The 246,758-nt window shown below is 43.9% G+C and overlaps 2 protein-coding genes across 9 annotated transcripts; both read right to left on the minus strand.

Moving 5' to 3' along the window:
- Positions 1-30,837: 30,837 nt before the first annotated feature.
- Positions 30,838-205,558, minus strand: LRRC8D (leucine rich repeat containing 8 VRAC subunit D). 5 transcript variants are annotated; one of them, XM_074961358.1, is made up of 3 exons: positions 205,524-205,558; positions 101,312-101,462; positions 30,838-35,822 (listed from the first exon to the last, which is right to left on the minus strand). In XM_074961358.1, the coding sequence occupies exon 3, from the start codon at positions 35,818-35,820 to the stop codon at positions 33,247-33,249; it is 2,574 nt and encodes an 857-aa protein (XP_074817459.1). In that variant the 5' UTR covers positions 35,821-35,822; positions 101,312-101,462; positions 205,524-205,558; the 3' UTR covers positions 30,838-33,246. The 5 variants fall into 5 exon arrangements, with proteins under 5 accessions (XP_074817459.1, XP_074817457.1, XP_074817458.1 ...); XM_074961356.1 differs by lacking the exon at positions 205,524-205,558 and adding an exon at positions 115,382-115,518; XM_074961357.1 differs by lacking the exon at positions 205,524-205,558 and adding an exon at positions 101,943-102,054.
- LRRC8C (leucine rich repeat containing 8 VRAC subunit C) lies at positions 176,035-216,840 on the minus strand. 4 transcript variants are annotated; one of them, XM_074961363.1, is made up of 3 exons: positions 216,773-216,840; positions 185,357-185,498; positions 176,035-182,812 (listed from the first exon to the last, which is right to left on the minus strand). In XM_074961363.1, the coding sequence occupies exons 2-3, from the start codon at positions 185,492-185,494 to the stop codon at positions 180,551-180,553; spliced, it is 2,400 nt and encodes a 799-aa protein (XP_074817464.1). In that variant the 5' UTR covers positions 185,495-185,498; positions 216,773-216,840; the 3' UTR covers positions 176,035-180,550. The 4 variants fall into 4 exon arrangements, with proteins under 4 accessions (XP_074817464.1, XP_074817462.1, XP_074817461.1 ...); XM_074961361.1 differs by lacking the exon at positions 216,773-216,840 and adding an exon at positions 206,415-206,513; XM_074961360.1 differs by lacking the exon at positions 216,773-216,840 and adding an exon at positions 205,524-205,694.
- Between the last annotated feature and the right edge of the window lie 29,918 nt (positions 216,841-246,758).

The following is a 246,758-nucleotide window of genomic DNA, read 5'->3' on the forward strand; positions in this document are numbered from 1 at the left end:
TTAAGTTATATAATTCCTTAAATAAATACACATACAGTGTATCCTCTTTGTTAGCCAAAAGAAGTACCACATTTAGTGTACAGGCTAGATTTAGTTGCTAACCAGCAATCAACCATTTTAAAGAAAATGACTAACCAGTACAAATGTAAAACAAGATTAAAACTGATTTAAATAAAATTCCTACTTACTGACTTAAATCAATATATGCTGATTCTCTTGCTCACTCCCTCAAACAGGGAGAAAGTCAGTCCCCTGTTGAAGAACTGCAGAACTGTTTGCACAGCGGAGTGCTTATTTATCTAATATCTCCATATCATATACTGAACCCAATGTTTTTCAACACCCACTTGTCTATGAACCCAAGGCAAGTTACTATAGCCTATTACAGGAGAGAGGAATATGAGACTAACCCAGGACCAGGCCCCGTTTTTTTGTCCTAAACCAAAACCTAAGTTTTAGAGCAGCTGTAAGTAGTTTTCTACCCTCCATCTCTGCAAGGAGGCAATTGAGAATACTCCTGATCTTGATCTTTGGAAATGGTAGATTGAGGGGGTCACACACTCTAGCTTTTGTTGTAGAGCAATCCTGTTCTAAAAATCTAACCTCCTATTTCACCCCTGCAGAGGTGTGGCCAGAGGGGATGAAAATTTTCTTCCAAATGGAGCCTTCGCCTTGGCTCTAATCACAGAGTTCTCAGCCAAAGATCCATTAGGCTCGGTTACAGCAACGATTTCAAGAGCCAAGTATTCAGCATGTAGTCTGTGCACACACCCCTCTGCACATGCAGCCCTATGTAAGCAAAATGTTTGTGTACTATTACTTATGTATGTAAGGTTTCAGAGTAACAGCCGTGTTAGTCTGTATTCGCAAAAAGAAAAGGAGTACTTGTGGCACCTTAGAGACTAACCAATTTATTTGAGCATAAGCTTAGCTCACGAAAGCTTATGCTCAAATAAATTGGTTAGTCTCTAAGGTGCCACAAGTACTCCTTTTCTTTTTATGTATGTAAAGGACAGAAATAATATGTAGGATTAAACTTTTTTGATATCTTAAGCATAAATACATTGTGCACACCCATTATATTTTTTTGTGCGCACAGTGATATTTCATGTGTAGAATCATACACACATGTGAAGACCCCGTTGAAAATTTGTCCCTAAAACATCACTACCTGAAACTCAGCATACACTTCAGGATGCTAAAGAATTCACTGAGCACACACAATGAATCGCCACCCCTTTTCCAATGAGCCTGACTGGGCAATCGGAGGTGCCTATGTAATATCAAAAAAGACATCAAGTAAAAAGTTATGAGGAGGAAGTAACTGCTCGGTTTCGGTAGCTTTATGGTTGCATAATCCAGAAAGGTTGTATATCTCCTGTCAATCAAAAGATGCAGAGATCATTTCCCTATGAATAAAGTATTTGAGGACTAATTCAACTAAAATAAAGTTTGTAGTTTCCACATGGAAGGGCATAAAATGGACTCCACAGACACCTGATGAAGTGGAAGCAGACTACACAACAGCCTGTTACAATCATTCCTTTACCACTTAATCCTATAGGTTGAAATATTCCATTTAACACCAGACACTGGCCTCTGGACTGGCTGAGCTGTGTTCTGCACAAGTCTGGAAGGAACAGAAATGGGACTAAGGCACCTTTGTGGTTCATCAAATCCTGAGATAAAGTGGCCTTGGTACAAGACAGAATAGCTTTTCTGCAGATATTCTCCATTGTTATCTTAAAAGACACTGTCTCTGAACATTCTACTGAAAAACTTATGCGCTAGAATACACTGGAAAATTAGCACAAAATGGACACAAACAGTAAAAGCAAATTCTACAAAACATTTATAGAAATAAATTTGTAATATCCACCTAGTTCTATTCTGTCACCTCTTCATTCAACTGTCTAGTCTCCATTGACAAGAGCACATAGTTCTCTGCTGTTTGCTATTGAGATTCATGAGATCCCTATCCAGCATATGAAAATTAAATTCCAAAAGGATAGAAGTAACCCACAGAAACAATCAACATCATACAAAATATGTCTATAGAGCCTGATCCAAAGGCCACTGAAATCAGTAAAAGGATTGCCATTGACTTTGGTGAGCTTTGAATGAGGCCCATTCAAAGAAAGATTAAAAGTCCAGCATAATTTAAATATAAAACACAAAGTTCTGACTAGAATTACTGCTATATACATTGGGGTCACTTTACATTATAAAGCAATTACTGACAGACGAAGACTGTCTTGGGGACAGTGATATGTCTCATAGTAACACTGGTATAAAAGGGATGTATGACAAAAAAAACAACAAGGAATCCAGTGGCACCTTAAAGACTAACAGATTTATTTGGGCATAAGCTTTTGTGGGTAAAAAACCACTTCTTCAGATGCATGGAGTGAAAATTACAGATGCAGGCTGAAAGTGTTTTTTTACCTACAAAAGCTTATGCCCAAATAAATCTGTTAGTCTTTAAGGTGCCACCAGACTCCTTGTTGTTTTTGTGGATACAGACTAACATGGCTACCCCCTGATACATGACAAAAAAAGTGAACACAGAACAGTAACAACGGAGGTGCTTTGGGCACTAAGCATCACCCCCAATAAGCTTGGGACTTAGAAAATGATAGAGAGTGATAAGAAACTGGACCTGCAAGCAGATTGAAGGTGCAGCAGGCATAACACATAGGTCTTTCGATTCAAGATAAACAGGCCAATAAAAGTGTATTATTTTAGCCTTAATTATGATCAATTGGCTGCTGTTGGTTTGACCCTTTTTTAAAACAAAGGCTCCTTTTTTAACTCCCTGCAGGATTCCCAGAAGTGAAAAACAAAGCAAAGAAAAACAAATGGAGAGACAAAGAGGGAGCGAGAATAGAATAGTACTGTGCTTTATGATCCAAAATGTGAATGTTTTGGCTAAGCACAGAATCCCCCTCAGAATGCTCGTCCTGCTCTTGAATTCATGTTCTATTGCCTCCTTTATTGTATTGGTGTTTTTGTAAGTTATTTTGAGTAGTCCATGAATAAGAAAACAATTGGTCATCTAGTCAAGCATCAACAGCAGAGAGAGTATTATAAAAATCTCTCTCTTTTGTAGTTTGATAGTATCACTACCCAGATTCTCTCTCTGTTTTGAATGCCATGTTTTCTGTTACTTTCTGTACATTCAGAATATTGTCTAAAAACTGAAGAAAATTTGCAAAAAGTTTCCACTGTTGCTAACAATGGGTCAGCTCCACTGGTATTAGAAATGTTGGGAGCCCTCCTATGGACAAGTCATCAGTGTTTTTAAACATTGTGGGCTTGATCCAAAGCCCAGTGAAGACAATGAAAGTCTTTCCACTGATTTTCATGGACTTTGGTTCAAGGCCCTGTGTCTTCTAACCCTATTTAGAGCAGGTTTAATTGACAAAAAGATTTCCAGAAGCCTATCTGTATTCCAAGGGACCAGTGCTGCTAACACCAGTGGATTTGAGCGACATTATTAACACAGGGCTCTTTCATTTGACATTTTAGGAGACTAACCACTTGGATTTCTTCTCTCACATTTCAATACAATAGTCCATGCGGGAGTGGGGGGAAACCTGGAATCATTCTTATTTCTAGAATTTGAAATCTAATTCCTCCATTTCAATTAGATATAAGCAGACCCTGATTCTTCAAGCAGGCAGACCAACACAACCATCCAGAGCCCACTGACTTCAGTGGGCCCAGATGCACACGTGGATCTAATTTCAAGACTGATCAGAACCATAGTCTGGCATTTCCTATACTGCCATATTACTGCCTTTGCGCTACATTTAAAAAACTACATCAGACACTAGAGTGGGAGGGAAGGGTCAAACTCATTCTGTGATGGAATGGCCACATGGTACATTCCCACAGTCAAACCCACAGGAGGTAGACAGAGAGCTCAGTAAATTCCATGAGCTGTTCCTTCACTGATCCCCTGTTGAGGAAGAGGGTTGGGAGTGTAAGACCCACAGAACCCAGGGATCCTCTGGGAACTATTGTACACAGCCCCACAGGTCCTGAAACTTTTGCCCTGCTCCTTCCCTGAGAACATAGCTCCTCAGAAATAAATAAATAGCATTCAGAAATCAGAAGAATAATTTGAAAGAACACTTCATTTGACAATAGTGAAATATACTAGGGTGGCAGTCAAACTCATTTTATTCTCCAGTTCAGTTTTGATATGTTTTGCAGTATGTGGCTGGGAATATATATAGAGAGAATGAAGATTTAATAATCTCACCTCCCTAGAGCATGAAGATCTCTGCACAGCAGCATATTAGTAACCAGCAAATTACCAATGAAGTACTCTACCTTTCTTACATCCAAATACCTCATTAAAAAAGCTACAATTTAGTCACAGGTATTTTTAGTAAAAGTCATGGACAGGTCATGGGCAATAAACAAAAATTCACAGATCGTGATCTGTCCATGATTTATACTAAAAATACCTGTGATTAAATCTTGGGAGGGGGTGCTGGGGGGCAGCATCCTGGGGGCTGCTGCTAGGGAGAGACTGAGGGGGGATGCCTGGGGCCAGTGGCACCAGCTGCTGGGGGCTGCGGACCACAGCTACTCCAGCCAGTTGCCCAGGGACCACTGCGGACTGGTCTGGGCCACGGACTGCGGATGCCACCCAATGACTGCTGCCTGGGGCCATGGACTGCTGCGGCTCTGGCTGCCCCAGGACTACTGCCGGGGGCTACCAAAGCAGCTGCTGGTGTGGCTGTCCCGGGGGCCACCTGAGCAGCTGGCCCCAGAGCCAGCTGCTCAGGTGGCTCTGGGGTCAGCCACCCTGGCCCCTTACATAAGTCATGGAAGTCACGGAAAGTAACAGAATCCATGACTTCCACAATATTCGCGACAGACATGGAGCCCTACTCGTTAACAATTATGCTTACTGCTTTTTAGATTTACAACTGGCCTTCATTTTTTCACAATTTGGATGTCAACGGCAGTTATCTGATCTGTACATCAAAGTGCCATTTCAGATGTACAGGATTCTGGCTGGACTGTATGCCTTGGCTACCCTCTTCCCTCCATGGTGGGCAAGGGAGAGAAAAACGGATCACAGCTGCATTGCTGTCCTAAGCAAATATAGGATCTGGAATCCTGCCCTTGCTCCTTATTCTTTTCCTACCAGCCACCCACCCACCAGTGCCTTGTATCATTTCTTCTTCCAGCTTGATGTTACATTTTAATTTTATGCTTAGTCATATGCAGTGGGAGCCTCCCTTCCTTCCTAAGAAAAATGCAAGTGGAGAACCAATAAATAAAATCCATTTATAGATATATTACATGGGATTTTTGTGGTTTGTTTATATACTTTTCCCTTTTAAAAAAATTCTTTAAAACAGTGGTACTGCTGGGATACAACTGGGAGTGGTGACAGTAGAGACCAATACACAGGCCAGAGTAAGATCTGAGGGAACATGTTTCCCTTTAGTGGCTAGCACCAAGGATACAAGTCTCCTACATACTCATAACTAGGACTCTGTGTTTGTCACAGAGGTCACGGAAGTCATGGATTCCGTGACTTCCTGCGACCTCCATGACTTCTGCAGTAGCCGGTGTGGCTGACCCCAGAGCCACCTAAGCTCAGGAGGCCCTGGGGACAGCCACACCAGCTGGTACTGGAGGCATTCTGCAGCCAGCCACTCAGGCGGCCTCCCAGCCAGCCACAGCTGGAGTGGCCCGGGGCTAGCCACACCAGCTGCTGCTTTGGTGGCCCTGGGCAGCTGGCCCCAGGGACCTCCCAAGCAGCGGCCAGTGCGGCTGGCCCCAGAGACCACCTAAGCAGTGGTCCTAGGGGCGGCAGGAGCAGCTGCAGCTCAGTGGCTCCTGGCAGCAGTCCCAGGGTGGCTGGAGCAGATCCCCCCGCCCAATGGTGGCCAGAGCGGCAGCGGGCCCCCCGGGGCTTCCTTCCCCCCCCCCCCTCCAAGATTCAATCAGGGCTATTTATGGTATAAGTCATGGACAGTTCTTGGGCCATGATTTTTTGTTTCTTGCCTGTGACCTGTCCATGACTTTTGCTAAAAATACCTGTGATTATATCATAGCCTTACTAACAAAGTTATTTGTTTAGCTGAAGTAATAGAGGCTTCTGCTTTTGGTGCTGAAGATCCTGGGTTCCCACCCTGCTGCTGAACATGGTGTCTGTGTATATAAAATACCTTGGGTTTGTTACAGGAGGACAGAAAGGGAAGCATGCAGCCTTCATTTAGAAAGGTGGCTGTCTCTCAGGGGACATGCTACTCAAAAAAATAAAGTCTCTTTCCATACCAGCTGGTGTGGGTGGAGCAGAAGCAAACTATCACAGGCAGCTTTGCTCGATCTACTGTTCTGCCTTTTTTCAGAGTAGCAGCCGTGTTAGTCTGTATCTGCAAAAACAAAAGGAGTACTTGTGGCACCTTAGAGACTAAAAAATTTATTTGCGCGTAAGCTTTCATGAGCTACAGCTCGCTTCATCGGATGCATGACGGCATGCATCCGATGAAGCGAGCTGTAGCTCACAAAAGCTTATGCTCAAATAAATTGGTTAGTCTCTAAGGTGCCACAAGTACTCCTTTTCTTTTTGTTCTGCCTTGGTTCTCCACCTATTCAACAGTGCATCACAGTGTCCCTGTTGCTCTCCAATCTGTGTTTTGGAGGGGAGGGAGGGACAGAGGCATTCTTCCTAACTCTGCTCTCTGTTAATCACTTCTCCATTTCAGACTTTTCTCCATATTGACCTTGGTTCAAAAGTAATTGGGATGCAGTACTGCCAACATAAAGCATTCAAGAGTTATGAGTCAGGGTCCTGACAATTATGAAATTGGCTTAAAAACCATGAGATTTTAAAAAATGTTATTTTTATTTGCATTCTAATTTCTAAGCCGTTAGGATCATTTGAGTGAAATTTTCAAGCTTTTCTCTGCAGCCATCAGGGCTATAAACTTTTTTCAGCTGAAATTCTCATTCAGGCTTTGTCTACACTACCAAGTTTTGTCGCCCAGCCTAGGGGCCACTGCCAGAGAGGTGTGCAGGCTGCTTTCAGGAGCCGCCTGAGGTAAGCGCCACACCTCTCACCCCCTCCCGCACCCCAATCGCCTGCCCCAGCCCAGAGCCTGCACCCCATACCCAAACTCCATCCCAGAGCCCGCACTCCTCCCACACCCAAACTCCCTCCCAGAACTTGCACCTCTCATGCACTCAAACTCCCTCCCAGAGCCTGCACTCCAAACCCCCTCCCGCATCCAAACTCCCTCCCAGAGCCCACACCCCCTCCTGCACCCCAACTCCCTGCCCCAGCCCAGAGCCTGCACCCAGCACCCAAACTCCCTCCCAGAGTCTTCACCCCTCCCGCAGCCAAACTCCCTTCCAGAGCCTTAGGCATGTGTGGGGGCGGGGACAGGACTTCGACCTGTTCTGGGCACCACCAAAAATTACACAAACCTGCTGCCCCTGCTGGTAAGTGGCTGTGGCGTTTGTAGGGCAGAGGTGGGTTCAGGGCATAGAAATGTGGGAGGCTGGCTGTGTTTCTGTGGGCTGGACATGTCCCCGTGTAGTACGGCAGAACAGGGTGTTGATGCATGCCGAGATCTCATGGGAATCCTCCAGAGAGATCTCCAGGAAAGTTTCCTGGAGGAACTCAGTAATTCTCTGCCGCATGGTTCTGTGGTAGTGCAGCTTTGTTCCTTCCCCCATTGTAGGACACTGTCCCGCACCATTCAGCAATCACTTGGGCAGGAACCAAAGCAGCACACAGGTAAGCTGCATATAGAGCAGGGCGGAAGCCATGAGCATGCAGTAGATGTACCCTGGTTTCCCTGCTTACCCTCAGCAGTGAGAAGTCTGGTAGAATGATATCTGCCTGTGGAATAGTGTGGGATAATTTTAGAATTATTTACCTGTTAAGCTGCATCGCAACCCCTGCAAAGACTGTATGTTCTTCAGTCCAGGTGCAGCACCCCACCCCACCCACCTCTGCCCAAAACAGCAAGGGTCTGTGAGAAAGTGATTGGTATGTCACAAAAGGTGCCTGTAAGTGAAATGTTTCAGTGATGTGCTTGAATTTAACAATCCCACATCTGTGCACTGTCCCCTGTGCTTCACCAGATGTGGCCATCAGGAACACCCCATGTACCCCTGGCGACCATCTCTGCCAGATAAGAAAGAGGCCAAGATGCAGCAAAGAAGAAATGTTCTTCAGGGCCGGCCCACAACATTTTGACACCTCAGGCGGGGAGCTCAAATGACGCCCCCATGCTCCCTCGCTTGGGCCAAAACTTTGAAAGGTCTCAATTCTGCCTTCTTCCTGTTCTCCTCCTCTCATGGTACTGCTCTGCTACCTACCCCAATAAAGGAGAACTAACAACTTAAAATGCCTTGTTCAAAAATTTTAAGTAACACTTAACTTTCAAACATCTGAACAGCAAATGTAACTTTTCTTGTCTGCATAGTAAACACTGGCATTTTTATCTGTTTGAATAATCAAAGTGGTGCCTTCCATGCCCTCTTCCATGCAAAGATTTGAACTGCTTCCTGAAGGTCCATAGTCTGGGCCAGCTCATGCTCTATTGAGATGGTTGCAAGGCCACATGTTTCTCTGCTGAGATGGCAGCTCTCATTCTGGTGTCCTTGTGCCACAAGTCTGGGGCCAGCTCAGCATACAGCTCCAGGAAGGTGGCTTTACGCATCCGAAAGTTCTGTAGCCACTGCTCTTCATCCCACACCTGCATGACAATGAGATCCCACCATTCAGTGCTGGTTTCCCTAGCCCAAAAGTGACGGTTTACCCTATGCAGCTGCTCTGTGAATGCCAAAAGCAATTTAAAATTGCTGCTACCCATATCATGCAGAATGTCGGGCACCTGCGAGTCTTCCTCTGTCAGTAATTTCACGATTACCTGCACTGTCATGCACGATGTCCTCATGACACTTAAAGTATAGGACAGAAGTGCAGGATCCATCCCTTCTCACTATAGATGCCGGGGTGCACAGCAAAGAATGGCCATTGAAAAAATGGTGCAAAAGAAAGCCAGAAGCCAGTGGAGGGCTGGGACACAAAGAAATGCATGATGGGACATTTAGCACAGTCCCAAGATGCACCGCAATCGGCTCCGCCTTCCCACAACTCCTAGGGACAGAAGGTGTTGCCCTGCACTGTGAGATACATACCTACAGTGCATTGCTCACACTGTCAATGACGGTGCCCCCAGTGTGGACATGATCTGTCACCAGAGGGGGCTAGTGTGAATAAGCTTTTCCAATTTTTATTAAGTCAACTTTTGGCTGTCAATCTAAGTGCAGTCGACAAAACTTGGTAGTGTAGACAAAGCCTGAGCTTCTTGATTCTAGCAGCTAGGGCTTTAAGAAAAGCACTAACTACTGCAAGACTCATGATAAAATTATAAGAGTTGGCAACATGTGAAAGTGCTAATATCTTCAATATTTTTGCTTTTTATTTCCAATTCTCCCTTCGCTGAAGCAATTTCAGACTGATACCTTGCCTCCAGCCAAGAGAATGCACAGTGTCTCCTTCATTTAATTTAGTGTTACGAGATGGGTGAAACCTTGTTAAGGATTGAGGTGGATAGGTGTGAACTCACTCTTTGACTATCATAACTGTAAGCATATGCCCCACCTGAGTACAAAGATGTTTGTGAACCCATACAAGAGCTTTTGCTGAGTACTGTTATGGGTGGGGGCGGTGTGCAGGAAGGCATAACACAAAGAAACTCAGAAGGGACAAGAAAGAAGTCTGGGAGAGAGAGAAAGAGCCAAAAGGAGCAGCTGGAAGTACAGTGGCTGACCCTCAAAAAAAAAAAAAAAAAAAAAGAGGTTTTGTGTCAGGACTGTAGGCTGAAAAGAGTGCTCTGGGTGTTATGAGCAAAAGAAATTGATTCCTTCTGTGTTCAGAGACACAAGATTTTGTACATTCTTTGTAACTAAACAAAATTGCATCTAAGAAATCCCTGACTATCATCATTTTCTACTTCCAACTGGAACATTCAGAGGAACATCATCATATTACAGCCCTGCCAGATACTGCTGCAGGAGGGACTTTTCAAAAGACCTGGGAGAAACTGCCAGCTGACTTTACCAGGTTTGTTATGTACTGTAGTCACACAGTGCACATGTTTAAGATTTTAGGTTGCAATTTATTGGAAAATCATCTACATTTTACAGACGCATTTCTACAAATGTAGGCAGAATTCTTTGTAATTTACCATATAAGAAAATGGCTACATTTTTTCCACACCACACACACACACAATTTTTCTTTTGCTCTGAGGAAGACACAAATTGCAGCAGACAATTTACTATTCAAGAGGAGTAAAACCTGCATATACAATACCCGTTTGAGAGTTGTTTTTTCCAGTTGGGGTCTGTTGTTTAAATTTAATGCTGTTGAATGTAAGAAAGAGAGAAGTGTATTTGCATGAATCAGACTAGTTCAAGCATGGACTCTGCAAGCTTAACCACACAGTCCTGCCACAGCAGGTCTGTCCTTTAGTGCCTCACTCCCACTTTCCCAGACTGTCACCTCTCTTAAGGCAGAGACTAGCATGCATGCGTGCAAAAAAGTGGGAGTAGGGAGGTGATGTGAACTTCCGTGTGTTGTACCAAGGGCTCTGGGGATGATAGGGAAATCTCAGAATTATAAAAACAGCCACTGTGTGGTGCAACACTCTTGTGGAAATTTGTGCTAAAAAGCAACCTCAGTATGCATAGACACCAACATAACAAAGATTTAAAAGAGCACCCCCCAAAAACCCCAACTCAAAAGCCCAGAAGAAAACAGCATGATGGTGGTGGTGGGGACAAATCATTCCAGACAATAATATTTCCTTTCCCCCCCCAAAAGAAAAAAGACAAGCCAACAAACCAAATACATCTGGCCTTCTCAAAAAAGCCAAAAAGACAAATGGCAAATTAAAATTTAAACCAAATCCCATAAGTAAGAAGAAAACTAAGCACAATAAGTGAATGGAGAACTACCTTGAAATGAACACCACAATCACCAGTTTCCCTTAGCGCCCTCTTTGTCCACAGCACAGCCACGCCAGGTACAGCTATCCAGTTGCAGCTGGTATAGTTCGAGCACAGTTTCCCGGAGAGGGTATTTGTGTCCAAGATGCTAGCTACACCACACTATCGACTAGACCACATAGTAAGCCGTTAGATTAGCTTCACAACAGTATGGTTCCCATACGAAAAGAAGATCCCTGCCCACACTGCTGTGGGAAAGCTGTGCTAGAGACCTACTAGCAACAGCCATTTTTAAAAGCTTGCATAGCTCACCTAGTTCCTCTGCAATGCATGGACAAGGTCCACATGTGAACTAGCTGTAAAAAAATTGAATTCTATCCTTCTGATTTGACCACCCGACCTGCTTAGAAGCATGCATAATTAGACAGTGAAGATGAGGGAGGGAATAGGACCTACCATACCTTGGTGCCGCTGTCCCAGAGACAGAGCAAGTGCACGGCAAGAGGCATTTTACCAGCCCAGACTTAACTGCTGTTCTTTTCTCCCATTTCCCTCAAGAAGTTTAGTAGAGAATATTTTGTATGATATGTTATTATATTAGCATAAACACACTTCTTCGTTGCCATATGCTGTTCTTATTCCTTTGCAAACCCTTCTGTCTCAAACAAACAGGGCTGGCTCTAGGTTTTTTGCTGCCCCAAGCAAAAAATTTGCCGCCCCAAGCTCCGAGAGCACAGCTGCCCAAGCAACAACAAACAACAACAACAAAAGGGGGGGGGGAGGCCAGAATGCCGCCCCTTGAAATGTGCCGCCCCAACCACGTGCTTGGTTTGCTGGTGCCTAGAGCCAGCCCTGCAAATAAAACTATTCCTTATATAGGAATGAGTGTTGCTCTTGGCTACTTTCCTGGTCAGATGATCATTATCCTGACCAAGCTGAAATGAAACAATTTTTGAAAATATACATATTGAGCCCATTTGATTGAAATCCTATGGGGGGGTCTTTCCATTGATTTCAATGGGAATTAGATTGAGCCCACTGTTATTAATGAAAAACATATTAACAAAGTAAAAATGTACATACATAATTACAGCCCTTGGAATTGGGATATATCAGCATGCCTGCTCCAGCCCTTCTCTTCCAAGCTCTGGGCATCTAGGGGTGCCTTCATAAATAACACAAATGTGAGTAAGCAATAGAGTGGGTTGACCCATACTTTGTCCAGTATAGTGTCTGCAGTCAAAGCACTCACGCAGTACTGGTATGCACATCACTGGTATTGGTATGCGCGTCACTCCTATGGCAAATAACCAACATCTGGTAAAGTGTTAGGCACAAATATTAGGGACCAGATTCTACATTTCAGGTATATGGGACCACTATGCAATTTGGACAGTCTTCTACTGCATGTGTGCAAACAGCACAACAGTGGTTTATCTGAAAGGGGTATGTTGTGATGTATATCATCTAAGATTAGAACAGAGACCTTTGATTGTATAAAGTCATGCCCCATGCATACACTATTCCTTTGTAACTAACTATCACAGAGATCCTTGGGTAGTTATTACACAGATGAATTATTACATACTAAAATAAACAGAAAACTCTAATTGACATATCTATAAAACAGAAGAAGGAACTTTTCTTGTGCAGTACTCCTAAAATCAAAATTCAGACTTCTGAACCAAAGGTTGCTCAATACTTTTATAAAAAATCTGTAGTTCCTAAGATGGCATTCCATAGCCTGTCCCCTGGAACACCTCTCTAATATTGCCTTCCTTTTGGAATGCAAGCTTGTAGAAAACTCTCTGGAGATAGCCACATTGCGGCTACAGTGAAGATTAGGATTTTCCAGTGATGTGCTCGATATGATTGTATTGCCATTTGAGGATGTAACTAGACGCTGCTGTAATTTAGATACCTGGAGCTGGATCTTCAGGGAAATTGGTCTCAGTTGTTAGTTTTGGAGATTCCCACCTCTTTGTGCTTTATTCCCTTCTCTTTTCTGTGCAACGCCTTCCCTCCTCCACCCTTTGCAAAAGTCTGTTAAAACTCTCCAAGATAGCCAAAGAAAAACATACCCATGGAAGAGCAAAATAAGATGGTCATCCAAGTTACACAGAAGATTTGCAAAATTCATCTTTGCAAAAGTCTGGGGTATCCAATTGTCAAGAGCAGAAATCCCAATGCGTCTATATAGCCACTCATTATAAACAATAGAAAACTAAATGCTATGAAATGTGGTCTTGGCTGGCTCAGAGGATTGGTTAGTAGTAGGACTTGGAGTTTTTGGACCAGATCTTCAGGTTTGGTCAAACTATATTTGATACAGAATTTCGGGGGGCAGGGAAAAAGTGACTTAAAGCCATCTTTGAGAACCTCTGATCCTGGGGAAGCTGGGGACTGGTTTGGCTTCCAGCATTAATTAAAGAAACTTCAAGGCTGTTCTATCCTAAACTTGCTGTAACACTGCCTCAGGGACCATTCCACAAGCCCATGATCATCCTTGGCACACTCATACGTCAGAGGGCTGAACGGGAGTGGCATAGAGCCAGCATATTTATTATTATTAATTAGTACTATTTAGTACTGTAGCACCTAGGAGTCACAATCATGGACCAGAACTCCATTGTACCAGGTGCTGTACAAACAAAGAATAAACATCTCTACATCAACTTGAGATTTCCCTACATAAGGGGAATCACTAACTACCCATTTAAGGCAGTTTTCTAGACTCTGTGGCTTAAGGGTAGTAAAAAATGGCTAGATCAGGGATCAAGCCCTTTCACATCTAAGTCAGTAATGCAGATCACCAGCTATCACATACTCTTACCATCTAGAAGCTGTTCAATGGACTGCTGGATGTGAAATAAATCGATGGTCTCAGAGCAGTTCCCAACAGGCTGGGGTCACATCACAAAACCTTCGTCACGGATGGCACTAGCTGGCACCCTTCTTGGCAGCTGCAGCAAAGAGGAGTCCATGGGTAGAGGGAATGAACTGTTCTAGGTATGGTCTCTCTGCAGTTCAGAGGTGAGGCCCAATGATGGCACAGCATAAATAGGCTCCCACCCATGCCGCACTTGATTTGTGAATAAAAGGGACAATGTTAAATTCCTATGTTGTAAACACATTTCTTAGCCTATGTTACTAATTGCACCTTTGGCTTTTTAGAACAGAATAATTTAAAACCCAGATTACAATCAACACTGGGCTTTTTTATTTGCTCTTTGAGTTTCTTGGACAATAAGACTCAGTGAAGTCAGTTTCATTTAGAAAGATGCTGTGCTTGACCAGGAAAGACTGTAGGCAAATGTTTATTTGTTTCACAAACAACAGTCTCCAGTGAAATAAAAAGACAATGGAGACATTTCTATTGATTTTAGGCTTTGTAAAATTTGTTTTTACAGAAGCTATGTGGTAGATTGTACAACTCTTACTCACAATGGTGAACACCTACTCTGGCAAATAATTCCATTGAAGCCAATTTGATTGCTTCCTATTCCCCAGAAAAGTAGACGATAATTAAATCATGGGAATTTTGCCACTTTACCTCAAATTCTAGAACTATGAGATTCCTGAAGCTTCTGATGCAGTCATCTTAGATGTGTGGCAAACTAATTTAGGAAGAAGACTGACATTTTTCCTAGAATCAATATTCACAGAGAGAATTGGAATGATCTCACTGAAGTCAATGGAAATTTAGACTTAGACTGTAGTAGGAGCAGGATCAGACCAAATATTTCCTCCTTGTACAGCTCCAAACCAGCAGCAAAGGAGGAAAAGTGTTTTCCCAAGTGATTTATTTGAGCAACCCCAAGATAGCATGTTGTTTCTCATGGGGGAGATAATTGGAATTCAGAAGTATATAAAGGGCCACTCTAAATGCTTTCTCTTCTTTTGTCTAACAAAAGGTCTCAGAGGCTGGAGTTAACCTGATGTGACAAAGAAATCTTTGCAAGAAAAAACAAAATCACAGTGGGGAAAAATAAAGAGACTTCAGAGAGAGTATTTCAAGTGCTGTCAAACTTTTAGCAGGTTAAAATAGGAACTGCTCTGCACAATGGTTCAAGTGTGCAAATTTCTAAAGAGGCATCTGGAAAAAGACTGGAACCATTTCTTAGGGACTGTAAAGCCACAGGAGCTAGTCTTGGAAACAGGGGGAAAAAAGAAAAGAAAAAAAAAGATTAAAAGGGGAAGGGCTGAAATACTTCACCACTGTATCTCAGCTATTGATCAAGTTCTAAGAAACAGCCCAGGTTTCTTAAAAGACTCAGACAATGGTGCTCATTTAACTATATGCCTCATAGGCTAGAGTTGCAACACACTGTGTCAGAGAGAACAGTTAGCACTTTGAATGCCCATGTATTGCAGGACATTTACATTCCTTTGCTTTTCATGATATGTTAGGGCTGGTTTCAAGTTCATTGAAAGGTTGGCATCCATGTAAAAAGCCTTAAAAAGAGAAAATTATTTTTTTTATTAGAAACAGTAACTTCTTATAATGAGTATTTATCCACCATATTTTGTGGGTACACTTTGTGTAGTCGGGTAACACAAGAATAGCTTCCCAGACAATAGGGTGCATGTACTTCACTGCCCTCCTCAGTAATCAAGCCAGCTTCCCTTCCTGGGTGGCAGTGATGCAGAGAGCACCGTTGTACTCAGGGTTCAAGGCATTTTTACCATCATGTCCCATACACCTGCTCAGAGCAGCTCTAGATAGCGTGATGGCAAAAAAAGTCTAAGCCGACTGCACTCGTGCTTCCAGCATCATGCTACGGTAGGAAATTTCCACAGCAATGACAGTGTAGGCATCATATGGGTCTAATTCTCCAGCTCTTGCACTGAGCACCATTACTCTCACAAGGAATTCCATTAACTGCTCACATGAGTAAGTGCTACTCAATGCGAGTAAAGGTTGGAGAATTGGGCCACAAGTTAGCGCCACCTGCAGGGCCATCTAGACCTGCTCCAGGTTCTCCAATGCATCTGAGCCTGATCCTTCTCTATATATGCAGACTTTAAGTTGCAACAGGGACTTGAGTCTCATACAGTGCTAATCACACTGTCAACATGATAGCAGCAATTTAGGGTCTTAGAATGACTACTCTACAAGCTGAGAAAACTACAACAATTTCTGAATCTCTTAATTCTCTTAATGCTGAATTTTGCAAAAAATAAAATAGCAGGTTGTTTTATCCTTACACTAGCTTTCAGTTATATTGATTCTCCAGCATGGACTGTCCAATACATTCACAATTGTTCCGTGCTTTACACCTCCTGCTATTGTATCCCCCTGAATGAATCAGTAATTAGTAGCCCTTTAGAATGACAGTGAACGTTAAAAACATTCAATTAAACAAATTATTCGTAGGTAAACAAACAGCTAAAGCAAGCCAACATGAATAGGAAGATAAACAAAGCCACCACAACACTGAGGCCTTGCTTGTGGCATGGCTACACTGGAAACTTCAAAGCACTCTCCCGGGAGTGCTCCCACGGCAGCGCTTTGAAGTGTGAATGTGGTCGCACGCGAGCGCACAGCTCCCAGCGCTCAGAACCTGTTTACACTAACGCTTTATAGCGCTCTGACTTGCTGCGCTCAGGGGGGTGATTTTTCACGCCCCTGAGCCAGCAAGTTAGAGCGCTATAAAATGGAAGTGTAGCCACGCCCTTATTAGAAGGGTGCATTGCATTGATATAGTCCTGGCTACATGAGAAAATGGTACCAATTTAACTAAATTGGTTTAGGGTATGTCTACACTTTAAACACTGCAGCAGCGCCGCTATAGCGCTTCAGTATAGACACGACCTATGCCGACAGGAGGGCTTCTCCCATCGCTGTAGTAAATCCACCTCCCTGAGCTAGGTTGATGGAAGAATCTTCCTTTGACTTAGCGCTGTCTACACCGGGGGTTAGGTCAGTATAGCCACACCTTTGAGGGGTGTGGATATTTTACACCTCTGACAGACTAGCTATACTGGTGTAAATTCCTTGTGTAGGCCAGACCTCAGAAACTGATCTAATTATATCAGTGCAATTCCCTTTCATGGGCACTTATGTCTGGTCCACACTAGAAAATTGCGTCGATTTAATTGTGTCACTCAGGGGTCTGAAAAATCCATACCCCTGAGCAGCATTATTAAGCCAACCTAAGGATATGTCTACACTACGAAATTATGTCGATTTTATAGAAGTCAATTTTTAGAAATCGATTTTATACAGTTGATTGCATATGTCCCCACTAAGCACATTAAGTCAGCAGAGTGTGTCCTCAATACTGTGGCTAGCATCGACTTATGGAGCGGTGCACTGTGAGTAACTATCCCACAGTTCCCACAGTCTCTTCTGCCCATTGGAATTCTGGGTTAAGCTCCCAATGCCTGATGGGGCAAAAACATTGTCGCAGGTGGTTTTGGGTACATGTCGTCAGTCTCCCTTCCCTCCCTCCATGAAAGCAACTGCAGGCAATCATTTTGCACCTTTTTTCCTCGGTTACCCATGCAGATGCCATAGCACAGCAAGCATGGAGCCCACTCAGCCCACCGCTGCTGTTGCGAGCATTGTAAACACCTTGCGCATTATACTGCAGTATGTGCAGAACCTGGCTAAGAGACGCCAGCACGAGGACGATTGTGATGAGGACATGGACACAGACATTCCTGAAAGCACGGGCTGTGGCAATTGGGACATCATGGTGGCAGCAGGACTGGTTGATACAGTGGAATGCCGATTCTGGGCCCGGCAAACAAGCACAGACCGGTGGGACCAAATAGTGCTGCAAGTATGGGATGATACACAGTGGCTGCGAAACTTTCACATGCGTAAGGCCACTTTCCTTGGACTTTGTTGCTTTCCCCTGCCCTGAAGTGCAGGAATACCAAGATGAGAGCTGCCCTGGCAGTTGAGAAGCAAGTGGCAATAGCCCTGTGGAAACTTGCAACGCCTGACTGCTACCAGTCAGTCGGGAATCAATTTGGAGTGGGCAAGTCTACTGTGAGGACTGCTGTGATCCAAGTAGCCAGTGCAATCACTGATGTTCTGGTATCAAGGGTAGTGACTCCGGGAAATGTGCAGGTCATACTGGATGGCTTTGCTGCAATGGGGTTCCCTAACTGTAGTGGAGCAATAGACAGAACACATATCCCTATCTTGGCACCGGACCACCTTGCCAACCAGTATATAATCCGCAAGGGATACTTCTCAATGGTGCTGCAAGTACTGGTGGATCACAAGGGACATTCACCGACATCAACGTGGGATGGTCGGGAAAGGTGCATGACGCTCGCATCTTTAGGAACTCAGGGCTGTTTGAGCAGTTGCAAGAAGGGACTTACTTCCCCGACGGTAATTTTCTGGTCTGGGATGTTGAAATGCCAATAGTTATCCTTGGGGACCCAGCCTACCCCTTGTTCCCATGACTCATGAAGCCATACACAGGCAGCCTGGACAGTAGTAAGGAACAGTTCAACTATAGGCTGAGCAAGTGCAGAATGGTGGCAGAATGTGCCTTTGGACGTTTAAAAGCTCACTGGCGCTGTCTGCTGACTAGGTTAGGCCTCAGCGCAACCAACATTCCCATTGTTATTACTGCTTGCTGTGTGCTCCATAATATCTGTGAGAGTAAGGGGGAAGACATTTATGGCAGGGTGGGAGGTTGAGGCAAATCCCCTGGAGGCCGATTTTGAGCAGCCAGACACCAGGGCAATTAGAAGAGCACAGGTAAGCATGCTGCGCATCAGAGGGGCTTTGAAAACCAGTTTCATGACTGGCCAGGCTATGGTGTGACAGCTGTGTGTGTTTCTCCTTGATGCAAACCTGCCCCCTTTGTTGATTTTAATTCCCTGTAATCCAACCACCCTCCCCCCTTCGATCACAGCTGGCAAAGGAAATAATGTAACTATTGTTTTGAAATCATGCATTCTTTCTTTATTAATTAAAAAAAAAGTGAGATAACTGACAAGGTAGCCCGGGTGGGGTGGGGTGCGAGAGGAGGGAAGGATAAGGCCACATTGCTTATTGTAGCCACACTACAAATTAAAACTGTTTGAATGACAGCCTTCTGTTGCTTGGGCCATCCTCTGGAGTGGAGTGGCTAGATGCCCGGAGCCTCCCACCCCGCGTTCTTGGGCGTCTGAGTGAGGAGGATATGGAACTTGGGGAGGACTGCAGGCGGTTATACGATGGATTCAGCGGGGGGTCTGTGGTCTTGTTGGCTTTCCTGCAGCTCCAACAGATGCTTCATCATGTCCGTTTGCTCCCCCATTAGCCTCAGCATCGCCTCCTTCCTCTGCTCTTCGTGCTCACTTAATGCTTTCCTGGACTCTGCCACTGAATGCCTCCTTGCATTAAGCTATCAGTGTGGGAGGACTGCATGAGGTCAGAAAATATGTCATCGTGAATGCGGTTTTTTTGCCTTCTAATCTGCGATAACCTTAGGGATGGAGGTGATGGGGGAGCAAAGAAACATTTGCACCTGGGGGGAGATAAAAAGGGAGAGTAAAATTTAAGATGATACATTTCTGAGAACAAAAGGGAGACTCTTTCAATCAAGTGAATCAAGCAATTCACAGCAGACAGCACATGTGCTTTAGGTACAAGGTCACATTTTGCCTTTTATATTGAGCGCCTGTCAGTATGGTGACATGTCACACACGGCTGGGCAACAGAATTCGGTTTCCAGGCAGGCATGGTAACCTTTTGGTATGTGGGGGTGGCTTCTTCCTCTTTCATAACATGTGGGAATGGTTTCAAACTGCGGCACCATCCTTTCCCACAGCACGCAATGCCAGTTGGGTTTCACATTTAAAAGGAGGGGCTGTGTTTTTTGGGTGGATGTGCAGCACACACCTCCCCCCACCCCACCGCATGGCTATTCTCTGGGATCCTACCTTCACTATCCCCCCGCTGCGTGGCTATTCTCTTTGATGATCCCTTTTAGTCAAGCACAAACAACCCAGCATGAACGGGGTCCTTTTACTATTCCTGTACAAAAATTCCCCTATTTCAATGTTGCTTGAATGCAAACAAAACCCAGGACCATTCGCTGCTATGCTTTGTGCTGCAGTGATTCCAGACTACTTGCTACTGGCTTGGTGTGGTAAAGTGTCCTACCGTGGAGGACGAAATAAGGCAGCCCTCCCCAGAAACCTTCTGCAAAGGCTTTCAGAGTACCTCCAGGAGAGCTTCATGGAGATGTCCCTGGAGGATTCCCGCTCCATCCCCAGACACGTTAACAGACTTTTCCAGTAGCTGTACTGGCCGCGAATGCATCCCAAGTCTTCAGGGCAAATCAAACATTAAGCACTATTGCTTTTAAACCCTGTACTGTAGTTACAAATGTGCACTCACCAGAGCTGCCTTCTCCAACTTCAGGGTCAGGGATCCCGCCTTGGGAGGGTATTGGCTCCAGGGCGATGAAAAGGTCCTGGCTGCTGGGGAGAATGGATTCACCCCTGGCCTGCTGTGCATTCTCCTCCTCCTCTTCCTCATCCACAAAATCCTCCTCCCTGTTGCATGAGATTCCCCCCTTGCAGGTGTCCGCGGACAGTGGTGGGGTAGTGGTAGGGTCCTCCCCTAGAATGGCATGCAGATGATCACAGAAGCAGCATGTATAGGGCTCTGACCCAGAGCAACTGTTTGCCTCCTTTGTCTTTTGGTAGGCTTGCCTGAGCTCCTTACCTTTCATGTGGCACTGCTGTGTGTCCCTGTGTGACTCTCTCCACCATGCCCTGTGTGATTTTGGCATACATATTAGCATTTCTTCATTTTGATCAGAGTTCGGCCCGCACAGATTCTTTTCCCCTACAGCAATCAGATCCAGTGTCTCCCTTTCGGTCCACGCTGGAGCTCGTTTGCGATTCTGGGGGGACTGCATGGTCACCTGTGCTGCTGAGTTCACCACGCTGACCAAAGAGGAAATGAAATTCAAAATTTCCCAGGGCTTTTACTGTGTACCTGGCTAGTGCATTGGAGTTGAAAGTGCTGTCCAGAGCGCTCACACTGGAGCACTCTGGGACAGCTCCTGGAAGCCAATACTGTTGAATTGTGTCTGCACTACCCCAAATTCGACCCAGCAAGGTCAATTTAAGCGCTACTCCCCTCGCTGGGGAGGAGTACAGAAGTCGATTTTAAGAGCCCTTTAGGTAGACGGAACGGGGTTGGTTGTGTAGATGCATTCATTTTAAAATCGACCCAACACGGCTAAACTCGACCTAACCCCGTAGTGCAGACCAGGGCTCAGTCTCCACATAGGGCTAGTCTACACTGCAAAGTTGTTGACAAAACTTTTGTCTTTCACAGGCACAGGCAAAAAGCCCCCCCGCCCCGAAAGACAAAAGTTTTGCTGACGCAAGTGGCAGTGTGAACGTAGCTTTGTCGACAGGAGCACTCTCCTGCTGACAAAGCTAATGCCGCTCGCAGGGCTGGAAGTATTTTGTTGGCAAAAGTGCCGACAAAGTACAGAAAAAAAAAGCGTTTACACACACTGACTTTTAGCGACAAGGCTGTGTCAACACAGCCTTGTCGCTAAAAGCTGCATGGCGTAGACAAGCCCTAGACAGCGCTAGGTCAACTGAAGAATTCTTCCATTAACCTGGTTATGCCTCTCAGGGAGGTGAATTACAGAAAAAACCCTCTCATCAGCATAGGTAGGATCTACACTGAAGAGCTGCAGCCGCGCAACTGCAATGGTGCAACTGTTGCTGTAACATTTTAAGTGTAGACAAGCCTTGAAACTGAATCAAGAGTATCCACACAAAAAGATGGCACCAATTTAACTAAACCGGTTTGGTTTGATAAAACTGTGTCACATAGGCAAGGTGTAAATTACTCCGGCCTGGTCTACACTAGGAATTTACTTTGGTATAGCTATGTCTCTCCGGTATGAAAAATCCACACTCCTAAGAGATGTAGCTATACCCACCTAATCCCTGGTGTAGACAGTGCTAGATCAATAGAAGAATTCTTCCGTCAACCTAACTACCAGTTCTCAGGGAGGCGTATTACCTACATCAACAAGAGAAACCCTCTCGTTGACATAGATGGTGTCTACATTGGGGCGCTGCAGCTGTGCTACTGTAGCATTTAAAGTATAGACATACCCGCATTTAAGCTAAACTGACATAAGCTGGTATTGAACTGGTTTGAGTGTAACTACATTAATGATTTGCACCAGTTTAATTTTTTAAATATAGTTAAACTGGTGCACTTTTCTAGTGTAGACAAAGCTTAAGGAAATACCAATGTTTTCATGTAGTCGATTAACATGGATATTTTCATAGGTCTCATGTACATCATAAATGTCTCGGGTTTCAAGGACTCATTTACAACACAGTTTGCCCCTGCCTGGACATTACTGAAGCCATGCTTCCAAATCCTGTGATCCTCATCTTCAGCCTGGCTCCTTTCTGACTTGCACCTGGGGTAGTCTATCTACACTAGTCCATTAGTACTGACCTCCCCACTTAGTAAGGCATCTCCCACCTTTTCATATGCTGTGTATTTATACCTCCCTACTGTATTTTCCACTCCATGCATCTGATGAAGTGGGTTTTAGCCCACGAAAGCTTATGCCCAAATAAATTTGTTAGTCTCTAAGGTACCACAAGCACTCCTCGTTGTTTTTGCTGATAGAGACTAACATGGCTACCACTCTGAAACTAGTCCAAAGTGGACATAAGCACCAGAAGTCCCCTTCACACTTGTGCTTGTATTTTAAACCCAGTAGCACCCCCTTACATAGGGTGACCAGATGTCTCAATATTAGGGGTTTTGTCTTATATACACAACTATACCCCACCCTCCCTGAAAAAAAAGCGTCCCGATTTTTCACACTTGCTATGTGGTCACCAGGTCAACATTTAGAGGTGTAAGTCACTACACAAAGTGAAAGGCAGTGGGGAGTCAGACCCCCCCGGCTTTTACTCATGCCTTACCCTGGAAAACTCCAATCAACCTTAAAGCAAGTTTGCCAGAGTGATGGCTGAGCAGAAACAGGGGGAGCACTTGACAGTTCAGCCTTTGGGCTTGTGTGGAGCTGCAGCACAAGTCAAGAATATGTTTGTGATGAATCAGCTGAACATTAATTGGCCAGCAGAGCAGTGTGATAAATCTGCTGCTCTCGCCTCTCTCCTGCCCTGGAGATTCACAGATCAGGAGGGGGAAGGCTCCAGGCAGCTGGAGAGGAGAGTTGGCAAGGAGTGAGTCAGGAAGGCAAAAGATACATTAGTAGCAGAGTCACTTTTTTTCTGAGCAAACATCCTACTTAAAATAAAGCCCCAATAGCACGTAACATCCTTTTGTCATTCCCTTTTCAGTCACTCTATAATCATAAAAGAAATTTTGGATTCTGCTAACTGGGGGATGAGGTCGACAAAGATATGGGCTTCTGCAGGGGCACATGGCTCAAGTCCCAAGGACTTTCAGCCATCTTTCACAATGGCTTTGACACAGGAAGGTGGGTTTTAAGAGGGATGTACTTATCCTGGTATTAAAATGTTGTGCATCACCTTGTGTGTAGCCTGCCAATCAAAGGGTGACAACCATTGTGAAACAGAGCTTCCCAAGCTTGGACTTTTTGGCTCCAATGTGGGAAATTTCCCCTTGACTTAAGTGGCCTAAGCACGTGGCAGGGGTGGTAACGATACATGCACTTATTTGTACGATCTCATGGTGTCAATCAGTTTAACTGGACCTATTGGGGTGACTATTTAAAAGCACAGATATCTTTACTGAATATGGTGCTCAGATGGGATTCTGGTAGGGAGCCATATAAATGCCTAGGTAGACAGACACTTTCAGATCTCCAACTGAGAGAAAGAAAGCTAAGACTGAAGTAGAAAGTTGTTTCCATAGAATCCAATATGCCTGGGACCGAGGTCAGGCTCAGGCCTCTAGAAATGGGGTTTTATAATTTACATGCAACTTTATGTTCTTCATGAAACTTCAAAACTTGCCAACAGCACGAACATCCTTTAGGTAGGAAACAGTAAAGTGGCAACTGTATAATCCCTTTCCTATTGTATATTTTCTGTGCCTTATGGTGATTTCTTCTTTGCAAATATACTAGAGTGGCAACAAGTATAAATGAAATTATCTTTACATTATATGTATGGGTGCAGCTTCTCAGGACAGCTCTCAGATACAGTACACTCAGGGCATTAGACAAATATGTCAACCACTACGAGGGGCGATCTAGTAGTGATTGAAATAAGAGCTAAAACACAGTAAAACTCTTCCCCATTCTAAGATCTGCTGGGGAATCTACCCTAAGGGCGATCCTGGGTGTTCTTATCATTTCAAGTTGCACCACACAGATGTTCACTGAACAGACATTGCATTAAAGTGGCGGGGAGAGATGCTTGTAGAAACGTCTACAATTTTTAAGACCTTAAGAGCAGAGACAAGATAGGTTAGGTAATATCTTTTATTGAACCAACTTCTGTTGGTGAGAGAGACAAGCTTTCGAGCTTACACAGAGCTCTTCTTCAAGTCTGGGAAACTTAGAATGTCACAGCTAAATATAAGATGGAACAGATAGTTTAGCACGAGCAGATAACACACAAACACACAGAACTGGTTGTTGACAGATGACTCACCTGTGCACATTTATTTGTAATACAAATTCAGGTAGAAAAAAATCTCAACTAAAGCTTTTTTGTTTGTGTGTACAACTTGTTGCATCGATTTCAAGTTAAGCAGAACCAGACTTGATCTGTGCTTGAATGAGACCTGCTGCAGAACATTGTGGAGGTGATTTAGCAGGTGGCATTCTTCCCAATCAGTCATTACTAAACCAATCACCCAGCATCACCCAAGGTATCAAGGGGCAATGTGATGTTGGAGACATCCACTTTACATAAAACAGAAAACTGGGGTCCTGACCCCTTGTAGTTATTAAAGATCTTCAGCCCTAAGGGGAATGGATGCAGCTTGGCTGAATTCCAGTTTGCTTAATTATATTCTTACTGCCTAAGATTCCACCTGTGGTTTTAAACAGATATTGGCTCTTCAACTCCTGTCCTAAAGAATTGTGTAGTGATGGTGTACTGCACATGGTCAATTGCCAGAATTACATCCCAGAGTTGGTTGCATTCCATTAGCAAGAAAGCAAGGGGGTATTCCTTTAGATGTGTTGTATATCCACCCTTTTCCCTGGAATATATACATGGCTGTAAATTGTCTTTTTGCAAATCTATTTGTGAGTTTAGTTCTAAAGCCCCACCTATGCTACAAATACAGCCATTACAGGGAATGTCGTTAAACCATAGGGATCACTCAACATGGTTAAAGGGAGGCTGACTAGCTGTGCAAATGCCAGTTTGCAATTCCAGCCTGCTCATATGTCACATTAATGTACAAACTCAGTTTCAGCAGAATTCAGAAATGTTTTGTTCCCTTAGTTTAAGAACTCAAGAGAGATTTGTATAACTACATTTATCCAGTATCAACTGGTCACTCTTCTGTAGCATTAAAATACCTAATGGGTAGCAAAGAATTTCCTAAGCTGAATGTTAAATGTGCCATTTACATTGGCTACCATTGTGGACTAAAAAAAACAAACTAGGAAAAATTTGAGTTCGTGCCCCCCCTAATCTTTCAATTCTGGTAATCTTAAGGATTACTCGTAACAAAAGTTTGCACAACATTTTTAATTAGACAACGTCTATTTAAATAAAAGGACCTAGACTGACTTTTTGTTGGGCAAGTGCCAGTTCTGCAGTTTAAACCTGCCTGTAGGCTGTATTAATCTGTGCACCCAGTTTGAGCAAGATCTGTAAACATGCCACTCCCTTGAAGTATTCAAAACAGAACTGTGTAACTGCTTTCATGCAGTATCAACTGGGAAATCTTCTGTCCTTCTATTGCACCAAGATTCTAATTGCTTGGAATGAGATGGCCCAAGCCAAATGTTAGGAAGACAGCAATCTATTATGAGCTATGACTATGCTACTTTATTATCTAAATCAAATAGTTTCTTCACTTGCGCACAAGAATAGGACTTGGCGTCGCCTACACTGCAAATACAACTATGTCAATGGACTCTGTTGTCTATCTGCAGCTAGCAAGAAAACTCTTGCATTTCTATTTATACAGGTACTTATATGGCCTCACTGCCATAGTCTCTGAACATGTCACATTCATTAATAGATTTTACCTTTACGGCAGACTGGTGTGTTAGGGAAGTACTATCTCCATTTTATAGATGGGGAACTCAGGCAGAGGAAAACATACATGATTTTCTCAAGGTCAGACAAAGTCTGTGCCTAAACTAGGAAATGAACCCAGATCTCCTAAGTGCTAAATCCAATGCTTTATCCACTAAGCCATCCTTCTTACCTGGTTCTAGACTTCCCCATAATGATCCACATATGAATGCCCCCCACCCCCAGGTTAATTATTGTATTTCTTTGTACTTAGGCAACCTGATATAGTTGGTTCAGAACAGCAACCCATAAGTTCAGCAACATAGGGGTGCTATGGGATGCCACATCACCCCAATGCTCTACATTTTGCACTGGATTACCAGGTCAAATTCAAGATTTCAGTCCTCCTCTTCAAAACCCTCCATGGGATTGTCCCAAGTAACCTGAGGGACTGTTGCGTTCTGCACAATCCTGACTTCCCACAACAGCTACATTCCACCAGACCCATGGAATAGCTATCCTCAAATATTAAACTCTGGCACATGAGTGCTATTTTCCTGGTGATTGAGGATTGAAATCTGGAACTCACTCCTACAAGAGATTTGGATGACTACTAACCCCAGAATTTTCAGAAGTAAATACAAATGCCATTGCTTTGACCCACTATTCTGGCAGTAATACCACATTAAAAATAAAACCCCGAAAATGAGAAAACTAGCAAAAACACACATAAAACCCCCCAAAACCCCAACACCAAGCAAACAAAGCCCAGTTGCTCTCTGTATACGTATGCTATATAATTTTGGCAGGTGCTCAGCTACCAGTGATGGAGGCCCTACCGAAACCTATCCAGACAGTGACTGACCATTGCTAGGTGTAGCCCAGGCTAGGGCTCTTAAGGTTCCCTGAGATTTTTGTGACCAACTGAACAAAAAAACCACTCGACATTGTTGCATGGATCAGAGCCTCCCCTCTCAACACAGGAGCAGATCACATGAGACTGGAAAACCAGCTGGTTGTAATTAATACAGCAGCCAAACACCATTTTCATGATTACTACGATTTTAAATTTTGAAATGCTCAATTTTTGACATTAATAAATGAAAAGAGGAAAAGGTTAATTAGATTAAATCTTGTGATGTATTTCTGGCAGGGTATTCCACTTGGAAAATAAAATTGTTTTAACATGAACATATTATAGTGACTTAGTGAACACAATGGGTAATATTTCCCTCTTCAAACAAAGATACACATGACTGATGATGAAGATAATTCAAGAAGTGGAATATGATCTGATTTCCTTGTCTGACACAAAGTCATATACATTTAACAAAATACTGGATATCCTTTCTAGACCAGGGCCAGAACCTGCAGACATGGGGAGTACTGGATCACCAGGGGGCACCATAGCCAAAGGCAGGTTGAAACATTAGTGAAATAAGTGGTGCCACCTTACGTAGAATATGACCTGCTTTGTGCTGATTACCCTGTGATGATAACTTGATCATCAAGATGTTTCCTGATTTTTATGGTGCTGGCTGCTGGCAGGGGTACATTACAGTTCCCCACTTCCTCTTATTTCCTTCCTTCCCCAACAGCAAATGTCTATCTGGCCTTCTCCTGAGTCCCCTTGCAAAGACCTTGTCAGGGTTCCCTCTCCGCTCTGAACTCTAGGGTACAGATGTGGGGACCCCCATGAAAGACCTCCTAAGCTTATTTCTACCAGCTTAGGTTAAAACTCCCCCAAGGCACAAATTATTTGCCCTTGGACGGTACGCTGCCACCACCAAGTGATTTAACAAAGAATCAGGGAAAGGACCACTTGGAGTTCCTATTCCCCCAAAATATCACCCCAAGCCCTTACACCCCCTTTCCTGAGGAGGCTTGAGAATAATATCCTAACCAATTGTTTACAAAGTGATCACAGACCCAAACCCCTGGGTCTCAGGACAATAGAGAAATCAGTCAGGTTCTTAAAAGGATTTTATTTTTAAAAAAGGTAAAAATCACCTTTGTAAAATCAGGATGGAAAATAACTTTACAGGGTAACAAAAGATTCAGAAACACAACAGAACTTCCTCTAGGCTTAGTTTCAAAGTTACAAAAAACAGGAATAAACCTCCCTCCAGCGAAGGAAAAATTCACAAGCAGAACAAAAGATAATCGAACATGCCTTGCCTGGCTTTTACGTACAATGTTTGTAATATGAGAGACTTTTAGGATGGTTTATAGGAGAAGGAGTTTTCTGACCTGATGCTTCTCTGCTTCACAAGAGAACACACAAAACAAAGCCTTCCCCACCCCCAAGATTGGAAAGTATCTTCTTTCCCCATTGGTCCTTTTGGTCAGGTGCCAACCAGGTTATTTGAGCTTCTTAACCCCTTACAGGTAAGGAGGAATTCTAAGCTACCCTACGCTGTATGGTGATGACAGACCTACACTAGCTCTGGATATTGTCCCTTTTCCCCCTGAAGAGTCCACCCCTCCAAGGGAGTGGCAGAGCAATTTGGGCAGGGGGAAACTTAGGTGGAGTAGTGGTTTTGACGTATACATCCTGAACCTCTGGCTTTACTGCAAGGGAGACAGTCAACTAGTTTGTAAAGAGCATGACCTCTGCTTGAACTGGCCTCTCTCTAGGCAACCTGTTACATTTGCAGTGGGATGTTTGCATGTCCAGCAAAGAAGTTGGAAACGGAGTAAAAATTCCAGACAAGTTACATTTACAGATCTTTACAGAATTTTGTAAATCCTTTAGGTGATGAGCACTGTCTTAATTTTATAGCATTAAGATGCTCATTTTAGAAGACCTGGTGAATTGACTGCCAAACTCCATAAAAGGCAAACATATCCTAAAGAATCTCCCTCTGGAATGCACAGGATTTGTGGAAGAAAATAATTCCTCTAGCCAAATGAAAGGGGCTCCCAGTCACAAAAATTTGTATATGGCAATGGGAAAGTTATCATCAAAAAGTATTCCTGTATACACTAGTTTTCCCCCCACCTAATCCTTAGAGGACTACACAGTCTCATTTACTATTGTACAGCAAGACGCCATGTTCAAGTCTACCCTACTCCAGTAAAGAACTCTCCACACCTGTTTATTTTTAGAAACACCAAAACATTCTCTAGGGTTGGAATTTCTGAAACTGGGGATTTGACTGCGTAATAGAACAGACAGGGAGAGGGTTTGTAATATTTTCTCCTAAAAAAAAAAAAAAAAAAAAGTATGTGCCTTTTGAAGTCTTATTTTGGAAGAGGGATGAACTTCAAGGCTTTAAACAGGACATAGTCAGATTAGAAACGGGAAAATAATAAACTAAAATAAAAATAAAAATAAAAATAAAATAAAATAAAACTAAACACTTCATGTATGATGAGGAAGACTACCTTTTCCTCCCCTTCTGAAAAGGTTCTCCTTAAATTAAGAACTGCTGCTATGCTAAGTAAAGGTCAGGATTGAAATCACCTCCTCACTAAAGAAAAAATTTGAGTGTTTCAGAGGAAGCTGAGTGACAAGGCTCAGTTGGCTGAAAGAATTAGCCCTCAAGGTCAAGGCAATGGTCTAGTTCTATAGAACCAAGTTATGGGGGTTTTTAACTGTAAGCTGGAGCAGTGGGAATGTGGACTGCTTGCAACTGGCAGTGGTGAACTTCCAGAAGGTGATTGATGGCCACGTGCTTTGCTATGCTGAGGGAAGCTCTCATGTAGGAGGTCTGCTGCTCCAGGGTGAGCTCTGCTCAGGTTTTTAGGAAAGTGGCATTTTCCTCCTTAAGTTCTGCTGCCACTACTGGTCATCCCAAGCCTGTAGCACTATCCTGTCCCATCGGTCCATGCCTGTTGGCCAAGCCCAGAAAAAGCAGCAGTCCACTGAACGAAGCATTCCATGTAAAGGTCTAGGAGAAGTGTCTGCTCAGTGTGAGCCTCATCCCTCGGTGCCTTACTGCCTGGTTGTGAGGTCATTGCACAACTGTACACAGGCCTGGAGTGGCCTGTTTATAGTCATCACCATGATTGCAGAGTTGCAATGTCATCACCATGATTGCATCACCAGTGCTTCATGCTGCCTGACAGAGCTTTAAAAAAAGCACTGGCTTGCAAAGCCCAATGTATGATGGGGTGAAAGGAGAGGAATCATGGCAAATACATAGTTTGAACCAAGCCTCAGAATTCTAGTGCCTTTCCGTTAGTATCCCCATGACGATCAGGGTCCAGATACCCCCAGGGATGTGACCCCAAAGAATAAATAATTGAATCAACTGGTTGTATATAATGTTATTATGTATAAAAATATGTTGAGTAAGGTCTTTTATGGAAGCTTGTAATGTTCTGAGCTTGATGGTCATCACAAGATATGTATAGACATAGTGGTTATGAATTTATGTATATAGAGAACTGGGTTCTTAAAGCTTTACCTCCATCTCACAGCAGGGCAGTGGTCAGCCAAGCAAGAAAGGGCTGCTTCCTGACCCAATGAGACTAGCCCCAAACACTTAGCATTGTTCAACCCAGAAAAAGACAAATGATGGGCTGCAAAGTTAATGGGAGAACACAGACACCCCGGCTAGAATTTCCCCACTCACATAACCATGGTCACCATGCCAGGAGGAAAAAAAGGAAAAAAGTCTTTTTGAAAAGGAGGCTTGAAACTGAGCTCTTGATCCAGAACTGGAGGAACAGTCTTGAAGGTTGGGAGGAGAGAGTGGCTGCCTGTCAATGCTGGATCCCCTGTATGGAGGTGGTCATGCTGGGAAATTGTTCAATGGCACTAGGTAACTTGTGTTAGAAAAGGAAATTTATATAATATAGAAGTGCAAAGCTTGAAGTTGTGTCTTTATGTTTATTTTCTCTGTAACTGGTGTTTGCTTTGCTTATTATTTCATCTTTGAATCAATGATTTTTCTATTAAATAAACTTCTTGTTTATTTTTACCCCAAGGCAGTCTCTGGTGTACAAACTGTGTGGAGTGTGTGTGCCCAAATAAGCTGGTGTTGGGGGTCAGGTTTTATACCTTTGGAGTGATGAACCAGAGGGGGGAAGTCTGAGTGTCTGGTAGACAAGAACTCAGGGTAGACGGATTTGGGAACTCTTAGGTTTGGAAGGGCCATCAGGGTCACCCTGCAAGTGACAACGAGGCTGGTACAAGCCAGGTTGAGACCTTTATGCTTGGGGGCGGGCTACTGGTGTCAGGGTTCTGAGCCATAGCAGCACAGCATTATGGCCCCCAAAGTTCCAAGATGGGCATTGACAGAGCACCTTACTGGCCTGAGTGATCCTCAAAATGTCACAGTCCCATAATGCAAACACTCCCAGAAAGCACTGAGCACAGAAGCAGAGTAATGCACCATGGGATGCCTGACCAGAATGCTGAATGCTTGTCTCAAAACATTGCTGTGCTCTGTGGTAGAACCGATATAAGGCAAAACCTACCTTAATCACGAGGTAATAATGTCATGCGTCTGAACCGCTCATGCAACACTTGTTGCAGATCACTTAACACAGACAAACAAAACCGGAAGCAAGTTTCAAATGCAGACATACCCTTATTTACAGTGACATGAATCGGGAGTAGCTCTACAGAAGTCAGTGGAGTTCCACCACAGTAGCACTGGTGCATGAGGAGAATCAGGCCCTTGGATTTTAGTAGGGCTGTAGCACAGTTCAGTACCCAACCACTTTCCAGTAGAGAACTGTTTTAGCCATTACAGGAGTCTAACTTGTAATCAGATCTCCCAGCACAGTAATTATTTCCATGTAGATGGCACTTAAGTGGACAAGCTTTGCAGCAGGTGATTTTGCAGATTAACAGTGTACACTTCTGTAGTGATTCAGGCAATGCTAAGTCAATTGAAAAACAATACACTCTGCTGGCTGCTTTTTCTCAATTTATTTCATGCCTCATCTGGCAAGTGTTTATAGATTCCTGTGCTAGCATTTTCAATGCTTAAATGACCCAAAAATTGGATTTGTCTGGAGGAAGGATTATCTTGTGGTTAAAAGCACAGACTGTCAGGCCTCCTGTGTGAACCTGGGCAAGTCATAGCGTCTTTGTGCCTCACGTTCCACAATCGAGAAATAGGGCTGATTCCCACCTCCTTTGCGCAGGTGTTGTAAGACCAAACATTCATTAGTACTTATAGAGCATGGTGAGATTTCTGGATGGAAGGCTCTGTAGAGGAGTAAAGCAGCAGTAGTAAAACCACTGTATCTTTATCTAAAGACCTTCCACCATCACCTTGCAAAACAATTCAAAATGATGACGTTCAGTCCTAGGGCCAATCCAACAGTTTAGTTGTAGAGATCTACATTTGACCATCTATCACCACTCCAGTTAGCAGTATCTGGGAGCACAGTGGGGCAACACAAATCAGTTCTGAAATGGGGAAAGGCCTTCACTGCTTAGCAGAAATTGCACTGTGTACAAAGGACTAGGGCTCTAGTACTGGTGGATTATGATGGGAATCCCATCCAAAAAATCAGGCCTTGTTGGTGAGGGATGTGGAGAGCTTTGGTCCCACAAGCAAATCACATACCCCTTTGTAAAACAATTGGAAGTTTTGCAGCAGTTCACAACATCAAATGCAGACATACGTCCTCAGTTAGTGAGGCAGCAGCTACAAAGATTAGTTTCCTTAAAAATGTATGAGAATTAACACTACATTACACACCAATGTGCATTGCAAGGGCTTTTAGGCTAATACTGTAGTAGAAACCACTTATTGTTGTGCATTATTGGGGGGGAGGGGGGAATAAAGTCCAGACATTAAAGAATAACTTATATAGTAAGAAAAAGGTCATCAATTTAATCCATCATTTACTTTAAGCAGGCAAGCAATTTGTAAACATTCAAAAGCGGCAGCATCCAAGTTACAAACAATTTAAAAGAAAACGAATTGAGATTAAGGGTTTTTTCTTTCAAAAAAATTGGAAATGATCATTTAAAATGCTACAAACACTGAACACTCAGTTACATCACCTATCATCCTGCTAATAGTTCTTTCTTATAAAGATTCCAGTATTTCTAAAATTCATGATCTTGTAATAACTTGTACATTAGCATTTGCTGCTTGGAAGTCAGTTGCTTGAGGATTACACCTGTTTTTAAATTCCATTAGCAAAGGTGATGCTTGTGTCTTGATTCAATACTTCTTTAACTTCTGAAGGCAAAGTGTCAAAGAGGTGATCTTCCACAACAAGCCCGCTTTTCCTAAGAAGCCGACATTGTCCTAGCATAGCTGGTAGCCGATCTAAGCAGTTTCCCTTCAGTTCCAGGTGAGTTAGCTGCACAAGCTGACCAATTTTATCTGGGATCGAGGTAATACAGTTTTGCCCCAGACTCAAAGTCCTTAATTTCACACATTTAAACAACTGTTTTGGCAAAATATCCACTTTGTTTCCTGTGATATGCAAATGCTGCAGATTTTGAAGCAATCCAATTTCCACTGGAATTGCTGCAATTGAGTTGTAGCTTACATCTAAGCATCTGAGTTTCTGTAAACTGAACACTGCAACTGGCAAGGATTCGAGTTTGTTATTGGAGAGATAAAGTGACTCCAAGTTCTTTACATGGGTAATGGAGGAAGGAATGTTGACTATTTTATTGTGCCACAACTTTAAGCAAGTAAGTCTTTTTAAGTGCTGGAAGCTGATGACTTCTTCAATTGTGCGTATGCTATTTGATTTTAAATCCAGGTCCTGTAAATTAGACAGACTGAAAATGGCATGTGGAATTCTCTCCAGTTCACAGTTCTGTAGTTCTAACTCAGCTACATTCATCATTTTCTTAAGGCTATTCAGTACCACAAGCTTGGTGCCATCATTGTGAATTACTAGTTTTGTTAGATGCGGTGCCACATCTGTGATATTGGTGGGGACTTTGGTCAAATTGCTTTTCACATGGAGAATTTTAAGGTGTCTTAACTCTCTGAGAGATTCAAGCCCTATCATCTTATTGTTTTCAGAATTCAAGTTGCCTATCAAGTATAACTCACGGAGATTTTTGAGCAAATACACCCAAGCAGGAATTTCTGCAACATCTGTGAATTTCACGTGAAGGCATCTCAAGTTGTCACGGAGGAAGCTGAAAGCAGTCTGCTCAACCTTTGCAGGGCAGTGACAGAGATGAAGCTCTTGAAGGTTGGTCATCTGGGAGATTTTAGCTGGGATTTTTGCTTCAGGAATCAGCTCAAGTTTCAGCACATCCAGGTCTGTCAGATCAAACACTGCATCAGGGACCCCTGATAGCATGAAGAGATGCAGCTCTTGCTTATCCTGTGCATTGCGGGAGACATGCTGCCGAAGTTTTTCAAATGTCCACTCGTGGTTTAAACTAATTTCACGCAGCTTGTTTTCACTTACCTCTGACAAGAAGACACCAAATCTCTTGGAGTACAACTGGTCGTACTGATCTACCATGTGCAAAAGAAATGCAAAATCATTTTTGACATCAGGAATATCACTGAAGCTGCTCTCTTCTCTGACCTTCTCAAAGGAATATTCTTTTAAGGGTATTCTAAACAACCAGAAGAGTGTGTACAGACAGACAAAACCATACACACAAATGAGAGAAATGTAGCTGATAAGCAGCTTTTTCAACATGTAAGCCATATTGTGAGTGCACTCAAATTCCTTATAGCCAGTCAAATGCTCCACTTTTGGCTTGCAGTTGTGCTCAAAACTAATCTCGTTTACAAAGTTAGCTGTGTAGCAAAGAATAAATATGAACTTGACTGTCTTGATGACCGTCTGGACAACATAGAGTTTATAAATCAAGTCACTGTCCTCCACATGGGCCCGGAATTTTCGAACTTTTTCAAACAGGGCTTTGGCTTGTTCTCCATCTTTTTTATCTAAAATAGTCATGCTGGGAACCTCAATAACTGGCTTTTCAGCTGAAAACTTGAAGCCAGTCTTGGTTATCATGGGCGTACTAGCACTTGGGCTTCCTTCATCACTGCTAGTGGAAACGTGCTTTGGCAGGGATTGGGCACCCGTTAGTCTCTGTTTGTTCTCCTCAGAGTCCTCACATGCTGTTTCAGATAATGCTTTTGTAGTCCAAGGGGATTCAAAACACTTTCCTAATATAGACACAAAATGTTCAATTTTTGAGCATGTTTTGGGATATTTAAACCAAAAATTGCTACTGACCATTAAAATAATAGTATGTATGAGAGCAAGATAGGGAAAATACTTTGAATACCAAGGAAGAGCCAAATGATAGCACATCTGGTTAATAAATATATATTGCTGATAATCCAAATTGGTTTTTCGGCCTGAAGAATCCTGTTTCTCATTCTTCGGCTCCTGATTTGATACAGTAGATTGCAACTGAGAATAGGTCGTTCTGCTTAGTGGTATGTCTGGTGTTATGGTAGGTGCACTTTCAAAGGAAACTGTTCTCATTGCCATTCCTTTATCTTGATCAGTGGTTGTTTCAAATCCTGGTGTAACATCAGCATTCCCTGATATGCTGGGTTGTGCTTCTGAATTTACAGCAGACTGCAATACTGGCAAGCAGACCACCTGATCTTTGGTCAGCTGCATGGTTCCAGCAAAGATGGCAACCATTAGCATAACAACAGCAAGATAATCCATAAATACATCCCACCATGGTTTCAGGATGCGATAAGTTGGCTGAATGTCATTAAGTGATGCAACTTCTGCAAGGGTAAACATTCCTGTAACAAAACAAAACATATGTTACTATCATTTGTTGTTGACAGACTGGTATAATTTTTTTTTCTGTTGAACAGCATAACATCACAAGATACGTAGAATCTGAAAAGGTTTTCCACTGCTCTTTGTATTTTGTTGAATTGTACGCTATTGTCCACCACCCCATAAAATGGAAGCAAGCCAGGCAGGATCCTTTCAAGGGTGTACGGTGTCTCTAGAATAACAAAAACAACAACAAAATCTCTCTCTTTACTTACTGTCAAATTATACTTAGAGAGAGCCACCACTTAATATTACAAGAGCTAAAGGTTTGCACTGTATGATATAACTATCTGGACTGTTAAGAGCTGTCGCTGATATATTTTAAAAACGTGACTAGCAAATAGAATATACCTTGTGAAAATCAGTTTCTGTAAAAGTGATTGGACTGTGTACTTTGAATATGCACTATATTAGTGTTAATTAAAAATATTTTAAATAATAAAAAATAGAAAACATTTTGCAAAACATTCTGCACTCTCTTATAACAATATGACAAAGCCTCTCATTTCCAATTCATTCAAATAAGCTAAAAAAAAATCAATAAATTTCACTCCTTTGTTATCCGATCCTTTTCCTTAGGTACCACCAACTCATGTCTTAGCAATGTTCATGTTTCAACTATTATATAAAAGTACTACACTAAAAGAGCTGCTTTCAATATTTTTATTTATTTTATAGCAAGATATTCAAACTATTTAAAATAGTCTGGAAAATGGATATTTCTCAGTTAATGAAAATTAAAAAAAAAGACAGTTATCTGGAAATCAGTTTATATAGCAAACTAGTTGCAAGACTTATTTTTCCAATTAAATTTTATCCATTGCTACCTGGAACTGTAAATCTGATTTGGATTCCCACCCAGTCCTTGTTGTAGCATAGTTTACCGCCCATCAAATAGGCAGTTTCCTTTTATTATTATGCAGTCTGGAGGGTTGAACTTATCTGTTCAAAGAATAAACTTCCCTTGCAACCAGGATGTGGTAAAAACACCAGTTTAACTGTTTTATTCATGACTAAAATTTGTAATTTCTACTGTAATTGTGCAGTGCATGTGTCACATGCATCACATATACCCACACAAGCGGCGGGGTGGGGGGGGGGAGGAGGGGAAGGGAAATCTGTATCACATAGTCAGTTTAACATAGTAGGAGTAGCTAATGGTGAGAATGGCCAGTCAGGATACTAGGAGAATCCAAAGCAGACAGGCCTAGGATGGACCAGCTGGGTTAATTGTTTTAACAGTGTGGCAGTTCAGATCTATGCAGAAGTACACCTCAGCTTGCTGTTTGTTACTTAGGGGGTACAGTCACAAGTGTACATGCACAGCATGTGATCACTTGGTTATTTCTAATCCATATTTCTTCATATTTGTCAAGTAAGCTTGGATGGAGTTTATAGCAGGACTGTATTTTAAGACACTGAATATTTGCAAGCCAAACAGTGTAATTAATAGTTGCCTCTTGCTCACATCAGTGTGCAGAACTCAAACTGGCCACATTCCATTTGGCCAACTTCTTACAAAGAGAGTTCACCTTTAGGCTGAGAATGAGCAGGTGACATTTCAGCCAAAGCCAAATTTTAGTCAGAAAGTTATAGGCACCTGAAAATAGGGGCCCAGAATGGAAGAGTCAGAGGCATCATGCTGCTACAACTACCTACACTGTAGCCAGAACACAAAAGCCAGGGCCCACATCATCACCTCCTGCGGGGAAACTCTCAGGAAGCAGCTGTGTGGGAGGCAGTCTTCCATGAGGATCTGTACGAGGGGATGAGGACAGCATGTTCCTTTCTCCTTCCCGCTTTCTGTCAAAACAAGGTGTGGGGGCCACCCACAAACCTGGTGGATCTAGTCATCTGCTTAGCGACCCAGTACCTCCAGACTGATGCTGGCCTTCACTGACACCATCCACTCAACGTGGCTGCACTGGAGCCATTTTACCAAGGATTCCTGCACCCATGAATACTTTGGGGGAATCCCAAAGCAAACAGCCTCCACAGTAAAGAGAATACATCCCCAGGCTGGAAAGGCCCACTACTGCTCCAGCTGAAGTCAATGACAAAACTCCTACTGACTTCAATGGGACCAGAACCAGGCACTGTATGTTAGTCATTTGTAATTTATGTAGATAGATAAACATATAATGATCCTCCCCATCCCTCACGGCTGAGGTCACAGGTGGCACAATGGCCATCCCACCCAGCACGGGAAAGGAAAAGAATATTAATAATGTTTTTTCCTGTACAGATCTTTCAAAGGGGCTTTGAAATGAGGCTTCTGATGGTCTCAGATACTTTCTGCAAGGTCTGGTCTACACTAGAATTTTTATAAAATTTCTCCACCAATAAACGGTAGCAGAGGTGAGACAGCTAGCAAAGACAGGCCACCAACAGCTACTGGTGCTTTGCCCATTGTCAGCTAGACCTACACTGAGCGTGGTCAGCCGATGCAGAAGGCAGAGAACTAGCTGCCAGTCTATTCTACCATTCCCACCATTGTACTATTGCTACTGGGGTAGTACAATAGCAGCATTTTTCTCAAAACCTTCCTTTTGTAGACACAGGCTAACTATGCTGAAAATGGTTTCATTCAGTCTATACTAGCAGAAGCCATTTTCAGGTCAAGGGGAACCTATTCCTAAAACCACTGCCCCCAAGGGCTTAATTTCACAGTGTAGAAAGGATGCCACGAGAACATTTGTATAACATGGAAAACTGGCCACCATCAGCAAGTTAAGAGTCATCCAGGGAGCTGGGGGAGAAATGAATAAAACAGAGACAGAACACAAGAGTTGAAGTTGTTGTTGATTTTTTTAAAATAATTATACACTTTGTCCTATGCTCAAAATTATTTCAAAAATTTCAGTAAACTTGATAATTGCTGTAATCCTCTTACTGTAGGCTGCAGCCAGTGTGATGTAACAAGAGCTTTACACAAGAACAGCATTCAGCTCTCTGAACAGCTCTATTTTCTTTCAAGTTACTGAAACCCACAGAAGAACTGCTAAAAGTGGCAATACTTCAACAAAAAAACTTCAAAAACAGACTCCAAGGAGAGACTGCTGAATTGGAATTAATTTGCAAACTGGATACAATTAACTTAGGCTTGAATAAAGACTGGGAGTGGATGGGTCATTACACAAAGTAAAACTATTTCCCCATGTTTATCCCACCCCCCACTGTTCCTCAGACGTTCTTGTCAACTGCTGAAAATGGCCCACCTTGATTATCACTACAAAAGGTCCTCCTCCCCCGGCTCTCATGCTGGTAATAGCTCACCTTAAGTGACGACTCTGGTTACAGTGTGTATGGTAACACCCATTGTTTCATGTTCTCTATGTATATAAATCTCCCCACCATATTTTCCACTGAATGCATCCGATGAAGTGAGCTGTAGCTCACGGAATCTTATGCTCAAATAAATTGGTTAGTCTCTAAGGTGCCACAAGTACTCCTTTTCTTTTTGCGAATACACACTAACACGGCTGCTAATCTGAAAGAAGAACTGCTGTTTCAACAGAGATTAGCAGTTATGACACATGGAAAATGATGTTATTTTACAATCTAAAATTCAGAATGTCATAAAAAGAGAGGCAGACAGTTTCTACCTAGTATCGTTGCGTCTATGAACTGAAAACCAGCTCTCCTTTCCCCACCTCTAAAATATACACCTGAAAGGCACCCTGAGTTAAAAACAAAAACAAAATAAAAAACCCACACAGTTCATAAGTCACATTCTGACAAGCTGCAAGTGAAGCTGATATATTCCAAAACAAGTCTTCACTCTCCTCTTTCAGTTTCACTGAACTAAAACCATAAAAGTTGAACTCATACTTCAATGCTAATTTTTTACATTCCATCTATTGCAGATTTGGAGGATTTGAGACTTAAATTGAAGTCAGGACAATAAGTTTGCCAAATACAACCCACTGTTTTTATGATTATTTTACTAAAAAGGCCAGCTTTAAGCACTTGCACAGTTTTAACATGTTTTTGTTCTATAGTTTGTAAATACCCTTTCATAAGCTGGAAAGCAATTTCTTTCACAACCATTTTTCATTTTCATTTTGGGGATAGGGATTAGGTTTGATGTTAATCTAAAGTAGGAATATCAGACTCACTCTGCATTGGGGGACAAACTATAGTATAAATTTGGATCTGAGGCCTGGAGTTAGAAAACCAGGGGCATAAACAACACTTTGACTATAGTAGGCTTCCTGTTGAAGTCAATGGGTGTTCTGTGCAAAGATCCAGGGCAGCCTATTCTGTAGGTTGGCATCTTAGAACATTGGAGAACACATACCATTTCATTGGAAAGCCAAGAACCAGATTTCTTGTGGTAAAAAACCCATCTACTTCTAGCCCTTGTGGTTCATCAGGCACTGAATGGTAAAGAGGCCTCCAGTCTCCCAGTCGAAGCACTGCTTTTTTGACACCATAGTCCAGGACTGAACTAGAAAGTCCTGGTTCCCGAAGATGTTTTTCAGTGATTTTCAATCCCTAGCACAGAGTTTAGAGGGCAGACACTTAGTTTAAGACAGTGTGGTTAAGTTCAATTTTGATGTAAAACTAGTCATTTCAATTATCGCTATTACAACATGACAGCTTAACGCTACATAACTGGAATATACAAGAAAGCTATCTACAGGAAATCTTTGTATTTTGATGAATAACCGCCTCTCCTTACCTAAACCTTCCAACAAAATACTCATTGACTTGGCCAATCTAAATAGTCAAGATGACAGAATTTTATCTTAGCCCTGGCCTACACTATGAGTTTAGGTCGAATTAGCAGCATTAGATCGATTTAACCCTGCACCCGTCCACACAATGAAGCCATTTACTTCGACTTAAAGGGCTCTTAAAATCGATTTCTGTACTCCTCCCCCGATGAGGGGAGTAGCACTGAAATTGACCTTGCCGGGTCGAATTTGGGGTAGTGTGGTTGCAATTTGAAGTATTGGCCTCTGGGAGCTAGCCCAGAGTGCTCCATTGTGCCCGCTCTGGCCATGCTCTCAACTCAGATGCACTGGCCAAGTAGACAGGAAAAGGCCCGCAAACTTTTGAATCTCATTTCCTGTTTGGCCAGCGTGGCAAGATGCAGGTGAGCGCAGATCTCATCAGCAGAGGTGACCATGATGGAGTCCCAGAATTGCAAAAGAGCTCCAGCATGGACCAAACAGGAGGTACGGGATCTGATCGCTGTATGGGGAGATGCATATGTGCTATCAGAACTCCATTCCAAAAGATGAAATGCCCAAACGTTTGAAAAAAATGTCCAAGGGCATGAAGGACAGAGGCTATAACAGGGACCCACAGCAGTGCTGCGTGAAACTTAAGGAGCTCAGGCAAGCCTACCAAAAAACCAGAGAGGCAAATGGCCGCTCGGGGTCAGAGCCCCAGACGTTGCCACTTCTATGATGAGCTGCATGCCATTCTAAGGGGTGCAGCCACCACTACCCCACCCGTGTGCTTTGACTCCATCAATGGACTGTGCATTTTGGGGATGAGGAAGATGATGAGGAGGAAGTTGAAGATAGCGCACAGCAAGTAAGCGGAGAAACCGTTTTCCCTGAGAGCCAGGAACTGTTTCTCAGCCTGGATCTGCAGCCAGTACCCCCCGAACCCACCCAAGGCAGGCTCCCGGACCCGCCAGGTGGAGAAGGGACCTCTGGTGAGTGTACCTTTGTAAATATAATACAAAAGCAAGCATGTTTAAAAGCAAGCATGTTTAATGATTAATTTGAGGCCAGTACAGCTACTGGAAAAGTCTGTTAACATGTCTGGGGATGGAGCGGAAATCCTCCAGGAACATCTCCATAAAGCTCCATGCTTGCCGTGGTATGGCATCTGCAGGGGTAACCCAGGAAAAAAGGAGTGAAATGATTGTCTGCCCTTGCTTTCATGGGGGCGGGGGGGGAGGGGGGGTGGGCGGCTGATGACATGTACCCAGAACCATCCGCGACAATGTTTTTTGCCTCATCAGGCTTCTCTGATGTGCACCGCGCCCTCCTGTACTCTTCTAATTGGAAGATGGCTACCAGTCCTAATGCACCACCTGCTGCCACAAGGCAATGAGCTGCTGCTATGTAGCAATGCAGTCCCGCATCTGCCAGCACCCAGGAGACATACGGTGATGGTGAGCTGAGGGGGCTCCATGCTTGCCGTGGTATGGCATCTGCAGGGGTAACCCAGGAAAAAAGGAGTGAAACGATTGTCTGCCCTTGCTTTCACGGGGGGGGGGCGGCTGATGACATGTACCCAGAACCATCCGCGACAATGTTTTTTGCCTCATCAGGCATTGGGATCTCAATCCAGAATTCCAATGGGTGGCGGAGACTGTGGGAAGTGTGGGATAGCTACCCACAGTGCAATGCTCCGGAAGTCGACGCTAGCCTTGGTACTGTGGACGCACTCTGCCGACTTAACGGTCTTAAGTGGGGACACACACAATCAACTGTATAAAATCAATTTCTAAAAAATCGACTTCTATAAATTCAACCTAATTTCGTAGTGTAGACAGAGCCTGAATCTCTCTTTGAATCATTATTTATCAGCAATGACACGTCCCAATTTAGAAAGCCATTTTCTGTGAGAATTCTCTCTTCTTCAGATAAATTATGGTTAGCTAGGTTAGGAACCTCAGTTTTGCTCTCATCTCCTCCTAAAATCTTAGGAAGAACCTTCAAAGTCCTGGCAGCATGAGTGCACCAACTCCCCTTTCATTGTGAAGGTGACTTGGGAGGTCTAGAATTGAAAATATTCTAATTTATTCTATTATATAGGTAGATATCAGGGCAATTTAATGATTCCTAAAAGCTCCAACCTAATCTGCGTATAATGTACCTGTACTTTTATTGAAAAAGAAAATATTCTCCATAAAGTCGTACTTTCTCTTAGATGTGATTGTAAAAAACCAAATAAATTACTTGCAGTTAAAACAATCAGAGCAGAATGAGAACTGTTGGCAATTACATATGCACAGACAGAAAGATAATACTACTACTGATCTAAATTACAGGCTTCAGATAAATCAACAACTGTAACCATTATTACATAAATTGTGTTGCCTATCCAATTAAATTCCCTTTAATTAGTTTTTGAAAAGTAAGTATTAGCACAGCCCCTAAGAGATGTGAATAACAGCTCAGGAGTTTCGTTGGCAGACCTCAGAAAGCAACTACTCAAACAAACAGTGAGTGTGGGATATTTCTTACTGGGTCACAAATTAAATTATTCTACTTATAAATAAGATCAGTTTAAAATCTAAAGGAATCACTGGAATAGGAAGCAGCATCTTGGTTTGCATTCTTTATGTTTATTTACATCTCATTGCTTCCTGTATTCATTGATCAAAAATTCATCTGGCTGTCTCTGTACAGGCCCTATTTGATAAACCATTTCATATTTTCAATAATTTCACAGGAGGCAGGGGGGAAAACAAATAAACAAACAGAAAAACAACAACAACCCCACCCATTTTACTTTCAGGTTCCCAACAACTAAAATGAGCCCACCTGTCTTTGTACCCTTCTGAAAATGGAAAGATGACTTAATCAATGTCATTCACTGGAGTTGGTCAAATATTTCTGCCAAAACTTTTCCAACAAAAAAATCCTTGTTTGAACTAAATGAGTATTTTCCCCCACAGCTCACTCACTCTCTCACTTATTCACACACACTTTATTCTCCCTTTGTCCCCCACACCTTTTTTGGACCAGCCCTACCCATTAGTCATCACCTTCAGAAAGGTAAGACAGTCCCAATATATTTATTCTTTGCTCATATGGAAGTCTTTCCATGCCTCTCTGATCATTGCCACTGCTGTTCTCTAGAGCTTTTCTGTTTGTGCTATACCCTATAGAAGATGGGGTGACTAGAAGTGAACTTAATATAGTGGATGATGAGATTGATACTTGCAGTGTCTTACTGGTGTACGAGGTATTACAGTTGTTCCACACTTCTGCAGAGAGATCTCAGAGAAGGGTATTGAGAGTACCTTCTCTTCTTCCCAAGGAACCTAATGCAAGGGGCCAGAGGATTTGATCTTTCTCCCCTCTTGGATAATGTGTATACAGAGAACCTGGGAGAGATTATGAGGCAGCATGGGACCCAGTGGCACCATCATACAGATGAATTTTACCTCTGTGCCTCATTTTCATCAAACCTGGATTACAGGGTTACCGAACCTAGTGGAAGTTCAAATCTGGATGGGAGCAAACTTTCTGAAGTTTAACCTAGACAAGGCATAATCAATGCCAGAAGACAGAGTCATTTCAGAGGAGACTGCGCCTGGAACTTTACTTGGGTGTGTAGCATCACCCTTTCCTAGCATGGTTTAAAGTCTCCTGTCACATTGGATCACTCGCTGCTTCTAGTTTTTCACAGAAGCAATGTCAACCTACCAATATCGTCTCACATTGAAGAGAAATAGGATGGATAAATAGTTATAAGCCATGACAATTGTGCTTTGGTACCTATTCCATTCCAGTACAATTCGAAGTGCTGGAGACGATTATCTTTGTAAGTGACCTACAAATCAAAACTGATAATTCATCAAAGTGCAGATTTCTATGCTGAGTGTTCTTACTCATCAGGCCTGGGGGAGAATTCAGCACAGAAATATATATGTATATACACATTTTAAAGAACTATTTTAAATGTTTCTCAGTTCTGCTTTTTGATACTTTTTGGGTGACAGAATATATCATCATCTCACATCAAAGCCGTGAGTGAAAGAGCTGCAATGAGATTTCTGCTACTTGTGATGTCACTCACAATTCCTGCCTTTGAAACTATCTTCCTTAAGAGCCATTAGAACTTAAATTTCACAAGGTTTGGGTTTGATTGTTTTTTAATTTTTTTTTAATTCAGTCTTTTAACTTAGCATATGTTATCATTTTCATTTATTAGATATTTTAGGCTAGGCAATCTTATGAAGGATGGAATTTTGTTATTCATTTGATTTCAGTATATTTTAAAGTAATTTATTCTACAGTACTAAAATTACTGTACAGCAGGGTAGGCACTTCTCTGAGACCTGCTATATTGTAAAGCATGAGATATTAATTCAGAAAAACAACTGGGGCCAAATGGACAAGGAAAATATTGGTTCAGGAAAGTTGAAGGAGAAACTCCAAACAAAGAGAAATAAAAAAATTAGGAATGAGAGTTTCACTCTAGCCTTAAAAAAGGAAAGAAATTACACTATTGCCCTATGCCATATTTACAGCTTGTACCTGAAGATTAAAGAAGAGAAAAAGAATCATGTTAATTAATCATAACCCATTAAGTGAATCAAAAGATAACTGCACAGCTATAGGGCTGGATCTTCTCACAGCATATCACTGGGTCTGAAAAATATCCTCTGTCTGGATTAGACTGTACATAAATGCCTCAAAGCCATTATCTTCCTCTTTCCATACAGCACTGAGCATGCTGATAGTGTGCAATAAATGACTACCAACTAACCCACCCTCATCTACTATTCCTTATATATGTTGGGTATGTAAACTTTGTGCTTCATTAGCTTTGTGTCAAAAATGGGATTCCTGTTTTTATAAACAAACAATGTCAGACTATTGCTCAATATTTTTCTTAAAAAAATCCTATAAAACCCCTCTCTTCTCCCACTCAAAAGTTTTCGGTACTTCAAAATTAGACTTTTTCTGGTTATGTAACACTTTGTAACTTAACTTTCAATCCTGCTGTTTTACTGTTTACCTTCTATAATCCCTGTGTACCACCTATTTACTTAATAATTGCTTTAATGTACTGAGATATAAATCGACCATACACAGATGTGTGGTCTAATGAGTGTTGCTTATGCTTCGAGCAGTAAAATTATCTCTCACACCAGAGGGGAATGTTACAGAGCCAAAAAAAAAAAAAAGTTTCCTAACATTTCTATTCATCCTGGTCCAAAACAGGCTTCAAGGGGAGCTGCAGGTGCTCAGCACCTCTCAGGTTTTGGCCCATTAGGGTTAAACTATTTAACAGTTTTCTTTTGATTTATGAACAACAATTCAGAGAGCACCTATGAGCCTGATTCTCAGTTACACTAAAGGTCCCTTTCTGCTGGTCTAACTGTCACTGTCTCTGCCTTCTCCCCAGTCGCAGCAGCAAATCAATGGAATGTCAGGCCAGATGGGCAGCATACATCTGAAAGAGTGACCCCTTCACATGGGGAGAGCTGTACAACCATAGGTACATGAGGCAGGGTTTCAAATAGTATTCCAATTGCAATTGCCATGTGCACACATGCCTCTGTATCTTTGGCCCCCTCCTATCCCCAGTTGGGTCATAAAAGGTGCCAAGGCAGTGGTGGGTGGGGAATAGGAATCTCAGAGTAGAAAGAAAGCACAAGCTTTGAAGAACAGGAGTATAAGGGAGCGGAAAGCCTGAGCAGAGGTCACAATGGTAGAGCTGCAGGAAGCCAATAAATGAGGTCATGAAGAACAAAGGAAAAGGTAGAGATTCAGGTTCATTAACAGGACTCTCAATAGTAGTTTCATACTAGTCAGTGTTCACTGTTCCCATTCATGCACAACCCCAACAGCTAATCAAGAGAGGGTAATAAAGAATAGAGAGGGGAGGGAGCAGAAAGCATTTCCTGTTGCAGTTGTTATAACTCCTGTGGTATATATCCACAGCATTAGCACTGTCTTTACTGCAGACTCCCATTGCTTTGTTAAATGTTATTAATTATGATAGCACCTAGAACTCCAGTCACAGGCCCCTATTGTGCTGTACAAGCATAGAACAAAAGCTGGTCCTTGCCCCAAAAAGCTTACAATCTAAGTAGGAGCTTAGAGTCAGTGTTTTAAAAGCCATACATGCCTCACCACCTAGGAAAGGAGGACACACAAAATTAAGAGATATTGTTAATGGAACTAAGCCACACAATGATCTTGTGTACTGACCTTTCACCGCTGCATATCTGGAATTAAATGCTAGCTTCAGTCACCAGGAAACGAATTTGATGGATTGATTCTAATTCCTGCTCATGCACAACATGAAACATTCACAATGATCAAACTGACACAGTTTTTAGTGTCTACCAAATAAGTATCCTAGAATAGTGTTTTCTCAACCTTTTTGATACCAGGGACTGGCTTGCTACCTTCCTAAACTGTGTCAGGGAGATCTCAGGGACCATTGCCCAACCTACACAAGAACAATACTTGGTGCTGCAGGTCAAGACTGACAGTGCACCAGAGCTATGCACAAACAGCTTCAGACTAGTGCTAAAATGTCCGTCATTTACATGAGTACCTGATTAACTCACATTTTACAAGAGAAAAAGATCCGAGCAGAGACAATAGAAGTAGCATTGATTTCAGGTAAAATGACAGCATCACAAGTGACCGTGTGTTTCTTATGCAGTAATTAGTAGCTTGACACTATCTATAATTAGACTATATTGAGATTGTGGATAGACAGAGTACGTCTACACTGCACAGCACTGACAGTGGGATGTAGGGTATGTATAGCCACAGTGAAAAGCAGGCTGCATCCACACTACATTGTGTAGCTACACGCGGCAGTGAAAAGCTCTAGTGGGGGAGCCAGTGGGACACCACATTGCTAAAAATAGCAGTGTAGATAGGAGAAGACCTGCTTGGGTGTGTAGAGAGCTGTGAAGAGTCCATAAAGATTCAGGTGCATGTTTACCTCTGGTAAGACCATTTACTTTACTATTTATGCCTGTGCTAGGGGGACGTGCAGGGTATGTATGCGACAGGCCACCATAAGGAGTGTGCAGTGCAGATATACCCAAAGTTCACATCCCATTCCAGAGAATTTTTAAGATATGCCAGCACAGGCGCCAACTCTTCCTGGCGCCGGTGGGTGCTCGACCCCCCGCAGCCCCGCCCCACCCCTACCCCTGTCCCGCCCCCATTCCAACCCCTTCCCCAAAGTCCCCACCCCAACTCCGCCCCCTCCCTGACCCTATTGGACTCCTTCCCCAAACCTCTGCCCCGCCTCTTCCCTGAGCGCGCCGCGTCCCTGCTTCTCCTCCTCCCTCCCAGCGCTTGCCGCCACAAAACAGCAGTTTTGCGGTGGCAAGCGCTGGGAGTGAGTAGGAGAAGTGGGGATGTGGCGCGCTCAGCGGAGGAGGCAGAGGCGGAGGCGAGCTGGGGCGGGGAGCTGCCATTGAGTGCAGAGCACCCACCAAATTTCCCTGTGGGTGCTCCAGCCCCGGAGCACCCACGGAGTCGACACCTATGTATGCCACAACCAGTAATATTGATAAAGATACAGAATGGATTTGTGTACACAAGACCGACAGAAAATATGGCAAAACAACTTCTTGTTAATTACCCGGGTAAAGGCACCACTAAATACAATTGCTCTTCGTTTAACCTGGACTGATTGGGCATATTATATGATCACGTAAGGTTATGGCAGTCTATAATCCATGTATGTGGATTGAGAGGCGGGCAATATTTAAATATTTCATCCATTTCCAAAATGCACTATTTCTCTCTCTCTTTTTGACAGTGAAATTTCTGCAGGGTGTGTCCCCCCGTCTGTCCATCCCCGCTTTGATGAGCAGAGCAACAGATTGTAAACATCATACATACAGCCTGCTGCCTCGCCAAGAACCGCTATGTCTGGTTTCCAGTGAAGTGCCTGTGGTTCTACATAAGCACCATTTTCCTTCCTTTGTTTCTCCACCATTAAAACAGAGGTTCATTTAAAGAAACTGTAGGATAAAGAAACTCCTCCCCCCCTTGTAATCACTTTAGACATCTAAAAAACACTGAAGCCCCTAGGATATTTAGGACCTTAATCCCTGATGTGTTTGCTGAATTTACTTTTATTTTCAGCCCATGTGGTCATGACAGCCCAATAGCTGGAAAAGTCTTTGTGACCTCTCTCCTCTATTCAAAACATGTGTGTGTATGAATGCAGAGACTGGAAGATCCAGTCAGTAGCAGATACCTCTGATCTCATCCCTGCCTGCCCTTATCATACAAGGAAGCTATCCAGATCATGGCCTATGTCAAATAGTGGGTGCAGATCACTGTTGCCCCTCCCCACACACTCTGCTGAACACCACTGGTTTTATTGCCAGAGGACCCTCTGAATCTGGACTTCTTTGGGGGGGGGGGGGAAGGGGGAAGCTGTTTTTGTATTTAAACTTAGTAGATTTATTCTCTTACAAATATAACATGTTCTTTCTAGCAGACATTGACCCAGCACAATAACTGTTGGGTGCACTAGGTGTGCTTTATTCTCAGTACTCATGAATAAATAAAATACACCCACACTATACATATGCCTAGAGACTGTATTTTTATCTTGGGATTCTGCTGACATGCACAGACCATTAACTGTGTTTTATGATATACGTCTTCAAAAACCTGCACAAAATGATGAAGTAAAACAACACGAAGAAAACTGCTCTGACAGACTTGTTCTCTTCTAGGTCTGCAGCCTCCTTGCTCACTAAACCCTGCTTTAAAAAGGAACTCCCTTATCCCCGCCAATAAGTTTCACAAGGGCCCATCACACCACAATTGGTGCTGGCAAATGAACCAATCAGAACACAGGTAATGGTGATCTTATACTACAGAAGTAACATTAGCATTCAGAGTATTTTCCTCAGTGATTTTCCAACTTTCTGATTCAGTGGGATCCCAAGTTAAAGTCAGTAGTGGCAGCAGTAAATCTTTATATCATGGTTTTGCCCAAAGGCCCTAATTGGGATTATGGCTTTATTATGATGGGTGCGGCACAAACCAGACAATTCCTGCTCTAGAGCTCTAACAATCTAAAAATGATCTTTTGTTAGGCATTGCTGCTGTTTGCTGCTGTTCAAGACAAAAAGACAGACAGGATTTATCACAGACTACAACAGAAAAAAAGCTCTGGGATAACATATTGTATGCTTAATCACTCTAATTCATCCTTCCTCTAGGCAGTCATCTTTGAAAAGGGTTAGCAAAGTGTCTTTGTAAATCCCTTTACAGTACAACATTCCTATATGCTTAGCCACATTCTTTCCACTGCTTTTAGAAGATACTATCTCAAAAATAAGGCACATGGAAACAAACAAACTCTACCTTCTTTAAAACTACCTTTTCTAGTCAAGTTTGTTTTAACAGAGTTAATGAAGCATTCTAAATATTTGCTTTAGTTCAGACCATGAAGAAATAAGACACATGGATGCAGGGAGAAAAAATCTTATTAAGCTCATTTCCAGACAGACTCTCATTCCCCCTAGCATTAAACCCAGTTTGATGCTCTACTCAGCAGTCACTGAAAAATAGGAAACTCATGCCTGTAGAATTTCCCCATTGGCACTGCTAGATTTGTTCCAGATTCTTATTGCTAGAGTCATGATTATCAGAGCCCTAACTTGATGCACTAAAAAAACCTTTCCAAGAGGCATTGTCAGAGGTACCCACTATTGCTCCATTTCATTGTCTGGATTTTACAACCAATATGGAGACTATTTAGTTAGCCAGGCAAAGAATCAATTCAGAGACAGAACATTTACTTTTTCCCCAGGCACTTCCACGCCCCACTCATCCAATAACAAGTTTTCCATTTGAATTTGTTCCTGCAAGTCCTTTCCACACCATTTAAGACAGCAGAATAATAGTTTCCCAACTTCTCCAGCAACATAAAGAAGATCTGTCCCTCTCTTTGGAGGAAAACAAATTAAATCAGTTTTTTGTTTCAACATGTAACCAAAAGAAATATAATCTTCATACATAAAAACAAGCTAAAGTAAGACTACCAAAAGTGTTTCTACTTTCTTTATAATCTCCAAGTTAAAAAAAAAAATAGACATGAGATGATAATGCAGCAATATCTGAACAACTGGGACAAGACAGATCACTTTCTTTAGAACCTATTTTCTAGCTTTGTCTCCCATGGAGCGTCATTTTGCCAACATGCTCAAATTTTTAAAGGGAAATAAGATACATAAACATATAAGTCTTGACAAAGTACATTGATAAATTGCCACAAATTTCACTGCCACAGCTCTTATTCTGCCCTCAACTATAGGTATTGAGAAAGGCTTCAGAAAGAGATGAGATCTTATGCTCAAATGTATTTGTGGGCTAACACAACAGGACAATGTTAAGATCTGAGACTTAGCCTTCACTTGAATTTTCCTTTTTTTCTTTAATGTTATTTTAGTTATGTTTCTGTATCTGAATTTATTTTGGGCCAAATTATTGCCTGTCTCAGACGTGAATGCAGGTGAATAAGGGGCATAAAGTTAATAGATTATAAGGCCGGATCATCTAGACTAATCTTCTGCATAACACAGGCCATAGGACTTCATTGAATTAGCTCCTCTTTGAACAAGAGCATCTCTTTTAGAAAAAAGAAAAGGAGTACTTGTGGCACCTTAGAGACTAACCAATTTATCTGAGCATAAGCTTTCGTGAGCTACAGCTCACTTCATCGGATGCATACTGTGGAAAGTGTAGAAGATCTTTTTATACACACAAAGCATGAAAAAATACCTCCCCCCACCCCACCCTCCTGCTGGTAATAGCTTATCTAAAGTGATGCTATTACCAGCAGGAGAGTGGGGTGTGGGGAGGTATTTTTTCATGCTTTGTGTGTATAAAAAGATCTTCTACACTTTCCACAGTATGCATCCGATGAAGTGAGCTGTAGCTCACGAAAGCTTATGCTCAAATAAATTGGTTAGTCTCTAAGGTGCCACAAGTACTTCTTTTCTTTTTGCGAATACAGACTAACACGGCTGTTACTCTGAAATCTGTCTTTTAGAAAAACATCCCATCTTTATTTTAAAATTTCTAGTGATGGAGAATCCACTACAACACTTGGTAAATTGTTCCAATTGTTAATTGCCCTCACTGTTAAAGACTTGCACCTTATTTCTGGTCAGAATTAGTTTAGCTTCAATTTCCAGCCACTGGATCTTTTTATACCTTTGTTTGTAAGACTGAAGAGTCCCCTATTATCAAACTCTTGCTCCCCAAGTAGGTATCATTACAGACAGTGATCAAGTCATACCTTCACTTTTTCTTTGTTAAACTAAACAGATTTTGCTCCTGGAGAGTATCACTATATGGCATGTTTTCCCAAATCTTAAATCATTCTTGTGGCTTTTCTCTGACCCCTTAACTTGCTTGCACCAGCTACCTATATCCTAGGTAACAGTGTAGGGAAGAGAGAAACCTCTTCTGGGCTGCTATGTTTCCCCCCCTCTACAAGTGGGAAGAGCCTTACTCCAACCCCCCAATGCACCGGCTAGTGTAGCTATACCAGGTATAGTCCTTACACGGGGTACTCTTCCTCCCTTCCCACCCTCAACCCCCCTTGGAACAAGATGGAATATCAAAGGCACGCTGTGATTCTAAGAGTAGCAACCCTGGAAGCTATTGCAAAATTAATTTGAAAGTTATGCCAAGCTCTTGACACCTCCCCCTCCCCCGTGCCAAAAAAAATAAAGGGGGGATGGAAACAAAGTATCAACCTATGTCACAATATAACATCCTATTTCAATCTAGGATACATCGATTTACTTATAAATTAGACTGTCACCTTTTTCGTATGGAGCTAATCTAGAATTCATATTAAGACAGCTAACCAATACATCAATTACTTTCTCATATTACTGTTAGCACAGATGCACAATTTGAACTAGTGCTTGCAAATGTGGGTACACAAAGCTTTTATACATGATTAAATTCCTATAGACCTTCATCTTAAAAGTTTGTCATGATCTAGCAAGACAAACCAAAACAATGACAAAATAGTCTGATTAACTGAAATTTTGCAACAGCTCCTCTCTCTGTGGCTGAGAACTTGCACACCAAATTATGACTCAAGCAAATTTTTATAGCAGCAGATTTATCAAACCCCAGAAAGCAATACCTGGTATAATCTCTAGACTCAGGAGAGCAAGACAGCAACACTGATCTAATTCTACACTACCCAATGCCTAGTTACATCACCACTGTCTTATTTACTCGAAAATAAAGTCACCAAACTGTTTTGTATGATCAAGATCTGGTGAGATTATTTATCCAAGTCTTTATCTGGGTAACGATTTAAGTGGTGTTTCTTACTGTGAAGTTCTACTCACAACATAACTTGGTAAAAGTAACAGTGGAATTTCCCATTTTATTGTGTTTCATTATTTCCATATACATGCATAGTTTATAAGTAAACATTTTTTTTCTAACTGCCAGCCCTCTAAACTCTCCCTGGGATCTGAAAGTCAAGCTGGTTGCTTTCCGTATGCATCTTCACCAATAATAAAGGGTCATTGGCTAAATCAGACCCTCAACTGACACCTGTGCAATCTCATCTTGCTTGGGATTTGCACACGTGTAACTGATTGGAACTTAATAAACAGATTTGCTGGCAATGCAAGAAAACTAACAGAATCCAGCTCTTAACTGTGTTGGCTCTGCAGAGGCAACAGTAAAGACTAATTTTGATCACTAAAGTGAGAAGATGGGAATGTTTACATACAAAGAGCAAATATGAGTAATCGAGTGGCTTTAAAAAAATCACAACACTTTAATGAAGGTAAAGTTCAGGAGGATTAGATAGTGGAATCGCATTCATACAAATAAAAGCAAATAATGCAATTTTTGTTTAACTAATAAAAACTCTTTACTGCCTACAGTGAATAAACTAACTCACTTGATGATCAGGCTCTCATGATGAAAGCCAGTTTCCAGTCACACAAAACTAAGTCTTCCTAATGATTCGCTGGTTACACCTGATTGTGATTTGAAAAGAGAACCAGGATTAATATTTTTTCAATATAATTTATTATAAATCAAAATTAAAGCAATGTAGTGTTCCAAAAGCTTATCAGGGACAGTGTAAACAAACTGATATGGATAATGGAAGAAGCTTCAACTGTAACAATCAGATTAAGAAAAAAATGTCTGTTTATTTTTTTATTTTTTAATTCTAGGAAGGGATATAACCTCTTCTTCCCACACGCTTCAGGACATATGACAACCACTAATTGACAGCAGTGAATTAGGAATTTCCCCTTCTGGCCAGGTTATTCTGTAACTGTCCACTGCAGGGTTTCTTTAACCTTCCTCTGAAATAGGACAATGGCCAAGGTGGATCACTGGTCTGATCCAGTTCAGCAACAGCAATGTTGAGTTCCCACCCTGCTCCAAACACTCTGGATACCTTCCAAATTACTCCCGTTCTTTGGTTTGAGTTTACTGTTAAACTACACAACAACAGGACATAAACCCAAGTCTAAGCCTTCTCTCAAACTTGGCAGTGCTTAAGGTTGTTTCTACAGTGCCCCTCTGTTCCGGACCCTATTTCCTCTTCTTCACAGGAGGTAGGATTCTCTTACTGCCCCATCCCTGCCAGCAAGTGTTGGAATGCTGCAGATTAATTACTGCTTATTCACTAGGGCAGGCATGACTCCTTAAACTCCACCCTGCATAGAAAAGAGGTGGGAATACCCTTCAGAAAGGGAAGGTGATTCTGGGACAAGCTGGTCCGCAGAGTAGGAACCCTAGGCGGAGCTAAGCCTGGGGAAAAGGCTTTAGGCTGCAGTTATCCAATATTACCTTTAGAATTACCTTTGTTAATAAAATCAGGCCACAAGAAGGGTGACTTTTGGACTCTACAACTAGTATGTATTTTGTGTCTGTGACCTGGCGGGAGCCCCTGTCCAGCTCCAGAGACATTTAAACACTTTTATACTCCTAGGTTCAAGCTGGACTGGCTTCCAGGAGGAGTCAGCAGGAAAAAACAAAGCAAAAATCTGACACTTTACATAGGGTCTCAGCATCTGATCCCCCTTCAGAAAAGGTTCAGCCATAAGAACCTGAACACCCTTTTACTCTGGCATAGACCACTGTGATGGGGTTTGGGGTGCAATCCACATCAGGAGGGGTTGAGTCACCATCTGCCCTGTAACCCTGGGTCCCTCACACTTTTTTGCCACTCTACTTCCCAACCTGGGATGCTCACAACCAGGGTACAAGCATGCAAGTCACTCACTCTATATACACTTTTATAATACAGTACTATTGTATTCAATCAGTTGATTCAGTTGCGTATCACTTGATGTTCAGTCACTTGTCTTTACAGACCAGTAAACCCTTGATATGCGTTCTTCTGAGGGTTACCCCTCAAATTAAAGTTTATTCAAGCAGTGAGAAAGGCCACACAGAGTCTGGTGGTGATGGAAGCTTCATGCTCTTTCTTCCCCCACGTTAGCTTACATACAAATTGTTGTTTCCTGCCCTCTCCTCCCACTGCTGTCTTGATGGTCTTGCTGTTTGCTGCTTATATGTAAATATGGACCGATAGGTGTCGGAACTAGCAGTGCTGGGGGTGCTGCCGCACCTCCTGGCTTGAAATGGTTTCCATCATATACAGCAGGGGCAAGCAAACTTTTTGGCCTAAGGCCACATCGGGTTTCAGAAATTGTATGGAGGGCCAGTTAGGGGAGGCTGTGCCCCTGCCCCCATCCGCCCCCCCTTTGCTTCTCACCCCCTGACGGCCACCCCCCAGGACTCCTGCCCCATTCAACCCCCCCTGTTCCCTGACGGCCCCCCCAGGACCCCTGTCCCATCCACCACCACCCCCCGGCTCCCTGTCCCCTGACTGCCCCCCACTGCCCCATCCAACCTCCCCTCCTTCCTGAATGCCCCCCCGGGAACCCCTGCCCCCATTCAACCCCTCCCCCCGTTCCCCACCCTCTGATAGCCCCGACCCCATCCACACCCCTGCCCCTGCCCACCACCCTGAACTCCTCAGCCCTCTATCCAACCCCCCCTGCTCCCTGCCCCCTTACCGCACAGCACAGAGCACCGGTGGCTGGTGGCACTACAGCCATGCCGCCCAGAGCATTGCCCAGCCGCCCAGAGCATTGCCCCAGTGTAGTGTAGTAAATTGCTCTCCATAACTGCTACCAGTGGCACATTCCAACACGGAGCAGTTTAATACATGACACTGGCAGCATGGCGCGCTGAGGCTGCAGGGGAGGGGGAACAGTGGAGGAGGGGCCGGGGGTGAGCCTCACAGGCCAGGAGCTCAGGGGCCAGGCAGGAGAGGCCTGCGGGCCGGATGTGGCCCGCGGGCTGTAGTTTGCCCACCTCTGATATACAGGGTTTACAGTTTGGTTCAATGGCTCTCAGCACCCCCGCTATACAAATTGTTCCAGCACTCCTGTATGGACTTTCATTGACTTTGCCTGAAGATCAGGCTGGTCAGAGAATCAAATCCACATTCCTTTGTCAAAGGCAGTTATGTTTACTAACTTCCCCGGACATGCCTGGTTTAAACACACTTTAGTCATAATTCTAGCATATATGCATAACTCTTAATACCTAGAGCCCTGCAAATCTGTGGATATCCCTGCTTTATATCCATGGACCATGTTTGAGGACTACAGAGGGATGCGGATCCAAAATTTATATCTAGAGCCCTGCAAATCTGCAGATATCCGCTTTATATCTGTGGACCATGTTTGCGGATCACAGATCAGATGAGGATACAAATGTTGTATCCACACAGGGCTCTAGAAATACCCACTACATACATACATCACACAAGAATATTAATGATCAGTGAGCTATTAGTTTTCATATGCCACCCCAGAAGATACATTTTGTACAAAAATGATTACAACAGTCTGTAGGATGTGAATACTGGGGTGTTTAGTGTCACAATGATACATCACTATTGCCCAGACACTATTGAAATTAGTCCCACAGTTCGAAAACCTTTTCCAAGAGCAGTAAAACAGGGCTTTACATACACTCTGCTTTGCCATTCCACAGGAATTAGGACAGGTAATAAACCCTTTGGAACAAGGCACTCAGCATTTCTGAATACTGACACAATAGAGCAGTAACTGTCAACATTGTTAAAAAAATCATTGAAACATTCAATTTAACTGAGAGACAAAGCTCAAGCAAGAGCTACCTGGGGGCTAACATTTCCATAATCTGTAACTATAGCTCACAATACGCTACAAGTGAAATGAACATAGGAGTTTAGTATATTAAGATTATACAGAATTATAGGATAGAAAATTATGAAATTATTGCACTATCACAACCGTATAATGCCAATTTAAGGTAACAAACTGACTTTAATCATTTGTATAGAAAAAAACTGCAGTGGGTCTATGCTTTTCTTTTTCTTTTTTGGTTAGTTTTTATTGCATGGATTGCTTTAAAGCACAAATTCAAAATCCCAGCAATGTGCTCCTTGGTAGAAGCACCGAGATCACTTCTACATCTCAGCAGTCATGCTGTCTTCTAATGCATGTGTGTCATTACTTAGTTCATTGTACTTTCCCCAAATGAAGAATGAAAGCAGCAACACTTTCCCCTGTATTGTTCTGTGATCTCTTTCAGTTCCTGGGACTCCTGTGGGCAGACAAGAATGCCAAGAACTATGAATGCAGTTTATATTTGGGATTGGTCAATTAACTAAATGCCCTTAACTTGTGACTGACTCTTTAATTATTTTTTCTTTTAAAAGCCTCTACTAAACAAAACATATTACCACTGTTTATCAAGTGAACTAATTAATTAAGTACACATGCACTCTCACAGTCCAGATCAGATGCATTGCAAACCATTATGCAAGCAGCAGTATATTAGGATGTATCGATGAACTGAGAAACTCATTTAACAAATACAATTTCTCTTGCACCTAGTGTTGTAGGAACCTTTTTGCCTCATATATTCTTCATGTCTCAAAATCAACACTCCTCCCTTTTCAGAACTGCGACTTGCGCCACTGTGACTGAACACACTGCAAATTACAAAGGTGCAGCATACATACTATACATTAGCTAGCCTATTCCAGGTGCCCTGCCTCCACACACAACAATTCTGGCAAATGTTGCTAGGCCAGTGTGTTGTTGCACCTCTCCCACAATCCTTAGTACAGCTCCTTGGAGCAGATGCATAGGGTCTATGGCATTGGTCCCCAAACCGGGGGGGGGGGGGGGGGGGCACTGCCCGGCCCTTGAGCTCCCAGCCGGGGAGGCTAGCCCCACCCCGCCCCTCCCCTCCTGTCCACCCTCCCCTGAAGCCACGCCACTGTGCTGGCAGCGCGGCTTGCACCCGCCCACCTCTCAGGCTTTCCAATAAGCCAGTCCTGCCGCTCTGAGCGGCCTGGTAAGGGGGTGGCGAGCAGGGGGGCGGGGTTGGATAACGGCAGGAGATCCCGGGGGGCCAGTCAGGAGACAGGGAGCGGTTGGATGGGGCAGAGGTTCTTCGGGGGGAGCAGTCAGGAAACAGGGAGGGTTGGATAGGCATGGGAGTCCCGGGGGGCCTGTCAGGGGGCGGAGGTGTGGATAGGGGTCAGGGCAGTCAGGAGACAGGAAGCAGGGGGGGTTGGATAGGGGATGGGGTCCCGGGAGGGGGTAGTCAGGGGACAAAGAGCAGGGGGGGTTGGATAGGGAGTGGGGTCCCGGGGGGGGGGCATTGGGGCGGGGGTGACGGGAGGGGGCGGTCAGGGGACAAGAATCAGGGGACGTGATGCCGACAAGTTTGGGAACCACTGGTCTATGGTTTTAGTGTGACATTTGCACCTGTTCAGAGTTTTTGGCATGTCCTATTGGATTCTTTGGCTGGTTCTGTGAGGCATGTAGATAGGCACCTGAGTCACGAAAGGGTAGGTACTATGCCCTGCTACAGCTACACTCTCAGACTTCCAGATGTCAGGGCAGAGAGCCACCAGTCTCTCCTCAAACTCTGCTGAATCAATTGTGGGCCTGGAGTCACAGACTCCGATAACCCTGACACCTATGGGTGGTGGGCCTGAGAAGCTAAGGAGCTTGAGTTTATGCTTAGTGTTCATTAATTCAATACTTATGAATTTAGTTTTGTTGCATTATTTTATGTTCTTGTTTGGGTAAAATTTGGGGCGTCAAGGAAGAGTTGGAGAAGTAGGGGACCAACCAGCATGTACATCTACCAAGAACCAGGCCAGCTCCTCTCACACCACCATACCGTAGGCTTGACAGGTGTTGCAAGTTTGAAATACCACTGAAGGGCAAGCAGAAGGACTGTAGAGTTGCAATGCTGCAATGAGTCCCAGCACTACCACGGAGCTTGCATTTCATGTCCATACAGGCAACTCAAATGTGCAGGAAGCCCCAGGGCGGGATGCAATAGGGCTTAGCTTTGCTTATTGCAGTGGCAGCATGATTGCTTTTACACCACTGCAAGTAAATGTTATGCAATGTTGCTATGGTAATGCCAAATGCTCTAGGGTAGACAGGGCCTTTCAGGGTGCATCTACAAAGGAAAATTAGGGTTTCTGCACCAGTGTTACCAATGTTGTAAACTGTAGGATAAACATGGTGCAGGCACTGTTACCACCATGTTCTCTAATCCAGTTCAGAGAGCCATAAAGCCCCTATCATGTGTACATTAAGATTCTATCCCTCACTCTACAGCTGTCTGTTGTGGAGTAGAGAAGACACACTCACACACAAAACCTGGGTTATTTAGCGAAATGCAGCACACATAGCAATTCCTATTAATAAGGTTACCTAACAACTTCCATAGCAACCTTCTGTTTTTAGTAGGTTCTAATGTTGTCAAACAGTAACTTTTGGATCGGAAATTTTCCTTCCTCATCTGTGCCTCAGGTTGAATTTTTTGAAAGTTTGATTAAATATAGTTTAGCAATTTTGGAGAACTGAGTCAGAAAAGGAAAACAAAGCCAGTCTTGTTAGTGTTCCAAGACGATGGGGAACAGGGGGCTGTTGGATAGGGCAGAGGTTCGGGGGGGGGCAGTTAGGGGGTGGGAGGGTGTTAGATAGGGGGTGGGGTCTCAGGGGGTGGTTAGGGGTGGGGATCCCAGGAAGGGGCGGTCAGGGGATAGGGAGCAGGGGGGGTTGGATGGGTCGGAGGTTCTGAGGGGGACAGTCAGGGGGCGGGAAGTGGGAAGGGGCAGATAGGGGGTAGGGGCCAGGCTGTTTGGGGAGGCACAGCCTTCCCTACCCGCCCTCCATACAGTTTTGCATCCTGAAGTGGCCCTCGGGCCAAAAAGTTTGCCAACCCCTCCTCTAACAAATCAAGCTAGCCAAGAAGAAAAAGAAAACTTCTACAAACGACTCCAGAACACAGTAAACAAGGTCCTGAATAAGGATGTCCCCCTAGCAATTGGACACATGAACACTGAAGTGGGGAGCAATAATATTGACAGGGAAGTAATTAGGGGGAAGGCCTCAGTGAAATAAAAGGAAATGGTGAAATCATTGCTGATTTTTGTAGAATGAATGATCCGGTCATTAGAGGTACTATTTTCCATCACCGGACTATTCACAAGGCAACTTGGAGGTCCCCAAATGAATCATATTACAATTTGGCACAAATGGAGAACAATTTTAGAGGATGCACTGTTGTGATAATTGAGCCTACAAATTTACCACACTTGTGAGCTGGACTGTAAGAAGTAAGTGTAAGTTTGTAAAATGTCACAATAACCTATAACAATAAATGCTGACAGAAAAAGGTGCAAAAAGAGACAAAAACTGAATTAGTCCAAACAAAAACGCCAACGGATACAACTCAATACAACTGTGTTAATAGAGCCCTGTGTGGATAAAAAATTTGTATCCGTATCCGATCTGCAAAAATGGTTTGTGGATATCTGCGGATTTGCAGGGCTCTATGTCTTAAGATCATGCTTGGTAAATAAGAGAATTGTGGAACTGGAAGTCAATGAAACAAAATTGGTGTGATGAAAATTTGGCCTCACTGGTGGACAAAATGATGAAGGGATGCACTGTTCCACCCACCACTCTTTAAAAAAAAAAAAAAAAAAAAAAGATTTTGGAGGGGAAAGCTGGCTATGCTACATTGATTGACTGAAAGGGGAAGGAGCAAGCTTCACTCTCAGGGCTTCCACCCCCACCATGTCCTGGAACCCCAGACCTTCTTCATCCTAATCTTGAAAGACATCCTGACCAGATTAGGCCAGAGAGATGGAGCCAGATGACATCACCATCTCCAGCGGCTTCGACTAAATCCCAAACACTACCTAGGATGTGAGACTTCATCCCACTCCCCCCACCTTGTGTCCTTTCCCTTCCCCACCCTATTTCTTTTCTTTCCTATCTCTCTCCTTTAGCCTTCTGTTTAATAAGAGTCTGGCTTAGCCATCCAAGTGTTACACATTTTGTAACACTGCTCTGAACCTGTGACCAGAGAGGAAACTAAAAGCAATGACCTAAACAGCTGGTTGCTACTACAAGTTTGACAGGTCTCAAGAGTAACTGATAAGACCATGCACCATACTTGTTCTTTTCTATCAGTGAGATTGCAGAGACAGAAGCTGCATTTTCTATCTTTACTATTCTTTTCTCTCCTCTTTTGTGTTTGTCTTGTTTTGTCTTCTTCGGAAATGGGATAAGACATTCACAACCGCAACAATAACAATTCCAGCCCATCTCAACTAACTTCTTCTCTTTTCCCCAAAAAGGACAGTTATTGCCATCTCTGATATGGCCTAAAAGACTGTCAAACAAGGGAGTTTTTTTCCTTCTAAAAACTCTCCTGCTAAAGGGAACAAGGGATGTTGCTAAAATGAAAGTCTTACTTAATATTTTACATTTCAAATGCTCTGTTTTTTCTTCTTTTGTGTATCTTTACTAAAAGGTGAAATGTTTAATGATTTGTTTGCCATGGTACTAAGCAGGCTGAGGAACCTGTATACCAAACCCTGAACCTTGTTTAAAACTGATGGACAGATAGTGACTGGGTCATGTTAACACCTTAGACTCGTTAGGCCCATATAGTCTATCTAAATTAATACAACAGTACGTAGCAGGAATGGGGTTGACGTGGGAATGGACCATACATTAGTGGTAGCTAAATTGAGAATGAAAATAAGAACAAAGTAAAGAGAGAACTGGACAGAGACATCTGCACATTATAACATTGCCAGGCTAGAACAGACACCACTAGTGTTTAGAATTGCACTAGCAAATAGATACCACGCACTTGAAATGAAGACAACAGAACAGCAGAAGGCAAATGGAAACATGTAAAGGAAACTTTCACCAAAACTTGCAGAGAAGTGCGGCGCTTCACGAAGAAACACCACAATGAATGGTTGTCTGAGGATACATGGCAGAAGATAGAAGATGTAAAATTAAACTGAAATTAATTCAAGCAAGAACAAGAACACAAACAGTGACTCCAGGAGGAATATGCCACAAAGAACAAAGAGATCAAAAGAGTGCCAGGAAATAGAAACAAATTTTATAGGCAAAATGGCAACAGATGCACAGGTTGCCACAGCATAAATGATATGAAGACCCTGTATAACATCACTAGACAGCTGTCAGGGAGAACAAACACCAAGCATCCAAGGCAGTGAAGGTAATGTAACAATGAAAATAACAAAAACTTAAAAATATGGAGGCAGGACTTTAGTCAACCCCCTAGACACAGAGGATGGAGAAGCTCTAGATGCCGAACTAGTACTGACCACTAGAAGTGGACGTAGAAGTAGAGAAGGAAGTTAATTGGTTAAAAAATGGAAAGGCACCAGATTTGGACAACATCCCAATGGAGATCCTTAATGACTTGAAGAACAAAGTAGACATTTTGACAGGCCTCTCACAAAAGATATGGGAAGAAGAAAAAATACCGAATGAGTAGAAAAAGGTCATATAGTGAAGGTACCGAAGAAAGGAGAACTCAGACAGTGCAAAAAACTGGAGAGGCATCCAACTTTAATATATTCACATGCATTATCTTAGGCAGACTAAGGAACGCAGCAGATTCAAGGCTATGGCAAAACAGGCAGGGTTCAGGCAGGAGAAATCATGCACAGATCAAATTATAACCCTGTGTATCATCACAGTACCATCAATCCAATGGCAGTCCCTGATATACATGAATTTCATAGATTTCCAAAAGCCTTTGACACAGCCGATAGAATAGCCTTTATGAAATGCTGCAGAAATTTGTGAATATTATCCAGAACTTCTATGAAAATATGACGTCAACTAATACATAGCAACAAATTGATCACATAGCAACAAATTGACCAAGCCATTCGACATAATTACCTGCATCAGACAAGGATTTTTGTCGCCCATGACCTTCCTGTTGACTGAGTATTTAGAAAGACCACAGAACAATGAAGGGGTATAACTAAGGCTGCAAGTCTGTCATGGAGGTCACAGATTCCATGACTTTCCGTGACCTCCATGACTTCTGCAGTGGCTGGTGCTGGCACAGGGGCTGCCCAACATCGGCCAGCAGCAGCAGTTTGGGTGTGTGGGAGGGGGCTCAGGGCGAAGGAGTTGCGGAGGGGGGGGCACTTACCTTGGGGTGGGGAGCTCCCCAGTTCCCACCGGCATGGCCCTGCACCTCCTGGCCAATGGGAGCCGCGCAGCCGGGGCTTGTGGTGGGAGCAGTGCACTGAGCCCCTGACCCTCCGCCGCCTAGGAGCTGCAGGGACACATGGAACCAGGTAGGGAGCCCCTGCCAGCCCCGCCAATGCCTCCCCCGCCTAGCACCAGCGGGGTTCCGAGCCACCTCCCCCAGCATCTGCAACACTCCCAGACCACACCCGCCCCGAGCACCCAGATCCCCCCACCCAAGTTTTAGTTAGGGTAAGGCAGTAAACAAAAATTCATGGCTCGTGACCTGTCCATGACTTTTACTAAAAATACCCATGACTAAAACATAGCCTTAGGAATAACTTTTACACAGCAGCTACAGGACCTCAACTTTGCAGATGGCATCAACCTGCTGTCCTATACCACAGAGATATGCAAGCTAAAACAAATCATCTCCAGATGTATGCACAGTTAGTAGGGCTGAAAGTCAACACCAAGAAAACTAAACCCATACAACAAGAAAGCCAATCACACTTTCTGGGATTGACATTAAAGAGGTCCTACACTTCACATCTTGGCAGCATCATAAGCAAAACAGGTGGAAGAGATGAAGGCATTAAAGCCAGAACAACAAAAACCAGACATGCCTTTGCAACCCTAACACCAATATGGTGAAACAGAAACCTTGTCCTCTGAACTAAACTTCAAATATTTAATGCCTTGTAAAGTTTACCTTATTATATGGCACGGAAACATGGAGACTTATCAAGACCTTACCATTTAAGCTCCAAGTTTTATAAACAGCTGCCTTAGACAAATCCTCAATGTCAGATGGACAGAAAAAAATCCAGAGATGAAGAACTCTGCAAGAGGATGAAACAGAAACTGACAGTACAGGACATTATGGAACAAATAAAATAACATAGGACAGGTGTTGGACTGGAATCCCCAGGGCAAGAGGCAATGGGGTAGACCAAGGACAATTTGGAAACTGCAGCAAGAGACCACCAAAGATGGAAGGCAGTAGTGAAGGCCATACGTTCCACATGGAATAGAGGCATAAGACCAGTAAGTTGTCCTTGGATGAATGGAGGTCAAGTGTGAGATTTCCTCAGCCCTCAGTTTAAGGGAGGATACAGTTTAATCTTAACAAAGGGACCTTTTCTCCCAAATGTTTCTGAGAAGTTAGGTAAAACAGGTGGGCATGAGAGGACTAGTTGAACCATTTCAGTTTGTTTGCAGCCACACTGGTCCGAAGCCAACTCAGACTGAACCAGTCGTTTAACCAGTTATTACACTCGCTGACAAGATTGCTGTTCTGATGATTAAAACACAGCATAGGCTGTTTGAAGTGTTTGTGCTGATGCAAAGTGTTCTATAAATGTACAGGGGGCTTTAACTGGTATAATATCTTTAGTATTAACCAAGTTGTAATGATATAAGCTCACTAGTTCTCCAGTCCTCCAAGGATTCCTACAGCAAGAAGGAAGATAAGAACGTCTACATTAGATAAAACAAGTAGAACCTTTCCCCGCCTCACATCTCCCTCCTCCTGCCACCCCTCCCACCCAAAAGACCCTTTTTTATATATCATGAAGCCACCAAATAAAACCACAGGTTTTCCCCTTTGCAAGTGTGATGGGGTTCCCGGGGTACAACCTGGAACTGGGATACCTCTGTGCCCCCTTAACTCTCCAGCCTGGGCTGTCTCTCACAATGCTTTACAAGTGACAAGCAGCAAACTCCTTCAGGTGCTGTTATCACTAAGTACAACAGCATGTGGAGCCCCACACCCAGTTAGGTTGCATAAATGCTCCCAGAGCCAAATCACATAGAGTAAGGCACCAGCAAATCTCCCAAGCCCACAGCCTTGACCCCAGAACTCTACCATCTTGCCCTGGTCAGAAGCCTGACCAGTGTAAGCTTATTACCCAGTCCGCCCCCCCCTCAATGTAGAGAGGACCCACCCTAGCCTTTGTACAGTGAGCTGAGATACTTCAAGCAAAACACACTATTTTAAGTAAAATATAAAGCAGATTTATTAACTAAAAAAGATAGATTTTGAGTGATTATAAGTGATTGGTAACTATCTCTGACCTTTTATGCCTAAGAAAAGGTTAGTGCACAGGCTAAATCTGAAACCGTATTAGACTAGGCAGTATTTGGATCAAGCAGTTTTTCTCACCCCACTGGATGTTGCAGGTAAGTTACAGTTCTTAACACACAGGCTTCCCGTTTAAGCCTGGGACCAGTCTCCTCAGTTCAAGTCTTTGTCTTCCCTGCATTCCTGGTGCTTCCAGCATAGGTGGGGGAGGAGAAAGGCCAAAACATAATATCACTGTCCCCTATTTTATATCCTCAGTCCATGTGCCTGGAAGACACTAGCCCAGATATATCCTGGTGGGCTTTGCTGAGTTACAGAGTTGAGCAATCCCAGATGTGTGATGCTTGCCCAGCTCTCTTACAGCATTGTAAATCCCCTGTTTACAACTCCCCTGCCAATTAATGGTCATTTACAACCCTCGTGGGTGTGGATCACCTCCTTTGTTGTTACTTTGTTGAGAAAATTGAGTAATTTTATTATGACAAACTTACAGCATATTTCAGCAACAACCATATAGCAAAATATCATAACTTGATGCACACTAACGATATACATATTTTGACAGAACAATGGGTTTCAACAGATCATGACCTTTCATATGATATCTTACATGGCATGCTTTGTATGAAATATATCCTAATTATATGATGGGGTGAATACAGGGGTTCCAGGATGCTGTTTTGAGGTACAGAGTGCCACAGCAAGTTACTCTTGGTGTAAAACTTTCCCTATTACTTTTATTCAGGGTCTTTCAAACTGTTGTCCTACACCAAACACATCACATTGTCATCTGAGGTAAATGATCTTGCAACTGGAGGGAGAAGACAAATCTTAGCTATCACCAAATATTTATTATTCATTTCCATATTGTTAAAATGATGCAAAAGGTTACTATGACTTGCACAAGCAAAACCAAAAAGTAATAAGTAGTAAATATTCTCTGTGACATTACTAAAGAGATGCTAAGTTAATTTACACTATATAAAAGTATAAACTCTCCCTGCAGCAGAAGGTTGATATATGCAAAGCAACATATAGTTATTCTTCAGTTACTGCCCCAACTGACTGACCCTCCACCCCCTCCTCCTCTGGGCTTTGTCCCTTTCCCGGGTCAGGAGGTCACCTGATTCCTTTGTTCTCCAACCCTTTAGCTATCACCTTGCAGGGGGGAAGGGCCCAGGCCATCAGCTGCCAGGAGACAAGAGTGTCAGCCATTTATGTACACTGGCCCTTTGCTCTGCAACAATTACACCCCCTTATCCCACCGCTACCACCATGTCAAGCTTCCTTCCCCACTCTGAACTCTAGGGTACAGATGTGGGGACCTGCATGAAAGACCCCCTAAGCTTATTTTTATCAGCTTAGGTTAAAAACTTCCCCAAGGTACAAACTTTGCCTTGTCTTGAACAGTATGCTGCCACCACTAAGCGATTTAAACAAAGAACAGGGAAAGAGACCACTTGGAGATGTCTTCCCCCGAAATATTCCCCCCAAGCCCTACACCCCCTTTCCTGGGGAAGGCTTGATAATAATATCCTCACCAGTTGGTACAGGTGAACACAGACCCAAACCCTTGGATCTTAAGAACAATGAAAAAACAATCAGGTTCTTAAAAGAAGAATTTTATTTAAAGAAAAGGTAAAAGAATCACCTCTATAAAATCAGGATGGTAAATACGTTACAGGGTAACCAGATTCAAAACATAGAGAATCCCTCTAGGCAAAACCTTAAGTTACAAAAAGACACAAAAACAGGAATACACATTCCTTCCAGCACAGCGAATTTTACAAGCCAAAAAACAAAAGGAAATCTAAAGCATTTTCTAGCTAGATTACTTACTAACTTTACAGGAGTTGGAAGGTTTGCATCCTTGATCTGTTCCCAGCAAAGGTATCACACAGACAGCCAAAACCCTTTGTCCCCCCTTCCAGATTTGAAAGAATCTTGTCCCCTCATTGGCCATTTTGGGTAAGGTGCCAGAGGGGTTACCTTAGCTTCTTAACCCTTTACAGGTGAAAGGATTTTTCCTCTGGTCAGGAGGGATTTCATAGCACTGTATACAGAAAGGTGGTTACCCACATTAAAGCGCTGCTGTGGCAGTGCTTCAACATCGGCTGTGTAGACGTACCCTAAGAATGAAATACATTATATTGAAGATCTTGTTTGTTTTGTCATAGTGTTCAAATTACGAGAAAAATTACAAGGAGAAAATTGAGTAGTTTTATTATGACAAGTAAATACCAGGAACAGAGCTTCCTCAGTATTACATTTCTAAAGTTAGTTTATACTGGCTCAGACCCATAAACCATCTGTTCCTATATCCTCTCTTTAACATTAGCCTGTGCCAGATGTTTCAGAGGAATGTGCAAGAAGTTCTGTAATAGACAATTATGGAAAAACCTTCCCAACAGGGTCAGTTTCTTCCTAACCCTACAAGTGATTTTAAGCCCTGAAGCACAAAGGTTAAATATCCTTTTTTATGCTATCTAACAGAACTGTAGAATTTCTCATCCATTCAAATGTCTAATCCTTTTCTGAATCCTACTAAGCTCTTGACCTCAATGTTAATCTTGTGGTAGTGAACTCCCAAGGTTAATTTTGCATTATGTAAAAAATATATATATATATATATATATTTTCAATTTTACGTTGGTTGCTTTTCAGGGTATGTCTATACTGCATAGCAAACCCAGGCTCAGACTCAGGTTTAAGCCAAAGTACCTCTACATCAACACACACATCTGATTTGGGCCCACAGACCCACCCAGGGGTATGGGTCCAAGTCCTGCTATGCTGCAGGTTCAAGCCCAGGCATTTGCAGTGTGGATGGAGCTCAAGCCTGGGTTACCAGACTCATGTCCGAACAGTCCATTAATGCAAACCAACAATCTTTTGAGCCTGTGTTTCCCAGCCCATCCATCCCAAAGCTTCTTACTCAATTCCCAGCAACGTGAAGCAACTTCCTGTTTCATACACAGCTGCTCAGCATTTAACCCTTCATTTCCACAGACTGATCAACACAGTTAATCCTCATGTGTGTTAGCTATGGCCAGCACTAATAAGAAATCCTGCATCAAAAGTGCTACTGGCTGGCCACAGGAACAGATTCTGGTTAATCTCTGGTGCATGCCAAGCAAGACATTTGACTTCAACAAGAGCACAAGAAATGATCATGTCTACAAATCTATATCGAGCAGCTGGTGGCATCAGGAATCAACCACACTGGAGTTCAATGCAAAGAGTGAATTAAACGGCTCAAGACAGACTACAACAAAGTCAAAGATGCTAACAGCACCTCTGAGAGCTCCCCATCTGTTTATCTCTTTTGCAAGAAATTCAACTGGGTGCTAAGGACTTCAGCAAGCACTGAGCCCACCACAGCACAGGACAATCTGCAGAGCAGGGATGGTACCCTGATAACCCCACAGTCACATGCTCCACTGGAGAAGAGCCAGCAATTGCTGGATGAAGTTAATGAAGTGACTCTGGTGCTAATGCCAGTCCCTGAAAAGGCTATCCTGCCAAAGCAGCAAAAACACATCCCGGGTCCATATTCGAAGGAGGACCTGTTTGGAAATAGCCCTGGAGAGCAGCCCACAGCACAACCCAGAGCAGAAGAAATCTGGAGCCGTAGCCTGGTATGTTTCTGCCATCATGTTTGTTATTAATATATGAATGGGAGGGGTTTCTAGCTTCTGGCCCTCAGAAATGGTTAATACAAGCCAGGAGTTGTAGCGTACTTCCACTCAGGGCAGAACCCATGCCAGTTCCCTAGCACCTCCCCTCCCTTCCCCCAACACCACGTGGGATACAAAATGAACACTGGGAGCTGAGAGGAAAAAGTTAAACAAGCAATTATGAAATTTTTACTAGATACTCACTGATTGTTAAAAAGGTGGGTTGGGGCACTAAAATTATGAGCCTCACATACCCAACCTTGCTAATACAGTGTACCTGATAAGTCAGACACACTGCTCTGTCCCAGTGTTGGTGTATTTGGTCCACAGGTTATTACACCACTCCCGAGGGGCCGGATCGATTCCCGGCCCTGGGACCGGCCCTGGCGGCTCAGCCTGGCAGACACATTTGCCTCCCAGCAGGGCCGGGAGGCAGGGGGTGGGGGAATGGGTCTGTGGAGAATATGGGGGGGAGGTGCTGGGCTGTGAAGGAGTGGGGAGGATGTGTGTGTGTTGGGGCACTAGGGAGTGGGGGTTCTGTGGGGGGTGCTGGGCAGCTGTGGTGGGGCTGTGGGCAGGGGTGGTGTTGTGCAGAGTGCTGTGCATTTTTGGATGGGTCTGGGGGGGGGCACTGGGCATAGTAGGTCCTGGGGGGCTCTGGCCATAGGGAGTCGGGGGGCGGTGGGCAGGGGGGCTGTGTGGCTTGGCTTGGGCTTGCCCCTGAGGGACCACTGTGCATCTGGCAACTGCCGGTTTGTAAACAGTGCCCTCACATTGGGCAGAGTGGGGCTTCCCCTGCCATGCCCCATTGCCCCTGGCTGGCCCCTCAGTCCAGAGACTGACCCCCCTGCACCATGCTCCATTGCCTCCATGGGCGCCCACAAATATGTTTGGACCTGGGCCCACAAAAGGTTAATCTGGCCCTGGAAAGGACTGTAAAACCATAGCTAGTAACAGACCCCCTCATACGAACCCCCTTCCCTCTCCACTCTGGGAAAAATGGTGGGGGAATATAAATAACTTTAATTGAATTTGTATATGTATCTTCCTATGATGTGTGATGGTTCTCAGTACTACTCCAAAGGATGTCTGAACTGGCCAGTGGTTTTTGTATGAATATAGTAAGACGCAGTGATTAGAAATATCATCTTTTGACCTTGAATTGATGCAGGCCCTTTGAAAGAGTAGAAATGTAATTTTTTATCATGGCCAGATAATAACGTGCTCTTTCATGTTCCTTTCCATGCTCTTCCACTTCTGCACGGCACACACAAGGGTCCAGAAGCCTGGGGGAAGGAGACTCTCCAATTACAGGCAAGGAGGGGGAAAAAAAGTCAGAGATAAGTCCGTGGGGGATACTTCTGAGAAAGCCAATGAGCAGATGAAGTACCAGAGTGATCAGGATGCAAGAAAGGTGGAAAGAGAAAAAGTACACAGAGATTGGGAGCCCGGTTCTTGCAAAGCATGACCGCAGGTCAAGGGAGAAAGACAGAGTGCTACAGAAGCAACTGTCTGAGCGGTTGCTTTTGCTTATGGTCACCAGACTGCAGGCTCCAGCACCACTTCCACAGACACCTTCAGCTCCTGCTCCGGCCCCAATCCCTAAGGCCCCCCACCCACCACCCTATCATGTACTGCATACTACACAGCCTTTGGACAATTCAGGGGTAAGCTGGATCATATCACAGGCAATGAACACTAGTACATGGTCAAATGTACCCTGTGCATTTCTCTACTCCAGTCTAGCTGCAAAATGCACCAGACAGGCCATTACAAACAAAAGGGAATAGATAAACTGCTTCAGTGGCAATATACATAGTTGGAGTGATTTGCACTGTTGTCCGTTTCATATTTTAACATGCACTGTTCACTTATTTTGCACTGATTTTGATTATTGTGTAGTACATGGTTTTTACATTGCCACTTTGTATTTAAATAAATGTTTAAAATAAAAAAGATGAATTTGCACAAGAGGCTTCATTAGCAAATTTTATTACATTTAATGAAGTTGGAACTTCATCACAGCAATCCGTAAACTTTGGGTTGAAGTACATGGCCAGTGTCGGTACAAATAATAAAAAATTTCAACACATTTCATCATAATAATCCATTTGCTGTGGGTTGAAGTACATGGCCAGTTTTTATAAAATGCATAAAAAGTTCCATACATTTCAGCATAGTCAGCATGGAGGAACATTAGCATTGTCCACAAAATTCAAAATACAAATTCATAAAAATGATCTCCCAGAGCTGTCTCATAGCTGGAAACAGCACAATTACAAATTCTGTTTAATTCCCTCCATGCCTGGGACTGTGCAAACCTATTATGTAGGCAAACAAAAGCATCCCTGTTTTCCGTTGCACGTGTGGATCCAGCCCCAGACCTGCCAACTCCAAACTGGCTAGCTGTGGACCTGTAGCAATCCAGGGTAGCTTCCAGCTGGTTATAAGCAACCAGTTTCTGGGCCAGCACAACTGCCCTCAGGCATGTGTCCTGATGCTGGAGCATCAGAAGAAGCTGATCACAAGCGTCAGGGAACATCTGCTTCTTCTTGCAAAAGTTCTGGAACCACTGCTGGTCATCCCAAGGTCCACATGAATATGTGGTCCCACCAGCTTGTGGTTGTGGCCCTGCTGCAGAAGTGCTGCTGTACCTATGGGGAATGTGCGATTTTGGCAACAGCCATAAGCCGCATTAGCTGGGTTGCAGCTACTATGTCAGTAACACCCTCCAAGAGGCGCTTTTGGTAGGACAAATACCACCACCAAAATGTCCACCAGGCTCCCACGGATGCTCTGCCTGATTCTCAAAATAGGAGCAAAAGAGTGAGCTGGAGAAGTTCTTCCTGGGTTGGGATCCATATTGATGCTGGGGACATGCAGACTCAAAAACGGCTTGGCTGAATGCACTGGCAGGCTCAAACCACTTCTGGTCAAGTCCCACGGGATGGATGGACAGATGGACAGACAAGTTACCCACAATACACAATGAAGCAAGTCCTAGAGTGGCCACAGTACCAAAGATATTAAGAATCCTGGGACATGCCCCAGAAATAATGAAGTCTGACTCAGATGTGCATAGAGTAGAGTGGATGTGCTGGCATGTGTGAGAGACTCGAATAACAATGCAGTGTGGATGCTCAAGCATGAGCTTCAAAAGAACAGGTCTGAAGGTGCAGTTCACATAGACTTGGGTTTACTATGCAGTGTAGACATACGCTCAGTTTCATCAACATCTCTTTATTCCTGTTTTTAAAAAAAGTGATAAATGGGAACACCTGATTCACCGTCTCTTTACCACAGTTCAGAGTAGGGCTTCCAGCTCCTCAGCAGTCACCTCTCTCGGGCAGAGATCCGCATCTCTCTCCCTTCTGACCAGGGTATTTCCAGACTGCACAGCTCCCTGTCTTCACTGTGTATTTCTCAGCACTGACAGGTTGCCCCAGGACACCTGGTGCTTTCTCTTCAGAGACAGTTAACAGGTGTAATTGCTACAACTACAAGGTACCACACAGCACTTCCTAGGCAAGCCTGCTTTATTCTTAAGGTACAAAAGCATTACAGAGAAAACTTACTCACAGCAATAAAAGAACCTAACATACACACACTAATAAACTTTCCAAAATTAATCCCAACCCTAACATGGACTCTGGCAGGAGCAGTCCTTTAAACCCCCACCCAAGGGGATTCTTGTGGTTACCAGTTCATCACAGCTTCAGCTCAGAACAAGCACTCACAGTCCTTCGATCCCTACCCTAAGGATTGGGGCCCTCCATGGACCAGGGGTCTGGTCCGTTTGCTGAATCAGGAAAAAGACCCTGAGCCAGTTTAAAACCTAAAACCCTTTCTTTTTCTGTTGATTCTTGGAGAATCCAATCTGAACTAGTATATGTGTACCTGTCCAGCGGGGTGGATTCAAAGGGTTGGTAACAGAAGAAATACATTCGCATCCCCGCTCCCTACTAGAGAAGGTACATTCAATGCCACAGTAACACATACACAATTGCATTTTTAATACAATGAACTGCAAAGATATGAACCCTAATTCAATAAGGTTTTAACTTAGTTCAATAAAGTTTATCTTACTCCCATGAGGTTTGTTCAGGATATTTTCAGTCTGTCACACATGCCTCTATCGTATCCAGTCTTAGCTGTCCTGGTTTACACTCAGGACCGGTGTAACCACTAGGCCAACTAGGTGGCCACCTAGGGCGCCAAGATTTGAGGGCGCCAAAAAGCGGTGCCCAAAATGTCTGGGGTGCTTGCCCGGCGCCGGCTAATGTGTAACCCTCTTCCCACTGCTGTGTGAGGGGTTGCTGTGGCTTTGATGGACTTTGATGGGAAGTGATGTCACTCCTCCCCCGGCCACCGCCTGGCCCTGGGCATGGGCCCTCTTGTGCTCGTCCCCCTGGCCTTGGGGCTCCTGCTGCTGCTGCCGCCGCCCGGTGGGTCCCCAGCTGCTCTGCTGGGCCTTGGCTGAGTCCTGCTGCTCAGGCTGCTCCATGTGCTGCTGCCCCGAGATGCTCTCCCCGTGAGTAGCCGCCACTCTCCCACAGCCAGCCCTTGCCGCACCCCCTGCCCTGCCTGCACCCAACCCCTGCCGCACCCCCTGCCTTGCCTGCACCCAACCCCTGCCGCACCCCCTGCCCAAAGCCAGCCTGTCTCCATCCAGCCCCTTCTGCACCCCCCTGCCCTGCCTGCACCCAACCCCTGCCGCACCCAACCCCTGCTGCACCCCCTGCCCTGCCTGCACCCAACCCCTGCCGCACCCCCTGCCCAAAGCCAGCCTGTCTCCATCCAGCCCCTTCTGCACCCCCCTGCCCTGCCCGCACCAGCCCCGCACCCCTTGCCCTGCCTGCGGCCACCCCCTGCCCGAAGCCAGCCCTTCACCCCCTTGTCTCCAGCCAGCCCCTGCCGCACCCCCCTGCCCAAAGCCAGCCAGCCCCACACCCCCCCGTCTCCAGCCAACCTCACACCCCCTGCCCTGCCCGAAGCCAGCCAGCCCCACACCCTGTCAGGTTATTCATTTATTTTCATTAAATATGTAGACTAAATAATGAAATTAATAAATTTTCAAGCCGAATGTGTATTAATTCTAATGAACAATGCCACATTATGCAGTATTCATTTTTGAAAGTTTATAATAAGCGATGCTCCGGGGGGAGGGGGGGCGCAAGGTGGAAGTTTCGCCTAGGGCACAAAATATCCTTGCACCAGCCCTGTTTACACTAAACCATCCCAGTCTTTAAAATTGATCAGATGAGATGTATTGTACCTGTGCTGTAACTGTTCTGTACATAAAAATGGAGTTAGCAGCCTTCAGTGTCTATGAGTGTATCTTTCAAAGAGCAATAAACTCACTACACATAATTCTACACAGCAATTAAGAAAAACGTAACAGCCTTGCAGAAGTGGGGGGCCCTGTCAGTAATTTAATGCCAAGTGTAAGCGAACAAGGTAGCTATTAATGTGTAAGAGCTATTAACAGTGTTCTATATGAACTCAGAGATACAAACGTGTACACACAAACACACACACAGACACACACACCCCCTACTACTGAATCTACACAGGTGGGCCCTTCCTCACCTAAGAACAGCCCTAAGTCAGTGGCACCTCAGAAGGCACCCAGTTTCAGGATCAAGACCAGAAGTATGTTGTACAAGTTAGTCCCTTTTGTTGAACTTCAGTGAACTAAAAAAAACGCGTTGGCTCAACACAGTCTGGTACTTGCTGTTCATCAGGAACTCTGCAACTTTTGTGGGGCGGGGAGGGGGAGCACAGTCTTAGAGGATTAAGGGAAATGAACAAAGAAAATCAATATACAATATTTTAGCCATTCAGTTCTCACTTTTAAAAACATTTGTTGGGGATGGGGAGAACAGGCTAGGTTTTTTTGTTAATAGATTAAGAGTGAATTTACAGTCATATCCCTGTGTCTCATATGGCACATTACACCTAAATTATGAGACAGGGATCCAGAATTACTAATCTGTTTGCCTACATCTAGTCCAAGGTATACAGTGCTCCTTGCCTAATTTTACACTGTCCCTGCTTTTCAGGTTTTAAAGTGCCACAGATTGTGTTATGTGCTTGAAAAAAAACAATTGTAGAAGTCGTCAGGGGAAAGCTGGGTAGCGAAGGCCCTTAGGACCTAGGAACCATGGGAGGTGTTGTTTGACTCGTTAATTTTTTTCAGCATATCCAGAAGGCTGTCGGTCCTATCGGGGACGATCCACTGAGCCCTAATTACAGGGGACAACAGAAAAAAACAAGGACAGGACAGCTGTGAAGCCAAAGGCTCAAAAATACAGGATGGGAAGAATCTGCTTTAGGAGAAGAGATTATGAAGGGTCTGAATTCCTTGTTCGTAGCCCAGCAAACCTTGAAAGCAATGGATTGCTCTGCTGCACTCCATCCTAATATTTGCCCTATATCCAACTATGAAAGATTAAGCACATTAACCTGATGTTTGTGCTACAATGATCAATAGTGACATAGTTCATGTTGACATTTATAGTTCAGAGTCAACTCACTGGGACAAACAGATCAGTTCACACCCTTCTCAGTGCTATCCTTTCAAGGCAGTTTGATGCTGTAGGCAGATATCAACACATAGGTCCATCAACACAGACTATTCCAAAAGGTTTTCTTCACAACCATAACAGGTTAGAAATTAAAAAAATAAAATAAAAAATAAACTAAGTGAAAGCCTAAATTCTGGTGAGTACTTGGGCAACTTAATAATGTACAATTTATTTGATCACAAGTTCACATTGTATACTGATCCCAGTTTACAGCTGCAGCAAAAAAACAATTTGAACAGTTGAGATGTTTTAGCAACACCAGGAATGATACAAGAGAGGAGATGGAAACAAGAATTTTATATTGGATTCCACAAAGCAATTGGACTTAATTAAATATTTAATGTCTCCTTGAAATCTAAAGTAGTGATCAACAGAACACGTCCCGGAGGGCAGAAGTGAGCAGGCTACTTATATGGTGCGGGCTCCTCCATGTTGTTTCATTGCAAAAGAAAGCCTGGAGGCTTGTAAAAGCAGCTGGAACCAAGGAGCAGCAGCCTGTGTCTCTGCCTCTGCTACAGATCACTGCCACACAACAAGAGACACTGTGGTTAATGTTTTTCCAGAGAGAATCATAGACTTCTGACTTTAAAGTCCTTTGGGAAATGCATGACTTTCCTCTTACTTTTCCATGTATGCAACTGCTTTAGCATCCACAGGAACACAGACTGACAGAATGGGGACCGGGGTGGGGGGCGGGGGGTGTGTGAAAAGAATTCCAAGAGACAATTAAAATGTGGTCTGTATTATGAAGAAGTTCACTACAGCAACTAGCTGCCCCAAATTGAAGATGCTCTTTCACTTCCCCTTGCCTCAAGCATATTCTGAACACGTAAACAACTCCAGTGTATGCACAAATCAAGTCTAGGCTAATCAGTGAAAACTGCATCACAAAGGGAACTACGGAAACTAATACACCAGTTATCTTAATAATTCCTCTGAGAGGGATATTAACTAATCAACTGCAAGTCAACTGATATTAACAGAGAAGCAAGCAGTTTTACAAAAAGTGAACTCAAAAATGCTGAAGGGAAACAGTTATAAAAATAACATTCTGAACTAATTTTCCATTTGGCTTTACCACCATGATAATGGAAACACTGTGCAACTGCGTTAGTTTTTACAGGAGTGGGAGGGAAGAAAGTAAGTATTTGAAAATTAGGTCAGGCTCAACGGAATCTCAGCACTTCTTGGTTCATGGAGCCACCACCATGGGAGCAACATGCTCATGCCAACATCGGGAAGCCCATGTGAACTGTTTTCAGTTCCAATTACATTTTTAACAAGTGAGACCTAAGCAGTTGTCACCTATTCAGAGATGTGAATGGTGGTCCAGACTCCACAGAAAGCTTCCCCTTTACTTCCTTCCAAACAGACCAGGGGCCAAGTAAATTATCCCACTGAGATCTGCTCACAGAAGGGATATTCTACGTGCAGATCTACTCATTTTATCATGGAAGGGGGAATCCAGCCACCTCCACAGCACCATTGTGGGATCCATAAAGAGCTCTCCACAGGACCAGGAATCTATGCATAGGGAGAATAAAGGGCTGGTGGGAAGGCAGGGACAGGAGAAGACATAAATCATCCCTCTCTGTACCCACCAGGAATCCAACGATGATCCCATAGGACAAAAGATAAATACAGCCTTGAGATGCATTTACTTTTGCTCAGAGCCCTCTGCACAATGGATCCCCTTTTCAGGGCAGTTCCAGGGGCACAAGGAGGCAAAAGGGAAACCCTGAAATAGCGACTACAGTCGAGGCACACTGTCAGGCATGAGTAGCCAAGAGCTAGCATGACACAGGGCTTCCTAGTGGCATTTCCACCTGCACAGCACACCCACACAGATTTTCACAACTGGGGTGCAATGCAAGGGCGTCTGAGCCTTCCCAAAAGTAGGAGACATGGGGCCAGAAGCCCCCACCCGAGGCCCCTTCTCATCCCCCGAAGGCCCCACCCCGACCAAGCCCTGTTCCCCACTCAGGGTGGGAGTGAGCCTGAAATCAGCCCCCTGCCTGTGTCCCTGCCCCAGGGCTCACCACTCAGGGCAGGTGGAGGGACCCAGGCTCCCCACAGCTGCCCATGCAGCTCCAGCCAGGGGACAGGGCCTCAGAGCCACAGCCTGGCCATGATAAGGGCCACGGTGGACCTGCCACCTGCCTGCAGTTCGGGGGGCCCGCCGAGAGAAGTCCCTGGCCTGCGTCCCCACCCCGAGTCCCCGACCCAGGGCAGGTGGCGGGTACGCGGCCCCCCACAGCTGCCCATGCCTGATTCTTACCATGGCCGGCCTGCGGCTCCTGGTACAGCCAGGTTGGGGAGAGCCGTGTGGGCAGCTGTGCCGAGCTGCCACAGAGTCATGGACCCTCCACCTGACCCGGGCCGGGCAGGGAGCGGGGACACAGGCCGTGTCTGCTCTCAGCTCCCCAGCACAGCAGGCAGGTGGAGGGTTTGCACAGCTCCCACAACTACTTGGGCTCCCCGTCCGGGTTCCCCACTGGCCTGGCCGGGGGGTGGGACCTCATGGGGAAGAGGAGGGGAAGGGGGCAGGGTCCACCCTGGCGAAAAGTGGATGGACCAAGCCCATCCACTTTCAAGAAGTGGGAAGGCCCTGGCCCCCTCCTGTTCTGGCACCACTGGTGCAATGCAGCCCCTTTCTTCTGCCCACACCTACACAGATCAAGTGGAGTGGGGGGAAATCAACATCACACATCAACCTGACTCACCCGAGCACCCTGCTTTGGCTTATGTTATGTACTCTGATTCACCAGTCTCCCCCTGCAGACCCAATTCCCTTTTTCCACCAGGGGAAATCACACTGCCCCAGTCATCAACCTGCCCCTCCCAAGCTGACTTCCACAGACGAATATCCCATGGTCTGATCTTCCACCAAGGAAAGTTTGGTTTCTTGGGGTGGCAGGCTGGCCATCTCTTCCACCAAATGAGTTTCTTTCTCCATCTCCCAACAAAGGCTTTGAGAGAGGTTTCATTCCTTTCCCTGCAGACTCTACTTATTGAGCACCCAGCACGTGCTGTTTACCTGATGGAGTTGTGATGGAGCGGAGCTAAAATGCATGATCCATAAGTGCTGGGTTCAAGTAGGAGACTTCAGTTTCCCTACAGCTAAAATTTGCTTGTACAAAAAGTGGGAAAGACATTTGCTGTCCGCAGTTTCATTTCATACAAGTGCCAAAAAAAAAAAAAGGGCACAAAATTAAAAAGGAACAGCCAAGATTAATTTTATATTTTATTAAAGGAGCGATATTATGGCTTTTACACAGCCATCCTGATTTTGACTGTTTTTAGGATCCTGCATGCTCTCCCCCTTTCTGTTAACACTATCCATAACTGTAGTTCAGCACTACAGCTAAAGAATTCATGCTACACAGCAGCTAAATCTAAAATTGTGATCTAAGGTAAATTAAAGGTTAAAGTATGCCAAAATGCACCTCTGTCCCTGAACCAGAAGATTTAGATAACTTCTTACAAGTTTTGGCCTCAAGGAGTACAAGGCTCTGCTGATGCCGCCCTGCACAAACAGCAAAATGGGATGCCATAAATACAAACATCACAAGGCCATAACTACATCACAGTGCCAAATACCTGAGAGCCACCTCCTTTTATCATGAAACTAGCCCAGCCATCATTTAATTTGTGAGTTTGTGTCTCAGGGGCAATTTAAGTAGAAAATGTAAACTTCATGTTTAATTACAGAATTTCCCTTTACAATGTCAGGATGACGAGCAACCCCATATTAAAACGGTTACAAATGTTCACTCCCCTTTTACCTCCAGGCTTAAAAACGCAAGAAATGCAAAACATTGGCATTTTCCAGATTGTCAGCCAAATGAACGTTTGAGAGAAAAAGTGCTTGAGTGTATGTGCGTTGTATATCCTACCCACCCCACCCACCCACAGAGTTAATGGTTTAAACAGCTTGTCTATATTCCAGCTACAGCCAGAAAGTAATGAGGGGTTAAAGACTGAAGTATAATGCACCACCTAAATCAGTGCTTCTCAAGCTATCTGATGTGGGGGACCAGCAATTTTTTTTTCCAATGTGTGTGCAGACCAGCAGCCGATGGCTTGCGGAGCACCACCACTTTGAGTAGCACTGATCTAAATCACATGAAAAGAACAGTCTCAGACTTTAAGGCCAGAAGGGACCATCATGATCATCTAGTCTGACCTCCTGCACATTGCAGGCCACAGAACCTCACCCACCCACCCACTCCTGTGATAGCTCCCTAACCTTTGGTTGAGTTACTGAAGTCCTCAAATCATGATTTAAAATTTCCACTTTACAGAGAATCCACCTTTTACTCTAACCAGCAAGTGATCCGTGCCCCAAGCTGCAGAGGATGGTGAAAACCTCTCAGGGTCTCTGCCAATCTGATCTGGGGAAAATTCCTTCCCAACCCCAAATATGGTGATTAGTTAGACCCTGAGCATGTCAGTGAGACCCATCAGCCAGACACTTGGGAAAGAATTCACTGTAGTAACTCAGAGCCCTCCCTATCTATTGTCCCATCTTCGGCCACACTGGAGATATTTGCTACTAGCAGTCGCAGGTGGGCCACATGTCATCATACCATCTCCTCCATAAACTTATCAAGCTCAGTGTTGAAACCAGTTAGATTTTTTACCCCCACTGATCCCCTTGGAAGGCTGTTCTAGAACTGCACTCCTCTGATGGTTAGAAACCTTAATCTAATTTCAAGCCTAAAATAAAATGAAAATAATGGCAATACTCAGCTATTTAAGAGTGCTGTAATGTCTTCAAAGCACTGTAAACATTGTGCCCAACATTTATGTCCCTATAAATAACACCTAAACAAATGCAGAGAGGAAGCAGTGTTTGCGGTTTAGGGAGAGACATCAAAATAAACATGTCAGTGTCACTCAAAGAGTAAACTATATGTGAGGACCTGAGGATAATTTGAATGCTTAAATTTGGGACACATCATAAGGGAAGGATTTTTTTTTTTTTTTTACACATTAATTATTAATTAATCTTTTCATCCATCTTACCTCCTGTGATGAGTCACTCACTCTCATTGCCAAAGTTAAAGTTGTATAAAAGGGTTATAGTTCAGCCAGCATACGACCATGTAATCTGTAATATTTAACCCAGGATGACAAAGGTATCTTAAATGTTTTTCTTAATAAAATTCTGTTTTACCAGTGAACTCTAAGAGAAATTATAATTAGCTATATATCAAAGCAACACTTGGGATCTATATATTTTTAATAGCAGCAAGAGGAGATAAAACTTTCATCTCTAACAGTCATTCATAATAAAACCACCCATAAGGTAGACAGTTCTGATGATGCTACGGGCCTCGAGCAAAGAATATTTTTTGTTCATGTCACCAGTTCTTCTTAATTACAGTCTCCGTTTACATGCAATGAAAAGGCCTGATCCTGTTATCCTCACACAGATAATTCCTATTAACGTCAAAGGATTTAACTTTAAGCATGCACTCCTTGTAGGTGTTGGTTTACAGAGACTGAAAAACTAACAGTCTGATCCTGCAGCCCATACGTACGTGAACAGGGCTTTCAGAGTCTACAGGACTATTTGCATGAATTAAGCTGCAGAATTGGAGCCTAATTTTGGATTCCTACGAAAGCAGTTTGCTCCTTTCCTGCACTAAAATTATTTCAGAATGATGGAACACATTTGCATATCTCCCACCCACACACTTTTCTTATTTTGTCAACAGTGACAGAAAACCATACAAGATACCTACAAGCCAGGGGTAGACACAAAAGAGGAGGATGGAGGACTTCACCAACAAGCTCCAGAGGAAACACCCAGATTGAAGTCCACCTACTGCTGCCAACAGCTGCTAGCAGGGATCTGCAATTTCTACCTGGACACAGTCATCTTTCCTAGCCTCCAGCTTTTAAGTGTCAAATATGAAACTCATCAGGGAGCTATCACTGCATTATCTTTCACGTCGGTGGACATTTGGAAAGTTATGTTCACAACCACACATGCGAGGATTTTTATTTAAATGAAAGCTTAACTTCTGCCAGAAGTGACTGTAGGTCCCCTCCCTCACTTGCCATGACAAACTTCCCACTTGGCCCAAGACAAAGAGACAGGAAATGGAGTGGCCAAGCTTTGTATTGAAGTTTAAAGACTAAAATTATAGGTTTTGATATCAAAAGGTTACTACCAATCACAGGTATTTACATTTCACTCAGGGGATCAGGCGTTATCAAACTGTAATTGTTTGATAACATCTGATTAGGTGTTATCAAACTGTGAAACTACATTTAAGTGATTTTAAAACCCAGTATTGGAATACTAGTTAAATAATTTAAGATGTGCTATATTAAGAATGGGCACATAGGCACAAGGGGGGTAAAAAAAGGATCAAAGCCATACAAAGTTGAAGCCCTGCTCTTATTTTTCTTTCCCAGCCCTCCTCTTGAAGCTCTCTCCCAACAGTCCAAGCTCCACCACCACCCTACAGCCTCCCCTAAATCACTGCAGCTCAGACATACAGATGCAACTTGATAAGGTCAATTAACCAGTGACTCAGGTGATTATCAAATATTTTGCAAATTTGTGCAAGACAATGCACCGGAGAGGCTGAAAACAAGCCCAGAAGAGTCAAACTTTCAAAAAATAAATAAATATGAAAACCATCAATACCAACAAAATAAAACCCAAACATGATATACTTTTCAGAATAAATAGCTGTACAAAAGTGTCCATGCACCATGGTTCACGTTATAAACAGTGGCACAATTAGAAAGGAACAAAGCAACCAAAAATTAACACTCTTGAGAATATATCAAATGAGTCTGAATATAAAAAAAGATCAGATACTACCCAAACAAGCCTGTTTTGACACCAAAGCACTATACAACACAAAGAAAATCTAAGTTAACACAGCCAAAGAAAGGAAAAACAGAACCACATGAAAGAAAAGGCAAGTCTTACAAAACAGCAGTGAGTCAGCTACTGCAGACTGTTTGACTGCTCTGAAAACAAGATGTGCACTTCTTATGTGCCTTACACAATGCTAAAAAATGAAGTAAGACCCTCTGCATATGTTCTGATACAGTAGATAAACAGATCAAAAGAGACACAAACAATGGGAACAAATGTTATTAAGTCATTCCAATTTTGAGCAACATTTTCAACCAGAATATATGCGCACACAATATTTTAACCCTAGGTACATCAATCCAGCTACATTCCTCCCATCTAATAATCGGTCTTTTTGGCAGCAGATCACTCGGAATGGCTTATCTGAAGGACGCCTCCAACTGAAAAGGGTCATCTAGATTATATCTAATAGGTTCCTTTTTTAAAATGCCATGACCTCATACCCTACCTCAGTTCCATCAATGTGTTAGAATACTCAAAAAGCCAAGAATAAGCCTCAAAGCATCTTCCTGTGAAGAATCGTGTTAAATTCAACTATTCAAATAAAAGATGGGAGATGTTTTGTTACACAGCACCATCCACATTTATAATATCAGTCTAAAGATTAAAGTTACTGTCAAATTAGTTTTCATAACCTTTCTTCCCTCAGATCATTTATAACAAGTCCTTGGTTACTAGCAACTCTCTCTCCTTGACCACACTATAGCCTGGGGGTTTGTGGTTTTGTTTTCAGTCATTGCTCTAAGTTTGCTAAAAGCAGTGTGGCTGATTTTTGTAATAGAACATTGACATAATATATGAAAAACACACAAAATGATTACTGCAATATTGTTACTATAGAGAAAAAAGTAGGTCAGATGAGACAAACCAACCCTAATATGCCTCTTTTCTTTCCACTGAATAATTAATAGCAGCTGTGGGGTCTTTAGCAACACATATATTACCATAAAATGGTATTTTGCTGACAAGCACATTTTGAATAGGGAACCTCTTGTCTCAAATTCAAAGGGACCCTATCACCTTGAAATCTAATCAATTTCAAAAGTGAATGAAGTTGTTCAAACGGCAGACTTGCCCACTGAGTCCCTCAGCCAGTTATAGTGGTTTATTATTATTAAACATTCATATTGCAGGAGTACCGAGAGGCTTCAATTAGGTCAGGACTCCATTGTGCCAGGCACTGAATAAACACATCATAAATGACAGTCCATGCCTTATCATATTTCCCTATTTGAATGGGTTCTTTCTCCTCCTACCCATGCTGCTGAGCGTAAAAGCTACACAAGAAGAGAAACTAAACAACCATGCAGAGACAATTCAACCATACTCAAAGTGTTGCCAAATGCATCAGGGAAACAGGAGTATTCTTTCTCCCATCTCATTCAGTTGTATAAGATTTAGGTGTTACTTGTAACAAGATTAGGTAAAAAAATTCAGGCAGAAGGATGATTTTTTTTAAGATGACAGTGTCCCTTTGATAGAAAACAGCAGAAATAGCAGCTGAAGTCAGCTTTGAAATGTTTAATAAGAGCTCTCCTTTCCCTGCCTTTCCACCTATATGTATTATGCGTGTTTTAACAAAGTTCCCTTCAGTTTGAGCTACAGGAGACATACCGAAACAAAGTACTCATCAGACCTGTAGGCAGAGAGCACACAGAAAGAAAGAGTGTGAAAGGCGATGACTGCACAGAGGACAGAATGCTACATAAATAATGAAGGATGCCCATCAAAAAAAGCAGTGCTCAGATAAGCATTTCAATTATTGCTGCGAGATGCAGAATCATTCCAAAGCTATAGTGGAATCTCCCCCTTTAAACATGTAGATGATTTCTAGGAGTCTAAAAAACCCTTACATTAGCAAAATAAGTGTTTCAAAAAGCAAACTTTTGTTATAAAATTCTCAACATCATGGGAGCAGGGGGAGGAGTCAGTAAAGAGGTACTGAGCCTCCAGGTCTGCAATGAGCTCCGTGTGGGCAGATCCCAGGGCTCATACAGAGCCCCACAGACCTCTATGTGACTGCAGGAAACAGGTTGCATAGAAATCATAGAATCATAGAATATCAGGGTTGGAAGGGACCTCAGGAGGTCATCTAGTCCAACCCCCTGCTCAAAGCAGGACCAATCCCCAATCAAATCATCCCAGCCAAGGCTTTGTCAAGCCTGACCTTAAAAACTTCCAAGGAAGGAGATTCTACCACCTCCCTAGGTAACGCATTCCAGTGTTTCACCACCCTCCTAGTGAAAAAGTTTTTCCTAATATCCAACCTAAACCTCCCCCACTGCAACTTGAGACCATTACTCCTTGTCCTGTCCTCTTCTACCACTGAGAATAGTCTAGAACCATCCTCTCTGGAACCACCTCTCAGGTAGTTGAAAGCAGCTATCAAATCCCCCCCCATTCTTCTCTTCTGCAGACTAAACAATCCCAGTTCCCTCAGCCTCTCCTCATAAGTCATGTGTTCCAGACCCCTAATCATTTTTGTTGCCCTTCGCTGGACTCTCTCCAATTTATCCACATCCTTCTTGTAGTGTGGGGCCCAAAACTGGACACAGTACTCCAGATGAGGCCTCACCAATGTCGAATAAAGGGGAACGATCACGGCCCTCGATCTGCTTGCTATGCCCCTACTTATACATCCCAAAATGCCATTGGCCTTCTTGGCAACAAGGGCACACTGCTGACTCATATCCAGCCTCTCGTCCACTGTAACCCCTAGGTCCTTTTCCGCAGAACTGCTGCCTAGCCATTCGGTCCCTAGTCTGTAGCTGTGCATTGGGTTCTTCCGTCCTAAGTGCAGGACCCTGCACTTATCCTTATTGAACCTCATCAGGTTTCTTTTGGCCCAATCCTCCAATTTGTCTAGGTCCTTCTGTATCCTATCTCTGCCCTCCAGCGTATCTACCACTCCTCCCAGTTTAGTATCATCCGCAAATTTGCTGAGAGTGCAATCCACACCATCCTCCAGATCATTTATGAAGATATTGAACAAAACCGGCCCCAGGACCGACCCCTGGGGCACTCCACTTGACACCGGCTGCCAACTAGACATGGAGCCATTGATCACTACCCGTTGAGCCCGACAATCTAGCCAACTTTCTACCCACCTTATAGTACATTCATCCAGCCCATACTTCTTTAACTTGCTGACAAGAATACTGTGGGAGACCGTGTCAAAAGCTTTGCTAAAGTCAAGAAACAATACATCCACTGCTTTCCCTTCATCCACAGAATCAGTAATCTCATCATAGAAGGCGATTAGATTAGTCAGGCATGACCTTCCCTTGGTGAATCCATGCTGACTGTTCCTGATCACTTTCCTCTCGTCTAAGTGCTTCAGGATTGATTCCTTGAGGACCTGCTCCATGATTTTACCGGGGACTGAGGTGAGGCTGACTGGCCTGTAGTTCCCAGGATCCTCCTTCTTCCCTTTTTTAAAGATTGGCACTACATTAGCCTTTTTCCAGTCGTCTGGGACTTCCCCCGTTCGCCACGAGTTTTCAAAGATAATGGCCAATGGCTCTGCAATCACAGCCGCCAATTCCTTCAGCACTCTCGGATGTAACTCGTCCGGCCCCATGGACTTGTGCACGTCCAGCTTTTCTAAATAGTCCCTAACCACCTCTTTCTCCACAGAGGGCTGGCCATCTACTCCCCATGTTGCGATGCCCAGCGCAGCAGTCTGGGAGCTGTCCTTGTTAGTGAAGACAGAGGCAAAAAAAGGATTGAGTACATTAGCTTTTTCCACATCCTCTGTCACTAGGTTGCTCCCTCATTCAGTAAGGGGCCCACACTTTCCTTGGCTTTCTTCTTGTTGCCAACATACCTGAAGAAACCCTTCTTGTTACTCTTGACATCTCTTGCTGAAGAGTATTAGCCTTAGGTTGCAGTGCAGCAAGCAATACTTTAAAATAGTATTTATATGCTTTTATATAAAAAAAAAATTCCCGTTCATGTTTAGTATTACATTTAATTTGAAAAAATCTTCTCTTCCCTATTTATTCACACACACACACACACACACACAGCACCAGGGATCTGATCCTCCTTATCATTATCATTTACACTGCAGTATACATACAAAACAAAATATTATGATCCTGTCCTGGAAAGAAGGACAACAAAAGTTCTGAGTTTTCCTCACTAACTAGTATTTCTGTTTTAAAATAAAATGGATCATACTATTATCTTTAGGCAAGGGCACTGGATATCCATTTCAGCATTCACCACCAATTGCTGAAGGGGACACTGACTCTAGTTATTCTTTCCATCACCGCCCTATTCTCTGCACAATTCAGATTCTGCACAAAATCTGGAGGCGAAATCCTGGCCCCACTGAAGTCAACTGCAAAACTCCCAATGAGGTCATTAGAGTTTTGCCATTGACTTCAATGGGGCCAGGATTTCAGCCTACATCTTTTAGAGGTTGCCTAATTCACGTAAAACAAGCTGAATTAATCCTTCACTGCAGCTCAGAGCTGGTCTACGCTACAAAGTTAGGTCACCTTAACTATGAAAAATTTCACACACTGTGAGATGTAGTTAAGCTGACCGAATGCCCAGTGTAGACACTGTTAGGTCAACAGTAGAATTCTTCCATCGAGCTAGCCACCATCTCTCGGGGAGGTGGATTACCTATGCCAAACAGGAGAAGTGCCTCCTAGCCAGCATACCTAGTATCTACACTGAAGCACGACAGCAGCACAGCTGGGTCACTGTAGCGTTTTAAGGGCATGGCTACACTTGCAGATGTAGAGCACTGTGAGTTAAACCAGCCCTCAGAGACCGCAGCAGGGAAAGCACTGCCGTGTGTTCACACTGTCAGCTGCAAGCACAGTGGCGTGGCCACATTTGCTGCACTTGCAGCGGCATTGGGAGCGGTGACTTATGGGCAGCTATCCCACAGAGCACCTCTTCCCATTCTGGTGCTGTGGCTGGTGGGAAGGGAGAAGGGGGGCGCGGGACATCCTGGGTCCTGTCCCAATATCCCATGATACATCGCGTCGCATCCCAGCACTTCCTGTGCTTCTGTCCACATTTGGCACCATCTTTCAATGGTTTTTGTACTGCACGCTCTGTCTTCCCTTTCAGTCTGCGGGAATGGATCCCGAACTTGTGAAGAATATGCTGATGAGTCTCGCCAGCACATCACGAATTGCAGTCGAGTTACTGCTTAAGCTACAAAGTGACAGTGAGGAGTCCGACGATGATGTCGACACGGATATGACACGAGTTTGCTTGTGGCATTCACGGACATGCACACCACAATGGAACACTGCTTTTGGGCTCGGGAAACAAGCACTGAGTGGTAGGATCACATCGTCATGCAAGTCTGGGATGATGAGCAGTGGCTGCAGAACTTTCAGATGAGGAAAGACACTTTCACGGGATTGTGTGCTGAGCTTGCCCCCACCCTGAGGAGCAAGGACACAAGATTGAGAGCCACCCTCATGGTGCAGAAGCGTGTGGCTATTGCAATGTGGAAGCTGGCAACTCCAGACAGCAACCAATCAGTCGCTAACCAGTTCAGAGTGGGAAAGTAAACCGTTGGAATCGTGTTGATGCAAGTGTACAGGGCCATTAATCGCATCCTGCTCAGAAGAATTGTGACTCTGGGCAATGTGCATGACATTGCGGCTGGCTTTGCGCAAATGGGTTTCCCTAACTGCAGAGGGGCGATAGATGGCACACATATTCCAATTCTGGCACCAGACCACCTACCCACCGAGTACATAAATCAGAAGGGGTATTTCTTAATGGTTCTCCAGGCACTTGTGGATCACCATGGGCATTTCATGAACATTAACGCAGGCTGGTCAGGAAAGGTGCATGATGCACGCATCCTTCAGAACACAAGCCTGTTTAGGAAGCTGCAAGCTGAGACTTTCTTCCCAGTCCAGAAGATCACCGTAGGGGAAGTGGAAATGCCCATTCTGATCCTTGGAGACCCCGCTTACCCTTTAATGCCATGGCTCATGAAACCATATACAGGGAGCCTTGACAGCAGCAAGGAGTGGTTCAACAACAGGCTGAGTCGGTGCAGAATGACTGTGGAGTGTGCTTTTGGCCATTTAAAGGGCCGCTGACGTTGTCTGTATGGGACGCTGGACCTGGCCAATGACAACATCCCCACGGTTATAGCCGCGTGCTGTACCCTCCATAACATTTGTGATGGGAAGGGTAAAAGCTTCACTCAGGCATGGACCATGGAGGTTCAACACCTGGAGGCTGAATTTGAAGAGCCAGAGAGCAGGGCTATTAGAGGGGCGCAGCATGGCGCTGTGGATTAGGGATGCCTTGAGGGAGAAATTTGATGCTGAAAGCCACCAGTAATGTTTGGTGCCCTGCACAGGAGTGAAGAGCAGTGGTTCCCATACTAGTAGGCATCTGTGTTTGCTACGTATGATGCACTGACTTGCAGTGCCTGTTGCTTTCCTGGGCTATGCTATCTTTTACTTAATGCAATAAAGAATGTTTGCAAAGCCAAAAAATTCATTTACTGAAAAGAAACAGAACTGCTGGGGAAACACACATGGCATGACACATCTGTGCTGTGTGGGAGGAGAGGGTGGGGCCGGGACAATCACAGATTTACGTATGTCCTGTTATCATATTCAGCCTTCCTGTCTGGAGTGCCGTGCAATGAGTGCTGCCTAAAATTCAGGCTGCCTAAAATTCAGGGTGATGGGGAGTTGAGTTCAGTGGGTAAGGGTCGTAGTTTGCAGAGCTGGGTGCTGAAGCTACAGGTGTTGGAGGCAGCTGGTGGCAATAAGAAACTGGATGTTGGGAAAAGTGAGTTGGTGGTGACATGGGGGCACAAGGGAAAGAGTTTGGGACAAGGGCTGCGGGGGGAAGAGGAGGCGCGGATCTGCTCCATCTGCAGTGCTATGAGTGCCTGCATCGCATCCGCTTGGCACTCCATAATGTTTAGGAGTCACGCCGTGGTTTGTTGCTGGTGATCTGCATTCTCCTGGCAGAGCCTCCTTTCGGTCTCCCGCCACTCCTGTACTTTTTGATTTTCAATAAGGGACTGCTGCATGACTTCATGCAGAAAGTCCTCCTTGCTTCTTCGCAGACACTTCCTGATTCTTTGCAGCCTTTCGGACATGGATAACAAGGATGGCTGGGATCTCAAGGTTGCATCTGTAAAGCCAATATGCAACACTTAACAGAGGCAGCACTGCTCACACGAGGCAGAGCAATGATTCAGCCGAACTTAAAGACAAGCACAGTGCACACAATAGCAGAAAGTGCCCATCCCAAAGCGAATGCACATAACCCACAAGAGCCCCAAAATGGTGAGTAACCACAGGGGCAAGGGGCACTGATTGTTTCAGGGTGGTACTGTCCTTTGGGGTGCTGTGCCTTGGGGAAAGCCAACAGATGCAGGGGGCCTTATACTGAACACTGTCCCCACATTTTCCACAGGATGAGTTCGTCCTGGAAGATATCTCGCTGCTGAGGGTGACCTGGGAAGCAAGGGAGGGTCTTCTACTGCAATGCAGTTTCCACCCTGGCCGTTATGCGGCTTTCCTGTGTGCAGCAATGGTCCCCCCTGCCCCACACGGCACAGTGGCGCGGACATGTTAGCCTTACTGGGACATTTTTTCATGGTTTGTGTGTACAAAAAGATCTTCTGTACTTTCCACAGTATGCATCCGATGAAGTGAGCTGTAGCTCACGAAAGCTTATGCTCAAATAAATTGGTTAGTCTCTAAGGTGCCACAAGTACTCCTTTTCTTTTTATTGGGACAAGGACCACAGTAGCTCTGCCAAGGAACCTGCACAAGCAGATTGCCCAGCTTCTGCATGAGACCTTTGATGAAATCACTGAGGCTGATTACCGTGATGTGAGAGAGCACATCAACACCCTATTCCGCATCTAGGCATGCACGCGGCCCTAACCCTTCTCTCTGCAGTCCTCCTTGACCCCACAGCCCACACCGAACAACTCCCTTCCCAAAATAAAAGCCGCTTACCGGGCACCTCCTCTGCTGTTTGTTCTTCCACAAGCACTGTCCGCTGCGACTAGCTACCTTCCTCCTGGCTTGAAAACAGCTCCTGGCTGCATGCATCAAGGGATGCCAAGCCGTCCTCTGGCTCTGGGCCCCCCTCCTCCTCAGCACCCTCGCTCCCACTTTCCTCCTCCTGCCTTGTTGCACTCTGGGCTGCCACAGCCTCCGAAGTGTCCATGGTGCTCTTCGGAGTGGAGGTGGGGTTGCCCCCAAGTCTCGTCCAGCTCTTTGTAGAAACGGCAGGTCGCGGGGGCAGCACCGGAGCGGCGGTTTGCCTCCCACGCTTTGCGGTAGGCATTCCGCAGTTCTTTCACTTTAACCCTGCACTGCACTGCATCCCGGTTATGGCCCCTTTCTATCATGGCCCTTGATATCTGCCCGAAGGTATCATAATTCCTATGGCTGGAGCACAGCTGGGACTGGACAGCTTCCTCCCCCCAAACACTGATGAGGTCCAGCACCTCGCCATTGCTCCATACTGGGGATCGCCTGGCGCTTGGAGGCATGGTCACCTGGAAAGATGCTCTGAGAAAACTCCACGCCTGCCTGAGCAAACAGGAAGGGGAATTTCAAAATTCCCAGAGAATTTAAAGGGTGGGTCTGACGGTTCGTCACTTGAGGGCAGGGCAGTAGATTTCAAAGTGATGACCAGAGTGGCTAGAACAGGCATTGTGGGACACTTCATGAAGGCTGATCAGAGCGCATTAACAGACCAGGGCGTCCACACTGGCATCACGGCGCAGCAAGCCTTATACTTCTCACGGAGGTGGATTACCAGGGGCACTTCAGTGACGGAGTCTGGGTGCTCTACGAGCCTTGCCAGTGTGGACACCTCAGGAGTTAGGGTGCCCGGGGCTGATTTAATGTGCTCCAACTCGCAAGTGTAGCCAAGCCCTTTGTGAAGACAGGCCCCTAGCTAACATCTCTCAGAGTGGTGGATTTACTACAGCAAAGGAAGAAACCCTTCCGCCACTATAGTAAGTGCCTACACTGCAGCAGTGCAGCTGCAGCACTTCTAGTGTAGACATACCCTCAGGAATCACACATGACCTTTAGTTACTGATCATGTGATGGAGAAAAAACACACCAACCTCTTGTCTTGTTTGCTGATGAAAAGGCATCTGACTAGATGACCTGTGCACGTATGCATCTGAGCTAGTTTTAAGCTCACTGTGTTCAAACCTGCATTGTTGTTTGTTGACTATTTGATAATATTTAAATGCAACCATAAAGATAACCATTGGCATTGGGCATTCTCCTTTGCTACCTAAATGGCCAATTTATTTTTACATTTCACACACCGGCCTAGTGATTTAATATATATTCTGCCTAAAGGGCCAATTTATTTATCTTCATATATAGGCACTTAAAAACCTAAACTCCTTCTGCAAAATGAGATTTAGGTTCCTAAATCAATTAGGTGTTGCAATGCTGAGTGCAGTAATGCCTAAATACCTTTGAAATCTGGGCTCAGGTGACTTAACAGATCATTAATATTGCTACAATACCCCAGCAGTATTAAAATGATCCTTCAAAAAGAACTCTGCCAACCTGTCACTGCCACAAAATCTCTTTTCTACCCCTTCACTGTTTGGGGTTCAGTATTACTGTAGTGTCAATATGTAACCTTTTTGTTAGGAGCATGTGCAAACTTAGCATTCCTAAAGAGCACATATATGGGATGCGCATAAATACATAAGAGTACTGAAGCCTTGGTGAGGCCCCTGTCCTTATTTTGCCCTCAGTTTCAGCAAGGGTTTCACTTTCCCAAGTACACTGAATCTGACCCTAAGGAAGACACACAAGCAGCTGTGACGGCCCACCAAAACATGCCTCACCCTCCAGTTTTCACTTCTGGCAGGGCATTTTTTGATGGGTGGCCCATACTTGATAAAGTGTGCCCTCCTTAGGATCAGGGTGAAAACTGGTGTAAGACCCTATTTTGACAGTCTCCCCACACCCATAAAAATCTGTCCCCCCAGGGCAAAGGATGAAAATGGAGCAGGTGTAGCCCAATTTTGATGGGCTTCCCATACATTACACGGTTAGGAATTAAGATGGTGAACTGCAACATTTTGATGCAAGGCACATTTTGAGAGGACATCATCAATTTGGTAATGACAGTTTTGCACCAGTCTTATCTCACCCAGATGTTGTACCAAACACTTCCCAGTGACTAACCCAAACCTTGACTTGAAGAGCTAACTGGCTGGCTGAAGCTCAACCCAGATAAAACTGGTTCTGCTGATAGCCTGGGTAAATCACCAGAGGAAGTGGTGGCAGTTACATCTAGCTCCTTTAGGAGGGAGCATGGCTATCTTTGTTATTAACAACCAATGAACTCTTGGCTATGCAGGGAATGATCAAAACAACGACAATGAACAGTAGGCAAATAAGGCCATTATCCATCTTCATTACACAAAACCAGCACAGATCAGTGAAATCTCTTACTATTACCTAAAAAGTGGCTATGACTGCAATGCATAAATGGAGTGTTTTTATCCTGATAGCTACCCTGATGTAAAATCCTACAGAAGACAAGGCACAGGTAGTTTTTACCTTGACATGGTGTGGAAGTATAACATTGTATAAGTATAACGTTGTATAAGGGGACATGCTGGATACATTGTATATGAGAGGGCATGCCAAAACATGTTACAAAGTATCTGAGGGAGCACACGTAGGGACAGTTAGCTTTTGAATGGAGAAGCAATTAAGATAGAGCCAGCACGTTTAAGAAGCAGGCATCAGAATGGAAGGTGTGAAGGGCAATTAGTTAAGTTAACTGGAAGCTGTTAAAGGAGATTGTTAAGGGTGGCAGGTAATTGAAGATACACGACTGGTCTCAGGGATCTCGAAGGGTGGTGACTAAAATCTTTTTCTTCTTTTGTCTGTAACTTCTCTGTAACTTGTTCTCCAAAAAACTGTATAAATTAAGAGACACAAGCCCCACTCGGGGGGCTCACTTCTAAATGTATTAGCAGAGCAGCTTTGCTAATAAAACAGAGTGGTCTGATAAATTGTGAGTCTGAGTCAAACTTTGACAATGGCTTTGTGAAGTAAACTCCAGGTAAGGAGTATTGGGTTGACCTTTACTAGCTACAATGAAGTTAAATCTATCTGCCTTGTCTCCATTAAGATTTTACATGGAGGCAGATATCTCAATATAAATACGCACCTTTTTTACAATGAAAACAAAGCCATGTGTTGTTTAAAGCAACATGTACTTTCTACTAGGGCTGTCAATTAATAGCAGTTAATGCATGCAATTACCTCAAAAAATTAACACTTCTTTTTAAAACAAGCGTTAACCGCCCACCTCTGAAGACCGGACTGGCAGCAGCTGGGCAAAGAGGGAGGCACTGGCTGAAGCGATTTGGGAGAGCCAGTTAAACACTTTTCATGGGGGAGGGAGGAGCCCAGGCCCTTACCGCCTGCACCACCACCTCCCCACTGGATAGGGACAGCCTTGGGGTGAGCGAGGGAGGCCACCACCCAGGGTGTCATGGTCAGGGGGGCGCTGCTGCATGCCTACAGGGCAGGGGCGCCCCTTCTCCCACCGCCATGCTCCACTGCTACTTCCACCTTCCCTCCCGCATGGAGCCTACCCTGGCCAAGCAGCTCTGGACTGGGAGCCTGCCAGAACGGGTGATGTAAGGGTGTCCCCGTCCCCTCGCCTGTGTACATGGTCGCCGCTGAGCTCGGGTTAGGGAACAGGGGGAGCCTGTCTGCTGCTGCTGGTGGCTCAGGAGTGAGTGCTGCTGATAACAGCTGCTACTGGCTGAAAAAGTGTTCAGGCTCATGAGTGTTTTGCTTAAAGAGACAGCGCTCCATCAACATGCGCACCTGCATGTGCGCGCACACACACACACCCCAAACCAAAATCTGATATGGCGCCCCTGGTGAGCCAGGAATGGCCAGAGGGCTGAGGGATGGCTGTGGGTTCTGGCAAGATGCAGCCCCCATGCGACATGGTAAATAAGAAGCAGGCAGTATTATCTCCTGTAAATGTAAACAAACTTGTCTGTCTTAGTGATTTGCTGAACAAGAAGTATGTCTGAGTGGACTTGTAGGCGCTAAGTTTTACATTATTTTGTTCGTGAATGCAGTTATGTAAAAAAATAATTCTACATTTGTAAATTGCACTTTCACAATAAAGATATTGCACTACTGTACTTGTATGAGGTGAACTGAAAAATACTGTCTTTTGTTTATCTTTTTACGTGCAAATATTTGTAATAAAAATTATATAAAGTGAGCACTGTACACTTTGTAGTGTGTTGTAATTGAAATCAATATATTTGAAAATGTAAAAAAATCCAAAAATAATTATATTGTATTCTATTATTGTTTAACAGTGTGATTAAAACTGCAATTAATCACAATAAATTTTTAAATTGTTTGACAGCCCTATTAAATACATACATCTTTACCACTTCCACCACTTTTCCTTCCCCTGGCAGCTGGTGTTAACAGCACTAATGACTGTAGCTGTTGTTTTAGCAGACTACAGTTTCCTTCCATTCTCACTCTCTCCTGCAGCCAAAGACTCACATGGCTTAGACACATGAAATAAAATAGCCCATCAGCACAGACTAAAACTGGTGTTACATAAACAAATTACAATAGGCTGACTCAGGACACCACAGTTACTCTGAGTTTGTTATTGATAAGTTTTCATAACTGTGGATGTCACTGATGCACTGAACAACCAATCCATTAGATTTATTTTTCTCTCTCGCTGGAATACTGATATTCTGTAATGTGAAGTTCCAGCTACACAAGGTACCGAAAACTTGCATCAGGCCTGGTGACAGGAGAGAGACACAAAATCCTCAGACAAATTACTTCTTATCCACAGGCCTTTTTGTGTTTGTTTGTTGCCTTCCTCAATCCACCTCCACCAAGTTTTCAGCACCTTGTACAGATAGGGTACGTCTACACAGCAAAGAAAAACCTGCAGCTGATCCATGAAGTTATAATAGGAACAGTGAAGAAGGTAGGAAATAAATATAAATAATGCCTTAGCTGGATCTGATTTTTCCCCCCACACCACACCCACAAACCCACATAAATTATATTACAAAAAAAGAGTTGGTCAGTGAAATGTGGTAACTACTTTTTTTTAATTTAATTTTGAAGATAATTGCTAATGCCTACATATTCCACCATTCTGCAGTCACAAAAGCTATTTTTATAATTTTTAAAATATACATTTCTAGCTATAATATAGTTGCAAAGAAAATTGTCCCAAGCCTCATCTTCATAAACAAGTCCTACTGCTTTAAATATACCAGTATAGTCATAACCAGTACAACCTCCTATTGTGGATGCATTTGTACCAGTACAGAAGTGCTTATATTGGTATGGCGTATTTTGATACAGGAAGGGAAATATGGTATACTGGTATAACTGCATCTACACTAGGACTGCACAAGAGTCACATCCCTAACTGAAAATTTGTATACAGACCAGACCCAGCAGTGAGCAGAGTATAAACTGACACCGCTTTTTGGTTTCTATTTGGATTCTTTTATCACATTAAGCACTGTGGCTATGGCCACACTTAGGCTGTGTACATTTAAAATACTACAGTGGCACTGCTGCAGCACTGAGTTGCGCCATTGTTGTGCTTCAGTGAAGACACCACTTACGCCAACAGGAAAGAAGGGGTTCTCCTGTCAGTGTAGGCAATCCACTTCCCTGAGAGGCGGTAGCTAGGTTGATAAAAGAATTCTTCCGTCAACCTAGCACCGTCTACACTGGGGGTTAGGTTGGCATAGCTACGTCTCTCAGGAGGGTGGATTTTTCACAACCCTGAGAGATGTCGCTATGCTGACGTAAGTTCCCAGTGTAGACCTGCCATGTGTAGTCATCCCACGCCTGCAGATAGCTTGAAAAAGCCTCACAAGTATGACTGCTCCATGTATCTCAATGGGGTGTTAATCCTGAAGCCTAACAATGATGATTTAAATATCAGTGTTTATTTCACTGCTGATCATTTTTAGCAAACAAAATGTGCTTATGTAGTTATCCCTCAAATTACCTCTCAAGCCTTATCAGGTGCAAGATGAACATGTTCTACCCAGCACCAAAAAAATCCCACTTCCCCAGTGACAACTTCTATAACACAGAATTGACTTGCCAATTTTCAACATAGATTGTGTAAGGGCAGAATAACGTTAACTTTCATATTAAAATACAAACAAACTCACTCAAGGTATAACACACTAGCTGCATTATTTTCTTATTTAAATCAAAATCTCCAATTTTTATCCAAATCTGCTGCAGACTTTCCAGTCCGCCACATCAAACTGATGCAGAAACTAGGGAGCCCAGTTGCAGGATTTAGGTCAGCTGCATGTGGAATACATGAGGCCTTGCATATAGACATATAGTTTCTAGTAACGATTCAATAATCCCCTCATCCTTTTATGCAGCTGTTTTACTTGTAGATTCAGCTTCTAGCTTTCCTCAAACTCTGTAACAAAGACACTCTAGTTTATCACTTCATTTGGAGAGATGTTTCCAAGTGAATAAGCCACCACCTCTTCCCTGTGGGGCAGGAAGCCAGTCACTGAATCAAAAGAATACTGGTTTATATTCCCCCAATTACACTAACAGAGCATTCTCCATTTCCTTCAATTATCAAGCCTTCTCAGTGCATACCAGAAAGGAGCTTGTCTTTCCTTAACCATACTGGAGTTATGTACCTAGACTGAGACCACGTCTACACCAGCGAGCTTTCACCAGCACAGCTGTACCTATGCAGCTGTGGCACTGTAAGATCTCTCGTGTAGCTGCTCTAAGCCAATGGGAGAGAGCTCTCCCACCACCATAGCACCGTGCACACTACCACGTGTCCTGGCTAAACTTATGTCAGTTAGGGGGGTGGCTTATTCCCACCCTTGAGCAACATACGTTTTGCTGACATAAGAGGTACCGCAGACATAGCCTTAATTGTAAATTTCACTGAAAATGCAAAAAGTACGGGCTTGTACACACTAACACTTATGTTGGTTAAACTTGTGTCGCTCAGAGGTGTGAATAAGCCACCCCCTGAGCAACATAAGTTACATCGACCTAAGCGCCAGTGTGGACAGCTCTATGTCATCAGGAGAGCGTCTCCTGCTGACATAGCTACCACCTCTGGCGGAGGTGGCAGAACTCTCTTCCATCAGCATAGAGAGCCTTCACCAGACATGCCATAGCGGTGCAGCTGCACTGTTATAGAGCTTCTAGTGTAGACTAGCCCTAAGTTTCACAATGGACCATTTAAATGAACCATCTCTGTAGACAAATAAAGTAGGATCCAAATTAGTTTGAAATAAATTCAAATCAGGTAAACAGATAAAGTGCTGTGGGACATCTGGCCAGAAACTGTGCTTGAGAACAGGCCCCACAGTATATACACAGTAAACAATTTGTCTTAAAAATCTGCAGTCCTAGATGTAAACTAAGGCCCTGATCCTGCAAAGACATATTTAACTTTAAATATGTTAGTAGCTCCATTGATGCCCATGGGACTCTTCATGGGCATAAAATTAAAAACATAGCTCAGCCTTTGCAGGACTGGGACCTAAGCATACTAGTCCCTACTAAACCAAAGCACCTGTAGCCCTGCCACCATTCTAACTGCTTTTTAAAATTAAAGAGACAACAATTGTCAAAAATAATTGAGAACATCCAGCTATTTTATGATTTTTTTTCAGAAGTTGGATCATTCTGCCAGTTTGTCATTTTTGCACAGCTACGTAGATAAACCTAACAATGCTTTCTGGCAATGTGGAAATTTTGTTTGCAAGTACAAATCCTCAGTTTACAAAAACAGTCACAGCAAATTCTTTCCTGTTCTAAATCATTTTAATTAAAACTAGAAAATCTGTAACTGCCAGGCACCACTCTAGCTAATACATTCAATTTTCCTTAGCTCCCCAGTAACACGTTCCTGGAAGGTTGGGCTATATATTTTCCCTGTTAGCATAAAGAATAAAATAATTCTGACAAAACATAAAATCACTCTTCAAAATGTAAACAGTTTTCAAATGAAAGTGTACTAAGAGTTATAACTTGTACTTACAATTTGACAACAGAGCCTTGATTCAGATTTTGGCATCCAAACTGCCAGTGAACTGCACTATCATCATCCATGTGTCAAGTAGACATGCATGAAGGTGCCAAGTATAAGTCCCATTCTCTGATGCTTAAGTACAGAACTTGTGTATGCTGTGAGTTGGGGGCAGAGTCCTATTGACATAACACACACCAATGACAGCAGCAAAAACGACTTTCTGCAACTAAAGGATACATGACCAGGCCACTAGTCACTACCATGAACAGCCTACACACCCAGGGAGTCATAGCTGGGTCTGCTATAGGTATATGAAGCATGTAGCCCACTTGCTTAAAAAAAAAATAATCAGATACCATGGACCTCATTTTCAGGAGTGCCGAGCACTTAAAACTCCACCTAAAATCAACAGGAACTAAAGGTTTTCAGTAGTTCTGAAAGTCAGGCTGGTATCACATTCTTTTGTTTTAAAAGTTACTGAGACAAGTGTTCAAACAAACTCAGGCACATCTGGGTGTCCAAGCTGTGCTGCAACCCTGGGTGTCTAAGATGCTGTAAACAGTGCATATTACCTGGAAAGCAACTTTATGGCAGAATTAAGTTGGGGGCAAGAAAGGGAGGGCATACCTCTATTTATTTTAATAATGCTCTTTAATACTCTAGGCTCCTTCTATATCCAAACATTTGAGATCCTACAATATTACGGAATTGCCCTTATGTCACTACCACAAGCCTGCGATGTAATCTTGAATACACATGCCCTACATACTCAATGCATATTACCTGTCTCCTTTTATATGCCAACTCACTCATCCACACCTACCCCAAGTGCCCCTCTTTCCCTGCACTAGGGCATTCCACTTGTATCTCAGCTGTAGATTATGGTTACACCAGCAACAAATTGCATCTTCATGCAAATCACATTCTCATCTCACTTACATGCCCCACGAGTATTTAGATCATATCTAAATCATTGCACAACACTTTACACAGCTGACACATTCATGAGGTTCCCTCATAGAACATTTAGTGCTTGGACACCCAGGAGTCAAGGAGTCAGTTTAGTGAAAAGGCGACAACTCCTATCAAACAAAGGTATGAAAGAAGATAAAAAGGTACTATGGGCTTGTCTACACTTACAGTGATGCTGTAATGCTTAGTGAAGATGCTACCTATGCTGTTGGCATAGGTACTCTGCCTCCCCAAGAGGCAGTAAACTTTGTTGATGGGAGCCACAGCGCTGCCTATACCAGGAGTTAGGTTGGTATAACTATATCGCTCAAAGGTGTGGATTTTCCACATTCCCGAGCGATGCAGTTATACCAGCATAAATTGGTAGTGTACACCAAACCTATGTCCATCAAAGCTACTTCCTAGCGCAGCCACTAGCCATGCCCCTGGCTAGTTACATTTCCTTCAGTATCATTCAGAAGATAGAGCAAGCAGTATTACAGAAGAGTGATGGGTCAGCAAAAAGAATACATAGACACGGTTATGTGACTTCCCTTGTACTTGTATTTGTTTGCTCTATTAAATGTATAAATGTATTAAACATATTTCATTATAAATCAAGCATTTCTACTGCAAGCTGCCATGTATATTTACATGGCTGTATAACAATCAAACGCCAAATAGTGCTTTCCAAAAAGAAAGAATGATCCCATACATTTGACATGCCCTTTTATTGGCTATTCTGTGCAATAACAGTCTTGTTTATACTCTAAGCAGTGTTTGTTATATAGAGAGATTAAGTACAGTTGTACTGATGTATTCCCACCACTCAGAATAACTCTCTTCCAAAAAAAGAAATTATTCACACTCATTATCATCATTATTCTGATGCTGAATTTTAAACCTCAAAATGGAAAGCAAAGGTCTGCACAACAAAGTTGTCAAATATCATTATTTCCAATTTATTTCTAGAGAAAAAGGTGCTCGCTTTTGCCTTTGGCAAGATGTAGATGGGGAAGCAGGGCCCCATCTCTTGCAGCTGAAGAAATCTGAAGTCTGTTTGGGAGTCTGTAGGTGGAAGGGAGATGACAGCAAAGCCTGAAGGCCTGTGCTGCTTGCCCATGCATCTTGCCCATCACAAGAACAGGGCATGTTCAAGGAGCATCAATCACCTAGTGGCTTAATCCAGAAAAGTCTGGATCAGCAGCTTTGACTCCCAGGTAATTCCGATTGTCAGCCGATAAAGGCAATTACACTCAGGTTTGGCTGAGTAAGACTAAAGGTAACTTACTGCTTCCACACAGGCAGCTGAGGTCAGCTAGCTCTCCCCTATCTCAGATCGCTGCCTGAGAAAAATGACAGCCCCGTGCTCACTCCATGCTTATTCATCTGAAAACTGAACAAAGTAACATTTAAGTATCTCTCCCCCCTGCAGCAGAGCGGCTCTCTCACGCTCCGGTAACTCGCCGACACCACCATTGTCTTGAAGGCTCCCTAGCCGTTTCCCCGGCCGTGATAAGATCATCTAGGGAGGCTGCAGGAACAAAGGGCTGGAAGCTGCAGCAGCAGCCGGCGATCACAGGCTGGAACAAGCCGGCCACAGGGAAGAAGCATGCTCAGTGCGAAGTCCTGAGCCAGGAAAACAAGGTGCCCATTTCCAACGCAGCCCCCCGCGCGCCGCAGGAGCTGTACAAGGCAGACGCTATGGTCCAGGTTATGGACCCCCCCCCCACCCCGTTGCCTAGCAAAGGGGGCTGCCGGGGGGCGCGGGGGCAGCGGCTGCTTCTCCCTCCCTCTCCCCCAACCCCGTCTCTGTACCTGATCCGGCTGCGCTCCTCCTTCCTCCTCCTGCCTGCTTCAGCTGGACCCAGCTCGGGCTTCAGCGGGCTCCGGGCGCGGGGGGCCGGGAATCCAGCAGCGGAGAGTCACGCCCTCATGTCGGCCAGCCTCGCGCACCACCGGGCACTTCCTGCGCGACAAGAGAGCGAGAGAAAGCCCGCGGCTGGCGGCGTGCGGCGAGGAGGCTCCGCCGGCGGCACGGGCGCCCCTGCCATTGTCAGCCGCTGCCCGCAGCCCCGCCTCCGCAGCCCGCCCCAGCCGCCGGCAGCCCGCGCGCCTCTCCGCGCAGCGCCGCGCGTGCTCGCTCCGCGAGCGGCCGGGGTCCCGCACCCCCGCCCCGCAGGCTGTGCCTGGCGCGCCGTCCGCAAAGTTTGCAGCCGCCTCGTCGGCAAAGCTGCCCAGACGGAGCGGGAGGGTAGGAAATTGTTTACGTCTGCCCCTCGCCGGCCGGCTGGAGAGACAGGCTGATCCCCGCGCTGGGAGGGGAGCTCAAAGCGAACCGCTGCCGGTGGCCTCTGGCTGCTGGTGTCACGGCCTGGAGGCGCTGACAGTGGGAGGGGGTTGCAGGTAATTGCGTTACTGAAACAAAGGTAGGTTATAAAATGCGAACTTTCGCTGCTGCCCGAAAGATGCACTAGACAGCAATGCATATTTACTGCACGCTGGCTGGGAACGGCTCCTGCTCACTGGCATGCCCCTTCCCATCAATCATGCCACATAACAAGCACATATACCCATCGCCACAGCTCTTAAAAAAAACATTACAGAGCTAGCCGAAGCATGCGCGGTAGCGGCGTTTGCAAGACAGCAGGTGGAGTGGGGCATATCGCAGCGTATGGCCAGGATTAAGGCGTGTGTACATGTTAGATACTTAATGCCGGGGTCTAGCATGTCCAGAGGGATAGGCAAGCTAGACTGACCCATAGGTTAACTCCTTTCTGAAATGAGCGAAATCTGAAGAATAAAAAAATCAATAACTAAGAGTCCCTGAGGATGCAAGATGATGAATGTTTATGACCTGCCCAGATCTTTTGCGAATGCTGTGACAAGGCCCGTTAATCTTTCCTGATAATTAACCTTTATTATGCTGCATCAACTGCTCAATGCAGGAAGCAGTCACAGTTCAGAGGTAGAGAAGGTATCCTATGGTCTCCCACCTTGGTAAGATTGCAGCAGTGGTGAAAAAGGTGAAAAAAACCTCACTGCCTGTGTACCCTAGTGCCTCGCTTCCCCTTCTGCATAAATCCTCCTTTGTGCTTTCATCAGCAGCACTCCCCTTGAGGATTTGTCTACACTTGGAAATGTCCCAAAAATAGCTATTCCAGAGTAAGTGTCCATACTGAGCCATTAAATATACATTTTGGAATAGCTACTTTGATACCTTTCCAAGTGTAGGAACATCCTCACCCATGCTGCTTCAAGTGTACAGCAAGGACATCACCATCTGCAAATAATCCCATGAATCTTGGGTGCCAGTTCAAAAGTGCCCTCCTTATTTTATTTTTATTTAAAAAAAATAATGATGAACTTGCTCCAGTCTTAATCCTAGCCTTCTCTAGAACCTCTCCCAGTATTGCTAATCCCAAGCCTTCAAAAACCATGGAGACAGGCCCTCAAAATATCATGAGTTTTTGTTCCCCTCTAGCCTTACAAGGTATGCAATTAAACACCCATGTCAGCTGACTCAGGCTCTTGGGGTTATAGAACTGGGGTGTAGAGATTTTCCAGACCGAGTCCAAATGTCTACACCACAATTTTACAGCCCTAGCCTGAGTCACCTGACCTGGACCAGCCATGAGTGTTTAATTGCAGTGTAGACATACGCTGAGTGGAAAGAACCTTAGGTGTTACTTGTAACAATAGAGGGTCACAGTTTGTCTCTTCTGGTGGCCAAACTCACTGCACCCAACAGGGGTTCCTTGTAGTCTTCCATTCCCCCTCAAGCTTGCTGCCACCTTCCCATCCCACTCTATTTCAGGGACTCCCTGTAAACCTGCCTCCATGCCAGGAGTTCTGCATTCCCCCCCTTTCCTCTGACACCAAGGACTCGGGGTGCTCATGTCTCCTTCCCCTCAGGCCAGAGTCCCTAAGGTCCATCATTCTTATTTATTCTCTCTCTCTCTGGGAGAGAAGTCATTCAGAGTGTCACCAACCATTTGAAACTGCATTGGGAGGATTGTTTGGAAGGCTTTAATGGCTGTCATCAGCCAGTTCTTTAAACTGTCGGCAATTTTGGAAGCTGCTAACCAGATGCCAGTGGTTCCATGTCCCCTGCCCCCTTTTGGTTTAGCATCATGTTACACCCCAAACTGAGAAGTTCAGTGCAAGGCTATGCAATCTTGGTCAACTGGCAGGTAAAAATATTTTCAGACAAATGTAATTGCCTTTGAAGAAGCCCTTAAAAGGGAGGTGGGAGGGAAATGAATGGAATGCTTGGGAGAGGTGGACATAAGTTCTGAAGCCTGCAGTCCTCTCTTTATCCACAGAAGAAATCCAGAGGGGTAGTAGCCCTAAATACTGCCCCAGCAGTGTTTCAACTCTGGCCTGGTAAATGAACAGACAATTTTAAACTGATGTAATTAAATGGTGCAAAACTCTGTGGGGACACTGCATTTGATTTAAACCTGGTTTATATTGATTTAGCTTGCATCAGGAAATTTACAGGCATATGCTATATCAATATAATTAGTCTGAAACTGATGTGTGCACATCTACGCCATGCATTTGCACCAGTTTAATTACATCAGCTTTTAAATGGATTTTAGTTAAATTGGTGCAACTTGCATGTTTGGATAGTGCCTTAGGCACAAAGACCTTATTTCCAATTATAAGATTAGGTTCAGTCTAAAAAACAGAATCCCCACACCTTTCACTTGCAGAATGGTATGATCTAGGCCTTTTCAATTTACTCGTGTTTATCTTGTCAGATTGCTGCCCTTTATCTCCTCTACCTGCCATACTTGATCCTGTTTCCAATCTTTTTTGTCTTCATTTACTAACAATTCTTGTTTTCCTGTAACTCAAGGCTAGTATACTGACAGAATTTTCACTGATTTCAGTCTTACTTTAAAATAGATTTTGTTACACTGGTGTAAATGTCTGTTGTGGACAATCTTAAATTGGTTTGAGTGCCTTGGATTGATCTATCTCAATTCAGCAACAATTAATCCCTTACCAAATTAACAACAAAATTTACATGTCCACAACTTTTTAAGTAATATAGATTTAAAACTCTGTTGTTAGAGAAGGCCAGTTTCAGATCTCCATGACCCATTCTACCAAAGATGTGCCAGTCCAACAGACTTCTAATGCTTTTTACATCCATTCCCCCATTTCAAGTGTTACTTTTTTCTGTTCTTGTATTGTACAACCCATCCTTACTCCCTTTTCACTGTGCATTTTAGGTAGAGTAAATGACTAGAATCACAACTTTTGAAGCAGAGAAAGAAGTATGAGACATGAAGATGTGTTTGTACTACAAGAGATTTGGGTATTTTTGAAGGAACAGGATTATCAAACCTATTCTCCATCTTCCACTACCATAGATGCAGGCAAGATAAAATACTGAATAGGTCTGGTATAGATTATAGAACAAGTACCTAAAATAAAACTTTTAAAGAGAAAAAAAAATGCCTCAAAGGTTTCATGTTTCTTTCTTTGGCTGTCTTCCTATTTGAGAAGGCTTAGGATTTATTATATATATTTTAAAAATGGAAAAGGAGCATGCATATGCAAGTTTCTGGATAGCAGTCATTGTGAGGAACTCTGCATGTAGGCTTCTGCTTTTGTATTTTTAAACCTCGGATAGATTAAGCGTGAAGTCTGGTTCCTCTCTGAATCTTTGATTAAGGCAATTGCTAATTTATGTGGAAAGTGTAGCCATAGTGGTGCTTGTGAGGGCGAGAGGGGGAGTAGATAGGTGAGAGAATGTAATACCTTTCACTGGTCTGGACCAACAAGTTAACTTTTAATATACAAACTGTCAGACTAAAAGGGTTATTGACTTCCTTTTGGGAATTTGTGCAAAAAGCATTATCTGTCTATACTGTGTAAGTTGGTAGACAGGTTTGAATCATTAGTGGATGTTTGCATTAGTACACTACAGAAAGGTTTATTAATGAATAATAATAGTGTCAAAAGTTGCATCAGTGCAAGGCACTGTAATCAGAACCAGATAAATATTGTATAAACAATATCTTTGCACATAACACTGATACCCACAGATGAAACCTTTGACCTGAAAGCTTAATTTACAATCCGTTTATGCATTATTTGCTGATCAGAGTACTGGATGTAGACAGAAACAAACAGGCTATGGACAGAGTTTATTAGCAATAACAAACATTTAAGAAATACAACTTGAAATATACACACAAAAGTTACATAAAGATCTCCATTCATTTATCAGCCCTCTTCTAACTTTAAACATCGCATTCTCTTTCACACCTCACTTCAGTAATTCTGCACAAGAGATCATCCAATTATTCATGTGCTTTACCCCGGTATCTACCTTTCATCAATTGCTACTAGTGTAAAAGTTCCCCTTCATCACCATCTTGAGGTCTGTGTTTACAGCTGGCCTTAGAACACGCACACAAAAAAAAAAAGGCATGTGGTGTATTGGATTAATTTTCTACTTAGAACCATGGCTTTACACGTGTGACCCAGAGGCCCACTGGTGGTTCACTACTCTGTGTCAGCAACTTGTCAGACCTGACATACTCAATACATCTAACAGTTGTCATGTAATGTACCATTAGAAAACCACACAACTCTCTGACCATTAATATTATTGTGTGGTGTATGAATAGGTAACATGGGCAAAACATGCTGACATGTTTTTAAAAGGCACCACACTGCACCCAGAATGTGGTTCTGCCTGCTTGCATGTGTCTTCAAGGTAAATCGAGAGTCATTGGAAATGCATTTACATAAAAGGTAAACAAAGCCATCAACTTAACACGGGAAGGAACCAACATTAAGTCTTCGCCAGACCACATGGCGTCTCTTCCCAGCAGGAGAAAAGGAACTTTATCTGAATATACATTTCAAAGGTTTACTGGTCTATAAAGAGGGGATCTGTACCTTAAATGATAAGCAACTGAATTAACTGACTGTATACAACAGTACTGTATTATAAAAGCATATAGAGTAAGGTCTTTTCTGACAGCCTATGACACACTGGTGATCAATGTCATTGTGAAATGTATGTATTAATACAATGTGAAGAATTATGGATACTCCATGATGTTATGCTTTAAAGTCTGTGACTAAACACTGGGAGAAAATTATTTTCTCCCAGACAGGAGGGAAGGTGGAATAAAACCAGTGGGAGCCCTATTTACATACAAATCAGCAGAGGGAGGGGAAGTCCACAAGAAGGGAAGAACAGCAGGAAGCGTTCCAGGCTTTTGAAACAGACAATGAATTCTGGGTGCTATAAGTGGGGCAAAAAGACCTCCGAGTTATCACTTGAGGGATTCAAGGGGCTAGAGCTCTTGAAATCACAGGACACTGGGTCCTTCAACCAAGGGGGCTGAAGTTTCTGGGAACTAAGTTTAGATAATAAACCTACTTTGGCAAAGACTGTGACTTGCTGAAATTTAAGTTTTAGTCTTAGAAGCATATTTTCACTTTTGTTTGCTTGTATCTCTTAAACCTATGTGACTTTTTGTTTAATAAACTGGTTTCACTTTTACTATAAACCACTTCAGTTGTGTGATTGAAATAAGACTGCTTGTCAAACACCAGTTAAATTAATGAGCTGCAGCATATTGACTAACAACTTTTGTGAGCAGTTCAGGAGAGGGCTGGACACTACAGAGGTAGACAGTTTGGGGGAAATTCAGGACTGGGGGGGATGTTGGGGTCACTCTGCAAAAAGTAACTGGTTGGTGAAGCCAGGGTGGGACCTGCATGCTTGTAATGCAGGCAGTTGGTGTCAGGGCAGTTAGCCACAGCAGTATAGTACAGAAAGCACCCAGAGTTACAGGACAGGCAGTGACAACCCCCTTGCTGGTCTGCTGTGAACCCCAAAATGTCACAATACTGTATAACTTTCCTATGACTGCAGAGATCATCTTGCAGCAAGATAAGTTCTTAAAACAACACTGATTCAGTACTGCCTCTAGTAAATGTGAAATCTGACCTAGAACCATTCAGGTTTTACAACGCTAGAGGAAGTTCTAAGCCAAGGTTCCTGTAGAAAACAAAAGCCTTATGGAGAAACCCATTGAGAGTACGGTTTTTACTTCAGAGTTAACCCAGGCTCTTGCCTGCATTTTAGCCCAAACTCTCCCCCATCCTACCACACAGAAAAACCTCTGAAACTGGATTTGGAGGTGCTTTAAGCCTGGGCTAATTTTCGTGGCTGACAGGGTGGGTCAGAGCTCCAGCTCCACTTTAACTAGGATTGGAACATGCCCTTGTTGAAGTGGGGATACAAGCAAAAGCCACTCAAATGCTGAAAATGTCTTCCCACAAATAGTTGTGGAAGCCCCAGCACAAAGAACAACAGGATATGCCCCATGGATATGCAGAAAACAGGGATCCAGTAACATGGGTAGGGCTTTGCTGTGAGAATGCTCCCACCTGGGCTAAGCTAACCTGAGTGCTAAGCATCCAGTTAACTGTGCAGTGAAGATATATCCTTAATGGCCACCTGAAAAAGACAAAAATCAGACTGTGTTCTCTTTTTGTTTGTTTACTTTTTTCTTTCTTTCTAGTGCCTAAAGAAGGCCTAAGGTTTTAACTTTGCTTCTTTCTTTACATCAGACATCTAGGTGAGAACTAGTAGGAAGACAACATGAAGACAGCCAAACCTGAGCAACTGAGATGGAAACAAATTTTTATTCAGATTGTTTCAAACTCTTGTTTATTGGGGTTTTGTTTACTGCTTTTTAATTCAAATGTCAGAAAAAAAAAAACATTGGAAGAGAAGCTCTTGTTAAAGTGTGAAACATCTCCTCCCCCTTAACTGAGGGCTGAGAAAGCTCCCACTTCACTTCTCTTGTCCTCCAAAAAGTCCCCCAGCAAAACTAGGAATGACCAGGCCTGATATTTCTAAGATGGGGGGGGGGGGGGGGAGGAAACAGCCTTACACTTTTCAAGCAGTAAAAGAGGTCACAGGCTCAATTGTCTCACTCTTCTGTAGGTCACCTTTAATATAAAATCCTGGACTACATAGAACGATGTATCTGCTCTGCTCATCTTTCCTTTTGCTAGTTGCCCTATGCATTCAGCCTGCTAATTTCCTCATTCCCCTCTCTAATATTGTTTCCAAAAAGAGCATTTTGTTCAAGAAGAGGGTGGCAAATTTTTGCCAGCCTCCTCTAGGGTGGTAGTGCTTTGTACCACAGTTGTTCCTTAAAGGTGGAGTAGTACAAATTGTCCCCTTCACCCTTACATGGAACATCACTTTGGTGGCTTAGAGGGGAGCACAAGCAGAAAGAGAAAGTTGTAGACAGTAACAGCGTTAAAGAATGTATCAGCACAATATTTTCATAGCCTCATTCACACGGATAAGATGAAAAGGATAGAAAGGGAAACAATTTCTCTTTGTACAGTTTTCAGAGTAGCAGCCGTGTTAGTCTGTATCCGCAAAAAGAAAAGGAGGACTTGTGGCACCTTGAGACTAACAAATTTATTTGAGCATAAGCTTTCGTGAGCTACAGAATCCAATGAAGTGAGCTGTAGCTCACGAAAGCTTATGCTCAAATAAATTGGTTAGTCTCTAAGGTGCCACAAGTCCTCCTTTTCTTTTTGCAGATACAGACTAACACGGCTGCTACTCTGAAACCTGTCAAATAAATTTATTAGTCTCAAGGTGCCACAAGTCCTCCTTTTCTCTTTGTACAGTGGCAACAAGCAGGTGCTTGATGCACTGATACCACTTTAATACCACTGCTTTTCTTCCTTAAAGATGAATGAAACAGATACTTTGCTTGCTAGATGCCAAGAGACAAATCTACTCCCACAGAGGAATATATGTTTAGGCCCCAGGGCATTTCTGGAGGTGCTAAATCAGGGTCCTATAAGACAGCCTTCTCTGTTTGTTCCACGAAGGAGATGGAAAGCCAGTCTGCAAGACTGGAAGAATACAAAGAATACAGAGATATTGAAAAAGAGCTTTGATTCCTTTCATGAAAGAAAGTTTCGGCAACAGATAGTTAAAATTAACAATGTGGAAATGAGTGTTACTGACTGTGTTAGAAAGTGCCAACCTCACTTGTGACGCACTTTGCTTTTTAACAGGTCAAAAAAACAACAAGATGATTCTCAGCTAGTTGAAAGTTGAGAATGCTGGCTTTGTTCTTTAGTAAATTTGTATGGGGACTCTGAAAAAGTTGTTTGGCAATCAGTGCCTATTCTTGCTAAGTGGATAAGAGAAAACTGCACCCATTTTACTCAGCCCAAGAGATTTTGAGCCAAATCTATCCCTGGTGTAATTCTGATAAGAGTCAAAGGAGTTGCACCATTGAAAAATGGGACCCAAAATGTTCTCAAGGTAGAGGTTGGTCCAAAAATAGGTGTTACCTCACTCACCCATCGCTCTCAAGGTAAGAAGCACTTGTCACCATGAATAAACTGTGATATTTATTTAAAACAACGAATTACAATGGGCTTTTCTGAGCCTAGTGCTGGAGGCAGATATCACGCTGGAAAATGTCAGTCCGGTGTTCAAACATGATTTAAGAGCCCACTCCCGCAAACACTTAGGGCTTGTCTACACTTACATTTTATAGCACTCTAACTTGCTGGCTCAGGAGGGTGAAAAATCACCCCCGAGCATAGCAAGTTTGAGCACTTTAAAGGGCTAGTGTGGACAGGCTCCCAGCACTCGGAGCCGCGCTCCCAGCGCTCAGAGCTATTCCCCTCGTGGAGGTGGATTACCAGGAGTGCTGGGAGAGCTCTTTCCCAGCCCTCGCACGTGACCACACTCACACTTCAAAGCGTTGCAGTGGGAGCGCTCCCAAGGTGGTGCTTTGAAGTTTCTAGTGTAGACGTAGCCTCACTAAAAACATGAGCCTGTGGAAGCCAACCAGTATGGCCAATTGTAAATTTTTGCAGATCCAGTCCTAAGACTGGTGCCAAAGACTTTTACAGGGAAGCAGACCCACGAGACTACACATGTGGAAAATTACGTACCTCCATACGTTTTTGCAGGATTGGGTCCAAAGCCTGTAACCCAGTTTTTAGTCTGCTTTGCCAAAGAAACACTTTCACAGAGTTTCAAATTTATAAAAGAGTTTACAAGTCTTAACAGAAACCAAGAGTTTGGGGGGGAAGGGGTTTTTTTTTTGTATTTTCTAAACACTTCAGTGGGGGAAAAAATTGTTTTGATGTTAGCCTCCCCCTGCAATGTTTGGCATTGTGATAATATAGAAGAACCAGGGAAATGGAACTGAACAGAAACAAAAACATAACTGAGTAATCTAGTTTCACTGTTGAAAGAAATACAAAAATAAAGACAGCCTAAAATGTGAAAAGCTCATTTTAAAAAAAAATATTACTACTCAAGTGCATTATTAGTAATGCTACAAATTGTTTATAAAACTACGTGAAAACAAGAAGCAACTGCGTGAAGACAAGGACCTTAATCATTTTTAATTGTAAATTGTCTCTTTAACAGGCAGAAGAAAACCTTATATTCTTTGTATTTTACAAAAGAAACATTTTGATTGAATAATCAGGTGTTCGTTAGTACGTATCTTGGAAACTGGTTTAGAGTCTATTTCTCTGGGCTCCCACACTGCTTGCATCACAAAGTATGCCACATTTCAGCAAGATGTCTGTCTCCAGCACTAGGATCTAATTCAGAATTTTAATCCTCAAAACATTGTCTAATCCTTAGAGATTAGCCAGGGTCCCTTGGATTAAGACTAGCCAATTCCACTGTGGTTGAGAGAGGTGCAGTAACAGGGACCATTTGCAGCCACTGCGATGAGGCACTGACTCAGGATTCTTGGTCATCCACCCACCAACTGCCAGACTGCAAGAGGAGGAAATGACACAGCAACAGATGGGATCAGGAGAGAGGGAAGAACCAGCTAGTGACACAGGGCCTGATCCAAGGGCCTCTGAAGTCAACTCCCACTAAATTCAGAGTAGGCTTTGAATCAGTATCATAATACAGAGCAGGGAACCAATGAGGAATAGGGGTAAAGCGAGAACAAACTTCAGCTGACAATTTTCAGGACAATCACACTATTGGATTAAAGCAACACCTATCACATTTATTTCACGGTTATAAGTGCTTCTGACCACAGAACATATGTCTAGTTTCAGAGCCAGTGCTGGCCCAGTGGGGGCCCTAATCAGGAATCCCCCCACCCCAACACATACTAATAATGGAGTGGGGGCCCTTGAGCTGCTTGGGGCCCTAAGCAATTGCTTAGTCTGTTTATGCCTAGCGCCAGCTCTGGCTAGTTTTCTCTGACTGCTGCCATGCATTTCATTTCTTATTCTCCTACATTTGGAAGCACTTCCCGCAACAGCATTAGTTTATGACTCACCAGAAATGGAATTAGGAAAGATGCCCTGAAAGAAGATGTACAATTGGCGTATCTCCTGGTTGTTACCTACTTCTAGTGGAAAGAAAAACACTTGTCTGAAGTCAGAGGAAAGTGAGCTGAATGTGCTCTCAGTAAAAAGCTGGCGCATCCAGCAAAGCTGCATGCATCACACAGAAGTAAAATGCTTAGCAAGGCTAAACAATGGAATACCATGGAGTAACCAGATTTTGCATGTTCCAATGAGTTATAGTAGTGCTATGTTTGATACTTAATTTTTGTGTGTGCATGTCTGACTGCTTTAACTTACCCAGTTCTTAACATGGTCATGACAGGAACAGGCTTGTTCTTATCAATATTACCTTCATGTGGTAGCAGCATGGAAAGTTTCTCTATTTTAGAATTAGTGTTGTTGCTTTATTAATCTCCCCTGGGTTTGTAAATGTTACACAGACAGTGGTCCCACTTCTAAATGGATTTTAGAACTCCCATCATATACACAGCATCATGTTCTGGAGATTATGATTTTTTTTTTTAATATACTTTGCCATCCTCCATCCCACCTTGCACAGTCAATGTAATCTTCGTCTCCTTATCAAAGGTTTCAGAGTAACAGCCGTGTTAATCTGTATTCGCAAAAAGAAAAGGAGTACTTGTGGCACCTTAGAGACTAACCAATTTATTTGAGCATAAGCTTTCGTGAGCTACAGCTCACTTCATCGGATGCATACTGTGGAAACTGCAGAAGACATTATATACACAGAGACCATGAAACAATACCTCCTCCCACCCCACTTTCCTGCTGGTAATAGCTTATCTAAAGTGATCACTCTCCTTACAATGTGTATGATAATCAAGTTGGGCCATTTCCAGCACAAATCCAGGTTTTCATGGTCTCTGTGTATATAATGTCTTCTGCAGTTTCCACAGTATGCATCCGATGAAGTGAGCTGTAGCTCACGAAAGCTTATGCTCAAATAAATTGGTTAGTCTCTAAGGTGCCACAAGTACTCCTTTTCTTTCTCCTTATCAAAGCAATCTTGACAGCAGGATAAGAGTATCTGTTTAGACATTCCTTGTTTGTTACATGCCATGTGGAAAATGGCTACAAGCAATATGTCCAAGATCTAGGACAAAAACTGTATTATTTTAATATTAACACTTTAATTTTCTGTACAGTGGCCTCTGCTGAAGAATTGGTAGACATCACAAAGGCACATAAAATATCATCAAAATAACTTACTCTCAGGCCAAGACCGTGTAAGTTAAGTTTAATCAGACAATACAAGATTTACAGCCAAGTTATAAATCCCTGAGAATGGATTTAATTCACAGCATTTCACTTGGTGTATTGATCCAAGATCAATGGTGAATAAATAATGTAACATTAATTGCTGTTCACTGTTGAAGCCCTTAATTTAGTCATGAAGAAAATGAGTGCAGACCCACTGGAAAAGCAGATCTACAGTTAACAGAGTTTAAACTAGGGCACCTTTAGCTTGTGAAGTAAAGAGGGCTAAAATGTATTTGATAGGTTACACTGGGGGACCAGGACCTTGGTAGGTTTCAGAGTAGCAGCCGTGTTAGTCTGTATCCTCAAAAAGAACAGGAGTACTTGTGGCACCTTAGAGACTAACAAATTTATTTGAGCATAAGCTTTCGTGGGCTACAGCCCACTTCATCGGATGCATAGAATGGAACATATAGTAAAAAGAGAGAGATATACATACAGAGAACATGAAAAAGTGGAGTAAGAGGCTAATTAATTAAAATGAGCTATTATCAGCAGGAGAAAAAAAAACTTTAGTGATAATCAAGATGGCCTGAGTTGACAAGAAGGTGTGAGGACCTTGGTAGCATCCCATCAGAGTTTTAGAAGCTCAATAGCCCCTGTCCACTTAGCAGTTGCTTATCGTTTGGCTTCATAGGTAATTTCTTTTCTATCTTTAATGCTACCAGAGCTGATGGACATAACACTGTTTGTATGGCACAGAAATTAAGCCTTCCCTAGATATATTTTGAAAGAGAGAGAACACCATCATTGACAACAATGATCGGCAACATATACCACAAATTGGTGCTAAAGCTAATTTAGCTGCTGCTATAGACAGGAAAAACACATTTTCAGCACCATTACAAAAAGCATTCCTGAGACTTGGTTTTATCAAGCAATAGGTCAATCACCTAGAGACTAGACTTAAGAGTCAAATACTGGCTCTGTCATAGACTTTCTGTGTGACCTTGGACTTCAGGTCACACATTGTTAGGACAGGGATAATAAAACTTCAACTTGGAGAGGGGTTGCAAGGATTAATAGACAATGCTCTGAAATTCCCATACAACAGACACTATAGAGGTGTTATTGTACTGCTATTTAATGGCAAGGATACCTAAAAACCAGGGAAATAAAGATGGTTCATTGACCAGAAGACTGTCTGTGCTGATGTAGTAAATGTTATAAATTTACATAGCAAATATTACATAGGTTAAGGCCCTTTATCTGTGCCTAGTGCAACATCAAGAAAATATCTGACCCCATTAGAAAAACCACAAATAATCAGTGGTTGCACACTGATTTCATAATGCAATATGGGGAAAGAGGGTCCAGAAAGAGACTGATTTTTTTAGCTGGATGTATCCCCAGTGGGATAAAATCAAGTACACTTCCATACCCAAGGCTTGCTCCAGTATCATACTCTGGCATGCAATGCTCCACACACACACACACACACACACACACACACACACACAGTAAAAATATTAAACAGAGATTTTAAAAAGGAAAATCTCTCTGGATGAACTATAGTATTCTTCCTGTCAACTGCAAAACTAGTTACCCTTTCGGTTTCCACTAGCTGGTATTCCAAGTGTTTATGGATGCCCCTGTTGCCAGGGGAAGGCAGAGCTACTTTTATGACGGTGGGTATGTATAACTATTAGTCTGGGGACACTAGTCCTGCTCCTGCCTGCTTCAGTTCACTTTGCTAGTACTGGGTGAATTCTAACATCTCTTCTAACAGGGTCTCCCGGCCAACACAAATATGGACTTTGGGCAATTATCTGAAAACACCAGGGGTGGCAAGAGATGTTCAGTTTTCCTGCAGTGGTACCGATCTGGCAATCGGACACGGGCTCTGTCCTTAACAGTCCTGGGCCAGCCTCTGGGGCTGCCCGGTCAGTCAGCGCAGACATGATCCGTCACTGGGAGCCAGCGACATCACTTTTATTCTTAGCATTTCCTGTAAGCGGCTGTTTGTTGCATAAGGAAGAGCCACTGGAGCTACAGCCGCCGGGTAAGCCCCACGCACGTGCAGACAGAGCGGGAGGGGCGAAGCAGAGGGAAGGAGGGAGGCGAGGGGCAGCGCCGCTGTCCGGGAACCTTGATGCTCCCCCAAGCAGCCGGATTCTCAGGGGGGGGAAATCCCTGCTGGCACCGCTCCCCCGCGTGCGCTGCACCCGCACCAGCAGCCGCCTCCCTGCCCGGGGGCCCGCACCACCCCGGCTGCAGCTCCCTGCCCCCGGCGCCGCAGCAACAAACCTTGGCGGAGGGCGCCGCAGGCAGGTAGGGGCAGCCGCAGGGCGAATCACTCCGGCGGGGCGGCCACGGGGGCTCCCGGCGGCTAGCAGCGCCCTGCAGCCCGCGCCGCGCAGCCACACGCCACGCGGCTCCGCTCGGAGACCGGCTGAGACCGGCCCGGCAGCTGGGGCGCCAGCCCTAGCCCGGGGCCCGCCAACCACGGCGCAAGGCGCAGCCAATGGCCCCGGCGGCAGCGCCCATGTGATCGTCGGGCCCCTCCCAGCTGCGCGGCGCGGCACCCCTGCGCTGCCAGGGATCAGGTGCTGCGGGGCCGCTCGCCGCAGGTGTGTGGGAGGAGAGAGCGGTCGGTTGGGCCCCCGGGTGTTGTCCGCCTGCTTCCAGGTCTGCTGCTTGCAGGATCGCCCCAGCTGCTGCCGCCCCAGCCTCACCGCGCCCCGAGAGCCCGGCCCAAGTTCCGGAGCCCCCTCCCGAGCCCAGCTTCCCCACGGTGCGGGGCACTGGGACCATGGGCAAGTTCCCTAATGGCGCTGTGTCTAGTTGGCTGTCTGTGACATGGGGAGAAGAGCGACGCAGGGACTGTGAGGGGTACCCGTTGAACACCCCAAAGGGAAGGGAAAAGTCTTAGTGGTCAACAAATCCATGGCCATTTAGGACTTAGTAAATGTCCCGGTGCTAAACACCTTGGCCCTGTGGGGCTGTCTGGCAATACCGGGGATGGATTCAGACCCTCTATTCCAAAACCAGAGGCACAGCTTTCACTACAGGAGGATGACAGGTTTCAGAGTAGCAGCCATGTTAGTCTGTACCTGCAAAAAAAAGGGAGTACTTGTGGCACCTTAGAGACTAACAAATTTATTTGAGCATAAGCTTTCATGATGTGAAGTGATGAAGTGAGCTGTAGCTCAGGAAAGCTTATGCTCAAATAAATGTTAGTCTCTAAGGTGCCACAAGTACTCCTTTTCTTAGTACAGGAGAATGGTTTTTAGCAGTATGACACATAGGACGTGTAGCCAAGCACTTTGGATTCTACAAAGGCATTGGTATATGTGTACCCTCCCTTCCCTCCCCCCATTCATTATCGTTTTATTATAAGAATATGGCAAGAATCTCAGTGTTCTTAAGAACTCTGTCTGGAGTCCTGCAGGTTACTAACTCTAGGCACATGAATAGTCCCATTGAAAACAATATCATTGACTCACATGCCTACAATTAAATATGTTCATAAATGTTTGCCGAATGGAGGCCTATAATTCTTATTAAGCTCTTTTAATGTTCTTTCTATAAGTCAATCATATCTTTATCTTTAAAACATTTAGAACTTTAAGGGCCGTTTGTTATAAAGAGACAGCTGAAGGCAATTTAAGCTCACTATTCAGATTGTGGAGAGACAAGGTGAGGTAATATCTTTTAGTGGATCAATTTCCATTGTGGGAGTGAGACAAGTGTTTGAACTTCATGAAGCTCTTCCTCAGGTCTGGGAAAGATACTCGGAGGGTCGCAGCTAAATACAAGGTCAAACAGAGTTTAGCATAAGCAGTTAGCAAATATCTAAGGGACTATTCAAGGTGAAGTGGCCCATTAACTCCCCTGTAGTCATAGGGTATAAAGAGGGGTTAATGAGTTACAGATGGTTGTAATAAGCCATAAATCTAGTGTCTTTATTAGGACCATGATTTTTAGTATCTAGCAAGGTTATGAATTAAGATCCGAGGCTCATCTTTTGAAAGTGTGGTGTGGGTTTCCTGAAAGGATGAGGACTTATAGGTCAGAGATAGAGGGATAGCTTGTGAAAAGTGTTCACCCATAAGGGATGTTGTGTACATTATCCAGTGCCCTAAATGCCCCCAACACCCTATTTCCCCTTGTTTTTTCCTACCCACCCCCCCCTCCCGACATTCTTGTTAAACCCTGGATTTGTGCTGGAAATGGCCCACCTTGATTATCATACACATTGTAAGGAGAGTGATCACTTTACATAAGCTATTACCAGCAGGAGAGTGGGGTGGGGGGAGAGAAAACTTTTGTAGTGAAAACACCCATTTTTTCATGCTTTGTGTATATAAAAAGATCTTCTATACTTTCCACAGTATGCATCCGATGAAGTGAGCTGTAGCTCACGAAAGCTTATGCTCAAATAAATTGGTTAGTCTCTTAGGTGCCACAAGTACTCCTTTTCTTTAAAATAAGATAACCTTTAAAACAGGGGTGGGCAAACTTTTTGGCCCGAGGGCTACATCTGGGTAAGGAAATTGTATGGCGTGTCATGAATGCACACGAAATTGCGGGTTGGGGTGTGGGAGGGGGTGAGGGCTCTGGGGTGGGGCCAGAAATGAGTTCAAGGTGTGGGAGGGGGCTCTGGACTGGGGCAGGGGGACAGTGAGGGCTCCAGCTGGCGCTGCATGTTCTGGGGTGGGGCTGGTGATGAGGGGTTGGGGGTGCAGGAGGGTGCTCTGGGCTTGGACCAAGGGGCTCCTAGGGCAGGAGGGGGATCAGGGCTAAGGCAGGGGGTTGGGGTGCAGGCTCCAGGCGGTACTTACCTCAAGCAGCTCCCGGAAGCAGCATGTCCCCACTCTGGATCCTACGTGGAGGCACGGTCAGGTGGCTCTGTGCACTGCTCCGTCCACAGGCGCCGCCCCTGAGTTCCCATTGGCCATGGTTCCCGGCCAATGGGAGCTGCGGGGGCGGTGCTTGGGGTGAGGGTAATGTTTGGAGGCCTCTGGCTGCCTCTATGCGTAGGAGCTGGAGCGGGGACATACCGCTGCTTTGAGGAGCCGTGCGGAGCCAGCGCACATGCGGAGCGGGGCAAGCCCCGGACCCCGCTCTGCAGTGGAAACTCGAGGGCCAGACTAAAATGTCTGAAGGGCCAGATGTGGCCCCTGGGCCATAGTTTGCCCACCCCTGCTTTAAAAACAACTAATTTCAGTGAAAACATAATTTTGGTTTGGAGTTAAATGTTTCCTGCAGTGTTTGCAACCTAAACATTATAGTATTGTGCTAGTGCTTGAGTACCAGAAACAGCAGCAAAACACCTATAAACAAAATAAAGCCAAACAGTTTGTGTCATTGTCCAAGATAAGTGAAATGCAATAGGAAACTAAATCTTTGCTGACATGGCCCCGCCCGACCAGTCGCGCATTGTAGCCCTAAATGCTCACAACTTCCTGAAGAATGGAGGGCACCTCGTCATATCCATCAAGGCCAACTGCATCGACTCCACAGCGGCGCCTGAGGCCGTCTTCGCCTCCGAGGCGAAGAAGATGCAGCAGGAGAACATGAAACCCCAGGAGCAGCTGAAGCTGGAGCCCTACGAGCGAGACCAGGCTGTGGTGGTGGGGATTTACAGACCTGCTCCTGAACAGAAGTAGCGTCTCCTTGGAGCTCCTTGTCACTGGGCCCCCAGGCTGAATCCCTTCGTCTGCTGGCATTGGGCCTGGGTGTGGGGTTGTCTTGCTGCCCACCCTTCCTGTCCCCCGGGACTCATTTCTATTTGGCTTTGTGGATTTTTTTTCCAGATGTATTTTTATTAAAATATGGGAAAATGGAAACAAAAAAACCCCCCACCACAAATGGCAGAAAGTACACTTGAATTTCAAAATCCTTTCAGTTTTAATTATCTAAAGGATTATTTGCAGACAGGATATTTTGGTAACTCTCCTTTGGTTCATCCACGGGGCGCTTATTACAGGCCCTGGAGAGCTGGGGGAGGGATCAAAAGGTAGGTTTATATGACCTTTGCCCTCTCTCCATCCACGGGACTCCAGGGTTTGCAGTAATCTACATTCATTTGTGACAGCCCTTTAGAAGAAGGTACACTCATGGGGGTTCCCAGACATGTACACTGCTCTCCAGCAATACTTCTTCACGGGAGAAGTTGGAATGGGGTGTTATCCAGTTTGGGATCTTCAGCTGCCTGGTTTAAGGCTGCTTTAACCCAGTTGGGCCTGAGGACTTAGCCCTTTGCTTTTTTAAAATTTGATTATTTTTAACCTGCTCTTCTCCATTTAAAGCTCTTTAAAATTACAAAGGAAGGACCTCTTCAGCAGCATCAGCTTCAGAGACCAAAGGAAAATTAGGTCAACTCTATTCAGCTTTCATCTTTGAGCGCTGTTTTCATCAATTTATTTTAATTTACTTCAGTTCTGTTTTTAGCTCAGCTCCTGTTTCAAATAATTAGCTGTAATTTATTTTCAACTGTTTTTTAGGAAGTTCAGTATGGATTTTGGTTATTTTTCTCTCTTAGATCATCACTTATATTATTTTTGGCCAGCTTTGAAAAGTCTCACAAGTGTAACCTTGGTAGGGTAATTTGTTTTGTTTTAACTGACATAGAGGCCATGCTTATGTAGGGTCTCTGCTTCTGGGGCTCCATGCACTGAAGGATTAACAGAGATAAAAGCAGGCCATGCTGGTAAACATCAAGAGAGGTGAAGACAGATAATAAAAAGAGTCAGTGATTGGGAAATCCTGAATTTTTCTGCCAGCTGTCTACAATCAAGCATAAAAAGATTTTTTACCAACTCAGAGCTTGCCAAAACTAGCTGGATCCACATAAGTTTAGTGTCAAATCAAAGGAGTCTTGCTAAGTCCAGACATACTAGCAAGAAAAAAAATGAATCCAGGAGCAGTAAGTGAGAAAACAGAACCAGAGAGATCTAGATACAATTAGAGCCCAGTTCTGACACAAACATGTAGTAGGTGCTGTAATGGAGTGTAAAAGGCTCACCTCCTACAGAACATATGGTTTTTATCTCTTTTAGTTGCGTGTCTCAAAAGGTAATTATAACTCTTTAAGCTCTATGCCTCCCTTATTTTAAAACTTTCCTGTCACACAAACTCTTAACCTTTCCCCAGTTTTGAGTGTGATGTTTGCCTTCTTCAGAACAGTCTCCTTTAGGCCCAATTCCTTAGTGCCCTATGGCCCCTTTTGCCAGATAGGAGCCCCTGTGCCTGGCACATGGATGGCTGTGTGTCCTCTACACAGGATGTGAGGCATTCCAAGGTGTGATGGAGGAAGGAGGTGATGGTTCTGGCTCAAGGCAAACCTGACCCCCCAGCTTCTTCTTCTCAAGGCAAACCTGACCCTCAGCTTTCCTGCAGTGGTCCACAGCTGGCCATTGCTACAGGAGTATGAGTTAGAGTGGCCCTCAAGTTATGCTATCTAAAAAAAGATATAAGAGAAACAAAAGTCCATTCCCTGAATCTGAAAAGCCCATGAACAGGGGAGGCACAAACTGCATCAGCTCAGTACCTAGGCAGGGATGAATCTGACCCTTTATGATTAAGAAAACACGTGAGTGAGCCTTGCTAATTTGCACTAATGGCTGCGGGAGGCATTACAGATTCCTGAATTCTGGGCATTAGTGACTACATTAGCAAGCAAAAATACAATGATAGTGCATCACAGAATGTAATATATTCATTTAATTTTATAACGGCAGTTTAGTTTTAATTAGGCTAATTTTCTAGCCTTAATTAAAACAAAATCATTTTGTGCCATCCGCAAATTTTGCCTCCTCACCAGTCCCTGCTTTCTCAAATCATTAATAAATACATTAGAGAATATCGGCCATACCAGGGAACTCTGGGGTACCTGCTCTGCATTTTGTCAGGTTGAGAAATTGACCGTTATTTCCTAGATAATTTCTAACAGAGGAGAGCATTCTACCTCTCTCCCAAAGACAATATATTTCCTCTTGTGAGAGAGACTGTGTGGAGAATGAGGCAAATAGACATTTTATTTTTTATAAATATCACGTGCATCTCAGTTTACCTGTGTGATATTGTCCTGCCTGGCTGCATAGAGTTAAATCAATGGAGGCTGCAAGGGGAAAACCAAACATGAAACAGAACAATGGTAAAGATAAGGTAGAGTCCCAGAGAATACCAATGATCTTTAAGGAAAGAATGGGAAAGCTAATGATTGGGGGATACCCCTGGCTTGCTAAATTTATTCTTCCAAGGCAGAACCTAGGATCAAAGGGGATGTTAAAACCTTGAAGATACTGGCCTAGAGAAGAAGGGGGTGGTGAATGGGCTGTCAGCAGCTGCCCAGGAGGGAAACGCTGGCAGAGACACACCAAAGGAGGGAGAGAATGCAGCAGTGCAGTCTGCTTTTATCAGCCTAGAGATGGAAATAACTGGGCTGAATGGAATTTACCAATGCTTGCAAGGAAAGATGCATATAGGCCCTTTGCTTTGTGTGCTATGAACCTTTGGGGGACTAAACAATGCTTTGTTTTGAAGAAGCCCTTTCTACTTTAATCAGCTTGTTGGTCAAAAGTCCCTGGAGGAAAAGGACTTATAAGTGCCAGACACCGTGGGCGGCACCCGGTGGGTGAACCGCAGGCTTGGGGAGGGTAGCTCCCAGCCCCTCCTGACCCCTTTTCCCCACCCGAGTCCCAACACCACCACCTGCCCCAGCCTCCGAGCGCTGAGTGAGCACGTGCTCCAGCCACCTGGAGTCCCTAGCCACAACCTGGCCCCCACTAGTCCCAGCCCTTGGCCCTGGCCACAGGGAAAGAGCCATAAAACACCCGGGAAGTAAGAGGGGGTCTGGAAGTGGAGCATGGGTAGGGCCTCGCGGGGCTGTTTGTGGAGGCTCAGCCTCCCCCAGCTTTTGATACCCGCCACCCATGCCAGACACAGTTGGACCTGTTGTCCTAACAGGGTTGGAAAAAAGGGAGGTTGCAGCCTGGAAAAAGAGTGCTTGGACTGAAGGATTCCACCCTTTGAGAGAAGGGCAGAAAGCCAATGTGTTACCTGAGGTCAAGGTGCACTCAAGAGGGACTGAAGGGAGTCTAAAGTACAGCTGGCCCTGTAACCAGAACACTGGCAAAGCTTTTTGAAAGTCCAATTAAATTATGTCAACCAGCTCTCAACCATGCTCAAAGAATTCTAGTATATTAGAGAAGCACAATTTTGCTCTGCGGAACTAGTGCTGGTTTGTTCCTATCATGTTCATCGTGGTGTTTTATAATACTCTTTTTAATCTTTGTTTCAAACAATTTTATTCACACTGAAGTAGGACTCACCGTTCTGAAATTTCCAGGCTCACACTAGCACCTTCTGTAAACATAGGTACCACACTGGGCTACCCTCCAACCCTGGTATAGCAGACAATTTCAATGACAGATTGCATATATTTGTTAGAAGCTCAGGCACACCAAAGTTCCTTCAGAACACTTGCATATATTACTGCACAATCCTGGTGACTTGTGGCTCTTGATTTATTCATTCCAGTGCCTCCTCGGAGGGGTGGGGGGGAGAACGGGACACATCAACCTGACATATATCTTCTTTGTACTTGAAAAGAGTACAAAGAAGCCTGTGAAGATTGTCAAATAAATCAATTTGAATCTAATATCTTTACCCTCCTTAATTTCTCCCTTACGTCCCTGTTGCACCCACCAATTCTCTCACTACTCAACCTGCTATATAGTATTTTGTAAAAGTAATGGAGTTTTTGCAATGAGACGTCACTGCTATGAACATTCAGCTTTTAAATCTTTGCTGAAATAAGAAACTTGTATTTTATCTGTCAATAACTTGTGTGGATTAGCAAATAGCAGTTCAGTGAATTTCTTCAAGTGAAGGTAAAGATGCCAGAAGTAGTTTGTGTCTGCTGTTCTTGGTTACATTGAATACTTAGTTTTTCTGATATTTTCATTTCTTTTTTTAAATGAATTTCTATGGAAGATAAAACCAATTGGTCAGTCTCCTTTAAAAAGTGTGAACTGAGTACATTTGAAAGCTAGGTAATGTTAGCAAGCAACTACAAACAATGAAATAACAGCTCCAAAGTTCCAAATTTATACCTTACAAAGCACATTTAAGCAGCAGAACACAGAACACTAAAGAAATTACAATGGATTAGTGATTAACTGGCTACTTAATAAGACACCAGGAGCTTTTGTACAGCTATCTTACTGTACTGTACTATTGGATGCAGAGAAAATGCAAAGTGAAAGTAAAAGAAAACAAACATGATGTGAAAAAAAAAACCAAATCCAGAACACAATTTATACTGACAGAAGGTCAAAGGGATACGTAGGCCCTCATCCTGAGCTTTGAAAAGTAGTGAGGGATTACTGCTGTAAAAAAAAGAAAATCCTGCTGACAGTAAAAGTTCTACCTTGCTTCCAAGATGTAACAAATCGCCAGTTACTCCTGAGAATCTGAGTGTGGGATGAGTGCAGGCAGGCAATAGGTAGGGTTATAAAACATTCCTCCCGCATGTAACGAATTTTATACCAGTAACCTACCCCAGACATGACTTTCAGTTTACCATGAGTTCCTGGCAGAGCCATCTCGCTGTACATTGAAGGTGATGATGGTGATTAGTTATTATTTGTACTAAAGGCTTCAGGAAGGGATCAGCAGCCCACTGTGCAAGGTGCTGTACGTACACCTAGCAAACAGGCTGACCCCTGCCCCAGCTTGCTTACCATCTATAGCTAATACTCATTGATTAAAAGGTTTTAAACCCCACAAAATCCACAATAAGGTTGGTGTGGCAGAGGAGCAAGAGCTATGCTTGTGAAAATGCAGTTTCCTGTCTATATATCCCATTCACCACTGCTGGGCCTGTTATTTGCAGCACTGTGAACTCAGCAGGGGCATGACTCCTACTCAGAAGGAGGGCTAAGGTTTTGGGTTGGTTTCGGACATCCAAAATGGCAGCTGCTCCTCTGTTTGTGTAGGATCTGGTATATGTCCACGTCCCCAAAGCATACTCACTCTAGTTCCCATGTGCCTGGTTTAGTGGTGTGCAAAGTACCCTCAACTCCCTGAAGTCAAAGGGAGATGAGAGCGCTCAGCACCTCACAGGAACAGGCCCGAATTAGGCCCTGTTTCAGTCATGGCTTTCACTCACTCATAGCTGTCCCATCTTAAATTTTGCATTGCATTGAACTTAGAAAGGCCCATATCCTTCTTCCTCCCTTACCTGCTACACATGATTTAAAATGGCTGAATAGAAAATGAAAGTTAAAGACTGTCTGACCACAATAAGTGGGGACTGCAAGAGGCTTTTGTCTGTCAGAACACAGGCTGCCCAGCTAGCTGGAGCTGTCTCCCTGCCTCCCTCTGGGACATTTGGGTCATTGTTCCCTACTTCAATTCTTGCCTGATACCCTCTCATTCCCCTTCAGTTTGTGATGGAGTTTCTCTGCAAAGGGTCTGTGGCACCATGCAGAATGTGCATGACACAAAAATAAATTGCATTGCATGGTTAAGGGGGAAGATGGTAGTTTTTTTAAAAATGGCCAGTCAGCTGTAGCTTTCCAAAGCACTTAACTAGCGTTGTGCTAGCTTTGAACCTTTCCTGCCTGCCCCCCCACTCCTGTTTTAAGTACAGTACCTAAATTATAATCATTAAAGTCTCTTGAGTTAATATTTTTAAAGAGGAAGAAAGTTTAAAAATAGCCAAGTCACACATATGTAACAAGAAGCACAGCTGGGCAGCACTTCCAGAGCAGGAGGAGAAGAGGTGGGGGAGGAGGGCGAGCCGTAAAGGGTGGATGTGGGAGCAAAATACCACAGCCCTGAACCTGCAAGATGATGAGTGCATCTCCCACCTGAAGTGAATGAGGACACACAATACCTTGTCATGTTAGGCTTGCAAGGCAAGGTCCTGCAAGGTCTGGGAGTAGGCAGAGCATCAGAAAAAGGATGTAATTTATTTTTTATATGCAGCAGCTCCTGACTCTCTTGCTGTTTGGCCTTGCATAAACTGTGTAGGCGAGACCAAAAGGACCACAAGTTATTCTGTGAACAGAGAGGAAAGAAATCTCATTAAAACACAGAGGGTTAGCTAGGGAGTTTGGGGAACTACAATTACAGCATCCTCCTTACCTTGATAATTGATACTGGGCCCATTGATCAGTGGCATTGGAACAATTTTTATAATAGGGGTGTTGAACGCCATTGAACAAAACTGTAAACCCTGTATATGACAGAAACCACTTCAAGCCTGGGGGTGCTGCTACACCCCCCAGTACCAGCACATCTGCCATTGACTCTATACTTGTGAGTCTGCAGATTCTGAATCCTGCCATTTCTGAGCTAAAAATCTGTGATGCAGAGATGAGCCAATTTCATCTGGAACCGCTAGACTAATATTTCACTTTCGTTTCATTCTCCTATTTATGTGTACACAGAATATATATCAAACAAAATCACCGACTTGACTCTAGAGTCTCTACTCAAGGCAAAATGAAGCCACAAGATGAAATAATTACTCTAGTGAAATCATCTTCCTGGTATCTGTTCAAAAACCATTTCAACAAATCAAAGTACTCAAATTCTTCAAGCCACTCTGATTAGATACCCACTGGTAAATTAGCGTACACAACTCAGTCTTCTCTAATGCTGCATACTGTAAAGACCCCAGGTAATTCCCGATTCCCTTATCTAGTTTGCCAAGCCACCACAGTCTCTCCATTCAAAATACTCTAACAAGCCACCTTCTTAGTGATGCTGACAAGAAGTGAGTTTGTAATATGATGTATATATAATGATATTTATGGGAACTGGGAATTAAACTATTTCCATCTCTGGGTTTCTCAGTGTCTCTTGTTTTCTGTGTGTCCGTCCTCTAGAATGACAAGGTGGGTGAGGTAATCTCTTTTATTGGATCAGCTTCTGTTGGTGAGAGAAACAAGAAGTTGGTCCAATAAAAGATATAACCACACCCGCCTTGTCTTTCTAACATCCTGGGACCGACATGGCTACAACACTGCATACTTGTCGTTTAGAATGTAAGCTATTTAGGGAAAGTACTATCCTTATTTTTGTGCATTCCGTAGCACTGACAGCCTGCTCAGTGCTAAGCAGCAAGAAAGGAAACAAACACATCACTAAGTCTCCTTATTTATTTTATCATTATAGAAAAAATGTAATACGAAAAAGTAAGTTTGATCACAACTCAACCAAAAAACAACATTCTGGTTGTTCAGGCTAACCATGATCTTTGACATCATAAGTGGAAAGGACCACACAGATCATTTCAATGAACCATAACAAATCATCGCCATTTCAGACTTCATGATTGTCACAGTGCTTTACCCATGGCCATTTGGAACTTTATGGTGTTGCTAAGGGTAGAATTTAGATCTTCCTGCTTTAAATGCATGGATCCCTATTACTTGAGCTAAAGGAGAATCTTCATCTGGTGCTGACAGTATAGAGACCATGACACAGTGAGCTATGTTGATTTTATCCAATATGGGGCAGAACTAGCCATTACATTGCAATATTTATTGCCCCATAATTGTGTGTGCGCATGTGTATATACACACACTGTTTGTAATCTCCGATTTGTCTTGAATATGTGTTTACGGCATTTGATCATTGTAAAATGTCAGATTTACAGTGAAAATCCTGCATACATGAATGGGCTGTAAGTACTTTAGGAGAGTGACAAAATGCATTTTTAAAACATTTTATAACCTTTATAAATTGTGTACACAATTCAGTTTTCCCTAATGCCACATACTGTAAAGACCCCAGGTAATTCCTGATTCCCTTGCCTAGTTTGCCAAGCCACCACAGTCTCTCCATTCAAAACACTCTAACAAGCCACCTTCTTAGTGATGCTGAGAATAAGTGAGTGTGTAACTATATAGCAGTATTTTTTCTCAATAAAATGGACAAAACACGATGGAACAGCTTCTCTGAACCAGAAACTCTCTCTCTCTTTGAACTAGTTACTCTCAGACATCTCCTACCACATTAGACTGATAATGTCCCAGCAATTTTCTCGCCAGCCTCTTTCTTGTCTTTATAAAGTGCCTCTTTGGCATCTAGGTTATATGTTGGCTGCTTCTCTTTCATTTCCTGGTCCCCTCCCAAACCTCTTTCTCCTTGTCTGTTCAAGGTTTCAAAAACTCCTTTAGGTGCATCTTTGTTGCTTTTCATACTCACCCTCACTAACCCTCTTCATCTGCTCTCTCTTCATCTGCCAGGCCTGGTCCCTGCCATTTCCCTGGTCCCCCCCCCCCCGGCAATAAACAAGTGAGCTGTAGCTCACGAAAGCTCATGCTCAAATAAACTGGTTAGTCTCTAAGGTGCCACAAGTACTCCTTTTCTTTTTTCTTTTTACGAATACAGACTAACACAGCTGTTACTCTGAAACTTTGCCAGACTGTCAGCTTTTCTTTCCTTCTTCCTCTCAGAGAGCTCCCTCTGCTGTTGGATGCTGCTAACCTTCAAATAGCAAAACCATTTCATTTGAGGGCTGCTATATCATGCATGGAAATAACACTGTTTATATGGTGAAAAATATTGTCACAAGCTCATTCATTCTCACAGTTCCAGTAGCGATGTCGACGTCAAGCGCTACAGATACATTAGCTGTTTAAACGCCTGTGAGGTGTTTGAAGTCAACAAGAGCAGAGGGAACTTGGCACCTCACAAGGAGTGCTCAGCACCTTGCAGAAGAGGCCTTAGAACTCCCTACTCTTTGAATTGGTTAAGAATTACCCTGGAAACAGCAGCACTTAGTGCAATGCAGCATTATTCCCATTTCTTTGGCAAAAACGTCTCCGTCTTCTGCTTTTAATAGTAGGATGTTAAAACAATGCTACATAATACTTACATAGTCAAAGCGCTGATTAATTTGCTCAGAAATCATTAAGAGAAAGGGACGGTAATTTTGGACCAGCACACTTGGGTGGGTATGGAGGGTGGCAAGTCCCAATCCCATGAAAAGGGTCATGGATTCTCTGTCCATGATGAACAAACAGGACCAATATTCATGTAGCCTCATGTCAAGACACCCTGTAACAATGCAGCCTCTGGTGGGACACAACTGAGTGTATCCATTCAGGACAAATTGCTTAGAGCAGGGCAGTCACAGCCCAAGGCTGGGGTTCCTCCACTTCTAAGGCACACCAAACCAGACAGATGGAGGGGACTTCAGTTTCACCTCACTGGCTACCCAGAAGTCATACAAGCAATTCCCTCAGACACTCCAGTTTCCCAGTATCACCACCAGCAGCCACTTCTTATGGGGATAAATGGTTATGAAAACAAATACCCCAGTAAAAGAAAAACGGTTCTCCTGATCCCAAAGGGCCAAGCCCCAGACCCAGGTCAATATACCAGTCAGATCTTACCCACAAATCACACTGTTGCCAATACTTTAGAATCTAAAATCTAAAGGTTTATTCATAAAGAGAAATAAATATAGATGACAGCTAAAATTGGTTAAATGGAATCAATTACATACAGTAATGGCAAAGTTCTTGGTTCAGGCTTGTAGCAGTGATGGAATAAACTGCAGGTTCAAATCAAGTCTCTGGAGTACATCCACAGCTTGGATGGGTCATTCAATCCTTTGTTCAGAGCTTCAGTTTGTAGCAAAGTTCCTCCAGAGGTAAGAAGCAGGATTGAAGACCAGATGGAGGAGATGCAGCTGCCTTTTATAGTCTCTTGCCATGTGGCCTGTGCTTCCTTTGTTCCAAAAACAAGCTACCCAGCACATGGTATGGAAAAACCTTAGAGTTTTGTCCATAGGCATGTCCCTGCATGCCTTGCTGAGTTACAAGGTGTATCTGCCTTCTCTCAATGGGTCAATTGTATAGCTGATGGTCCTTAATGGGCCATCAAGCAGGCTAGGCAGTGCTGATCCAAATTGTCTGGGGTGTCACCCAGAAGCATAGCACAAGTTTAAAATACAGACAGTATAGAGTCAATACTTATAACTTTAAATACAAAAATGAGACATGCATACAGATAACATAGTCATAACCAGCAAATCATAACCTTGTCATAGACCTTACTTAACCTCCTTTGTACAAGGTTTGGTGCCACTATATGACCTTAGTTGCAACAATGATCTATACGGTCACAGTTTATATCAATAACGTCACATGCTCACACAGTATAAACTGGCCAAAACTCAGTGTGTCGGTCTCTGAAGGATGAAGGGCTGACTCAATGCTGCTGAGATTTAAACTACAATTCCCAGGGAGCATAAGTATTTCAAACCTGAAAATTAGACCACTAAGCCATTGCATCCAGATGCGATAAATCATAAATCTGTCTATACACTGAGCAGCACCCAAAGGCCTTACTTCCGTTGATCGCTCCACTGTATTTTATATAATAAAGTCCCAGTACAATGAAACACTGCAGAAGATTATTTTTTTTAAATCAAACTCTTTACACTAAATTTCCTTTATCCACAAAAGTAACTTGTATTAGTTTTAATGAGGAGGATTAGACCATAGCAGGGTAGTTCAGGAATCACGTGGGTGCTCCGATATCATCGTGATGAAAACCTGCAAGGATATCCCCTTGGATACCATTGCCACCTTCAGACACTTGTTGATTGGCTCTGCTTACATCGCCATAGTAACCACAGCCTCAGCATCTGCTGATCACCTGCTCCCATGCAACTCTGATGCTCCAGCCAAGTTGGCTCTGAGGCCCACCTGCTCCCTTCGGGCTCTTGCTGACTCTGTCTGACCAAGCCAAGTCATCCCAACAACCTATGACTTGCTCACTAACTCCCTATTGGCTGATTATCTAATTATTGCTTTAACTGGTCATTTAAAGTAGAGTGATCACTTGCTAATTAATTTCTCAGGTAGTGCACCACACACTCAGTCTTCCTTCTCCACCATGCCCACCAGACTCCATTTCCTCTCTTTCTACCTCCCTTCCTTGCAAGATTTCCATCTCCAACCCCTTCTATTTTCCCTACAACTTCTGCTCCTGACAACTCTACCTCTTTCTCTCTCTCCCCCCCACTATCAGATGAACATGTGATGCTGTGGCCAAAAGAGCTAATGCAATCCTGAGATGCATAACCAAGGGAATCTTGAGTAGGAGCAGGTAGGTTACTTTACCTCTGTACTTGGCATTGCTGCAACCACTGCTGGAAAACTGTGTCCAGTTCTGTTCAAGAAGAATGTTGATAATTGGAGGGGGTTCAGAGAAGAGCCATGAGAATAATTAAAAGATTAGAAAACATGCCTGATTGTGATAGACTCAAAGAGCTATTTAGCTTAACAAAGAGAAGATTAAGGGGTGACTTGATTACAGTTTATAAGCATCTACATGGGAATAAATATTTAATAATGGGCTCTTCAATCTAGCAGAGAAAGAACACGATCCGATGGCTGGAAGCTAAAGCTACACAAATTTAGACTGGAAATAACGTGTAATTTTTAAACGGTGAAAGTAATAGCTACTGGAACAATTTCCCCCATAGTCTTCTCTCCATCCCCAACCTTTCCACCTGCTGCATCCTTCTCTATCACCATCTGTGTCCCTTCCCTCTCCATCCTCACTCCCAGTCATCCCCTTCCCTTTTCTCTCCTCGTTCTCCTCCCCCACACCTTACACTCCCTCTTACTCCATCTCCATGCAAAATATTGCCAGATTCTTCATGGAAACTGAGAAGACTAGACGTAAGGTTGCCTTCCCTGTACTCTTCCCCACTCCTCCTTTGCTGAGAAGGTTTCTCACCTGCTTGTCTCCTCTTACCTTTCCAACTGGCCCAGTAACTCCAACTCTTCCTGCCTCATGAGCTCCCTTTCTCCCAGCCCCACTCCCTCCATCACCATCTTCTTAACCTCTCACTCTCATCAGGTTTCTTCCCTTCACAGTATATCACACTGTAGTCTCTCTCCACCCTAAAAAACCCAACAATTCACCTTGACACCAATCTCCTCTGTTCCCTTTCCCTCCTGGGCCATCTACAACACACATCCAGTCGATGTCCAAATCTTGTCACTTCTTCCTCCAGCACATCTCCGGGGTCTGGCATCTCCTCCCCATCCACACTACTAAAATTTTAGATTACAAGAGGAACCCACTGAAAGGGGGTCTCTGTGTGAGTTTTGCACACCAACCTAGTGTGTGTGTGCGCATGCATACAGGCACACAGCCAGGTTGTAATGGGAATAGGGTGTAGACTCTACCAATTCAAGGATACATTCAGTGATTTCAGGTTTCAGACTGCATGGTGAGAACCGTCATCGGAAAAGCAAAGTGTTAGATAGAAACATTATAAAATCTGTTATTTTACTTAATGAGTCAGTTTTGCAGTAGTTTTACTGTTTTTGGTTTCTTGCATACATCAGTTTCTGAATGAAATGAAAAGGTATTACAGCCTATTGTGCAATCAAGTACTCTTTGGGTGTCTCTTTCTCCTATGAGTTGCTATCTCACATTTTACAACTACTAATTTAGCATATATTGCCCTAAAAATCCCTTCCACTGGTAATAACTTCTCCCTGCAATAGCCTTTATTTTGACTGGATCACCTCAAAATTGTTGTAGGCAGGTGCCAGCTCTAGATGGAACCCTTTTTTAAATACAGATCTGGAGGATTCTAAAGGAACCCTTTTTTAAATACAGATCTGCGGGATTCTCATGTACTTTCTTGAATCAGCAAGAGTAAAATTTCACTAGATTATCTTGTAATGATATCTTGTGAGCCCAGTGCAAGTGAAGGACTGTGCTATTCTGTCCTAAATCTAACTGCAATGTTCATTTGTGAAATTTTTGCCCACTAAGTCATCCCACCACCATATATTTGGGTTTTAAATTTCCACCCCACTCCCCCCTTTGCCCCATACTCCATGTATAGCAGTATCCCATAACATGTTTGAAATTAGCCTCCTGGATCAGACCACCTCCTCTTATTCCTCATTGTTCAGTAACTTTTGACACCAGCCCACATACCAAATGCCTTTTTTGTGTAGACACCATACAGGGGAGACTCAAAGCTACATTTTTTCTTGATTTCTTCCACATCGTTTCCCAGTCTCAGCTGCAAAGCTCTGAACAACTGCGCCTCACTTGAACCTCAGCTCTCATTCCCTTCGTCTCATCTCCTATAGGGGGAAGGTTACCCCACATCTGCCCAGTGAGGGCTTTTACACCGTTCTCTGGAGCATCTGGTGCTGGTCACTGTCAGAGTCAAGACACTGGACTAGATGGTCTAATCCACTACAGCAAGTCTTACGTTCCTGCCCACACTCATTCTTAATTCCCCTTATGTATTCTTCTCCAACTACAGTCTTTATCCCCTCAGCCCTGTATCTCCACCATTGCTCTTGTAATTCCGTTCCTCTCCTTGTGCATTAAACAGCCACCCTCTCTTCATTCAAATCCTTTTTTAAAATGTGCTTCTTCCACAAAGCCAAGTAAAACTAATGCATCAGAGAGAGCAGCGCATGCCATACAATACATACCAATGTTCTGTGCTGCTCTGAGACAAGCCCTGCTGGTATCTGAGGGCATCACGTTTCTGATATGCATCTTCTTTCCGACAGCATGAAAGCTTCTTGGGTCAGATACTGGGCTGTTGTAAATTGATATAGTTCTACTAAAATCACCAGAAGAAGATCTGACCCTACAACTTTTTCTATGTTTTATATTTTGGCAGTGGTCCATAAAGAACCTTCCAAAGACAAACTATAAGATATACTTTCTCCATCCCACTGCCTAATCACACAAGGTGCTGATCACCTCCTGCAGCTTGCGGAGCACCGTCCACTGCCCAAAGCAGGGGATCAGCACTTCACAAGCCAAAAGAGAGCTTCCTAGAGCTATGGCAGCCAGCTCTCTCCCATGCCCCCAAGCCCTGTTCCCAGAGCCCAGCTGGGAATCTACTACATTTGTAGAATTGTTTTTAAAGTAGGTTTCCTTTCATGCATAGGAGCAATTTCTTTTTTAAAGTTTCCACCAACAGGACAACAGCCAGCACTAGAAATAACAGGCCTCTCAGACAAGAGAAAGACAACAAGCTTTGGTTTGGTTTATTTTGGCAGTAGGATTTGGGGCTCAGTTCCTCAAAGGTATTTAGACATTTAACTTTCACTGATTTAAATGGGAGTTAGGCACCTAAATATCTTTGAAGATCTGGGCCTTGACCCTACATTGCTCTTGCCCTCTAAGCCAATGAGTAAAGGGGAGCAGAAACCCATGTGTCAGGGCTTGGGGAGGTTTGAAAGGGGGAAAAGCCAGCTCCAGAGCATGTTGTCCTTTAATCCCAGTCCCAGAAAAAAAATTTCCCATGAGGATTACTCATGGTAGGAAGCACTATATCCAGCAGTAACTGTTGGCAGGATCAGGCCCAAACCTGTGCACATAAAGAGCATTGACTGACTACTAGCAAAATTATTGTCCTCTGCATGTTTATTTCAGGTTCATTTGTTTACTGAATAAAATGCATTTATAAAATAAAAATTGTACCTGTATATTTTTCATGGGTGCCCAATGTGCCCATGAATTTTGCACTTATTTATATAAACAGGGTACATAAACAGAGTAACTGTTATGTGTTCCCATGCTCAACTCCATAGTTCATATACACAAGTGCAGGACATGCAGTAGGTACTGTTGCAGAGCAGGTATACCCCATCAGGGGGACTGCCCTTGGATGTAGGGCCGCCCTTCAGCACAGGGCAGCGTGGCCCAGAGGCCAGAGCCAATGGGGCTGCCCTTTGACACAGGGCAGTATGGCCTCGGGACTGAAGTCAATAGGACTGCCTTTCTAAGTGGAGCATTATGGCCTGGTGGCCAGGCGGGGGTTGTCACCCAGGAGTGGGTTGATGGCCAGAGTAGGGGGACCCAGGTCCCCTCTACTCCACCAGGTCCCAGTCCAGGGCTCTATCAGCAGTGAGTGTATCCACCACTGGGTCAGTAGGGATCCTTCTGAAAGACACTGACGCTGTTCCCAGTTCCACAACTGGATCAATGTCTAGTTCCCCTGGGCTACTTCCTACCCATTCTTCCTGTGCTGTAGTCCACAGGTCCTTGGGATCCCTGGGGTCATTGACTGGCGAAGTTCCCAACAACTCCTTTCCCTTGTGGGCTTCTACGGGCAGCCAGGTATTCAGCTGGATCTCGGCACACCTGGCCTCCATGGTCTCAGGCTCTGACAACTCTCAGCTGGGAGCCGGCAACACATGGCCTCTCTCCTCGGCAATCAGCCCGACTGAGCTGGGCTGCTTAGTTGGAGCATGCCCAGCAGGGGTGAGGGGGTGTGACTTCCTCAGTCCACAGTATGGGGTTAAACCCCTTCCTGTCCAATGCAGGGCAGGTATTCCCCCATCACAGTGCCTATACAAAACTTGCAGGGTCAACAGGCACATTTATTTGCAAATTTGGCCCTGGTGCTTCTGATTAACCTTAAAGCAGCATCTAAAAGGATAACAGTTCTGACATTAAAATATTGGTATTCCCAGAAGTCATGAATTTACCCTTTTCTTAAATCAGGTATTAAGGTATTCGATACAGACTCATGTACTATAGATTTATAGAACGATTACAACATAGCTGGATGCTTTTTTTAATACCTGCCAGAGGGATTCTGCAAATCTGTTGTGCTGACGTACTCTTCGCCCAGCACATCTTAGATTACTGAGAGTAATTTTACCGCTTTTAGATTACCTGAGAGAAAACTGCTGAAACATAATTCTGGAACTTCCTGCTTGCCCTGTTGTGTGATCTTGGTCTATTTTACTCTGGCAGCTGTACAGATTTTTCTGTGCAGTGACACATATTCCACGCTGAGGTTATCATTTTAGACACTGCTTTAAGGTTAATCAGAAGCATCAAAGCCCCCTGTGTTCTAGCAATGTCGCGTCTCAGAATGCAGTTGCTGCTATTGCCAGGACGAGCACATTTCTGTTGGGACAAGAAAGAACCAGAGGGCAATGAGGAAGGATGGGATGCTGATAAAATTAGGTACCTTTTAAATGAAACTCACTCTGCCCTACGGTATTTTGGATTTAAATTTTACTGAACAGTGGGGCTGGCTATGAGGGAATAGCTCCCCCTTTCTGAGGTCTAAATTAAGACCTGGGGAGCGTAGGAATTAAAATCAGACGATGTAAAAAAATAAATAAATAAATCTACATATTGAGGGAAATGAAGTAATAATTTCTCTCTCTGAATCCTCTATTAAGATTTTGACTCTGGGAAAATTTGCTGAGAAAAATGTACAATACGCCGATAGAATGAAATCATGTATAAGAAAAATGGGGTTAACCGAAGAAGGCAATTACTCCTGCAGGGATACGCCTTTCATGTAGTTTTCCATCACAAGTACAATATTCCCGAATACACCGTTCAGGCCTCTGGAGTATTCATGTTGCATCAGTCATTAGCCAAGGATTTCATTCTTCTCTCTTCACCCATTTCACAAAGGCCTTCGATTACACATCTTGCTCCAGAATTAAAAAGTGGCTCAAGTAGTTGACATGGTGATCTATTGACAACAGTAAAAGTAAGAAAATGACTGTGATGCTGGTTGCTGTTTACTATGATATATGGAGCACTGCCCGTTTAGAAAGGGCAATCTGCAGGCCTTGCTGTTACACCAATTTAAACACATATTACCCTGGGGAGAGTTCCAGTTGCCACTCAGTGTAGATACTGGGGGAGGAGGGAGTTAAGACTCTCAGTAACTCAGCCATGCTGTTCTTATGCTGTATTTATTACACAAATTAACAGCAGCCTGTATAGAATCTACTAGATCCAAATTGTCCCTAAGTAACTGGGCACATAGAGGGGCAGGGGAAGGGGGTGGGGAAGCAAGGCTCACAGCAGACTCAGCAGAATTCCTCCAGGACTTTTGGGGAGTGGGAGCTGTGCAACCCTTATGCAGCCTGTCCTGTGCTTTCTTCCCCTTCATCCCTGTGACAGCTCAGCTTCTCTGTCTGATGTGAGGAAAAGGGGCTGGGCTGTGGGGGATCTGCCTTCACTTCACTCACCCCGCCCCCTAGAGCCTGAAGAGACAGAGTCTGGAGCACTCCTTGTGCTCAGTGAGAATAAAGAGCGATTATAGCTAGTCCTGTACAGGAATGCAAAGGAGAAAGGGGTTGCAGGTTCTTTTCCCCCTGCACAACCTGGACGGATTTATTGCTAAGGCAGACAAAATATACAGAATTTGCAGCATCACCAAGGTAATGAATGAGACCCTTTTCTGACCTCTGAGCATTGTGTGTGTATAAAGGTTACAAATCAACATAGAGTTTTAAAGATAAATGTAGGCTGTACTGTAGTTTGCTTGGCAGCTAATCCAAGATCCGCCACTAAAGGGCAGCATGCATTAAAGCCTGCAATAAGTAGAACAGCTACAACTTATTTCTGGTATTATGCATGCTAGTGATTAAAGATTAACTGGTTTTGATACCATATCTGTGCTTCTGCTCAAAGTGGGGGAATGCTTTAGAACTGCTCCGAGCTGGCAGCAGTACAGAGGGGCTAATCTGAGTGGGAGTGCAAGAAGGAGCACAGCAGAAGAGGCAGAGTCTACATCAGACACACAGTTTAGCTGTTTCTTCTCTTCTGCCCAGTTCTATTTCCTTTTATTTTCCTTTTTCGTTCCTTTCAATTTTGCATCATCATCTTGTTGGTGTGAAAGAGCATTAAGTTTTTTTTAAAAAAAACATGCCATTTCAGGAGTTTTGGAGCCTGAATTCTGCTGAGGTAGAATGCTAACCGCTCTGGGCCTGGTGTTTAAAGGTCATTAGGTACTTAAAGATGCAACTGGGATTTTCAAAAGTGCTTAGGCCCCAGCTCCTATTGAAATCAATGGGAGTTAGATGCCTAGGCACTTCTGAAAATCCCACTAGGCCCCTAGCTCCACCTTTAGGCACTTAAATACCGTTAAACATATGCCGCTCTGAGCCCTGCCAGACAGGTTTGTGTATTGACATTTGCACAGCTGCAGCCTATAAACTCCATCTCCATCTTATGGGACTTTTATATAAATTGAAAACTTTTGATGATCTGCTGAAGCTGCAAGAGGGATACACTAATGCTTAACACATCTTTGGGCATGGCACACACGAAATGGTCATAAAAACTCTCCAAAAAACGGTCAAAAACCAAGCACTAGCAAATGCTCTGTTGAATTCTTAAATGCCACCTTTCATAATACAAATATTGTAATGTACACTCAATACATAGTATCTTTTACAGTCTTTCAAGCAGGAACAGACCCTTAGCTATTTATAGCATGCCCATAACACTTGTAACTAGGCACTTACAGTTGCTGAGGATCCATTTTTAAGCAGACTGTACACTTAGGAATTTTTCACTATAAAATCCATACTTCATAAGAATGGATCTTCTGTTTAGTTACAGAAAGCAAATATATTTTTACTTAACACAGTGGCTACCTGCGCATGCTGCATAAAACCATGTAGATTATCAAGGGAATTAAATATGGGACATCTAAAGAAATTGTAGGTGTTTTCCCCATCATCATGCTTGGAATCAGTTTTCAAATGCACTAGGTTCAAAACTGTCCTAGAAGTTCATTTGTGATTGTGCATTTAAAATATCTTAGGCCAGGTTACCAGGCAGGGTATGCTTCGCCCACAATATGAGGAAGACATTCAGGAAATACTGAACTACTATGATAAATTAAAGGAATAAGACACAAAGGAGTTAATACATCAGGACGTTTGGAAAACCTGTAATTTGCCCTGAGTGAGACTGTCTTGTCCAAGGCACTGTGCGGTAATAAAGCTAAGGAATGCTGGCAAGAAACTGAAACTATATTTCGCAGCAGCCAAACATCATAGACGATGCCTTCGAACTGGACCGAGAATGCAGCGTATGTCTATTTCCCCTTTTAACCAACAGATTAACAGACAAAGAGGGAGTTTCTCTTCAAACTACGCAAGATGACACTGAATCATCTGGAGATGGCTTTTTTTTTTTCTTTTTGCACAATACATCAAAGACAGTCTTTGCCCCTTCAACTATACTCAATGCAATTATTCTTACTGTTTGGGTGATTTGGGGCTTTCAGATGAAGGGCTAGCTTCTGCCAGGCCCTGTGCATTTGTATGGTAGAGCAGGGCAAGAGGAGCCTCTCCCCTCCCCTCTTACATCCCTGCACAGTGTCTGTCCAGAATCCCAGGGAGGGGCATAGTATCTGCTTCCTCACTGGCCCACAAAGCAGGGAGCATACTGAGGCCCCATCCTCACTCCTGCCAGTGTGTCTGAGCGGCAGGGACAAGATCTGGCCCAAAGTGTTCCCATGCTCTCAGTAATGTTCTGCTATTTAATGTTAACACAAATAATTTTTAAAAACTGATTGACCAAATGTATTATGTCAGCAGTGTACTAGGTGCTTATGGACAGATACCCCTGTTGAACAAGATCCTGGTTCAAAAGGCCTTATGGACAGTGGGGATTTGCTCCCATTTCAGCCATCAGTGGTCACCACCAATGAATCTGCACATGTTCAATCCCCAAGGCGGAGTTCCCCCTGATTTCAAGCAGGGCTAAGGTACAAACAGAGCTGTCTACACTAGGGGTGAATCCTGGCCTCACTGAAGCCTATGGGAGTTTTGCCATTGACTTCAGTGGGGCCAGGCTTTCACCCTAAGGGTTTGCAACTGTGCAACTATATTGGTGGTGACCACTGATGGCTGAAATCAGGACAAATCCCCAATGTAGACAAGAGCTAAGTACAGTACAAAAAAGGGATGGGGGAGAAGGTGTAATGAAAAGCAGTGAGAGTGAGTAGTGAAAATGAACATGCATCTCTTTGCTCCACCAGGTTTGTCTGAACTGCCTTCCAGTTTGCTCCGTTTAGTGTTCCCAGGTCTCAGTCTGATCAGTTGGCACTGATTTGCAGGGAGGTCCAGGATTAACAGGCCTTTTGACATAGGTATAAAATGAAATGGCCGAATGGAGGAAAGCAGCCATTGCAGAAAGGGATGTGGTTATCATGACATGGCAACATAGCGATCTGGTGCTGGCCACTGTCAGAAACAGGGTACCGGACTGGATGGACCATAGGTCTGGTCCTGTATGGCAGTTCCCATGTGCCTGTGTCACATGCTTGTTCCTTGCACTCTCTCAGATACCAGCATTTATCTAAGCCTCTGAAGTGAAGCTCAGATGATTTCTGCAGCTCACTGGTAACTCCTAATAGTTATTTTAAAGCAATTGTTTTACTTATAAACATTAAAGAACATTTAATTAAATATTCTTCAATGCAGGAGGTGGCACAGTATAATTGGCATATGTAAAAAATTGCTTTTGAATGGATTACAGAAAAAGACACTTTTAGCACTTGATACCATAAATGTGGATTTTAAATGGGTTAGACTTGAAAATAAGTCTATCATTTCAAGCTGTGATGATTGTTCTCTGTAATTTGGGTTAGGTTTCTACATGCCAGTAGATTAGCCTGATGGATTTTTGGATAATGGCCAATCCAGTGGATTAGGCACTAGTGCATTAGACATTTGAGTCTAATTACATCTACAATTAATGGCTCAGGTTCTGCAGTTCAGATAAATCAGACTCCCACTGAAATTAACAAATACAGGATCAGGTCCAGAACCTGGCCTGTAATCTCCATCCTCAAACAATTGTTGGTTTTAGTGATAAATAAACTGCATCTGAATTACCAGAATAAAGAGAGAAAAATCTTTGTTTACCTAGGAGTTTGCACGGATACATTTTGATGAAGCAGTGTCAAAATCCAATTTGCTGCTACATTTTTGCCCTTTGAAGTGCAGCATGTAGATCCAAGTAGCTTATATCTGATTTTTTATGAGCTCTGAAATCCATCATTAAACTATGTACTTTGACATTTCTAGAGAAGGTAAACAAGTGCTGTACCCCAGTGTAATGGTACAAAGTTCAAAAGGATAAGTGTGTATGAAGTTAACAGACACTAGAGGGCTTTACTGGAAAGGGCTGGCTGTTGCATTCAGAGTATTGCTGATCATATCAGGTATTACAACTGCAAATACTAAGTCACTATTGTACTCAGTGGGAAGATTGATATTTAGAACAAAGGGTCCTCTGAGAAAGGGAAAGCCTGTAAGTGACACCAGCAGTGGACAATGGCTGGATGAGGACCAGAAGGTGCAGTGATGGCATTGCCAGCCATAGGCAGGAGGCACAACTCTGGACCATGGCAATGGAATAAGCAGAGAGAGGTGGGGAGAGTTCGCTGTGTGCAGGAACACAGACCCTGTTATAACATCCAAACCAAAGCAATCAAAAAGGCAGATGGACTTAAGCAACAGTCTGGATTCTCTTATTACTTACAAGAGTGCAAATCAGGAGTAACACCCTTGAAGTTAATGGCATTACAGCGATATTTAAATGGAACAAAATCAGTGTCATTGTTTCCTGTGGTTGTCCAGTGCCTTGGCAAAGGACCAGATCCTGGTCCCTGTGCAGAACTTGAATAAACAAGCTTGGTCAGGGAGGAATGGGATCCACCTCCCCAGATACTCGTTTGCTGCTATGTATGTTCAGAGAGATGGCTACCTTTGAATCTTTGTAACTCCCACTTGTTGAGAGGGTGGGGTTTAGCTGGTGAAGACAGGAAGGTTGTGTCTCATGAGTCCCATTGATTTAACCATGAGTTCAGTTCCTAGCTTTACCATGTGTTTCCTGTGTGACCTTGAGTGTGCCACAAGATCTCTCTGTATCTCAGTTCCTATCTGTAAAATGGGGATAATAGTAGTGATCTGCGTTGGAGGGGTCCTGTTGGGTTCCGGGAAGTGGGCGGGCACAGGCACACCCACTGCTAAAGGAGTTGGAGGGACATAGCAAGAATAATTTCATTAGTGTAGAGGAGGTGCTCAGATACTACATGTGACAAGTGCCATAGAAAAATCTATAGCAGAGCTATGGAAAATTCTAATATTGTAACATTTATTTTAATCCCAAATCAGGGTGAAAAGCTGAAATATTTAATTTTTATTTTTCCTGATGGAAAATTTTGGTTTGACAGAAACTGCATTTTCTGTCAGAAAATCATTCTAACTGAAAATTCCCAACCACCTCTCATCCGTAGCCAGGGAGCCATCAATCCAGCCCCATCCTCCATGGTGGATTAAATAGGGACCCATTAACCTTTGCCTATTGCAAGCTTTTTTTCTTGAACATTTTGCACAATGGGTAGAAATAGTAGGAGTGCTCATGTAGACAGGGTGCTGGGGCCTTTAACCGCCAAGTCTTTTCAGTCTTGTGCCCGTGGCTGGTGTGTTGCTATCTCTGGTGGAGCTGCACTGGTGGCAGTAACAGTGGCTGAGGGGCAGGGGGAAAGGCTCGCGCAGGCACAATTCAACAGGGAGCAGGGCATGCAGTCCCTGCATCCTGCCCCCACACCTGCTACAAATGCTTAGCTCTGCTGCTGTGCTCAAGGCCTTCCCTGCACCTACTTTTGGAGTGTACAGGTTTTTGCCCTGAAGGCTTGGCCTAGGGTAGGATCTGCAGGCCCGATGTTAGGACATGTTAGCTAGCCGGACCTTACAGTGCTAAAACTCTAGTCAAGACAAGACATGTTGTACAATAGCATGTGCCTAGTCTCCTGTCTTAGCATGTGCTGTATTCTACACTAGACTGTTCAAACGAACATGTTAGCTAGCACAATCTATCACCCCTTTTATCTTTATCTAGACACGGCCTTTGACTATGAAAGGTCACTCTGTAACATTCACAAACAGGTCTGCCAAAGCGATTCCAAAAGTATGACAACCCACTGACCATCTGTCAGGGAAAGAGCATCATTTTCCTCTTATTTCATTCACCCCATTGATAAGAGATGCAGTTGTGGAAGAAAATCTGATTGTTGTTCACAATTTGGGTCTAAAGCAGAGTGCTCTAATAACAACGTCCAGAGTGACCTCATCGTGGCAATGCGTTTTTATTTCATTTTCTTGTCTTTGATAAATAAGAAGGACATGTAATAAATGTAAAGGAATAAAGGAGAAGAAACTAACATGGGAGCTGAGGGAGAAGGAAAAGAAGAAACGGAAACATTCATATAGTTAATGGGTGACTTAACCCTAGAAACAGAGATGAAGGGATCAAAGAGGACTTCTCACGTTAACTCAAGTGAGACCCTCCTCTACACTAATCCCCTTTAGATTATTTATTATTACAGTCCTTACTCTGCTAAAACACACACAGAAGTTGGTGAAGCCAATACAGGGTGCCAGATTAGGCCTCACTTCAGAACTCAGCAAGGGTGGAGGGTCCCAGAGCCCAGGCTTCAGCCTGAGCCCAAACATCTGCACTGCAATTTTATAGCCCCACAGCCTGAGCCCTGCAAGCCTGAGACCGCTCACCCAGCCAATGGCTGGTATTTTATTGCAGTGTAGACATAGCCCAAGTTCCAGGATTTCCTGCTAATTCGTTAGAGTTCCTAGCTCCCCTGTTATTTTATTTTTCCTTTTTAGGGTCTCTAAATATTGGTGCTTTTTAAAACTGCAGACAGTCAAATGCAATTCTGGCATGACTGAATAAAGTAGCTTTGCCATATGAGGGATTCTACATCCCCAGGGATAGCATTTGCCTGTTTAGCAGCAGTATAACATTATGAGCTGGTGCCCACTGTGACCTCAGCAGTAATGTGGTACTAGTTTTCAGTAATACTGAAAGCCTGCCCTTGGTATTCCTGCTGGTTAATTCTCCCAAAGTTTATGAAGTCTCACCTCATTTATATCCATAGAATCATAGAATATCAGGGTTGGAAGGGACCCCAGAAGGTCATCTAGTCCAACCCCCTGCTCAAAGCAGGACCAATTCCCAGTTAAATCATCCCAGCCAGGGCTTTGTCAAGCCTGACCTTAAAAACCTCTAAGGAAGGAGATTCTACCACCTCCCTAGGTAACGCATTCCAGTGTTTCACCACCCTCTTAGTGAAAAAGTTTTTCCTAATATCCAATCTAAACCTCCCCCATTGCAACTTGAGACCATTACTCCTCGTTCTGTCATCTGCTACCATTGAGAACAGTCTAGAGCCATCCTCTTTGGAACCCCCTTTCAGGTAGTTGAAAGCAGCTATCAAATCCCCCCTCATTCTTCTCTTCTGCAGACTAAACAATCCCAGCTCCCTCAGCCTCTCTTCATAAGTCATGTGCTCTAGACCCCTAATCATTTTTGTTGCCCTTCGCTGGACTCTCTCCAATTTATCCACATCCTTCTTGTAGTGTGGGGCCCAAAACTGGACACAGTACTCCAGATGAGGCCTCACCAGTGTCGAATAGAGGGGAACGATCACATCCCTCGATCTGCTCGCTATGCCCCTACTTATACATCCCAAAATGCCATTGGCCTTCTTGGCAACAAGGGCACACTGTTGACTCATATCCAGCTTCTCGTCCACTGTCACCCCTAGGTCCTTTTCCGCAGAACTGCTGCCTAGCCATTCAGTCCCTAGTCTGTAGCGGTGCATTGGATTCTTCCATCCTAAGTGCAGGACCCTGCACTTATCCTTATTGAACCTCATCAGATTTCTTTTGGCCCAATCCTCCAATTTGTCTAGGTCCTTCTGTATCCTATCCCTCCCCTCCAGCGTATCTACCACTCCTCCCAGTTTAGTATCATCTGCAAATTTGCTGAGAGTGCAATCCACACCATCCTCCAGATCATTTATGAAGATATTGAACAAAACCGGCCCCAGGACCGACCCCTGGGGCACTCCACTTGACACCGGCTGCCAACTAGACATGGAGCCATTGATCACTACCCGTTGAGCCCGACAATCTAGCCAGCTTTCTACCCACCTTATAGTGCATTCATCTAGCCCATACTTCCTTAACTTGCTGACAAGAATACTGTGGGAGACCGTGTCAAAAGCTTTGCTAAAGTCAAGAAACAATACATCCACTGCTTTCCCTTCATCCATAGAACCAGTAATCTCATCATAAAAGGCGATTAGATTAGTCAGGCATGACCTTCCCTTGGTGAATCCATGCTGACTGTTCCTGATCACTTTCCTCTCATGTAAGTGCTTCAGGATTGATTCTTTGAGGACCTGCTCCATGATTTTTCCAGGGACTGAGGTGAGGCTGACTGGCCTGTAGTTCCCAGGATCCTCCTTCTTCCCTTTTTTAAAAAGATCGGCACTACATTAGCCTTTTTCCAGTCATCTGGGACTTCCCCCGTTCGCCACGAGTTTTCAAAGATAATGGCCAAGGGCTCTGCAATCACAGCCGCCAATTCCTTCAGCACTCTCGGATGTAACTCGTCCGGCCCCATGGACTTGTGCACGTCCAGCTTTTCTAAATAGTCCCTAACCACCTCTATCTCCACCCACTTCTAGATAGTTGGTGAGTCATTCTGTAGCTCTGAGCAATCTTCTCTGGAGTTTCCCATCAATCCCAGAGTAGTATTTTCTGAGGTCCTCCTATACACACAAAGTTGCACTAGTTTAACTGAAGGCATAATTTTGAACCAGTTTAGTTAAGTCAGAGCAACGTGGGTACTCTTAAATCCAGTTTAAACCTGTGAATTTACATGGTCAAGCTAAACTGATAAAATTAGTTTTAAACTGATATGTATGTCCCCCACAGGGGTTTGCACCAGTTTAACTAAAGGCAGGGCTATGTGATGGGGTCCTGGCCTTTAAGGGCCAGAGGCCTGGAGCCCACCAGTCCCATCCAATTAGCTCTGCCCATCACTCCTGGAACGGGACGTGGGGTTTACTTAATAGAACCAGCTGGGTACAGAAGAACTGATTCCCCTATAAAGAGCTACAGAAAGCTATAGACTGAGGGGGATGTGTGGGGAGAGAAAGGGTATAGCAATAAAAGATGGCTAGTCTGCCCAGGTTAGTTGAATGGGGCTTTAGGGCAATACAATTACAGTGTAGATGTTTTAGTTCAGGCTAGAGCTTGTGCTCCAAGACCCCATGAAATAGGAGGGTCTCAGAGCCCAGGCTCCAGCCTGAGCCTGAATGGCTGCAGTGCATTTTTATAGCCTGTGAACCTGAATTTGCTGAGCCAGGCTCTGAGGCCTGGTGGTAGGGATTTTTCATTGCAGTCTAGATGTACCCAGAGACAACCGGGGTGAAGCTGGATTGAGAGACTTTAACAGAGGCTTGCCAAAGCAGGGAATGGCTACGAGGAGCATTTTCTTTAAGGAAAACATTCCAGGAAGAGGAAGGCCTGGGAGACCCACAGCAGGAAAGATGTGGCGGATGGACTTAATGGAAATTTGAGAACTCTATTATGGGAATGATTTGGTTATCTGAATAAAACCAGCCCCAAGGAGGGGTGTTGATGAACCAGAGAAGAGCTGCTTGGTAGTTTTATAGAGGAAGACCCTGAGATATGGGGAAATGGAGGCAGGGCTCTTGCAGCTGTCTTGGGAAGTTACCAGCCCATTTACAGAGGGCAAGATTGTGTATAGCCATGCCCTCTGAATGCAGCTGGTGTGCATTTTGGGGGGGGGGTCCTCCAGATTACCACTAATCATTGATTTTAAGGACTGAAGGGACCATTCTGATCACTTAGTCTGACCTCCTGCAATGTATCTATTGAAGAATGCAAGCCCAATCCCTGTAGGAGACCACTAGAGAGCTCCACCCGGTTGGAGGTTACATCATTAATAATTATTCACAACCTGTCAGCTATTTTTTTACCCACAGGATATTTATTTTGTCAACTTCTGTTTTTAAATGTGGCAACGTATAAAAGCTTTACTGAAAAAAGCTGAATCACATCTACCAAGCTCACAGTCACATAGAAGTCACTGACAGGATCTATATTTTATGGCTCCATGATATTTATCCCTCAGCAGGATGTTCTCCTAAACGCTTACATATATACATGCACATTCTTCTTCTCTTGGTTTAAAGATTTTACCTGCTATTGAAACAGTAGCTGGTCAGTGGATTTTTTTTTTTTTAATTGAAACTACATTAGCATTTCCTCTTGCATCAGGTGCCTTGGCTGTTTCCAAGTTATATTCAGCAAGACTGTGAGCTATTCTTCAGTTTTTTTTCCTCTCCGTTCTTTAGAGACTCTTAGGTTCATCTCCTCTGGCCCTACTGATCTTACAAGGTGTTCCTTCGCCACCTCTTTATGGATATGGGGATCTGGTTCTCCCTTGACCTCAGATAGTCATTTACATCTAAGCAACGTTAGTGTAACAGCATGCTCAGAATTCTACCCTCACGTATGCTGCTGCAGCTTTCCTCCTACCAGGACCCGAGCTAGCTGCACTAAATCTAGCTCAAGTATGGCTGCTCAAGCTGCAGTCATACTCCATGATTGCAGTGTAGGCATACCCAGAGAATAGAGGTCCCCAAACTGTGGGCATGCCCCTCTAGGGGGGAATGGAGGAACATTCAGGGGGGCAGAGTGGGCCCAGATCAGCCTCCACAGGGGGCAGGGAGGGAGTGCGACCCGGTCCTGCACCTGGTCCCATCCCCAGCCTCAGCACCCGGCCAGGGGTCCAGCTGCTGGCCACCACTGTGGCCTGGTTGCTGCTCCACCTCCGCCCCCGGCCAACGCCCTGCTTCCTGCCCCAGACCCACCCTCCCTGCTGCAGTCCCATCCTCAGCCCCCTTACCCCATCCACATCCCTCCCAACCTGAACCGTGGCCCCGCTCCTGGCCCTGGCTCGGTGGGGGAGGGGAGAGAGGGTGTGTGGACAGGGGTAAGAGGGGTCACAGCCCTCAAAAGTTTGGGGACCACTGCCATAGAATGTAATCCCCTCATAGATGCAGCCTCCTATTTGCAGTCCCACCAGTCCATAGCACATCTTTCAGTGTTGCCATTCCAAGTATGACAATAATCCCATGATATTGGCCCTGATGCTGAGCTCTATGCAGCTGAGGAGTGTGTATGTGAGGAGTAAGGGGGGCAGTGTAGCTTTATGACATTTGGGTGTCCTCCCAGTTGCTGGATTATTCTGATGCCCAGCAGAAGTTAGATCATCCCTAGGGGCTGCTGTGATGTATAGCTCTCTGCCTCAGTCAACTAAGAAAAGTTAAAAGTGCACTATGCTCCAGTCACATCCCTCCCATCTCCCTCCCCAAGCCATAGATTTGTCAGGCCCTCTACACTGGGAGATGAGAGGCACCATAAGGCTGTTCTGCCCGCCCTGCACTGTAGGGGGAATCCTGCTTACATTGGGAATATTCCCCTGTGGGGCGATCTGCTGGCTTTATGGCTCCTGTACATCAGCCCCAGGGAATCCCGGAATCAGGAACGAAGAGATTTCACATGGTAAAACTGATATTTCAACAAGTGGTCCTGAGTGTTTGCAGATATGCTCAGGGTTGAAATCTCCCCATTTCCATCTTCCAGCATGGCTTTTGGCATCAAACCCTTCCCTCCTCCTCCCCAGCAAACTCCACGATGTTAGTGCCACAAAATGCAGAGATTCAAGGGCTGAGCTATGTAGCCCTTCAGAGTCTTTACCAAAAATGCAGGCAATTTCAGTTTGGTGAAAGAGCTGTCCACTCATCTCTACTGCAATTGGAAATGAATGTTCCTCCATTTTCAAAGAATTTTTAAAAAATCAGTCAGATACCAATTATTAGGAACAGCTCTACCATGCAGAACCACCATCGGACTCTCCTGCCAGCCTAGTGGTTTAAAGAGTCTTCACTTCTTCTCAGGGCTTGTCTACACAGGGAAATAGCCTGCAATAGCATCCCATGTGGGCATTCATATCCTACACTAGGAGTGCCTTAGTGTAGTGGTGAATTATGATAAGCTGCTAAAAAGCACATTCAATGCAAAATAAGAGCATCCACATGGGGAGTTAGTGTGGAATAGCTACTGCGCTTTAAATTCACACCCTAGTTTATTTTGCAATAGCATCTCCATGTAGACAAGCTCTTAGCAACATTATTTGAAGAATCTTTTCTCTATATACATTTCACTTCAGGCTCTCTTGGAAAGCAATCATCATCTCTTTGTTTTGTTTGACTCCAAGTTGCAATGTAACCATATTTAATTAGCTTGGTGAAATAATTTGTTACATTTTGGCTAAAGTGCAGGCTAGGGATGTAAATAATGGTTAAAAAAAGTTAATTGGTTAAACTATTAAAATTATATCATTTAACCAGTTAACCAATAACTGAGGTTGCTCCAGCTGGCCTGGCACGGCCAGGGCTGGAGCTAGGGTCTTGCTGGCCCGGCCCAGGTTAGGGTCCCACCTGGGCTGCGGTCCGCCAGGGCTGGTGTCCTGCCCGCCCGTTTAACCTTTTACATCCCTAGTGCAGGCCTAAATAGGCACTGGGGGGAAAAAAAAAATCAAAGTGCCCTGGGGTTAAAGTGCTGACTCCATTTTGTGCAGAACTGGCAGGCTTTGTAACCACTTCTGTGGAGAAACCACAGCCTTGTGCAACTGGATAAAACCACCTGATCTTTTGTGGCATTTCCCTTTTCTGGGAGGGCCTTGACATGGTGTCTCATCTTGACACATGGGACAGGGAAAGTACATACTATACTGAAGGAGCCATTCCATGGCTATACAACTCTGGAAATCAGATGTTGCTGGAACTAACCAGTACAGGACACCCTGTGTCTGTGGCGTTGTAACTGTGCCGCAAAAAACGCACTAAACATTTAGTCCAGAAATCTCTCACCCGGACAAGATGTGGCTCTCAAATGCCATAGAACTCTAAGGAGATTCTTGTGCCAGTGGTGAATGGAAATAAATAATTAATGAGGTGCTTAGTGACATGTCGCTCATTAAATTATCACAATCCCAATAGAGCTGGTATAGTCAAGAAGTCATCAGGTTCATCCCCGTGTGCTAAGGCAAGATCAAATCAACATAGGCCAATCTTGACAGGTGTTTGTCCACTCTGGTCTCAAAAACCTCCAGTGAGGGAATTCTACAACCTCCCTTGGAAGTCTAATCCAGAGCTTAACTACCCAGATAGTTAGAAAGTTTTTCTTAATGTTTAACCTAAATCTCCCTTGCAGCAGATTAAGGCCATTGCTTCTTGTCATATCTTCAATGGACATGGAGAACAATTGATCAGTCCTCTTTATAACAGCCCTTAACATATTTAAAGACCATTATCTGGTCTCCCCCCAGTCTTCTTTTCTCATATATAATCATGCTCAATTTTAACCTTTCCTCATATATCAGGTTTTCTAAATCTTTTATCATTTTTGTTGCTCTTCTCTGGACTTTCCAATTTGTCCACATCTTTCCTAAAGAGTGGCACCCAGATCTAGACACAATACGCCAGCTGAGACCTCACCAGTGCCAAGTAGAGTGGGACAATTACCTCCTGTGTCTAAGGCTATGTCTACAGTCAAGCCAGGATCAACGCTCTGAGATTGATCCAAGGGCGGTTGATTTAGCGGGTCTAGTGAAGACCTGCCACATCAACAGCAGATCACTCTCTAGTCGACCCCTGTACTCTACCCCTCCCCCCCGACAAGAAGAGTAAGGTAAATCGATGGGAGAGTTTTGCCATCGACCCCATGGTAACTCGACCTAAGGTACATTGACCCCAGCTATGTTATTCACTTAGCTGGAGTTGTGTAGCGTAGGTTGACTTACCACAGTAGTGTAGACAGCCTTATATAGGATACTCCAGCTAATACTCCCCAGAACAACATTAGTCTTTTTTGCAACTGCATCACATTGTTGACTCCTATTCAATTTGTGATCCACTATAACCCCCAGATCCTTTTCAGCAACAGTGCCACCTAACCAGTTATTCCCCATTTTGTCGTTGTGCATTTGATTTTTCTTTCCTAAGTGAAGTACTGTGCACTTGTCTTTATTGAATTTCATCTTGTTGATTTCAGACCAATTCTCCAATTTGTCAAGGTTGTTTTGAATTCTAATCCAGTCCTCCAAAGTGTTTGCAACCTCTCCTAGCTTGGCATCCTTTGCAAATTTAATAAGCATACTTTCTTCTCCATTATCCAAGCCATTAATGAAAATATTGAACAATGCCAGACCCAGACTGACCCCTGCAGAACTCCACTAGATATGCCTTCCCAGTTTGACAGCAAGCCATTGATAACTATTCTTTGAGTACGATCTTCCAATCAGTTGTGAATCCATTTTATATAATTTCATCTAAACCACATTTCCCTAGTTTATGAGAATACCAGGTGGAACTCTGTGAAGAGTCTTATTAAAATCATCTATCTACTGCTTCCCTTCTATCCACTAGGCAAATAACCCATCAAAGAAGGAAATTATGTTGGTTTGGCATGATTTGTTCTTGACAAATCCATGTTGGCTATTACTTATAATCCTATTATTAGATCCCTGCATGGATACAAAATTTGTACCTGCATCTGATCTGTGACCCACAAACATAGTTCGTGGATATAAACTGGATAGCCACAGATTTGCAGGGCTCTACCTATTATCCTCTAGGTGCTTACAGATTGATAATTTAATTATTTGGTCCAGTATTTTCCAGGTATAAAAGTCAGGATGACTGGGCTATAATTTCCCAGATCCTCTTGGTTTCCCTTTTTAAAGATAGGTATTTATTTGCCCTTCTCCAGTCCTCTGGAACCTCACATGTGCTCCATGATTTCTTAAAAATAATTGCTAATGGTTCCAAGATTGCTTCACTGAGTTCCTTAAATACCCTAAGAGGAATTTTATTGGGCGCTGCTGACCTGAATAATCTAACTTATCTAAATATTCGTTAACCTGTTCTTTCCCTATTGTGGCTTGTGTTCCTTCTCCCTTGTTAATATTAATTGTGTTAAGTATCTGGTCACCATTAACCTTTTTTAGTGAAGACTGAAGCCAAACAGCTATTGAACACCTCAGCTGTCTTGATGTCACCAGTTATTAGCTCTACTTCCCTGCTAAGTAGAGGGCCTATACTTTTCTTCATCTTTCTCTTACTCCTAATATATTTAAAGAACCTCTTTTTATTGCTTTCTATGTACCTTAAGTGTAACTCATTTAGTATCTTAGCCTTTCTGATTTTGTCCCTACATTCTTGTGCTATTCTTTTGCAATTCATCCATGTTTCCACTTTTTGTAGGATTTCTTTTTGATTTTCATGTCATTAAAGACCTGCTGGTGAGCCCTATTGGCCCCTTACTATTCTTCTTACCTTTCCTTCAGACTGGGATCATTTGCAGTTGTGCCTTTAATAATGTTTCCTTGAGAAAGTGCCAGCTCTCCTGGACTCTTTTCCCTTAGATTTTCTTCCCATAAGACCTTACCTACCACTTCTGAGTTTGCTACAGTCTGCTTTTTTTGAAGTCCATTGTCCTTATTCTGCTGCTCTCACTCCTTTTTAACAATAAATTTCATAATTCTAAGATATGTCACTTTCACCCAAATTGCCTTCCACCTTCAGATTCACAACCAATCCCTCCCTGTCCATCAAATCAAGTCTAAAATGGCTATACATTACTGTGTGTTCAATCTTCATATGTGAACCAAAATAAGTATTTAACCAGGCAAACAGTATCCATTTAGAACTGCCTACACATGTACTTAAGCAGCTTTAAATGCATAATTATATGAAGCTGACTACTTCACTGGGGCAGAGCTAAGTGAGCCAGCAGTGTGCTATACATCAGCAACTCAGCTGGCATGGGCAGACCACACCCAGGTGACAGCACAGAACCCTCCTGTGAAGCAGATAAGGGACCATGCTGCTGCCCCTGGCCTCACATGAATCCCATGTAGTTACCAAAGAACAACATAACAGTGACTTGGGACTTCTTTTCACTTCCTTTCAGTGCTGACAGACTAATTTAAAGATGCTTCTGCTTTAAGTCTACCAGACCTGGCTACACAGAGATAACATCTTATGCTTCGATCAATTAATAATAATACGTAGGGCAAACTCATGCCTCTAGGAGCATGTGGTGTGATGGGGGAAAATAGTGAATGGGCAGAAGGCCTAGGAGACATTCTGCCTGAGCAGGTCAGGACAGTTTAGGGAGCTGGGAAAGCAATGTACTCTTCATTGTTACTCCAAAAAAGAAGTAGTATAGACCTGCTGCCAGCATCTAATGCTGATTATAGCCCCTGGGGCATACAAAGGTCTGAATTGGTCCCATACTGGCTGCTTTGGGATTACTGAGAGTTGCCAGGGGATTATCAATACACTCCCTGACTAAGACTTAAGGGAGCACTATGTCTGTTTCCTGCTTTGCTCCTGCTTGCCTCTCATAGGATATTCTCACACAACAGGATAGGATTTTGGCATTTAGGGCCTGATGTAAAGCCCACTGAGGTCAATGGAAAGACTCTCACTCCCTTCAACAGGCTTTGGATCAGTGAACATTGCACTTCAAAGCCCATGCAAGCTGTTGTCCACTTAGCAAAATGTAAGTCATAGAACTGTGCAAAAATCCATGGGATGAACCAAAAACCAAAACATTTAATTTTGGGTTGATTCAAAATGAATTGTTTTTGCTGAAAACAAATAGTTGGGGTGTGGAGGGGGACAAAACACATTTTGTTCAACCCGCAATAAAATGTTTTGTTTAGTTTTTGAGTTTTTAACCTTTTTAAAAAACAAAGTTGAGGTAAAATTCAAACAAAATTTTGAGTAAAATAAATCAACATGTTCCTTTCAAAAATGTCAAAATGAAGTTTTTATTTTTTTAAATTTTTGAGGTTTTTTGGGTTTTTTTGACTAAAACAATTCAGCAAATTTTACACAAATTCATGCAATGTTTCAGTTGACATGAATCTGCATTTTTCAATGAAAAAACTTTTGGATGAAAAATGTGACCCAGTTTTTTAGGTCACTCTTCACACCCCACCAGTCTGTCTTTTCTGTTTTGCATATTTTTACAGTAGGGGACATATGATACTGAAAGTTGATTTTCTGTGAGCACTTTGCTGGTCTCCAAATGCAAAGTGATGGTCCAGGGAGCTTTGGTCTAGCAATACAGAAAGAGATCCCTAACCATGAAGAGCAAATATTAGACATATTGAAAATTGTAAGATCTTCATGGCAGGGATGGTGTCTTGCTATATGTTCTGTAAGGTACCTAGCACAACTTTGGACCTGTGAATAACAAGGCAGGGGTCAGGAAGACTCTCTCATTGCAGTTAAATCTTTTCATATAATTTCTATGGGTCCCCCTCTCTTGTTCCAGGGTTGCACGTTTGCTGAGGTAATTGCAAGTTTTGCCAATGACTCCATCAGCTTACTGAGTCTTCAGTTCTTTTCCTTTGGAGTTTTCACAGCAAAGCTTATTGCTGCTGCTGTCCTGCCAATTAATTTCTCATATATTTCCTTTCAAATCTAAATTGAATTACTGAGCATATGAAATGAGTATGGCTTTTAAAAAAAAAAAAAAAGGCAGATGTAAAAGCTGACACAGAGCAGATCACTCTCGCTGCTGCTGCAAAGCCAATACATGTATTGTTAAAATGTCAGGTAAATGTAGAAACCAAAGAGATCCTGGAAACTGCTCATAGGCCGTTTACTTCTGGGTTTTTAAAATATCCCACCCTGTTGACACCAACATCTTCCCTGGGCTTGTCCATTATGGTGTGGAAACAGCAGCTCCAGAGGAGGCATCTAGAGTGAACTCATTTACTCTTCAAAAGTGCTGAGTAATGCACAGACCACCAGCCCAGCAAAAGCAGCTGAAAAGCCCATGGTAACTGAAGGCCTGGCCATGAATAACATCGCCTACCATCTCCTGCTGGCTAGAAGACTCCTTCCCATCCTTGAGAAGAATGCTGACCCTCTATCATACGCATCTTTGTCACCTCCTATCAGTGCTACATCACTGCCATATACATGGGCATGAAGCCATCAGCACTTGGGAAACTCCAACTAGCACAGAATACAGCAACACATTATCGCAAGGTTATCCTAAACCTGTCCTCTGCACTGTACACTGGCTTCTCATAGAAGAGAGTCAAATTCAAGATGCTCAATGGCCTGGACCTAGGCTATCTAGAAGATCCCCGTGAGTTCTGAGGGTGAGGACTGCCAATTACAGCTTTGCTTCTCAGGGACAATGGAGCTGTTCAGCATAAAGGTAAAGCATATCTGTGCAGGAGACTGTGCTTCCTGAGGGGGCTGGTCCGAGACCATGGAACTCACTCACAGAGGATCTAAGACCCTCACCACCTTTTGTTCCAAGTGCAAGGCACACCTCTTGGAACTGGCTTTCAATAATAAATACACAACATCATGTACATATAATGTATTAAAAACTAAATCCAAAAAGCTCCCATCAAAACAAAACAGTATCCTGCTCTGCTCTATAGGGACAGAATGAACCAAACTTGACAGGTGCTACTCGCATTAATTAATTCCCTATTGGAAAGGACTCAGATACCACAGTGATGAAGATGATACTTCCCCATCTGTCTGTATGCAGCTGTTGTCTCTTGTCTTATACCTAGATTGTAAGCCCCTTGGGGCAGGGAGTGTCTTTTTGGTCTGTATTTGTAGCACAATGGGATCTTGGTCTATAGCTAGGGGCCCTAGCCACTACAGCAGGGGTGAGTAAACTGCGGCCCGGGGGCTGCATCTGGCCCTCCAGACGTTTTAATCCGGCCCTTGAGCTCCTGCCGGGGAGCGGGGTCTGTGGCGTGCCCCATTCCACATGACTCCCAGAAGCAGCAGCAGCAGCAACAGCATGTCCCCCATCCTGCTCCTAATCATAGGGGCAGCCAGGGAGCTCTGCACGCTGACCCCACCTCAAGCACCACCCCCACAGCTCCCATTGGTCAGGAACCACGGCCAATGGGAGCTGAAGGGGTGGTGCCTGTGGACACGGAACTGCTTGAGGTAAGCGCCCCCCAGATCCTCTCCTAGCCCCAACCCCCTGTACAACCCCTGATCCCCCTCCCACCCTCCAAACCCCTTGGTCCTAGCCTGGAGCACCCTCCTGCCCCCCAGACACTCATCTTCAGCCCCAGCCCAGAGCCCACACCCCCAGCAGGAGCCCTCACCCCAACCCCCTGCTCCAGCCCAGAGCCCCCTCCAGCATCCTGAACTCATTTCTGGCCCCACCCCAAAGTCTACACCCCCAGCCAGAGCCCTCATATCCTCATCCACCCCAACCCCCAATTTTGTTAGCATTCATGGCTCACCAGACAATTTCCATATCCAGACGTGGCCCTTGGGCCAAAATGTTTGCCCAACCCTGCTTTAACTGGAGAGATGGGAATACTGAATCTTTGACAAGTGCTTTTCTTCCATCAGTCCGTCAGGCATCTGAGTTAATTATTAGCAAAAAAACAAAGAGCTCTATGGTATCTGGACTGAAATCCACAGAACAACTAACATTGGCTTGAATGGGAGTTGGATCGATTCCTACTAGCTCTCCAGTCAGTCATAGTCTGTTTCAGGAAAACCAAGATAGACATCAATTCTAGTGCAGCCTTCTTCTTCCATTACAAAGAAGGGGATAAGGGGGACAACCCTCTTTTTCCTATTTTTAGCTCACTTTCAAGTCCCACTCTCTGTCTTCTGGGTGAGCCACTTTTAGCTGTTTGATGAAGATTCTCTTTCCAAGCAAGGGAGGGCAGGGAGGATAGTCACACGAAAGACTTCTAATATCTGCTGGAAGAGAGTCTATTTTCCTTGGACTCAGAGGCGGATTATGGATTTGTAGGGCCAGAACAAGTGGGGGCCCCTCCCCACCCCTTCTGCCTGCAGTCCCCTTCCCCCCGGTGCTCCTGCCAGGAAATAGGGTCGGGGCACGGGAGCGCCAATTTTTCCAGTGCCCCCCCATGGACCTATTGTCCCACTGGCTAATCCACCACTGCTTGGATTCATTGGTTTTACTCCATCCATCCAGCCTCTCCTCTAAAAGACACCTGAAGATGGTGCAGTTCAGTTGTTCTTCCTAATCATTCTGCAAGCATATCTGCTAAAACCGATAGCAGCACTGAGGTATCTTTAGCCTCATCTGGGCTCAATTCCCTCAGAGAGTTAAGCCTTGCAAAGATTCTTCCTTTCCAGCTTTAGTTTTGTCTCCTTTCCCCTCAAGCTATTGCTCAATCCTTCTGGGAGGCAAAAGGAAGCAATTGTTTATTAACAGACGTTCCAAATGCAAGAGAGACCAGGAAAACGAACCAGCAGACATGCGAGACATTAGCTGAATTATCCATTACTTTCCTATCAAAGATATTTAAAAAAAAAAAAAACCACCAAAGGGAAAGTCTCTGTATTCTAATGTTGTATAAAGACTAAGAGATACACAGTCACATGTTGTTATTCCCCAGCTGTATTTGACATCTGCTATGTTTGAAAATTATCAGTGGGTAGGTCCAGAGAGCTTTGTGTACATGGACACAGGCGTGTGCACACATATACAGTGATTTCATATTAGTTTATCGCTTTTATCAGATAATCTTTTAGATTTAGATCAAAGGTATTTAGGTGCCTAACTCCCATTGACTTCAGTGAATTTAAATACCTCTGAGGATCTGGGCTGTAGGTACACCTGACTTGTGTGATATACTTGAATTAGTATTTATATAAGCTTCTCTTATTTATTTTTCTTGGGTAACCACAGTATGGTTTTTGCTTTTAACAACAGCAACGCCTCCCCTTTCCCATCCGGAAAGTACCTTAATTAGTCAAGAAAATAAAAGCTTCTCTTACCCACTTAGGTCCCAATTTTATAAGGTGAAAAGTGTCTTGTGAGAGCTTCCCTGGGGGTTGAGAGGATGCCACATTGCACAGGACCCTGCAGGCTTTGGCCCTCATTGGAGCTCTATCTAGCAGGCAGGCAGCAAAAGGTGCTGGATGCTGAAAACCCCCACCAGATACAAAGTGAGAGAGAGGAAGTTTAAAAATAGCCCAGTTTTTCCTGTAAGGCTGCATTTTCCTTTTTTTATTTTGAGCATAATGTGGTGTGTAATCTCTATGACAGGGAACAGGAGAGGGAGAGACTTGGACATAGGCAGAGACATTTTAAAAGCCCTCAGAGTAAATAGAGGGAAAGAGGGCATTTTGAAAGAGAAATGAAGCAGGAAGTAAGAGTCTCCCCAAAGAACTCCTAAAATTTCAGCTGTAAAAGGAAAAGAGCAACTCAAAGTAGCAGCAGAACATATTTCTCCTACTACGTAGCGCACTCCCCTCATCTCTGCCCTGTGTCAGTGCCAATAATCTCCCTGGGCTGGGCTGGTGCTGAGCACCAAAGAGACAAGGGCTCTGGTAGATAAATGAAGCAGCACCATTAGTGTATATTAGTCAGAATTTAGTTAGTTGCTTTTGTTACTTTAACATACTGCATGTCACAGACACTAGAAGGGATGGGGGGGCGGGGGGTTGGAGAGAGGGAAGAGAAAGGTCTCCCTATTGCCTTAGGCTGCCTTTCAATCATTTCACATGGCCGTGTTGCTCTACCCAACTCACTTCAATGAACAGCTCTGGTTTCTGTGACCCTCTTGAATGGTGGTCTCCAAGCTTTTGGATACAGGCAATATTTCTAGGTTTATTAAGGGCCATGCAGAGGCATGTGAAATCGTGACTGGAGGGAACTTTAGGAAAAGAACCACAGAGGAGGTTCTTTAAAAAAAAGGGCAGAGGAGGAGGAGAAATGGGATAAGACAATAAGCAATCAACTGCATTGTAAGCAGAGACAGGAGTGTGATTAAAGGTGAAAGTGTAACAGCAGTAATGTTCATGGCAAGGAGGAAGGAGAACAGCAGGGGCAGAACACACTGTTAATCCAACCATTTAAAGCCAGGATCTGGAACCAGCCAAAACAAAAGCGCTTTATTTTCAGTTATTTACAGCTCACCCAGGTACCAGCTATCAACTGGTTCCATGGGATGATTTGCTAGACAGGATTACGTGCAATGGATACTATTTTAAAATGTTGACTATGTTTTTAAATATATACAAAAGTTTGTGGGGAAGGGTCCAAAAATCTGCTGATATTTATAACAGTAAATATAAAATACTTTGAGAGATCATCAAAACACTTTGCAACTCATGAATGCATCTTTACAAACCTCCTTCAGAGGTAGATAATTATCCCCCTATCACAGATGGGGAACTAGAGGCCTGGAGAGGTTAAGTGAGTTGCCCGAGGAGGGGCAGCAAATAAGTTACAGAGCCAAGTATAGCGTTCAGAACTTCCAACTCCCAGGTCTGTGTTATAGTCGGTGGGAAAAGTGACTTCCATATGGTTTGTCAATGTAGGCTAAATTCAAAATATACAGCCTGAGGTAGCAGAGTGCACCATCGCAGGAGTGGACCAAAGAACAATTTGTGACAGTCACCAATTCATCCACGTTTCCTGCTTGGCCTGGGAGAGGAATAAGTTATTTCACCTCTATCAGTGGACCACTGTGTGTCTAGCCAGCTACTCTGGCCAGCGTGTAGAGAGGGCAGAGCCAGGGCTCCTCCCATTTGCTCATAACAGGAAGAATAACTACGGTATTTAATCCCTGTTCTCTTCACCCCAGCCAGAGTCACAATCTAAGCAGGGACCTTGCTTCTCTTTCTTCCCATGTCCAGCCAAGTAAGTGCTGTAATAAACTAGCCTTCTGAGAGGCCAGGCTTCTGTTTTCAGTTATGTTGCTCAGATCATCCCACACCCTGTACCTTACCCTCATCAGATGTTGCTTCACATGTCATAGCTAGTGGCTTTATTCTTGCTTCCATAACATCTGCTGTCTGTTGTATGACGTGAAATATGCCCCCACCCCACATCTCACCTCTCTCTACCACAACCAAAAAAGAAAAACAAAATTTTATATTTAAATGCTTTGAAGTTTTTCAGAACAAAAACTTAACCCTGTAGATTGTAATGGGAGAAAAAAAAATCACATAATTCTATATGAGGCATCATAAATCTAGGATCTAGGGCATTTTCTTATACACTCATGAGAAATAGTACTTTAAAGACTTGAAAACAAAGAACCCAGTGACACCATGTTATTAAAAAAAACCCATGGAATAAGACTCACTAACTTGGAAACCAACCTAAGCATCCAATGCATGATAAAGATGGATTCAAAATCTGCTAAGAGCTATAAAGCTTGCTAAGATTTGGCATTAGAGCAGGATCAGTTCAAAGTCTCCCATAAACTCTGTTGGACTCCAATCTCATATGATGAAACTTGGGTTTAAGAGACCATAACAAAATGTTGGAATTGTCTGAAGTGACTATAAACACATGCTTGGAGAGTGTAAAGAGTTTAACATGTTCTAGAGAAAAAAAAAAAGAGCATGAGAAATGGAAAAATAGTTGGATTGGGGAAAACTTTAGGACCATATGTTTGCATTCTGTCTAAATTCCTTTCAAGAATTGTGTCTAAATCCTCATTAAATCTCTAACAGCTGAATGATTTCTAATACAAGAATATTAAGGCAGGGAAAGGATAAGAATAACAGTCATAAATTAATTTGGCAGATCCTGCAGGCATTGCTTCCTCTCAACAAGAAATGTATGGAATTAAGGCCCAAATGGATGGAATTTAATACTATCTCCAACCCCTTTTTATAAACTTTGCAGGAAAGTTGATTTAAAGCTAGGGTTTCACTATGCTGAGCTTAAATAAGAAAAATAATTTTCATCCAGGTTATTACTGGTTAAAAAAAAAGTGTGGTGAGAGTTGTGTGTTTAGACACAGTTTGGGTCAAATCCAAAATCCAGGCTTGAAGTTTGCAAACAACCTATATTTTTATGAAGGGCTGTCATAAATATAAAGGGAAGGGTAAACCCCTTTAAAATCCCTCCTGGCCAGAGGAAATCTCCTCTCACCTGTAAAGGGTTAAGAAGCTAAAGGTAACCTCGCTGGCACCTGACCAAAATGACCAATGAGGAGACAAGATACTTTCAAAAGCTGGGAGGAGGGAGAGAAACAAAGGGTGTGTGTGTCTGTCTATATTTTGTCTTTGCCGGGGATAGACCAGGAATGAAGCCTTAGAACTTTTAGTAAGTAATCTAGCTAGGTACGTGTTAGATTATGATTTCTTTAAATGGCTGAGAAAAGAATTGTGCTGAATAGAATAACTATTTCTGTCTGTGTGTCTTTTTTGTAACTTAAGGTTTTTGCCTAGAGGGGTTCTCTATGTTTTGAATCTAATTACCCTGTAAGGTGTCTACCATCCTGACTTTACAGGGGGGATTTTTTTTTTATTTTATTAAAAAAGTCTTTTTGTAAGAAAACTGAATGCTTTTTCATTGTTCTCAGATCCAAGGGTTTGGGTCTGTGGTCACCTATGCAAATTGGATAAAAAGCCTCACCAATTTGCCTAGGTGACTACAGACCCAGACCCTTGGATCTTAAGAACAATGAACAATCCTCCCAACACTTGCACCCCCTCTTTCCAGGGAAATGTTGGATAAAAAGCCTCACCAACATTTCCCTGGAAAGAGGGGGTGCAAGTGTTGGGAGGATTGTTCATTGTTCTTAAGATCCAAGGGTCTGGGTCTGTAGTCACCTAGGCAAATTGGTGAGGCTTTTTACCAAACCTTGTCCAGGAAGTGGGGTGCAAGGTTTTGGGAAGTATTTTGGGGGGAAAGACGTGTCCAAACAGCTCTTCCCCAGTAACCAGTATTTGTTTGGTGGTGGTAGCGGCCAATCCAAGGACAAAAGGGTGGAATATTTTGTACCTTGGGGAAGTTTTGACCTAAGCTGGTAAAGATAAGCTTAGGAGGTTTTTCATGCAGGTCCCCACATCTGTACCCTAGAGTTCAGAGTGGGGGAGGAACCTTGACAAGGGCTGAACCAAAACCCCTGACCTAAGACACCCATGAATTTTTGAAGCACTCAAAATCTGTGTCTTGGATCTCTCTCTCTCAAACTTTAGGTTTATACCCTATACAAACATATCTATAATCTGTATCCCACACATCATATGTATTGAACTGATATTCATGTCACACACTGCATTTATTGTACTCCTTTGGCCGCCTCACTTGTGATCTAAGCCTGCTTCCACTGAAGTCAATAGCAGAACTCCCACTGACTTCAGTGGTGAAGGAAGGATCAGGCCTTTGCACTAATTCACCTCCCAGCACTTATTCTTTGGAAGTCTCTGAGCAGCTTCAGTCAGAAACCATTTACCCCCCACCACACTATTTAAGTGTGGTGGGGGGTAAATGGATGGACAATATTATAGTATAGGATGGACAATATTAATTCCTGGATTGAGTATATACATATATGTGGAGCTAATAGTCATGTGATAAATTCCATAGCAATGGAATTTAGATCTATCATGTTACCTTTTATTGCCTCATTGGATTAATGGGCAAAGGGCAATCTCCCCTGAACTGTTAAACCTTGTCAGACTGTACCTGAAGAATTTTGCAGAAATATTTTCTTAAGTGCTCTAATGATGGACTAGCAGGAGTACTAGTGGAAAGCTCAGCTTTGACAAGGCTTTGCTGACATCCAGCATTTTGCCAGCATTTAATTAAATCTAATTTCTCCTTGTCATAAATATAAAGGGAAGGGTAAACCCCTTTAAAATCCCTCCTGGCCAGAGGAAAAATCCTCACCTGTAAAGGGTTAAGAAGCTAAAGGTAACCTCGCTGGCACCTGACCAAAATGACCAATGAGGAGACAAGATACTTTCAAAAGCTGGGAGGAGGGAGAAAAACAGAGGGTATGTGTCTGTCTGTATGCTGTTTTTGCCAGGGACAGAACAGGAATGGAGTCTTAGAACTTTTAATAAGTAATCTAGCTAGGTATGTGTTAGATTATGATTTCTGTAAATGGCTGAGAAAAGAGCTGTGCTGAATAGAATGACTATTCCTGTCTGTGTCTCTTTTTTGTAACTTAAGGTTTTGCCTAGAGGTATTCTCTATGTTTTGAATCTAATTACCCTGTAAGGTATCTACCATCCTGATTTTACAGAGGTGATTCCTTTACTTCTATTTAAAAAAAGTCTTCTTGTATGAAAACTGAATGCTTTTTCATTGTTCTAAGATCCAAGGGTTTGGGTCTGTGGTCACCTATGCAAATTGGTGAGGATTTTTACCAAACTTTCCCCAGGAAGGGGGGGTGCAAGGGTTGGGAGGATTTTGGGGGGGAAGACATGTCTGAACTATGTTTCCCAGTAAACCCAGATAAAGTTTGATGGTGGCAGTGGAAATCCAAGGGTAAAATTAATTTGTACCTTGGGGAAGTTTTAACCTAAGCTGGTAAAAGTAAGCTTAGGAGGTTTTCATGCAGGTCCCCACATCTGTACCCTAGAGTTCAGAGTGGGGAAGGAACCTTGACACTCCCCATAGAAGCCAATGGGCATTTTGCAAAACCTATAACAGGAGTATGAGCGAGTCTGAAGTGTGTAGATTTTTGATACCCCCATTTGTTAGGCATCATTTTCCTCAAATCCCTGTAAAGCTGATCTTCTTAGGTCCTTTGTCTGCATGGGATATTGACTATGAAAATCTTCATAGTCAGTATCAGAAGTGTTTTGGCTATTTTACATAGTTTATAAAAAGAACACTCCAAGCATCCCAATGACAGGAAGAAAGGAAAGGAAAGAAGGAATCTGGGTCACAGAAGTAGGATGGTGTCAGAGCTACAAGAATTTGAGTCTTTTTGTGTGACTCATGTATTCTATGGATGGATAATTAATCTACTAATATAGTTAGTGCTCATGAATGTCTGGGAAGTGTGCCATAAATGACTAGATTAGGTAGCCAAAAAAGGAAAATGGGGGAAAACAGAAACAATCAGAAGCTATTGAAAATTGAAAATCAAAAAAGGAATCCTACAAAAAGTGGAAACAAATTTCTAAGGATGAAAACAAAAGAAAAGCGCAAATATCTAGGTATAAAAATCAGAAAGGCTGAGGCACAAAATGAAATTACACCTAGCAAGGGACATTAAAAGGTAATAAGAACAGTTTCTATAAGTATTTAAGGAGCAAGAGAAGGATGAAGGAAAATGTAGGTCTACTGCTTAGTAAGGAAGTAGAGCTAATAACAGACAGACCAAGAAATCTGATTTCAGAGTGGTAGCTGTGTTAGTCTGCATCAGCAAAAACAACGAGGAGTCCATGTGGCACCTTAGAGACTAACAAATTTATTTGGGCATAAGCTTTTGTGGGCTAAAACCCACTTCATCAGATGCATGGAGTGAAAAATACAATAAGCAGTATATAAAAAGCACATGAAAAGATGGGAGTTGCCTTACCAAGTGCGGGGTCAGTGCTAACAAGGCCAATTCAATTAAGGTGGAAGTGGCCTATTCTCAACAGTTGACAAGAAGGGGTGAATATCAAGAGAGGGAAAATTACTTTTGTAGTGTTAATGAGGCCAATACAATCAAGGTGGATGTCTGAGGTGTTTAATATCTACTTTGCTTCATTCTTCACTAAAAAGGTTAATTGAGACCTGATACTCATCACAATTAATTATTAAAAACAAAAAGAAAAATGCAAGCCAGAACAGGGAAAGAACAGTCAAAGAATATTTTGAAAAGTTAGATATATTCAAGTCAGCAGGGCCTGATTAAATTCCTCTTAGGGTATGTAAGGAACTAGGCAAATCTATCTTCGAACCATTAGTAATTATCTTTGAGAACTCACAGCGGATGAGTGAGGTCCGAGACTGGGGAGGCAAACATAGCATCTATCTTTCAAAAGAGAACCTGGGAAATTATAGACCAGTGAGCCTGACTTTGATACCTAGAAAAATACTGGAACAAATGATTGAAGCACTGAGACGATAATAAAGTGGTAAGTAATAGCCAACATGGATTTGTCAAGAACAAATAATGCCAAACAAAACTTAATTTCCTCTTTTGACAGTGGATAGAAAGGAAGAAGCAGCAGTGATATATCTTGATTCTAGTAATACTTTTAACACAGTCCCACATGACATTCTCATAATGAACTAGGAAATAGATGAACTAACTATAAGGTGGATGCACAACTGGTTGAAAAACTGTACTCAGAATAGCTATCAATGGTTTGCAACAACCACGGAGGGGGTATCTAGTGGGGTCCAACAGGGTTCTGTCCTGGGTCTGGTACTATTCAATATTTTCATTAATGACTTCCACAATGGAATGGAGAGTATGCCTATAAAATCTACAGAGGACACCGTGCTAGGAGTGGTTGCAAGCACTCTGGAGGACAGGATTAATATTCAAAAAGTGTCCTTTACAAATTGGAGAATCGGTCTGAAATCAACAAGATAGAATTCAATAAAGACAAGCACAAAGTACAACACTTTGGAATGAAAACTCAAATACATAACTACAAAATAACTGTCTAGGCAATAGTACTGCAGAAAAGGATCTTGGGGGTGTACAGGTCATAAGTTGCAAATGAGTCAACAGTGTGATGCTGTTGCAAAAAAGGCTAATTATTCCAGTGTTTATGAACAGGAATGCGGTATGTAGCCACCCAGGGATTAGCTCTTGACTGATCTGATGCCCTCTCCTTCAGTTGCTCACCCTGTGGTCTTTCTCTGGACTCAAGAGTACACCCTCTTCCTGACTTGGCCCTCCAGTCAGGTCTCTACAGTTTACCCCTTCTGTGGTAATAAAGTCCCACTGAACAATCTGTGCCACTTCCTAAGTGGCTGGTAAGCGAGCCAGCCCTGGAACCTTAAGTCCAGCAACTACGGTCTAAGCAATCCCAGACCCTGTCACTGTTTCCCTGGGCTCTTTCCTACCTTCCTTCCTCTGTCATCTGGCTACCCCTGGGGTTACCACTAGAACCGCCTCCCTTCCCTGTGGCTACTTTACCCTTTCTTGGGTTCCTGCCAGAGTCTGTACTCCCAGGCAGGATTCCAGGGCTTACTTACCACTAGGACTCCTCCTCGACTCTTCTCTCTAGTCATCACTGCAGTGTTCCTTCCTGCAAGCCTCTTCTTTCTCTCCTTTTCCTGGTTTTATACCAGCTCATCCTGCCCCTGCCCAGCTGTGCTTCATCATCAGTTAGAGTTTATGGGCCCTGACTTTCTTCCAGGTGCAGCCTGTTGTGGAGTTAATTGATCTTTCTACCTATTCAGGCCTTGTGTAAGGTAGACACCCCATCATACCACTGAAGGTAGGACAAAAAGTAACAGGCTTAATCTGCAGTAAGGGAGAGTTAAGTTAGATACTAGGAAAAACTTTCAAGGAATAAGGATAGGTAAGTCTAACAGCGGCGAGGCTAACAGATGGAGTTTGACTGGGATCTGTCTGAGAGGAGGTACGCTAAGTGCTGCATTAGGGAGCCTGTGTTGGTGAGTTGCTGAGTGTCTGTTGCGGGGACATTTTAGCAGTTTGACCGTGTGCTTGATTGTTTGAAAAGTCTGAACTGGGAGTGCTTTGTTCCAGGTGGGCCTGATTGTTATAAAAAGGCAGCCAGTTGTGAACCAGCTGAGCAGCAAACAGAGGGACTTCACCTGGGGAGAGCCCACTGAGGTTTTCATCTTGCAGGCTTCTCTGAGTAGTTACTACAACACCTGAGGATGCTCTTAGAAGGAAGGTAATATGGATGGTGAGCGTTCAGCTGTTGTGACCTGCACAGGATGTGCCATGTTTGTCTTTCTTCCCCAGGACAGAAGCGACTTTGTCTGTACAAAGTGCAAGCTGATCTCCATATTGGAAGAGAAGGTTCAAGATCTAGAGGAAACAAGTATCAACCCTGCGTTGCATAAGAGAAAATGAAGATTTCCTGGACAGATGTCAGGATATGCTTCTGCAGGCACAACATTCTGAAGAATCAGAGCAGGCTGTGCAGCGGGGACAGACGGACAGTGAAGAAACTTGACAGCATGTGACCTCCAGAAGAAGAAAGAGGAGCATCCATGTACCAGCAATGCAGATACAGGTGAGCAACCATTTTCATGTTCTCTACACAGGTACTAATGCGGACAGTGGACTAGATAATACATCTGAGGGAAGGGAGCAGAAGGAGACTCCACCGATTGGAAGGCATGAGATGCACTGTTCTAGGGATGGAGGGTCCACGACCACCACTCCCAATAGAAGGAGGTGGGTGGTGGTGATGGGGACTCCTTCCTAAGGGGGACTGAGTCATCTATCTGCCGTCCCGACTGGGAAAACCAAGAAGTGTGCTGCTTGCCAGGAGCTACAATTCATGATGTGATGGACAGACTGTCGAGACTCATCAAGCCCTCGGATCGCTTCTCCACGTGGGCACCAGTAATACTGCCAAGAATGACCTTGAGTGGATCACTGCAGACTATGTGACTCTGGAAAGAAGGATAAAGGCGTTTGAGGCACAAGTGGTATTCTCGTCCATCCTCCCTATGGAAGGAAAAGGCCCAGGTAGAGACCGTCGAATCGTGGAAGTCAATGAATGGCTACACAGGTGGTGTCAGAGAGAAGGCTTTGGATTTTTTGACCAACGGATAGTGTTCCAAGAAGAAGGATTGCTAGACAGAGATGGGCTCCACCTAACGAAGAGAGGGAAGAGCATCTTCACAAGCAGGCTGGCTAACCTAGTGAGGAGGGCTTTAAACTAGGTTCACTGGGGGAAGGAGACCAAAGCCCTGAGGTAAGTGGGGAAGTGGGATACCAGAAGGAAGCATGAGCAGGAGAGCAGAAGAGGGGAGGACCCCTGCCTCATACTGAGAAAGCAGGACAATCAGCAAGTTATCTGAAGTTCCTATACATAAATGCAAGAAGCCTGCGAAACAAGCAGGGAGAACTGGAAGTCCTGGCACAGTCAAGGAATTATGATTTGATTGGAACAACAGAGACTTGGTGGGATAACTCACATGACTGGAGTACTGTCATGGATGGATATAAACTGTTCAGGAAGGACAGGCAGGGCAGAAAACGTTGGGGAGTTGCATTGTATGTAAGAGAGCAGGATGACCGCTCAGAGCTCCAGTATGAAACTGCAGAAAAACCTGAGAGTCTCTGGATTAAGTTTAGAAGTGTTAGCAACAAGGGTGATGTCATGGTGGGAGTCTGCTAAAGACCACCGGACCAAGGGGATGACGTCAGGGCCGGTACAACCACAAGGCAAACTAGGTGGCCGCCTAGGGCGCCAAGTGGTTGGGAGCAGCCAAAAGCGCGCTCCGGGGAGGTGGTGGAGTGGAGGTAAGCTGGGGCAGGGGGGCGCGGGGAGGGCTGCCTGCAACCTGTAACGGGGGGGAGGGCGGCGCACAGGGGAACCACTCCCCATCCCAGCTCACCTGCTCCACCTCCTCCCCTGAGCCCGCTGCCCTGCTTTGCTTCTCTCCCTCCCCAAACAGCTGATTGGCGCCGCAAGCCTGGGGAGGCGGGAGAAGCAGAATGGCAGCAGCGTGCTCAGGGAGGAGGCGAAGCAGAGGTGAGCTGGGGTGGGGAGCTGCCGCACGGCTCCCCAGGCCGATGGGGGGGGGAGGGGGGAGCTGCCGCACGGCTCCCCGGGCCGATGTGGAGGGAGAGAGGGAGGGGGGCGGGCGCAAGGTGGAAGTTTCGCATAGGGCACGAAACATCCTTGCACCGGCCCTGGATGAGGTGGACGAGGCTTTCTTCAGGCAACAAACAGAAGTTTCTAGATCACAGGCCCTGGTTCTCATGGGGGACTTCAATCACCCCGATATCTGCTGGGAGAGCAATACAGCAGTGCAGACAATCCAGGAAGTTTTTGGAAAGCGTAGGGGACAATTTCCTGGCGCAAGTGCTGGAGGAACCAACTGGGGCAGAGCTCTTCTTTACCTGCTGCTCACAAACAGGGAAGAATTAGTAGGGGGAGCAAAAATAGATGGGAACCTGGGAGGCAGTGACCATGAGATGGTCGAGTTCAGGATCCTGACACAGGGAAGAAAGGAGAGCAGAATACGGACCCTGGACTTCAGAAAAGCAGGCTTTGACTCCCTCAGGGAACTGATGAGCAGGATCCCGTGGGAGAATAACATGAGGGGGAAAAGAGTCCAGGAGAGCTGGCTGTATTTTAAAGAATCCTTATTGAGGTTACAGGAACAAACCATCCCGATGTGTAGAAAGAATGGTAAATGTGGCAGGCGACCAGCTTGGCTTAACAGTGAAATCCTTGCTGATCTTAAACACAAAAAAGAAGCTTACAAGAAGTGGAAGATTGGACAAATAACTAGGGAGGAGTATAAAAATATTGCTCAGGCATGCAGGAGTGAAGTCAGGAAGGCCCAATCACACTTGGAGTTGCAGCTAGCAAGGGATGTTAAGAGTAACAAGAAGGGTTTCTACAGGTATGTTAGCAACAAGAAGATGATCAGGGAAAGTGTGGACCCCTTACTGAATGGGGAAGGCAAACTAGTGACTGAGTACATTAGCTTTTTCCACATCCTCTATGCTTTTTTTTTTTTGCCTCTGTCTTCACAAACAAGGTCAGCTCCCAAACTACTGCACTGGGCAGCACAGTATGGGGAGGAGGTGACCAGCCCTCTGTGGAGAAAGAAGTGGTTCAGGATTATTTAGAAAAGCTGGACAAGCACAAGTCCATGGGGCCGGATGCGCTGCATCCGAGGGTGCTAAAGGAGTTGGCAGATTTGATTGCAGAGCCATTGGCCATTATCTTTGAAAACTCATGGCAACCAGGGGAAGTCCCGGATGACTGGAAAAAGGCTAATGTAGTGCCCATCTTTAAAAAAGGGGAGGAGGAGGACCCACGGAACTACAGGCGAGTCAGCCTCACCTCAGTCCCTGGAAAAATCATGGAGCAGGTCCTCAAGGAATCAATTTGGAAGCACTTAGAGGAGAGGAAAGTGATCAGGAACAGTCAGCATGGATTCACCAAGGGCAAATCATGCCTAACGAACCTAATTGCCTTCTATGATGAGATAACTGGCTCTGTGGATGAGGGGAAAGCAGTGGACATGTTGTTCCTTGACTTTAGCAAAGCTTTTGATATGATCTCCCACAGTATTCTTCCCAGCAAGTTAAAGAAGTATGGGCTGGATGAATGGACTATAAGGTGGATAGAAAGCTGGCTAGATCATCGGGCTCAATGGGTAGTGATCAATGGCTCCATGTCTAGCTGGCAGCCGGTATCAAGCGGAGTGCCCCAAGTGTTGGTCCTGGGGTCGGTTTTATTCAATATGTTCATTAATGATCTGGAGGATGGCGTGGACTGCACTCTCAGCAAGTTTGCAGAGGACACTAAACTGGAAAGAATGGTAGATACGCTGGAGGGTAGGAATAGGATACAGAGGGACCTAGACAAATTAGAGGATTGGGCCAAAAGTAATCTGATGAGGTTCAACAAGGACAAGTGCAGAGTCCTGCACTTAGGACAGAAGAATCCCATGCACCGGTACAGACTAGGGCCCGAGTGGCTAGGCAGCAGTCCTACAGAAAAGGACCTAGGGGTTACAGTGGACAAGAAGCTGGATATGAGTCAACAGTGTGCCCTTGTTGCCAAGAAGGCTAACGGCATTTTGGGCTGTATAAGTAGGAGTATTGCCAGCAGATCGAGGGATGTGATCATTCCCCGCTATTCGGCATTGGTGAGGCCTCATCTGGAGTACTGTGTCCAGTTCTGGGCCCCACACTACAAGGATGTGGAAAAATTGGAAAGAGTCCAGCAGAGGGCAACAAAAATGATTAGGGGGAGGGAGCATATGATTTATGAGGAGAGGCTGAGGGAACTGGGATTATTTAGTCTGCGGAAGAGAAGACTGAGGAGGGATTTGATAGCTGCCTTCAACTACCTGAAAGGGGGTTCTAAAGAGGATGGATCTAGACTGTTCTCAGTGGTAGCAGGTGACAGAACAAGGAGTAATAGTCTCAAGATGCAGTGGGGGACGTTTAGGTTGGATATTAGGAAAAACTTTTTCACTAGAAGGGTGGTGGAAGCACTGGAATGGGTTATCTAGGGAGGTGGTGGAATCTCCTTCCTTTTAAGGTCAGGCTTGACAAAGCCCTGGCTGGGATGATTTAGTTGGGGACTGGTCCTGCTTTGAGCAGGGCGTTGGACTAGATGACCTCCTGAGGTTCCTTCCAACTCTGATATTCTATGAAGTCCTCGAATAGGTTAGCAAGGGAGGTTGTGAAATCCCCATCAGTGGAGGATTTTAAGAACACCTGGACAAACACCTGTCAGGGATGGTTTAGGTATAGTTGGTCCTGCCTTAGCATGGGGCACTGGACTAGATCTCTGAAGCTCCCTTCCAGCCCTATATTTCTGATTGCATGATTCTAGAATTGTAAATATGGATTGTTTTCCTTAAAGCGAAAAATCTTCCTTGGACTGGTGGACTTTGATTAAAGTAGAGTTTGCTGTTTACTTAAAACATGATCTTTGAAGGAAAAGAAAATCACTCTTGTGCCACATAGCAGTTGCTTACCTCATTGGCTGCTGCCTCAGAGTTTTCTTTGTTCTCCAGCAAAATCGGAACTTCGCCCTTTCCAGGGTAATAAATGTCCAAAAGAAATTAAAATTCTGGCCAAAGCAGCATTTCACCAAGTCCCTCACTCCCTGGGCCACAGCCCTGTCTCCAGGATCTGTTCAAATTTTCACCCCTTGTGACGGGTTCACCCTTCTTGATGCAGGGCAAAAATTACGAAAATCAGCAGGCAGCTCCTCAGAGTGGTATAGGTTATGGTTCTCCCATGGCTATCTCCTACACTGTGGCCCTCCTCTGGGTAACTCCAGGACACTGACCCCTTATCAGCCTCCTAAATTTCCTTCCTGGCCCCTTTTACAGGCTTTATAGTAAACCCTTTTTCCCTTGGGGAGTATCAGAGCTCTTGCTTTTACCCAGTCTCGCTCCCCAGTAAAGAAACCCAGCCTATTCCCTCTCATCTACTTTACTCTGTCCTGGCCCTCTGAGCAGAAAGAACCACAAGTCCTGCTCTTTCCCTTGATCTCTCTCACAATGAAGAAAAGGACTAGCCTTTATAAAGCTTCCCTTCCCAGCAGGCCTACCTATCATTCCTCTTACTCCCATTCTTCCCTCTGGACTACAATCCCCAGAATCCCTCTGTTCTGGGCAAAAAACAGGAACAGGGAAGAGGTGGATCTAAGCTTTGACTTTGCTGACATTTCTACAGTAAACCCAAACCAGAATTACTGAACATTTCAGTTAATCATTTGGCTTGAATTTGGGGTAATGTGTAGATTGGCTACAAGTTTTTTTTAATCTAACAAGTGATTAAACTTGATTTGTTTTGTTCAGATGCTGTAACAGCAGCCTCCAGGACTGCATGATGCTGTGGTTTCTCTTTCCACTCATCTCTTGCCGTGACTGAGAGCACTGAAGAGTCTGACAAAATCCTTCTTCTCAAATTACAAATGAGTCCTTCATGGGAAACTTAAAGGAAAGCAGAGCCAGCTAACACAGTCTACTAATTTCTACTAAAACTTAAGAATTTACATAGCATTTTTAATGCAAGAATCCCTAAGGCCATGTCTACACTACGAAAGTACTCTGATTTTACAGAAGTCAATTTTTGGGAACAGATTGTATAAAGTCGAGTGCATGCATCCACACTAAGCACATTAATTCAGCGGTGTGCATCCACAGTACCGTGGCAAGCATCGACATTCCGAGCGGTGCGCTGTGGGTACCTAACCCACAGTTCCCGCAGCCCATTGGAATTCTGGGCTGAGCTCCCAATGCCTGATAGGGCCAAAAATTTGTCGCGGGTGGTTATGGGTAAACGTCATCAGTCAACCCTCCCTCCCTCCATGAAAGCAACAATCATTTTGCGCCCTTTTCCCTGGATTGCCTGAGCAGAAGCCATAGCACAGCAAGCATGGAGCCCATTCAGCTCACCACAGCAGTTATAACCATTGTAAACACCTCGCGCATTATCGTGCAGTTTATGCAGAACCAGCGCCTGAAAAACCAGGCGAGGAGGCGACGGCAGCACGGTGATGAGGACATGAACACAGATTTCTCTAAAACCGCGGTCCCCAGCAATTTGGAGATCATGGTGTTAGTGGGGCAGGTTCATGCCGTGGAACACCGATTCTGGGCACGGGAAACAAGCACAGAGTGGTGGGACCACATAGTGTTGCAGGTTTGGGATGATTCCCAGTGGCTCCGAAACTTTCGCATGCGTAAGGGCACTTTCATGGAACTTTGTGACTTGCTTTCCTCTGCCCTGAAGCGCAAGAATACCAAGATGAGAGCAGCCCTCACAGATCACAAGCGAGTGGCAATAGCCCTGTGGAAGCTTGGAATGCCAGACAGCTACCGGTCAGTCGGTAATCAATTTGGAGTGGGCAAATCTACTGTGGGGGTTGCTGTGATGCAGGTAGCCACTGCAATCATTGAGCTGCTGCTATCAAAAGTAGTGACTCTGGGAAATGTGCAAGTCATACTAGATGGCTTTGCTGCAATGGGATTCCCTAACTGTGGTGGGGCTACAGACGGAACGCATATCCCCATCTTGGGACCGGACCACCAGGGCAGCCAGTACATAAACCGCAAGGGGTACTTTTCAATGGTGCTGCAAACACTGGTGGATCACAAGGGACATTTCACCATCATCAACGTGGGATGGCCGGGAAAGGTTCATGACGCTCGTGTCTTCAGGAACTCTGGTCTGTTTAAACGGCTGCAGGAAGGGATTTACTTCCCAGACCAGAAAATAACCGTTGGGGATATTGAAATGCCTATAGTTATCCTTGGGGACCCAGCCTACCCCTTAATGCCATGGCTCATGAAGCCGTACACAGGCACCCTGGACAGTAGTAAGGAGCTGTTCAACTGTAGGCTGAGCAAGTGCAGAATGGTGGTAGAGTGTGCATTTGGATGTTTAAAGGGTCGCTGGTGCAGTTTACTGACTCGCTCAGACCTCAGCGAAACCAATATTCCCACTGTTATTGCTGCTTGCTGTGTGCTCCACAATCTCTGTGAGAGTAAGGGGGAGACGTTTTTTGGCGGGGTGGGAGGTTGAGGCAAATCGCCTGGCTGCTGAATACGCGCAGCCAGACACCAGGGTGGTTAGAAGAGCACAGCAGGAAGCGCTGCGCATCAGAGAATCTTTGAAAACCAGTTTCATGACTGGCCAGGGTACTGTGTGACACTTCTGTTTGTTTTTCCTTGATGAAAACCCGCCCCCTTGGTTGCCTCTAAATTCCATGTAAGCCACCCACCCTCCCCCCTTCGATCACAGCTTGCTTGCAAAGGAAATAAAGTCACTATCGTTTAAAAAACATGTATTCTTTATTAATTGATTATGAAAATAGGGAGATAACTCACAAGGTAGCCCCGGTGGGGTGTGGGAGGAGGGAAGGAAAAGGCCACTTTAAAACTTCTTGAATGACAGCCTTCTGTTGCTTGGGCTGTCCACTGGGGTGGAGTGGTTGGGTGCCCGGAGCCGCCTTCCCCCCCCCCCCCACATTCTTGGGCGTCTGGGTGAGGAGGCTATGGAACTCAGGGAGGAGAGAGGGTGGTTAAACAGGGGATGCAGCTGCAGTCTGTGATCCTACTGCCATTCATGAACCTCCACCAGATGCCAGAGCATGTCCGTTTGATCCCGCAGTAGCCCCAGCATTGCCTCATGCCTCCTCTGGATCTTCCTGCCACCACCTCTCCTCACGTTCATTGGCCACTTTCCTGTACTCTGCTATTGTGTCCCTCCACACATTCTGCTGAGCTCTGTCAGTGCCGGATGACTGCATGAGCTCAGAGAACATTTCATCGCGTGTGCGTTTTTTTCACCGCCTTATCTGAGATAGCCTTTGGGATGGAGGAGGGAGGCTTGAAACATTTGCAGCTGCTGGAGGAAAAAAAGGAAGAGAAGTATTTAAAAAGATACATTTTACAGAACAATGGCTATGCTCTTTCACGGTGAACAACACTATTCACATTGCATAGCACATGTGATTTTGGCACAAGGTCGCATTTTGCATCTTATATTGAGTGCCTGCGGCTTTGGTGTTAGAGATCACACACACAGTGCCAGGCAACAGAATTCGGCTTGCAGGTGGCCATGGTAAGCCATAGTCTTTCGGCTTCTGCAACCTTCATAACAGCAGTGCCCTCCTCTCCCATACCAAGCAAAGCATGTTGAGTTGGTCATTTAGTACTCGGTTTTCCTGTTAACGTGCAGCAGCAGAAACCAAACTAACCCCCCCCCCCATCATCCAATTCTCTGGGATGATCGCATTACCCCTCCCCCCACCGCATGTCTGGTATCAGGGAAGATCCCTGCTAGCCTAATGTAAACAGCTCAGTGCCAATGCCCCCTCAACCCCACACGTGGCTAACTTCGGGGAGGATTTCTTTTCAGCCACAGGCAAACTGCCCAGTAGGAATGGCCACCTCTGAATGTCCCCTTAATTAAATTCCCCTATTTCAACCAGGTTACCATGAACGAGATCACTCTCCTGAGGATAACACAGAGAGATAAAGAATGGATGTTGCTTGAATGCCAGCAAACACCAGGACCATACGCTGCCAGGCTTTGTCATGCAATGATACCAGATTACTTGCTACCAGCATGGCGTGGTAAAGCGTCCCACCATGGAGGATGGAATAAGGCTGCTCTCCCCAGAAACCTTCTGCAACGGCTTTTAGAGTACCTTCAGGAGAGCTTCATGGAGATGTCCCTGGAGGATTTCCGCTCGATCCCCAGACACGTTAACAGACTTTTCCAGTAACAGTACTGGCCATGAATGCATCCCAAGTCCTCAGGGCTACTTAATCATTAAAAAATGCTTGCTTTTATAACATGTATTATATTTTAAAAGGTACACTCACCAGAGGTCCCTTCTCCGGCTTCGTTGGGTTGGGAGGGTATTTCAGTCAGGGTAATAAAAAGATCCTGGCTGTTGGGGAGAACGGTGTGCTATGTACTCTCTTCAAGCTCATCCTCCTCCTCCTCATCTTCCCCGTCCGCAAAATCCTCAGGTATGGCGGAGAGTACCCCATCATCGGAGTCCACGGACAGGAGTGGGGTAGTGGTGGCGGCCCCCCCCCCTTAGAATTGCATGCAGCTCAGCGTAGAAGCAGCATGTTTGGGGCTCTGTCCCGGACAGTCCGTTTGATTCTTCGGTTTTCTGGTACACTTGTCTGAACTCCTTAAGTTTCACGCAGCACTGTGTTGCATCCCTGCTGTAGCCTCTGTCCCTCATGGCCTCGGAGATTTTTTGAAATGTTTTGGCATTTCGTCTTTTGGAACGTAGTTCTGATAGCACGGATTCGTCTCCCCATACAGCGATCAGATCCAGTACCTCCCATTCGGTCCATGCTGGAATGCTTTTTCGATTCTGGGACTGCACGGTCACCTGTTCTGATGAGCTCTGCATGTTCACCTGTGCTGATGATCTCACCTGGCCAAACAGGAAATGAGATTCAAAAGTTTCTGGGGCTTTTCCTATACACCTGGCCAGTGCATCCGAGTTCAGAGTGCTGTCCAGAGTGGTCACAATAGTGTACTGTGGGATAGCTCCGGGAGGCCAATACCTTCGAATTGCATCCACACTAACTCTAAGTCACAAAGACGATGCCGATTTCAGCACTAATCCCCTCATTGGGGAGGAGTACAGAAATCGGTTTGAAGAGCCCTTTATGCTGAAAAAAATGGCTTCGTTGTGTGGACGGGTACAGGGTTAATTCGATTTAATGCTGCTAAATCCGAGAAACTAGTAGTGTAGACCAGGCCTAAGAGTCCAAGACCCTTTAACAAGGTGGAGGCCACCAATACGCATGCCCATGACTTTGGATAGGTACATTTTATAAATAAAGTAATAAAATATAAATCAGATGCAAGAACCAAAATCCTCTTTCCTGAAATGCAGTCACAGTAGGTTGCATGTTGGCAGCCTGTTAACAGCCTGCAGCAGCATTTCAAAATAACCATTCAAGAGAATTGGAGAGAGGAATACTTTAACCAGCTGAAACTACACAGGGAATCAGGGTAATTCCATGCTGCCAACCTCAGCTGGAATTTAGTCTGGACACAGAAAAGCAGGATATGAAAATATTACAAATAAAATGGAGCACTGTATATACACTGTTTAATTACAAGTTTTGGGGCTGATGCAGGAATTATTGGGTGAAAATTTTATAACTTCTGTTACACAGGAGGTCAGATTAAATTATTATAAATCTTTAAAACCTTTTGATGTATTTCAAAAGTATATTCCCAACTCCTCAGCCCCCCAAAATCATTAAATCAAGGAAACGGTTATGATTGGTCTTTAGGTAAAACAGACATAGAAAAGAAAAATGTTTGCAAAACAAATAATCACATTACAGTCAGTCAATGTTTTAAATTACAAAAAAACAGTTTTTATTATTTTTTGTGTGTGTTCTTTAATGCAATATAACACTCGGCAGGCCTATTATCAATTAAGAAGTTTCTCACCACAGGATTAAGATGTTTGTCTAGTAAGTCAAATTTCAAAGATTCCCCTTGACAGTCTTACAGGTCTTGTCACCACTTAAGCACATGCATTAATGGAAGTGCTGGAAATATGAGATATGAGACTTGGAACAGGTGCTTTTCACTAGGGAATATGTACGAGCTAGTCAGACTGGCTAGATACAACAGGGGAAACAGACATATCCAGATTCTGATCATGCAATAGGTCTGCTTTTCAGGTTCAGTACACATTTTTAAAAATCAGAAGGTAGTTTTCTTATGTTTGATCCACCATCTGTTCTCTCTGTTTCTATAACTAAGAATGATTTGCATTTTCTGTAATGATGCAGAATGCTTTGTTTATATGAGGGAATTTTGTTAGTTACTTGGCACCTGTTTAATATAACTGGACATATATACTCATTCAAATCATGCCTATAGTGTTATCAATAAAAGGTCCATCCATTCTTACTAGATTACTGTAGTTCCCAGAAAGATTTTCCATAATCCATTGCAGGTAAATATACGTATGAGTAGTAAATGAATGGCTGAGTAAATATGGCACTTTTACATTTACATATGCAATCTTTCCTGGATTTCATATGGAATTAGGAAACAATCTTTTGTTAGCAAGAGCATTTCTAAAATACTGTAATTTGAAAATACATCCCACAGACTAGATATTAAGAAGTTTAGAAAAGCCAACAGGCCGTTTACCTGAGTTTGTTTCATAAGATTAAACTGATAACTGTGATTTGATATTTTATCATTCATTGTGATTCTAAGGGCTTGTCTAAACACAACTATACCGGTTTATCTACATCTGTATAATTAAAGCGATAAAACCTCCTCGTGTGGATGCCATTATACCAATATTAATGTGCTTACAGAAGTATAGCTACTCCCATACAGGAAGGGGAATAAGCTATACCAGTATAAAGCACGTTTATATCAGTATAACTGTGTCCACACTAGTGGTTCTCAGCCAGGGGTACACGTACCCTTGGGGGTACAAAGAGGTCTTCTGGGGGGTACATCAATTCATCTACATATTTGCCTAGTTTTACAACAGGCTACATCAAATGCACTAGCGAAGTCAGTACAAATTAAAACTTCAGACAGACAATGACTTGTTTATACTGCTCTATATACTATACACTGAAATGTAAGTACAATATTTATATTCCAATTGATTTTATAATTATATGGTAAAAATGAGAATGTAAGCAATTTTTCTTTCAACTAGTGTGTTGTGACGCTTTTTTATTTTTATGTCTGATTTTGTAAGCAAGTAGTTTTTAAGGGAGGTGAAACCTGGGGTATGCAAGACAAATCAGACTCCTGAAAGGGCACACTAGTCTGGAAAGGTTGAGAGCCGCTGCATTAGAGGTAGTACTGGTACAACTGTAATAGATAAATAATCACATCCCTAACTGACCTAGTTATACCAGTACAAAAACTGTCTGTAGGCCAGGCCTTCAAAACTTTAGTTAAAAGGTGTGTGTAACTTCCATTCAGAATATACACTGCACTATACAAGGGAGACAATAGACGCAACATAAATCATGTTTTTGAAATGCTATATCTATAAATATAGACATTGTAAAGATTTTTTTTTTAAATCAACCCTAATGTAATCTCCTATTTCAGATCTAAGTAAGAGAATGATACGGATTCACTGATTTCTTGGACATTTTAAACAGTTTACATTCATCAGGAACTACAGCACTTGGGTTTACACAATTAGGTTAATACAAGCAATGAAACATTTCTCTCTCCCAAATCACATCCAGCTGAAGCACATTTGAAGCAGTCCTTGTAAGTGCATTCCATATAGGAATAAAAGTAGCCCTTGCAATAGCTACATCAGTTATAGAGCTAAACTTAAAAAGCTTGCTTTGCTTCCTTCACATCCAACCCATCTCGTTAATTATATGGAAAAAGTAAGTCAGACTTTGGTACTATGGCAAGTATTCTTACTGAACTACATAGTACACCCTGGATTAATGGGGGAAAAAAATATTTTTCTTCATCTCTCCCACCCCCATATGTCAGATTCTTAAAGCAACAACATGCTTTTGTACCAATACCCAAAACTTAAATTAACTGTAGTGCAAGCCACACAAGCAATACTGGCAACAAAGAGCAAATACCCTGACAACTACCTAGTAATTGTTTCACATAACTTTTAAAAATTAGCAGCCAAGCCCCTGCAATTTACAAACAGCATGACTGCCCTTTCAAAGGAAATATTTATTTCTAGTTATCTGCTAGCAATTATCCAGTGCCTGCATTGTGATTCAAACATACAGGGGAAGAGGAGACGCCCTGGGAAATTTTAAATTATTTTTTATTAGGCTTAAATTAGCTTTTGAACAGCACATAGAATTAAAATGGACAACACCTGCCAGACCTGCCCATGTAAGAGTAAATGGCAGGAGTAGTTGACAAAATAATTTAACATAGATTTAGCTGATAAAATTCCCAACCTGATATACTATTATGTCAGCCTATTACAGATTATTAAATTATTTAAAAAAGCAGGCTTCCAATTGTACAATTTTCAATTTAATCACTAGCTGAGAAATTAAAACAAATGTGATTTTCACCACCATCCTCTGCTATGCTGAGACTTGACATGTTAATATTAGATTCTTTTAATTTAATCTGGTTTCTGATAATCTTAAAGGCTCCTCTGCCAAGCCTGGTAATATGCTACCAGGCCCACTGCAGAGCTTCTTAGCTGCTGGAAGCATTTTTGTTTCCTGGTCAAAAGCTTCACAGACCAAAGATAACTGCAACGATCCTAAGCCCCAAACAGTTCAGTCATATGAGATGCCAAACACCCTGGTGTGAGGGGAAGATGTGTTGGGGGGAGGGGAGTGAATTCAATGGAAGTTGAAGGCACTCACCACTGTGTAAGAATAGGCCCTTGGTTGTGGGATGGGAGGGAGAGCGCCCTGACTGTGGTATTTCATCTTTACCTTGCAGAATGTAAAGATCTGGGTTGAGATTTTCAAAGCAGTGACTTAGTCACATACCTTCTGTTCAAATTAATGGAAGGTGGGAGGCTACATCTCCTTCTTTTAAAAAAATCTCAAACTTGAATCCTTCTAGGATTCAGAGTGGTAGCTGTGTTAGTCTGTATCAGCAAAAAGAACGAGGAGTACTTGTGGCACCTTAGGGACTAACAAAGTCTCTAAGGTACCACAAGTATTCCTCCTTCCAAGATTGACTCTCCTATACTACTTAGAAAATCTTAGCCTTACTCGTTCCGTTCTGAAGAATAACGACAGCAGATGTGCTCTGTTCAGCATACTGCATGAGATGGAGGCTGAGATTTTTAGAGGGGCATAAGGGAGTTAGGTGCCCACTAACTTTCAATGGAAGTTGTGCACCTAATTTCCTTAGGCCCCTTAGAAACTTTTCTAAGGCCATGTCTACACTACCCGCCGGATCGGCAGGTAGTGATCGATCTATTGGGGATTGATTTATCTCGTCTAGTGTAGACATGATAAATCGATCCCTGATCGCTCTGCCGTCGACTCTGGAACTCCACCATGGCGAGAGGCAGAAGTGGAGTTGATGGGGGAGCGGTGGCCGTCGATCCTGCGCCACGAGGACGCAAAGTAAGTGATTTTAAGTCCATCTAACATACGTCAACTTCAGCTATGCTATTCTAGTAGCTGAATTTGCGTATCTTAGCTCAATCCCCCGCCTAGTGTACACCAGGCCTAAATGACTTTGACCACTTGGGAGAATAGTTGGTATGTGTGGAGTCTCAACAAAAGGACATTTAATCAAGGTCAGGTTTTGTGAGGTACTGGGCACCTTCAATGCCCATTGATGAAAACAGGGATTGAGGCTGCTCAACATCCCACAGAATCAGCCCCTAGAAAATCAGATCCTAAGGTATTAACAATGGCCCAGGAGATGATACATTCATCTATTAAAAAATACGCTACTCAAGGTAGACAGCTGGAAGCACACTATCCTCTTTTAGCCAAAATTAAGAAACAGTTGATCTAACCATTAGCTTTTGCCAGTACAAAATAATTTTTCAGACACTTTTGTTATCAGGGCAAAATAAACTTTTAAATATTTTTAAACTGTGAAAAAATACAAGTAAATTTTTATTTAAAAATATATATATTCCTTACTCCACATTTGTTTGTACAGATAGTTTTGTGTTAAAAGGACAAAAGAAAAAATAAACACATCAATAAAGGCATATTCAGACTATCAAATTATTTATATAGTGTATTTGGTAGAAGCATCTTTCTGTAAAACTGAGTAAAAGGAAGTAAATTATTCAGCTTTCATCTGCTCTCTAATGTCAGAAGGCAAAGTTTCAAACAAAGTGTCTTCTACAACCAAGCCAGTCCGCTTCAAAGCCCTACACTCACCAAGTTCAGGCGGGAGAATTTCAAAGTGATTGCCTTTAATATCCAAATAGGAGAGGAATACTAAATTACCAATTTTAGGTGAAAGGACTGACAAATTATTTTTCCCAATCTTAAGAGTCTTAAGTTTTTTGCAAAAGTATAATTCATCTGGCACATTCTCCACTTTGTTACAAGTGATGGAAAAATACTGTAAACTTTGCAGCACTCCTATTTCCGGTGGAATAAATCGTATATCATTGTAAGACAAGTCTAAGTATCTGATTTTGTTGCATAGGAATAGGTGGGATGGAAGAACCTCTATTTTGTTGTGACTAAAGGAAAGACGCTCTAGGCTAGTGAGTTTCTTTATATGCTCTGGGATATATGTTATACTGTTGTACCACAGTTTTAGGATTGTAAGTTTTCTCAGATATTGAAAACTAACTATTTCTTCTATTGATTTGAGGTTGTTTTCCTTTAAATCCAATTCCTGGAGACTGAGAAGGCTAAAAACTGCATGAGGTATGCGCTCCAAATCACAGTGAACCAGCTCCAACTCAGTCAAGTTAACCATTTTCTTCAGGTTATTGAGCATCACTAATTTGGTGCCATCGTTATGAATACACATTTTTTGAAGATGACTTGAAACATCAACTGCTGATTGTGGGATTTTGGATACATTGCTTTTAATGTAGAGAATTTTAAGGCTTTTAAGTTCCCGAAAAGACTCAAGAGTAATGTTTTTGGAAATATCATGACTGAGAGAACCAATTAAATAGAGCTCTTCTAAATTTCTGAGCCCATACATCCAATGTGGAAGCTCTCTGATGTCATCAAACTTGACACTCAAGATCTTCAGATTTTCCTTCAGAAAAGCCAGGGCAGCACTGTGGATCTTCACAGAACACTGGTACAAAGAGAGCTCTTGGAGATTATCCAACTGTGCAATGGTTGCTGGTATCATAACATTATTAATTATTTCAAGTTTTAGAGACTGCAGCTCTGTAATTTCAAAAACTGTGTCTGGAAGTCCAGAAAGCATGAAGAGCTGCAGTTCTAGCCGGTTATATGCATTTGTTTGTAGCCTCTGTCTCAATTTATCCGCAGTCCATTCATTGTTTAAGTTCAGCTGTTTCAGCTTGTTTTCACTGACTTCAGACAGGAACACTGCAAATCTCTTTGAATAAAGAGGGTCATATTGATCTATCATGTGAAGCATAAAAGCAAAGTCATTCTTAACATCTGGGATATCATCAATTCCAGTCTCTTGCCGAACATATTCAAAGGAATATTCCTTTAGTGAACGATAGAACAACCAATATAAAGTGTAAAGGCATGTTAGTCCATAGATGCTTACAAAGCACAGGTAGCAGAAGGAAAGTTTAGAGAACAGATGTGCCATGGTATGATTACAGGAAAAATTCTTATATCCTGTCATGTCCTGTATGTCAACATTACAGTCTACTGTAAATTGAACTTCTGAAACTAGTGCACTATTGTAAGCAATAATGATAAGGAATTTAATAACTTTAAGTACAGTCTGACGAACATACATAGCATGGAGCAGATCACTTTCTTCAACGTGCAGTCGGAATTTCTTCACCTTTTCAAACAGTGCTTTTGCCTGTTCTCCTTCTTTTTTATCCAATGCCCCTGCCGTCCCCTTATCTACAACAAACTTTTCAGGTATCGATTTTAAAGACTGAGTCTTGACCAAAGTGCCTTCTGTGCTAGGTTGGATAGTATTTGACCTTGTTATGTTGTTCTTCCTGTTGTCCTTCTCTTCTGAGTCTTCCCCAGACACTTCAGATAAGGCCCTTGTTGTCCAGGGAGAATCAAAACATTTCCCCAGTATGGAAATGAAGTGTTCAATTTTTGAGCTTGATCCAGGGAATTTGAACCAGAAGTTACTACATAGCATGAATATCAGAGTATGTATAAGGACAAGGTAAGGGAAGTACTTTGCATACCAGTGCAGTGCACGTTCATAGCACATTTGGTTTATAAAGCTATACTGCTGAAGGTCTAAATCAGTCTTTAGTCCTTTCATTTCAACAGTGGCAGGAGTAGTGGATGGTTTGGGTGGAGGAAGTGGAGTTGTATTTGGGACTGCATTAGGAATGTGAGAGTGATTCTGTGAAGGCTGTATTCTTTTTGGAAGGCATATTATCTTGTCTTGCATGACCTGAAACACACAGAAAGATACACTTTCAAATTATGAAGAGATGATGCCTAATGTCATCACTGTTTGGATAATAGCATCAGCTAAATGTAATTTCTCCTTGACATACTCTATGCTGAGTACTAGTTCAGTGGTTAAGTCCATTATTATTTGTTATGTGCTAATCACACCCTTAATATATATGCTAAAAACTAGATTGTCTGACCTATTTAGTCATTTCCATACATAAAAAAAATCTTCCACATATAAACAAACCTATGAACATATAGCTCTGTCTTCGATTTCATGATCACTGCATGAATTTAGCACTAACCAATCAGATTTAAACCCACCACAAATACACACAGGGGTTTATTCTGCCTGAGTGCCCACACTTCCCATTGGCTTCAGCAGGAGCTGAGGGAGCATGCCACCTAGCAGGATTGGACCCCACCACTATTTTTTAACTGTCTCCAGCATGGTAACTGCTGAAACTTAGGCTATGTCTACACTTACCGGTAGACTGGCACTGCTGCAATCAATGCAGTGGGTGTCGATTTAGCAGGTCTGGTGAAGATATGGTAAATCAATGGGAGAGTGCTCTCCCACTGATTTGTGTATGCCACCTCCCTTAGAAGAGTAATGTAAGTCAGCAGGAAAGCATCTCCCATTGACACAGCGTTGTGTAGACATCGTGGTAAGTTGACCTAAGCTATGTCTACTTCAGTTATGTTATTCAATTAACTGAAGTCACGTAACTTGGGTCGACTTACCACGGTAGTGTAGATCAGGCTTTAGAAAGCTCCTTTACATACATTGAGCCAGATCCACAACTGGTATAAACTGGTATAAAGCTCCAGTGAAGTCAACAGAGTTACCCCAATCAACATCAGTTGAGGATCTGGCCCATTATCTTGAAATTGGGTTTACACATTTGTAACAAACAGGAATGTAAATATTTGTCTGTTTCATTTGCATTGTTTTCACACACCATTTCCCTTGTGGTTTATTCAGTCAAGCAGTTAAGTATGCAAGTGACTGAAACTATGCTTTGTTTATGTCAACAAACACTTGGCTGCTAGCCCAAAAAGTGCCCTTGTGAAGTGTGATTTTTGAACAAATATATCACATACTTACAGATCTTCTGTACACAGTAGAAGATATTTAAAAAATATAATACAAACAAACTTATAACTTACATCCTGCACAATTTGAGACATTTATCATTGAAATTCTGGAGCAAATTCCCTGCTGGTGTCAATGAGCAGAGCTCCACTGAAGTCTGCCAGCTTATGACAGCAGAGAATTTGTCCCTTTAACTTCACTTCCTAGGGAATGTGAGTTTCACATTACAGGTATTACTGGATCCAGCAGTGTCAGCTGGATCAAAATCCTGCTAAGAAAATGTGAATCGGTAAGAAACGGCATAGGGGTTAAACAGGAAATGATGAGACTTATTTCATATCAGTGACAGGAACGTAGGGCCAGATTGTGGCATGCTCTATAGGTCTATGCAGAGGAGAAGCAGCCTCTGCCGAGTCATTACTCCTGCATAGGTGGGCAAGCAGTAGGTAGAGCAAAGGCTGTGGGATGTATACTGCAAGAGGTATAATCCGAGCATAGGGTATGTCCTAACTGGAATGGGGAAAACTGGGAGATAGATCTGATTTGATAGGTAGTTCCTGGGTCTGCACAACTGTGCACTGCCTCCTACACAAAATCACAATTTAGGCGTTCCCCCCCCCCCTTTTTTTTGTTAATTAAAAGGGACACTGTTAATGTTAATGTGTCTACACTTTGATCTACTCTCAAACCTGGTGGAAAGATCCTTCAAATTTACAGATGTAAAAACAAAAAATATTCATGACCAAATATCTATATTGTTTTTAAACAACAGGTATTTTTGTGGAGCCCACCATACATAATGCTTTCTGCTCCTCATCAGGTTTTGGCTCTGTAGCAATATTTAACTAACCCAGCAGTTAACATCAATTGTTTATGTACCAAGCATCCTCGAAATGTTTTGGCATGGAGGAGGCAGTTATTAATTATGGGTGGTTATGAATAAAATAAGCATATTCATTTCAGCTCTATTCAAAACACAGGGAGAAAAATAAAATTTGTGTGTGCCAAATGAGAAAAGACAAAAATATATTTTAAGCCCCTTAGAAAGCTGTAAATAATAAAGAGGGAAAAACAAGAATTTAACTCTACAGTCAGGCCTGCTTTGCAAAATTGTTATGAAAATTGACCAGGTTAGGCACAAAATCTACTCACCCTCCTTTGCCATGACTGAGGATCATTAAAAAACAAATGGGCCAATTCCTCAGCTGGTGCAAACCAATATAGTTCCACTGATTTCTGATTTTCAGCAGCTATGGATCTGGGCCATGATATTTTATTCATCTGTTCAAACAAATTACTCATCTGGGCCAGCAGATTTTGGCATTGCTGTCAGTGACTACAGTGAAAACAAAACTTGATAATGGTCTTCTGAAGAAGGCTCTGTCTGGCGTTTTTTCAACACCCCTGACAACATGCTTTTAAGTTATACTTCGTTTAATTTACCTGTAATGTACATCCAAAGACACCAATCATCAGCATGGCTACTGAGAGATAGTCTGTAAACACATCCCACCATGGCTTCAGTACTCTGAATGCCGGCTGCTGTTCAGAGAACTGACGAAATTCGGTGACAGGAATCATGTTTCTGAAAGATAGTCAAGCAAGGCTGGTGTTTAGTCATTTCATGCTATCTTCCTCCATTCCATATGACTCATGGAAAAAGATATTTGACTCACTGGGTGAAAAAAAGAAGAAGCTATTTTGACCTTCTACAATCATTAGGCATTCCATGCTTCCCATACTTCCCTCCCAGTGCCTTGGACCTAAAAATGGGCATAATAGTCACCTCACAAGGGTGTTTCTGTATTATTCATTCATGGCTATAATGTGTTTGGAGATCCTTGGATAGAAGGCACCCTAAGCATTAGTTACATTAACATATTGTCTTCTTAAATCCTTCAGACTTCATACACTGTCAATGAAACCACTACAACTGAAGCATTACTTCACAAAACCATATTAAAAGTCAGTTATTTATCAGGCAGTGTCGGTATCAATAGGCCTGCACTGATGCCCAGTTTGTTGCAGTAATGGTGATGCTATACGGCTCTCTTTATGAAATTACACCCAGCCAAGAGAGTCCCTTCTGATATCTGTGTGCTTATCTCACAAAAACTCAGCAGAGAAACCAGGGAAAAGTGCTTCTTCAAAAGAGGAAGAGCTGGTATGAGTGATTAATAGGACAAACCTTCTCTAGGCACAAAGCTCTAAAGATATAGAGCAGGTTGCACAGAGGAGCCAAGAGGCCAGTGAAGAAGCTTGGCAACATGTGACCTCCAGAAGAGGTAAGCGGAATGTCCGGGTTCCAGTAACACAGACACAGGTAACCAACCGCTTTCATGTTCTCTCCACAGGTACCATTGCGGAGAGTGGACCAGATGATATGTCTGGGGGGAGAAAGCAGAAGGAGACTCTGCTGGTTGGAAGGCATGAGATGCGATGTCCTGAGGTTGGGGGTTCCACGACCACCACTCCCAAGAGGAGAAGGCGGGTGGTGGTGGTCGGGGACTCTCTCCTCCGGGGGACTGAGTCATCTATCTGCCGCCCTGACCGGGAAAACCGAGAAGTCTGCTGCTTGCCAGGGGCTAAGATTCGCGATGTGACGGAGAGACTGCCGAGACTCATCAAGCCCTCGGATCGCTACCCCTTCCTGCTTCTCCACGTGGGCACCAATGATACTGCCAAGAATGACCTTGAGCGGATCACTGCGGACTACGTGGCTCTGGGAAGAAGGATAAAGGAGTTGGAGGCGCAAGTGGTGTTCTCGTCCATCCTCCCTGTGGAAGGAAAAGGCCTGGATAGGGACCGTCGAATCGTGGAAGTCAACGAATGGCTACGCAGGTGGTGTCGGAGAGAAGGCTTTGGATTCTTTGACCATGGGATGGTGTTCCATGAAGGAGGAGTGCTGGGCAGAGACGGGCTCCATCTTACGAAGAGAGGGAAGAGCATCTTTGCCAGCAGGCTGGCTAACCTAGTGAGGAGGGCTTTAAACTAGGTTCACCGGGGGAAGGAGACCAAAGCCCTGAGGTAAGTGGGAAAGCGGGATACCGGGAGGAAGCACAGGCAGGAATGTCTGTGAGGGGAGGGCTCCTGCCTCATACTGGGAATGAGGAGCGATCAACAGGTTATCTCAAGTGCTTATATACAAATGCACAAAGCCTTGGAAACAAGCAGGGAGAACTGGAGGTCCTGGTGATGTCAAGGAACTATGACGTGATTGGAATAACAGAGACTTGGTGGGATAACTCACATGACTGGAGTACAGTCATGGATGGTTATAAACTGTTCAGGAAGGACAGGCAGGGCAGAAAAGGTGGGGGAGTAGCACTGTATGTAAGGGAGCAGTATGACTGCTCAGAGCTCCGGTACGAAACTGTGGAAAAACCTGAGTGTCTCTGGATTAAGTTTAGAAGTGTGTGCAACAAGAGTGATGTAGTGGTGGGAGTCTGCTATAGACCACCGGACCAGGGGGATGAGGTGGATGAGGCTTTCTTCCGGCAACTCACGGAAGCTACTAGATCGCATGCCCTGATTCTCATGGGTGACTTTAATTTTCCTGATATCTGCTGGGAGAGCAATACAGCGGTGCATAGATAATCCAGGAAGTTTTTGGAAAGCGTAGGGGACAATTTCCTGGCGCAAGTGCTAGGGGAGCCAACTAGGGGGGGCGCTTTTCTTGACCTGCTGCTCACAAACCGGGTAGAATTAGTGGGGGAAGCAAAAGTGGATGGGAATCTGGGAGGCAGTGACCATGAGTTGGTTGAGTTCAGGATCCTGACGCAGGGAAGAAAGGTAAGCAGCAGGATACGGACCCTGGACTTCAGGAAAGCAGACTTCGACTCCCTCAGGGAACGGATGGGTAGGATCCCCTGGGGGACTATCATGAAGGGGAAGGGAGTCCAGGAGAGCTGGCTGTATTTCAAGGAATCCCTGTTGAGGTTACAGGGACAAACCATCCCGATGAGTCGAAAGAATAGTAAACATGGCAAGCGACCAGCTTGGCTTAATGGTGAAATCCTAGCGGATCTTAAACATAAAAAAGAAGCTTACAAGAAGTGGAAGGTTGGACATATGACCAGGGAAGAGTATAAAAATATTGCTCGGGCATGTAGGAAAGATATAAGGAGGGCCAAATCACACCTGGAGCTGCAGCTAGCAAGAGATGTCAAGAGTAACAAGAAGGGTTTCTTCAGGTATGTTGGCAACAAGAAGAAAGCCAAGGAAAGTGTGGGCCCCTTACTGAATGAGGGAGGCAACCTAGTGACAGAGGATGTGGAAAAAGCTAATGTACTGAATGCTTTTTTTGCCTCTGTTTTCACTAACAAGGTCAGCTCCCAGACTGCTGCGCTGGGCATCACAGAATGGGGAAGAGATGGCCAGCCCTCTGTGGAGATAGAGGTGGTTAGGGACTATTTAGAAAAGCTGGACGTGCACAAGTCCATGGGGCCGGACGAGTTACATCCGAGAGTGCTGAAGGAATTGGCGGCTGTGATTGCAGAGCCCTTGGCCATTATCTTTGAAAACTCGTGGCGAACGGGGGAAGTCCCGGATGACTGGAAAAAGGCTAATGTAGTGCCAATCTTTAAAAAAGGGAAGGAGGAGGATCCTGGGAACTACAGGCCAGTCAGCCTCACCTCAGTCCCTGGAAAAATCATGGAGCAGGTCCTCAAAGAATCAATCCTGAAGCACTTACATGAGAGGAAAGTGATCAGGAACAGTCAGCATGGATTCACCAAGGGAAGGTCATGCCTGACTAATCTAATCGCCTTTTATGATGAGATTACTGGTTCTGTGGATGAAGGGAAAGCAGTGGATGTATTGTTTCTTGACTTTAGCAAAGCTTTTGACACGGTCTCCCACAGTATTCTTGTCAGCAAGTTAAGGAAGTATGGGCTAGATGAATGCACTATAAGGTGGGTAGAAAGCTGGCTAGATTGTCGGGCTCAACGGGTAGTGATCAATGGCTCCATGTCTAGTTGGCAGCCGGTGTCAAGTGGAGTGCCCCAGGGGTCGGTCCTGGGGCCGGTTTTGTTCAATATCTTCATAAATGATCTGGAGGATGGTGTGGATTGCACTCTCAGCAAATTTGCAGATGATACTAAACTGGGAGGAGTGGTAGATACGCTGGAGGGGAGGGATAGGATACAGAAGGACCTAGACAAATTGGAGGATTGGGCCAAAAGAAATCTGATGAGGTTCAATAAGGATAAGTGCAGGGTCCTGCACTTAGGATGGAAGAATCCAATGCACCGCTACAGACTAGGGACTGAATGGCTAGGCAGCAGTTCTGCGGAAAAGGACCTAGGGGTGACAGTGGACGAGAAGCTGGATATGAGTCAACAGTGTGCCCTTGTTGCCAAGAAGGCCAATGGCATTTTGGGATGTATATGTAGGGGCATATCGAGCAGATCGAGGGATGTGATCGTTCCCCTCTATTCGACACTGGTGAGGCCTCATCTGGAGTACTGTGTCCAGTTTTGGGCCCCACACTACAAGAAGGATGTGGATAAATTGGAGAGAGTCCAGCGAAGGGCAACAAAAATGATTAGGGGTCTAGAGCACATGACTTATGAAGAGAGGCTGAGGGAGCTGGGATTGTTTAGTCTGCAGAAGAGAAGAATGAGGGGGGATTTGATAGCTGCTTTCAACTACCTGAAAGGGGGTTCCAAAGAGGATGGCTCTAGACTGTTCTCAATGGTAGCAGATGACAGAACGAGGAGTAATGGTCTCAAGTTGCAATGGGGGAGGTTTAGATTGGATATTAGGAAAAACTTTTTCACTAAGAGGGTGGTGAAACACTGGAATGCGTTACCTAGGGAGGTGGTAGAATCTCCTTCCTTAGAGGTTTTTAAGGTCAGGCTTGACAAAGCCCTGGCTGGGATGATTTAACTGGGAATTGGTCCTGCTTCGAGCAGGGGGTTGGACTAGATGACCTTCTGGGGTCCCTTCCAACCCTGATATTCTATGATTCTATGATTCTTCACTCTCTTTTCTTTTAGAAAACAGTGGAAAAATCGATCCCTTTAAATTATATGACCCGCACTTATCAGTGGAACACTGTACTTTAGGTATCCTTTACCTGACAGCATCACAGTGCCCATAAGTGTCACTCACAGGAAAGACTCTTGAGCAAGAGCTAAAGCATGTCATAAATTGGTTTTTCTTCAGTACTGGAATCTGCACTATTTTATGGCCATTGCTAGGAAGATTCCTTCCTTCCTTTTCTTTATTTCCAGAACAAATCTAAACAATTTTGGAATGCTATTCCTTCAGATTTTATTTTAAAATTATTATTTTTCTACAAAAACTCAGATATATTTTTTAAAGAATATATAAATACAATGTTAGTCTATTAGATGCCACTTAAGTGATCCCTGATAAAGCTTTGCTATTTACATGACTGTCAGCTCAGTCATTGGAAACTGGCATTTTGCTGATAACAGAAGTACTGCCAGCTCCAAACATTCAAAAATCCCACAGATCATGAGAATGGCTTCAAAATCATTTTTTGTTTTGTTTTGATAACAACTTTGGGGGGGGGTGATTTTTTTGTGGGATGTTTTTTATTTTTGGGGCGGAGAGGTGATATGTCTTCTCGCATCAGATCCTGTAGGCTTCACATTTTCAAGCTTTTCTCCACAACTCTGAGGGGTAGATTTTTTTTTTTTAAACCAAAGTTGAGATTCTCACACAATCTTATGACTCCAGAAGGAAAGCTTTAAGAAAAGCGCCTAATGTCATGAGAGTTGGCAACATACAGCAAGAAGTGCACTGAGCATAGGAGTGGATGGGATGGGAAATCATTCTGCACTGAAATCAGTGGGAAGCCCAGGTAAATTTGAATTCTGCTTTCTCTATGTATTTTTAAGTTTTGTTTTATCGTAACTGTGTTTGATTAATTTATAGGCAGGTAACTGATGAGGAATTTAGATGAAGACATATAGTCTATGCCACTACAAGGAAATGCTCCTAGGATCTCCTTCCCTTCCCCTCCTACTATATTGGATAATGAGCATATGTAGTCTGACCCTCCACTAGCTGGAATGTCAGAACTACTCCAGAGCACATGACCACATCACTGTGTTGTTGGTGGTCCACAGACGATGAGGGAGAATCTCCATGGGGAAAATCTCTCGCATCCTCTATAGCAGGTCTATCTGTGGAGAAGGATGATCTGAGTCTACCTAAGCAACAATACTTGAACACACTGAAAATTTTCAGATGCAATGTTTTTCTGTCAGAAAATGTCATATTGAAACATTCTGTGGGAAACGTCAAAATTCTGGCTTTTTGTTCTGATTTGGAACAAAAATTTGGAATGTTAGAATTTCCCACAGAATGGAAATTTTTGTCCAAACCAGCGCCAGATAATACTTAGCCCCGTTATTGTTGCACAGTAGAAAGTTTATACATTGGTTACTTTAAAAATGGAAACAGACCAACTGATCTTTTTAAATCAAGATCTATAGCACCTGAAAATTAGTAACCATTCTTTCAGACTAGAGAACCTCACCAGGGAAGAAAAGCAAAATATTGATATGAAGAGGGAAAAAATTACCATTAAAAAAACTTGTCAGGGGTGAGTCAATCTAGTGTTTAGTTTGTTGTGACAACCATATCAGAATGTTATTTAAGGCCCTGTTCAGCATTCTTTACTCAATATATGGTCCCAATGGTGGAAGTGAATGAACTAATGAACAATAATGACAGTATACAATGAATACAAGGAACAGGAATTGAATTGAACTGAATAGAATACAAAGGGTGTCCTTTGTACATAGAGTGGGGACTTTCTACACTTGATCCTTCTTTTGCAATATTTTGCAAACATGGATATTTGCAAGATTCAGATGGAGACTGGTCACAAAGGTATGGGATATTTGAGCCATTTTCTGTCATTTTCTCAAGAAACTCAATCATTTCTAATGGCAGGCTACCTTTGTGGCACCAGAAATCACAGCAGAGGCCTGTAAGAAATTCAAAGGAAGGTATCTGTATTCTACAATGCTGCTGGATTGAATGATTGAACGAAAAGTGGATACATATAACTACCACTTCTTTTACAACAGTAGCTTGATTTTACACATTCCGCTTCTAGCCCTGTTGCCATGAAGATACCTTGGAATTCCATAAGCAGAGGATTCCAAAGCTTCAGAAAAACAGACTGCATGTTTATCTTTTTCAAAGAATTGCTAAAGAACTCCTCCAGACTGCACAAGGACTCTGACACTAAAGAAGTGTTACAATCAAACAGTATTTTATTCATAGATTCATTTCCAATCAGATAAAAGAAAAGGAGTACTTGTGGCACCTTAGAGACTAACCAGTTTATTTGAGCATGAGCTTTCGTGAGCTACAGCTCACTTCATCGGATGCATAGCATATCGTGGAAACTGCAGAAGACATTATATACACACAGAGACCATGAAACAAAACTTCCTCCCACCCCACTGTCCTGCTGCTAACAGCTTATCTAAAGTGATCATCAAGTGATCATCAAGGAAGGCCATTTCCAGCACAAATCAAGGTTTTCTCACTCTTCCCCCCCCCCACACACAGACACAGTGAGTTTGTATGTGTGTCTGTGTGTGTGGGGGGGGGGGGGGAAGAGTGAGAAAACCTTGATTTGTGCTGGAAATGGCCTTCCTTGATGATCACTTGATGATCACTTTAGATAAGCTGTTAGCAGCAGGACAGTGGGGTGGGAGGAAGTTTTGTTTCATGGTCTCTGTGTGTATATAATGTCTTCTGCAGTTTCCACGATATGCTATGCATCCGATGAAGTGAGCTGTAGCTCACGAAAGCTCATGCTCAAATAAACTGGTTAGTCTCTAAGGTGCCACAAGTACTCCTTTTCTTTTTTCTTTTTACGAATACAGACTAACACGGCTGTTACTCTGAAACATTTCCAATCAGATGTGACAAGGACTTTGCAAATGGAAAAGGTTCAGATTCAATCTACATTCTGCTGACTATTTTAAACAAGTCAAAACAGAGATAGTTTAAAACCAATGCCACATTTCAGGACACAGATCAACACATTAACTACTGGAGTTTCTCTTATGTTATTAAAAGGAATTGCAATATTAGAGATGAATTTAAACATTGTGGGTTAGAATTTCAGCTGATGTAAATTGGTACTGCTCCACTGACTTCAATTCAGTTGCATCCACAGTTACTATTTACAGGCACAATACCCAGTAGTTGAGGCCTAAACTTTGACCTATATTACATGTTGTTATAATCTGGTTGGAGAATCTCTGAATTCTAAATACTCTTAATTTTCTTAATTAAAATCATCACTCTCGTTCTCTTTTCTCTCTTGCTTCCCCCACCCCACCTTGCTCTCCAGAAATTTAAAAAAGAAAGGGAGGCATGAGCTAGACTATCTGGTATTCTGCTGCTGCAGAGAATTAAGAGAAGAAGCCCAAGTTAAACTTTGTTCTGAGAACCAGCCAATGGTGGTATACAAACAAGGAGGGATAAACACCACAAAACAAGCTGTATTAGCTTGTAAACAATTCAAAATAAAATTCAGGGTTTGCCAGATAGAAAACTGGGGGGGGGGGGAGGGTTAGTAGGGAAATATATTTTTAATGTTTCTAGGGAGGTATTTCAAACAATGAAAAATAAAGGAAATTGAAAATTGATTCAGTGAATATGGGGCAATGAGAGGAGATGTGAAAATACAGGAGTGCAGAAGAATTTTGAGGAACCCTGAAATTCCACAGCAAAAGAATAGCACATGGAAAAGAAGGGGGCAGTGTGGTCTTCTGAAGGAATATGACGATAATAAACAAACAAACAGGCATGTGCTGGAAATGGAGATGTGGGGAAGAAGCAAACAAGAGCACTGAGGGCCACATTCTCAGCTGGTATAAATGGGCACAGCAACTTTGACTTCTGTGGAGCTTCAAGCATTTACATCAGCTGAGAACTTGGCCCACAGAGTCAGTTAATGCTTTCAGGAGCAGATAAGAGCAGCAAAAAGCAGACTGAGTTAATGCAACCTAAAGGAGTTAAGGAGAATAAATAGATGAGGGTGGGGAAGAAGGGAATTGGAGACAAATTAGTCTCATTAATAAATGAGAGAAATTAAATCAAATTATGATTCTAAAATGGCTACGCCATTGCACTAATCTGCCTGTTTGCAATTGGCCTTCATCAAATTAAATAAAGAAAAGTGGTATAGACAGTTAGGAAGTAATGAAGGTTCTTGCCAATGTGGCTGAAGAGAAAAGTGAATATATTTTATAGATCAGGAGATGCAGATGACATGCATTTCAGGATAGGAAGGAAATTAAATAATTCAATTCCTGAACCACTGACAGCTCACAGGAATACCTGCAGGGTGCAGCTGGGGAGGGGTGATGCTAGCAGAGTAGGGTTTTCCATTCACTGACTATCCCCTTGTGGGGCTGATATCCTCAGGCCCAGGCTGGAGAGGTAGTTTAGTAGTTTATAAGAGCTTTACTATATTTTTTCTCCAGTGTGTTTTTGTCAAGTGTCTTAAAAAATACTTTAGAATTAAAAACCACACACACAAATGCATCTAAAATACTGTCCTGAATTAAAAAGATACAGCCAACGATAGTGCGACTATAGCCTTTGGGTCTAATAACAGGCTACTGTGGTCATTTTTAAAGAGATGTCTGTTGAGTAACATACTTCATTCTGTGTAGCATAACTGGTAGTGGATACGTACTAACCTTTACCTGCACAAGGGGGTTGGTCACATGAAACTGCTGTGCGTTTTTAACTTACCTGTCTCTGCTTTCCAGATGCAATTTAAATAGGTATTATCATTGGAAAAGCAGATTCAATGAAATATAAAGAATGAATTGGACACTGTCCCTTTATTTTATCTATTGCAAGCTCTTTGGGATAGGGAGCATGTCTTTGTAGATGTCTGTATGGCCACTTAGCATATTTTCTTCATGGAACACCCAAAAATAATAAAAAGTTGACACCAATATGGCTGCTTGTATAGAGTTGCTTTCCCCAGGTTCTTTAAGTGCCAAACAAATGTGTTGTCCACAGGTGACATGCAGGAGATGGAAGGATGGAGTTCCCCTTCCCTGTACCAGCAGGTGGATCAACCTCTCTGGGAGGATAACTGCAGTCTCCAGGATGTGGCAGAGGCTACCGACTGTTCTGCGCTCCCTAAATGGGAGATCAATCAGGGGACTGGTATCATTTGTTGACCCACTGATAGGCCCCATTTGTCCCAGCCACATTCCACACCATCCCCATATCCTCGCTGAACAATGCCCCAAGACTGGGTCCCATACACAGCTTCACTACAGCTTGTCCGCTACATACAGTATAAAATGGCAGCTCCACTGTTTTTGTTTCTTACATGACCACCCACAGAGGAACAAGATTTGCCACTCCAAGAGTAATGGGTCTGTCAAACTGCAGAGTTTTTCACTACAGGTCAAGCCTTTCTCTATTTTTATTCTTCATGTGGAACAAGATAATCAATTGTGTTACAACACAGGGAGGCAATCATTATTCATTGTGTGTGTTACAGGATCAGGGCCTCATTGTGCTGGATGCAAATATTTAATAAGACAGTCTCCAGGAGCTCACTGATGCAACAGGAAGTGAAGAACACAATGGAGGAGGAGAAGAGAGAAGATTAAGGTGACAGTAATAGGAAGACAGGGTTGCAGGTATAATTAACTAAATACACCTTGGAGGCTTGAAAGGTGTGGGATTTCTTAAATTAACCAGCTAAGAGATATAAAATTATTCATTCGCTGGCAATACATTTCACGGTCATGACTCTGCATCAGTATAGGATAGAGAATCAATGCCATCACCTCTTGAGGGTGTGTCACAAGGCTATGGACTTGATCCTGCTCCTCTGAAGTCAGTGGGAATTTTTTCCATTGACTTTAGAAGGGCATAAGGTCAGGCAGGCTCCAGCTGAGGGCAGAACAGCAGCAGGGCTGTGAGTGGAAGGTTTGTGCATCATGACTATTCTGTGATTTTGGGACAGATGGTAACCATGGGGGACTTCACGCTATTTCAAGCCAGGAGATCCACTGATGGCACAAAGTGCTGGGCTAGGCAAAAGTAGCTCTCTCCCTGCTGGCTTACATATACTGTTTGTGTTAGTATGAATTATGAAGTGTCTTTTGGGAAAACTGCTGGAAGTAAGTCTCTGGGCTTACACATACACAAATTATGGAACATTCATATTCATTAAAAAAGCAGAGAGCAATGTATATTTAACATACAGGCTGTGCCAATTATGAGCAGCAATGAACCTATGGCCTGGGAGCTGTGGGGCTGATGGAGTCTGTAAGCATTTATGTTCCTTGTATTGGATGACTGCTGGATACACGGAGTATTACTTCACATAAAACATTACACTGCACACTCCTGAAATTGGAGCACTTTGTCACAGACCGTAAACATTTGTTACAAGTAATATTTCAGTGCAACTTTCAAGGGATACTGTAATATCTTTGGCCTTGGACGAGACACCAAGTTAAGGAAACAAGCTAAACTGTTTAATGACAGAAGGCCCAATTCTGCAGTTCTGAGCAGATAAATCTTCTGAGTTATTTTTTGGTTTTTGTCTGCACAGAGACTACAGGATTCAGCTCTTTGTTTGGCCAGCTGGAGTAGATAAGACTAAATTATGGCCACAGTCCTGCAGCCAGATCCGCATGGGTGTACCTGGGGTGCTGGGTTAGGCAAAAATCACTGCACCCATGTGGAGCCCCATTGATTACAGCCAAGTTTTGACCTGGACTGAACAGTAGTAGAATAAGCAGGGAAGGCTCTACCATGTATTGAGGTCGTCCGACAATTCCCATTTTAAGACCTTGTTTCAGTTTTTTACAACTTTGCTGAACTGTTTGGCCTGAAATTTTGCATGCTGGGTGTCTGCCTCAGTCTGAAATAGTTGGTGTTTTTTTAAAAGAAAAATGTAGCCAGTATGGTTCCACTGTTTCTGAGAACAAGATTGGGGGAAAATACATTTTGCCCATATTAAAAAATTCTTGAGATTTTTTCTTTGAAAGGCTTTGAAGCAGGGACTTGAAATTTGGTAGGACCTGGTGTTTGTGTCAGTGATGAACCTTTTGCTGTCCAGGCAAAAATCTGCCAAATTTGGCCAAGTTATAAGCCTTTGAAAAATTGCAGTTTAAACATGCTCAGTGGAGACTTCTTTGATTTAGTAGCTAGAAATAACTGAAGATTCCACCCTCACTGAGCATGCTTGAGCCTCTCACTGCTCCTAGTGCTGACCAGACTGTGAATGCACCATGCCCACAGCGTGACTGAACATGCTCCATCCCCTCACAGCTCCTGTGTGTGACTGGACAGTGCGCATGCGCCATCGCGGCAGAGTTACGGAGTATGCTCCAACCCCAAGCTATAGGGGCTCAGAAGGAATTTCTCTGAAATTGCTGCTCTCAGCTACTCCAGGCTGGGCACTGTAACCGACAACAGGGAGCCTGTCTCTCCTGTGCTCTCAACGAATCCCGTCCTCTGCTGGCACCCAGTCAGCATTTTGGAGGACACCATCTGATTTGAAGGTAGAGGGGACAAAGGACAGGCAAAGGGAGGGAAAGGAATATATTGGGACAAGGAGTCTGGTGAGCCTGGAACTGGGGGAAAGAAACTGGGAGCTGGAAACAGAAGACTGGAACTGGTTGGGCAAGGAAAAAAATAGTACATGACCACATAATGGATGACTGTTTCGTTATTCATATGCACAAAAGGGAAAGGGTGCACAGGCAACCTTAATACTGGCATTTCCTAACATCTGAGTGCTTGACTTTATCATCTTAACAATGTTCTTTTAATTATGTGTGTAAAATATATAATAAGGTCTTGGCTGACGTCTTTGATTTTGGCAATCATTTTACTACATGTTTGAGTAGTGTCCAGCACAGTGTGTACCTAATCCTGACTGGGGCCTCTGGATGGTCCTCTTGTAACACATAAATAACATGCGTAAATAAATAAAGCTCCTACTACTAACTTTTTCCTACCTTTTAAGCATTTGAAGGGAACAGTATATCTAAAAATGAGTCATCCTCCCCTGTTAAGCTTTGAAGCCACAACTATTTTCTGTGGACTGGTGGAAAAACTACAATGAATACAGATCATTTGTAAAGCTCTTACACTTTTTGCCAGCTTTTTTTTTTTTTGGTGAGCTACCCTTAGTTCTGTTGATCATAACTAAGAATTTCACAGTGAAAAACATCAATATTTGGGAACAAGGAATACAAACAAGTGATGCTACTGCTCAATAATAAACTCAATTTTAAAGAACTGGAAAGTGTGTAAAAATACATTTTAAAAGATCCATTTATGTCCTCAAAGCAGTTATTTTTAGGTCTACGTGTTTACTGTATTCTAGAAACGTTTTAAAACAGAATATTTGAAATTCATTTTGTTGGGGGATGGGGCTGATCAAGAAATGTGGCCTAATGAGCGAGACAATGGAGTAAGAGTCAGGAGTCCAAGCCCCAGCTCTGTCACTGGCTCATCGCATAATCTCAGGCAAGCCACTTTCTCTCTATATATCTCAGTTTCCCCATTTGTAAAATGTGCATAATGAGGCTTACTACCTTTGTAAAGTGTGACAGAATGTGTGGATGAACAGTGCTATATCAGTGCTATAGATTATTTTCTCTAGTTCTCTGGAAAGAATCCAGTCTGAGCTGGTAGTGACTGAAAATTGTTCTCTGATGGCTTTGTGAAATTAGGCTGATTTGATACCACAAAGAACAAAAATCTCCCACATCATAATTAGTACTAGTTGGCCTTCTGTGGAGGGACAACACTGAATTTTTCTGTAGAATGGATTATTCTCTCACCTCGAAACATGATGGTCCCTGCAGGTCAGGGTTCAAACACAAAATAGGACCCGATCCTACCATCTGTACATGAGCAATGTTCCTCATTGACTTTAATGGGAGTTTTCCTTAGGTAAGGGCTGCAGGACGAGGCTTATACACTGTTCCCTGGGCTATGCCTGTCCAGTGCAGAAACAGGACTTTTGTCTCCAGGGCTATACTTCAGCACATTTCCACACACACAGCATTTTAAAAAGATTCTCCATCACTTTCCAGTAAAACCCTGAGTTCTAAGATTCTGTTTACCCAGTTTCTAGGACCCCCCAGGGCAAGGACTGGGGCCAAGTCTTTTATAAGCGACTAGTGTGTGGCACTTCAGACACTTTAAAGGGAGGCAGATTTTCAGGAAGGGCTGAACACTCACCTGAAAATCCTAGCTCTACTGAAATCATTGAGAGTTTTGCTATCAACTTCAGTGGAGCCAGGATTTCATCTCAGGTATCTCCAGCTAGGAGCCCAGATTCATTAGTCACTTTTGAAAATCGTGGCTTGTGTCATTCTGCAGACACATGGCATTATGTGCAGATGTTGGAAAACAATAATAGACACAACACATAACAAATACAGAGGAGGAAGTGCAAGAAATGTTTCTTGTTCTATTTTAAGTGTTTGTGACATCATCAACTGCTCCAGAAGAAACTCAGAGAACAAACTTCAAGACTCACCAGATACGTCAAAGAGGAACAGATTTTATATGCTGTGTTTTTAAATGTATGTAACAGCAATTTCAGCCTACACACAAGTGAATCTATTGCTGCGGAGTTAGTAGCCCAAAAAAATATTCTTGTTGGTTTTTTTAATACATAAAAGCCATAATACCTTTTCATGTGAGTAGCATAAACACATTTGCAAGCTCAACTGCTCTCTCAACTTTGCTGGATTACGGAAACACAAAAGTAGGGCTGGATCATGCGCCTCAAAACCTCACTGAGGTCAATGAGAGCTGTGTGTGTACAAGTAATGCAGGATTTAGAGAAATAGTAAAGTCCCCAATTTTTCTGTCCCAAAAGAGACTGATGAAGTGAGCTGTAGCTCACGAAAGCTTATGCTCAAATAAATTGATTAGGCTCTAAGGTGCCACAAGTACTCCTTTTCTTTTTGCTTCAAAAGGCATATACAGCATTTTGCAGCTTTGGGAATAACACTCTTATCTTAACAGGGTTAACATATCTTTCAAGCTTAGGACTCTGCTCACAGAGCAGCAGAATGCTCTTTACATGATAAAAAAAACTATTAGATCAAACTCAAACATAGAGTAAGAAGAAATTAGTCAAAAAGGGATTTTAAGACATCCTAAAATCTGACAGACTGATTCAGAAAAGCAAAAGTTTTGCCAGGTTCTTCAGAAATCCTTAACATATTCAGATAGCACAGACACTTAGGAATAATCCTCAATTTTCGGGAATACAAACATTGTAAAAAATATAGTGCAATTAATTGATTAGAAATATGTAGGGGCCATAGCCGAATACAAATATTCATTATCCATAAATCTGAAGTTGCATAAACAAATTTCATTGATGTAATTAAAAATTAAAATCAACCATGACCAGGCCAGGAAACATAAAAAATATCTAAAGAGATCCATTCTGAGTCTCAAGCAGTTCTATTATTTGAAATGTTAAAGACCACACTGTAGTGGAGCCAAAGAAAATTAAAGAAGTGTCTGCTTTCATGATTTATGCCTTTTTCATATAAAGGATCTTTTCTTCTATCCCTTGCATGTGGTACAAGGGGACTTTTTAAAGTTTGCAGTATTCTTATAAAATATTAATCCCAATACACCTGGATAAACATACAGATATTTTCAGCCAGAAATGTATATCATACATTTTTTTCCTTAGTGTAAAAAGCTTCCCACTAGACACCACATTTGTAGGACAGATCAATCATAGAAGCATAGCCCATTTTATACTAATAGTATCATTTCTGACTGGGCAATAGGAAAGGCTAGTTTATATAACTTTCAAATTTTTAAAACTGATATAGTCTACATGCATAAAAAAAAAAAATATGTAGGACTGCTGTTTTTTAGGCACTCTGTCCAGATAACATTTCTTTTTCTATTAATTCAGAACAGGATTTTGAAATAAGGAGGTTAACAGCTACTGTATATTGATAACTACTAACATTAAGTGGATTCTTACAGGACATAAAGCTCAAAGGTTTGAAGGATCTAGAAAAACAGATCTGAGTCTGAACTCTTTATAGGACTCTTTCAGCTCATTGGGCCTGGTCTACGCTTAGAATTTAGGTCTACATAGCTACAGTGCTCAGGATGTGAAAAATCCACATAGCCCCCGCTGTAGCTGGAGCTAGGTCAAACAGAAGATGAATACTTTTATCAGTCTAGCTACCATAGCTCGGGGCATGGTGCTCCTACAGTGACGGAAAAGCTCCTTCCATTGCTGTGGGCTCCATTTACATTACGGAGTTATACTCACGTAGCTATGGCACCATAGTTATGCCACTATAATCCCCATAGCATAGACTTAGCCTCAGTGTCCAGCCATGCCCTTCTGAGGGCAGATTAGAGTTTTCTTAACCAAAAAGTCTTTTGGTATACCACAACACACAGAAAGGTAACTCCTAGCAGTCAAGCCAAAATTTTTTTAGTTGTCTGGAATTCTGATCATGACACAGCAGGTGTAGTAGTGTTCACAAAGTGGCGTTTAAAATGGGTTTCCTCTGTTCTATTTTCAAGGTGTGCATGAAAGGTATTTAACAGCAGTTCTATGGCACAATGCAAGAGGAGAGTGCAGTTCATCAAAAAGTCATCAAGATTGATTGTACCAGTTATAGGACTTGCCTAACAACTGTCTCTCTTCAGCTGACAAACAGAAATTACATTTCTTACAGTTCAATATCTACTTTTTTGTTACTGCATTTCAACATTAAACCTGGGCACTCTAGTGTGACATACCTGGTATGATACATGGGGCAGCACTTGACTCTTGGTTTGCTGCATTTAGCAGTTATCTTCAGCAGCATGCAAGTGGTCAGTCCAGATCAGATGCTAGATCTCCAAAGGGACTCTGGGTATGTCTACATGAAAAGGCTACAGTGGTGCATAGATTCTTCCATTGCTGTAGTAAATCTACCTCCCCGAGAGGTGGTAACTAGGTTGATGGGAGAATTCTTTGGTTGACTTCGTAATTTCTACGTTGGGGCTTAGTTCAGCTTAATTATATTGCACAGGGCATGAAATTTTTCACAGCTCTGAGTGATGTAGTTAAGCCGACCTAACTTTGTAGTGTAAACCAGCCCTTAGGCATTGCAATGCCTAACTTTTAGGTGACTTGCCACCAGTGGAATCCACAATGCCAGTGTAGGCATCCAGGCTCCCTATAGAATGCATGGGGAGAGATAGGCACTGAAGATTAGAATTCACAAAAGCCAACACACTGAGTAGGGGAGCCACCTCAGCTAACCAGAGGAAATGCCAAGGAGAGAGATGTGGCCTAAGGCTCATTCTCCAAAGGAGTGAGGTGCCTAAATCTGGGCTGGATTTGGGTGCCTATCTGTGCCTGGGATTTTCAGCTGTGCACCCTCTCCTGGAATTAGCCATCTAAACTGTGGTTTGCAAGAAACAGAGGAGAAGGTGTTGGTGCTAGTGTCCTCCCTTATAAAACTTTTAGCCCAATGAGATGTGGGAGACCCAGGTTCAATTCCCCTCCTCTACCTGATGTGGTAAAGGGATCTGAACTTAAGTCTCCCCCGTCAGAAGAGTACCCTAACCATTGGGCCCTGGGATATTCTGGGGGAGAGCACTCTCAGTGTATAAATAATTAAATATGCACAGAGCCAAAGAGAGTGTGAGAATGACTCTACAACCCTGTGATTAGGGCACTCACCTGGGAGGTGAGAGACCCAGGTTCAGTCCCTCTGCTCCACTGCAAATGTAATTACCACCTACTCCTTCACAAGCCATTTTGTGCGAGGTTAAGCTTGCTCTGAGAATGCCTACCATATCAGGCCCCTCAGGCAAGATAGGCAGAGGAACGCCTAGTTTGAGGATGTGGTTTGGCACTTTTATATAAGAATAAAGAGAAGCCAATTCAGAGTGTCTACTGCACAAGTTTAAAGAAGCTTCCTTTGGCAGAGAACAACAGTGGTAACAGTGCCTGGCCTGCCCTGGAAGTGAATTATCCCACTAAAGGAGCTATGCCTGAAGGTACAGAAGGTACAAACTGCATACTCAGAGCCCAAAAGGGTGAAGCAAGCCTTGTATCTTGTCATTCTCAGGGGGAAAAAAAGACCTGATAAATCCACAGCATCAACGGTATTCAGAGGTCCCCATTCACTGTGCCCTGAGTTCCCAAATAGTGTTATGTCACAAGATCTCAAGGCAGAGAGGTAAAGGATGAACTGTAGAGAGAAGCTTCCAGTGCACCAAATGTGTGGAGTTAAATGCTGGCTGAAAATTTTCCATGGAGTCTTTTTGGGGTGGAAAGTGGTTTCTCAGCTACACTGAGATTTTAATGAAAAAAATCTCTTTCCATTGAAAAGTCTGGGGGTTTCTCAGAAAACCTGAAAACCAAACATTTTTTCAGATTTCAGAAAGTGAAAAATGTTTGATTTTCAGGTTAAGAAACCCCAAAAAAGTTTAAAAAAAAATTTGAATGAAAAAAAAAATCAGGTTCATCAAAATGTTTAGCAGAAAGAAAGAGAGAGAGAGAAACCCTCTCCAGCCCAGCTCGAGAATTAAATACACAGCTTCCACTATTGCGACTTGTTCTGACGAACTGCCTCTTTCATTTCCTTTCACATTCAGAGGTGTTTGGTTGGGAAGCATATTTCTTCCAGTTAAGGAAGGCCAAGTTTCGCTGCCTCTGAAGTAAAGCAGTGTTGTTCTAAGGTCGCTGCACGACACTGCTCAAAGAAAGCCAAGGTTCTGCATCTCCTGTAGTCCTGACACCTTCTGGCCCATGTGATCACAAGACAGTATAATTCTGCCTATTGACCATCCAGCCACCCGAGTTTTGTTTAACTTTCTCATGCCCCCACCCAACACACACACATACACACATTTACTACAGAAATATATCCACTAATATGGGCATACATTTTAAACAGTGATGAGAGATTTTGGATGCCTCAATTTTTGGGAGCCCAGCTTGATGCACACTAAAGAGGCCTGATTTCCAGAAAGTGCTGAGCACCCAACTAAGTACCTTTGTGATGAAACTCAGAAAGATTCTTCTGATTGCCTCTATTGGGAACCAGGAGGCACTGGTCACAAATAGCGTATGTACAGAGTAATCAGATTTTTAGGGTTGGGAACCAAAAGTTTACATTTGAAACCAATTCACAGAACAACGTAAATAATACCATAAAATCTAAAACTGCATATGAGCTGTCCAGTGGCTGCCTTTAAACACTCAGACATTGAAGGAGAACAAAGCAAAAACTTCAGCAAACTTTTTAACAGGATTAGAGAGAGACTGGAAAAGGAAATGATTCAGACACCACAGGTGCTCAGTACAAGGCATTTATGCATCAGTGGCGACAATTCAGTCATGTTTACACATAAGCAAGTTACCATTAGTTTAAAAATCATAATAGGGCCCAATTCTGTGACATGCTCAGCACCCTCCACTCCTCTTCAAGGTCCAACCCTGCACCACAGAAGTGAAAGGGAGTTTTCAGTAGATACAGACCATTATGTGGGAATGAGGAGTGCTGGACTTTTAACTACAAGGATCAAGCCCAAAAATGAGATTAAAATACATAGATTTTTAACTGAGTTTTATTACATTTGAACAGCATACATTTTTTCCTTTGCTTTGTTTGCAATTTCCACCCCCAACTGTTCACATGTATGTATTTTTTTAAAAGAGCTTTTCTCTTTCTTAGCATACTCCATAGTATCCTCAAAACCTAAGTGATCTGTACAAGCAAAGGTTTACATATATTTCTAATGGTGCTATTCCAAATGTTATGTTCTCTGACACCTAGCGTAAATTTCGTAAGAGAATACAAAACAAATCTATACCCCAAGTACTTGTTTGTGAGATAAAAATCATCAATTTTGAAAAAAAAATCCTAATGGAATTATTATAAGGTATATTTGGCAGACTTTCATATGCTACTCATTTTGCTTGGTCAACTCTGTCTGGTTAACTGGATAAATTACATTTCATTTATAATGAACAAAAAAATCCAGCACATTGTAGCATAGCAAATCTATTTTAAACTGATCTTGAAATCAGGGTCATTTTAATTTTTGACAAAAATCGGAGCCATGTATTCTTGAGCCTTTAACTATATTTTCTCTTGGGTCATCTCTTTTCATGATGTTGGAATCTTACTAATAACTACCAAACCACACATATAACAAATAAGAGCTAGGAATACACATTTTGAAATTTCTAATATAAAATATTCTGCTCTTCTGAGCTCAGACCTTCGGAAGTGCTAATCAAATCCATCACTTATAAACCCCTTTTCACAGATTCCTGATTAAGCTTGGAGTACATAAAAAGGACTGGAATAATCCTTGCTCATGTCTCTGTAAAGAGATATACCAAAAGCACTATCGAACTTAGTGTGGCTTGCATATTCAAAGCTTTCCGTTATTTATCTCCCCCCCCCCATCAACAAAAACAGGTTAACTCAACGAATCCATATGAATCGTGACTATTTTATCTTTCAACTACCGAGACTACTTCTTTTACCTGAATTCTTCGTAAACCAGAAGAACGGGAACAAGAAAACATGCCACTTACACTAGAAGCTGATGCTGTTTTCCTCTGCTGTACCGTTACTCCTCAGGGTTGCTTCTACCATGGTAACTCAAGCCTATTGTTTCTAGACAGAAAACCAAATGTCCAAAATTGCTACAGGTTTCAACGCTGGGGGTTCGTCTGTTGTCATCTACATTGGCTTTATGTTGATGGCAACCCTAAAACGTACCGTGTCAGCAGAGGAAATTCTGAGATTCCAGATAAAGTTTGGCTTTCACGGCGCTACAGAAGACATGGGGGTGGGGGTGGGGGAGGGAGATGGACTGTGCACAATGAAATACCGAAACGTTCTCGGTTTAAACCAGCTCTTCAGTGATGGGTGAAGGTGGTGGGAGAGGAGAGAGTCCCCTAGTGACTCTGGCTGCATTCACCGACTTCCTGGGCTCTTTAGCTGGGGCCCCCCTCCCCTGGCTCTGCGCGGCTGCCCAACAGAGCAGCCCTCCCTGCCTCGGAAATGCAGCTGCCTGCCCCGGTTAGCAAAAGGCAGGATGGGTAGCTCGCCAGCCCCCGGGAGGGAACGAGCGGGTCCAGGGCTCCTCTGCCCACCGGGCCAGCAGGGGAAAGGCCTCCGGGCTCCTCTGGATGGTTCCCAGCCCCTCGAGCAGCCCCACCGCGACGGCGCCAGCCCTGCCCGCTCCCAGGGCTTCTCCAGCGCCCGGAGCCCGCGGCCGGCACCTTCCCCGGGGCAGTACCTGGAGGCTACGGGCGAGGTCTGGCGGGCGGGCTGGGGGCGCGGGCCCGGGGGCAGATGCTGCCGCACAGCGCAGGGCGGAGGATGCCGAGCTGCCGGGTTCCCGTCTAACGGAGCCGGCTCCCCGCGGGCAGCGGGCGGGGCTGAGATCCCGCCTGGCCAGGGCGGCGAGCGGCGCCTACCTGGGGGGATGCAGCGGGCGGTGGCGCGGGGGCAGCGGCGCTCGAGACTCCCGGCGGCGGCAGTGCGGCGGGCTGGTGCTTCCCCGCTCCGAGCTGGGCGCCGCCGAGGCCGCTGCCCCCGCCCCTCCTCCCGCTGCCGCCGCTGCAGTCCCGGCCGCCGACGCCAGGGGCTCGCCGCAGGAAGCGGGGCTAGTCCCCGCCTGGGCTGGGGCGCGCCCCGGAGAGAGCAGCCGCGTGGCTGGGCCGGGGAAGGGCAGCTGCTGCTGCTGCTGCTGCTGCTGCCTGCCCCTGCCTCGGTGGGGAGAGGTAACCCGCCTTGGGGGCCCAGCCCGGCCGCGGCTCAGGGTTGGACATATGCCTGGAGGTTTCATCACATGACATCATCTTTAATTAAAGATTAATCTTTAATTCCTGGAGACTCCCAGGGGGTTGGCCAGCCCTAGGCCCAGCTTAGTCAGCGGGAGGATCGCCAGGAATCGTCCCCACAAGTCCTGTCAGTAGAGCCCAGCAGCGAGCCTTGGCCCCTAGCAGCAAGGAGCAGGGAAGAAAGCCAAGCCTTGGTCACCCATTACTGCCTTGTCAGTGCCCCAGAGCCAGCTAGGCACCTTCTAGCCCACCAAACTCACTGAGCAATAGGAAAACAGGCGGGGGTCCACTACCCCAATCCCTGCCCCCTGGCAGCTGCAGGGAGCGTGCACCTGATAGGCAGTATTTGCAGGATCTGGCCCTGGGTTACTGCCCTGCCTGGGCTCCCCAGCCAATCCTTCCTGCTTCTCTTCTCTGTGTCTTTTAGCCCCCAGCCTGTAAACAAGTGCATAACTTCACACAGATGACTAATGCCATGAGATCAATGGAGCTATTGCTGGGGGACACGTTCCCCGCACAGTGCTCTAGACAGAGTGAGAGTGTCAGGCCCAGGCTTGCAGTTCTTCTGGATTTCCTTTTTCATAGCGCAGCTGCTCTGTTCTCCCTGAACGTGCCCCACACATTTCACCCAGGTGATTTCAGAATTTGTTCTCTGATAGTTTGATGTTTATTTGGGATCCCCATCATCCCTGCAGAAATCAGGATAACCTTTTTCATTTACCAAAGGAATTGTGGCTTTAAAATATTTAGAAACAAATGTTAGGAACTCTTTGGAATGATTCAGGTGGCGGACAAGAATGTGCAGAACCACCTTGTGGTTCAAGACTTAGTGTGAAAGCTCTTCTGTTCTCCTCTGGGGTGTCTGAGAGCCTGGAGCACTTTGATGTACAGATGAAGGAACACTGGGCTCAGATCAAGTGTACTATCCATCCTTTTTTCCATTTCTAACATCTGTGACCTATGCTCTGAACAGTTTAATGCTGGATGAAGAATAGCTATGATATGAAGATCCTGAATAGATTCCTAATGTTACAGGAGGGCTAAAGAACATTTTTGAAGCCCTATTAATAAAAGTACATTAATCGTTGCCATGGAATTTAAGGAAAATATTACTGTAATAATAATAATAAAAATATTTCCATATGTGACCTCCCCACCAGAGATTGTCAGTTACCCTACATTTGTACAGTACCTAGCACAAGTGGCTCCTGATCTCATAGCCTGTTCGTGCTACAGTAATATTCATGTTAATACCAACATGAGAAATTACTGAAAATGCGGTGTTTTAGTTAATTTGATGTTTGTGTCATGAGACTATTTATGGGTAGCTTACATTTGAAGAAGAAGAAAAAAACAAAAATCATTTTTCATATTTGGCAACCAGTTTCAATTCTTGTCCAGAGAATGACAGCAAAAAATGTTATGGGAAGTGTTTGACCCTAAAATTCAGGGTCATAGAAAAAAACATTAAGAGGTCTGGGATCTTTGAAACTGCATTAGCAATGACAGTGACTGACAGAATGTAAATTAAAAGCATAAATATCTATCCCAGCAATTCACAAGGTATAGATTCAGAAGAGTTGTTAAAAGCAAGTGTTTTTACTGACCTGCAGAGAGTACTGTCCACTATCACTGAAAAATGTCAAGCTCAAGGAGAACCAGGGCACAGAAATGGAGACAATTTCTGCATTGGATGGAGCAGCTGTCAAGGACTTAGAGATAGCTGATGAGAAAACGTTCATAAAAACAAAAAAATATAAACACTGTGTGGAGGATCTTGAAAACTAATAGGATTCGAGACATCAGGGTTGTTGGATTAAATTAAATATAATTAGAACAGGATCTGGAGCAAATATAAATTCTAAAGTGGTATTTGTAACTGTGACCTTTCTGCACGATCTAGTCCAGAAACAGCCCATTACTTTCCAGTTCAAACAGAGGACCCTGAGAAACAATAAAGGATCTAGAACTGGGATTTTGACTTGCTCCTCTTTCTAGGAATGAAGAAGGAATTTACAAACTGCCGGACAAGTAATGGGTAGGGAGACCCATATTTCTTTTTATTTGAACTAGACTATGTCTTTATTGTGGAGGAGAATTCTTTTTTCAGGGGTTAAAAAGCTTGCCAAAAATCTAAATCCTGCCCGATTCTGGCTGTGAGTTAGAGGCCAGGGACACATATTTAGTGCTCCAGCAAAGTCAGAGCATTATCTATAACAGTAGATTCAGGAAAGCACCTAAGCACATGATTAACTTTAAATATGTGCTTCATGCCCATTGAAGTCAATGAGACTTAAATCATTGGGATTTAAGCACTTGCTTACAGTTAAAATTGTGCATAAGTGCCCCTATGTATAAGGCTGCCTTCCTGAAATGGGGTCTCAGAGGGGGAAATAGACTAAGGAGGGGATTTTCAAAGGAGCCTATGGGAGCTAGGGTCCTAAATTCAAAGGAGTCTAAGAGAGCTGTAAGCCTGACTCTCCTAAATTCCTTTGAAAATCCCAGCTAAGATCTTTAAGTAATATTTAAGTTCCCATTAGCTAGCATATGATGTTGCAGAACTTGTGGCTTCCAGTACTTTCACTCACTCATAGACTTCAAGGCCAGAAGGGACCATCTAGTCTGACCTCCTGCAAATGCAGACCACAGAACCTCATCCACCCACTCCTGCAACAGGCCGGTAACCTATGACTGAGGTAATGAAGTCCTCAAATCCTGATTTAAAGACTAGGTTACAGAGAATCCATCATTTACTTTTGAGGATAATGCTAAGGCTAGATAAATAAAACAACCCATATGAACAATTCAGCAAGGTTACCTGTATGTGTGACAAGAGTTTTTCTTCTCTTAAACTCATAGAAATGAGAGCTGGAATATTAAAATATCATGATATTCAGTCAGTGTTTTCTCTTTTTTGTTTTCATTCCATTACTCCTAACTTCTATCTCCTGGCAGTACCTTAAAGAATTCTTCTCTCTCCTTGATGTTTACTCCTTTCAAATGCTTTTTAAAAAGTTATCACGCTCCCCTGGCCTTTAGTCATCACTTAGCCTATTCAGTCTTTTCACATAGGCCTGTCTCTCCAGTCAATAATCATGTTGCTTTTCATTTATTTGATATGATATGGTGGCCAGTAACCCTGCCATTGTTAGCGTTTCCTGTTTTGGTTTTTTGGGTTATTTTTATACAGAGTTACCGAAGTGCTTTGAATGTTGATCTACTTCTCAGTAGGCAGTTTACAGTCAGGGGAAGGGAAGATGGTTGATGTTGGGAGGGAAAGGAGTTCTACTGGCAGTTAGTAGAGCTCTTGGTTCTTTAATGAGAGATGATGTTTCTCAACTGTTTATGGACTCCTTTCAGGATATGTGCAATACTCAATTATGGGAATTTTCTGAGTGATAGAAGTAAATAAAAACCAATTAGTCAGACTCCAGAAGAATATTACATAACTGAATCCTTATTAGAGGACACTAATGTTTTTGCACTTTATATACATATTTGGTAACAAGCAGAGAGTTGGGTCATATCAGCAGAAAATCATTATTTATAGAAGTGCAACTGAGGGGTTCAAGCCTACTTCCACTTGTGACATTCTGTACCTCGTGGGAACACCCTACACCCCCATGTTAATCCTGATTGTGTGGTATCCAATGCAAAGTTTGTCATGTTGGGTGTCTTCGGAACGCTCATGATGCACTGAGCATAGCTGTTATAGTGATGTTATAGTAATTGTCGTTTCAGTAATGCTATAGGTTATAATTTCATGTATATAGTTATGAGGCTGAAAATGTATTCTCATGGCTTAAAGCAAGCTCAGGCAAAAAATCTCCAAAAGCAGAGGGACAGTTCACACCTCATCAGGGCATGTATGGGACAAACCCAGCCTAGCCTCACAGGAACAAAGGACACTGGCCTAGGCAACAACAAAGGATCTGTTGGACTCTCGAGTGAGCCAGCCCTCTTCCTTTGGTCAGTTTGAGACTACGATGCTCACCTAACTCTGAAGAGGGTGAGGGGGTAAAGCCAAGAGGGAAGAAAGGACATGATAAAGGGGAGAGGCATTTGCCATGCTCTTCCTCTCTCTTCCACCTCCATCTACAGACATCACCACCAAGCGTCTGAAGCACTGATCAAAGGAGAGAGCCTGGCTGAAGGGCAACCAGCCAGCCAGTGGTGAGAAGCATCTAAGTTTGTTTGCATTGAAAGTGTTAAAATCAGCTTAGAATGCGTTTTGGTTTTATTTCATTTGACCTAATCTGACTTGTTATGCTTTGATTTATAATCACTTAACATCTGTCTTTCTAGTTAATAAATCTGTTTGTTTAGTCTACCTGAAGCAGTGCATTTGGTTTGAAGCATGTCAGAGACTCCCCTTGGAATAACAAACCTGGTGCACATCAATTTCTTTGTTAAATTGACGAACTCATATAAACTTGCAGGGTCCAGTAGGCATAATTGGACACTGCAAGATGGAGGTTCCTAGGGTTGTGTCTGGGACCGGAGATATTGGGTAGTGTCATCCAGTTGCACAATCCAAGGAGAAGTTTACATGCCAGAGGCTGTGTGTGAACAGCCCAGGAGTGGGGGCTCTCACAGCAGAGCAGGGTAAGGCTGGCTCCCAGAGTCAAGGACTGGAGTGACCTAGCAGATCACCGCTCCAGATAACACCAGAGGGGAACGTCACACCACTAACAAAGGTATTCAGATGCTATGGACGTGTGTGTGTGGTATTAATGCCTACATAATAGATATATAAAAGCCAATGGGAATTTTCTCATTAACTTCAATGGGAATAGGACTGGGCCCAAACTCTCCCTCCCCCCCCCCCCCCCCATACTGGGTGCAGATTACACGGATCCTGATCCTGCAAAGACCTATGTACATGAGTAGCTTTATGCATGGGAATAGTCCCATGGGGACTGCTCATGTGTATAAAGTTAATCATCAGCATAAGCATTTACAGGACTGGGGCCAGGGTCATCTTTGGTGCATTTGAAACATTTTGCTGTGTATTGAAAATTGTTCAGCACAAATATACAAATGCCTGTATTACATGCTTTAAGACTATGGAGGCTTTTGAAGCCTGTAACTATTTTTGAATGAACACCAAATTCATACAAAAGTCATGGAGGTGGAGATAGACGGGATCCAATTTTAATGCTGAAAATGTTTATGTGGTTGCAGTTTGCAATTGTACTTCACTTTCAGCTCTGCCTCCTTTATGTTTCTTTTGCAGTTGAAGGTCTGATCCAAATCCCATTCAAGTCAAAGAGTCCAGTTGACTTCATTGGCCTTTGGATGAGCCTGCATAAGAGGTATCATTATTGATTAACCTAATATGCCAGTATTTACTAGAGATTGTCACATATTGTAAGTCATAGCTTAAGGATCCAGGACTTTTCTTGCTTTAAACTAATTGCATTACAATATTTTGAGGAAGAAGGAAACCTCACCTCAGTATGCTTCACATTGTAAACACATTGTTGAGTTTCCTGTCCTAGTGGAATTGGTTTGTTTATGTTTGGTCACTTAGTAAGTATTGGTTTAGTTTTATGCAACAACAGATACAAATTGAAAAACAGACATGGCTTGAATCTTGAAGATAAGACCTGAAGTGTGAGCTGATTCTTAGATCTACATCCCTGGCCATTTATAATGTTTCTTTTGGGAAAAAAAAATCAAAATCAGTAATATTAAAGCTCTGCTCTCATTTACACCAGTATACATGTGGAGTAACCCTTGATTTGCACAACTATACCTGATAGCAGAATCTGGCCCAGTGATAGGCCCAGAGCAAAACTCCAGATCCAAAAACTTCTGAACTCAATGAAAGCTCAGATCTGGATCCTAATTCAGCAGTCCAGGACCCCAGAAGGCCTTTTGAAATCTCCCAGGCACCTGTACTAGACACTGTGGGAGATATATGCAGAAGGCAGTACAACCACAACACTACAACAGTGTAATGCAGTGTTGGTTTGGACACAGAGTAAAATTAAAATCAACTTGCATCCAAACCCACGAGTCATGTGAACACACCACACTAGTGCTTACTCTAGTATTATCCCACCAATTCAATTACCAATAGTCTAATTCTCTAGGATAGCCCTGAGGGCCCAGTCCTGAGGGACTACCCTGGCAGAGATGCTTAGCATCTGACAGAAGAGAGCTCCCTGACTTCCACTGATTTCAGCCTGGGTCTTTTTTCTGAGTAAGACTTCCAGGAATTGATCTTGTAAAATATAAAACCAGGGCACATCCAGCTCTCATCACTCCTGTGAGTAGTACTGAAGCCAGAGGAAGATGAGAATCACACTCTTTGTGCTTCAAGACAGTGTTAGGGGGCGACCATTTCTGTCGGGGAGCATTAATCAAGAGTTTTGACTACTCAAGGAAATGGAACCATTGCTGAAAATGCTTCCCATCAACTATTCAGCAACTATTGAAAACAGTGTATGTTTCTAACATAGACCAAACAATATTGTTTTCAGTAGCACCTCTGAGAACATGACTGAGATTTGGTTCATTTCAGATAGGAAGACAAGACTTGGCATTCCTGATATCTCTTAGGCTACTTTAAACCTCAGCTTTTATAAGTTTATATGACCCACACAATTTGCTTTTCACCAGATTTGTATTTTTCAATTTTTTCTCTAGCAGGTAAAATATTTTTAAAATCTGAATTAGAATTTAAATAAACAAAATATGCAAATAATAAAGTCAATTTCAAGGGTGGCCTTTCAGAATCATGAGCATTAGTGGATCAGGGGGTGAAACGGGAAAGGAAAAGCAAAGCTCTTAGATGAGCTGAAATATATATTACTGTTACAAAGTGTGGAATATTTTAGACATACTGAAAACTGCTTTAATCAGAATTTAAAAGCTCAAGGGAAGTTTAATTTCCTGATCTCTCTTGCTGTTCCCAAGGAGAAGGGGACAAATTCATCCCTAATGTAACTCTTGTGAAATCTGTGCAGTTGCACCAGGGAAGAATTTGGCCCAAATTGTTTTATCTGTAGAGACAATTTTAGCTGTTGACAATGGTCTCCAAATACCTTGTATTGTTAAATAAGTGAAGAACTATGCACAAACCATCAAAAAGGTTTGACTCCCATTTTCTGAACTTTGGCTGAACTGGGCTTCCGAATGCTGTTTCCAAGACTAGTATGCTTTTGATCAACATTAGGTTCTTTAGTGTCTGTCTGAAAACTCCTTTTTAACTGAAAAGCTGAGCTGATAAGTTTGTTATTCATTATTATTGTGGTTGCTTTTACAATGTCCCAAAGTATATTAGGCATTTTACAGGACAAAGAGAAGATCACAGGATTTTATAGGTCAGTGGTTCCCAAAATGGGATTCATGAACCTCTGGGGGTTCGCGAAATGTTACAGGGGGTTCTCGGCAAAAAATTCCCTAATGACAGACAGAGCTGTCCCTAGGGACCCCGGGCAGCATGAGACCAGCAGCCCAGAGCCCATAGACTTCCAAGAGCTAAGCAGATCAAAGCAAACATATCTATCACACTGAGGGGATTTAAACTTCAAGACTCCTTATAAGAAATGGAGAATATTTTTTGCTGTTTTAAAAATTAAATAGGCAGCTAGTATTGTTTTTAAAATTATTATGAAGAACAAGTTTAAGCTTTGTTGTAATGTGAGTTGTTTGCCTGGACGGCTCAAGACCTGAATGTTTATGTAGGAGGAACTCTTTGAGTTAGCTTCTTAAATACCTTCATGCGGTTTCACGTCTGATACTCCTTGATGAAACCTAGGAGCCTTGTCTTACAACAGGCTTATTCAAAGTGATACAAGCTACAAAAGTGAGATCTTGGAAGAGTGTTGCCATTTTCATAATGTAATAAAAATACTGTAATGCTAAATAATAATTAATAATAGTGTGTAATAAGCAGGGCCGGATTAACCTTTTGTGGGCCTGGCGCCAAACATATTTGTGGGCCCCCATGGAGGCAATGGAGCATGGCGTGGGGAGGTCAGTCCCCAGAGTAAGGGTCCAGCCAGAGGTAATGGGGCATCGCATGGCAGGGGTATCCCTGCTCCGCCCAATGCGAGGTCGCTATTTACAAACCGGCAGTTGCCAGATGCACAGTGGCCTGCCTGGCCCTGTGCTGCCAGCATGCCCCTTCCCCATGGGGGGGTGGGCATATGCCACACCACACAGCCCCCACGCCCCCGACTCCCTATGGCCAGCCCCCCAGCAGAGCCACCCACAAATGCACAGCACCCAGCACAGCACCACCCCTGCCCACAGCCCCACCACAACTGCCCAGCACCCCCCATAGAACCTCCACTTCTTAGTGCCCCAACACACACAGATCCTCCCTGCCCCTTCACAGCCCAGCACCCCACCATACTCTCCACAGACTCACTCCCCCAAGCCCTGCCTCCCAGTCGCACTCACCAGCCCTGCTGGGAGACGATGTCTGCCGGGCTGAGCCGGCAGCGCTGCCAGGGCTGGTCCCAGGGCCGGGAATTGCTCTGGACCCTCGGGAGTGGCACGATCAGCCAGGCCAGGACCTGTCCTGGCCGGAGTCCCTCAAGATGCACTTGCCTGCAGGGGCCCAGCCAAGCCCTCTGCACTGTCTCCCCCACCCCCTACCCACACCTGGCTGAGACTGGCCAGGTTTCTGCACCAGTCCCAGGCGGTTCAGCTCCGGGGAGACAGGTGGGGCCCCACAGGTGGTGGGAAGCAGAGACTGCCCAGAGCCGGAGGTGCACTGTGGGGCTGAGAGGAGCAGGAGGTGGGACCATGGGGCAGAGAGGAGCCCTCGACCAGCCAGCAGGCAGGCCAAGAGAAGTGAGTGGTGGGCAGGAGGAGCCAGGAGGGTCTCAGGGTGCAGTGCAAGCGGAGCAGGCCAGGGCCCCTTCTGAGCATGGGCCTGGCTCCATGGAGCCACTGGAGCCATTGTAAACCTGGCACTGGACTAATAAGCATGTCACAAAAACAAATTTTATATTTTCTAGATCACTGCTTTTATAATTTATACTCAGGTAAAGGAGAAAATCCCTGGAAATATTCATTTTTAAGAGGGGGTTCATGAGACTTGACATTTTAGTGAAAGGGGTTCACAGGTTATTAAAGTTTGGGAACCACTGTTATAGCTAATTTTAGCCATGATGTAATGAGTGGGGGTAACACACACAGGGAAGGAGGACAGGGTTACAGCAGTAAAAGCCCAGTGTTACTCAGCATAAGCATGTGGATTTTGAGATGGTTCACTGACATGTTATTTTAAACATAATGATTATTACTACTGATGACCTTCTTATGGGCATCGTGGAAGAGGCAAGTGTTAAGGAAGGATCTAAGTGAAGAGAGGTTCAGCAGGCCAGAATTAGAAGGGAAGTCCATGCTTCAATGGGACTACTGACAGAGTAAGGATTGCTCACATGAATAAGAGTTTTCAGGATTGGGTCCTTATTATATAATAAATAAAAAGGGCAATAAAAATGCCCTTTCAAAATGCATTGGTGTCCTAACAACTAACTGAACGTACAGCATTGTAATGATGGCCTCTCTGCAGCATTACGTACTTGTATACAAGTATCTCATTAATCCAGCCAGCCAGCCAGCAGAATTAAGTAGTCACCTATGGTAACAAGTTATTTCAGCCAGTCAGCAACATTAAAAATGATAAATCATCATTCATCTCTGGCACAGTTCCGGGGCTAGCTGCAGTTCTGCCCCATTCCTCGTACACCCCGCCATGTCAGGCCGTGTGCCTTACTCTCCCCCAGCAATGGAATTCCACTGTTCACTTACTCCTAGACCAGTGCTGGGGCTACAGTACCTTGTGTATCCACTGTGCTTACCCAGCACCAGCAGGTCTGACTGCTTCTTCCCTTTGGAAGTCTGACCAGTGATATACAGTGATCAGATGGTCTTCTTAAACTCACGTGTTGGTTATTTTAATAGGAACAAAGCATAAGAGAAAAAAAGGATTTAGGAACAAGAGTGTACAAGCCTGTATATCTTACCTGAAGGCTCCACCATTTCCTGCTGGTAAGTTAGGCAGGGCTAACTTCTTCAGACAACCCACTGAGTGCCTATGTCTGAGTCAAGTTCCCCTGAACAACTCCCCTGCTCTTGAGACAGAGTCCCCTTTCAAACTGCTACGGTCCTTTTGATCTTTTGTGTGTGCTGGCCTTTTCCTGTAATGGTATTGTCTCTTAACCCTTAAGTGTTTGTGGAGAAGTTACTTATTTAGAGCCATTCTGTGTCTTTCCTGCTTGTTTTTCCTTACAGCTCCCTATTAAACTAAACCAGTACATACCCCATTAACTGGATCAACATACAGTATTCATAAATTCTTTCAGAGCTGCTCCAATTCCATCAGTGTCTCTACTTGCTCTAGCAGTGCTGAATTCTGCATGGTATCCCCTCCATAGTGTTACATTATTTTAGAAACACACACAACATGACATGGTGCAGTTGATTTATTTTGGTATGAGAGGTATCAGAGTGTAGTCTGTAGTCACCGTGTTTTAGGCTACGGTTTTCAAAGGAACCACAGGAATTTAGGTGCCCATCTCTACATTCTTAGCTTCTGTTGAAAATCTCAGCCTTACATCTTTATTCTTTGTTTTCTCCTACAAAATCCAACCATTATATTACGCAGCCTCTCTTCCACTGCCTTTAAAACAGTCTTCAGAGCTTTCTCTGCCAGCAAATCTATGTCAATAATTCATTAACTAAAACACATAAACAGCATGTTCCTAAAAAAATTCCCATTGTACCTCCAACAACGATAAAGTAAATGTTTGAAAGAAATTTCCCCCAATGTTTCATGGCATTTTAAAACAGTTGCTTTTTCATGTAAACAAGATAAATGTTTGTTAATCATGTGGAGTTTTTGATTCCCTATTCTGCATGGGAAGCTGACTAGTCAGACATATGGTGTGGTCGTTATCTGGGGAATGAAAATGGAAAGGAGCAGAATTAGATGAAATCTTTAAATTAAGGGGTTTTAAAATATAGCAACAGTACTGGCTACCTAACATGTAAAAGTCTGGTGGTAACTGCTGACAATAGTGCTTATTGTTAGAAAGCAATCACAAATGATTTGATGAAATACAGTGTTCAGCAGGGGGCTGGAAGGTTGTAGGGATTGGGAAATAGAATCTTCAAGGCTTTCACCCAGAAGTGCTGGTTTGAATCCAGCCTGGGATGTTAGTGATCAAATGTTGCTGATGTCCGTTTGGTGGCCTCTATATGTTAGCAGAGATTGGGTACCTAGAACTGAAGTCCCAGGTCAGCTCATAAGACTCATTTTTGGCATTTCTAATGGTAGGCATTGGGACATTAGCCACTATAATGTATTCTAACACCAGCTTTCACATCTACTATAGTCTAGAAATGTTCATCCTGCTACAATCAGAATAGGTAAAACAAGCCCTATTGCTCCACAATGTTACACTAGTTTTATTCTGGTATAACTCCATTGAAGGTGTGTGTAAAATCAGTGTAACAGAGGGGAGAACTGGGCCCAGCATTTCCAATATCAATGGGCTTGTCACAGGCACAGAACGAATGGTTCCCTTTCTGGTTCCCAAGCACCATGTTGTTCCATTGTTTCCACATCTTTGTTGGTGGAAGCTATGGATTGTTGTGGACCGCGCTTACGTTTTATTCATACCCCCACAGCCATGGATGTACCTAGGAATGCACTTAATCACATTGGGTGAGTTTCCCTTTTTGACCCATAGACTCATCCGTGGATTGGCATACACTACACACAGTTATTAGAACCTCTTCTTTGTTGTTTTTCAATAAGGGTAAATTTGGTCTTGAGCCATTACTAGAAAATGGTTTTCCTTAATCTGTTGAAAGTCTTGGGGTAGGTGTCTGACCACTTCATGCCACTTTAAATAGGAAAAAGAAGCTAAAAGCCAGCTTAATAGGCCCTCTTTGGATTCCTCTTGCATAAAGAGAATTCCTCCCCCCACTCCCATGGTTTAGAGTCAGCGAAGGGGGTGTCCCTGAGTGAAAATGAGCATGGTGGCCAGGGAACCACTGCACTTCTGGTTGCTTGAACAGCCCCTTGGGACTAGGACAGTTAGACATAAATTAGAACAACCTTCAGATTGAACAAGTCCCTGCGGCATAAACCCACCTTTGACCTATAGCCTACTGGCCTGTCCCCCTCAAACCAGGAAGAAGTAAGTCCATGCCCAGAGTCTTGTTCAGGCCCTTTTCAGAAGGCTTCAGCTTTATTTCTTCCACATGTAAATAGTACAGCACATTAACTATCTCTTCCCTCTAACGCAGTGGTTCCCAAACTTTAACAACCTGTGAACCCCTTTCACTAAAATTTCAAGTCTTGCAAACCCCCTCTTAAAAATGAATATTTCCAGGGATTTTTCTCCTTTACCTGAGTATAAATTATAAAAGCAGTGATCTTGGAAATGTAAAAATTTGTTTTTGTGACATGCTTATTACACACTATTCATTATTAATTTTTAATCATGACAGTATTTTTATTACATTATGAAAATGGCAACACTCTGCCAAGATCTCACTTTCATAGCTTGTATTAGTTTGAATAAGCCTGTTGTAAGACAAGACTCCTATGTTTCATCAAGGAATATCAGATGTGAAACAGCATGAAGGTATTTAGGAAGCCAACTCAAGGAGTTCCTCCTACACAAGCATTCAGGTCTTGAGCAGTCCAGGCAAACAACACATGTTACAAAAAAGCTTAAACTTGTTCTTCATAATGATTTTAAAAACAACACTAGCTACCTATTTAATTTTTAAAAAAGCAAAAACTATTCACCTCCCTGTCCATTTCTTTTAAGGAGTCTTGAAGTTTAAATCTCCTCAGTGTGATAGATATGCTTGTTTTGATCTGCTTAGCTCTTGGAAGTCTAGGAGCTCCAGGCTGCTGGCCCCGTGCTGCCTGGGGTCCCTAGGGACAGCTCTGTCTGCCATTAGGGAATTTTTTCCCAGGAACCCCCTGTAACATTTCATGAACCCCAGTTTGGGAACCACTACCCTAACCCACCGCCTCCTGCAGGGGCATATCTATTCCCTACAGATTGTGTCTCTGCCACTTTCCTATAGCCCTCCTCCATGAGCAAAGGGCTGTCTGGTCACACTCTACCCAACTGGCCTACTTGCTGGCTTTTATAATCACCTGATCCCTAGCTGATCAGTCTCAGCTGAGAGGTAGCAAATCCATCATGGATGTAGCTGCGTCCAACTCCCCTTAGTGGGCCAGCTACTCCCTGAGATGGTTCCTTTCCCTTCCTCCACTACATGGTGGGCAAAACTCAGCCAGACCATAGAATCTGGGCTCTGGAGTCTGTATGTTTTTATTTTTGAAAGTGCTCTTTCTACTCTAGTCCTTGGCCACCAGCCATTCCCGACCCACCCAAGTGAAAGATAGACCTACCATTGTAGTGTTGGAGCCTGTTCTTTTCCTCTCAGATCTGTTCTGTGTGCCTGGTTGCTGTGTGATTTGTATATTTGTCTGAGGAGCCTAAGCTGCATTGCCAGAGATTTATGTATATATGAAAAACCAGCGCCAGTCACACCAACCAACAAAGATTTAAGGGTGCTATTTTTCAACTCTGTTAATTCAAAATAAAAAGCTGAGATATTTCTTAGGTTAGATGCAACTTTTTTGTTGTTATTAAGAAGTTACTCCTAATCCTTAGCAGTCAAAGAGTGTAGCTATTGCATCTATTTAAGTACAGGCCAGTGTGCAGCTATAGTTGTGAGATGTTTTTGTTTATTATGAGTACAAAGCCGGGGGGGGGGAGGGGGGAAATGTCTGAGAACTTTGTTTTGGGCTAGCTGTAGGCTGTGCTGTACTTGATCCAGTGTATAATATAATGGTTCATTTGTTCAAAAGGGGGAAATGAATTGTCTGAACATTTACTGTGGCTAAGGATTACATATGTACAGTTGGAGATTTTTAATGGACTCAGAGCACACAGGAGGCATCTCATCCAAATCTATTTTTAATAATTTATTTGAATGGCTGATTGTGCATTTTGGTTATGGTGTGGTACCTGCTTCATTGCATCTAAGCCCTTTTAGATGACCATATATGACAAAGCCTTCCAGAAATCTCAAACACAAGTGGAAATTAATTGAACTATTTTAATTTAGAAATATGACAGCAGATAGAGCACACAACTGTAGGTAATGTGGGGAATTTCCAGGAATAGGTTAAACAAAGGTTTTGCGTATGGTCTAAAAACCAGCTGATTTTGTTCCACTTCCTATAGCAAAGACTGAAGAAAGCTGAGATGTGAAAAGGCTTTATTAGGCTAATAGAGGTATCTGATACCTCAGGAACAGGTTCCGATTGCAAATCAATAGATGGTTAGCTCAGTATAAATAGTATTCTGTCCAATGATAGGATTTGCCTTATGAAACAGAATCTACTATTCTTCTAACTAAAAACAGTGGTAATTGAGTCGGTGAGTGGTCTGTGTCCATTTTGCCATAATAAATGAATGATTAACACAGGTTTTCTCATTAGGCATAAGGGGACAGGTACAATGACAATTAGCAGCCAGCTAGCAATTCTATGTAGGAATGCAAGCCCTGCAGCTTTTGGTTAAAAATCTGACTCCCGCAGTTTGGTTCACAAGCCCTAGAAAACCAACCCTTGCACATTCATTCAGAGCCAGATACTCCCACGGTTGCTCATGCCCACTGGTACCTAACTCCAGAAATAAGATCTATGAAAGTACTTTCTAAGCAAGGTATGAGTAAGGGTGGAAGAAACTGACCCACAGGGTTCAACTAATTCAAACCTTGCAGGGGAACCCCTTTGCCCTGACTCCACCCCCAAAGGATATCTGCTCCTCTAACAGGCCCTGGGAGATCTCCTTTTTCCTTCTGCACCATCTGTGGGCGCAGAATCTGATAGACTCGTGGAGGGGGAGCTGGCAGCTTCTCAGCTCTATAGACAAACCAACTCAGCCAATTTCACTGACCTTTGGCTGAGGCTTTTGAGCACATCAAACCTTGGACCCACGGCTCCATCTGAACGGCTTTGGGGTTCAGTGGGAATATTTTGCAGAGATCTAATTCTGCAACAGTCTTTCAATGATACACAGAGGCATTTGTGTGGAACTGAAAAAATAGATACTATATGTTCTGCAACATGCTGCCAAACAGTCTCTCAAGCTGCTACTATTGTTGCTGTTTCTGTTGTTGGTCCAGCACTAACAGAAATGCAGGAAAATGCAGAAACCATCTGTGTAAATCCAAGGAAGTACTACAGGACAGTCATTTTATTCCTCTCATTGATTAACATGGCTTGAAGGACAATGATGGAATGATGCCATAGCTGCTTTGCCCTATTCTCTATGGCTAATCAATATTAAATTTTTACCTAGCATTTATGTAACACTTTGATTGACCAATGCAACGTTCTGTACAAACATTAATTAACCCATACAACATCCCTGTAAGGTAAAGTATTATCTGTTCCATTTTACAATGGAGGAAACTGAGGCAGGTGTGTGAAACAACCTGCCCAAGGCTACACACCATGTTGGCGTTGGAGTCAGGAATAGACAACATTCACACTGTTTCTAAATTTTGCCAATGTTTCCTGCACAGCACGTCTAAGATACAGCCTTTCCTCCCCCACCACAAAGCTCCATCTCTCCTGGGCTCCCATTATCTCACATCTCAATTACTACAGCATCCTTTTCTCTGGCCTTAACAAATCCCAGCTTGCCCCACTCTTGTCCTTCAGAATGCTGCTGCAAAGATCATTTTCCTAGCTTGTTGCATTGATGGTGTCACTCCTTTCTTTGAATCCCTGTCCTGGTTCCCCTTTCTCTATCACATCAAACAGACTACTTGCCTTCACTTTCCAGGGCCTTCACAGCCACCACATCTTCTTGCTACCTATCAGCTAACAGCGAGATGCTGGTGTGCTCAGACCACTGCTTATCATGCTGACCAATATTGTCTCAGTGTTTCTTTGTACTCCCCAGTCTGTCTGGCTGCATCCACCCACTGGCTCTATCTTATACTTAGTCCCTGCCCCAAATTGCTTACAAATCTCTCTCTTTGTTCAGTGTTTGTACGGTGTGTAGCACAATGGAGTCCTGGTACATGACTACCACAATACAAATAATAAAATAAAGTAATAACAGTATAACCATCTGCCTCCCACTTTGGTGTTTTTTCCTCCAGACCACATAGCCACCTGTGAAACACTAATTGTAGAGAGGAGGCGTGGCCTCCTGCCCTGTCAGAATGGGAGAGACCCGAAATCACCCCTGGTGGGCAGAACCAGGCCACATGCAGCCACTCCGCTGGAAGCAGAGGGGCGGGACAGGAAGGAAGACTATAAAAGGCCAGCCTCCTAGTTCAGTAGGAAGAGAGCTGCCAGAGGAGCAGGACGTCTCTTTCTTGCTGCTGGAGCCTAAGGAAACGGCTACCCAACCAGAGGAGTTACCTGGATTGCCGGAGACCAGCAACACCGATGAACTGCCGGGGCTGCTATGGGCTGTTTACTTAGGGGAGACCAAGGACAACTGCATAACCCAGGTGCCCCAAACTGGGGAGGATAGGAAGGAGCCCAGGGATGCCAAATAGGGTTTGGCTGTCGAACTATTGTGAGCTGGCCAGTGTGTTGCGGGCAGATCCCTGCTGACCTAGTGGCAAACTACCCTGCCACTAATAGGGCCCTGGGCTGGGACACAGTGGAATGGAAGGGTTTGTGTCCCCCTGTGAAGCACCCCACCTGTGGAGGGTGGCCACCTCCCCACTAATAGGCCAGGAGGCCTGAATTGATCTGGCACCCGCCGGAGCTAGAGCGCCAGGCGCATTTGCTGTCGCTCCCAGTTGGGAGCTAATTCCTCACCCTGAACTGCTGGGCTGTATCGTACAGACTCAGCCTGAGCTATAATCAGGGTGTCTCACAGTTTGAGGGACAGGGGCGGAAAGACTAATTAAGGCCTGGTCTGATTGCTGACCAGGCCTGCTCACTGCCCTGACTGAGGGATTTGGCAGAAAGACTAACTGCTAATTGGACTAATCACCAGGTGGACTCACTGACTGTGATATGTGCCCTGCTTGTGAAGCAGTGAGGAGGTCTGGCCTCCCGCCCTGTCAGAAGGGGAGAGACACACGCACCTCCTTACCCGTGGTGGAGAATGCAGGCAGTGACCACCCCCTGAGACAGAGGGGAGGGTCTATGACTATACCTAAGCCGGAATAGACCCGAACATCAGGATGGAGCTTGAGCAGCTGATGAAGCGGTGGACTGAAACCCAGCAGCAGCTGCTTCAACAGCTCAGGGCCCAGCAGCAGCAGCTACTCTGGGAGTTGGGAGCCCAAAAGCAGGACCAGCAGAGGCAATGCTTCCAACAACGTGCCCTGCTGCCTCAGAACCCCAGCCCCAGAGGGGCAGGAGCCCCAGTGACCCCACCCTACCCATCCAGCTCACAAAGATGGGTCCTGAAGATGACCCAGAGGCATTTTTAGCTGCATTTGAGTGGGTTGCCTTGGCCGCCGCGTGGGTCCCAGAACAATGGGACACGCTCCTAGACAAGTATTTGATGGGGGCTTCCCAGGCTGCCTACTGGAGCCTTCCTAACAAGGAGGCCTGAGACTACCGGGCAGTTAAGGCTGCTATCTTGGACATTCTGGATGTAACACCCAAAACCTTCCAGCATAGGTTTCGGGGGAAGATTTATCCGCTGGGGGCGCGACTCTGCGTTGTCACCCAGGAACTTAAGGATGCCTGCTGGAGCTGGCTCCAACCAGAGTGACACACAGCCATCAAACTGGCCGAACAAGTGATAGTGGAACAATGTAGCCACATCCTCCCACCCTGAGGGAGGGCGTGGGTCCTGCAGCATTGGCCTACAACCCTGAAGGCAGCAGTTGGGCTCATGGAGGACGCCTTAACGGCCGAGACCCCGGTGACCCCCAGACCGCCAGGTGTGGGAAGGCACTCAGGTCTCTGGCGATACCCTACCCACCCCAATGCCGCGAAAACGGCTGATGCAGTGGTGGCTCCGCAGGTTCGACCCTGAAGCCCCCCCGGCCCTATGATGAGCCATGACAGTGGGCGAAGGCCTCCTCTGAGAGAGAGCCCAGATCATCCTCTGAGTTTGGAGGACTGACCGGGTCCTGCCACGATCAGCCCCTGCTTCAGGTGTGGCCAGTTAGGGCACCTCCAGAGGCAGTGCCCCACCATGGACTGTTCCTTCGGCAAGTTCTGTGCCAGGGATGCCCAGGCCCACCAATATCCCTGTCCCAAAGTGATCATCTCAGTTAGCCTCCGGGGAAGGCAAGTGGAGGCCCTTGTGGATTTGGGGTGTAGCCTAACGATGGTGCGGGAAAACCTCGTTCCAGCTGATCGCTTGACCCACAAGCCCATCCGACTCTGCTGTGTATATGGGGATGTGAAGGTGTACCCCAGTGCTCAACTGACCCACACAATTGAGGGAGTAACCTGACAAATTACAGGGAGTTGTCCTGAACCTCCCCTATCCCGTCATCCACGGGGGAGACTGGCTGGAGTTCAGCCAGGTCCTGCAGGCAGCATCTCTCCAGACTGGGCCAGAGAGGCTGGGGTTGGAAGGAGACCCATCGAGGGTGACAAGGAAGAGCAATCCCCCGGGGACTCTCTAGACCCACCTGAGGGAGGGCCAACCAACCCTCCAGATGAACCCTGAGTAGCGCCCAAGGACAAGGGACCCCTCTGGGGCATAGAGGGGGACTTCTGTTGAGACCAAAAAGAGGACCTCACCTTAAGCCGGGTCTATGACCAGGTGGCATGTGTCAATGGTGTCACTACAGATCCACAGGGCATGACTCAGTGGCCCTGGTTTGAACTTAAGGGTGAGCATCTCTACTGGGCTTACCAGGACCCTTATACCCATGAACCCCACTCACAACTTGTGGTACCGCACTGTCACCGGCAGACCATGTTGAGGATGGCCCACGATATCCCCACCACAGGCCATCTGGGCCAAGAGAAAACCCTGCTTCAAATACTAGCCAGATTTTACTGGCCAGGAATACACCAGGACGCCAAGAACTTCTGTGCATCCTGCCCTGAATGCCAGTGGGCTGCATCAGCTGGAGTCCCGAAAGCACCCCTGCTCCCTGTGCTGGTGGTGAAGACTTCTTTTGAAAGCATCACCATGGATCTAATTGGACTCCTCACAAGGAGCACCGCAGGCTTTCAGTACATCCCCGAGGCCATCCCCACCCCGAGTATTGCAGTGGAACTCCCAAAAATCTTTGCTCGGGTAGGCTTACAAAGGAAATACTAACTGATCAGGGAATGAACTTTACTTCCTGGCTCCTCAGAAGTCACCTGTTAGGGATCTGGAAGTTGCAAACCTCAGTTTACCATCTTCAAACCGATGAATCATGCCATGAGGCCAATCGGACACTAAAGAGGATGATGCAAAAATTCTCCCCCAGAAGAGTTGTGTCGATGGGAACAACTCCTCCCACCATTGCTACTGGCAATTCAAGAGGTACCACAAGCTTCCACCCAATTCTCCCCATTCGAGTTACTGTACAGATGCCAGCTGCAGGGGTTACTGGACCTCATGTGGGAGACCTAGGAACAGAGCTCCTCGCCAACCCAGGGGCTCCTTCAATACGTAATGCAATTGCATGAACACCTGAGACAGGTCAGTAACCTAACCAAGGAGAACCTGCAGGCTGCCCAGGGAGCCAGAGCCCGAGCCTACAACCGAGGAACCTGAGCCTGAACCTTTGAACCCGGGGATTACTCCCCTCGGAGGAGTCCAAGCTATTAGCCCCATGGCAAGGCCCCTATGAAGTCCTTCGCCAAGTTGGGCCTGTAAACTACGAGAGACACCAGCCAGGGCAGCAGAAGCAGCGCCAGATTTACCATGTCAATCTCTTAAAGGCCTGGCATGATCGGGAGGGTCTGTTGATAACCCCAGATCCTGAGCTAGGACCTCAGGCCCCTATTCCAACGGCGCAAAAGGAGCCTCTCCTTGGCAAATCTCTCAACCCCAAGCAAATAGAACAGACCAGATACTTGCTAAAAGCCTTCCCCGAAACATTCACGGCTGCACCAGGGCGGACATGTCCAACACACCATCTGTACCCCACCTGGGGAAGAAGTACAGGAGACCACCCAACCCCTCCCTCAGTGACTGCAGCAGGCAGTAGAGCAAGTAGTACAAGCCATGTTGGAATTAGGGGTCATAGAACCCTCCCAGAGTGAGCGGTGGAGCCCCATCATCTTGGTTCCCAATCCAAAGATTCTGTATTGATTTTCGGAAAGTTAACGCTATTTCTAAGTTTGATGCATACCCAATGCCCCGAATTGACGAGCTCCTGGACCGATTGGGTGACGCCAGCTATATGACCACCCTGGATCTTGCAAAAGGATACTGGCAGATCCCGCTGGAAACTAACTCGAAGGAGAAAACTGCCTTCGCTACACCCAGCAGGCTCTACCAATTTACCCACATGCCTTTTGGACTTCATGGGGGGGCCCCCATGACACCCATGACATTCCAATGGTTAATGGACTACCTTCTTCAACCACACCTCAAATATGCTGCAGCCTATTTGAACAATGTGGTGATTTACAAGGTGGGAAGAACACCTACACTGAGTGGCAGCTGTCTTGTGGTCCCTTCGGGCCACAGGTTTGATGGCTAACCCCAAGAAATGTCGAATCGGCTTCCAGGAGACCACCTACTTAGGGTACGTCCTGGGGCGGGAGAAGGTACGGCCTCTAATTGGGAAGGTCCAGGCAATCCAAAACTAGCCCCAACTACAAAGAAGCAAGTAAGACAGTTCTTAGTAGGCTATTATCACCGCTTCATCACCAACTTCACCTCCATTGCTGCCCCCTTGACTGAGCTCTTAACAAAGAGCCAGCTGCAACACATCCATTGGTCCCTGGAGTGCACCCAAACCTTTCGGATGTTGAAGGACCACCTCTGCGGTGAGCCAGTTTTATATAGCCCGGACTTCTAACAAAAGTTTGTGGTCCAGACCGATGCTTTAGCCCATGGGACTTGGGCCTGTCCTCTCCCAGACCTTTGACGGCAAGGAACACCCCATACTATACATCAGCCAGAAACGTTTCCCCCCCCTGGAAACAGAACTACTCCACCTTTGAGAGGGAGTCCCTGGTGATCAAGTGGGCCGTTAAGGCCCTGCAGTACTACCTCCTGGGGAATATCTTTGTGGTAGTCACAGATCATGTCCCCCTTAAGTGGCTCCAGAACATGAGACACCAATGTGAGGCTAACGAGGTGGTACCTCACTCTGCAGCTGTTCACATTTACCATTCAACATAGGGCGGGTAAGGAGAACGGAAAAGCAGATGGGCTCTCCCAGTTGGGGGAGGCAGAAAATGCCAGCCCTGAAGATTGCGGGCCAGACTTGAGGGGGCAGAGGGGTAGCGAGGAGGTATGGCCTCCCGTCCTGTCAGAATGGGAAAGACCCAAAATCACCCCTGGTGGGCAGAACCAGACCATCTGGTCACCAGACCAGAACCGGCGGCTGCTCCGCCGGAAGCAGAGGGGCGGGACAGGAAGTGGGACTATAAAAGGCCAGCCTCCTAGCTCAGTAGGAAGAGAGCTGCCAGAGGAGCAGGACGTCTCTTCCTTGCTGCTGGAGCCTGGAACTGGAGGATACGGCTGCTGAACCAGAGGAGTTATCTGAATTGCTGGAGACCAGCAACACCATGGGTGAACTACCATGGGCTGTTTACCCAGGGGAGGACAACCACGAAACCCTGGTACCCCAAGCTGGGGAGGGTAGGAAGGAACCCAGGGATGCCGAAAAGGGTTTGGCTTGGAACTATTGTGAGCTGGCCAGCGTATTGTGGATGGATCACTGCTGACCTAGTGGCGACCTACCCTGCCACTAATAAGGTCCTGGGCTGGGACACAGTAGAGTGGAAGGGCCTGCATCCCCCTATCCCGGGCACCCCACCTGTGGAGGGTGGCCACCTCCCCACTAATAGGCCAGGAGGCCTGAATTGGTCTGGCATCCACCGGAGCTAGGGCGCCAGGCACATTTGCTGATTTGCTAATTCCTCATCCTGAACTGCTGGGCTGTATCGCACAGACTCAGCCTGAGATATAAACTGTGAAACACCCTGATTGAGGGACCGGGGCAGAAAGACTAGTTAAGGCCTGGGCTGATTGCCGACCAGGCCTGCTCACTGCCCTGATTGAGGGATTTGGCAGAAGGACTAACTACTAATTGGACTAATCACCAGGTGGACTCACAGGCTGCGAGCTGTGCCCTACTTGCCAAGCAGCAAGGAGGTGCAGCCTCCCGCCCTGTCAGAAGGGGAGAGACATGCGCACCCTCTTACACCAACAGACTACTCACACTAGAATAATGCTCCCTAAGGATGTTACATGCAATGTCAAACAGATGTACAGAGCAGTCATAACTCCTGCAACTTTACACAAGTCCCAGCTCGAGGTTTCTTTGACCTCATTGTAACACTAGTAGACATGACAGTAAATTAAAGCAGAAGGAGAGAGAATGTTTAATAGCAAAGATCTTCTCTTGGAGTATGACTGGGAGCCTCCACATCCACACCACATTCTGCTTTCTCTGTGTCAAACAGTTCCTGCACAAAAAATTTAAACTGCGATTGGACTGAAAACAAACAATCACTGACTCAAGTGCTATAAACTTTACAAGAACACTGTAATTTTGTATAAAACAATAACAAACCATTTAAAAGACAGGAAATTATATGTTCTAAAAAACCCCAAACATTTGACAGCATAGAAATTCACAATTACAGTCTCCCAAACAACCTTAACTCTGGCCCTGGAGCCATGCCCACCTTCCTGCTTTGCTCCTGTCATACTTATTATGTACCAGATGGTATTTTTGGATCAAGGATTTTTTTTTCCCTGAGATCATAAAGTAATTGCACTAAAAGTGAAGGAGCACTTTGTACAGGCACCCTTCCTGGGTGGCGTTTTCAGTTGTGAACTACACTCTCTTCCTAAATTAAAATTTTTCCTTCCTTTCCCCCTTCCTTATTGTGACATTGCACCCCATAATGCTTTATAGAAATATGCTTGAGTGTAAATATGACATAACTGGTAGAAAGAATAGTAAATATGGCAGGCAACCAGCTTGGCTTAACAGTGAAATCCTTGCTGATCTTAAATACAAAAAAGAAGCTTACAAGAAGTGGAAGATTGGACAAATGACCAGGGATGAGTTTAAAAATATTGCTCGGGCTTGCAGGAGTGAAATCAGGAAGGCCAAATCACACCTGGAGTTGCAGCTAGCAAGAGATGTTAAGAGTAACAAGAAGGGTTTCTTCAGGTATGTTAGCAACAAGAAGAAAGTCAAGGAAAGTATGGGCCCCTTACTGAATGAGGGAGGCAACCTCATGACAGAGGATGTGGAAAAAGCTAATGTACTCAATGCTTTTTTTGCCTCTGTCTTCACGAACAAGGTCAGCTCCCAGACTACTGCACTGGGCAGCACAGCATGGGGAGGAGGTGACCAGCCCTCAGTGGAGAAAGAAGTGGTTCGGGACTATTTAGAAAAGCTGGACGAGCACAAGTCCATGGGGCCGGATGCTTTACATCCGAGAGTACTAAAGGAGTTGGCGGATGTGATTGCAGAACCATTGGCCATTAACTTTGAAAACTCATGGCGATCGGGGGAGGTCCCAGATGACTGGAAAAAGGCTAATGTAGTGCCCGTCTTTAAAAAAGGGAAGAAGGAGGATCCTGGGAACTACAGGCCAGTCAGCCTCATCTCAGTCCCTGGAAAAATGATGGAGCAGGTCCTCAAGGAATCAATTCTGAAGCACTTAGAGGAGAGGAAAGTGATCAGGAACAGTCAGCATGGATTCACCAAGGGCAAGTCATGCCTGACTAATCTAATTGCCTTCTATGACGAGATAACTGGCTCTGTGGATGAAGGGAAAGCAGTGGACGTGTTGTTTCTTGACTTTAGCAAAGCTTTTGACACGGTCTCCCACAGTATTCTTCCCAGCAAGTTAAAGAAGTATGGGCTGGATGAATGGACTATAAGGTGGATAGAAAGCTGGCTAGATTGTCGGGCTCAACAGGTAGTGATCAATGGCCCCATGTCTAGTTGGCAGCCGGTATCAAGTGGAGTGCCCCAGGGGTTGGTCCTGGGGCCGGTTTTGTTCAATATCTTCATAAATGATATGGAGGATGGTGTGGATTGCACCCTCAGCAAGTTTGCAGATGACACTAAACTGGAGTAGTAGATATGCTGGAGGGCAGGAATAGGATACAGAGGGACCTAGACAAATTGGAGGATTGGGCCAAAAGAAATCTGAGGTTCAACAAGGACAAGTGCAGAGTCCTGCACTTAGGACGGAAGAATCCCATGCACCGTTACAGACTAGGGACCGAATGGCTAGGCAGCAGTTCTGCAGAAAAGGACCTAGGGGTTACAGTGGATGAGAAGTTGGATATGAGTCAACAGTGTGCCCTTGTTGCCAAGAAGGCCAATGGCATTTTGGGATGTATAAGTAGGGGCATTGCCAGCAGATCGAGGGATGTGATCGTTCCCCTCTATTCGACATTGGTGAGGCCTCATCTGGAGTACTGTGTCCAGTTTTGGGCCCCACACTACAAGAAGGATGTGGGAAAATTGGAAAGAGTCCAGCGGAGGGCAACAAAAATGATTAGGGGACTGGAACACATGACTTATGAGGAGAGGCTGAGGGAACTGGGGATGTTTCGTCTTCAGAAGAGAAGAATGAGGGGGGATTTGATAGCTGCTTTCAACTACCTGAAAGGGGGTTCCAAAGAGGATGGCTCTAGACTGTTGTCAGTGGTAGCAGATGACAGAACAAGGAGTAATGGTCTCAAGTTGCAGTGGGGGAGATTTAGGTTGGATATTAGGAAAAACTTTTTCACTAAGAGAGTGGTGAAACACTGGAATGCGTTACCTAGGGAGGTGGTGGAATCTCCTTCCCTAAAAGTTTTTAAGGTCAGGCTTGACAAAGCCCTGGCTGGGATGATTTAGTCGGGGATTGGTCCTGCTTCGAGCAGGGGGTTGGACTAGATGACCTCCTGAGGTCCCTTCCAACCCTGATATTCTATGATTCTATATGTTCTATGCTAGATATGCCATGTAACATATCTTTGCAAAGGTTGTGTTCTACTACATGCATACAAATAGGATGAACACATGCATCATTTTTATGTCGAAGTTATGAGCATTGGCTCTATGGTTGTATTTAAAGTGTTTGCAGTAGGAAGCACATAAGACAGATTTGGTCAACATAGCGTGTAGGGGTTATTCAAGTAATTGGGAGTACTTATCTAACAATGGACTTTGGGAGACGCCAATCCACATCTGAGTTTTCCTGGGAACGTTCAAACTAACATGCAAACAATAGTGTCGGCCTGCAAAAAGCTGAATCATTCGTAGACGTGACTTGCCCAGGCGGCTAGAGACCCCATCTTGTAACTGGGATGTGGCACAAGAGAAACTATATAAGGCCCTAGAAGCCCCTCCATTTTGTCTTCAGCTGGCTCAGAAGATAGCCTCTCCACCCCAAAGAGATGCTTGAAAGAAACTGGGACGAAGGAAAGTAACTATGGGGGTGAGTGATTGCTGGACTCAGACTCGGAGTAAGTCTAGTCTGTCAAAGAAGTTTATTGGAACATCTCTGAGAGTGAGATTTACCTGCATTTAGTTTCTTACTGTATTAGGCTTAGACTTGCATGTTTTATTTTATTTTCCTTGGTAACTTACTTCGTTCTGTCTGTTATTACTTGGAACCACTTAAATCCTACTTTTTATATTTAATAAAATCACTTTACTTATTTATTAACCCAGAGTAAGTAACTAATACCTGGGGGAGCAAACAGAGAGAAGCACAACTATCAGTGTTATAGAGGGCAAACAATTTAGGAGTTTACCCTGTATAAGCTTTATACAGAGTAAAATGGATTTATTTGGGATTTGGACCCTATTGGGAACTGGATATCTGGGTGCTGGAGACAGGAGCACTTCTTAAACTGTTTTCAGTTAAGCCTGAAGCTTTTGGGGGATATGGTTCAGACCTGGGCCTGTGTTTGTAGCAGGCTAGCATGTCTGGCTCAACAACGCAGGGTACTGAAGTCCCAAGCTGCCAGGGAAAATGGGCTCAGAGGTAGTCCCAGCACATCAGATGGCAGTCCCAAGGGGGTTTCTGTGACCCAACCCGTCACACTTATTTCTCCCCCTTTAAAAGTTCATTCAATTTCACATGTGGGATGGGCGGTTTGAGGGCAGAAGACATATATATTTTATTTATTTTACCAAATTAAATGATTTGTAAAAGTCATCTTAAAGATATGGAACCCAATCATAGTTTGAAAATTCTCCTGCTACCTATTTATTCCTTTCCTCCTACATTCTAGCTACAGCAGCTGCTTGTCTTGGAGACTTCAAGCTCTAAAAGATAAAGTTGTTGTACACTGGACCAAACCTGAGACAGTGGAAAGAATATTTTAAAAGGTATTTGAAGCCAAATTAGGAATGCCAGGCTGGTATACCTGAATTTGGGAAGTTTTAACTACTGTCGTGGGTTCTGATGATCCTTTGGCAGTTCATCAAAATGCTAATGAACTGCATGAAGTTCACTGTGTAACCACTGGAGTCAGGGGCTACCAATCCCTGTCAGCTGAGTGGCATATTTACTTTCAGAACCATGATCAAGTGACATCTCTGGGGCTTGGAAACACAGTTTCAGTTACTGCTTGTACTAGTGTTGGCTCTGCTGCAATTTCCAAATGCACCCGCCAGCCCTATTGCAGTCTGGGGCATTCTCAGGTCAAGATCACGTGCAGCCAGCTGGCTCCCTGTGGACTTGGCAAAGTCCTTTTGTTGGATATGAAATGTTATATTGTTTAAGTTGCATGTGTGTATCAGACCCAATAATCAGTTTCTAAGGATATTGCAGCAATCCAAAAAGGAGTCTGAACTGTCAACTTGTGACTCCATTTTGGGACCCCTCTATGCACTGTAAACTTGGCCTGGATGTAACTGGATTAAACTGTTTTTTTCCCGCCACTGGGCGATCTCAAGCCCAAACCACCTCAGACTGTTTCCTGCTTTTCCTGGGATCATAGCATGTTTTCCTGCCACAAACTGTATAAAAGGACTGTAATCACAGACTGGTGGTGCAGTCCATCTTAGTGACTGTGCGACTCGGGTCTTCATGGCACCAGTGCACCAATGAAAAATATCATTCATTCCCGAGGTGAGAAAACAGAAGACGCATTCCACCTTACATGCTCCTGTTTCTGGGAACAACCACCACCAGAGGGTTCTCTGTCTGCTTCTTCCATCCCAACGGTCATCGAGGGACTCTCCAGTGCTCCTCCTCTACGGGCTCCAATTACCCACGGAGTGGAGGTCCTGGACTTCGCTGCCACCATGGAAGTGCTGGGAATATAGTGAGATATAATTAGGGTTTTCTTAGTTGGGGTTACATTTTCAAGTGACAGGGTGGTTTCTGTATTTTGGGCCTGAGCTTTATGCTCATAGGGAGAGCTGCTGTGTTACTGGGTTTGTGTTGTTTGTAGAGTTATTGCTCGTTTTCATTTATCCCCTTCCCTCCAGCTGTAGTTTCTCTCTCAATACACTTACCTGTTGTTTGCCCCTTATTTCTGGTCAGTCTTTATTATTTGCACACCACATAGGGAAGATCATCTGCATCAGTCCACTGGTGACAGATACAGCAGAGGGCGGGTCTGCTCTTCGGAGAAAAAGGGGCTTGTTTATCTTCTGTTAACTCCAATTGTATAAAGGGATGTATGTAGGTATCTTGGCTCCCATTTGAGATTGCGCCATTCTGATCAAAGTGTTATCTCCAGCCTCTGCTCTCCTCGGCTCTAGTACTGGTGCAAGTACCCCACGCACATTTAGAGCACTTGGAAACACCAGTTGCTAAACAATAAGCTTGTCTCAGCAGCCGTAACAATCTGAGTGCTACTGCCCCACCTCAATGCAGAAACATCCTGGCCTGCGACGACTAGAACCAGGCCTACATATGTAACCCATGCAGCAAAGTGATGGTATTTTCCATTATAAACCCTGCCCGCCAGCAGTCTTCTAAATCACATCTCTGGCAATTACCTGCCCAAGTGCCATGGGAACCACTGCCCAGCAGATGAATCTCTCAAGTGAGAGGATCTGAGCCAGAAATATATTGATGATAATGGGGGGTGGGAAGAATTAAAAATCCAGGGTGAAATTGCAGTGGGAGTCGCCGAGGGCTGTTTTTACATCACACCCAAGAAAACACCTTCCCAGATGAGTCACTCCCAGCACACGGTGAAGAGACAAGTTCCCAGGGCAGGAGGGAGAGACAAGGCAGCACAAATGAGCTCACGCCAGTCCTGCCCCATGATGGGGGCGGTGGCAGGAAGCCGGCAGGTGAGCGGGGATGGGAGCTGCCACGGGGAAAGGGGATTTCTGTATCCCGGGCTGTGCTCTGCACTGACACCATGCCCTGCCTGGGTACAGATTCCCGCTGGAGGAGCCTAAGGACTGGCTGCGTGTGGAGACTGAACTAGCCCAGCCTCAAGCAATGGAGAATCCCAGAGTGGTGTGGGGAGGGCACCGTGGGGCAGTTTGCCTTGCGGTGCCCCTCCTGTGCCTGCCTGGCTGCGGCCAGGATGTGAGGGGCTCTGCTCAGCGCTGTGTGATTTGTAACAAACTCCCCAGCACCGCTGCCGATCCCTTCTCCCAGCTCAAAGAGGACGTTTTCCTTAACAGCGATGACTTGCTTTCCATTGAATTACTCCTCTCCTTCTGGCTCCGATGGAGCGTGAAGTGAATGTAGATGTTGTTGGTACCTCTCCACTGGGCTCCAGCCTCACTCGGGAGATCAGCCCTGCTCTGGGAGTAAGGCTTGTTGCAGCAGGTGAAAAATCCATTGAGAAAATCAGCATGCTCACTGACCTCATTTTAATATGATACTCTAGTTTCATTAAACCTGACTTTTTTATGAACCTAATTTGCTTTGCTCCCACTTACAAGGGGCATTTGCTTTTTACATTTCATCCTATTTGGGCAATGCAAATTAAGACTACATTTGAAATCAAATGTAACACTTCTGTTTCCACACACTTGCCCAGTCCTGCATTCTCTGAGCAGCTGGGAAGTTTAAACTCAAATAGTGTTTTCATCTTTTATTTCATGAGAAAACATGTATCATGCTTTTAAAAATAAACCAAGAGCCCTGAATTTTTCATCCTAGATCATCTTAAAGTTGTCCTTTAAAACTCTGCGCTAGTGCCTGCAGAGGGAGCTGAAGAGCAAAACAAGTTTTACAAAAACAACAAGGAGTCCCGTGGCACCTTAAAGACAAACAGATTTATTTGGGCATAAGCTTTTGTGGGCAAAAACCCCACTTCTTCAGATGCATGGAGTGAAAATTACAGATGCAGGCATTGTTATCAATAAGAACAGGAGTACTTGTGGCACTTTAGAGACTAACAAATTTATTTGAGCATAAGCTTTCGTGGGCTACAGCCTACTTCATCGGATGCATAGAATGGAACACATAGTAAGAAGACACACACACACACACACACAACATGAAAAGGTGGAAGTAACATACCAACTGTAAGAGGCTAATTAATTAAGATGAGCTATTATCAGCAGGAGGAAAAAAAAAAACTTTTGTAGTGATAATCAAGATGGCCCATTTATACAGTTGACAAGAAGTGTGAGGATACTTAACATGGGGAAATAGATTCAAATATGTGTAATGACCCAGCTACTCCCAGTCTCTATTCAAACCCAAGTTAATAGTATCTAGTTTGCATATTAAGTCAAGCTCAGCAGTTTCTCATTGGAGTCTGTTTTTGAAGCTTGTGTTGCAAAATTGCCACCTTTAAGTCTGTTACTGAGTGGCCAGAGAGGTTGAAGTGTTCTCCTACTGGTTTTTGAATGTTATGATTCCTGTTGTCAGATTTGTGTCTATTTATTCTTTTGCGTATAGACTGTCCACTTTGGCCAATGTACATAGCAGAGGGGCATTGCTGGCATGTGATGGCATATCACATTGGTAGATGTGCAGGTGAACAAGCCCCTAATGGCGTGGCTAATGTGATTAGGTCCTATGATGGTGTCACTTGAATAAATATGTGGACAGAGTTGGCATTGGGCTTTGTTGCAAGGATAGGTTCCTGGGTTAGTGTGTTTGTTGTGTGGTTGCTGGAGAGTATTTGCTTCAGGATTGTGGACAGGACAATGGATTGTGTGATGTGTCCTGGATGGAAGCTGGAGGCATGTAGGTAAGTATAGCGGTCAGTAGGTTTCCAGTATAGGGTGGTGGTTTTGTGACCATCGCTTATTAGCGCAGTAGTGTCCAGGAAATGGAGCGCTTGTGTGGACTGGTCTAGGCTGAGGTTGATGGTGGGATGGAAACTACAATACCCACCTGCTGAAGTGAAAAAACAGATTGACAGAGCCAGAAGAGTACCCAGAAGTCACCTACTACAGGACAGGCCCAACAAGGAAAATAACAGAACACCACTGGCCATCACATGGCCCCCAGCTAAAACCTCTCCAGCACATCATCAACGATCTACAACCTATCCTGGAAAACAATCCCTCACTGTCCTTGGACCTTGGAAGGCAGGCCTGTCCTCGCGTAGAAACAGCCCCCCAACCTGAAGCAAATACTCACCGGCAACTACACACCACACCACAGAAACACTAACCCAGGAACCAATCCCTGTAACAAACCTCGGTGCCTACTCTGTCCCCATATCTACTCTAGTGACACCATCAGAGGACCCAACCACATCAGCATTCACCTGCACATCTACTAATGTGATATATGCCATCATGTGCCAGCAATGCCCCTCTGTCATGTACATTGGCCAAACCGGACAGTCTCTATGTAAAAGAACAAATGGACACAAATCAGACATCAGGAATGGTAACATACAAAAGCCAGTAGGAGAACACTTCGGTGTTCCTGGACATTCTATAACACATTTAAAAGTAGCCATCCTTCAACAAAAAAAGACTTCAAAAACAGACTTCAAAGAGAAACTGCAGAACTAAAATTCATTTGCAAATTTAACACCATTAATTTGGGATTGAATAGACAGTGGGAGTAGCTGGCTCACTACAAAAGCAACTTTCCCTCTCCTGGAATTGACACCTTCTCATCAATTATTGGGAATGGACTACATCCACCCTGATTGAATTGGCCCTGTCAACACTGGTTCTCCACTTGTGAGGTAACTCCCTTCTCTTCATGTGTCAGTATAATAATGCCTGCATCTGTAATTTTCACTCCATGCATCTGAAGAAGTGGGTTTTTTATCCACGAAAGCTTATGCCCAAATACATCTGTTACTCTTTTAAGTGCCACGGGACTCCTTGTTTTTATGGATACCCCCTGATACTTGAAAATCATGTTTTAGTTCATGTCCTCAGTAAAGCCTAGGGAATTGTAGATTTTTTTTTAAAAAATAGATGTTTAGAAGCTACATCTACATGAAGTTTCAGGAATAACCAGTTGGACAGTAGTTAGACAGCTTTTAGGGACACGAGCGCAGGTTACATGTACACAGAATTAAATATAAGAGGGCAATTTCAAAATAAAACCCAATGGGAAAGGAAGTATCAAAAACCAAAGGACATGATCCTGACTGGATGTAGGTCTACATCACCTCACTAGGAACATTTTAAACTTATTCGGAGTAGTTTTTTTCTTTCTTCATCAGTCACTTTATTCCGGTATTGCTAGATCTTGATATTATCTGGGCTAATTAATTAACCACTTAATCACATTGGTAAGTAGATACTCACACCTGTTTGATTTCTGTACTTATGTGAGAAACTATTTTACTCATCTCGATCAGCAATCTGGTAGAGTGTATTGATGGTCATATTATGTGTAAGGGCATGTCACAATAGGCAAAAGACAACAGACTGGCCTATGTTTTTTGTGTGTGTTAAATTACTAACTACATGCAATTGAGCTGCAATACCATGCTTCCCTGAAAAGAGAGTGTGGTGCAGGTCTGCAGGGATTTGATTCATACACAAATCTGATTTTTAGAATATAAAATTGCATAATGATTTAATTAGGGTTTGCCTTGATTTGTCTTCTCTATCCCCTTCCCACTGTCCCACAGAATTATATAACTCCTAAAACAAATCCTAAAAAACTATAGTCTTAATCCTTTGGAGATAAACATATATTTGCACCCTTCTAAATGTTCACTTCCTGGCAAACTGGAAAATGCCCAAGTTTCAAGGGATCACTATTCAACATCTAGGCAACCCTTCCAAGAGGATTAGTTTTTACTGGTGGTGTTTGTTAGCTTCATTCCTTCACATGGTAGATGGGCTGGCCCCAAAATGTCATCTGAAGGATAGGCCTGAGGTGAGCATAGTGAATAAAGTTGTTAGCACATGCTCTGAATTTGGGCTATGGCAGTGCTACAGATTCCTGTTGGCATAGCTATGTCAGTTGGGGTGTGAAGAGGTATCATCCCTGATGGACAGAGCTGTGCTGGCAGAAGTCCCTCCTCTCAGGCAGAACAAGCTGGATGATTGGATTGTTCATTTTCAGATATAGCTAATTAAAAACCTTAATTTTTTTTAAAATTAAATGAATAATAAAATTACATAATCTCTAGCTGGCTGGTCCAGGAACCTTGCTGCAGAATTGGAACCTAGTTTGTCATAGAATATATAAGGCCTTGCCTGTACTCACACTGGATTATATATGAATCTATTGGAATTAAACTCAACAATCCATTGACAATCCAATGGTATTTTTCTATCCAGAAAATGGGCAGCTGTAGCTAAAAGACAGGAGAAAGCATTTAGAAATCTGTCTCTCAAGAACATCATAAAGTGCATAATGAACCAATGCTGGAGAAAGAATGAATTCTGTTGATCAGGGCCCTCTAGGCCAGCTGTTTCCTGATTTTAACAAGAGCTGCACACACTTGGCATAAAATAGATTTAATTCAAATCTGATTTTTTTTTCTGATCTTGACCTTGCTGTTTGTTTTTCTTGCCAGTTTTTTAAAATAGCAAATCATTTTGTTTCCATTTCCTCTTCATGCATAGGTTATAATTTATATCTGCAGAACAGAAAAACCACCACCTTTACAATAACCTTCATTTATTAAAACATCTTTGGAAACAAAGGGTTATTCATTATAGGGTGAGGTGCAAGTACCCATAACTCATCTTGGTTTCAGTGGGAAGCCAGGGCTTTCACACAAGCTTGCCAAAGTGGACTCAGTACACCCATCACGTTAGTAAATGAGAATTTCCTATAGCAAATAAGGATTGCCTGGGAGAATGAAGTTGTCATAAATATAAAGGGAAGGGTAAACACCTTTAAAACCCTTTCACCTGTAAAGGGTTAAGAAGCTAGGATAACCTCGCTGGCACCTGACCAAAATGACCCATGAGGAGACAAGATACTTTCAAAGCTGGAGTGGGGGGGGGAGAAACAAAGGGTTCTCTCTGTCTGTGTGATGCTTTTGCCAGGAACAGAAAAGGGATGGAGTCTTAGAACTTAGTAAGTAATCTAGCTAGATATGCATTAGATTCTGTTTTGTTTAAATGGCTGATAAAATAAGCTGTGCTGAATGGAATGTATATTCCTGTTTTTGTGTCTTTTTGTAACTTAAGCTTTTGCCTAGAGGGATTCTCTGTTTTGAATCCGATTACCCTGTAAGGTATTTTACCATCCTGATTTTACAGAGGTGATTCCTTTACTTTTTTTCTTCAATTAAAATTCTTCTTTTAAGAACCTGATTGTTTTTTCATTTTTCTTAAGATCCAAGGGTTTGGCTCTGTGTTCACCTATGCAAATTGGTGAGGATTTTTATCAAGCCTTCCCCAGGAAAGGGGGTGTAGGGTTTGGGAGGATTTTGGGGGGGAAAAGACATTTCCAAGCAGGCTCTTTCCCGGTTATATATATTGGTTAGACGCTTGGTGGTGGCAGCAATAAAGTCCAAGGGCAAAAGGTAAAATAGCTTTTACCTTGGGGAAGTTTTAACCTAAACTGGTAAAAATAAGCTTAGGGGGTTTTTCATGCAGGTCCCCACATCTGTATCCTAGAGTTCAGAGTGGGGAAGGAACCTTGACAGAGGTGTTCACCCTCTTTCCCAGTGTCTGGATGAGATTAGGGCATGGATGAGCGCAAGGTGAATGAGACTCAATTGTTGATTAAAATTAAGGGGATTGTGGTAGGCTGGGGGAAGCTGCTGGAATATTTGACAGACCTATCAGCCTCTTGACCTGGTTCCCAGTTTCAAGATCTGGTTAGATTTCCAGCTGCTTTTAAAAGATCTGATAGCAAGGGTAACGAAGACTGCCTTTCCACCAGCCCCTGACTGCAATGCACAACCTGCTCTGGAAGTGAAGCCAAAGCAGCTCACTTGAGAGGATTGTCTTGCTGTCAACACAGGGCCCCAGTGCTCCATTAAGTGCACTATCTAGGAGTTTCCACTTGGAGTTTCAGATGGTGATACTGACTTTTAGATCCCTAATGGCCTGGCACTTTCCTACCTGAGAGATCACATCTCTTCCCATGTGATTGTCACAGCTGCATTGGGCAGACCCTCCAGCTGCTGCTCCCTTGGAATAAGAGAAGGAACTGTCAGCAGAGTTGTCTGCCTTGCATTCATCACCTGGCCATTGCTGCCATTAGTCCAACACCACCAGAATTTGTCGTTTTGAACGGCCCTTTGAAAGGGCTGAGATGGCAAAAGATGTGTGTTGCTTTGTTAAAGATCAGAGAAGTGGAATAATTTTGATTCACTAATGCGTGATTGCTGATGGGCTGCTGGATGCTGTGGTGGATTGGTGGCTGGTTTTGTGCAAGGATTTGAATTGCATTTTTACTTGGCGGTATTGGACAGTTTGGGACAGGAGGGGAAGTTTTTAAACAAACACAGCATTAACAGGAAAATGAATGACAGTATAAAATCTTATTTTCTATAGCCAGTTCAGAAATAAGTGCTGCTAGGTCTTCTTCCTTGTGGGCAAAAAGATTATCTGTGGCTGGCTGTTCTTTCCCACAGCAGCCAGTTACGTAGCATACATTTTAAATCTGTGAGATAAGGTAACAGTTCCATATTTTCTTGTGACAGTGCTGCCTTGATTTTACTTTGTAAATCACCATATACATTTGACCTTATATAAATATTTTCCATAACATCAATTCCAGCATTTAAAAGGACTATTTTTACATTCCTGATGAGTAGGTTCTAGGTAACGTTCACACATACACCTCAAACTCAAAACCAGCCCCGACCTACAGGATGCAGGAAGTAATTTTATTTAGACGAAGGGCTCAAGTTATTTGATCTGCACAATGATTTTATTTCATGCAATTTCTCTACTGAACAAGACTGATCATTTTAAAAATAAGAAATCAATACACATGGCTGGTTCCTGGCAGCTGGGCCACACTTGGCTAGCTATGGGCATGACTCTTCACTGCACTTAACTCAGGCTGTTACCTGGCTTTTAGCCCAATTCTCCCCTCCCACCTGGGTTTATATGAGCTTTGAATTTCATTACTAGTGACTTGGCACTGGATCAGCCTTCCTGTTCATTTCACTTTTATGAACATTTGCATACTTTATGTAATGGCAGCTGAGCTGCCCATATTAATTTTTTAAGAGTAGTTAGTTTTTACACTACACATTGGTGAGAGACTGATTGGAAAACAACAAAGAGGTAGGATATTGCATCGAAAGCTTTGAATAAAGTCTCACTCTTAAAAGCGATAAAAGCACTAGCAGATAGCTAAATGGATATGCATACTACAACACTACACAGCATCACACTCCCCTACACAACACAAGGATGTGGGCACACACATCTCTTATTTCCATTGTTTGCATGGCCCCAGCCCCTGTTATCAGAGGCCACTTTCTGGTTTCCTGTACTGGGCCTGTAAACCAGCACCATCTTGAGCCCACTCGTGGTGAAAGCTCTCACCCTTATCCTCACAGATGTTGTGTAGTGGGCAGCGTGCCCCGATAAGATGAATGGTGTTGAGCACAGTGGCATCTAAATGACTTTGCAGGCCTCACCATCTTGCTTTGCTGGTCAAATGTACATTTCACTGCCATCTGCAGCTGCTCAGCGTGTAGTTAACCCTTCTTCTGCCAGGTGCTCTTCCATCAGGGTATGGACACGCTCTCAGTGCATCCTCTTGCTGCTCAGGAATGAACACACAGCAATCAAGTAGTATCCTTTACAATTGTCATTCATGTGCATTGTGTGGCGGGCAGACTATGGGCACAATTGTGCCATGGGAGTCCCAGCATGTTTTGGGAGCCCCATTCACTCAAAGCCACCTATTATTTTAGATATATATTAGCTATGTCCACCATCTGTGACTAAATCACAGCAAACTGCCTCAAACTTCCATCCCCAAAGCACCAGTAGTTGATTTGTCAACAGGAAACTAGTTAGCCACTGATCTGTAACACGCTGGGGCAGCCAGCTTCCAGATGGCAATAGCAACCTGCATCTGTGTCCTGGCAATGGAGCATCAGGCAAGTTCCTCACACAGCTTCAAGAAGGTGGTCTTCCTCAGTCGTCGCAGGTGTACATGATCACGTGGCGCTACTCCTCTGTACTTTTCACAGCTATTGCAATCTGCCTCAAGGTTCTAGAACTTTACTGATTTAAACAATCTGCAAGAGGAAATCAAGCTGTTTCATGCACTCAGGGCTCACACCCTTCTGCCACACAAGCTTCTCTCCCAAGCTCCTGACATCTAGTTCTCCAAAATCTATTGACTGGTTGTAGAAAAACACTCACATTTTTGAGGTTAAGAGCTGGTCTACATAGGGAAATTTACTGGCCTCTATACCACTCTACCTATCCTGGTTTAAATTCCCCATGTGGACACTTATTCCAGAATAAAAATGTGCATGCAGATAAGCCCTAAATGAGACAGACAAGTCTTCACAGAGCCTGGAACCATAGCTCTAACATGTGGACTACCCCATTTATCTTAGTGAAGCATTAACTCAGTGATGATAATTTAGATGTCAACCTTGCTAACCATTCCAGTCCTCATACAACAGAGGAAGGGAAGGATCACAGATCTGCACAATTTACCACGAGGTCTCATTCTGGTGCCCCAAGAATATAGCATTTGGGAGATACCACTTATTTTTTCCCTCTCCAAATCATGGAACCAAGCCCAAGAAGCCCAGGAGAGTCCAAAGACCACTCAGGATCATATTTTGAACGTATGTACAATTTTCTGTGAGCAGTGTCTCATTTTGGTCACCTGCCTGGGAAGAACTTATTGTGGGGGCAGAAAGTGGAGGAGTACCGTCACCTTTTCCCCCCTCCCATTGTGACCCCTGCCTGCACTCCATGCTTATATAAAATCAGAAGCTCCCAGAAGTGGATCTGGAAAGTTTGGGGGATGTGGCCTTTCTGTAGCAAGACAGTGACTATGAAGAGGATAAAAGCTAAGTAGCTTCCATCACCGACAAGTGTTTCCTTTACAGCACACTGTATGAGAACTGCCTAGACAGTACACTCCTGCTGAAGCTCCCGATATTGCCTTCACAATTTCTTTGCAAAAGGAATATTTCAAAATCATTACCTGCCAATACATGCTCAGTTTAGCTCCAGCCCTATAAACTGAAACTTTGCATTAAATATGGCATCCTGCAAAAGCTAAGTCCCACTAACTAAAACACACAATAGTGTGAGCATTCTATCTTAGCAACCCGTTAATAAAGATTACCATACAATTAATAACATGAGCAATATATACCAGTGTTTCTCAAGTGCGGCCACCATTGCTGCATGCAGCCACCAGGGGCTTTTCTTACAGCTCAGCCTCCTGGGCTTTGACTGTGGGGAGTGGGGAGGGGAACAGGGCCCCTCCCTGGTGCTCTTGGATGCATCTCCTTGGTGTTGGTTGCTGGGGCTGACAGCAGGGGTTGGGCCCTGCCTCCCTCTGGAGCACAATGCTGGAGGAGCAGGCAGCTGGTGAGTTCACTAGGCGCTCTGGATTTGGGCTCCAGCCCTGGGTTCCGACTGTGAAGCAGGGGGCCCCAGGTTCTTGCCATGTGGCTTTGGGCTCTGTCCCCCAGCCAGGGGCTTCAGAATCTAGCCCCCGCTGCTTCTCCCAGCCACCCACCCACACCATTGCCCCCGCCAACCCCCTCATCCAGGGCTTAATTTGTCCCCAGGATTGCTGGAGCTAAGTCCACTGTGAAAAGTGATGATACTTGTATGTTTGTTAAGATCACGTTTCACAACAGATTTACATGCTAGCAATAAATAAATTACAAATGATTTGGACACGTATATGTCCATATTTATTTGTTTTTCTTAAAGCTAATTACTGTATGTTAGGAAAAAGTGTGAGAGCGACCATCAGCAAGAGTTGGCGGCTGCACTCTGAGGCCACCAAATAATTTGTCCTGAGAACCCCCTATAGGCCATCATTAAGCAGTGGGTTAAATGTACTAAAGTTTATCTCCTCAACACAGGAGACTCAAAACAGCAGAGAGCCAGTCAGAAGTGATCTTTGCTCAGTGTCTGCAAGGTTCCACTGTGTCATGCTGCACTCCATTACCAAAAAGTGTTCAGAACTTGTTTATACTGCATCTTAAATTCAAATTAAAGGCAGCTGAAACAGTTCAAGGAGCAGGGTTTCTTTGGTGCGTTTTCTGATCCAAACACAGAGGGACTATAAATAATTAAAATAACTGATTTGCCTTAACAGAAGAGAGCAAAGTTCTAATGACTAAATGTCAAAGATGGGGAGAAATGCTGCTGACATGTATGTAGGTAAGGAAATAAAGTGCATAGAATTGTACTGCAAAAAATTTAATAGTTTTTCAGCCAAAGAAATGTCCAAAATATACAAGGTCACAATTAATACAAAATACATAAATAACACAACAGTACTGAAACAAATGGAGAAGCCTTTTTTTGCTGAACAGGACTGGTTTATACAAATAGGGCAGATGTCACCACAGCTTGTTGTACGGTAGTTATGAATTTGGATTAATATACTGATTCCCTGATGATCTCTTCATTCTGAACAAATGTTCAATGTTAAACTGATGTTTAAATGATGACAAACAGACATCATGAAATTCAGTTACGGTTGCCTCCATCCTCAATTCTTAAATGTTAGGGAGGGGAGTGCATGGATACAGAAAGGAAAACAAAAAAGGCACACTGTTGCATGAGTTGAGGCCAGAGATGCTAGCCTTTAAACTTCCTGGCTTTTGTCAGGGTGTAACATAACATTTATATTATATTACTTTAAGATGTAGGCTTTGAGTTCATTTTTCTTTTTTAAAGGGAAAAAAGATTAGACACATCCACTACAGCTGTAGGTTTGTTTTTTTTTTTTAAAAAAGACTCCACCCATGAAACAGTGTTTGTGGGTCTAATCCCATAGTTCTTAGACAGTTTCCCCAGCTTCTTTTGGAGTTATGCACATTTTAAGAATGCAGGATCAGCCTCTATATTATTTTCCTATTAGTCTAGTTCACTTCGGAAGGACAAACTCTGGATGAAATAAATGCATACTAAGTAGATCAAAGCCATAGTTAAGCTGTGTCAGTGTGCTAATCATGAAAAAGGATTTACACAACTAAAAAGCTGTAAAAATTTTGTTTTAAATGTCTGATGCAAACAGTTATGTTTAACCTTATGCTCTTTTAAATATCAATACTGCTTTTCAACAAAGGAAGGAAATAAAGCTTAAGACTAAAAACTTGTACCAAAAACAAAATCCACTTTTGTAATAATAATTATTTTTAAAGTACTTTGTAGGCCAAAATCTTGTGCATCAAATTCCAGCACAAAGTGATTTTAAAATTGTCCTGACACATGGCATTTATACCGTAATTATTAACTCAACTATCGATAATGGCACAAGTTGTTCTGCTCTGATGTAGTTGTATTCCAAGACTAGCTCTGTTTGTGAACTATGCAAGTACTTTG

Source organism: Natator depressus, chromosome 8 (genome assembly GCF_965152275.1).
Source record: "Natator depressus isolate rNatDep1 chromosome 8, rNatDep2.hap1, whole genome shotgun sequence".
Taxonomy (NCBI): Eukaryota; Metazoa; Chordata; order Testudines; family Cheloniidae; genus Natator; species Natator depressus.

Excerpts from the sequence above, each read along its gene's own strand:
- LRRC8C (XM_074961363.1), bottom strand. The coding sequence starts at position 185,494 with ATGATTCCTGTCACCGAATTTCGTCAGTTCTCTGAACAGCAGCCGGCA. Across the intron at positions 182,813-185,356 it reads TCTTTGGATGTACATTACAG|GTCATGCAAGACAAGATAAT; the intron begins GTAAATTAAACG and ends TGTGTGTTTCAG.
- LRRC8D (XM_074961358.1), bottom strand. The coding sequence starts at position 35,820 with ATGTTTACCCTTGCAGAAGTTGCATCACTTAATGACATTCAGCCAACT.